Source organism: Mobula hypostoma, chromosome 2, assembly GCF_963921235.1.
Source record: "Mobula hypostoma chromosome 2, sMobHyp1.1, whole genome shotgun sequence".
Taxonomy (NCBI): Eukaryota; Metazoa; Chordata; class Chondrichthyes; order Myliobatiformes; family Myliobatidae; genus Mobula; species Mobula hypostoma.
The window spans coordinates 163,770,250-164,058,607 of record NC_086098.1 but is presented as its reverse complement, the minus strand read 5'-3'; the positions used below and the strand labels follow the sequence as shown (position 1 = coordinate 164,058,607).

Sequence of the window (288,358 nt, the reverse complement as noted above, 5' to 3'; positions counted from 1 at the left end):
ACGCACAAGTCTGTCCCTCACTGCACCCAACGCACACACCTATCCCTCATGGCCACCCAACGCACACAACTATCCCTCATCCCCACCCAACGCACACACCTATGCATCACTCCCACCCAGCGCACAAATCTGTTCCACACTGCCACACAACGCACACACCTATCGCTCACTCCCACGCAATGCACAAATCTGTCCGTCACTCCCACCCAACGCACACACCTATCACTCACGCCCACCCAACGCACAAATCTGTCCCTCACTTCACCCAAAGAACAAATCTGTCCCTCACTCCCACCCAACGCACACACCTATCCTTCTCTCCCACCCAACGCACACACCTATCACTCACGCCCACCCAACGCTCAAATCTGTCCCTCACTTCACCCAACTCACAAATCCGTCCCTCATTCCCACCCAACGCTAAGTCTGTCCCTCACTGCACCCAACGCACACACCTATCCCTCATGGCCACCCAACGCACACAACTATCCCTCATCCCCACCCAACGCACACACCTATGCATCACTCCCACCCAGCGCACAAATCTGTTCCACACTGCCACACAACGCACGCACCTGTCCCTCACTCGCACCCAATGCACAAATCTATCCCTCACTCCCATCCAACGCACAAACCTGTCCCTCACACCCACCTAACGCACACACCTGTCGCTCACTTCACCCAACACACAAATCTGTCCCTCACTCCCACCCAACACACAAATCTGCCCCTCACTCCCACTGACGCTCACACCTGTCCCTCACTTCACCCAACATACAAATCTATCCCTCATTCCCACCAAGTGCACAAATCAGTCCCTCAATCCCACGCAACGCACACACCTATCACTCACTGCCACCCAACGCACAAATCTGTCTCTCACTCCCACCCAATGCACAAATCTGTCCCTCACACCCACCTAACGCACAAATCTGTCCATCACACCCACCCAACGCACACACCTATCACTCACTCCCACCCAATGCAGAAACCTGTCCCTCACTTCACCCAACGGACAAATCTGTCCCTCACTCCCTCCCAACGCAAAAATCTGTCCCTCACTCCCACCCAACGCACACACCTATCCCACACCCCGACACAAGACACACACTTATACCTCACTCCAACCCAACGCAAAAACCTGTCCCTCACTCCCACCCAATGCACACACCCGTCCCTCACTCCCTCCCAACGCACATATCAGTCCCTCACTCCCACCCAACACACACACCTGTCCCTGACTCCCACACAAAGCACAAATTTTTCCCTCACTCCCAACTAACGCACAAATCTGTCCCTCACTCCCACCTAACTCACAAATCTGTCCCTCACTTTCACACAATGCACACACCTATCACTCACTCCCACCCAACGCAGAAACCTGTCCCTCACTTCACGCAACGGACAAATCTGTCCCTCACTCCCTCCCAACGCAAAAATCTGTCCCTCACTCCCACCGAACGCACACACCTATCCCACACCCCGACACAAGACACACACTTATACCTCACTCCAACCCAACGCACAAATCTGTCCCTCACTCCCACCCAATGCACACACCCGTCCCTCACTCCCTCCCAACGCACATATCAGTCCCTCACTCCCACCCAACACACACACCTGTCCCTGACTCCCACACAAAGCACAAATTTTTCCCTCACTCCCAACTAATGCACAAATCTGTCCCTCACTCCCACCTAACTCACAAATCTGTCCCTCACTTCCACACAATGCACACACCTATCACTCGCTCCCACCAAACCCACAAATCTGTCCCTCACTTCACCCAACGCACACACCAATCGCTCACTCCAACCCAACGCACAAATTTGTCCCTCACTCCCACCCAACGCACAAATCTGTCCCTCACTCCCACTGACGCACACACCTGTCCCTCACTTCACCCAGCATACAAATCTGTCCCTCACTCCCACCCAGCGCAGAAATCTGTCCCTCACTCCCACCCAACGCACACACCAATCACTCACTCCCACCCAACGCACAAATCTGTCCCTCACACCCACCTAACGCACAAATCTGTCCCTCACTCCCACCCAACGCACAAAACTGTCCCTCACTCCCACCCAACGCACAAATCTGTCCCTCACTTCACCCAACGCACAAATCTGTCCCTCACTCCCACCAAACGCATGCACCTGTCCCTCACTCCCACACAACGCAGAAATCTGTCCCTCACACCCACCCAACGCACAGATCTGTCCTTCACTCCCTCCCAACACATACACCTGTCTCTCACTCCCACCCAATGCACAAATCTGTCCTTCATTCCATCCCAACTCACAAATCCGTCCCTCATTCCCACCCAACGCACAAATCTGTCCCTCACTCCCATCCAACGCACACACCCATCACTCACTCCCACCCAACGCACAAATCTGTCCCTCACTCCCACCCAACGCACAAAACTGTCCCTCACTCCCACCCAACGCACAAATCTGTCCCTCACTTCACCCAACGCACACACCTATCCCTCACCCCGACCCAACGCATACACCTATCCATCACACCCACCCAACGCACACACCTATCCCTCACTCCCACCCAACGCACAAATCTATCACTCACTCCCACCTAACGCACACACCTGTTCCTCACTTCACCCAACACACAAATCTGTCCCTCACTCCAACTTAACGCACACACCTATCACTCACGCCAACCCAACGCACAAATCTGTCCCTCACTCCCACCAAACGCACACACCTGTCACTCACTCCCACACAACGCAGAAATCTGTCCCTCACACCCACCCAACGCACAGATCTGTCCTTCACTCCCTCCCAACACACACATCTGTCTCTCACTCCCACCCAACGCACAAATCTGTCCTTCACTCCAACCCAACTCACAAATCCGTCCCTCATTCCCACCCAACGCACAAGTCTGTCCCTCACTGCACCCAACGCACACACCTATCCCTCATGGCCACCCAACGCACACAACTATCCCTCATCCCCACCCAACGCACACACCTATGCATCACTCCCACCCAGCGCACAAATCTGTTCCACACTGCCACACAACGCACACACCTATCGCTCACTCCCACGCAATGCACAAATCTGTCCGTCACTCCCACCAAACGCACACACCTATCACTCACGCCCACCCAACGCACAAATCTGTCCCTCACTTCACCCAAAGAACAAATCTGTCCCTCACTCCCACCCAACGCACACACCTATCCTTCTCTCCCACCCAACGCACACACCTATCACTCACGCCCACCCAACGCTCAAATCTGTCCCTCACTTCACCCAACTCACAAATCCGTCCCTCATTCCCACCCAACGCACAAGTCTGTCCCTCACTGCACCCAACGCACACACCTATCCCTCATGGCCACCCAACGCACACAACTATCCCTCATCCCCACCCAACGCACACACCTATGCATCACTCCCACCCAGCGCACAAATCTGTTCCACACTGCCACACAACGCACGCACCTGTCCCTCACTCGCACCCAACGCACAAATCTATCCCTCACTCCCATCCAACGCACAAACCTGTCCCTCACACCCACCTAACGCACACACCTGTCGCTCACTTCACCCAACACACAAATCTGTCCCTCACTCCCACCCAACACACAAATCTGCCCCTCACTCCCACTGACGCTCACACCTGTCCCTCACTTCACCCAACATACAAATCTATCCCTCATTCCCACCAAGTGCACAAATCAGTCCCTCAATCCCACGCAACGCACACACCTATCACTCACTGCCACCCAACGCACAAATCTGTCTCTCACTCCCACCCAATGCACAAATCTGTCCCTCACACCCACCTAACGCACAAATCTGTCCATCACACCCACCCAACGCACACACCTATCACTCACTCCCACCCAATGCAGAAACCTGTCCCTCACTTCACCCAACGGACAAATCTGTCCCTCACTCCCTCCCAACGCAAAAATCTGTCCCTCACTCCCACCCAACGCACACACCTATCCCACACCCCGACACAAGACACACACTTATACCTCACTCCAACCCAACGCAAAAACCTGTCCCTCACTCCCACCCAATGCACACACCCGTCCCTCACTCCCTCCCAACGCACATATCAGTCCCTCACTTCACCCAACGCACACACCAATCGCTCACTCCAACCGAACGCACAAATTTGTCCCTCACTCCCACCCAATGCACAAATCTGTCCCTTACTCCCACTGACGCTCACACCTGTCCCTCACTTCACCCAACATACAAATCTATCCCTCATTCCCACCAAGTGCACAAATCAGTCCCTCAATCCCACGCAACGCACACACCTATCACTCACTGCCACCCAACGCACAAATCTGTCTCTCACTCCCACCCAATGCACAAATCTGTCCCTCACACCCACCTAACGCACAAATCTGTCCATCACACCCACCCAACACACACCTTTCACTCACTCCCACCCAACGCAGAAACCTGTCCCTCACTTCACCCAACGGACAAATCTGTCCCTCACTCCCTCCCAACGCAAAAATCTGTCCCTCACTCCCACCGAACGCACACACCTATCCCACACCCCGACACAAGACACACACTTATACCTCACTCCAACCCAACGCACAAATCTGTCCCTCACTCCCACCCAATGCACACACCCGTCCCTCACGCCCTCCCAATGCACATATCAGTCCCTCACTCCCACGCAACACACACACCTGTCCCTGACTCCCACACAAAGCACAAATTTTTCCCTCACTCCCAACTAACGCACAAATCTGTCCCTCACTCCCACCTAACTCACAAATCTGTCCCTCACTTCCACACAATGCACACACCTATCACTCGCTCCCACCCAACCCACAAATCTGTCCCTCACTGCACCCAACGCACACACCAATCGCTCACTCCAACCCAACGCACAAATTTGTCCCTCACTCCCACCCAACGCACAAATCTGTCCCTCACTCCCACTGACGCACACACCTGTCCCTCACTTCACCCAGCATACAAATCTGTCCCTCACTCCCACACAGCGCAGAAATCTGTCCCTCACTCCCACCCAGCGCAGAAATCTGTCCCTCACTCCCACCCAACGCACACACCAATCACTCACTCCCACCCAACGCACAAATTTGTCCCTCTCCCACCCAATGCACAAATCTGTCCCTCAATCCCACTGACGCACACACCTGTCCCTCACTTCACCCAGCATACAAATCTGTCCCTCACTCCCACCCAGCGTAGAAATCTGTCCCTCACTCCCACCCAACGCACACACCAATCACTCACTCCCACCCAACGCACAAATCTGTCCCTCACACCCACCTAACGCACAAATCTGTCCCTCACTCCCACCCAACGCACAAAACTGTCCCTCACTCCCACCCAACGCACAAATCTATCACTCACGCCCACCCAAAGCACAAATCAGTCCCTCACGTCACCCAAAAAACAAATCTGTCCCTCACTCCCACCCAATGCAGAAACCTGTCCCTCACTTCACCCAACGCACAAATCTGTCCCTCAGTCCCTCCCAACGCAAAAATCTGTCCCTCACTCCCACCCAACGCACACACCTATCCCACACCCCGACACAACACACACATTCATACCTCACTTCAACCCAACGCACAAATCTGTCCCTCACTCCCACCCAATGCACACACCCGTCCCTCACTCCCTCCCAATGCACATATCGGTCCCTCACTCCCACCCAACACACACACCTGTCCCTGACTCCCACACAAAGCACAAATTTTTCCCTCACTCCCTACTAACGCACAAATCTGTCCCTCACTCCCACCTAACTCACAAATCTGTCCCTCACTTCCACACAATGCACACACCCATCACTCACTCCCGCCCAACCTCAAATCTGTCCCTCACTTCACCCAACTCACACACCAATCGCTCACTCCAACCCAACGCACAAATTTGTCCCTCACTCCCACCCAACGCACAAATCTGTCCCTCACTCCCACTGACGCACAGACCTGTTCCTCACTTCACCCAGCATACAAATCTGTCCCTCACTCCCACTGATGCACCGACCTGTTCCTCACTTCACCCAGCATACAAATCTGTCCCTTACTCCCACCCTGCGCACAAATCTGTCCCTCACTCCCACCCAACGCACACACCTATCACTCACTCCCACCCAACGCACAAATCTGTCCCTCACTCCCACCCAACGCACAAATCTGTCCCTCACACCCACCTAACGCACAAATCTGTCCCTCACTTCCACACAACGCACAAATCTGTCCCTCACTCCCACTGACGCACACATCTATCCCTCACTCCCGCCCAACGCAGAAATCTATCCCTCACCCCCATTCAACGGACAAATCTGTCCCTCACACCCACCTAATGCACACAACTGTCCCTCACTTCACCCAACACACAAATCTGTCCCTCACTCCCACCCAACCTCAAATCTGTCCCTCACTTCACCCAACGCACACACCAATCGCTCACTCCAACCCAACGCACAAATTTGTCCCACACTCCCACCCAACGCACAGATCTGTCCCTCACTCCCACTGACACACAGACCTGTCCCTCACCTCACCCAGCATACAAATCTGTCCCTCACTCCCACCCTGCGCACAAATCTGTCCCTCACTCCCACCCAACGCACACACCTATCACTCACTCCCACCCAACGCATAAATCTGTCCCTCACTCCCACCCAACGCACAAATCTGTCCCTCGCTCCCACCCAACGCACACACCTCTCCCTCATTCCCACCCAACGCACACACCTATCCCTCACTCCGACCCAACGCAGAAATCTGTCCCTCACTCCCACCCAACGCACACACCTGTCCCACACTTCCACGCATCGCACAAATCTGTCCCTCACTCCCACCCAATGTACACACCTATCCATCACTCCCACCCAATGCACAAATCTGTCGCTCACTCCCATGCAACGCACACACCTGTCCCTCACTCCCTCCCAACGCACACACCTATCCCTCACTTCCACCCAACGCAGAAATCTGTCCCTCACTCCCACCCAACGCACACATCTGTCCTTCACTCGCACCCAACGCACAAATCTGTCCCTCACTCCCACCCAACGCACAAATTTGTCCCTCTCTCCCACCCAACGCAGATATTTGTCCCTCACTCCCAGCAAACGCAACTTCTGTCCCTCACTCCCACCCAACGCACAAATCTTTCCCTCATTCACACCCAACGCACAAATTTGTCGCTCACTTCATCCAACACACACACCTATCCCTCACCCCCACCCAATGCGCACACCTATGCATCACATTCACCCAACGCACAAATCTGTCCCTCACTCACACACAACGCACAAAATTGTCCGTCACTCCCACCCAACGCACACACCTGTCCCTCACTCCCACCCAATGCACAAATCTGTCCCTCACTCCCACCCAACGCTTACACCTATCACTCACTCCCACCCACCGCACAAATCTGTCCCTCACTTCACCCAACGCACACACCAATCGCTCACTCCAACCCAACGCACAAATTTGTCCCTCACTCCCACCCAACGCACAAATCTGTCCCTCACTCCCACTGACGCACACACCTGTCCCTCACTTCACCCAGCATACAAATCTGTCCCTCACTCCCACCCAGCGCAGAAATCTGTCCCTCACTCCCACCCAACGCACACACCAATCACTCACTCCCACCCAACGCACAAATTTGTCCCTCTCCCACCCAATGCACAAATCTGTCCCTCACTCCCACTGACGCACACACCTGTCCCTCACTTCACCCAGCATACAAATCTGTCCCTCACTCCCACCCAGCGCAGAAATCTGTCCCTCACTCCCACCCAACGCACACACCACTCACTCACTCCCACCCAACGCACAAATTTGTCCCTCTCCCACCCAATGCACAAATCTGTCCCTCACTCCCACTGACGCACACACCTGTCCCTCACTTCACCCAGCATACAAATCTGTCCCTCACTCCCACCCAGCGTAGAAATCTGTCCCTCACTCCCACCCAACGCACACACCAATCACTCACTCCCACCCAACGCACAAATCTGTCCCTCACTCCCACCCAACGCACAAAACTGTCCCTCACTCCCACCCAACGCACAAAACTGTCCCTCACTCCCACCCAACGCACAAATCTATCACTCACGCCCACCCAAAGCACAAATCAGTCCCTCACGTCACCCAAAAAACAAATCTGTCCCTCACTCCCACCCAATGCACAAACCTGTCCCTCAGTCCCTCCCAACACACAAATCTGTCCCTCAGTCCCTCCCAACGCAAAAATCTGTCCCTCACTCCCACCCAACGCACACACCTATCCCACACCCCGACACAACACACACATTCATACCTCACTTCAACCCAACGCACAAATCTGTCCCTCACTCCCACCCAATGCACACACCCGTCCCTCACTCCCTCCCAATGCACATATCGGTCCCTCACTCCCACCCAACACACACACCTGTCCCTGACTCCCACACAAAGCACAAATTTTTCCCTCACTCCCTACTAACGCACAAATCCGTCCCTCACTCCCACCTAACTCACAAATCTGTCCCTCACTTCCACACAATGCACACACCCATCACTCACTCCCGCCCAACCTCAAATCTGTCCCTCACTTCACCCAACTCACACACCAATCGCTCACTCCAACCCAACACACAAATTTGTCCCTCACTCCCACCCAACGCACAAATCTGTCCCTCACTCCCACTGACGCACCGACCTGTTCCTCACTTCACACAGCATACAAATCTGTCCCTTACTCCCACCCTGCGCACAAATCTGTCCCTCACTCCCACCCAACGCACACACCTATCACTCACTCCCACCCAACGCACAAATCTGTCCCTCACTCCCACCCAACGCACAAATCTGTCCCTCACACCCACCTAACGCACAAATCTGTCCCTCACTTCCACACAACGCACAAATCTGTCCCTCACTCCCACTGACGCACACATCTATCCCTCACTCCCGCCCAAAGCACAAATCTATCCCTCACTCCCATTCAACGCACAAATCTGTCCCTCACACCCACCTAATGCACACAACTGTCCCTCACTTCACCCAACACACAAATCTGTCCCTCACTCCCACCCAACCTCAAATCTGTCCCTCACTTCACCCAACGCACACACCAATCGCTCACTCCAACCCAACGCACAAATTTGTCCCACACTCCCACCCAACGCACAGATCTGTCCCTCACTCCCACTGACACACAGACCTGTCCCTCACCTCACCCAGCATACAAATCTGTCCCTCACTCCCACCCTGCGCACAAATCTGTCCCTCACTCCCACCCAACGCACACACCTATCACTCACTCCCACCCAACGCACAAATCTGTCCCTCACTCCCACCCAACGCACAAATCTGTCCCTCGCTCCCACCCAACGCACACACCTCTCCCTCATTCCCACCCAACGCACACACCTATCCCTCACTCCGACCCAACGCAGAAATCTGTCCCTCACTCCCACCCAACGCACACACCTATCACTCACTCCCACCCAACGCACAAATCTGTCCCTCACTCCCACCCAACGCACAAATCTGTCCCTCGCTCCCACCCAACGCACACACCTCTCCCTCATTCCCACCCAACGCACACACCTATCCCTCACTCCGACCCAACGCAGAAATCTGTCCCTCACTCCCACCCAACGCACACACCTGTCCCACACTCCCACGCATCGCACAAATCTGTCCCTCACTCCCACCCAACGTACACACCTATCCATCACTCCCACCCAATGCACAAATCTGTCGCTCACTCCCATGCAACGCACACACCTGTCCCTCACTCCCTCCCAACGCACACACCTACCCCTCACTCCCACCCAACGCAGAAATCTGTCCCTCACTCCCACCCAACGCACACATCTGTCCTTCACTCGCACCCAACGCACAAATCTGTCCCTCACTCCCACCCAACGCACAAATTTGTCCCTCTCTCCCACCCAACGCAGATATTTGTCCCTCACTCCCAGCAAACGCAACTTCTGTCCCTCACTCCCACCCAACGCACAAATCTTTCCCTCATTCACACCCAATGCACAAATTTGTCGCTCACTTCATCCAACACACACACCTATCCCTCACCCCCACCCAATGCACACACCTATGCATCACATTCACCCAACGCACAAATCTGTCCCTCACTCACACACAACGCACAAAATTGTCCGTCACTCCCACCCAACGCACACACCTGTCCCTCACTCCCACCCAACGCACAAATCTGTCCCTCACTCCCACCCAACGCTTACACCTATCACTCACTCCCACCCACCGCACAAATCTATCCCTCACTTCACCCAATGCACACACCTATCCCTCACCCCACCCAACGCACACACCTATCCATCACTCCCACCCAATGCACAAATCTGTCCCTCACTCCCAAGCAACGCACACTCCTATCCTTCACTCCCACCGAAATCACAAATCTGTCCCTCACTCCCACCCAACGCTTACACCTATCACTCACTCCCACCCACGCACAAATCTATTCCTCACTTCACCCAACGCTCGCATCTATCCAAGCCAACGCAGAAATCTGTCCCTCACTCCCACCCAACGCACACACCTGTCCCTCACTCCCACCCAACGCACACACCTGTCCTTCACTCCCACCCAACGCACACACCTATCCATCGCTCCCACACAACGCACAAATCTTCCCTCACTCCCGCCCAATGCACAAATCTGTCCCTCACACCCACCTAACGCACAAATCTGTCCATCACACCCACCCAACGCACACACCTATCCCTCACTCCCACCCAACGCAGAAATCTGTCCTTCACTCGCACCCAACGCACAAATCTGTCCCTCACTCCTACCCAACGCACAAATTTGTCGCTCACTTCACCCAACGCACACACCTATCCCTCACCCCCAGCCAATGCACACACCTATGCATCACTTTCACCCAAAGCACAAATCTGTCCTTCACTCCCACACAACGCACAAAATTGTCCGTCACTCCCACCCAAGGCACACACCTGTCCCTCACTCCCACACAATGCACAAATCTGTCGCTCACTCCCATGCAACGCACACACCTGTCCCTCACTCCCTCCCAACGCACACACCTATCCCTCACTCCCACCCAACGCAGAAATCTGTCCATCACTCCCACCCAACGCACAAATTTGTCCCTCTCTCCCACCCAACGCAGATATTTGTCCCTCACTCCCAGCAAACGCAACTTCTGTCCCTCACTCCCACCCAACGCACAAATCTTCCCTCATTCACACCCAACGCACAAATCTTTCCCTCATTCACACCCAACGCACAAATTTGTCGCTCACTTCACCCAACGCTTACACCTATCACTCACTCCCACCCACCGCACAAATCTATCCCTCACTTCACCCAACGCACACACCTATCCCTCACCCCACCCAACGCTCGCACCTATCCAAGCCAACGCAGAAATCTGTCCCTCACTCCCACCCAACGCACACACCTGTCCCTCACTCCCACCCAACGCACACACCTATCCATCACTCCCACTCAACGCACAAATCTTCCCTCACTCCCGCTCAATGCACAAATCTGACCCTCACTTCACCCAATGCACAAATCTGTCCCTCAGTCCCTCCCAATGCAAAAATCTGTCCCTCACTCCCACCCAACGCACACACCTATCCCACACCCCGACACAACACACACATTTATACCTCACTTCAACCCAACGCACAAATCTGTCCCTCACTGCCACCCAATGCACACACCCGTCCCTCACTCCCTCCCAACGCACATATCGGTCCCTCACTCCCACCCAACACACACACCTGTCCCTGACTCCCACACAAAGCACAAATTTTTCCCTCACGCCCAACTAACGCACAAACCTGTCCCTCACTCCCACCTAACTCACAAATCTGTCCCTCACTTCCACACAATGCACACACCCATCACTCACTCCCACCCAACCTCAAAGCTGTCCCTCACTTCACCCAACTCACACACCAATCGCTCACTCCAACCCAACGCACAAATTTGTCCCTCACTCCCACCCAACGCACAAATCTGTCCCTCACTCCCACTGACGCACAGACCTGTTCCTCACTTCACCCAGCATACAAATCTGTCCCTCACTCCCACCCTGCGCACAAATCTGTCCCTCACTCCCACCCAACGCACACACCTATCACTCACTCCCACCCAACGCACAAATCTGTCCCTCACTCCCACCCAACGCACAAATCTGTCCCTCACACCCACCTAAAGCACAAATCTGTCCCTCACTCCCACCTAACTCACAAATCTGTCCCTCATTTCCACACAACGCACAAATCTGTCCCTCACTCCCACTGACGCACACACCTATCCCTCACTCCCACCCAACGCACAAATCTATCCCTCACTCCAATTCAACGCACAAATCTGTCCCTCACACCCACCTAATGCACACACCTGTCCCTCACTTCACCCAACACGCAAATCTGTCCCTCACTTCCACCCAACGCACACACCTATCCCTCTTTCCCATCCGACACACAAACCTGTCCCACACTCCCACCCAACGCACACACCTATTGCTCACGCCCACCCAACGCACAAATCTGTCCCTCACTTCACCCAAAGAACAAATCTGTCCACACTCCCACCCAACGCACACACCTATCCCTCACTCCCACCGAATGCACACACCCATCACTCTCTCCCACCCAACTCACAAATCTGTCCCTCAATTCACCCAATGCACACACCTATCCCTCACCCATACCCAACGCACGCACCTATCCCTCACTCCCACCCAACGCACACACCTATCCTTCACTCCCACCCAACGCACAAATCTATCCCTCACTCCCATCCAACGCAAAAATCTGTCCCTCACACCCACCTAACGCACACACCTGTCGCTCACTTCACCCAACACACAAATCTGTCCCTCACACCCACTGACGCTCACACCTGTCCCTCACTTCACCCGACATACAAATCTATCCCTCATTCCCACCAAGCGCACAAATCTGTCCCTGACTCCCACCCAACGCGCACACCTATCACTCACTGCCACCCAACGCACAAATCTGTTCCTCACTCCCACCCAATGCACAAATCTGTCCCTCACACCCACCTAACGCACAAATCTGTCCATCACACCCACACAACGCACACACCTATCACTCACTCCCACCCAACGCAGAAACCTGTCCCTCACTTCACCCAACACACAAATCTGTCCCTCAGTCCCTCCCAACGCAAAAATCTGTCCCTCACTCCCACCCAACGCACACACCTATCCCACACCCCGACACAACACACACATTCATACCTCACTTCAACCCAACGCACAAATCTGTCCCTCACTGCCACCCAATGCACACACCCGTCCCTCACTCCCTCCCAACGCACATATCGGTCCCTCACTCCCACCCAACACTCACACCTGTCCCTGACTCCCACACAAAGCACAAATTTTTCCCTCACTCCCAACTAACGCACAAACCTGTCCCTCACTCCCACCTAACTCACAAATCTGTCCCTCACTTCCACACAATGCACACACCCATCACTCACTCCCACCCAACCTCAAAGCTGTCCCTCACTTCACCCAACTCACACACCAATCGCTCACTCCAACCCAACGCACAAATTTGTCCCTCACTCCCACCCAACGCACAAATCTGTCCCTCACTCCCACTGACGCACAGACCTGTTCCTCACTTCACCCAGCATACAACTCTGTCCCTCACTCCCACCCTGCACACAAATCTGTCCCTCACTCCCAGCCAACGCACACCTATCACTCACTCCCACCCAACGCACAAATCTGTCCCTCACTCCCACCTAACTCACAAATCTGTTCCTCACTCCCACCCAATGCACAAATCTGTCCCTCACACCCACCTAACGCACAAATCTGTCCATCACACCCACACAACGCACACACCTATCACTCACTCCCACCCAACGCAGAAACCTGTCCCTCACTTCACCCAACACACAAATCTGTCCCTCAGTCCCTCCCAACGCAAAAATCTGTCCCTCACTCCCACCCAACGCACACACCTATCCCACACCCCGACACAACACACACATTCATACCTCACTTCAACCCAACGCACAAATCTGTCCCTCACTGCCACCCAATGCACACACCCGTCCCTCACTCCCTCCCAACGCACATATCGGTCCCTCACTCCCACCCAACACTCACACCTGTCCCTGACTCCCACACAAAGCACAAATTTTTCCCTCACTCCCAACTAACGCACAAACCTGTCCCTCACTCCCACCTAACTCACAAATCTGTCCCTCACTTCCACACAATGCACACACCCATCACTCACTCCCACCCAACCTCAAAGCTGTCCCTCACTTCACCCAACTCACACACCAATCGCTCACTCCAACCCAACGCACAAATTTGTCCCTCACTCCCACCCAACGCACAAATCTGTCCCTCACTCCCACTGACGCACAGACCTGTTCCTCACTTCACCCAGCATACAACTCTGTCCCTCACTCCCACCCTGCACACAAATCTGTCCCTCACTCCCAGCCAACGCACACCTATCACTCACTCCCACCCAACGCACAAATCTGTCCCTCACTCCCACCTAACTCACAAATCTGTCCCTCACTTCCACACAACGCACAAATCTGTCCCTCACTCCCACTGACGCACACACCTATCCCTCACTCCCACCCAACGCACAAATCTATCCCTCACTTCCATTCAACGCACAAATCTGTCCCTCACACCCACCTAATGCACACTGCTGTCCCTCACTTCACCCAACACACAAATCTGTCCCTCACTCCCACCCAAACTCAAATCTGTCCCTCACTTCACCCAACGCACACACCAATCGCTCACTCCAACCCAACGCACAAATTTGTCCCACACTCCCACCGAACGCACAAATCTGTCCCTCACTCCCACTGACGCACAGACCTGTCTCTCACTTCACCCAGCATACAAATCTGTCCCTCACTCCCACCTTGCGCACAAATCTGTCCCTCACTCCCACCCAACGCACACACCTATCACTCACTCCCACCCAACGCACAAATCTGTCCCTCACACCCACCTAACGCACAAATCTGTCCCTCACTCCCACCTAACTCACAAATCTGTCCCTCACTCCCACCCAAACTCAAATCTGTCCCTCACTTCACCCAACGCACACACCAATCGCTCACTCCAACCCAACACACAAATTTGTCCCTCACTCCCACCGAACGCACAAATCTGTCCCTCACTCCCACTGACGCACAGACCTGTCTCTCACTTCACCCAGCATACAAATCTGTCCCTCACTCCGACCCAACCCACAAATCTGTCCCTCACTCCCACCTAACGCACACAGCTATACCTGACACCCACCCAACGCACAAATCTATCCCTCACTCCCACTGACGCTCACACCTGTCCCTCACTTCACCCAACATACAAATCTGTCCTTCACTCCCACCCAATGCACAAATCTGTCCCTCACTCCCACCCAATGCACAAATCTGTCCCTCACTCCCACCCAATGCACACACCCGTCCCTCACTCCCTCCCAACGCACATATCGGTCCCTCACTCCCACCTAACGTACACACCTATCCATCACTCCCACCCAACACACAAATCTGTCCCTCACTCCCACCCAATGCACACACCTATCACCCACGCCAACCCAACGCACAAATCTGTCCCTCACTTCACCCAACGCACAAATCTGTCCCTCACTCCCACCAACCGCACACACCTGTCCCTCACTCCCACACAACGCAGAAATCTGTCCCTCACACCCACCCAACGCACAGATCTGTCCTTCACTCCCTCCCAACACACACATCTGTCTCTCACTCCCACCCAACGCACAAATCTGTGCGTCACTCCCACCCAAACCAATCACCTATCCCTCACTCCCACACAATGCACAAACCTGTCCCTCACTTCACCCAATACACACACCTATCCCTCACCCATACCCAACGCATGCACCTATCCCTCACTCCCACCCAACGCACACACCTATCCTTCACTCCCACCCAACGCACAAATCTATCCCTCACTCCCATCCAACGCACAAATCTGTCCCTCACACCCACCTAACACACACACCTGTCCCTCACTTCTCCCAACACACAAATCTGTCCATCACTCCCATCGAACGCACAAATCTATACCTCACTCTCACCTAACGCACACACCTGTCCCTCAACCCCACCCAACGCACACACCTATCCCTCACTCCCACGCAATGCACAAATCTGTCCGTCACTCCCACCCAACGCACACACCTATCCCTCTTTCCCATCCGACACACAAACCTGTCCCACACTCCCACCCAACGCACACACCTATCGCTCACGCCCACCCAACGCACAAATCTGTCCCTCACTTCACCCAAAGAACAAATCTGTCCCACACTCCCACCCAACGCACACACCTATCCATCACTCCCACCCAACGCACACACCCATCACTCCCTCCCACCAAACTCACAGATCTGTCCCTCAATTCACCCAATGCACACACCTATCCCTCACCCATACCCGACGCACGCACCTATCCCTCACTCCCACCCAACGCACAAATCTATCCCTCACTCCCATCCAACGCACAAATCTGTCCCTCACACCCACCTAACGCACACACCTATCACTCACGCCAACCCAACGCACAAATCTGTCCCTCACTTCACCCAATGCACAAATCTGTCCCTCACTCCCACCAAACGCACACACCTGTCCCTCACTCCCACACAACGCTGAAATCTGTCCCTCACACCCACCCAACGCACAGATCTGTCCTTCACTCCCTCCCAACACACACATCTGTCTCTCACTCCCACCCAACGCACAGATCTGTACTTCATTCCAACCCAACTCACAAACCCGTCCCTCATTCCCACCCAACGCACAAATCTGTCCCTCACTGCACCCAACGCACACACCTATCCCTCATCACCACCCAACGCACACACCTATGCATCACTCCCATCCAGCGCACAAATCTGTTCCACACTGCCACACAACGCACAAATCTGTCCCTCACTCCCACCCAACGCACAAATCTGTCCCTCTCTCCCACCCAACGCATAAATCTGTCCGTCACTCCCACCCAAACCAATCACCTATCCCTCACTTCCACACAACGCACAAATCTGTCCCTCACTCCCACTGACGCTCACACCTGTCGCTTACTTCACCCAACACACAAATCTGTCCCTCACTCCCACCCAACGCACAAATCTGTCCCTCACTCCTACCCAATGCACAAATCTGTCCCTCACACCCACCTAACGCACAAATCTGTCCATCACACCCACCCAACGCACACACATATCATTCACTCCCACCCAATGCAGAAACCTGTCCCTCACTTCACCCAACGCACAAATCTGTCCCTCACTCCCTCCCAACGCAAAAATCTGTTCCTCACTCCCACCCAACGCACACACCTATCCCACACCCCGACACAACACACACACTTATACCTCACACCAACCCAACGCAGAAACCTGTCCCTCACTTCACCCAACATACAAATCTATCCCTCACTCCCACCCAGCGCACAAATCTGTCCCTCACTCCCACCCAACGCACACACCTATCACTCACTCCCACCCAATGCACAAATCTGTCCCTCACACCCACCTAACGCACAGCCCCGTTCCTCACTCCCACCCAACGCACAAATCTGTCCCTCACTCCCACCCAACGCACACACCTATCACGCACTCCCACCCAATGCACAAATCTCTCCCTCACTCCCACCCAACGCACAAATCTGTCCCTCACACCCACCTAACGCACAGACCCGTCCCTCACTCCCACCCAACGCACAAATCTGTCCCCCACTCCCACTGACGCTCACACCTGTCCCTCACTTCACCCAACATACAAATCTGTCCCTCATTCCCACCAAGCGCACAAATCTGTCCCTCACTCCCACGCAACGCACACACCTATCACTCACTTCCACCCAACGCACAAATCTGTCCCTCACTTCACCCAAAGAACAAATCTGTCCAACACTCGCACCCAACGCACACACACCCATCACTCCCTCCCACCCAACTCATAGATCTGTCCCTCAATTCACCCAATGCACACACCTATCCCTCACCCATACCCAACGCACGCACCGATCCCTTACTCCCACCCAACGCACAAATCTATCCCTCACTCCCATCCAACGCACAAATCTGTCCCTCACTCCCACCCAACGCACACACCTGTCACTCACTTCACCCAACACACAAATCTGTCCCTCACTCCCACCCAACGCACAAATCTATTCCTCACTCCCATTCAACGCACAAATCTGTCCCTCACACCCACCTAACGCACACACCTGTCGCTTACTTCACCCAACACACAAATCTGTCCCTCACTCCCACCCAACGCACAAATCTGTCCCTCACACCCACCTAACGCACAAATCTGTCCATCACACCCACCCAACGCACACACATATCACTCACTCCCACCCAATGCAGAAACCTGTCCCTCACTTCACCCAACGCACAAATCTGTCCCTCACTCCTTCCCAATGCAAAAATCTGTTCCTCACTCCCACCCAACGCACACACCTATCCCACACCCCGACACAACACACACACTTATACCTCACACCAACCCAACGCAGAAACCTGTCCCTCACTTCACCCAACATACAAATCTGTCCCTCACTCCCACCCAGCGCACAAATCTGTCCCTCACTCCCACCCAACGCACACACCTATCACTCACTCCCACCCAATGCACAAATCTCTCCCTCACTCCCACCCAACGCACAAATCTGTCCCTCACACCCACCTAACGCACAGCCCCGTCCCTCACTCCCACCCAACGCACAAATCTGTCCCTCACTCCCACCCAACGCACACACCTATCACTCACTCCCACCCAATGCACAAATCTCTCCCTCACTCCCACCCAACGCACAAATCTGTCCCTCACTCCCACTGACGCACAGACCTGTCTCTCACTTCACCCAGCATACAAATCTGTCCCTCACTCCCACCTTGCGCACAAATCTGTCCCTCACTCCCACCCAACGCACACACCTATCACTCACTCCCACCCAACGCACAAATCTGTCCCTCACACCCACCTAACGCACAAATCTGTCCCTCACTCCCACCTAACTCACAAATCTGTCCCTCACTTCCACACAACGCACAAATCTGTCCCTCACTCCCACTGACGCACACACCTGTCCCTCACTTCACCCAACACGCAAATCTGTCCCTCACTCCCACCCAACGCACATACCTATCATTCACTCAAACCCAACGCACAAATCTGTCCCTCACTCCGACCCAACCCACAAATCTGTCCCTCACTCCCACCTAACGCACACAGCTATACCTGACTCCCACCCAACGCACAAATCTATTCCTCACTCCCACTGACGCTCACACCTGTCCCTCACTTCACCCAACATACAAATCTGTCCTTCACTCCCACCCAACGCACAAATCTGTCCCTCACTCCCACCCAATGCACAAATCTGTCCCTCACTCCCACCCAATGCACACACCCGTCCCTCACTCCCTCCCAACGCACATATCGGTCCCTCACTCCCACCTAACGTACACACCTATCCATCACTCCCACCCAACACACAAATCTGTCCCTCACTCCCACCCAATGCACACACCTATCACCCACGCCAACCCAACGCACAGATCTGTCCTTCACTCCCTCCCAACACACACATCTGTCTCTCACTCCCACCCAACGCACAAATCTGTGCGTCACTCCCACCCAAACCAATCACCTATCCCTCACTCCCACACAATGCACAAACCTGTCCCTCACTTCACCCAATACACACACCTATCCCTCACCCATACCCAACGCATGCACCTATCCCTCACTCCCACCCAACGCACACACCTATCCTTCACTCCCACCCAACGCACAAATCTATCCCTCACTCCCATCCAACGCACAAATCTGTCCCTCACACCCACCTAACACACACACCTGTCCCTCACTTCTCCCAACACACAAATCTGTCCATCACTCCCATCGAACGCACAAATCTATACCTCACTCTCACCTAACGCACACACCTGTCCCTCAACCCCACCCAACGCACACACCTATCCCTCACTCCCACGCAATGCACAAATCTGTCCGTCACTCCCACCCAACGCACACACCTATCCCTCTTTCCCATCCGACACACAAACCTGTCCCACACTCCCACCCAACGCACACACCTATCGCTCACGCCCACCCAACGCACAAATCTGTCCCTCACTTCACCCAAAGAACAAATCTGTCCCACACTCCCACCCAACGCACACACCTATCCATCACTCCCACCCAACGCACACACCCATCACTCCCTCCCACCAAACTCACAGATCTGTCCCTCAATTCACCCAATGCACACACCTATCCCTCACCCATACCCGACGCACGCACCTATCCCTCACGCCAACCAAACGCACAAATCTGTCCCTCACTTCACCCAATGCACAAATCTGTCCCTCACTCCCACCAAACGCACACACCTGTCCCTCACTCCCACACAACGCTGAAATCTGTCCCTCACACCCACCCAACGCACAGATCTGTCCTTCACTCCCTCCCAACACACACATCTGTCTCTCACTCCCACCCAACGCACAGATCTGTACTTCATTCCAACCCAACTCACAAACCCGTCCCTCATTCCCACCCAACGCACACACCTATCCCTCATCACCACCCAACGCACACACCTATGCATCACTCCCATCCAGCGCACAAATCTGTTCCACACTGCCACACAACGCACAAATCTGTCCCTCACTCCCACCCAACGCACAAATCTGTCCCTCTCTCCCACCCAACGCATAAATCTGTCCGTCACTCCCACCCAAACCAATCACCTATCCCTCACTCCCACACAACGCACAAATCTGTCCCTCACTCCCACTGACGCTCACACCTGTCGCTTAATTCACCCAACACACAAATCTGTCCCTCACTCCCACCCAACGCACAAATCTGTCCCTCACTCCTACCCAATGCACAAATCTGTCCCTCACACCCACCTAACGCACAAATCTGTCCATCACACCCACCCAACGCACACACATATCACTCACTCCCACCCAATGCAGAAACCTGTCCCTCACTTCACCCAACGCACAAATCTGTCCCTCACTCCCTCCCAACGCAAAAATCTGTTCCTCACTCCCACCCAACGCACACACCTATCCCACACCCCGATACAACACACACACTTATACCTCACACCAACCCAACGCAGAAACCTGTCCCTCACTTCACCCAACATACAAATCTGTCCCTCACTCCCACCCAGCGCACAAATCTGTCCCTCACTCCCACCCAACGCACACACCTATCACTCACTCCCACCCAATGCACAAATCTCTCCCTCACTCCCACCCAACGCACAAATCTGTCCCTCACACCCACCTAACGCACAGCCCCGTTCCTCACTCCCACCCAACGCACAAATCTGTCCCTCACTCCCACCCAACGCACACACCTATCACTCACTCCCACCCAATGCACAAATCTCTCCCTCACTCCCACCCAACGCACAAATCTGTCCCTCACACCCACCTAACGCACAGACCCGTCCCTCACTCCCACCCAACGCACAAATCTGTCCCCCACTCCCACTGACGCTCACACCTGTCCCTCACTTCACCCAACATACAAATCTGTCCCTCATTCCCACCAAGCGCACAAATCTGTCCCTCACTCCCACGCAACGCACACACCTATCACTCACTTCCACCCAACGCACAAATCTGTCCCTCACTTCACCCAAAGAACAAATCTGTCTAACACTCGCACCCAACTCACACACACCCATCACTCCCTCCCACCCAACTCATAGATCTGTCCCTCAATTCACCCAATGCACACACCTATCCCTCACCCATACCCAACGCACGCACCGATCCCTTACTCCCACCCAACGCACAAATCTATCCCTCACTCCCATCCAACGCACAAATCTGTCCCTCACTCCCACCCAACGCACACACCTGTCACTCACTTCACCCAACACACAAATCTGTCCCTCACTCCCACCCAACGCACAAATCTATTCCTCACTCCCATTCAACGCACAAATCTGTCCCTCACACCCACCTAACGCACACACCTGTCGCTTACTTCACCCAACGCACAAATCTGTCCCTCACTCCTACCCAACGCACAAATCTGTCCCTCACACCCACCTGACGCACAAATCTGTCCATCACACCCACCCAACGCACACACATATCACTCACTCCCACCCAATGCAGAAACCTGTCCCTCACTTCTCCCAACGCTCAAATCTGTCCCTCACTCCTTCCCAACGCAAAAATCTGTTCCTCACTCCCACCCAACGCACACACCTATCCCACACGCCGACACAACACACACACTTATACCTCACACCAACCCAACGCAGAAACCTGTCCCTCACTTCACCCAACATACAAATCTGTCCCTCACTCCCACCCAGCGCACAAATCTGTCCCTCACTCCCACCCAACGCACACACCTATCACTCACTCCCACCCAATGCACAAATCTCTCCCTCACTCCCACCCAACGCACAAATCTGTCCTTCACACCCACCTAACGCACAGCCCCGTCCCTCACTCCCACCCAACGCACAAATCTGCCCCTCACTCCCACCCAACGCACACACCTATCACTCACTCCCACCCAATGCACAAATCTCTCCCTCACTCCCACCCAACGCACAAATCTGTCCCTCACACCCACCTAACGCAGAGACCCGTCCCTCACTCCCACCCAACGCACAAATCTGTCCCTCACTCCCACCCAACGCACAAATCTGTCCCTCACTCCCACCCAACGCACAAATCTGTCCCTCACACCCACCTAACGCACAGCCCCGTCCCTCACTCCCACCCAACGCACAAATCTGTCCCTCACTCCCACCCAACGCACACACCTATCACTCACTCCCACCCAATGCACAAATCTATCCCTCACTCCCACCCAACGCACAAATCTGTCCCTCACACCCACCTAACGCACAGACCCGTCCCTCACTCCCAGCCAACGCACAAATCTGTCCCTCACTCCCACTGACGCTCACACCTGTCCCTCACTTCACCCAGCATACAAATCTGTCCCTCATTCCCACCAAGCGCACAAATCTGTCCCTCACTCCCACGCAACGCACACACCTATCACTCACTTCCACCCAACGCACAAATCTGTCCCTCATTTCACCCAAAGAACAAATCTGTCCTACACTCGCACCCAACGCACACACACCCATCACTCCCTCCCACCCAACTCATAGATCTGTCCCTCAATTCACCCAATGCACACACCTATCCCTCACCCATACCCAACGCACGCACCGATCCCTTACTCCCACCCAACGCACAAATCTATCCCTCACTCCCATCCAACGCACAAATCTGTCCCTCACTCCCACCCAACGCACACACCTGTCACTCACTTCACCCAACACACAAATCTGTCCCTCACTCCCACCCAACGCACAAATCTATTCCTCACTCCCATTCAACGCACAAATCTGTCCCTCACACCCACCTAACGCACACACCTGTCGCTTACTTCACCCAACACACAAATCTGTCCCTCACTCCCACCCAACGCACAAATCTGTCCCTCACTCCCACCCAACGCACAAATCTGTCCCTCACTCCTACCAAATGCACAAATCTGTCCCTCACACCCACCTAACGCACAAATCTGTCCATCACTCCCACCCAACGCACACACATATCACTCACTCCCACCCAATGCAGAAACCTGTCCCTCACTTCACCCAACGCACAAATCTGTCCCTCACTCCCTCCCAACGCAAAAATCTGTTCCTCACTCCCACCCAACGCACACACCTATCCCACACCCCGACACAACACACACACTTATACCTCACACCAACCCAACGCAGAAACCTGTCCCTCACTTCACCCAACATACAAATCTGTCCCTCACTCCCACCCAGCGCACAAATCTGTCCCTCACTCCCACCCAACGCACACACCTATCACTCACTCCCACCCAATGCACAAATCTCTCCCTCACTCCCACCCAACGCACACACCTATCCCGCTTTCCCATCCGACACACAAACCTGTCCCACACTCCCACCCAACGCACACACCTATCGCTCACGCCCACCCAACGCACAAATCTGTCCCTCACTTCACCCAAAGAACAAATCTGTCCCACACTCGCACCCAACGCACACACGTATCCCTCACTCCCACCCAACGCACACACACCCATCACTCCCTCCCACCCAACTCATAGATCTGTCCCTCAATTCACCCAATGCACACACCTATCCCTCACCCATACCCAACGCACGCACCGATCCCTTACTCCCACCCAACGCACAAATCTATCCCTCACTCCCATCCAACGCACAAATCTGTCCCTCACTCCCACCCAACGCACACACCTGTCACTCACTTCACCCAACACACAAATCCGTCCCTCACTCCCACCCGACGCACAAATCTATTCCTCACTCCCATTCAACGCACAAATCTGTCCCTCACACCCACCTAATGCACACACCTGTCGCTTACTTCACCCAACACACAAATCTGTCCCTCACTCCCACCCAACGCACAAATCTGTCCTTCACTCCCTCCCAACACACACATCTGTCTCTCACTCCCACCCAACGCACAAATCTGTCCTTCACTCCAACCCCACTCGCAAATCCGTCCCTCATTCCCACCCAACACACAAATCTGTCCCTCACTGCACCCAACGCACAAATCTGTCCCTCACTCCCACCCAACGCACAAATCTGTCCCTCACTCCTACCCAATGCACAAATCTGTCCCTCACACCCACCTAACGCACAAATCTGTCCATCACACCCACCCAACGCACACACATATCACTCACTCCCACCCAATGCAGAAACCTGTCCCTCACTTCACCCAACGCACAAATCTGTCCCTCACTCCCTCCCAACGCAAAAATCTGTTCCTCACTCCCACCCAACGCACACACCTATCCCACACCCCGACACAACACACACACTTATACCTCACACCAACCCAACGCAGAAACCTGTCCCTCACTTCACCCAACATACAAATCTGTCCCTCACTCCCACCCAGCGCACAAATCTGTCCCTCACTCCCACCCAACGCACACACCTATCACTCACTCCCACCCAATACACAAATCTCTCCCTCACTCCCACCCAACGCACAAATCTGTCCCTCACACCCACCTAACGCACAGCCCCGTCCCTCACTCCCACCCAACGCACAAATCTGTCCCTCACTCCCACCCAACGCACACACCTATCACTCACTCCCACCCAATGCACAAATCTCTCCCTCACTCCCACCCAACGCACAAATCTGTCCCTCACACCCACCTAACGCACAGACCCGTCCCTCACTCCCACCCAACGCACAAATCTGTCCCTCACTCCCACCCAACGCACACACCTATCATTCACGCCAACCCAACGCACAAATCTGTCCCTCACTTCACCCAATGCACAAATCTGTCCCTCACTGCCACCAGACGCACACACCTGTCCCTCACTCCCACACAACGCAGAAATCTGTCCCTCACACCCACCCAACGCACAGATCTGTCCTTCACTCCCTCCCAACACACACATCTGATTCTCACTCCCAGCCAACGCACAAATCTGTCCTTCACTCCAACCCAACTCACAAATCCGTCCCTCATTCCCACCCAACGCACAAATCAGTCCCTCACTGCACCCAACGCACACACCTATCCCTCATCCCCACCCAACGCACACTCCGATGCATCACTCCCACCCAGCGCACAAATCTGTTCCACACTGCCACACAACGCACACACCTATTGCTCACTCCCACACAACGCACAAATCTGTCCCTCACTCCCACCCAACGCACAAATCTGTCCGTCACTCCCACCCAAACCAATCACCTAACCCTCACTCCCACACAACGCACAAACCTGTCCCTCACTTCACCAAATACACACAACTATCGCTCACTCCCACCCAAGGCACAAATCTGTACCTCACTCCCACCTAACGCACAAATCTGTACCTCACTCTTACCTAACGCACACACCTGTCCCTCAACCCCACCCACCGCACACACCTATCCCTCACTCCCACGCAATGCACAAATCTGTCCGTCACTCCCACCCAACGCACACACCTATCCCTCTTTCCCATCCGACACACAAACCTGTCCCACACTCCCACCCAACGCACACACCTATCGCTCACGCCCACCCAACGCACAAATCTGTCCCTCACTTCACCCAAAGAACAAATCTGTCCCACACTCGCACCCAACGCACACACCTATCCCTCACTCCCACCCAACGCACACACACCCATCACTCCCTCCCACCCAACTCATAGATCTGTCCCTCAATTCACCCAATGCACACACCTATCCCTCACCCATACCCAACGCACGCACCGATCCCTTACTCCCACCCAACGCACAAATCTATCCCTCACTCCCATCCAACGCACAAATCTGTCCCTCACTCCCACCCAACGCACACACCTGTCACTCACTTCACCCAACACCAAAATCTGTCCCTCACTCCCACCCAACGCACAAATCTATTCCTCACTCCCATTCAACGCACAAATCTGTCCCTCACACCCACCTAACGCACACACCTGTCGCTTACTTCACCCAACACACAAATCTGTCCCTCACTCCCACCCAACGCACAAATCTGTCCCTCACTCCTACCCAATGCACAAATCTGTCCCTCACACCCACCTAACGCACAAATCTGTCCATCACACCCACCCAACGCACACACCTATCACTCACTCCCACCCAACGCAGAAATCTGTCCCTCACTCCCACCCAATGCACACACCTATCCCTCACCCCGACACAACACACACACTTATACTTCACTCCAACCCAACGAACAAATCTGTCCCTCACACCCACCTAACGCATACACCTGTCCCTCACTTCACCCAACAAACAAATCTGTCCCTCACTCCCACCCAACACACAACTCTGTCCCTCACACCCACCCAACGCACATACCCATCATTCACTCAAACCCAACGCACAAATCTGTCCCTCACTCCGACCCAACCCACAAATCTGTCCCTCACTCCCACCTAACGCACACAGCTATACCTGACTCCCACCCAACTCACAAATCTATCCCTCATGGCTATCCGACGCACAAATCTGTTCCTCACTCCCCCTCAATTCTCAAACCTATCACTCACTCCCACCCAACGCAGAAATCTGTCCCTCACTTCACCCAACACACAAATCTGTCCCTCACTCCCACCCAACGCACAAATCTGTCCCTCACTCCTACCCAATGCACAAATCTGTCCCTCACACCCACCTAACGCACAAATCTGTCCATCACACCCACCCAATGCACACACCTATCCCACACCCCGACACAACACACACACTTATACTTCACTCCAACCCAACGAACAAATCTGTCCCTCACTTCACCCAATGCACACACCCGTCCCTCACTCCCTCCCAATGCACATATCGGTCCTTAACTCCCAACTAACGCACAAATCTGTCCCTCACTCCCACCTAACTCACAAATCTGTCCCTCACTTACATCCAAAGCACACACCCATCACTCACTCCCACCCAACCCACAAATCTGTCCCTCACTTCACCCAACATACAAATCTGTCCCTCACTCCCACCCAGCACACAAATCTGTCCCTCACTCCCACCCAGCACACAAATCTGTCCCTCACTCCCACCCACCCCACACACCTGTCCCTCACTTCACCCAACATACAAATCTGTCCCTCACTCCCACCCAGCGCACAAACCTGTCCCTCACTCCCACCCAAAGCACAAATCTGTCCCTCACTCCCACCCAACGCACACACCTATCCCTAACCCCTACCCAACGCACACATCTGTCCCTCACTCCCGCCCAACGTACACACCTATCCCTCACTCCAACCCAACGCACACACCTATCCATCACTCCCACTCAACGCACAAATCTTCCCTCACTCCCGCCCAACGCACAAATCTGTCCCTCACCCCTACCCAGCTCACACACCTATCCATCACTCCAACCAAACTCACACACCAGTCCCTCACTCCCACCCAATGCACACACCTATCCATCACTCCCACCAAATGCACACACCTGTCCCTCACTCCCACCCAACGCACAAATCTGTCCCTCGCTCCCACCCAACGCACACACCTCTCCCTCATTCCCACCCAACGCAAACACCTATCCCTCACTCTGACCCAACGCAGAGATCTGTGCCTCACTCCCACGCAACGCACACACCTGTCCCTCACTCCCTCCCAACGCACACACCTATCCCTCACTACCACGCAACGCAGAAATCTGTCCCTCACTCCCACCCAACGCAGAAATCTGTCCCTCACTCCCACCCAACGCAGAAATTTGTCCCTCACACCCACCCAACGCATAAATCTGTCCCTCACACCCAACTAACGCACAAATCTGTCCCTCACACCCACCCAACGCACATACCCATCATTCACTCAAACCCAACGCTCAAATCTGTCCCTCACTCCGACCCAACCCACAAATCTGTCCCTCACTCCCACCTAACGCACACAGCTATACCTGCCTCCCACCCAACTCACAAATCTATCCCTCACGCATATCCGACGCACAAATCTGTTCCTCACTCCCCCTCAATTCTCACACCTATCACTCACTCCCACCCAACGCACAAATCTGTCCCTCACTCCCACCCAATGCACAAATCTGTCCCTCACACCCACCCAACACATAAATCTGTCCCTCACACCCAACTAACGCACAAATCTGTCCATCACACCCACCCATCGCACACACCTATCACTCACTCCCACCCAACGCAGAAATCTGTCCCTCACTTCACCCAACACACAAATTTGTCCCTCACTCCCACCCAATGCACACACCTATCCCTCACCCCGACACAACACACACACTTATACTTCACTCCAACCCAATGCACAAATCTGTCCCTCACACCCACCTAACGCACAAATCTGTCCATCACACCCACCCAACGCACACACCTATCACTCACTCCCACCCAACGCAGAAATCTGTCCCTCACTCCCACCCAATGCACACACCTATCCCTCACCCCGACACAACACACACACTTATACTTCACTCCAACCCAACGAACAAATCTGTCCCTCACACCCACCTAACGCATACACCTGTCCCTCACTTCACCCAACAAACAAATCTGTCCCTCACTCCCACCCAACACACAACTCTGTCCCTCACACCCACCCAACGCACATACCCATCATTCACTCAAACCCAACGCACAAATCTGTCCCTCACTCCGACCCAACCCACAAATCTGTCCCTCACTCCCACCTAACGCACACAGCTATACCTGACTCCCACCCAACTCACAAATCTATCCCTCATGGCTATCCGACGCACAAATCTGTTCCTCACTCCCCCTCAATTCTCAAACCTATCACTCACTCCCACCCAACGCAGAAATCTGTCCCTCACTTCACCCAACACACAAATCTGTCCCTCACTCCCACCCAACGCACAAATCTGTCCCTCACTCCTACCCAATGCACAAATCTGTCCCTCACACCCACCTAACGCACAAATCTGTCCATCACACCCACCCAATGCACACACCTATCCCACACCCCGACACAACACACACACTTATACTTCACTCCAACCCAACGAACAAATCTGTCCCTCACTTCACCCAATGCACACACCCGTCCCTCACTCCCTCCCAAAGCACATATCGGTCCTTAACTCCCAACTAACGCACAAATCTGTCCCTCACTCCCACCTAACTCACAAATCTGTCCCTCACTTACATCCAAAGCACACACCCATCACTCACTCCCACCCAACCCACAAATCTGTCCCTCACTTCACCCAACATACAAATCTGTCCCTCACTCCCACCCAGCACACAAATCTGTCCCTCACTCCCACCCAGCACACAAATCTGTCCCTCACTCCCACCCACCCCACACACCTGTCCCTCACTTCACCCAACATACAAATCTGTCCCTCACTCCCACCCAGCGCACAAACCTGTCCCTCACTCCCACCCAAAGCACAAATCTGTCCCTCACTCCCACCCAACGCACACACCTATCCCTAACCCCTACCCAACGCACACATCTGTCCCTCACTCCCGCCCAACGTACACACCTATCCCTCACTCCAACCCAACGCACACACCTATCCATCACTCCCACTCAACGCACAAATCTTCCCTCACTCCCGCCCAACGCACAAATCTGTCCCTCACCCCTACCCAGCTCACACACCTATCCATCACTCCAACCAAACTCACACACCAGTCCCTCACTCCCACCCAATGCACACACCTATCCATCACTCCCACCAAATGCACACACCTGTCCCTCACTCCCACCCAACGCACAAATCTGTCCCTCGCTCCCACCCAACGCACACACCTCTCCCTCATTCCCACCCAACGCAAACACCTATCCCTCACTCTGACCCAACGCAGAGATCTGTGCCTCACTCCCACGCAACGCACACACCTGTCCCTCACTCCCTCCCAACGCACACACCTATCCCTCACTACCACGCAACGCAGAAATCTGTCCCTCACTCCCACCCAACGCAGAAATCTGTCCCTCACTCCCACCCAACGCAGAAATTTGTCCCTCACACCCACCCAACGCATAAATCTGTCCCTCACACCCAACTAACGCACAAATCTGTCCCTCACACCCACCCAACGCACATACCCATCATTCACTCAAACCCAACGCTCAAATCTGTCCCTCACTCCGACCCAACCCACAAATCTGTCCCTCACTCCCACCTAACGCACACAGCTATACCTGCCTCCCACCCAACTCACAAATCTATCCCTCACGCATATCCGACGCACAAATCTGTTCCTCACTCCCCCTCAATTCTCACACCTATCACTCACTCCCACCCAACGCACAAATCTGTCCCTCACTCCCACCCAATGCACAAATCTGTCCCTCACACCCACCCAACACATAAATCTGTCCCTCACACCCAACTAACGCACAAATCTGTCCATCACACCCACCCATCGCACACACCTATCACTCACTCCCACCCAACGCAGAAATCTGTCCCTCACTTCACCCAACACACAAATTTGTCCCTCACTCCCACCCAATGCACACACCTATCCCTCACCCCGACACAACACACACACTTATACTTCACTCCAACCCAATGAACAAATCTGTCCCTCACTCCCACCCAACGCACAAATCTGTCCCTCACTCCAACCTAACGCACACACCTGTCGCTCACTTCACCCAACACACAAATCTGTCCCTCACTCCCACCCAATGCACAAATCTGTCCCTCACTTCACCCAACGCACAAATCTGTTCCTCACTCCCACCCAATGCACACACCTATCCCTCATCACCACCCAACGCACACACCTATGCATCACTCCCATCCAGCGCACAAATCTGTTCCACACTGCCACACAACGCACAAATCTGTCCCTCACTCCCACCCAACGCACAAATCTGTCCCTCTCTCCCACCCAACGCATAAATCTGTCCGTCACTCCCACCCAAACCAATCACCTATCCCTCACTCCCACACAACGCACAAATCTGTCCCTCACTCCCACTGACGCTCACACCTGTCGCTTAATTCACCCAACACACAAATCTGTCCCTCACTCCCACCCAACGCACAAATCTGTCCCTCACTCCTACCCAATGCACAAATCTGTCCCTCACACCCACCTAACGCACAAATCTGTCCATCACACCCACCCAACGCACACACATATCACTCACTCCCACCCAATGCAGAAACCTGTCCCTCACTTCACCCAACGCACAAATCTGTCCCTCACTCCCTCCCAACGCAAAAATCTGTTCCTCACTCCCACCCAACGCACACACCTATCCCACACCCCGACACAACACACACACTTATACCTCACACCAACCCAACGCAGAAACCTGTCCCTCACTTCACCCAACATACAAATCTGTCCCTCACTCCCACCCAGCGCACAAATCTGTCCCTCACTCCCACCCAACGCACACACCTATCACTCACTCCCACCCAATGCACAAATCTCTCCCTCACTCCCACCCAACGCACAAATCTGTCCCTCACACCCACCTAACGCACAGCCCCGTCCCTCACTCCCACCCAACGCACAAATCTGTCCCTCACTCCCACCCAACGCACACACCTATCACTCACTCCCACCCAATGCACAAATCTCTCCCTCACTCCCACCCAACGCACAAATCTGTCCCTCACACCCACCTAACGCACAGACCCGTCCCTCACTCCCACCCAACGCACAAATCTGTCCCCCACTCCCACTGACGCTCACACCTGTCCCTCACTTCACCCAACATACAAATCTGTCCCTCATTCCCACCAAGCGCACAAATCTGTCCCTCACTCCCACGCAACGCACACACCTATCACTCACTTCCACCCAACGCACAAATCTGTCCCTCACTTCACCCAAAGAACAAATCTGTCCAACACTCGCACTCAACTCACACACACCCATCACTCCCTCCCACCCAACTCATAGATCTGTCCCTCAATTCACCCAATGCACACACCTATCCCTCACCCATACCCAACGCACGCACCGATCCCTTACTCCCACCCAACGCACAAATCTATCCCTCACTCCCATCCAACGCACAAATCTGTCCCTCACTCCCACCCAACGCACACACCTGTCACTCACTTCACCCAACACACAAATCTGTCCCTCACTCCCACCCAACGCACAAATCTATTCCTCACTCCCATTCAACGCACAAATCTGTCCCTCACACCCACCTAACGCACACACCTGTCGCTTACTTCACCCAACACACAAATCTGTCCCTCACTCCCACCCAACGCACAAATCTGTCCCTCACACCCACCTGACGCACAAATCTGTCCATCACACCCACCCAACGCACACACATATCACTCACTCCCACCCAATGCAGAAACCTGTCCCTCACTTCACCCAACGCTCAAATCTGTCCCTCACTCCTTCCCAACGCAAAAATCTGTTCCTCACTCCCACCCAACGCACACACCTATCCCACACGCCGACACAACACACACACTTATACCTCACACCAACCCAACGCAGAAACCTGTCCCTCACTTCACCCAACATACAAATCTGTCCCTCACTCCCACCCAGCGCACAAATCTGTCCCTCACTCCCACCCAACGCACACACCTATCACTCACTCCCACCCAATGCACAAATCTCTCCCTCACTCCCACCCAACGCACAAATCTGTCCTTCACACCCACCTAACGCACAGCCCCGTCCCTCACTCCCACCCAACGCACAAATCTGTCCCTCACTCCCACCCAACGCACACACCTATCACTCACTCCCACCCAATGCACAAATCTCTCCCTCACTCCCACCCAACGCACAAATCTGTCCCTCACACCCACCTAACGCACAGACCCGTCCCTCACTCCCACCCAACGCACAAATCTGTCCCTCACTCCCACCCAACGCACAAATCTGTCCCTCACACCCACCTAACGCACAGCCCCGTCCCTCACTCCCACCCAATGCACAAATCTGTCCCTCACTCCCACCCAACGCACACACCTATCACTCACTCCCACCCAATGCACAAATCTCTCCCTCACTCCCACCCAACGCACAAATCTGTCCCTCACACCCACCTAACGCACAGACCCGTCCCTCACTCCCAGCCAACGCACAAATCTGTCCCTCACTCCCACTGACGCTCACACCTCTCCCTCACTTCACCCAGCATACAAATCTGTCCCTCATTCCCACCAAGCGCACAAATCTGTCCCTCACTCCCACGCAACGCACACACCTATCACTCACTTCCACCCAACGCACAAATCTGTCCCTCACTTCACCCAAAGAACAAATCTGTCCAACACTCGCACCCAACTCACACACACCCATCACTCCCTCCCACCCAACTCATAGATCTGTCCCTCAATTCACCCAATGCACACACCTATCCCTCACCCATACCCAACGCACGCACCGATCCCTTACTCCCACCCAACGCACAAATCTATCCCTCACTCCCATCCAACGCACAAATCTGTCCCTCACTCCCACCCAACGCACACACCTGTCACTCACTTCACCCAACACACAAATCTGTCCCTCACTCCCACCCAACGCACAAATCTATTCCTCACTCCCATTCAACGCACAAATCTGTCCCTCACACCCACCTAACGCACACACCTGTCGCTTACTTCACCCAACACACAAATCTGTCCCTCACTCCCACCCAACGCACAAATCTGTCCCTCACACCCACCTGACGCACAAATCTGTCCATCACACCCACCCAACGCACACACATATCACTCACTCCCACCCAATGCAGAAACCTGTCCCTCACTTCACCCAACGCTCAAATCTGTCCCTCACTCCTTCCCAACGCAAAAATCTGTTCCTCACTCCCACCCAACGCACACACCTATCCCACACGCCGACACAACACACACACTTATACCTCACACCAACCCAACGCAGAAACCTGTCCCTCACTTCACCCAACATACAAATCTGTCCCTCACTCCCACCCAGCGCACAAATCTGTCCCTCACTCCCACCCAACGCACACACCTATCACTCACTCCCACCCAATGCACAAATCTCTCCCTCACTCCCACCCAACGCACAAATCTGTCCTTCACACCCACCTAACGCACAGCCCCGTCCCTCACTCCCACCCAACGCACAAATCTGTCCCTCACTCCCACCCAACGCACACACCTATCACTCACTCCCACCCAATGCACAAATCTCTCCCTCACTCCCACCCAACGCACAAATCTGTCCCTCACACCCACCTAACGCACAGACCCGTCCCTCACTCCCACCCAACGCACAAATCTGTCCCTCACTCCCACCCAACGCACAAATCTGTCCCTCACACCCACCTAACGCACAGCCCCGTCCCTCACTCCCACCCAATGCACAAATCTGTCCCTCACTCCCACCCAACGCACACACCTATCACTCACTCCCACCCAATGCACAAATCTCTCCCTCACTCCCACCCAACGCACAAATCTGTCCCTCACACCCACCTAACGCACAGACCCGTCCCTCACTCCCAGCCAACGCACAAATCTGTCCCTCACTCCCACTGACGCTCACACCTGTCCCTCACTTCACCCAGCATACAAATCTGTCCCTCATTCCCACCAAGCGCACAAATCTGTCCCTCACTCCCACGCAACGCACACACCTATCACTCACTTCCACCCAACGCACAAATCTGTCCCTCATTTCACCCAAAGAACAAATCTGTCCTACACTCGCACCCAACGCACACACACCCATCACTCCCTCCCACCCAACTCATAGATCTGTCCCTCAATTCACCCAATGCACACACCTATCCCTCACCCATACCCAACGCACGCACCGATCCCTTACTCCCACCCAACGCACAAATCTATCCCTCACTCCCATCCAACGCACAAATCTGTCCCTCACTCCCACCCAACGCACACACCTGTCACTCACTTCACCCAACACACAAATCTGTCGCTCACTCCCACCCAACGCACAAATCTATTCCTCACTCCCATTCAACGCACAAATCTGTCCCTCACACCCACCTAACGCACACACCTGTCGCTTACTTCACCCAACACACAAATCTGTCCCTCACTCCCACCCAACGCACAAATCTGTCCCTCACTCCTACCCAATGCACAAATCTGTCCCTCACACCCACCTAACGCACAAATCTGTCCATCACACCCACCCAACGCACACACCTATCACTCACTCCCACCCAAAGCAGAAATCTGTCCCTCACTTCACCCAACACACAAATCTGTCCCTCACTCCCACCCAATGCACACACCTATCCCTCACCCCGACACAACACACACACTTATACTTCACTCCAACCCAACGAACAAATCTGTCCCTCACACCCACCTAACGCATACACCTGTCCCTCACTTCACCCAACAAACAAATCTGTCCCTCACTCCCACCCAACACACAACTCTGTCCCTCACACCCACCCAACGCACAAATCTGTCCATCACACCCACCCAACGCACACACCTATCACTCACTCCCACCCAACGCAGAAATCTGTCCCTCACTCCCACCCAATGCACACACCTATCCCTCACCCCGACACAACACACACACTTATACTTCACTCCAACCCAACGAACAAATCTGTCCCTCACACCCACCTAACGCATACACCTGTCCCTCACTTCACCCAACAAACAAATCTGTCCCTCACTCCCACCCAACACACAACTCTGTCCCTCACACCCACCCAACGCACATACCCATCATTCACTCAAACCCAACGCACAAATCTGTCCCTCACTCCGACCCAACCCACAAATCTGTCCCTCACTCCCACCTAACGCACACAGCTATACCTGACTCCCACCCAACTCACAAATCTATCCCTCATGGCTATCCGACGCACAAATCTGTTCCTCACTCCCCCTCAATTCTCAAACCTATCACTCACTCCCACCCAACGCAGAAATCTGTCCCTCACTTCACCCAACACACAAATCTGTCCCTCACTCCCACCCAACGCACAAATCTGTCCCTCACTCCTACCCAATGCACAAATCTGTCCCTCACACCCACCTAACGCACAAATCTGTCCATCACACCCACCCAATGCACACACCTATCCCACACCCCGACACAACACACACACTTATACTTCACTCCAACCCAACGAACAAATCTGTCCCTCACTTCACCCAATGCACACACCCGTCCCTCACTCCCTCCCAAAGCACATATCGGTCCTTAACTCCCAACTAACGCACAAATCTGTCCCTCACTCCCACCTAACTCACAAATCTGTCCCTCACTTACATCCAAAGCACACACCCATCACTCACTCCCACCCAACCCACAAATCTGTCCCTCACTTCACCCAACATACAAATCTGTCCCTCACTCCCACCCAGCACACAAATCTGTCCCTCACTCCCACCCAGCACACAAATCTGTCCCTCACTCCCACCCACCCCACACACCTGTCCCTCACTTCACCCAACATACAAATCTGTCCCTCACTCCCACCCAGCGCACAAACCTGTCCCTCACCTCCCACCCAAAGCACAAATCTGTCCCTCACTCCCACCCAACGCACACACCTATCCCTAACCCCTACCCAACGCACACATCTGTCCCTCACTCCCGCCCAACGTACACACCTATCCCTCACTCCAACCCAACGCACACACCTATCCATCACTCCCACTCAACGCACAAATCTTCCCTCACTCCCGCCCAACGCACAAATCTGTCCCTCACCCCTACCCAGCTCACACACCTATCCATCACTCCAACCAAACTCACACACCAGTCCCTCACTCCCACCCAATGCACACACCTATCCATCACTCCCACCAAATGCACACACCTGTCCCTCACTCCCACCCAACGCACAAATCTGTCCCTCGCTCCCACCCAACGCACACACCTCTCCCTCATTCCCACCCAACGCAAACACCTATCCCTCACTCTGACCCAACGCAGAGATCTGTGCCTCACTCCCACGCAACGCACACACCTGTCCCTCACTCCCTCCCAACGCACACACCTATCCCTCACTACCACGCAACGCAGAAATCTGTCCCTCACTCCCACCCAACGCAGAAATCTGTCCCTCACTCCCACCCAACGCAGAAATTTGTCCCTCACACCCACCCAACGCATAAATCTGTCCCTCACACCCAACTAACGCACAAATCTGTCCCTCACACCCACCCAACGCACATACCCATCATTCACTCAAACCCAACGCTCAAATCTGTCCCTCACTCCGACCCAACCCACAAATCTGTCCCTCACTCCCACCTAACGCACACAGCTATACCTGCCTCCCACCCAACTCACAAATCTATCCCTCACGCATATCCGACGCACAAATCTGTTCCTCACTCCCCCTCAATTCTCACACCTATCACTCACTCCCACCCAACGCACAAATCTGTCCCTCACTCCCACCCAATGCACAAATCTGTCCCTCACACCCACCCAACACATAAATCTGTCCCTCACACCCAACTAACGCACAAATCTGTCCATCACACCCACCCATCGCACACACCTATCACTCACTCCCACCCAACGCAGAAATCTGTCCCTCACTTCACCCAACACACAAATTTGTCCCTCACTCCCACCCAATGCACACACCTATCCCTCACCCCGACACAACACACACACTTATACTTCACTCCAACCCAATGAACAAATCTGTCCCTCACTCCCACCCAACGCACAAATCTGTCCCTCACTCCAACCTAACGCACACACCTGTCGCTCACTTCACCCAACACACAAATCTGTCCCTCACTCCCACCCAATGCACAAATCTGTCCCTCACTTCACCCAACGCACAAATCTGTTCCTCACTCCCACCCAATGCACACACCTATCCCTCATCACCACCCAACGCACACACCTATGCATCACTCCCATCCAGCGCACAAATCTGTTCCACACTGCCACACAACGCACAAATCTGTCCCTCACTCCCACCCAACGCACAAATCTGTCCCTCTCTCCCACCCAACGCATAAATCTGTCCGTCACTCCCACCCAAACCAATCACCTATCCCTCACTCCCACACAACGCACAAATCTGTCCCTCACTCCCACTGACGCTCACACCTGTCGCTTAATTCACCCAACACACAAATCTGTCCCTCACTCCCACCCAACGCACAAATCTGTCCCTCACTCCTACCCAATGCACAAATCTGTCCCTCACACCCACCTAACGCACAAATCTGTCCATCACACCCACCCAACGCACACACATATCACTCACTCCCACCCAATGCAGAAACCTGTCCCTCACTTCACCCAACGCACAAATCTGTCCCTCACTCCCTCCCAACGCAAAAATCTGTTCCTCACTCCCACCCAACGCACACACCTATCCCACACCCCGACACAACACACACACTTATACCTCACACCAACCCAACGCAGAAACCTGTCCCTCACTTCACCCAACATACAAATCTGTCCCTCACTCCCACCCAGCGCACAAATCTGTCCCTCACTCCCACCCAACGCACACACCTATCACTCACTCCCACCCAATGCACAAATCTCTCCCTCACTCCCACCCAACGCACAAATCTGTCCCTCACACCCACCTAACGCACAGCCCCGTCCCTCACTCCCACCCAACGCACAAATCTGTCCCTCACTCCCACCCAACGCACACACCTATCACTCACTCCCACCCAATGCACAAATCTCTCCCTCACTCCCACCCAACGCACAAATCTGTCCCTCACACCCACCTAACGCACAGACCCGTCCCTCACTCCCACCCAACGCACAAATCTGTCCCCCACTCCCACTGACGCTCACACCTGTCCCTCACTTCACCCAACATACAAATCTGTCCCTCATTCCCACCAAGCGCACAAATCTGTCCCTCACTCCCACGCAACGCACACACCTATCACTCACTTCCACCCAACGCACAAATCTGTCCCTCACTTCACCCAAAGAACAAATCTGTCCAACACTCGCACTCAACTCACACACACCCATCACTCCCTCCCACCCAACTCATAGATCTGTCCCTCAATTCACCCAATGCACACACCTATCCCTCACCCATACCCAACGCACGCACCGATCCCTTACTCCCACCCAACGCACAAATCTATCCCTCACTCCCATCCAACGCACAAATCTGTCCCTCACTCCCACCCAACGCACACACCTGTCACTCACTTCACCCAACACACAAATCTGTCCCTCACTCCCACCCAACGCACAAATCTATTCCTCACTCCCATTCAACGCACAAATCTGTCCCTCACACCCACCTAACGCACACACCTGTCGCTTACTTCACCCAACACACAAATCTGTCCCTCACTCCCACCCAACGCACAAATCTGTCCCTCACACCCACCTGACGCACAAATCTGTCCATCACACCCACCCAACGCACACACATATCACTCACTCCCACCCAATGCAGAAACCTGTCCCTCACTTCACCCAACGCTCAAATCTGTCCCTCACTCCTTCCCAACGCAAAAATCTGTTCCTCACTCCCACCCAACGCACACACCTATCCCACACGCCGACACAACACACACACTTATACCTCACACCAACCCAACGCAGAAACCTGTCCCTCACTTCACCCAACATACAAATCTGTCCCTCACTCCCACCCAGCGCACAAATCTGTCCCTCACTCCCACCCAACGCACACACCTATCACTCACTCCCACCCAATGCACAAATCTCTCCCTCACTCCCACCCAACGCACAAATCTGTCCTTCACACCCACCTAACGCACAGCCCCGTCCCTCACTCCCACCCAACGCACAAATCTGTCCCTCACTCCCACCCAACGCACACACCTATCACTCACTCCCACCCAATGCACAAATCTCTCCCTCACTCCCACCCAACGCACAAATCTGTCCCTCACACCCACCTAACGCACAGACCCGTCCCTCACTCCCACCCAACGCACAAATCTGTCCCTCACTCCCACCCAACGCACAAATCTGTCCCTCACACCCACCTAACGCACAGCCCCGTCCCTCACTCCCACCCAATGCACAAATCTGTCCCTCACTCCCACCCAACGCACACACCTATCACTCACTCCCACCCAATGCACAAATCTCTCCCTCACTCCCACCCAACGCACAAATCTGTCCCTCACACCCACCTAACGCACAGACCCGTCCCTCACTCCCAGCCAACGCACAAATCTGTCCCTCACTCCCACTGACGCTCACACCTCTCCCTCACTTCACCCAGCATACAAATCTGTCCCTCATTCCCACCAAGCGCACAAATCTGTCCCTCACTCCCACGCAACGCACACACCTATCACTCACTTCCACCCAACGCACAAATCTGTCCCTCACTTCACCCAAAGAACAAATCTGTCCAACACTCGCACCCAACTCACACACACCCATCACTCCCTCCCACCCAACTCATAGATCTGTCCCTCAATTCACCCAATGCACACACCTATCCCTCACCCATACCCAACGCACGCACCGATCCCTTACTCCCACCCAACGCACAAATCTATCCCTCACTCCCATCCAACGCACAAATCTGTCCCTCACTCCCACCCAACGCACACACCTGTCACTCACTTCACCCAACACACAAATCTGTCCCTCACTCCCACCCAACGCACAAATCTATTCCTCACTCCCATTCAACGCACAAATCTGTCCCTCACACCCACCTAACGCACACACCTGTCGCTTACTTCACCCAACACACAAATCTGTCCCTCACTCCCACCCAACGCACAAATCTGTCCCTCACACCCACCTGACGCACAAATCTGTCCATCACACCCACCCAACGCACACACATATCACTCACTCCCACCCAATGCAGAAACCTGTCCCTCACTTCACCCAACGCTCAAATCTGTCCCTCACTCCTTCCCAACGCAAAAATCTGTTCCTCACTCCCACCCAACGCACACACCTATCCCACACGCCGACACAACACACACACTTATACCTCACACCAACCCAACGCAGAAACCTGTCCCTCACTTCACCCAACATACAAATCTGTCCCTCACTCCCACCCAGCGCACAAATCTGTCCCTCACTCCCACCCAACGCACACACCTATCACTCACTCCCACCCAATGCACAAATCTCTCCCTCACTCCCACCCAACGCACAAATCTGTCCTTCACACCCACCTAACGCACAGCCCCGTCCCTCACTCCCACCCAACGCACAAATCTGTCCCTCACTCCCACCCAACGCACACACCTATCACTCACTCCCACCCAATGCACAAATCTCTCCCTCACTCCCACCCAACGCACAAATCTGTCCCTCACACCCACCTAACGCACAGACCCGTCCCTCACTCCCACCCAACGCACAAATCTGTCCCTCACTCCCACCCAACGCACAAATCTGTCCCTCACACCCACCTAACGCACAGCCCCGTCCCTCACTCCCACCCAATGCACAAATCTGTCCCTCACTCCCACCCAACGCACACACCTATCACTCACTCCCACCCAATGCACAAATCTCTCCCTCACTCCCACCCAACGCACAAATCTGTCCCTCACACCCACCTAACGCACAGACCCGTCCCTCACTCCCAGCCAACGCACAAATCTGTCCCTCACTCCCACTGACGCTCACACCTGTCCCTCACTTCACCCAGCATACAAATCTGTCCCTCATTCCCACCAAGCGCACAAATCTGTCCCTCACTCCCACGCAACGCACACACCTATCACTCACTTCCACCCAACGCACAAATCTGTCCCTCATTTCACCCAAAGAACAAATCTGTCCTACACTCGCACCCAACGCACACACACCCATCACTCCCTCCCACCCAACTCATAGATCTGTCCCTCAATTCACCCAATGCACACACCTATCCCTCACCCATACCCAACGCACGCACCGATCCCTTACTCCCACCCAACGCACAAATCTATCCCTCACTCCCATCCAACGCACAAATCTGTCCCTCACTCCCACCCAACGCACACACCTGTCACTCACTTCACCCAACACACAAATCTGTCGCTCACTCCCACCCAACGCACAAATCTATTCCTCACTCCCATTCAACGCACAAATCTGTCCCTCACACCCACCTAACGCACACACCTGTCGCTTACTTCACCCAACACACAAATCTGTCCCTCACTCCCACCCAACGCACAAATCTGTCCCTCACTCCTACCCAATGCACAAATCTGTCCCTCACACCCACCTAACGCACAAATCTGTCCATCACACCCACCCAACGCACACACCTATCACTCACTCCCACCCAATGCAGAAATCTGTCCCTCACTTCACCCAACACACAAATCTGTCCCTCACTCCCACCCAAAGCACACACCTATCCCTCACCCCGACACAACACACACACTTATACTTCACTCCAACCCAACGAACAAATCTGTCCCTCACACCCACCTAACGCATACACCTGTCCCTCACTTCACCCAACAAACAAATCTGTCCCTCACTCCCACCCAACACACAACTCTGTCCCTCACACCCACCCAACGCACATACCCATCATTCACTCAAACCCAACGCACAAATCTGTCCCTCACTCCGACCCAACCCACAAATCTGTCCCTCACTCCCACCTAACGCACACAGCTATACCTGACTCCCACCCAACTCACAAATCTATCCCTCATGGCTATCCGACGCACAAATCTGTTCCTCACTCCCCCTCAATTCTCAAACCTATCACTCACTCCCACCCAACGCAGAAATCTGTCCCTCACTTCACCCAACACACAAATCTGTCCCTCACTCCCACCCAACGCACAAATCTGTCCCTCACTCCTACCCAATGCACAAATCTGTCCCTCACACCCACCTAACGCACAAATCTGTCCATCACACCCACCCAATGCACACACCTATCCCACACCCCGACACAACACACACACTTATACTTCACTCCAACCCAACGAACAAATCTGTCCCTCACTTCACCCAATGCACACACCCGTCCCTCACTCCCTCCCAATGCACATATCGGTCCTTAACTCCCAACTAATGCACAAATCTGTCCCTCACTCCCACCTAACTCACAAATCTGTCCCTCACTTACATCCAAAGCACACACCCATCACTCACTCCCACCCAACCCACAAATCTGTCCCTCACTTCACCCAACATACAAATCTGTCCCTCACTCCCACCCAGCACACAAATCTGTCCCTCACTCCCACCCAGCACACAAATCTGTCCCTCACTCCCACCCACCCCACACACCTGTCCCTCACTTCACCCAACATACAAATCTGTCCCGCACTCCCACCCAGCACACAAATCTGTCCCTCACTCCCACCCAACCCACACACCTGTCCCTCACTTCACCCAACATACAAATCTGTCCCTCACTCCCACCCAGCGCACAAACCTGTCCCTCACTCCCACCCAAAGCACAAATCTGTCCCTCACTCCCACCCAACGCACACACCTATCCCTAACCCCTACCCAACGCACACATCTGTCCCTCACTCCCGCCCAACGTACACACCTATCCCTCACTCCAACCCAACGCACACACCTATCCATCACTCCCACTCAACGCACAAATCTTCCCTCACTCCCGCCCAACGCACAAATCTGTCCCTCACCCCTACCCAACTCACACACCTATCCATCACTCCAACCAAACTCACACACCAGTCCCTCACTCCCACCCAATGCACACACCTATCCATCACTCCCACCAAATGCACACACCTGTCCCTCACTCCCACCCAACGCACAAATCTGTCCCTCGCTCCCACCCAACGCACACACCTCTCCCTCATTCCCACCCAACGCAAACACCTATCCCTCACTCTGACCCAACGCAGAGATCTGTGCCTCACTCCCACGCAACGCACACACCTGTCCCTCACTCCCTCCCAACGCACACACCTATCCCTCACTACCACGCAACGCAGAAATCTGTCCCTCACTCCCACCCAACGCACACTCCTATCCATCACTCCTACCCAACGCACACACCTGTCTCTCACTCCCACCCAACGCACACACCTATCCCTCACTCCCACCCAACGCACACACCTATGACTCACTCCCACCCAACGCACTCACCTATCCATCAATCCCACCCAATGCACAAATCTGTCCCTCACTCCCACCCAACGCTCGCATCTATCCAAGCCAACGCAGAAATCTGTCCCTCACTCCCACCCAACGCACACACCTGTCCCTCACTCCCACCCAACGCACACACCTATCCATCACTCCCACTCAACGCACAAATCTTCCCTCACTCCCGCCCAACGCACAAATCTGTCCCTCACTTCCACCCAACGCACAAACCTGTCCCTCACCCCAACCCAACTCACACACCTATCCATCACGCCAACCAAGCTCACACACCTGTCCCTCACTCCCACCTAACGCACACACCTGTCACTCACTCCCACCCAATGCACAAATCTGTCCCTCGCTCCCACCCAACGCACAGACCTCTCCCTCACTCCCACCCAATGCACACACCTATCCCTCACTCCGACCCAACGCAGAAATCTGTCCCTCACTCCCTCCCAACTCACACACCTATCCATCACTCGCACCCAACGCACAAATCTGTCCCTCACTCCCACCCAACGCACTCACCTGTCCCTCACTCCCACCCAACGCACACACCTATCCATCACTCCCACTCAACGCACAAATCTTCCCTCACTCCATCCCAACGCACAAATCTGTCCCTCACTTCCACCCAACGCACAAGCCTGTCCCTCACCCCTACCCAACTCACACACCTATCCATCACTCCAACCAAACTCACTCACCTGTCCCTCACTCCCACCCAACGCACACACCTATCCATCTCTCCCACCAAATGCACGCACCTGTCCCTCACTCCCACCCAACGCACAAATCTGTCCCTCGCTCCCACCCAATGCACACACCTCTCCCTCATTCCCACCCAACGCACACACCTATCCCTCACTCCGACCCAGCGCACAAATCTGTCCCTCACTCCCACCCAACGCACACACCTGTCCCTCACTCCCTCCCAACGCACACACCTATCCCTCACTCCCACCCAACGCAGAAATCTGTCCCTCAGTCCCACCCAACGCAGAAATTTGTCGCTCACTTCATCCAACGCACACACCTATCCCTCATCCCCACCCAATGCACACACCTATGCATCACTTTCACCCAATGCACAAATCTGTCCCTCACTCCGACCCAACGCACAAATCTGTCCCTCACTCCCACCCAACGCACACATCTGTCCCTCATTCACACCCAACGCACTAATTTGTCGCTCACTTCACCCAACACACTCACCTGTCCCTCACCCCCACCCAATGCACACACCTATCCATCACTCCCACCCAATGCACAAATCTGTCCCTCACTCCCACCCAACGCACTCACCTGTCCCTCATTCCCGCCCAACTCACACACCTATCCCTCACTCCCACCCAACGCACTCACCTGTCCCTCACTCCCACCCAACGCACACACCTATCCATCACTACCACTCAACGCACAAATCTTCCCTCACTCCTGCCCAACGCACAAACCTGTCCCTCACTTCCACCCAACGCACAAACCTGTCCCTCACCCCTACCCAACTCACACACCTATCCATCACTCCAACCAAACTCACTCACCTGTCCCTCACTCCCACCCAACGCACACACCTATCCATCATTCCCACCAAATGCACGCACCTGTCCCTCACTCCCACCCAACGCACAAATCTGTCCCTCGCTCCCACCCAATGCACACACCTCTCCCTCATTCCCACCCAACGCACACACCTATCCCTCACTCCGACCCAGCGCACAAATCTGTCCCTCACTCCCACCCAACGCACAAATCTGTCCCTCACTCCCACCCAACGCACACACCTGTCCCTCATTCACACCCAACGCACTAATTTGTCGCTCACTTCACCCAACACACACACCTATCCCTCACCCCCACCCAATGCACACACCTATCCATCACTCCCACCCAATGCACAAATCTGTCGCTCACTCCCATGCAACGCACACACCTGTCCCTCACTCCCTCCCAACGCACACACCTATCCCTCACTCCGACCCAACGCAGAAATCTGTCCCTCACTCCCACCCAACGCACAAATTTGTCGCTCACTTCACCCAACGCACACACCTATCCCTCATCCCCACCCAATGCACACACCTATGCATCACTTTCACCCAACGCACAAATCTGTCTCTCACTCCGACCCAACGCACAAATCTGTCCCTCACTCCCACCCAACGCACACACCTGTCCCTCATTCACACCCAACGCACTAATTTGTCGCTCACTTCACCCAACACACACACCTATCCCTCACCCCGACCCAATGCACACACCTATCCATCACTCCCACCCAACGCACAAATCTGTCCTTCACTTCCACCCAAAGCACACTCCTATCCATCACTCCTACTCAACGTACACACCTGTCTCTCACTCCCACCCAACGCACAAATCTCTCCCTGACTCCCTCCCAACGCACACACCTATCCTTCACTCAGACCCAACGCAGAAATCTGTCCCTCACTCCCACCCAACGCACACATCTGTCCTTCACTCACACCCAACGCACAAATCTGTCCCTCACTCCCACCCAACGCACAAATCTTTCCCTCATTCACACCCAACGCACAAATTTGTCGCTCATTTCACCCAACGCACACACCTATCCCTCACCCCCACCCAATGCACACACCTATGCATCACTTTCACCCAACGCACAAATCTGTCCCTCACTCCCACACAACGCACAAAATTGTCCGTCACTCCCACCCAAGGCACACACCTGTCCCTCACTCCCACCCAATACACAAATCTGTCCCTCACTCCCACCCAATGCCTACACCTACCAATCACTCCCACCCACCGCACAAATCTATCCCTCACTTCTCCCAACGCACAAACCTATCCTTCACCCCACCCAATGCACACACCTATCCATCACTCCCACCCAATGCACAAATCTGTCCCTCACTCCCAAGCAACGCACACTCCTGTCCTTCACTCCCACCTAAAGCACAAATCTGTCCCTCACTCCCACCCAACGCTCGCATCTATCCAAGCCAACGCAGAAATCTGTCCCTCACCCCCACCCAACGCACACACCTGTCCCACACTTCCACCCAACGCACACACCTGTCCCTCACTCCCACCCAACGCACACACGTATCCATCAATCCCACCCTATGCACAAATCTGTCCCTCACTCCAACCTAACGCACAAATCTGTCCCTCACTCCCACCCAACGCACAAATCTGTCCTTCACTCCCACCCAAAGCACACTCCTATCTATCACTCCTACCCAACGCACAAACCTGTCTCTCACTCCCACCCAACGCACAAATCTGTCCCTGACTCCATCCCAACGCACACACCTATCCCTCACTGCCACCCAATGCACACACGTATCACTCACTCCCACCCAACGCACTCACCTATCCATCACTCCCACCCAATGCACAAATCTGTCCCTCACTCCCACCCAACGCACTCACCTGTCCCTCACTCCCCCCCAACTCACACACCTATCCCTCACTCCCACCCAACGCACTCACCTGTCCCTCACTCCCACCCAACGCACTCACCTGTCCCTCACTCCCACCCAACGCACACACCTATCCATCACTCCCACTCAACGCACAAATCTTCCCTCACTCCCGCCCAACGCACAAATCTGTCCCTCACTTCCACCCAACGCACAAACCTGTCCCTCACCCCTACCCAACTCACACACCTATCCCTCACCCCGACCCAATGCACACACCTATGCATCACTTTCACCCAATGCACAAATCTGTCCCTCACTCCCACACAACGCACAAAATTGTCCGTCACTCCCACCCAACGCACACACCTGTCCCTCACTCCCACCCAACGCACAAATCTGTCCCTCACTCCCACCCAACGCTTACACCTATCACTCACTCCCTCCTACCGCACAAATCTATCCCTCACTTCACCCAACGCACACAGCTATCCCTCACCCCACCCAATGCACACACCTATCCATCACTCCCACCTAAAGCACAAATCTGTCCCTCACTTCCACCCAACGCACAAACCTGTCCCTCACTCCCACCCAACGCACACACCTGTCCCTCACTCCCACCCAACGCACACACTTATCCATCACTCCCACTCAACGCACAAATCTTCCCTCACTCCCGCCCAACGCACAAATCTGTCCCTCACTTCCACCCAACGCACAAACCTGTCCCTCACCCCTACCCAACTCACACACCTATCCATCACTCCAACCAAACTCACACACCTGTCCCTCACTCCCACCCAACGCACACACCTATCCATCACTCCCACCAAAAGCACACACCTGTCCCTCACTTCCACCCAACGCACACACCTCTCCCTCACTCCCACCCAACGCACACACCTATCCCTCACTCCGACCCAACGCAGAAATCTGTCCCTCACTCCCACCCAACGCACACATCTGTCCCTCATTCACACCCAACGCATTAATTTATCGCTCACTACACCCAACACACACACCTATCCCTCACCCCCACCCAACGCACACACCTATCCATCACTCCCACTCAACTCACAAATCTGTCCCTCCCTCCCGCCCAATGCACAGATCTGTCCCTCACCCCCACCCAACGCACACACCTGTCCATCACTCCAACCAAACTCACACACCTGTCCAACACTCCCACCCAACGCACAAATCTGTCCTTCACTTCCACCCAAAGCACACTCCTATCCATCACTCCTACTCAACGTACACTCCTGTCTCTCACTCCCACCCAATGCACAAATCTGTCCCTGACTCCCTCCCAACGCACACACCTATCCCTCACTCCCACCCAACGCACACACCTATCACTCACTCCCACCCAACGCACTCGCCTATCCATCACTCCCACCCAATGCACAAATCTGTCCCTCACTCTCACCTAATGCACAAATCTGTCCCTCACTCCCACCCAACGCACAAATCTCTCCCTGACTCCCTCCCAACGCACACACCTATCCTTCACTCAGACCCAACGCAGAAATCTGTCCCTCACTCCCACCCAACGCACACATCTGTCCTTCACTCGCACCCAACGCACAAATCTGTCCCTCTCTCCCGCCCAACGCAGAAATTTGTCCCTCACTCCCACCCAACGCACAAATCTTTCCTTCATTCACACCCAACGCACAAATTTGTCGCTCACATCACCCAACGCACACACCTATCCCTCACCCCGACCCAATGCACACACCTATGCATCACTTTCACCCAACGCACAAATCTGTCCCTCACTCCCACACAACGCACAAAATTGTCCGTCACTCCCACCCAACGCACACACCTGTCCCTCACTCCCACCCAACGCACAAATCTGTCCCTCACTCCCACCCAACGCCTACACCTATCACTCACTCCCATCCACCGCACAAATCTATCCCTCACTTCACCCAACGCACACACCTATCCCTCACCCCCACCCAACGCACACACCTATCCATCACTCCCACCCAATGCACAAATCTGTCCCTCACTCCCACCCAACGCACTCACCTGTCCCTCACTCCTGCCCAACTCACACACCTATCCCTCACTCCTGCCCAACTCACACACCTATCCCTCACTCCCACCCAACGCACTCACCTGTCCCTCACCCCCACCCAATGCACACACCTATCCATCACTCCCACCCAATGCACAAATCTGTCGCTCACTCCCATGCAACGCACACATCTGTCCCTCACTCCCTCCCAACGCACAGGTCTGTCCTTCACTCGCACACAACGCACAAATCTGTCCCTCACTCCCACCCAACGCACAAATTTGTCGCTCACTTCACCCAACGCACACACCTATCCCTCACCCCCACCCAATGCACACACCTATGCATCACTTTCACCCAACGCACAAATCTGTCCCTCACTCCCACACAACGCACAAAATTGTCCGTCACTCCCACCCAACGCACACACCTGTCCCTCACTCCCACCCAACGCACAAATCTGTCCCTCACTCCCACCCAACGCTTACACCTATCACTCACTCCCTCCTACCGCACAAATCTATCCCTCACTTCACCCAACGCACACAGCTATCCCTCACCCCACCCAATGCACACACCTATCCATCACTCCCACCTAAAGCACAAATCTGTCCCTCACTTCCACCCAACGCACAAACCTGTCCCTCACTCCCACCCAACGCACACACCTGTCCCTCACTCCCACCCAACGCACACACTTATCCATCACTCCCACTCAACGCACAAATCTTCCCTCACTCCCGCCCAACGCACAAATCTGTCCCTCACTTCCACCCAACGCACAAACCTGTCCCTCACCCCTACCCAACTCACACACCTATCCATCACTCCAACCAAACTCACACACCTGTCCCTCACTCCCACCCAACGCACACACCTATCCATCACTCCCACCAAATGCACACACCTGTCCCTCACTTCCACCCAACGCACACACCTCTCCCTCACTCCCACCCAACGCACACACCTATCCCTCACTCCGACCCAACGCAGAAATCTGTCCCTCACTCCCACCCAACGCACACATCTATCCCTCATTCACACCCAACGCACTAATTTATCGCTCACTACACCCAACACACACACCTATCCCTCACCCCCACCCAACGCACACACCTATCCATCACTCCCACTCAACTCACAAATCTGTCCCTCCCTCCCGCCCAATGCACAGATCTGTCCCTCACCCCCACCCAACGCACACACCTGTCCATCACTCCAACCAAACTCACACACCTGTCCAACACTCCCACCCAACGCACAAATCTGTCCTTCACTTCCACCCAAAGCACACTCCTATCCATCACTCCTACTCAACGTAGACTCCTGTCTCTCACTCCCACCCAACGCACAAATCTGTCCCTGACTCCCTCCCAACGCACACACCTATCCCTCACTCCCACCCAACGCACACACCTATCACTCACTCCCACCCAACGCACTCGCCTATCCATCACTCCCACCCAATGCACAAATCTGTCCCTCACTCTCACCTAATGCACAAATCTGTCCCTCACTCCCACCCAACGCACAAATCTCTCCCTGACTCCCTCCCAACGCACACACCTATCCTTCACTCAGACCCAACGCAGAAATCTGTCCCTCACTCCCACCCAACGCACACATCTGTCCTTCACTCGCACCCAACGCACAAATCTGTCCCTCTCTCCCGCCCAACGCAGAAATTTGTCCCTCACTCCCACCCAACGCACAAATCTTTCCTTCATTCACACCCAACGCACAAATTTGTCGCTCACATCACCCAACGCACACACCTATCCCTCACCCCGACCCAATGCACACACCTATGCATCACTTTCACCCAACGCACAAATCTGTCCCTCACTCCCACACAACGCACAAAATTGTCCGTCACTCCCACCCAACGCACACACCTGTCCCTCACTCCCACCCAACGCACAAATCTGTCCCTCACTCCCACCCAACGCCTACACCTATCACTCACTCCCATCCACCGCACAAATCTATCCCTCACTTCACCCAACGCACACACCTATCCCTCACCCCCACCCAACGCACACACCTATCCATCACTCCCACCCAATGCACAAATCTGTCCCTCACTCCCACCCAACGCACTCACCTGTCCCTCACTCCTGCCCAACTCACACACCTATCCCTCACTCCCACCCAACGCACTCACCTGTCCCTCACTCCCACCCAACGCACACACCTATCCATCACTCCCACTCAACGCACAAATCTTCCCTCACTCCAGACCAACACACAAATCTGTCCCTCACTTCCACCCAACGCACAAACCTGTCCCTCACCCCTACCCAACTCACACACCTATCCATCACTCCAACCAAACTCACTCACCTGTCCCTTACTCCCACCCAACGCACTCACCTATCCATCAATCCCACCCAATGCACAAATCTGTCCCTCACTCCAACCTAACGCACAAATCTGTCCCTCACTCCCACCCAACGCACAAATCTGTCCCTGACTCTGTCCCAACGCACACACCTATCCCTCACTGCCACCCAATGCACACACGTATCACTCACTCCCACCCAAAGCACTCACCTATCCATCACTCCCACCCAATGCACAAATCTGTCCCTCACTCCCACCCAACGCACTCACCTGTCCCTCATTCCCGCCCAACTCACACACCTATCCCTCACTCCCACCCAACGCACTCACCTGTCCCTCACTCCCACCCAACGCACTCACCTGTCCCTCACTCCCGCCCAACTCACACACCTATCCCTCACTCCCACCAACGCACTCACCTGTCCCTCACTCCCACCCAACGCACACACCTATCCATCACTCGCACTCAACGCACAAATCTTCCCTCACTCAAGACCAACACACAAATCTGTCCCTCACTTCCACCCAACGCACAAACCTGTCCCTCACCCCTACCCAACTGACACACCTATCCATCACTCCAACCAAATTCACTCACCTGTCCCTCACTCCCACCCAACGCACACACCTATCCATCACTCCCACTCAACGCACAAATCTTCCCTCGCTCCCACCCAACGCACACCTCTCCCTCATTCCCACCCAACGCAGACACCTATCCCTCACCCCCACCCAATGCACACACCTATCCATCACTCCCACCCAACGCACAAATCTGTCGCTCACTCCCATGCAACGCACACACCTGTCCCTCACTCCCTCCCAACGCACACACCTATCCCTCACTCCCACCCAACGCACAAATCTGTCCCTCACTCCCACCCAACGCACAATTCTGTCCCTCACTCCCACACAACGCACAAAATTGTCCGTCACTCCCACCCAACACACATACCTCTCCCTCACTCCCACCCAACGCACAAATCTGTCCCTCACTTCCACCCAACGCCTACAGCTATCACTCACTCCCACCTACCGCACAAATCTATCCCTCACTTCACCCAACGCACACACCTATCCCGCACCCCCACCGAACGTACACACCTATCCATCACTCCCACCCAATGCACAAATCTGTCCCTCACTCCCACGCAACGCACACTAATGTCCTTCACTCCCACCTAAACCACAAATCTGTCCCTCACTCCCACCCAACGCTCGCATCTATCCAAACCAACGCAGAAATCTGTCCCTCACTCCCACCCAACGCACACACCTGTCCCTCACTCCCACCCAACGCACACACCTGTCCCTCGCTCCCACCCAACGCACACACCTATCCCTCACTCCGACCCAACGCAGAAATCTGTCCCTCACTCCCACCCAACTCACACATCTGTCCCTCATTCACACCCAACGCACTAATTTGTCGCTCACTTCACCCAACACACACACCTATCCCTCACCCCCACCCAACGCACACACCTATCCATCACTCCCACTCAACGCACAAATCTGTCCCTCCCTCCCGCCCAACGCACAAAATTGTCCGTCACTCCCACCCAACGCACACACCTGTCCCTCACTCCCACCCAACGCACAAATCTGTCCCTAACTTCCAGTCAACGCACAAACCTGTCCCTCACCCCCACCCAACGCACACACCTATCCATCACTCCAACCAAACTCACACACCTGTCCTCACTCCCACCCAATGCACAAATCTGTCCTTCACTCCCACCCAAAGCACACTCCTATCCATCACTCCTACCCAACGCACACACCTGTCTTTCACTCCCACCCAACGCACAAATCTGTCCCTGACTCCCTCCCAACGCACACACCTATCCCTCACTCCCACCCAATGCACACACTTATCACTCACTCCCACCCAACGCACTCACCTATCCATCACTCCCACCCAATGCACAAATCTGTCCCTCACTCCCACCTAACGCACAAATCTGTCCCTCACTCCCACCCGACGCACACACCTGTCCCTCACTCCCACCCAACGCACAAATCTGTCCTTCACTCCCACCCAATGCACACACCTATCCCTCACCCCCACCCGATGCACTCAACTCTCCATCACTCCCACCCAATGCACAAATCTGTCCCTCGCTCCTACCCAACACACACACCTATCCCTCACTCCCACGCAACGCAGACACCTATCCCTCATTCCCACCCAACGCAGAAATCTATCCCTCACTCCCACCCAACGCACACACCTGTCCCTCACTCCCACTCAACGCACAAATCTGTCCTTCACTCCCACCCAACGCACAAATCTGTCCCTCACTCCCACCCAACGCACACACCTGTCCCTCACTCCCACCCAACGCACAAATCTGTCCTTCACTCCCACCCAACGCAGAAATCTGTCCCTCACTCCCACCCAGCGCACACACCTATCACACACTCCCACCCACCAGATAGATCTGTCCCCCATGCCATCTACCCCAGCATCAGACCCCAATTCCCTATCTACCCCAACATCTGACCCACATACCATATATCTCAACATCTGTCCCCACCCACATCTGACCCCTGCCCTATCTGCCCCCACCCACATCTGTCTCCACATTTGACCCCCAGCCCCCAATCTCACAACTGTCCTCCACCCCTAATTGTCTCCCCCACTTCCATCCACTCTCCTCACATCTGTGACTGTCCCTCAGTTCCGTCCCTTTAGGAAAATGTTTCAATGATAAACAGACACTTCTAGCAATATCAGCAAGTCGGTCAGCATCCAGAGTGAGGAAGGACACGTTAACACTACAGATGTGTGAGCCGCAGTAGGTTTGTTCAGACAGGTGAGAGTTCAGTGATTTAACTGTTTGGTGTCTGCAAATGTTTCCGTCCTGATGCGAGCTCCCTCAACACTTCACACGTACCTCAGTAACCTCATCGTCAGTAACGGATCACCATAAGAGACATCGGGAAATAGACCAGTTGCAGATATGGGCGGAGAACTTGGCAGATTGAGTTTAATATGCAAACGTACAGTGTTGCACCTTGCCAAATCAAATGTAACGATGGTAGGACTCTTAACAATGTTGGTGAGCAGAGGGAACTGTGAAGGTCACTGCATACTTTGATGGAATGGTAAAGAAGGCACCGGGCAGGTTCGCCTTAATCAGTCCAGGCATCGAGTTCAGGAGTTGGGAAGTTATATAAAACTCAAGTTCAAAGTTCAAAGTAAATGTATTATTGAAGTACATATATGTCATCATATACAACCCTGAGGTTCATTTTCTTGTAGGCATACTCTGTAGAATAATAACCATCATAGAATCAATGTCTTTTGTTCAACCAGTGTGCAAATGTCAATAAACTGTGCAGATACAAAACGAAAGTAATAATAATAATAATAATAAATATCGAGAACATGAGATGAGATGGGGTTGGCCGCATCTGGAGTATTACATACAGTTCTGGTCGCCCTGTTATAGGAAGGATGTCGAGGCTTTGGAGAGGGCGAGGTGATGTTTACCAGGATGCTGCCTGCATTAGAGGACATGTGCTACATTGAGAGATTGGACAAACGGGTTGCTTTTTCTTGAGTGGCAGAGGCTGAGGGAAGATCTGATCAAAGTTTTGAAGATTTTGAGAGGCAGAAGCAAACTCTGTTTGCCAGGGTTGAAATGCCTAGTTCTGGTACCAGAGATGTTGTGGCTGAGTGCCGTCGAGACCTCGTTGACTCACGCCGACACTATGGTTAGTGTACTTGTCCACTGGGCTTTCAGACACAAAGTAGATTGCCAGACCATTCTTCCGGGCAGGTATTGGAGGTGCCCAGGTTGGGACCCAGTCGGATTCGAACTCAAGATCATCGTCCTCAGAGGCCAGTGCTGATGCCACTACATCAGCGGGGAGGGGGGTAATTTTAGAAATGTGTGGGGTAGGTTTGTTTCACACAGAGAGCCGTGGGTGCTTGAAGTGCACTCCCAGGGGTGGCAGTTACAACAGCAGTGTCGAAGAGGCTCTTAGATGGGCACATGAATGTGAGGGAAATGAAGGATGTGGACATTTTTGTAGGCTGAACGGATTAGTCTGGTTGCTGATATAATTAGTTTGGAACAACGAATTTCACGTTAGATAAATCGGTGGTAATTAACCAGATTCTAATTCTGGTTCATAATGTTTCTGTCTCTCTCTCTCTCTCTTACTCACTCTCTGACTCTAACTGAAACTCTCCCTCCTGCTGAGTGTTTTCTGCACTTCAGGTTTTAATTCCCGTAATTCTTCAATTCCCAGATCCTTTTCAGTTGGAATTTTGAAGTCGTCGTCATGGTGGTTATTTTTGAAATACCATAGCATCAGTTATTGTCTAGGTGACAAACATTGGCCAAGTCTTCCCCCTGACATCCTTCACATCCACCACTGAGGATCACGTTTACACCCCTTCACTCTGCCCAGAGTTTGCTCGCACATCTCACACTAGTCCCTCTCCTACATGCTTTTACACTTCATAGGGTGTGACTCATCCATTCTGAAGGTAAGTGTTTGATTTATTTTACTGATCATTGTCAAATGCCGCAGAGTGCAATGAATACATCTGGACTTCTTCGATTCTGTGTTTTATATGGTGTATTTCACTCGGTTTTTCATTGCCGTTTACATGATTTGTTTTCTTTTTGTGCAGGGTTGGGTGGAGGGGGTTGATGTTTATTCATAGCGTTTTTGTTTCGTAGTTGTCAGTGGGGAGGACGAAACTCTGGGTTGTGTACTGCATACGTACTTTGATAATAAATGTTCTTGGAATCTTCGAAGTTCCTTAGTCACGTGAACTCCATACAGTGTAGATGAGTCGCACAGTCAGACAGCACAGAAACAGGCCCTTTGGCCCGTTTAGTCCATGCTTAACTGTTATTCTGCCTGATCCCATTGACCCGCACCTGGACCGTAGCCCTCCATACCCCCTCCCCATCACCCACGTAATTATCCAAACCTCTTTTAAATGCTGCAATCGACCCGCATCCATCACTTCCACCGGCAGCTCATTCCACACTCTCACCTCCCTCTGAGTGAAGAAGTTTCACCTTAAATACAACACTGTGCAAAAGTCTTGGGCACATATAATTTGGGTGCCGAAGAGTTTTGCAGTGTACTGTAGTAATTTTATGTATTGCACTGTACTGCTGCCCCACAAAAAAAACATGGCATACGTGAGTGATGATAAACCTAATTCTGATATGGGTCCCAATAGTGGACTGAGAGGGGGAAGGGGGCGGGGAGAGGGGTAGCATGGCTGGGAAAAGGGGAAGGGAGAGGGGAGGGAACGGGAACCACCAGAGAGACATTCTGTAATGATCAATAAACTAATTATTTGGGATCAAATGATCTTGTCTGGTGTCTCAGGGCTGGGTGTGTCTGCACCCGCACCACCTCCTACTCCCCGCCCCTGACACTCCCTCTCTGCCACCTGTCCCTCACCCCTCCCACGGCACTCCACCCTCACTATTCCCAACATCCTTTGCTCCCACCGGATTTAAAAAACCCGCTCTCCACTCCACGTGGACAAATACAGTACTGTGCAAATCTCCTTGGCACCCTAGCAATATATATGTGCCTAAGACTTTTACACGCTACTGTTTTTCATCTTTCTCCCTTAACCCATGACCCAGTCACACCCAATCTCATTGGAAAAACTCTTGCTTGCATTTATCCTATCTATACCCCTCCTAATTTTGTAGACCTCTGTCAGATCTCCCCTCATTCTCCTGCACTCTAGGGCATTAAGTCTTAACCCAGTGTCATAGAAAAGTACATCACCGAAACAGGCCTTTCAGCCCATCTAGCCCACGCTGAACAATTTAAAGCCCTACTCCCTTCGACCTGCACTAACTGAACCTTTCCCTATAACTCCGGTGCTCAAGTTCTGGCAACATCCTCATAAATTTCCCTTGTACTTATTGATACATTTCCTGCAGGTAGGTGACAAAAACTGCACAATCTGCTTCAAATTAGGACTCACCAATGTCTTATATAACTTCAACATGACATCCATAAAACTATGTGATATAGGAGCAGAATTAGGCCATTTGGCCCATCGAATTTACTCCACCATTTCATCATGGCTGATCCAATTTTCCTCTCAGCCCCAACCTCCCTGTAACCCTTCATGCCCTGACCAATCAAGAATCTATCAACCTCTGACTTAAATATACCTAAAGATGTGGCCTCCACAGCTGCCTGTAGCAAAGAATTCCACAGATTCACCACTCTCTGGCTAAAGAAATTCCTCCTCATCTCCATTCTAAAAGGATGCTTCTATCCTGAAGCTGTGTCCTCTGGTCTCAGACTCTCCCACCATAGGAAACATCCTCTCCACATTCACTCCATCAAATCCTTTTGCCATTCGATACGTCTCAATGAGATCACCCCTCATTATTCTGAATTCCATTGAATACAGTCCCAGAGCCATCAGACACTCTTCCTATAGAAGCATAGAAAACCTACAGCACAATACAGGCCCTTCAGCCTGCAAAGCTGTGCCGAACATGTCCCTACCTTAGAACTACCCAGGCTTTACCCATAGCCCTCTATTTTTCTAAGCTCCATGTATCCATCCAGGAGTCTCTTAAAAGACCCTATCGTTTCCACCTCCACCACCGCCGCCGGCAGTCCATTCCATGCACTCACCACTCTCTGCGTAAAAAACTTACCCCTGACATCTCCTCTGTACCTACTTCCAAGCTCCTTAAAACTATGCCCTCTCGTGCTAGCCATTTCAGCCTTGGGTAAAAGCCTCTGACTATCCACACAAACAATGCCTCTCATTATCTTGTGCACCTCTGTCAAGTCACCTCTCATCCTCCATTGCTCCAAGGAGAAAAGGCCAAGTTCACTCAACCTATTCTCATAAGGCATGCTCTCCAATCCAGGCAACATCCTTGTAAATCTCCTCTGCACCCTTTCTATGGTTTCCACGTCCTTCGTATAGTGAGACGACCAGAACTGAGCACAGTACTCCCAATGGGGTCTGACCAAGGTCCCATATAGCTGCAACATTACCTCTCAGCTCTTAAACTCAGTCCCACAATTGATGAAGGCCAATGCACCGTATGCCTTCGTAACCGCAGAGTCAACCTGCATAGCAGCTTTGAGTGTCGTATGGATTTGGACCCCAAGATCCCTCTGATCCTCTACACTGCCAAGAGTCTTACCATCAGTACTATATTCCGCCATCATATTTGACCTACCAAAATGAACCACCTCACACTTATGTGGGTCAAACTCTATCTGCCACTTCTCAGCCCAGTTTTGCATCCTATCAATGTCCTGTTGTAATCTCTGACAACCCTCCACACTATCCACAACACCTCCAACCTTTGTGTCATCAGCAAATTTACTAACCCCATCCTTCCACTTCCTCATCCAGATCATTTATAAAAATCACAAAGAGTAAGGGTCCCAGAACAGATCCCTGAGGCACACCACTGGTCACCGGTCTCCATGCAGAATATGATCCATCTACAGCCACCCTTTGCCTTCTGTGGGCAAGCCAGTTCTGGATCCACAAAGCAATGTCCCCTTGGATCTCATGCCTCCTTACTTTCTCAATAAGCCTTGCATGTGGTACCTTATCAAATGCCTTGCTGAAATCCATATACACTACATCTACTGCTCTACCTTCATTATTGTGTTTAGTTACATCGTCAAAAAATTCAATCAGGCTCGTAAGGCACGACCTGCCTTTGACTAAACCATGCTGACTATTCCTAATCATATTATACCTCTCCAAATGTTCATAAATCCTGTGTCTCAAGATCTTCTCCATCAACTTACTAACCACTCTATCCTGGAATCATTTTTATGAACCTCCTTTAAATGCTCTCCAGTTTCAGCACATCCCTTCTGAGATAAGGGGCCGAAAATATTCACAATTCTCCAAGTGAGGTCTCACCAGTGCTTAATAAAGTCTCAAAATTACATTTTTTCTTTTATATTCTAGTCCTCTTGAAATGAATGCTAACATTGCATTTGCCTTCCTCAGCACCAACTCAATCTGCAAATTAACCTTTTACTGTATCCTGCACACGGACTCTCAAAGTCCCTTTGCACCTCATTTTTTGGATTTTCTCTCCATTTAGAAAATAGTCAACCCCTTCATTTCTTCTACAAAGTGCATGAATGACTATACATGCACCGTCACTGTATTTCATCTGCCATTTCTTTGCCAAGTCTCTTAATCTGTCTAAGTTCTTTTGTCATTGTCTGCTCCATGAAATCCACATTCCGGTTCACGGTCTGGTCTGTGGACTCCAGACTCCAGGTCTTCCGGCTGTTCCTTGTTTCAGTTGGGCTTAATTATAGACACCTGATGCTCGTCTTGGGGCTGGGAATATAAGTGGCCCTGGGTTCGAGTGTGGTTGCTGGTTTGTCTTGTCAGTATCCCGTCCTTGCCTCAGTGGGGTAAGTCAGGCCAGCTTTGTCGTTACCCTGTGGTTGGATCTGTCCATTCCTATCCTTGCCTCTGTTGGGTAAGCCAGGCTGTCTTTGCTGTTACCCTGAGGCTGAACTGTTCCCTTTCCTTCCCCTTCCTTCTGGAGCCTTGCCCTGCAGCCTGTGTCGGGAGCCCTACCACTGGAGTGAGACTGGAGCCTTGCTGTGTCAAGATAAGGAACTGTCTATTGTTGAGTTGGAACTGTCTCTGTGTCTATGCCTTCACTAGGTAGGTCCAGCCATTTGCTGCTACCTAGTGTTGGAAACTCTCTCGTTGTGTTCAGCATTCTGTGTATGGGTCCTGGCCCTCAGTCCTGTTCCCAAGGAGGGGTCCCAGCTCTGTGCTCCATGTCCCTGTGTTCCTGTCCTCCCAAGACCAAGGCTCTGTGTTCTGCATTCCTGTCGTCCCGTGTCCAAGGTTCCTGTTGTCCCAAGTCCAAGGCTCGGCTGTTCCTGAGTACCAAGTCAAGGCTTCGTGCTCTCTCATCCTGTCCAGTAGCCTCACCTAGTCCTGTCCATGTGCTCTCTCGTCCTGTCTAGTAGCCTTGTCTAGTCCTATCTCCAAAGACCATGTCATTTCTTCACCTAGTTCCAGAGTCCGAGCCTGAGTCAAGACCCAGGTTCTGGGTCCTTGTCTAGTGTCTGGCTCGGAGTCCAAACCCAAGCTTCGTCATGTCCTCGCCTCGAAGACCCCAAGCCATGTCCAGTCCTGTAGCCAAGTCATGTCCGCGCCTAGTTCCGGGGTCCGAGCTCAAGTTGAGACCCAGGTTCTGGGTCCTTGTCCAGTCTCCTGCTCGGAGTCCAAGCCCAGGCTCCTAGTTCCCAGTTCCTTGTCCTGGTCCCACTTGCCTAGCCAATGTCCTAGCCCAAGTCTGTGTTCTTGTCCCAGCTCTCTAGTCAAGTCCTGTTCTTAGTACTTCAGTGTCTGTGTCTTGCATTTGGGTCCACCACCAATGCCCCCAGTATGGCACTTCCGTAGCCTCTCTACTTCCGCAGAACTACCTGGCTTTGGAACGTCTGCAAACGTTGCAAAAAAAAAGCCGTCAATTTCTTCATCCAAATTATTGACATATAACATTAAAAGTATTGGTCCCAACACAAACCCTGGCAGTCAGTCAGAAAAGTTTCCCTTTATTCTCACTCTTTGCCTCCTGCCAGTCAGCCACAACTTTATCCATGCTAGGATCTTTCCAGTAATACCATGGGCTCACAGCTTGTTAAGCAGCCTCATGTTTGGTACTTCGTCGAAGACCTTTTGAAAATCCAAGTACACAACATCAACCAATGCTCCTTTGTCTCCTGCTTGTCATATCTTCGAAGAATTCCAACAGATTTGTCAGGCAAGATTTTCCATTGAGGAAACCATGCTGACTACAGCCTATTTTATCATGTGCCTCCAAGTACCCTGAAACCACATCCTTAACAATTCTAACATCTTCCCAAGCACTGAGGTTAAACTAACTGGCCTATGGTTTCTTTACTTCTACCTCTGTCTCTTTTTGAAGAGTGGAGTGACATTTGCAATTTTCCATTCTTCTGGAACCATTCCAGAATCTAGAGATTCATGAAAGATTATTACTAATATCTCCATAATCTCTTTATCCTCCTATTTCAGAACCCTGGGTTGTACACCATCTGGTCCAGGTAATGTATCTACCTTCAGACCTTTCAGTTTTCTACGAATCTTTTCTACGTAGTAACTTCACACCCTTTATGACCCCTGACTCCTGGAGCTTCCACCATACTGCTGGTATCTTCCACAGTGAAGACTGATGCAAAATATTTACTCAGTTTGTCCAGCATTTCCTTGTACCCCATCACTACCTCTCCAGGATCGTTTTCCAGCAGCCCAATATCCACTCTCGCTCTCTCACTTCTCTTTTACCCTTTATGTATCTGAAGAAACTTCTGGAATCCTCTTTAATATTATTGGCTAGTGGGCACGTGGCCAAGTGGTTAAGGCATTGAATAGCAACCTGAAGGTCGTGAGTTCGAGCCCCAGCCAAGGGAATGTGTTGTGTCCTTGAGCAAGACACATAATCACACATTGCTCTGCGACAACACTGGTGCCAAGCTGTATGGGTCCTAATGCCCTTCCCTTGGACAACATTGGTGTCGTGGAGAGGGGAGACTTGCAGCATGGGCAACTGCTGGTCTTCCATACAACCTTGCCCAGGCCTGCACCCTGGAGAGTGAAGACTTTCCAGGTGCATATCCATGGTCTTGCAAGACTAACGGATGCCTATATACATGTGTGTGCGTATATATATATATCTGTGTGTGTGTGTGTGTGTGTGTGTGTGTGTGTGTGTGTGTGTGTGTATATATATATATATATGTACACACACACACATATATACATACACACACACACACACACACACACACACACACATATATATATATTATTGGCTAGCTTACTTTTGTATTTCATCTTTACCTTCTTCATGACTTTTTTAGTTGTCTTCTGTTGGTTTTTAAAAGCTTCCCAGTTCTCTAACTTACCACTAATTTTTGCTCTATTATATGCCCTCTCTGTGGCCTTCAATGTTCGTTTTGACTTCGCTTGTTAGCCACAACTGTGTCATGTTGCCCTTAGAGTACATCTTCCTCTTTAGGATGTTTATATCCTGTGCCTTCCAAATTGCTTCCAGAAATTCCAGCCATTGCTGTTTGCCATCATCCCTGCCAGTGTTCTTTTCTAATTAATTCTGGCCAGCTCCTCTCTTGTGTCTCTGTAATTCCCTTTACTCCACTGTAATAATGATGCATTTGATGTTAGCTTCTCCCTCTCAGACTTTAGGGTGACTTGATCATATTATGATCACTTTCCCCTAAGGGTTCTTTTATCTTAAACTCCCTAATCAATTCTGGTTCATTGCATAACACCCGGTTCAGAATAACTGACCTCGGGTGGGCTTATCACAAGCTTGTCTAAAAATCCATCTCGTAGGCACTCTAGAAATTCCCCCTCTTGGAATCCTGCACCAGCGTGATTTTCCAAATCTACCTGTATATTGAAATCCCCCATTACAATTGTATTATTGTCCTTTTGGCATGCATTTTTTCTATCTCCCGTTGTAATTTGTAGATCACATCCTTACTACTGTTTGGGGGTCCATATACAACTCACATCAGGGTCTTTTTACCCTTGCAGTTCCTTAGCTCTGTCCATAATGATTCAACACCTTCCATAGGGTCAAAGAGATGACCCTATGTCACCTCTTTCTAATGATTTTATTTCATTTTTCACCAACAGAGCATCGCCACTCCTCTGCCTTCCTGCCTATCTTTTCACTACAATGTGTATCCTTGGACATTAAGTCCCAGCTATAGTTTTCTTTCAGTCATGGATTCAGTGATGCCTACAACATCATACATGCCGATCAGCTACTGTGCTACAAGTTCATTGACCTTATTCCGTATACTGTACACATTCAAATATAACACCTTCAGTCCTGTATTCACCTTTTTTGATGTTGTCTGCCTTTTACTTTTTTTTAAATTTTATTTTTATTTGGATAAGGAATTCACAAGTATTATGTACTTTTTTCACACGTATAACCTTTTCCATTTTTTATATGTATAAAACTATAATTATTTATACATTCTTAAGTACACATTGAGATGATATAAAAGGAAATTAGACACTTAAATAGATAATTATGTACAGTGGTAATTCTAATCTATTAGGCTAAGTAATGGTATTAGTTGTTAAGAAAAATATTAATAATAGTTTCCATATATCTCTTCTGGACCATTTCTACTGGTCCAAAATGTTGTATGTAAGCCTATGTAACAACCATTGTAGGTGTTTAGATCCTAATTTGTTCATGCTTGCTCCTGCCCCAAGACATAATTATCCAATCCCTATGTACTTATTTACTTAATTTTATCATTTTTTATCCCTTTCCCAAATCTTTTCCTTTACTTGTGTTAATTCTCTATTTTCCAAAAGAAAACAAAAAGTAGTAGACATTTAGACTAGGGGTGCTTACATTAGCAATATTACTGTGTTGATGAGAAGAGCAGTATAAATCATTAGGAGAGTCATCTAAAGTCTGCTTGCTTTGGGGTTATATATTCAATCCATTTATTCCAGATTTGATAAAACTTTTCTTTTTGAATTCTCAGGGAGTAAGTCAACTTTTCCATTTAAAATATTTCCAAGATAATTTCGTGCCAATCTTCTAATGTAGGTGGTATCGGATTTAGCCAGTTTCTAGTGATTGATTTCTTACTTGCCGCTAAGAGGGCCTACAGCAACTTTATATCTTCCTTCTGTTCAAGAAACAATACATGCCCCAAATAGAGTGTCTCAAAGTTCAGAGGTATCTGGCACCTAAGTACCTTAACTAATGTTCTATGAATACCTTCCCAATATAGACTTAATTTAGGGCAATCCCAGAAAATATGAAAATGATTTGCCTCCTTGGAGCCGCACCTTCTCCAACGCTTCACGTTTGTATCTTTATATTTTTCCTGATATGGGGTCTTGAAGTATCTTATAATATTTTTCCAACAATGTTCTCTCCAAGTCAAAGAATTAGTCAAGGACCATTGAAAGCTGCCGATTTTCCCCCAAGCCTCCTCTGAAAGTACCAACCCCGCTTCTTTCTCCCACTTCTCTTTAATATACAATGTGTTTACATTTTTTGCATGGGAGAGTGCATTATATAATGGAGAAACTGATTTACTAGGTATTGAACTGCAAGCCCGTGGAATTCTCTGCCACAGGAAACTGTTGAGGCCAGTTCATTGGCTATGTTTAAGAGGGAGTTAGATATGGCCCTTGTGGCTACAGGGGTCAGGGGGTATGGAGGGAAGGCTGGGGCGGGGTTCTGAGTTGGATGATCAGCCATGATCATAATAAATGGCGATGCAGGCTCGAAGGGCCGAATGGCCTACTCCTGCACCTATTTTCTATGTTTCTATGTTTCTAAGCCGAATTCAGAATCTTGAAAAATTCTAATTCTACTGTTGATAGGTCTGTATATCTACAACACTGGTTAACATAGTTTCGTACTTGAAGGTACCTAAAAAAGTCATTGTGTTCCAGGCCATGTTTGTCCTGCAGGATTTGGAAACTTTGTAATACTCTTTTATCTATAAATGAGAGGTAGATTGTAAGACCTTTCTTTATCCATAATTCAAATCTTTTATCTCCTCTGTTGGGAAGGAATTCGGTGTCATACGCACACCATCTAAAGAGTTTTAACATGTTATTAATTCCACATGAATTAACCACCTTCTGCCATACTTTTAATGTAAGATTTATCCAACTGTTTTTAAATTTTTCCAATTGGGCCATCAATCCTTTGTCAGCTATTGAGGCCTGTAGAGGAAAACTGTTAACTAATCCAAATAAACAGGAATTCTGCAGATGCTGGAAATTCAAGCAACACACATAAAAGTTGCTGGTGAACGCAGCAGGCCAGGCAGCATCTCTAGGAAGAGGTGCAGTCAACGTTTCAGGCCGAGACCCTTCGTCAGGACTCCTGAAGGGTCTCGGCCTGAAACGTCGACTGCACCTCTTCCTAGAGACGCTGCCTGGCCTGCTGCGTTCACCAGCAACTTTTATGTGTGTTGGTTGAACTAATCCAAATTCTATTTCCTTCCGTCTAGCCTTATATTCCCTATTACACCAATATAACAGAGGGGTTATCTGTGAGGCATAAAAATAATTTCTCAGGCAAGGAAGAACCATACCTCCTCCTTCCTTCCCTAACTGTAAGGTGTTATATCGAATTCTAGGTTTCTTTCCTTGCCAAATGAAGCGGGAAATCCATTTGTCCCATTCCCTGAATTGATTATCATCCACCTCCACAGGTAAAGTACGGAAAAAATACAGTAACCGAGGAAGAATATTCATTTTTATAGTATTTATCCTTGAATTTAAACTTAAAAAGGGGATAAGATTCCATCTATGCGTATCTGCTTTTATCTCTGAGATTAATGGCCCATAATTTACCTGTGATAGTGTTGAAAGATCCTTCGGCAGGGTTATTCCTAAATATTTTAATGATTTTAGCTTCCTACTTAAGATCGTATGTATCCTGCAATTTTTTGGATGGTGTATAATTTAGGGACATAACCTGCATTTTCTTTACATTTACTTTATAACCTGATATTTTCCCAAAGTCATCCAACAGTGTAAACAATCCTATAAATGATTTTTCTGGTTCACTCAGATAGACCAAAACATCATCTGCGAATAACGCCACTTTCTGTTCAATCCCTGCCACCTTGATACCTTTTACGATTTCGCTCTGTCTTATTAGTTGGACAAGCGGTTCAATATATAGCGCAAAAAGGAGGGGAGAAGTTGGGCATCCCTGTCTAGTGCCTCTCGCTAAGATGAAGGAGTCAGAGAGGTCCCCATTTATCTTAATTCGGGCTGTAGGGCTGTCATATAGAGTCTGAATTACTTTAATAAACCTTTCTTGAAAGCCGAATCTTCCTAACACTCTGTATAGGAATGCCCAACTAACCGAATCAAAAGCTTTCTCAGCGTCCAATCCTACTACCATTGTCTCTGTCTCGTTCTTATTAACCTGTTCTAATATATGTAGAGTTCTCCTTATGTTGTCCTGTGTTTGTCTTTGTTGAATAAATCCAGTCTGGTCTAAGTGAATTAGGCCAGGTAAAAGCTTTTCCAATCTGCACGCTATTGTCCGCCTTTTACATTGCAATTCAACCCACTGATTGCTGTTTTGCCCTGTCATCAGCATGTTATTGCTGGGAGTCTCACTACACATTGCTTCTGTTTGTAAACCGACTATCTCATCTTCAGCACTCACTCCTGTTCCCATCCGCCTGCCAAAATAGCTTAAACCCTCCCTCCCAAGCAACTCTGGCCAACCTGCCTGCAAGGATATTGGACCCCCTTGGGTTCAGGAGTAACATATCCCTTTTGTACAGGTCACACATTCCCCAGAAGAGATCCCAATGATCCATAAATCTGAACCCCTGCCCCCTGCACCCTGCACCAGTTCCTCAGCCACGCATTCGCCTGCCAAATCATCCTATTCTTACACTCACTGGCACGTGGCACAGGCAGCAGTCCAGAGGTTACCACCCTGGAGGTCCTGTTTCTCAGCTTTCTACCACGCTCCCTAAAATCTTTCTTCAGGACCTTCTTACCTTGTCTACCTATATCATTAGTGCCAATATGTACCAAGACTTCTGGCTGCTCACCCTTGCCCTCGAGGATGCCATGGAACTGATCTGAGACATCCCTGATCCTGGCACCAGGGAGGCCACATACCATCCTGGTGTCTCTATCATATCCACAGACCCTCGTCTCTGTTCCTCTGACTGTGGAATCTCCTGTCAACACTACAGTCCTCTTCACCTCTCTGCTCTTCTGAGCCTCAGCACCAGAGACCCGGTCACTGTGGCTCCCCCTGTAGGTCGTTCCCCCTCAATAGTATCGAGAGTTGTGTAATTATTATTGAGGGGAATTGCCACAGGTGTACTCTGCACTGGCACATTTTCCCTTCTCCTGACAGTCACCCAGTTTCTTGACTCTTGTAACCCAGGAGTGAATACCTCCCTGTAGCTCCTGTCTGTCACCTCCTCATTCTCTTGTGTGAGTTGAATATCACTGAGCTGCATCTCCAGTTCCTTAATACAGTACGTTCTCCAAGGAGTTGCACCTCAGTGCACCTGGTGCAGATGTGTTTTTCAGGGAGACTGTCGATCTCCCAGACTTCCCACTTCCCAAACACAGTATACAATACTACCCCTACAGCCATTCTCACTACTATGCCCTAGCAGATGAGGATGAACAAATAAAAACAGAGAGTAAGTTACAAGATACTTTCCCTCACTCACACACGGACCTGACTAATGTAGCCCTTTTTGCGCACTACCTCTTGCTCCCAGTTCCTGTACTCAATGCTTTAATTTATGAAGGCCAATATGCCAAAAGCTCCCTTTTGGTTTAAACTTTAATTCCAGTCTTCAAACTTTTATTTGAAGAATTTCTCATTTAGCATAGCTGTTTGCAGAGGATCATTCACAGTCCAGAATGGAGAAGCAAAATGTGTGAAGTACAGAGGACTGCTGGACATTTTAAAGTTTTGGTTTTACTGAGTGGAGGTGTAGATTCTAGTGCTTGCAAAGGCTCTGAACCACGATCAGGTTAACGCTCGCCACAGAGTGGTTTCATGCGAAAAGAGGGAGCTCTGCGCTTGGGAAGCCCGGCGCCGTCACTAACAACAAGCTGGCTAAACGCTTTCATCAAGGGTTTCGGCCCGAAACGTTGACTGATCGTTTCCACGGATGCTGCCCGATCTGCTGAGTTCCTCCAGTGTGTCGTGAGTGTTGCTTTGACCCCAGCATCTGCAGAGTATTTACCCAGCCCTAGCGGTGTCAAACGGCCGCATGCGCACTTGCCACATTTTCACAATCGATCCGATACAGTTCTACTCTCTTTTAGTATAAACTTTAATTCAAATGTTTAAAATCTTTAATCACAATCCTGTGTGTTTTACAATCAGAACCACTCAGAGGCTGATTCTATTGAAATAGATTTGAACAGAGACGCACGGCTGGTGTTGGTGTGAGTTCCTCAGTTGCTTCTGGTGGAGGAGGAAGATCTGTGAGCGGTTCTCACACTCTGCGATCGGAATCGCACTGGTCTCCGAGGCACGTGGAACGTGTAACGTTTCTGAGGGCGTCTGATATGGAGCTCATGATTTTCCCAGTCAGAGTTTAAATCTGACATGAAGTTTTAGAAAAGATAGAAGAGGAGGTAAAATGGGGGTGGTGGGGGGTGCGAATTGCACTACCAGTCAGGGACAATATCATAGCTGCACTCAGGGGAGACAAAATGGAAGGGTCAGACGCTGAGTCTATTGGGGTGGAACTCAGGAATAGGATGCGTGTAATCACACAAATGGGATTGCCCAATAGCCACCGGGTCATCGAGGAACAGATATGTGATCAGGTTAAGGAAATGTGTGTAAAAAAAATAATAGAGTTGTGGTCATGGGGGATTTCAATTTCCCCAATATAAACTGGGACCTTAGTGTAAGGGGTTTGGATGGGGCTGAGTTTAAGTGTATCCAGGAAGGTTTCTTAAATCAATATGCGGAGAGCCCGATGAAAACAGAGGCTGTGCTGGACATGGTGTTGCGTAACAAGCCCAGCCAGGTGACTGACCATCTAGTGGGTGAACAGTTAGGGAACAGTGACCATAACTCCTCATTTTTCAGTGTAGCTATAGATAAGGATACGTATGGTATTTGTGGGAGAGTTTTAAATTGGGGTAGGACAAATCACAAAGGCATTAGGCAGGAACTAAGAAGCGTTGATCGGGAACATCTTTTTCTGGTAAGTCCACATCAGACATGTGGAGGGTGTTTAAAGATCAATTGCATAGGCTACAGGAAAGGTATGTTTCTGTTAGAAGGAAGGACGGGGATGAAAGACAAAAGAACCCTGATTCTTCAGAAGGTGATGAATTTAGTCAAGAAGGAAAAGGAAAAATGTGTAACTTTTCGGAAGTTAGGATCAAACAAATCACATGAGTATAAAGAAGCCAGAAGTGAACTAAAGAAGGGAATTAGGAAAGCCAGGAGGGGCCATGAAAAGCCCTTGGCAAGTAGGATTAAGGCAAATCCCAAGAGGTCAAGGAGGAGAAGGTATTGGGTCTCCTAAGGTGCATGTCCCTAGGGCCTGATGGGATTTACCCCAGGTTATTGAAGGAGGAAAGAGAGAAGATTGCTGAGTCCTTTGTGTCCTTGCTTGGCACAGGTGAGGTCCCAGAGGACTGGAGAGTGGCTAAAGTTGTACCACTATTTAAGAAGGGAACAAGGGAAAATCCTGGAACTATAGACTGGTGAGTCTCACGTCAGTTGTAGGGAAATTGCTGGAGAAAATTTTTAGGGATCGGATATATGAACATTTGAGAACCCTTGGCCTAATTAGGGAGAGCCAGCATGACTTTGTTGCCGGGTAGGTCGTGTCATACCAACCTGATTTGAGTTTTTTGACAAGGTGACAAGAGAGATTGATATGGGTAGGGCAGTGGATGTTGTCTATAAGGCATTTGACAAAGTCCCTCATGGGAGGCTAATCCAAAAGATTAAGAAGCATAGAAGATAGTTTTGTGGTTGAAGAGACTTAATGGAACTGGAGGTCTGTAATTAGTGGTGTTCCACAGGGATCTGTGCTGAGACCTCTGCTGTTTGTAAGGTATATAAATGACCTGGATGAAAATATAGATGGGCAGGTTAGTAAATTTGCAGTTGATACCAAGATTGGTGGAGTTGTGGATAGTGCAGAAGACTGGCAAAGAATACAGCATGATATGGACCAGTTGCAAATGCTGGCTAAGAAATGGCAGATAAATGTGAGATGTAGCACCTTGGTAGGGAAAATACAAGGAGGCAGTTCACCATTAAGGGCAAGATCCTGAACAGTGTTGCTGAGCAGAGAGATCTTGGGGTCCAAGTTCATAGCTCCTTGAAAGTGGGTGCACAGGTCAATGAGATGGTTAAGAAGGCTTTTATTTGTGAAGGCATTGAGTTCAAAAGTTGGGGATTATATTGCAGCTTAGGCCACATCTGGAGTATAGTGTACAGTTCTGATTGCCCCACTATAGGAAGGATGTCGAGGCTTTGGAGAGGGTGCAGAAGAGGTTTACCAGGATGCTGTCTGGTTTAGAGGGCATGTGCTATCATGAGTAGATTGGAATGTAGAACAGAACATTACAGCACAGTACAGGCCCTTTGGGTAGCGATGTTGTGCTGACCTTTTAGCCTACACTAAGAGCCATACATACACCCATAAGGGGTGTATGGGGTGTCAGGAAGGGGTAGCACCTCCGGTGGGGGCACATGTCGCGTCCTTTTCAAGGCGGTTAGTCCACCTCTGGTCCCCACCTGGCACTCAGCTCTCACCTGTGTCTCCCCGTAGCTGTTTGCATGCGACAGCGGCCACACCCCGGGCAACGGCTTCGACAAGCCGGCTAAACCAGGTGAGGGTAGCCGATGGGTCTCAAACCCTCGGTGAGATAGGGAGTTGTCTATCACAGCATGTGAAGACAGACTCCGGCGGATTGAGCGGACGAGACCAGTGGAGGGTCCAACGGTCAAGAAGACGGTCTCTGCAAGCGTCGTGGAACGCGTAGAGCACAACAAGACACAGAAGTTGTCCTGGTCATGCACTGTACCTAGTCCCATCTCCAGCCGTCTCGACTCTGCCTTGCCACTGGATCCAGATGGGAATTGGGAAGAGAGAGTGAGGCTGACGCTGCGCAACTCTCCCTCACTTAAATCCAAATCAAGCGCTAGTCTCAACACCATCGCCCGCTTGATGGCGCAGTGACATCAGCGCCGGACTCCAGGAGCGAAAGTTCCCGAGTTCGAATCTAGTCGAGCCGCTCCATCTTAGCTAGCAACTCGACCCAGCACGGATAGAAAGCGTAAAAAAGGTACTAGTGGTGTCGAGGTCTTCATCGATAACGATGGACGAACCTTAAGAGAAATCTAGCTCTTCCCTCCTACATAGTCCTCCATTTTTCTTTCATCCACGCATCTGCCTGTACCACCACTTTCTGCACACCCACTGCTCTCTGTGTAAAAGCCTACTTCGGATATACCCTTATACTTTCCTCCATCACCTTAAAATTATTCCCCCTATTTCCACCCTGGGGAAAAGTCTCTGACTGTCCACTCTATCAATGCCTTATCATCTTGTCCCTGTCTATCAAATCACCTCTCATCCTCCTTCTCTTAGCTTGCTCAACCTTTAGACATGCTCTCTAATCCAGGCAGTATCCTGGTAAATCTCCTCTGCAGCCTCTCTAAAGCTTTCACATCTTTCCTATAATGAGGTGACCAGAACTGAACACAACATTCCCAGGATGGTTGAACCAGTGATTTTATAGAGCTACAGCATCACATCACAGCTTCTCAACTAATTCCCCCAACTAACAAAGGCCAACCCACCATATATCTTTTAACCACCCTCCTGTAGCAATTTGAGGGAATCTATGGACATTGTCAGCAAGATTATTCTGTCGCTCAACACTGCTAAGAATCCAGCCTTTAACACTGCACTTGGCCTTAAAATTCAACTTTCCAAAGTGCACTGCTTCATACTTTTCTGGATTGAACTTCATTCCAGCTCTGCATTCTGTCAAGTCCTACAACAACCATCGACACCAAAGACAACACCACCAGTCTTTGTGTCTTTGGCAAATTTACTAACGCACCCTTCCACTTCCTCATCAAAGTCATTTATAAAAATCTTTGGATTTCTGTGCTCAGGATGATAAGTTCGGTCAGTAGATATATACAAAACTTCATACAGAAGGCCATTCAGTCAATCGAGTCTATGCCAGCTCTCAGAGGCATCTCATTCTCCGTAAACCTCCTCCTCCAACAACTCCCTCGAGCTCCACCTCTCACCCACACACTAGGGATAATTTACAATTAACCCACCAGCCTGCATCTTTGGGAGGAAACTGGAGCCTCCATGTCATGGAATGGAGTATGTGAAAACTCTGCACAGTCAGCACCTAGGATGAGGATCGAACCTGGGAATCTGGAGCTGTGAGCAGGGGCTTTACTCAGTCCAGCAGGTATTTTTGGATATGAAGGGAAAAGGCAGGATTGCAGCAAAGTGAGGCTGAGGTAGCTGGACAGAGCAGGCACTGGGAGATGAATGGCCTCATCCTGCCAGCTCTGGTCTCAAAGGGGAGGTCTGAGCCTCAAGAAAATTGGAGATGTGAGAGGATTCCCGAGCTTCCAGTCCAGGTGGCTGAGGCAGCGGAAGGGCCAGGGACTTTAAGCAAACATAGACCGACGAAACTTGTGCCCGGTCCATCCTTGTTCAGTTAAATCCCATCGAAAGTGAAAGTCTTTTATCTTAAAGCAGACAGAACCACCTATTCATTACTAAAGTTTGAATTTTTGGCCTTTTGGGTGTCTTTCAAATCTATAGACGTGTTCCTCTCCTTCGTAGTGGGTAATGGTTCACTGTTGGGCTGTGAACCTCTCCAGAGGCTGGTGGAACATTTTCACTTTCCATTGTAACCACCTACTGACTTCCCATCCATCATCTCACCACGGTGAACTACCACGTACCCCTCGACTCTGAGAACAGAACAAACACTGTATGAGGTTGCGTCTGACCTACAGATCACAGGCCGGTGTTACAATATTTTTCCTTCTGCGTTTATAACCGGAAAGAGGTGGTTGATAATTGCTTAACCAGTACCCATAACACGGGTATTCACAAAAAAACCCTTTCTTTTATTGTTTACTGTAAGAATGAACATTTTGCACGTTAAACCACAGTCTAACCCCAAAGGAAAGTACGCCCTGCAGCACTTGATGCACCGTGTTCCCCTGTGCAGGGCTAGGGCTGGGGCTGGGTCTGGGGCTGTCAACACTGATGTTCAAGCTGCAGTCAGTTCTGGGAACGGTCAGCAGATGGACATTGTGAAAGGTGGGTGGCTGGGGGTTTTTCTAATGGAGGGGTCAACTGCAAAGGGCATTTTCACTGACTTGTGAGAAGTAGTAACAGGAACAGGAGATGGCCCTAGCCTCAACATGGCCAAAATGGTCCCTTCTTCTCTAGTAATAGGTCCACAAAGGGGCCATCATGTTTACTGGGCTTTAATGTGATCTCAGGAATGGGAGGTGGTAGATCCTCCCACAGTCTGGTCCTCTCCAGGGTTAGTCCAGCCCACATTAGGTGTTCACCAAGCCTAGGCGTCCCCAGGTATCAGCATACCACACAAAGCCCAGGGACTTGACCTCCAGTTCTATGGAGCATTGCCATTGCCCTCACCAGGTTTACCCAAGGGACCATGGCGCTGACACTCTACCTCACTGTCCCCTCTTCCCCAGCAGCGGCCGGGGAGGGAGGTTGAATGGATCAGAGGGAGAGTTAGTTCCAGGTTCAGGCTGATGTAGTGTTCACTTTGAGAGCTGGGTGTGAGGAGGGAGCTGCTTCACCCAGGACAGGCAGCCAGCCAGGGCTACCATGGGCAAACCTGCCGATGCACAGTCCTGGCACCATTGTGGATGATTTAAATATCCTCATTTGTGACAATGTGGTCAGTGAATACGTCAACAGAGATTGCTGCTGTCTTCGTATCTCATCACAACTGCATCCTCAACTCTCATTCTCCATCATAAACTCCCGCAGAGTGTCTGTGTGTGTGTGTGTGTGTGTGTGTGTATATCAGTGTGTATATGAGTGTGTGTGTGTATGAGTGTGTGTGTATCAGTGGGTATGTGAGTGACTGTGTGTATGTATCAGTTTGTATGTGAGATTGTGTGTCAGTGTGTGTATGACTTAGTGTGTGTGTCAGCGTGTATGTGAGTCAGTGTGTGAGTCAGACTGTTAGTGTGTGCATGTGTCAGCATGAATGTGAGGGTTTGACTGAGTTAATCAGCAGGTATGTGTAAATCATTGTGTATGTTTGAGTCAATATGTGCGTGTCAGTGTGTCTGCCTTTGTTGTAGTGTGGTCCAGTGTGTGTGTGTGTGTGTGTATGACTTTGTGCTAGTCAGTGTCAGGCATCCCACCTCTCCCGGAAGTTGTGGGAGTCTTCCACATATTGATAGTGGATCCCTGATGCCCGCAAATTATATACAGTATCTCGGAAATTGATTTTTTGAGAGCGAGACAGCGCGTGTGAGAGGGCGAGAGGGCACGAGAGAGAGAGAGAGAGACAGAGAGCGCATGCTATGGCAGAGTGTTCCAAAAAAAGAAAATACAAGACGTAGATCACCCCAGACTACACTAAAGTGCACCCCTGCCTAATAGGGGTCAAAAATAATGACAGTGTTGCTCGCTGCACTGTTTGCAACAATGACTTTTCTATTGCCCATGGTGGGTTAAGACTGGAAAAGATATGTTGAGGTGAGTTTAACAGGTGTCATTCGTTCATTAGCATAGCTAATGTTATTTAAACTAGCTGGCTAGCTGCAAAGCAGCTACTCTATTGCAGACATCCCACCTCTCCCGGAAGTTCCGGGAGTCTCCCACAAATTGATGGTGCTACCTCCCTGAACTGAGTTTTTGCAGGGTGGGATGTCTGCAGTGTGTATGTGTGATTCTGTGTGTGTGTGTGTGTGTGTGTATGTATACATGTACATGATGTGGACAAAATGCTGGAGGAACTCAGCAGGTCAGGCAGCACCTATGGAAGGGTATAGGGTCTTATGAAGACTCCTGATGGGTGGTTTCAGCTGAAACTTCAGTTTATTCCTGCCTGAGTGCTAAGTTCCTCCAGCACTTTGGTGCTACATTGTAGAAGGCTCTTGTGCATGGTTAGTACAATTCACAAACTTTCCCATCTTCTGCAGACTGTGATGAATTTGCAGAGAGAGAATTCTGCCAATCTCAAGGGTGAATCGTACTGATCAGTTCAATCATTTTAATCGATTCCCCTGGTAGTGTTCGTGACTGTAGGGAAGTTCCACTTTTCAGAATCTGCTCTTTCTGTCTGCCCATTGATATTCCATAAATACAGTGTATTATCTTTTGTGCAAGGGAGCACTCGATTCAGTTTCAGTGCTTGTGCTGCATGTAATACACCACATTCTGCAGCAGTGTGTGTGAGGGGAGTTCTGAGGCCTTTGAATCTTGTTGGAGACAATGTTATTTACATCCAGCCAAACCACACGGCCCAAACAGTGCAAATCTGAGGTGGTCCAACCGCACAATGCTCTGGTTGAAATGTACCTTGAACATTTTTTCCATTCTTCATCAGTGAGAAACAAGTGAGAAGCAATGCAAAGATTGTTAGTTTTATTGCCAGTGATCTTTGTTCTATCCTCCCAGCTCTTGACATAACTGCTTGCTATCTGCTCTGCAATAATACTTCCATAAGATGCCCCCACTACTGTTCTGTTCCAGAGAGAATGCCTCCAACTACTCTCTCTCCCCAGTGAAGTCCCAAAGCCCTGAATAATTCTTGCAAAGTTTTAAGACCATAACGCCTTAAGACATAGGAGTAGAACCAGGCAATTCAGCACCAAGTCTGCTCACCATTCCATCAGGGCTGATTTATTATCCCTCTCAACCCCATTCTCCTGCCTTCTCTCCGTAAACTACAACACTCTCACTAACTAAGAACCTGCTCTAAATATACCCAAAGACTTGGCCTCTACAAACGTCTGTGGCAATGAATTCCACATGTAATGGTTTCTTTGTAATGTTTCACTGCTAATGCTAATGTAATGGCTTCTCTGTAATGTTCACTGCTGAGGTAATGGTTTCTCTGTAGCAGCAATGTTTGGGTTATGGTTGGAGATAGCAGGACTATGGTTACGCATGTTAGCCAATCAGAGATTGTTGTTTTGTCTTGTGAATCTGGAAAGATGTTTTTTTGCAGTCTTTTGTTGAGGAGAGAGAAAGAGGGAGGATGCGTGTGGAGAGCTGGTAGACCACCAGATGGAGTGGACTGGGATCTGAGGGTCTGAAGGTCGGTGATACTTGGAGGAGACCGACGGTGGAAGAATGGCTACTGAGTGAGCTCCATCATGACTTTGATTTGACTTGAGCCCCTTTTTTATTTTCATTACTATTCAGATTAAGATTCATAAAGTTCAATCATTTAATTGCATATGGTGTACTGTCTGATATTTTGCGTTGTGGGTTTGCAACTGGGGGTACATTACACAGCATCCACACAAACATGATTACCCAGTCTGGTGGGGTTGAAGGCTGATTCCCCTCGACGAACACGAGCTGGGTGAGTCTGAGGCTTACGCACAGATTCACCACCTTTGGCTAAAGAAATTCCTCATCATCTTAGTTATAAGTGGACTTCCTTCTATTCTGAGGCTGTCCTCTGGAACTAGACTCACCAAATATAGGAAATATCCTCTCCACATCCACTCTATCTGTGTCCTCTAGTCCTAGACTCACCCACTATAAGAAACATCCTCTCCACTCTATCTGTGTCCTCTGACTCTAGTGTTACATGCTCAAGGAGATCTGTTTTTTTTTGTGAGAATGATGTAATGGTCTTTTGGAGGTCACCTGATGTGATTTTCCCGCCGATGTGAGGTCACGTGATGACATGTGCCCCGTGACTGTATAAGGGTCGACTCAGGTGACGCAGTGGGTTTTTTAAGTTTGTAGATTTCCAGGTAGAACGTGTTGTGCCTCCGCTTCTGTTGCGTGTTTGTTTTTGTGATGCAATTTCATTTTTAAAATGGAAGATGTGTACTCTTACAAGGTACTGTATTTGAAGTGGAAATATGTGGCTGGAAGTGCCAATTTACTCAATTCCGACAGTTTTGAAGGGAGAGTGAAGAATTCATCGAAGTGAAGGATCGAGAGAAGTCGGCATCGTTTGACAGTTTAATAAAGGATCGACCTTATTGAGTCTTCGTTGAAGAGAACCTGCATTGAGATCACTCTTGCAATAGCGCAATGAGTTCATGCAACAAGGCTCTCTCTCTCTAAAGGAATTTAAGGTCAGTTGATTTAGACTGTTTATTTTCGGCATTGGGAATCCTGTGGATGGAACCAGCAGTAAAGGTGCGTCGGTGAAGAAATCTTTCTCCAGAGAAGTCTCTCCCAATTGAATGTGTAAAACTGTTGGACTTTTGAAGTTATCGCTTTAAGAACTATATCTGACTGTATCGCTTTAAGAACTGTTTTCACATTTAATGCTTTAAGAACCAGAGCCGAGTGGAGTTGATGAATGGCTGCATACCTGTTTAACCTCCGGTTAAAGTTTTCCTTTGTTTTTTTTTCCCTTATCGTTTATATGTGTTTAATAAATGTTTGGTTGTTTTCATAAAACCTGTCTCGATTAATATTCATTGTTACATAACACTAGACTCACCCACTATAAGAAACATCCTCTCCATATCCATTCTATCTGTGTCCCCTGGTCCTAGACTCCCCCACTATAGGAAACATCCTCCCCACATCCACTCTATCTGTGCCCTCTGGTCCTAGGCTCACCCACTATGGGAAACATGCTCTCCACATCCACTCTATTTAGGCCTTTCAATATTCAATAAGTTTCAATTAGATGAGAGGCATTGATCGTGTGGATAGTCAGAGGCTTTTTCCCAGGGCTGAAATGGCTGCCACAAGAGGGCACAGGTTTAAGGTGCTGGGGAGTAGGTACAGAGGAGATGTCAGGGGTAAGTTTTTACGCAGAGAGTGATGAGTGCATGGAATGGGCTGCCGGCAACAGTGGTGGAGGCGGATACAATAGGGTCTTTTAAGAGACTTTTAGATAGGTACATGGAGCTTTGAAAAATAGAGGGCCATGGGTAACCCTAGTAATTTTAAGGTAGGGACATGTTCGGCACAACTTTGTGGGCCGAAGAGCCTGTATTGTGCTGTAGGTTTTCTATGTTTCTATGAGACTCTCCCTCATTCTTCTGAACTCCAGTGAGTACAGACCCAAAGCTATGAAGCGTTCCTCATACCTCAGCCCTTTCATTTTCGGAATCATTCTTGTAAACCTTCTATGGACCCTTTCCAGTGCCTGAGATATGGGACTCATAAGTCTCAACATTACATTCTTGCTTTTGTATTCTAGTCCTCTCAGAATGAATGCAAACATTGCATTTGCCTTTCTTACCATCTACTCAACCGACAAGTGAGCCTTTAGGGAATCCTGCACAAGGGCTTCCAAGTCCCTTTGCACTTCGTACTTTTGAATTTTCTCCCCCTTTAGAAAATAGTCTACACTTTTATTTCTTTACCAAAGTGCATGATCATACACTTCTTGAAGCTATAGTCCAGCTGCCATTTTATTGCCCACTCTCCTAATCTGTCCAAGTCCTTCTGCAGCCTTTCTGCTTTCTCAGCACTGCCTGTTCCTCCACTTGTTTTGTATCGTCCACAAACATGGCCACAAAACCATCAATTCTGCCATCTCGATTGTTAACATATATTAACGTTCATGTCTTCTGCAAAGGCTTCATGTTTACCCCAGCATGTGTTGCCAGAATGGACTTGAGTCCTCCAGCTATGGCTGGAGCAAAACTTTACAAGGTTGTGTCACCTCCTTGTTCACTTCCATGTTCTGGTAACCTGTGCCTCAGATTACAAAGTCCATGATCTCTTGTGCTTCTGAAATACTTCCTCAACCTAACCGAGCACCAGGCTTTGGCCGATGGCTCTGACCAAAGCCACGCAGAGCTGCTGGCTGATGCAGGTGCGATGAGCCCTCCTGGTCAGGTACGGACTCTTCCTAGACTGTGCACATCTGAACAAGAGCCAGTGAGAGGGTGGGAGTGAGCAAGAGGTGGTCACAGGCAGAACTGAATCAAAGACATTTATACGGGTTGATGGATAGAGAAGGTTTGGAAGAATAAGGGTCAAATGTAGGCTAGTTGACATTTGAGTTGGCATGGAAGGGTTGGACAAAGGACCTGGTTCCATCCCCTATGGCTCCAATCAGCCGCTGGTGTTGTGATGAAATTCTTTCAGAAAAGCACCTGTGCTTCAACAAAATTATTCTAGTGTTTCTGACTGTGCAGAGTGCTGGTGTTAGTGGGAGTACTTTAGATAATGTGAATGTCCAGTGGAAAGCAGTGACCTTTACACATCCCTGGAGTATAAAATTACCTCTTTATTTACTTATGGGAGAAAGAAATACGAGACATGAAGCATTCGAATGTGAGGTCTGACAGTCGGTGTTAAATCAAATGGAGAAATGCCAGCACAATGTCGGAGAGCTCACCAACTCATTAAAAACATGGCTTACAGATGAATTTGCTTCCTTAAATAAGCTAGGTAGCATCAATCAAAAAATAAAATTAAATAATTGGGCACTAGCAGGAATTGAATATTAAAAGCTATGAAAGATGGTTAAAAAAGACCCTGGTCAACAAAACAAACACATTTGGCATTTTATACACAAACGTACTCTCCTCTCTAAACAGTTACCCAAAATCAGATACAAAGAAAATACTCTCTTCTCTATAAAGTAAATCACAGAATAAGTTTCCAACACATAAAGCTTCTGGAATTGTCAACACTTCTAAAACATTTAGTAAAACTACAAAAAACGAAATCCTAAGTATTTGCTTTCTTCACAGACTGCTTCACATTTAAAAGTTTAATGTCTTTGCCAGTCGAACTTGTCATTATTCAAGTGGTCAGAATGGAAAAAGGCCTCAATCATGTCTGTTGGTCACAATTGCAGTGTAGACCATGTACTCAGTGTCCGGTGCTGTCCAGCAGGGCAGGGGGAGGGGGACCGTTACATTGTAAGTGCACAATTTCTGGAATTAACCATAAGACCAGCTCAGCACAGTAGCAGTTGAGATCTAACCGTGGGACAAAGAAAATGTTTCCACTGTCAGACAGAATTAGATTGTCACCCAGTTATTTTAATTTTTATACTTTTGTTTTGCAAATGGATGGGATTGGAATCCTTCAGAAAGATGAGAACCCCAGGCCTGTGAGGGCTCCTTGACTTCAAGTGCTTGGCTGTTGTCTCAACGCCCTCAGTGTTACCAGAAGTGACGGTTATCCCTCTGTGAAGTCCATGTAACGGTGCTCGCAGTGAGCTCAGGTGAGGTAGAGAGGCTTGTCCCTCGGTAACATGCTAAATGAATAGAAAACAGAGTTCCTTTAGTGATCTGGAGCAGTCTGAGCTCACACCCACTTCGCAATTGTAGTGCAGGTGTTCAACGATCAGCAACTTCCTGGAATACAATTCCAGCTTTAACCAAACTACTAACAAACCTTCTGTCTGTGCCATGGCAAGAGTTCGCAGACTGCTCACAATGGGCTTTCATTATTTATACTGTAACACCATAAGATTTAGGAGCAGAATTAGGCCATTTGGCCCATCGAGTCTGCCCCGCCATTTCATTATGGCTGATCCATTTTTCCTCTCAGTCCCAGTCTCCTACCTTCTCCCTGTATCCCTTCATGCCCTGACCAATCAAGAATCTATCATCCTCTGCCTTAAGCATACATAAAGGCTTGGCCTCCTCAGCTGCCTGTGGCAAAGAATTCTACTCATTCACCACTCTCTAGCTAAAGAAATTCCTTCTCATGTCCGTTGTAAAAGGACACCCCTCTATTCTGAGGCTGTGTCCTCTGGTCTTTGTCATGGTCCGGTCCGTGAAGTCCGTATTCCAGTTCACAGTCCGGTCCAACGACCCTTGCTCCGGGTTTTCCTGTCTACCCTGTTTCTGTTCTTGTTGAGCTATAATTGAGGCAGCTGATGCTCGTTGGGGCTGGCTGCATAAATACCTTCAGAGACCAGGGCGTGCGTGCTGGATTGTTCTTGTCCTTACTCCTTGTATCCCTTCCTCTGCCTTCTGTTTCCTGGCCTGAAGCCCTGCCTTGTCTTGCAGGTAACTCTCGCCTCGCCTGAAGTTCTGTCTTGCCTTGCATTGCCTGAAGCCTAGCCTTGCCTTGTCTTGCTGTCTTGTCCTGGAGCCACCCCGTACCTAGCTCCCTTCCTGACCCTTGCCTCCGTCGGGTAAGTCAGGCTGTCTTGCCGTTACCTGTGGTTGGTTCTGTCCCTTCCTGTCCCTTGTCTCCGTCGGGTGGAGAACCACGCTCTGCACAGGAGTACCGCGCCCTGCCCAGGAAGAGACTCCAGCCTCCTGTCTAGCCTCAAGCCTGAAGACAACAGCCTCCTGCCTAGTCTCAAGCCTGAAGACTCCAGCCTCCTACCTAGCCTCAAGCCTGAAGACTCCAGCCTCCAGCCTAGCCTCAAGCCTGAAGACTCCAGCCTCCTGCCTAGCCTCAAGCCTGAAGACTCCAGCCTCCTGCCAAGCCTCACCTCAAGTCTCTGGCCTCTAGCCTCAAGCCTGAAGACTCCAGCCTCCTGCCTCCTGCCAAGCCTCGCCTCAGGTCTCTGGCCTCTAGCCTCAAGCCTGAAGACTCCAGCCTCCTGCCAAGCCTCGCCTCAGGTCTCTGGCCTCTAGCCTCAAGCCTGAAGACTCCAGCCTCCTGCCAAGCCTCGCCTCAGGTCTCTGTCCTCTAGCCTCAAGCCTGAAGACTCCAGCCTCCTGCCAAGCCTCGCCTCAGGTCTCTGTCCTCTAGCCTCAAGCCTGAAAACTCTAGCCTCCTGCCTTCTGCCAAGCCTTGCCTCAAGTCTCTAGCCTCAAGCCTGAAGACTCCAGCCTCCTGCCAAGCCTCACCTCTGGCCTCTAGCCTCAAGCCTGAAGACTCCAGCCTCCTGCCTCCTGCCAAGCCTTGCCTCAAGTCTCTGGTCTCTAGCCTCAAGCCTCAAGTCTCAAGTCTCCAGCCTCCTGCCAAGCCTCGCCTCAAGTCTCTAGCCTCAAGCCTGAAGACTCCAGCCTCCTGCCAAGCCTCGCCTCAGGTCTCCGGCCTCTAGCCTCAAGCCAGAAGACTCCAGCCTCCTGCCAAGCCTTGCCTCAAGTCTCTGGTCTCTAGCCTCAAGCCTCAAGTCTCTAGCCTCCTGCCAAGCCTCACCTCAAGTCTCTGGCCTCTAGCCTCAAGCCTTAAGTCTCCAGCCTCGCCTCAAGTCTCTAGCCTCAAGCCTTAAGACTCCAGCCTCATCCTGCCTGCCAGCCAAGCCTTGTCCTTGCCTTGTTCTGGGGCCCGAGCCAGTGGCAAGACCCAGGTACTGGGTCCTTGTCCAGTCTCTGGCTCGGAGTCCAAGCCCGGGCTCCTAGCTCTCTTGTTCAGTCGTGTTCCGGGTTCCCAGTTTTCATGTCCATGTCTTTGCCCTCGCCCTGTATCCTAGTCCTGTCCCTAGTACTTCAGTGCCTGTGTCTTGCACTTGGGTCCGTTCCTAGCCACCACCTTATGATTGTCTTAGACTCTCCCACCATAGGAAACATCCTCTCCACATCCACTCTATCAAGGCCTTTCACCATTCCTTAGAGATCAATGAGGTCACCCTTCATTCTTCTGAATTCTAGCGAATACAGGCCCAGAGCCATCAAACACTCTTCATATGAGAAGCCACTCAATCCTGGAATCATTTTCATGAACCTCCTATGAACCCTCTCCAGTTTCAGCACATCCTTTCCAAGATAGAGGCCCAAAACTACTCACAATACTCCAAGATAGGCCTCACCAGTGCTTTATAAAGTCTTAACATTACCTCCTTGCTTTTGTATTCCAGTCCTCTGGAAATGAATGCTGACATCGCATTTGTCTTCCTCACCACAGACTCAACCTGCACATTAACTGTTTGGAAATCCTGCACAAGGACTCCCAAATCCCTTTGCATCTCAGTTTTCTATATTTTCTCTCCATTTAGAAATGGTCAACCCTTTCATTTATTCCACCAAAGTGCATGACCGTAGACTTCCTGACATGTATTCCATCTGCCATTTCTTTTCCCATTCTCCTAATCTAAGTCCTTCCGTAGCCTCTCTGTTTCCTCAAATCTATCTGCCCCTCTACCTATCTTCACATTATCTGCAAACTTTGCAACAAAGCCATCAATTCTATCATCCAATCATTGATATATAGCGTAAAAAGAATTGGTCCCAACCTAGACTCCTGTGGAACACCACTAGTCACTGGCAGCCAACCAGAAAAGGCTCCCTTTATTCCCACTCTTTGCCTCCTGCCCATCAGCCACTGCTTTATCCATGCTAGAATCTTTCCTGTGATACCACAGGCTCCTAAGCAGCCTCACATGTGCCACCCTGCCAAGGACTTTCTGAAAATCTGAGTAACATTACTGATTCCCCTTTGTCTATCCTGCTTGTTATTTCTTCAAAGAATTCCAACAGATCTATGAGGCAAGATTTTCCCTTGAGGAAACCATGCTGACAGCAGCCTATTTTATCATGCGCTCCAAGTACCCTGAGACGTCATCCTTAACCATTGACTCCAAGATCTTCTCAACCACTGAGGTCAGACTAACTGGTCTATAGTTTCCTTTCTTCTGCCTCTCACCCTTCTTGACGAGTGGAGTGACATTTGCAATTCTCCAGTCTTCTGAAACCATTCCAGAATCTAGTGATTCTTGAAAGATCATTACTAATGCCCCCCCAATCTCTTCAGAACCCTGGGGTATACACCATTTGGTCCAGGTGATGCGTCTACCTTCAGACCTTTCAATTTTCCAAGAACATTTTCCCTAATAATGGTAACTTAACACACTTCATGATCCTCGACACCTGGAACTTCCACCATACTGCTAGTGTCTTCCACAGTGAAGACTGATGCAAAATCCTTACTCAGTTCGCCTGCCATTTCGGTTCTGCATCAGAGTTATAGAACACTACAGCACAGAAACAGGCCCTTTGGCCCATCTAGACCATGCCAAACTGTTATCCTGCCTAGTCTCACCAACCTACACCCGGACCATAGCCCTATATACCCCTCCCATCCACGTACCTATCCAAACTTCTCCCTAGTCCCATCGACCCACACCCAGGCCATAGCCCTACATATCCCTCCCATCCATGTACCCATCCAAATTTCTCTTGAATGTTGAAATCAAACCCATATCTACCACTCCGGCTGTCAGCTCGTCCCACACTCTCACCACCCTCTGAGTGAAGAAGTTCCTCCTCAGGTTTTCCTTAAGCATTTAATCTTTCACCCTCAACCCATGACCTCTGGTTGTAGTCTCAGCCAATCTCAGTGGGAAAAGCCTGCTTGCATTTACCCTGTCTCTACCCTCATACTTCTGTATACATGCAGAGCATTCGGACTGGTTGTATCACAGCCTGGCATGGAGCAGGATTGCAAGAGGCTGCAGAGGCTTGTAGACTCATTCAATCCAGCACAGGCACAGCCCTCCTCACCACTGAGAACATCTTTAAAAAGCAGTGCCTCATGAAGGCGGCATCCATCACTAAGGAGCCTCCCCACCCAGGACATGCCCTCTTCTCATTGCTACCATCAGGGAGGAGGTACAGGAGCCTGAAGATACACACTCAGTGATTTAGGGACAAGCTTCAAATTTCTGAATGGATCACGAATCCATGAACACTACCTTATTCCTCCTTTTTTTACATTTATTTATTTCGTAATTTATAGTAATTTTCATTTTTGCACTGTATAGCTGCCACAAAACCACAAATTTCACATCATATATGTGAGGGACGATAATCCCATTGGTGGTTACCTGCAGTGACTGATGATACACTCACTGTTACAGTATTCGCCGTCCCAGTCGCTGCTCTGCACTGGAGTGTTCGAGACACTGGAACCAGGAGACGCTGCACCGACTGTACTCTGAAATTCCGATGACAGGTGGGCATATCCCTGTGGGAAAAGGCATGCTTTGAGAGATTTTTGTAGATCCACAACATAATCCAGGACTCCAACTGAGTCTTTGGGAGTGTGCTATAAAAGGAACCTCTGGGAAGACCATTTTCATCCCTTACACCTTTGGGGATGAATAAGTCTGGAGATCTTTGTGGAAAGCCCACTGAATGTGTTCAGACTCTGGCCACTTTATTAGGTACTCCCATATGTATGTTGGTGGTCCTCTGCTGCTGAGTGTCGTATGTTCTGTGATGTTATAATGAGTGGCTATTTGAGTCACTGTTGTCTTCCTGTCAGCTTGAACTAGTCTGGCCATTCTCCTCTCTCATTCATGCGGTGTTTTTGCCCACAGAGCTGCCACTCACTGGATGTTTTTGTTTGTTTTTCACACATTCTCTGTAAACTCTACAGACTGTTGTGCGTGAAAATCCCAGGAGATCAGCAGTTTCTGAGATACTCAAACCACCCTGTCTGGCACCAGCAATTATTCCACAGTCAAAGGCACTTAGATCTCATTTCTTCCCCACTCTGATGTTTGGTCTGAACAACAACTGAACCTCTTGACCATGTCTGCATGCTTTTAAGCATTAAGTTGCTGCCACCTGATTGGCTGATTAGATATTTGCATAAACAAGCAGGTGCACAGGTGTACCCTGATAAAGTGGCCACTGAGTGTGTGTCCCTTCCTCTGCCATTGCCCATTTCACATCCTTTCCTCTGCTACCCTCTTGCTCTGAATAAAACTATAAAATACCCTGGTATTCTCCTTAATCCTACTTGTAAGGATATTTTGTAGTCGTTTTTAGCCCTGCTAGTTCCTTAAATTCTCTGTTGCTGCCTTCATATTCTTCAAGTGCCTGTCTGATTTTATTGTCCTAAACCTTCACATACTTCCTTTCTCTTTTTGACGTGAGTTACAACATCTCTCAACATTCAAGGTTCCTGAGACTTGCCAGCCTTATCTCGCACCCTCATGGAAACGTGCTGGCCTTGAACTCTAACCAGCTGGCAGTTAAAGGCCTCCCACATGTCAGATGTAGATTACCCCCAATTACTGCCTAATACCTTAGCACTTTTAATGAAGACTAGGGTTATTCCATATTTATCTTAAAACATGTGGTCACTACACCCAAAACAACCCCCCAGCCTCCCCACTGACACTTTGAACATTTGGCCAGGCTCATTCTCCAATGTGCCTCATTCCTTGTTAAATTATCTATTTGGTCTCTGTTCCTCACATCCCCGATGGTTTTCGAGAGTAGTCCCCTGGATCCTACCATCCAAAAGATTAGTGTGTCCACCTCCCTCTCCCCTCAATGCTACGTGGATGGTCCTTTCTTAGTCCAATTCATCTGTACAACAGGACACGGATCATCACCACCATCCCCCTCAGTGTACAACCAAAACCTCCATTATACCTTTCTGCTTGGGTGGGAAATACTCTCAGCCCCTGGGTGCGAGTTGGGCTCCCTGCTCTGGGAGTCCCTGTCCTGTGTACCCTCTGTTCTGGAACTCCTGCCCTGTGGATATTCTGTTCAGAAACCCTGCCCCATGGACCCTCTGTCCCGTTGATCCTCTGCCCTGGAATTCCTGCCATGTGACTCCCTGCCCCATGGACCCTCTGTCCTGTTGACCCTCAGTCCCTCTTGCTGCTGGTGGAGAGTGGGGGAAGAACACTCACCTGTTGTCCCGGAGGGGAGTGCAGCTGGGGCTGAACCTGCAGTGGCACCTGGTGAGTGATGACAGCTTGGCCAGGCCCCTGGGGCAAGAGGGGCTGACCGAGCTGCTGCTGCTGGTGGAGGGGAAGTTGCTGGTGGAGGGGTGGGCTGATCTGCAGGGAGGGTGGCGGGGACCCGCTCAGGGGCATCTGAGGCATCACCGACTTGGAGGCGAGGGTGCGTGAGAGCCGTTGGTGCGCAGGACTAGAATACGTCTGCATTTCGGACGGAGGGAGGAAGGAGCCGGGACCCCCATAGCCTGTGGAGGTTTGTGGATTCAGACTGTACAGTGGCTGCTTGGCGGTCAGCAGGTGAGGCTGCTGGGGTGGAAGTCCCCCTTTGGGCTCCACTGGGTCGCTGTAGCTCTGTGAAACAGACAGATAACAGGCCATCAAGCTCCTGTACACAGCTCCTCATTAACCCTCAACCCCTGCTTGCCCCACTCTCCACTCACCAAGTCCTGATCATGTAGGTCTCGACCAACATGTCAACCATAAAACCATGAGACATAGGAGCAGAATTAGGTCATTCAGCCCAATGAGTGCACCGCCATTCCATCATGGCTGATTTATTATCCCTCTCAACCCCATTCTCCTGCCTTTTCCTCATAATCTTTGATGCCCTGACTAATCAAGAACCTGTCAATGTCTGCTTTAAATATACCCACTGACTTCACCTCCACAGCCATCTGTGGCAATGAATTCCACAGATCACCACCCAATGCCTGAAGAAATTCCTCCTCATCTCTGTTCTAATTGGACGTCCCTCTATTCTGAGGCTGTGTGCTCTGGTCTGAGACTCTCCCACCCCGCCACCATAGAAAACGTTCTCTCCACATCCACTCTATTGAGGCCTTTCAGTATTTGACAGATGTCAATGAGATCACTGCACTCCTCCCCTGCATTTTTCTAAACTCAGGCCCAGACCACCAAAAGCTTCTCATATGTTAACCCTTTCATTCCCAGAATCATTCTTGTGAACCTCCTCTGGACCCTCTCCAATGCCAGCACATCCTTTCCTAGACAAGGGGCCCATCCCCTCCCACCAGCACAGACGCTGCTTGACTGGCTGAGTTGCTCCAGCTGGTTATGTGTTGCAGTGTCTGTGGTTCCTGGTGTCTCTGTTGGCCCAGTGAGTCCGTGTTTACCATTGGCCTCCCATTTCCTGTTGGCTCTTGCCCCCCGTCCCTCTGTGTGCTTGCAACCTTTAAGCCATCTCTTCTGGTCTGCCTTCCTTTGCGAACATTTTCCCTGCTGCTCTCTCCTTCTCTTCTCTGTGTTTTCAAACAGGCTCTATCTGCAACTTTTCCCATCGTGATGAAAGGTCATAGCTGAGCAGCTAACTGTTCCCCCTCCATAGATGCTGACTAACCTGATGAATGTTTCCAATATCTTGTTTTATTTCAGGATTCAAGCAGCAAACTTGGCTGTCTCTACATTCTCACAGGACTGAACTCTTTGCTAAACCATTCATCAGATTTTGCAGTAAGCCTGATGCTGACTTCCCTGTAAGTAGACTTGACAATTTAGGCTCTACCCTGTCACAAAGTGACAGTCCCACATGGATTACTGATCACTCTTTACCTTGGACACTAAACTGGCTCTGTAAGCTGCCAGGGCTTTCAGGTATTCCTTCTTGGCTGCCTCAGTCTTCTTCTTGTAGGCCTGTGAAAGCAACAGGAAGTTCTGTCAACAGCACCTTTCACTGGGACCTGCCTCGAGCCAAGTGTGGACAGATGCAGTGCTCCAAAACTTATTGACCAATTTTATGACCACATCAGGCAGGTTCTGATCACTGCAGCCCAGTGTAATGGGACTCCTCGGCATCACAGCAGGTAGCAGGGCTGATCTGTTGAGGGGTAAAGGATTAGGCAGACAAAGGGAAAGTTGGTGATGTTTGAAAATTATTTTAATTTAATACTTAATTAAGCAAAAATATATATTAGTTAATTCTACTTGTATTTAAAAAGTAATATCTATATTTATTTTTCTTTATTTAAAGATACAGTACAGTAACAGGCCCCTCCGGCCTAACAAGCCCGTGTTACACAATTACACTCAAGCGTCCAATTAACTGACTAACCAGTACGTCTTTAGACTGTGGGAGGAAACTGGAGAACCTGGAGGAAAGCCATGCATTCACAGGGTGGACGTACGAACTGCTTACAGATGACCTGAGCATCGCACTCCAAACCCTACACCCTGAGCTGTAATAGCATCATGCTAACCGCCACACTACCGTGATGCCCTGGGTTGCTGGCGCCGAACAGCATTATGCTAACCGTTGCGTTACCAAGTCACCCTAAAATATTACGGTAATATTACTAAAATAGCTTTTAACTGTCTCTGAGTGTCACAGATACATAAAACAATATTAAAAGTCACTTGCAGCAGACTAACTGGGCCAGGGCTTTTCCAACTGTCTAAGGGAATAGGGATGTTTCCAGTTTGGGATCTCCTCATCGCCCAGCCAGAGGTGCTGCCACAGCTGGAGTGTGAATTCTTTAGTCAGTAGCTCCTGGGCTCCACATGTGGAGCAGGTTACAGTGGTGGGCATGGGCTGTGAGTGCCAATTCCGACCACCTATTTTTGCTGTGGTATTAACTGAATAATACTAAGGTTTCTCATTGTGCAGATCTCTCTTCTTAATGCTGGGAAACTCCTTGAAGATTTTGCTCCTGTGTTACAGAACATAGAACTGTACAATACTGTGCCGACCTTTTAACCTACTCCAAGGTCAATCAAACCCTTCCCTCCTACATAACCCTCTATTTTTCATCCATGTGCCTAGCTAAGAGTCTGTTAAATGTCACTAATGAATCTGTCTCTACCAGCACCCCCGGCAGGGCACTCCATGCATCCACCACTGTATAAAGAACTTAATGCCCCCGTGTATTAGTCATTTCTACCCTGGGAAAAGTCTCTGGCAATCCATTTGATCTATGCCTCTTAGCATCTTGTACACCTCTATCAAATCACCTGTCATCCTGTTGGCCCTTTCTGTGCTGCCTGTCCTCACTCAGACGCTCCTCATGCCAGATGAAGGGTATAACCGAGCCTGCCCACCTCCACCCCCCCATACACTCTGCCATGACCAGTCAGGACTGAGGGTGTGCCAATCAATCACAGAGATGAGTTCTGTCCCTGCAAATGGTAGGGCCGCTGTTCCCCCTAAGCTGCATGGCCATGCAGTAACTGAAATGCCCCTGTGTACATAGCCTTTGTTGCTGCACAGATGGTTTACAGATAGACGAGAAAAAGTTTATGAAATGTGAACGGTTTTCTTTGTTGTACTCTATTTCATTGTGCCCTTCAATTAATAAATAAAATCAAAAGTATGTAAGTTTCCACTTTTCATTCTAAATATTTTTAGTCTCCATATTACAAAAAAAAAGTTCAAAGTGCCGTGCAGTTTTCAGGCCATGTAAAACTGTCCTGCTCAGATCAATGGTTGTCTGCACAGCTGTAAAATAAATTAGGAGGAACATTGGGTGGATCTGGGAGATCTGGGGACAGGAGTGCAATTGGCTAGAATACCCACAATGGAAGAATTTATTTTACCTTTCGAAAGACAGACATTGAATAGAAGTGATGGAACAACATGTTACTAGACTGAGTCATTGTTTGCATGCTAATAGTCACACAGATTGTGGGAATGCTTTGCTGGGGCACCGTGGGTTCGAAGGCCGAAGCTTGGAGGTCAAAGACCAAAGGAGTCACACAGGCTCAGGTCACCGGTGTTGGAGATCCATGTATGCCAAGAAATTGAGGCCCCGAAGCTCAAACCCACAACTGGCAAGTCCTGGGATGGTCCAAAGTTGGGGGCCAGTCTGAGAGTCTGGGGCCAAGGACTGGAGGCCTGCAGACAGTCTGTCCTGGGGATGGGCTTGTCTGTGTGTGTGTGAGGGGCTTTCTTGTTGCTGTTGCTCATTTTGTTCTGTACTCAGCAGGTCAGGCAGCATCTATGGAGAGGAATAACGAGTTCATATTTCAGGTCGAACCCTTCATCAGGACTGTGAAGGAGCGGGGAAGAAGCCAGAATAAGAGGGTGGGGGGAGTCCAAGCCAGAAGGTGACATGTGAAACCAGGTGAGGGGGAAGTAGGTGGGTGGGGGAGAAGAGTTGAAATAAGAAGCTGGGAGATGATATGTGGAAGAGATAAAGGGCTGGAGAGGAAGGAATGTGAAAGGAGAGGAGAGTGGACCATGGGAGAAAGAGAAGGAGCAGGGCTACCAGACAGAAGTGGCAGACATATGAGGAAAAGAGAAGGGGTAAGGGAGGTACCAGAATGGGGAATGGAAAAGGAGGACAGGGAGAAATTGACGAGAAATATATGAATCTGAGTTTGAATGTATAGGTACAGGTCTCTTCACCGAGCAGTACCGAGACTCTCTGATCTGACGGCTGTGGGTACAGGTCTCTTCACCGAGCAGTACCGAGACTCTCTGATCTGACGGTTGTGGGTACAGGTCTCTTCACCGGGCAGTACCGAAACTCTCTGACCAGTCGGCTATGGGTACAGGTCTGTTCACCGAGCAGTACCGAGAATCTCTGATCTCACGGCTGTGCGTACAGGTCTGTTCACCGAGACTCTCTGATCTGACGGCTGTGGGTACAGGTCTGTTCACCGAGCAGTACCGAGACTCTCTGATCTGACGGCTGTGGGTACAGGTCTCTTCACCGAGCAGTACCGAGACTCTCTGATCTGACGGTTGTGGGTACAGGTCTCTTCACCGAGCAGTACCGAGACTCTCTGATCTGACGGTTGTGGATACAGGTCTGTTCACTGAGCAGTACCAAGACTCTCTGACCAGTTGGGTGTGGGTACAGGTCTGTTCACCAAGCAGTACCGAGACTCTCTGACCTGACGGCTGTGGGTACAGGTCTGTTCACCGAGCAGTACCGAGACTCTCTGATCTGACGGTTGTGGGTACAGGTCTGTTCACCGAGCAGTACCGAGACTCTCTGATCTGACGGTTGTGGGTACAGGTCTCTTCACCGAGCAGTACCGAGTCTCTCTGACCAGTCGGCTGTGGGTACAGGTCTGTTCTCCGAGCAGTACCGAGAATCTCTGATCTGACGGCTGTGGGTACAGGTCTGTTCACCGAGCAGTACCGAGACTCTCTGATCTGACGGCTGTGGGTACAGGTCTGTTCACCGAGCAGTACCGAGACTCTCTGATCTGACGGCTGTGGGTACAGGTCTCTTCACCGAGCAGTACCGAGCCTCTCTGATCTGACGGTTGTGGGTACAGGTCTCTTCACCGAGCAGTACCGAGACTTTCTGATCTGACGGTTGTGGATACAGGTCTGTTCACTGAGCAGTACCGAGACTCTCTGACCATTTGGGTGTGGGTACAGGTCTGTTCACCAAGCAGTACCGAGACTCTCTGACCTGACGGCTGTGGGTACAGGTCTCTTCACCGAGCAGTACCGAGACTCTCTGATCTGACGGCTGTGGGTACAGGTCTGTTCACCGAGCAGTACCAAGACTCTCTGATCTGACGGTTGTGGGTACAGGTCTCTTCACCGAGCAGTACCGAGACTATCTGATCTGACGGTTGTGGATACAGGTCTGTTCACTGAGCAGTACCGAGACTCTCTGACCAGTTGGGTGTGGGTACAGGTCTGTTCACCAAGCAGTACCGAGACTCTCTGACCTGACGGCTGCGGGTACAGCTCTCTTCACCGAGCAGTACCGAGACTCTCTGATCTGACGGCTGTGGGTACAGGTCTCTTCACCGAGCAGTACCGAGACTCTCTGATCTGACGGCTGTGGGTACAGGTCTGTTCACCGAGCAGTACCGAGACTCTCTGATCTGACGGCTGTGGGTACAGGTCTCTTCACCGAGCAGTACCGGGCCTCTCTGATCTGACGGTTGTGGGTACAGGTCTCTTCACCGAGCAGTACCGAGACTTTCTGATCTGACGGTTGTGGATACAGGTCTGTTCACTGAGCAGTACCGAGACTCTCTGACCAGTTGGGTGTGGGTACAGGTCTGTTCACCAAGCAGTACCGAGACTCTCTGACCTGACGGCTGTGGGTACAGGTCTCTTCACCGAGCAGTACCGAGACTCTCTGATCTGACGGCTGTGGGTACAGGTCTGTTCACCGAGCAGTACCAAGACTCTCTGATCTGACGGTTGATGGTACAGGTCTCTTCACCGAGCAGTACCGAGACTATCTGATCTGACGGTTGTGGATACAGGTCTGTTCACTGAGCAGTACCGAGACTCTCTGACCAGTTGGGTGTGGGTACAGGTCTGTTCACCAAGCAGTACCGAGACCCTCTGACCTGACGGCTGCGGGTACAGGTCTCTTCACCGAGCAGTACCGAGACTCTCTGATCTGACGGCTGTGGGTACAGGTCTGTTCACCGAGCAGTACCGAGACTCTCTGATCTGACGGCTGTGGGTACAGGTCTGTTCACTGAGCAGTACAGAGACTCTCTGACCTGACGGTTGTGGGTACAGGTCCGTTCTCTGACCAGTACCAAGTCTCTCTGACCTGACGGTTGTGGGTACAGGTCTGTTCACTGAACAGTACCGAGACTCTCTGATCTGACGGTTGTGGGTACAGGTCTCTTCACCGAGCAGTACCGAGACTCAATGATCTGACGGTTGTGGGTACAGGTCTCTTCACCGAGCAGCACCGAGACTCAATGATCTGACGGTTGTGGGTACAGGTCTGTTTACCGAGCAGTACCGAGACTCTCTGATCTGACGGCTGTGGGTACAGGTCTGTTCACCGAGCAGTACCGAGACTCTCTGATCTGACAGCTGTGGGTACAGGTCTGTTCACCGAGCAGTACTGAGACTCTCTGATCTGACGGTTGTGGGTACAGGTCTGTTCACTGAGCAGTACCGAGACTCTCTGATCTGACGGCTGTGGGTACAGGTCTCTTCACCGAGCAGTACCGAGACTCTCTGATCTGACGGTTGTGGGTACAGGTCTCTTCACCAAGCAGTACCGAGACTCTCTGATCTCACGGTTGTGGGTACAGGTCTGTTCACTGAGCAGTACCGAGACTCTCTCATCAGACGGCTGTGGGTACAGGTCTCTTCACCGAGCAGTACCGAGACTCTCTGATCTGACGGTTGTGGATACAGGTCTGTTCACCGAACAGTACCAAGACTCTCTGATCTGACAGTTGTGGGTAGAGGTCTGTTCACCGAGCAGTAACGAGACTCTCTGATCTGACGTCGTGGGTACAGGTCTGTTCACTGAGCAGTACCGAGACGCTCTGACCAGTCGGCTGTAGGTACAGGTCTGTTCACCGAGCAGTACCAAGTATCTCTGATCTGACGGCTGTGGGTACAGGTCTGTTCACTGAGCAGTACCGAGACGCTCTGTCCAGTCGGCTGTGGGTACAGGTCTGTTCACCGAGCAGTACCAAGTCTCTCTGATCTGACGGTTGTGGGTAGAGGTCAGTTCACCGAGCAGTACCGAGACGCTCTGATCTGACGGCTCTGGGTACAGGGCTATTCACCGAGCAGTACCGAGACTCTCTGATCTGACGGTTGTGGGTACAGGTCTCTTCACCGAGCAGTACCGAGACTCTCTGATCTGACGGTTGTGGGTACAGGTCTGTTTACCGAGAAGTGCCGAGACTCTCTGATCTGACGCCTGTGGGTACAGGTCTGTTCACCGAGCAGTACCGAGACGCTCTGATCTGATGGCTGTGGCTACAGGTCTGTTCACCGAGCAGTACCGAGACTCTTTGATCTGACGGCTGTGGGTACAGGTCTGTTCACTGAGCAGTACCGAGACTCTCTGATCTGACGGCTGTGGCTACAGGTCTGTTCACCGAGCAGTACCAAGTATCTCTGATCTGACGGCTGTGGGTACAGGTCTGTTCACTGAGCAGTACCGGGACGCTCTGTCCAGTCGGCTGTGGGTACAGGTCTGTTCACCGAGCAGTACCAAGTCTCTCTGATCTGACGGTTGTGGGTAGAGGTCAGTTCACCGAGCAGTACCGACACTCTCTGATCTGACGGTTGTGGGTACAGGTCTGTTCATCGAGCAGTACCGAGACGCTCTGATCTGACGGCTCTGGGTACAGGGCTATTCACCGAGCAGTACCGAGACTCTCTGATCTGACGGTTGTGGGTACAGGTCTGTTCACCGAGCAGTACCGAGACTCTCGATCTGACGGTTGTGGGTACAGGTCTGTTCACCGAGAAGTGCCGAGACTCTCTGATCTGACGCCTGTGGGTACAGGTCTGTTCACCGAGCAGTACCGAGACTCTTTGATCTGACGGCTGTGGGTACAGGTCTGTTCACCGAGCAGTACCGAGACTCTCTGATCTGACGGCTGTGGCTACAGGTCTGTTCACCGAGCAGTACCGAGACTCTCAGATCTGACGGTTGTGGGTACAGGTCTCTTCACCGAGCAGTACCGAGACTCTCTCATCTGACGGTTGTGGGTACAGGTCTGTTCACCGAGAAGTGCCGAGACTCTCTGATCTGACGCCTGTGGGTACAGGTCTGTTCACCGAGCAGTACCGAGACGCTCTGATCTGATGGCTGTGGCTACAGGTCTGTTCACTGAGCAGTACCGAGACTCTTTGATCTGACGGCTGTGGGTACAGGTCTGTTCACCGAGCAGTACCGAGACTCTCTGATCTGACGGCTGTGGCTACAGGTCTGTTCACCGAGCAGTACCGGGACTCTCTGATCTGACGGCTGTGGGTACAGGTCTGTTCACCGAGCAGTACCAAGTATCTCTGATCTGACGGCTGTGGGTACAGGTCTCTTCACCGAGCAGTACCGAGACTCTCTGATCTGACGGTTGTGGATACAGGTCTGTTCACCGAACAGTACCAAGTATCTCTGATCTGACGGCTGTGGGTACAGGTCTGTTCACTGAGCAGTACCGAGACGCTCTGTCCAGTCGGCTGTGGGTACAGGTCTGTTCACCGAGCAGTACCAAGTCTCTCTGATCTGACGGTTGTGGGTAGAGGTCAGTTCACCGAGCAGTACCGACACTCTCTGATCTGACGGTTGTGGGTACAGGTCTGTTCATCGAGCAGTACCGAGATGCTCTGATCTGACGGCTCTGGGTACAGGGCTATTCACCGAGCAGTACCGAGACTCTCTGATCTGACGGTTGTGGGTACAGGTCTGTTCGCCGAGCAGTACCGAGACTCTCGATCTGACGGTTGTGGGTACAGGTCTGTTCACCGAGAAGTGCCGAGACTCTCTGATCTGACGCCTGTGGGTACAGGTCTGTTCACCGAGCAGTACCGAGACTCTCAGATCTGACGGTTGTGGGTACAGGTCTCTTCACCGAGCAGTACCGAGACTCTCTCATCTGACGGTTGTGGGTACAGGTCTGTTCACCGAGAAGTGCCGAGACTCTCTGATCTGACGCCTGTGGGTACAGGTCTGTTCACCGAGCAGTACCGAGACGCACTGATCTGATGGCTGTGGCTACAGGTCTGTTAACCGAGCAGTACCGAGACTCTCTGATCTGACGGCTGTGGCTACAGGTCTGTTCACCGAGCAGTACCGGGACTCTCTGATCTGACGGCTGTGGGTACAGGTCTGTTCACCGAGCAGTACCAAGTATCTCTGATCTGACGGTTGTGGGTAGAGGTCAGTTCACTGAGCAGTACCGACACTCTCTGATCTTACGGTTGTGGGTACAGGTCTGTTCATCGAGCAGTACCGAGACGCTCTGATCTGACGGCTCTGGGTACAGGGCTATTCACCGAGCAGTACCGAGACTCTCTGATCTGACGGTTGTGGGTACAGGTCTATTCACCGAGCAGTACCGAGACTCTCGATCTGACGGTTGTGGGTACAGGTCTGTTCACCGAGAAGTGCCGAGACTCTCTGATCTGACGCCTGTGGGTACAGGTCTGTTCACCGAGCAGTACCGAGACGCTCTGATCTGATGGCTGTGGCTACAGGTCTGTTCACCGAGCAGTACCGAGACTCTTTGATCTGACGGCTGTGGGTACAGGTCTGTTCACCGAGCAGTACCGAGACTCTCTGATCTGACGGCTGTGGGGGTCTGTTCACCGAGCAGTACCGAGACTCTCAGATCTGACGGTTGTGGGTACAGGTCTCTTCACCGAGCAGTACCGAGACTCTCTCATCTGACGGTTGTGGGTACAGGTCTGTTCGCCGAGCAGTACCGAGACTCTCTGATCTGACGGCTGTGGGTACAGGTCTGTTCGCCGAGCAGTACCGAGACTCTCTGATCTGACGGCTGTGGGTACAGGTCTGTTCACCAAGCAGTACCGAGACTCTCTGATCTGTCGGCTGTGGGTACAGGTCTGTTCACCGAGCAGTACCGAGACTCTCTGATCTGTCGGCTGTGGGTACAGGTCTGTTCACGGAGCAGTACTGAGACTCTCTGTTCTGGTAATACATGTTGTGGCCCATTCTACAGGGGCCTAGCTGCTAGTGGAGTGGTGGTGGTGGGGGTGCAGAGTTCAGATCCAACACCTCATTTAATTCAGTGAGCTGTCTCCTCCCACTCTCCCGCCACCAACCACCAGCAGCTGCGGGGGAGTAGATGGGACGGGTTGGGGCATCGCTCAAATCCCCAGAGAAAGCAGTCTGGTCCACGGCAAGGTGTCTGACCCCATCCAGGGGCAATGATGCCTGAGGAATAAACAATGTAGAGCTGTCAGTCGAGGTGAAAGAAAACCAGAAAGTGCTGGAAATACTTAGCAGGCCAGAAGAAGGAAACAGTTCATGTCTCACATTGTGAACCTCCCATCAGAACTGGAAATTAAGTGAACAGCAGGTTTTCAGTTGCAGAGAAGGGAGGGGTGGGACAAGAGAACAAGAGGAATATCTCTGATAGGGCAAAGAGCAAGGTTGTCCAAGTAACACAGTCTGTCAAAGGGGGATAAATTCCAGTTAATGACAGTCAGTCTGTCCGGGGAGCGTGAATAGAGGACGGTGGAGAAGGGCAGTTAAAGAGAAGACCAAACAGCATGTGGGAACTGTGAGACGTGGAAGTGGAGCATGGATCGGCATCAGAGAGAGTGCTGTCATACTTAGCATCCATGGAGAGAGAAAAGCTGTTATCGGAGGATGACGTTACATCAGAAAAGGGCCAGTTCTCACACACACAGGCTTCGGTATTCAGCCCAGAGCGTTCTGGCAGTATATGAGGTACAGTCCCTCTGACCTTCCGTAAGAGATAAATAACTTGATTTGAATGATATGAATTTGAATGATATGAATTTATCTTCCAAAACATTAAAGAAATATTCAAAGATCTTTCTTTACATTTTTGCTTAAAGATGAGCTTGTTTGTCACATGTGTCCTTTGTGTCAAATCAAATCAGCGGGGATGTGCTGGGGTTAGAAGTTTCAGTAAATAAAAAAAAAACACAGCATTTGTGGTCTGGTTACACCACAATTCTTCATCACCTAGTGGATAGAATCAGCTTTCAACACCCCTCCATTCCACACCTGCTGGAAATTGAGTGAAAATTTCCTATTGGCTCCCCTTTCAATGTCTTGTGACAATTCTACAGAATGGCCAGCGGCACCAATTGACTCCATTAAGCCTGGTTAAACCTGTTTTCAGTAGGAATTAATTTATTTTTAGTAGCTGGTGTCACCCGGAAGATATTTCCGCATTGTTGCACAGACTGGAAAGGGTTAAACTGGATAAGCGATACCCTTGAAGCACAAGGAAGGGCAGTGAAATTGCTAATTCCTGAATTCCTAAATTCCTCAGCATTGGATCACTGGGCAACAAATGCAAATAAAAACTGGGAAATGAGGACATTAGGCAAGTCTCTGAGGACGTCGATGAATCCTCTGAGCAGCAAGGAGCAAATTAAACAACGGGACAACTGTAATTGTGACTGTGAAGCACTCCACCGTCTAATCATGGCAACCTCTCAGCCCTGACCAGCTGCCCACCTGGGAAGAGCGATTAGATGTATTGAGGCTCTAGGGGCTGAGCAGCTCCTCTGAGACCTGTGGAGGGCAAATTCCAAACAGGCAAACACGCTGAATGTTTGACAGAGGCTGTGCTGTTAGGGAGGTCACATCCACACTGCATTCTCTGAAGCAGGCTCATACTAAACACAGCCTCCACCAATCAGTAAACTTGTTTACACAATGGATTTTAACATCTGAGATTCAACCAACAGGCTCAGATCAGGATGAAATATAAAACGAAATTTCTTCAAAGAAGCAGCAGACAATGGCTAACTCCTTCATGTGAATGTTCAGCTGTGTTCACCTGCTGGACTGGGTAACAGCTTCCTTTCCCAGGCCGAGAGTCTAACGAATACCCTGCCCCACCGAGGTCTCGCCACAAGGACAGCAAGCTGTTTACTGTTTGCGCAGTATATGCATTTCGAATATATCTTATTAACTTATTTGTAGTAATATCTTATTGTATGTACAGTGTGTGATATACGTATTGTGAGTGCGCTGTGGTCTGGAGGAATATTGTTTTGTTTGATTGTTGTTAAGACCATAGTGCATGGGCATGATTGTGTGTGTGTGTGTGCGTGTTAGTGTATGTGTGTGTGTCTATGTAAGTGTGTATGTTTGAGTGTGTGAGTGTGTGTTTGTGTGTCTATGTGTGTATGAGTGTGTCAATGTGTATGTGTGTGAGTGTGTGACTGTGCGTGCACTTCTCTGTGTGTAAGTGTGTGAGAGTGTGTGTGGGTGTATGAGTGTGTGAATGTGTATGTGAGTATGTGAGTGTGTGTCGGTGTATGTGCATGAGTATGTGTGTGTGTGAGTGAGTGTGAGTGGGTGTATGTGTGTGAGAGTGTGTGAGTGTGTGTGGGTGTGTGAGTGTGTGAGTACATGAGTGTGAGTGTGTGTGGGTGTATGAGTGTGTGTGAGTGTGTGAGCGCGTGAGTGTGTGTATGAGAGTACATGAGTGTGAGTATGTGAGTGTGTGTATGTGGAATCCTGGCAGCTGACACAAGGAAGGAAGCCCTGTTTGCCTCCTACCTGCTTCTGCTCTTCCCCGAGCCCGTCCCACATTGAAGCCACGATCTTGGAGACATCACCGAAGGTGGCGCTGGGGTTCTGTCCTTTGATGGCAGCTTGTGTGTCTCGGAAGAATAGGGCATAGGCAGAGACTGGCTTTTGGGGCTCGTTCGGATCCTTCTTCTTTTTCTTCTTCTGCGCCTTGATCTTCTTGCCATTATCCGCTGATGGCCGCTTCTCTCCGCTGAACTGTAAGGTAAGGCGGTAATAACTTGCTCTGCCTGTGATGCTGGTGAGATTCCTGCAGTGTACCACCCTCTTGTGTACCCAGTCCTCTGAGCTCTCCTGCTGATATGGGAGGCAACTGTGTCCCACCTTACTGTTCCAAGTGTCCTACAGCCACAGCTAGCTGTGACAATATTCCCTCCCACTTTCACCTACATCTTCCAGCACTGGACTTCCTAATTTCCCTCCACTGATCACGCTTAAGACCACTTTTATCTAAGGAAAGATAAGCTGGCATTGGAGGCGCTCCAGAGGAGGGTCACTAAATGATTCTGGGAATGAAAGGGTTAATGGGCAAAGAGTGTTTGATGACTTTGGGCCTTTACTTGCTGGAGTTTAGAAGAATGTGGGAGGATCTCCTTGAAATCTATTGAATATTGAAAGATATAGACAGTGGATATGGATAGGATGTTTCCTACAGTGGGGGAGTCTAGGACTAGAGGGCACAGCCTCAGAATAGAGGGATGTCCATTTAGACAGAGACGAGGAAGAATTTCTTTACCCAGTGAGTGGTGGTTCTGTGGAATTCATTGCCACAGACAACTGTGGAGGCAAAGTCATTGGGTATATTTGAAGTGAGGGCTACTAGGTTATGGGAGAATGGGGTTGAGAGGGATAATAAATCAGCCATGATGAAATGGTAGAAGTAGACTCAGTGTGTTGAAATAAGAGCAGAATTAGGTCATTTGCCCATGAAGTCTGCTTTGTCATTCCATCATGGAACCTATCAACTTCCACTTTAAAAATACCCTATCATTTGGCCCGCACAGTCACCTGTGGCAATGAATTCCACAGACCCACCACCCTCTCTGTACTTCAGACCAAATACAGAACATGTTCTGCAAACACAGGGAACTCAGACTGAGCCTGTCTTTTGGGAATGGATAATTCTTATCCCCATAACTTTCAGGCCCATCCCTTTGGCTGGTGATGACGGGTGTGGAACGGGCTGTGCCAGCAAGTTGCCCTTGGGCATGCTGCTGCTCCTAACCCAGACGACTGCTGAGGCCTCTCTTCCACCCACTAGAGATATTTATCAGGAGCACTGCATACACAGGCCCTTAGCATTGTCAATGATACACCCATCTATCCAGCAATCTCACTGACCCTCTACCATCAGCAGGAGGTACCTCAGCATAAGGACAAGGACTGTTAGGATGGGAAACAGCTTCTTCCCCTAGGCCATATAACTATGAACCACAATGCCACTACCCAGGTCTCAACATGCAAACATGCATGAACATGCATTAATTTCAAAGTAAATATGCAAAAAGATAGGTCTGGTCTGCGGGTTGAGATTCCAAGCAATTTTGATGGTATCAGAAATGATCTGGCAAGTTTGGATTGGGACGGACTGTTTTCTGGCCGAGGTGTATTTGGAAAGTGGGAGGCCTTCTAAAATGAAATGTTGAGAATACAAAGCCTGTAAGAATAAAAGGTAAAGATAACAAGTGTAGGGAACCTTGGTTTTCAAGAGATATTGAGGCCCCGGTTAAGAGAAAAAAGGAGGTTCATAGCAGGTACAAATGAGGTGCTTATGGAGTATAAGAAATGCACAACAACACTTAGAAAGAAATCAGGAGGGTTAAAAGAAGGCATAAAGTTGCTCTAGCAGACAAGGTGAAGGAGAATCCTAAAGGATTCTACAGGTATGTTAAGAGCAAAAGGATTGCAAGGGTCAAAATTGGTCCTCTGGAAGACAAGAATCATAATCCAGGTGTGGACCCAAAAGAGATGGGGAGATTTTAAATGCATTTTTTGCGTTAGGAGACAGAATCTATAAAAGTGAGGCAAAGTGGCATCAACTTCATGGACCCCGCACAGATTACAGAGGAGGAGGTGTTTGCTACCCTGGGCAAATCAGGGTGGATAAATCCCCAGGGTCTGACGAGGTGTTCCCTCGGACCATATGAGAGGCATGCAGAAATTGCCAGGGTCTGAGTAGAGATATTTAAAACATCCTTAGTGACTGGACAGGTAGAAGAGGATTGGAAGATAGTCAATGTAGTTCCACTGTTTCTCTCAACAGAAACCAGGAAACAAGTCTGACATCGGTTGTGGGAAAGTCAGTGGAAGGTTCAAATGCTCAGCATTCACGATAAGGTAGTAAATTAGATTAGACATTGGCTTTGTGGAAGAAGTCAGAGATGGTTTCCTCTCTGACTGGAGGCCTGTGACTACTGGTGTGCCGTAGGGATTGGTGCTGGGTCCTTTGTTATTTGTCATCTATATCAATGATCTGGATGATAACGTGGTTAACTGGATCAGCAAGTTTGCAGATGACAGCAAGATTGGGGCTGAAGTGGACAGTGAGGAAGGCTACCATGGCTTGCAGAGGGATCTGCATCAGCTGGGAAAATGGGCTGAAAAATGGCAGATGAAATTTAAAGTAGACAAGTGCAAGGTCACTTTGGTAGGACCACCCAGGGTAGATCTTACACAGTGAATGGTAGGGCACTGAGGAGTGTGGTAGAACAAAGGGATCTAGGAATACAGGTCCATAATTCATTGAAAGTGACGTCATAGGTAGATAGGGTCATAAAGATAGCTTTTGGCAATTTGGCCTTCATAAATCAATGTACTGAGTACAGGAGATGGGATGTTATGTTGAAGTTGTAGAAGATGTTGGTGGGGCCTAATATGGAGTATTGTGTGTAGTTTTGGTCACCTACCTACAGGGAAGATACAAACAAGGTTGAAAGAATACAGATAAAATTTACCAGGATGTTGCCAGTTCTGGAGGAATAAGGAAAGGTTGAATTAGTTAGGATTGTATTCTTTAGAACACAGAAGATTGAGAGGAGATTTGATAGAGAAATATAAAATTATAAGGGGTATAGATAGGGTAAATGCAAGCAGGCTTTTTCCACCAAGGTTGGGTGGGACTAGAACCAGAGGTCATGGGTTAAGGGTGAAAGGTGAGAAGTTTAAGGGGAACATGAGGGAAAACTTCTTCACTCAGAGGGTCGTGAGAGTGTGGAATGAGCTGCCAGCATGTGGTGCATGCGAGCTCGGTTTCAACGTTTAAGAGAAGTTTGGATAGGTACATGGACTGTAGGGGTACAAAGGGTTATGGTCCCGGTGGAGGTCAATGGGATAAGGCAGTTTAAATGTTTCAGCATGGACTATAGAGGCCAAAGGTCCTGTTTCTGTGCCATGCTTCTTTATGACTCTATGACTCTAAGTGTCAGAACTGTTATACTGTTTACTTTTCAAGTGGTATCATAAATGCACCTTATAATTTTTTAAATCATTTATGGTAGTATTACCTTATATTTTGTGTGTGTTTTATATGCACTTTGGCCAGAGGAACATTGTTTCATTTGGCGATATACATGTGTATGGTTGAATGACAATAAGCTCAACTTGAAGTTGTAGAGGAGGCTGTCTGACTCCTGGGCAGGTGGCTCCACCTCACTGCTCCAGTGAAACACCCGTGAAGGAACAGGGAGAACTATGACCATACCCAGAATAAATGAATAACATACCAAGGTCCCCCAGTAAGTGCCAGAGCAAGAGTTGGGCCTATCCAGGGAGCCAGACAGCTGCTGACTTCTTTCTAAAGACCCAGCAAGGAACTCTGTAAGGGTTTACTCAGTTAGTCAAACAAGAGGGGTGTAACTTCAGGTGGCGAGACCAGGACTGAGCACAAATTGGAGATGGTTAAGGATATAATCGGGAATTATTTAAAAGGTTTTTATTTGATATGTGCCTGTCAGGACCAGGATTGCTGTGCCTGTTTACCATTGATAGGACATGGGAGTGAGACACTATGTGCTGCACAGTTATCAACAACAACGGAAGGCAGGAGTTAGTTGTACCTTGGCGAGGACTTCAGCTTCCTCTTCATGCGCTGAGCTGGAGGGCGAGGGAGTGGCTGACTTACTTCCGGGGGGTGAGGGCGAGCCATGTGTGTGGACGCTGCGACCCATGTTCAGGCCGACGTGAACACTGAATTGTGAATGGCTGATGGCAGGCATGTGACTGGGCGGCAGAATTCCTGACCGACTGACCATGGGGTGTTGGGCTTCAGAATCGTACGGAGGGCCTTCGGGGTGACCCACTCCATGCATCTGCTGAAGAAAGATGGGGTTTAAACACCTCATTAGTTGTAGGAGCCAGGACCTCTGTAACAAGCTTCAGGTGTGCAGTGGTGGGTGTCGCAGTGTTGGATGAGGATGTACAATGATTATGCTTCTAGTAGTTTAGCTTTCCTATGCTTGCCTATAATCTTTATAAACCTATATATCGCCCATATATGTTCAGTGAATTTTCTAGAAATTATAGAATAGCTGATTCTCGAAGCTTCTCCGTTTTCTGCCACAAGTGTCCCTCCACTAGAATCTGTCTATTCCATAGATCAATCATTATCACTGGGATATTGATATCTCTATGAGACGACCACAACTTCTGCTTTGTTTGTTCTTTGTTAACACTTTATAAAATGGGTGCAACCACCAAGTTTTCTGCCTGCCCCGTTCTTGACTTCCAAAGAACTTCAGCATAATTATGAGGCTGAGTAATAAACCGAAGTCAGCATTGTTTCCTTAACGAGAAACATTGCCTGACAAATTGTTGGAATTCTTTGAGGACATACATGCAGGACATACAAAGGAGAGTCAGTGGATGCTGCTTATTTGGATTTTCAGAAAACCTTTGACAAGGTGCTGCACATGAGCTGCTTAACAAGAGCCCATGGGATCACAGGAAAGATACTAGCATGGATAGAAGATTGGCTGACTGGCAGGAGGCAAAGAGTGGGAATAAAGGGAACTTTTCTGGTTGGCCGCTGGTGGCTAGTGATGTTCTACAGGGGTTAGTGTTGGGACCACTGCTTTTCATGTTATACATTGATGATTTGGATGATGGTATTACTTTTGTGGCCAAGGCGTGTGATGTCGGGCAGTGAAGCGCGGAAGACTTAAAAGGTCAGAAATCCTGATTTGGGTTTAATTCAGAGAAGGAAGTCTGAGAATCGAGTGGGAGTGCGGCAGAAGCCATTTTGAATTTTTCATTTTTTCATCGGAGTTAAGAGAGGTGGGACTGCGCAGGCGTGTGACGTTGGGCAGGGAAGTGCGAAAGATTTAAAAGGAACACAGCCTTATACAGCGGGCAGCGTCGTTTTTCGGGCAGCAGAGTGAGCTGGGAGCAGAGTGAAGGCCTAAGGGCTTTGGCTCAATGGGCTTAGGTGGAAACGGGCTAGGCGAAGAAGGTTTGGTTTTCAATTTTTCCTGTTATTTGAGGAAAGGGGGGAAGTATGAGTGTGAGGGCAGCTTGTTGTTCTTGGTGTCAGATGTGGGAGGCCCCGGAGTCTCCCAGCCTCCCGGACGTCCACATCTGCATCAGGTGCGCCGAGCTGCTGCTCCTAAAGGACCATCTTAGGGAACTGGAGCTGCAGCTCGATGACCTTCATCTGGTCAGGGAGAGTGAGGAGTTGATAGAGAGGAGTTACAGGCAGATGGTCACACCGGGCCCTGGGAGGCAGACAATTGGGTCACGGTTAGGAAGGAGAAGGGGAAGAGTCAGGTACTAGAGAGCACCCCAGTGGCTGTGCCCCTTGACAATAAGTACTCCTGTTTGATTACTGTTGGGGGGGACAGCTCACCTGGGGGAAGCAACAGTGGCCGTGCCTCCGGCACAGAGTCCGGCCCTGTAGCTCAGAAGGGTAGGGAAAGGAAGAGGTGGGCAGTAGTAACAGGGGACTCGATAGTTAGGGGGTCAGATAGGCGATTCTGTGGACGCAGTCAGGAGACCCATATGGTAGTTTGCCTCCCTGGTGCCAGGGTCCGGGATGTTTTTGATCGCGTCCAAGATATCCTGAAGTGGGAGCGTGAGGAGCCAGAGGTTGTGGTACATATAGGTACCAATGACATAGGTAGGAAAAGGGAAGAGGTCCTGAAAGGAAAATATAGGGAGTTAGGAAGGGAGTTGAGAAGAAGGACCGCAAAGGTAGTAATCTTGGGATTACTGCCTGTGCCACGCGACAGTGAGTGTAGGAATGCAATGAGATGGAGGATAAATGCGTGGCTGAGGGATTGGAGCAGGGGGCAGGGATTCCAGTTTTTGAATCATTGGGACCTCTTCTGGCGCAGGTGTGACCTGTACAAAAAGGACGGGTCGCACTTGAATCCTAGGGGGACCAATATCCTGGCGGGGAGATTTGCGAAGGCTACTGAGGAGACTTTAAACCAGAATGGTTGGGGGTGGGAATCAGATTGACAAGACTAGGAGAGAGGAGGTTAGTTCACAAATAGAGAAAGCTAGTAGACAGTGTGTGAAGGAGGATAGGCAGGGGACAGAGAAAGGGAGCACTCAGACCGAAGATGTAGAGAAGGAAGAAAAAGATAACAAAGTTGTTTGCTCCATTCGGGATAAACAAAGAGTAAGAGGTGGAGAGTTTCTTAAATGCATCTATTTTAATGCTAGGAGCATTGTAAGAAAGGTGGATGAGTTTAGAGCTTGGATTGATACCTGGAAATATAACGTTGTAGCTATTAGTGAAACATGGTTGCAGGAGGGGTGTGATTGGCAACTAAATATTCCTGGATTTCGTTGCTTCAGGTGTGATAGAATCGGAGGGGCAAGAGGGAGAGGTGTTGCATTGCTTGTCAGAGAAAATATAACAGCAATGCTTTGGCAGGATAGATTAGAAGACTCGTCTAGTGAGGCTGTTTGGGTGGAATTGAGGAATGGGAAGGGTGAAGTGACGCTTATAGGGGTGTATTATAGACCACCTAATGGGGAGCGAGAATTGGAGGAGCAAATTGTGTAAGAAGATAGCAGATATTTGTAGTAAGCACAAGGTTGTGATTGTGGGTGATTTTAATTTTCCACACATTGACTGGGAAGCCCATTCTGTAAAAGGGCTGGATGGTTTGGAGTGTGTAAAATGTGTGCAGGATAGTTTTTTGCAGCAATACATAGAGGTACCAACTAGAGAAGGGGCAGTGTTGGATCTCCTGGTAGGGAATGAGATAGGGCAGGTGACGGAGGTATGTGTTGGGGAGCACTTCGGGTCCAGTGATCATAATACCATCGGTTTCAATATAATTATGGAGAAGGATAGGACTGGACCCAGGGTTGAGATTTTTGATTGGAGAAAGGCTAACTTTGAGGAGATGCAAAAGGGCTTAGAAGGAGTAGATTGGGACAATTCGTTTTATGGGAAGGGTGTAATAGAGAAATGGAGATCATTTAAAGGTGAAATTTTGAGGGTACAGGATCTTTATGTTCCTGTTAGGTTGAAAGGAAAGGTTAAAAGTTTGAGAGAGCCATGGTTTTCAAGGGATATTGGAAACTTGGTTCGGAAAAAGAGGGGGATCTATAATAAATATAGGCAGCTTGGAGTAAATGAGGTGCTCGAGGAATATAAAGAATGTAAGAAGAATCTTAAGAAAGAAATTAGAAAAGCTAAAAGAAGATATGAGGCTGCTTTGGCAAGTAAGGTGAAAATAAATCCAAAGGGTTTCTACAGTTATATTAATAGCAAAAGAATAGTGAAGGATAAAATTGGTCCCTTAGAGAAACAGAGTGGACGGCTATGTGCGGAGCCAAAAGGGGGAGATTTTGAACAATATCTTGTCTTCGGTATTCACTAAGGAGAAGGATATTGAATTAGGTAAGGTAAGGGAAACAAGAAGGGTAATTACGGAAAGTATGATGATTAAAGAAGAGGAAATACTGGCGCTATTAAGAAATATATAAGTGGATAAGTCTCCAGGTCCGGACAGGATATTCCCTAGGACCTTGAGGGAGGTTAGTGTGGAAGTAGCGGGGGCTCTGACAGAAATATTGCAAATGTCTTTAAAAACGGGGATGGTGCCAGAGAATTAGCGTATTGCTCATGTTGTTCTATTGTTTAAAAAGGGTTCTAAGAGTAAACCGAGCAATTATTGGCCTGTGAGTTTGATGTCAGTGGTGGGTAAATTGATGGAAAGTATTCTTAGAGATGGTATATATAATTATCTGGATAGACAGGGTCTGATTAGGAACAGTCAACATGGATTTGTGCGTGGAAGGTCATGTTTGACATATCTTATTGAATTTTTTGATGAGGTTACTAGGAAAGTTGATGAGGGTAAAGCGGTGGATGTTGTCTATACGGACTTCAGTAAGGCCTTTGATAAGGTTCCACATGGAAGGTTAGTTAGGAAGAATCAATCGTTAGGTATTAATATCGAAGTAGTAAAATGGATTCAGCAGTGGCTGGATGGGAGATGCCAGAGAGTAGTGGTGGATAACTGTGTGTCAGATTGGAGGACGGTGCCTAGTGTGTGCCTCAGGGATCTGTACTGGGTCCAATGTTGTTTGTCATATATATTAATGATCTGGATGATGGGGTGGTAAATTAGATTAGTCAGTAAGCAGATGATAGGAAGATAGGTGGAGTTGTGCATAATGAAGTAGGTTTTCAAAGCTTGCAGAGAGATTTAGACCACTTAGAAGAGTGGGCTGAAAGATGGCAGATGGAGTTGAATCCTGATAAATGTGAGGTGCTACATTTTGGTAGGACTAACCAAAATAGGACATACATGGTAAATGGTAGGGCATTGAAGAATGCAGTAGAACAGAGGGATCTAGGAATAATGGTGCATAGTTCCCTGAAGGTGGAATCTCATGTGGATAGGGTGGTGAGGAAAGCTTTTGGTATGCTGGCCTTTATAAATCACAACATTGAGTATAGGAGTTGGGATGTAATGTTGAAATTGTACAAGGCATTGGTAAGGCCAAATTTGGAGTATTGTGTACAGTTCTGGTCACCGAATTATAGGAAAGATGTCAATACAATTGAGAGAGTACAGGGGAAATTTACTAGAATGTTGCCTGGTTTTCACCTCCTAAGTTACAGAGAAAGGTTGAACAAGTTGGGTCTTTATTCTTTGGAGCGTAGAAGGTTGAGGGGGGACTTGATAGAGGTATTTAAAATTATGAGGGGGATAGATAGAGTTGACATGGATAGGCTTTTTCCATCGAGAGTGGGGGAGATTCAAACAAGAGGAATGAGTTGAGAGTTAAAGGGCAAAAGTTTAAGAGTAACATCAGGGGGGAACTTCTTTACTCAGAGAGTTGTAGCTGCGTGGAACGAGCTTCCAGCAGAAGTGGTTCAGGCAGGTTCGATGTTGTAACTTAAAGTTAAGTTGGATAGATATATGGACAGGAAAGGATTGGAGGGTTATGGGTTGAGTGCAGGTCAGTGGGACTAGGTGAGAGTAAGAGTTTGGCATGGACTAGAAGGGCCGAGATGGCCTGTTTCTGTGCTGTAATTGTTATATGGTTATAAGTCTGCAGATGATACAAATATAGGTAGAGGGGCAGGTGATGTTGAGGAGACAGGGAGTCTGTAGAATGACAGAGGGTGGGAGAATAGGCAAAGAAATAGCAGATGGAATATAGTGTAGGGAGGTGCATGGTCATGCAATTTGGTAGAAGGAATAAAGGTGTAGACTATTTTCTAAGTGGGGAGAAAATTCATAAATCAGAGCTGCAAAGTTCTGATTTGGGAGCCCTTGTGCAGCCTTAAAGGTTAACCAGCAGGTTGAGTCGGTGGTGAGGAAGGCAAATGCAATGTTAGCATTTATTTTGAGAGGACTAAAATATAAAAGCAAGGATGTAATGTTGAGGCTTTATAAGGCATTGGTCAGACTGCACTTGGAGTATTGTGAGCAGATTTGGGCTCCTTATTGAGAAAGACATGAGCTGGCACTGGAGAGAGTCCAGAGGAGGTTCAGGAAAATGATTCTGAGAATGAAATGGTTAATATATGAGGAGCATTTAATAGCTCTGGGCCTGTACTTGCTGGAGCTTAGAAGAATGGCGGGGGGGGGCGGGGGTGGAGAGGTGATCTCATTGAAACCTCGCGAACATGGAAAACACTAGATGGAGTGGGCATGGAGAGGATATTTCCCACAGTGGGGAAATCTAGGATCGGGGGCACAACCTTGGAATAGTGGGATGTTCATTTAGAACAGAGCTGAGAAGGAATTTCTTTTGCCAGAGAGGGTGAATCTGTGGAATTCATTGCCACAGGCAGCTTTGGAGGTTAAGTCATTGGGCATAGTTAAAGTAGAGACTGGTAGGTTCTTGATTAATAAAGGCAGCAAAGGTTACAGAGAAAAGCCAGAAGAATGATGGAATGGCAGAACAGACTTGATGGGCTGAATGGCCTAATTCTGCTCCTATTTCTTAAGGTCTTAATTCCATTCACCATTTTGGAAACGTTGTGACTGTAAATTGTGCCCTTTTACATTCTCCTTCAGCCTGGGCCCTAGATCCTCCTAAGGTGATCATAGCATCATGCAGGAATCCACAAGCTGTCTGATCAAAGTTTCAAACGATAAATATTAGTCCATATCGGTCACCAGTCTGATTAATGGGTCGCTCTGAATCCACTTTTGGAGCTTATGGGTCTGGTGGGAACGGAAACACGAGAGTCTGCAGATGCTAGAAATCCAGAGCAATACACACAAAAGGCTGCAGGAACTCTGCAGGTCAGGCAGCATCTATGGAGGGGAATAAATAGCTGACTCTTGGTCCAAAATGCCAGCGATATACACCCCTCCATAGATGCTGCCTGATTTGCTGAGCTCCCCCAGCGTTCTGCGCGTGGGACTAATGTGTCCTTGTTTGGGCAAGTGTGGCTACAGCTGACAGAATACCACTCAGAAGGGTTTTATGGGGATGGTGGCTTTGCAGATGAGCCTATCTCGAGCTCTCTGCAGCCGCACTGGCAGAACATCCTTCATCCATTCCTAACTCTGGGGAGTGAGTGGACTCTGGCGGACTGATGAGACCAGCTCAGAGTTGACTCTGCTGTGTGGGATCAGGCATGAAGTACCTCAGTAAATCAGTGGCCTTGGGGTCACTTTTACTGAAACATAGAGTTATAAGATTATGACAACAGATGCTGTTTCGCACTAATTCTCATTTGCTAGCCAGCTGCGTCATTGCCCTCTCCTGTACCATCCTCCTCTCCACCATTCCAGATTTTACAATTTGTCCACTGTTCGGGTAACTAACTCAATCCCACCTTACCCCTGCAGACACGAGGAATTCTGCAGATGCTGGAAATTCAAGCAACACACATCAAAATTGCTGGTGAACGCAGCAGGCCAGGCAGCATCTCTAGGAAGAGGTACAGTCGACGTTTCGGGCCAAGACCCTTCGCCAGGTCTTACCCCTGCAGACCCAGCCTGAGTGATAACTGACTTTCAGCACACACCACTATCCACTCCAGTGATGCTTCACATTCCAGTCTGCTGAAACATTCCTTTATTTGCTCTTCCATCGAGTAAGAAATAACTGTGTAATCATGGCAGGATTAGCGTTCACCCGCTGATGAGAAAGGTAGCCAGGCTGTGGGTGTTAGCTGGTGCACCATCTCCACACCTGGTTTTAGAACATTACAGTACAGCACAGGCCTTTTGGATCATGATGATGAGCCAACCTTTTGACCTACTCTCAGATCTATCTGACCCTACCTTCCTACATAGCCCTGCATTTTTCTATCATCTATCTAAAAGTCTTTTATATGCCCCTAATGTATCTACCTCTACCACTAGCCCTAACAGTGTGTACAAACACCCACTACTATCTGTGTAAAGAACATCCTCCCCACACTTTCCTCAATCATCTTAAAATTCTGCCCCTCTCACATCAGCCATTTCCAGTCTGGGAAAAGGTCTCTGACTGTCCTCTTGATCTATGCCTCTAATCATCTTGTACACCTCTATCAAGTCACCTCCTCCTCCTTCACTCCAAAGGGAAAAGTCCTAGCTTGCTCAAACTATCCTCATAAGACATGCTGTCTAACCAGGCACTATTCTGGTAACTCTCCTGGTGCACCTTCTGTAAAGCCTCCACATGCTTGGAACTGGGAGGGAGGGAGGGAGAGAGAGAGAGAGAGAGAGAAGGTGCTGGGTTCATCCCCAGAAAGGGCACTGCTCAAGTAAACGGGATACACTCTCTCCACCACCACCCCCGCCCCCCGATTCTACCTTACTGCCTGGCAGGGAGGCAGAGATCACTTAGCTGCTGCCTCTGGCTGTGTGCAGCAGAACAATGGGAATGGGGAGTGTGAGGACACACACAATGTCCTCCTTTCAAAACAGCCTGAGAAGATCCAGTCAGGCAGCAGTTCATCTTCCCTTTGGTCACATCAGCCTACATGCAGTACTGGCCAGCCACCATCAGATGGCAATGTTGGCACAGACTTGATCATCTCCCATCACCAAAGAGACAAGGGTTGGAATCGCATCATCTGGTCAATGTCAGTCTCAGGAGGTAACATCAAAGAGTTTTTCACAAATAGCAAGAGTTTCCATTTGATTTTTACCTTGTCAGTTATCACCAGGCACAGATCTGTAGACTGTGCGACACACATAAGGAATACAGCAGGTCAGGCTGCATCTACGGAAATGAATAAACAGTTGGCATTTTGGGCCGAGGCTCATCTTCAGGATCTGTAGCCTGTGTAATAAACAGGTACAGATGATTGGAGAACGTTTAGAAGGCTGAGAGGTTATAATCATGAAGGACAAAACTGGCTGGGTCACTTTCTCCACTGAAGGAAGGAATGATCTTTACAATTGAAGGGGTAAACGTAGGGAAGGTGATTCTACATTTGTGGAATCAGTTTTGGACATGTTTCACCCAGGGAGCCAAGGAAGGAAATATGTATCTACCGTTTGTGCACACTGGTCTAGAGTAATGTTGTTTCGTTTGGAGGCGTACATGTGCATGATTAAATGACAACAGACTTGAACTTGAGTTTCTTCTTACAGATAATGTTTTATAAATTTCTGCTGCCGATCCAGGGAGGGACCAGAACACACAGTGATCAACTTGCTGATGGGCTCCAATGATTGGATTTGCATCACACACTGAGGACAAATATATTACAAATAGTACTTGGGAGGCTGGCAGGTATCAGACCCAGGAGAGGTTTTACTGAATCTTCACTTTGCCTTCCTCCAAAGATGCTGGTTGGCTGAATGTTTCTGACTTTATTTCAGAATTCCAGCATCCAGAGTCCCGTATCCCTGGATTCTGAGTTCTCCGGGAAAGGCCGGGAGTTCAGGAGATGTGGGGTGCTGGAGACAGAGTTCTCCAACCTTTCACTTTGACACTGGTGGCTGAGCCTTCAGGACTGAGTCCTGGAACCTCTAGTCGAACACCTTCCCTTCTCTACTCTTCCACAGTGACCCCGACATACCTTTAGTTTTCTAACAGCATCTACATCATTAAAATTCCTCTAGTTAAAGATAAAAACCTTTAAGATAAGCTTTAAAGAAAGCACAGCAGGGCCTCTACTTCCTTAGAAGTTTGTGAAAATTCGGCAAGGCATCTAAAACTTTTGACAAACTTCTATGGATGTGTAGTGAAGGGTACATTGACTGGCCGCATCACAACCTGGTATGGTCCAATGCCCTTGCACAGAAAATTCGACTAAAAAGTAGTGTGTAGGGCCCAGTCCATCATAGGTAAAGCCCTCCCCACCTTTGAGCACATCTACATGGAGCGCTGTCGCAGAAAAGCAGTGATCACCACCATCAAGGCCATGCTCTCTTCTCACTGCTGCAATCAGGAAGAGGGTATAGGAGCCTCAGGACTCACACCACCAGGTTCAGGAATGGTTATTACCCCTCAACCATCAGACTCGTGAACCAAAGGGGATAACTTCACTCAACTTCATGCCCCATCATTGAACTGTTCCCAAGACCTATGGACTCATTTTTATGGACTCTTCACCTTATGTTCTCGATATATATTGTTTATTTGCTTATTCATTCATCCATTTATTTATTCATTTACTCATTATTCCTTTTTTCACTTTCTTTTGTATTTGCACAGTTTGTTGCCTTTTGAACACTGCCTGCCCACCCTGTTGGTGTGGTTTTTCATTGATTCTATTATGGTTATTAGATTTATTCTGCATGCCCATAAGAAACTGAATCACAGGGTTTTATATGATGACATATATGCAATTTGATAATAAATTTACTTTGAACTTTAATTGTCACCTGTACATCAAAACATACAGTGAAATACACTATTTGTATCATCGACCAATATAATCTGAGGTGCGCTGGGGGCAGCCTACAGGTGATTAGGGTTAGCATGTCCACAACTTACTAACCCTTACCCACACATCTCTGGAATGTGGGAGGATTTAGGAAAACCCCAAGGCATTCTACAAGTATGTGAAGAGCAAGAGGATAAGACCTGAGAGAATAGGACCAATCAAAGCTATTTACTACTCTCTGGCTAAAAAAAACCTTCCTACCTCTGTTCTAAAAGATCACCCCTCAATTTTGAGGCTGTGCCCTCTAGTTCTGGATACCCCCCTACCACAGGAAACATCCTCTCCATATCCACCCTATTTGGTCCTTTCAACATTCGGTAGGTTTCAATAAGATCCCCCCACATTCTTCTAAATTCCAGAGAGTACAGGCCCAAAGCTGCCAAATGCTTCTCATATGTTAACCCCCTTCATTCCCAAAATGATCCTCGTGAACCTCTTCTTGACTTTCTCCAATGACAACACACCTTTTCTGAGATATGGGGTGCAAAATTATTGACAATACTCCAAGTGTGGCCTGACTAGTGTCTTATAAAAGCTCAGTATTTTCCCCTTGCTTTCATATTCTATTCCCCTTGAAATAAATGCCAACATTGTATTTGCTTTCTTTACCACAGACTCAACTTGTAATTTAACCTTCTGAGAATCTTGCACAAGGACTCCTAAGTCTCTCTGCACCTCTGATGTTTGAACCTTCTCCCCAATTAGATAATAGTCCGCACTACTATTCATTATACAAAAATGCATTATCATACATTTCCCAATTCTAGTTCATCTGCCTACCCTTCCATCTATCTTCGTGTCGTCTGCAAAATTTGTCACAAAGCTATAAATTCCATTATCCAAATCATTGACAAACAATGTGAAAAGTAGCCAACCCAGTACTGACCCCTGAGGAACACCACTAGTCACTGGCATCCAGCCAGAAAAAGCCCCTTTTATTCCCACTTCTTTATCCATTCCAGTATCTTTCTTGTAATGCCAAAGGAATTTATCTTGTTTAGGAGCCTCATGTGTGGCACCTTATCAAACACCTTCTGAAAATCCAAGTAAATGACATCCACTGCCTCACCTTTGTCTAACCTGCTGGTTACTTCCTCAAAAAACTTCTGACAGGTTTGTCAGGCAAGATTTCCCTTTACAGAAACAACGCTGACTTTGACATAGTTTTCAGGTACCTCAAAACCTCATCCTTAATAATAGACTCCAATACTTTCCCAACCACTGAGGTTAGGCTAACTAACCTATAATTTCCTTTCTTTTGCCTTCCTCCCTTCTTAAAGTGTGGAGTGACACTTGCAATCATCCAGTGCTAACTACATCAATGTCTGAGAGAGACAGAATGCTTAAAGCCCCGCTCTCTCACCACCGGCAGAGGAGATACATATAGCGTGGAACGTTGCCGAGGATATTTAGTCCAGGACTAATTCCTTCCTCCCACAGACTGGGATTACCTGCTCCCTCACCACGTCTCACATGGTTATCTGAAGGAGGGTGGGGGACCAGATGAAATTTCCCTGCCACAAGAAGTCTTTTAATGAAGCTCCAAATGCCAACAGGATGAGGTCATTGACAACAGGGCACAGTGGAGACCAATAGGACAAGATCATTGACAACATGGTACTGTGGAGACCAATAGGACAAGATCATTGACAACATGGTACTGTGGACACAAATAGGACAAGATCATTGACAACAGGGCACAGTGGAGACCAATAGGACAAGATCATTGACAACATGGTACTGTGGACACCAATAGGACAAGATCATTGACAACATGGTACTGTGGACACCAATAGGACAAGATCATTGACAACGTGGTACTGTGGAGACCAATAGGACAAGATCATTGACAACGTGGTACTGTGGAGACCAATAGGACAAGATCATTGACAATGTGGTACTGTGGACACCAATAGGACAAGATCATTGACAATGTGGTACTGTGGACACCAATAGGACAAGATCATTGACAATGTGGTACTGTGGACACCAATAGGACAAGATCATTGACAACGTGGTACTGTGGAGACCAATAGGACAAGATCATTGACAATGTGGTACTGTGGACACCAATAGGACAAGATCATTGACAATGTGGTACTGTGGACACCAATAGGACAAGATCATTGACAACAGGGCACAGTGGAGACCAATAGGACAAGATCATTGACAATGTGGTACTGTGGAGACCAATAGGACAAGATAATTGACAATGTGGTACTGTGGAGACCAATAGGACAAGATCATTGACAACATGGTACTGTGGAGACCAATAGGACAAGATCATTGACAATGTGGTACTGTGGAGACCAATAGGACAAGATCATTGACAACATGGTACTGTGGACACCAATAGGACAAGATCATTGACAACATGGTACTGTGGAGACCAATAGGACAAGATCATTGACAATGTGGTACTGTGGAGACCAATAGGACAAGATAATTGACAATGTGGTACTGTGGACACCAATAGGACAAGATCATTGACAATGTGGTACTGTGGAGACCAATAGGACAAGATCATTGACAACATGGTACTGTGGAGACCAATAGTACAAGATCATTGACAATGTGGTCCTGTGGAGACCAATAGCACAAGGTTATTGATAACAGGACATTGTGGGAACGAATAGAAGGAGGTCATTGACAGCAGGGAATTGTGAGCACCAATAGGATAAGGGCATTGACAACAGGGCACTACGGGCACCAATAGAACGAATTCATTGACAACAGGGCACTAAGGGAACGAGGTCATTGTCAGCAGTGGAGACCAACAGGATAGGGTAATTGATAGCAGGGTAGTGTAAACTTTTTGCTTTGTTTCTTTTACCTCTGTGGTTGTTTAGTGAAACGGTTGAAGTTGTTTTGTCAAGTGTCAATTTTTGGGATGTATGGTTTATACATCTCTGGGGCTGTATCATCGTAACAAGTGAGACTGTACAACATTCTACTGCTCTACATTGACCTTTAACCTAGGACTACAGCACTTACTTAAAAGAGTTAAAGATAAAGATTATCTTAGTCTGCCATATGTAAATTGAAACACCAAAACAGACAATGAAATGCATCATTTGCATCAATTACCAACACAATCCCAGGATGTGCTAGGGATGTTGACACGCTCCTGGCGCCAATATAGTAAGCCCACACTCACAAACCTAACCCATACTGTAGGTTTTCAAAATGTGGGAGGAAACTGGAGCACCCAGAGGAAACCCATGTGGTGACGGGAAGAAAGTAAAAGCACCTTATAGTGGTGGCAGCTGAACCCCAATCATGTTCGTTTTTCCTGTAAAACGTTATGCTAACCACTAAGCCACTGTGCAACTCACGTCTATTTGATCTAGGATCCAAAGGTTTGAATAGAACTGTTCTGACCCTAATCTTTTATCCAAAATTAACAGTCCAACACAAAGACCTTCAAAGGGAAGGTTGACCTGTCAAAGGGTAAACACTGACCATTGGTAGCTGGTTTGAGAGCAGATGACCATCCTGGCTCAGCATGTTGGACACCATGATCGCAGGGAGGTCCATGCCTTGGTAGGGGTATTGAGGGAGGAGACCGTTGGCTGGAGCAGAATGGCACAGTGAGTGGTAGCCTCCATATGGATCCATCAGGTGAAGAAAGGAAGGGTCTCCTAGATTTGGAGGAGTAATTGGAGGAATCTCATAGTCTTCATCACCCAGACCCTGGCTGGAGAAGTTCTAAAAGGAAGAAGTGAAAAGAATATTTATCAAAACAAAGACACTAGGAATCATTTTGTGTGTTGCAATTCCCTCATGGTCTCAAAATTTCCATTTCAAAACTCCATCTTACCACCATTTTAAAGTTCAAGTTCAGTTTATTGTCATTCAGTCGAATACATGTGTACCTCCAAATGAAACGATGTTCCTCCACAGCAAGGTGCACAACACAGTACATATAACTCACACACAAAACACATAAAGTGAAATTATCACTAGGAAATTAACAACTAATAAGGTGCATTTTTGATACAAGGAGTAAACAGTTTAATGCTACTGGTGCTTCATGTGTGATGAGACCTGGGTGGTGGCAGTGAGTTCAGTATTCTTACGGACTTGGGGGGGTGGGATGAAGCTGTTTCCAATCCAAACAGTCCTTGTCCTAATGCCATGGTACTGCTGTAGGGGGTCAAAGGGAATGTTGAACAGATGGGTGGGATCATAGGCAAAGTTCTGGATAAATACCGTAGGTGGATGGAAGAAAGATCCCGATGCTCCTCTCAGAATACTTCACACACCTTTGTAGGGACTTGCAATCATTAAGGAAAACCATACAAAATGCTTCCTTGTGGGAAAGGAATGATTTCAGCCCAACTTCCCTGACCGCTGGGGATTGAGAAGTTTGTCAGCAACACAGTCATTGCACAGAGAAGGACTGCTCATCCTTTCTCCAGCATTCAACAGTCTGATTTGGTTATGAGAGATTTGGAGAGATACAGGCCCTTTGGCCCACTTACACCATGCTACCATCAAACACCCAATACACATCCTAGACTAAGCCCAATGTCTTTATTCTCCCCACTTTCTCATTATCTCCCTTCAGACTCTACCCCTCTCCTACGTCCCAGGGACAATTTACAGGCCAATGTGGGACATGGGAGGAAACCAGAGCAGCAGGGGAGTTCATCCAGGCACAGGGAGTGCAGCAAACATGAAAGGCAGCGCCAGAGGTCGGCACTGACCTGGGTCTCTGGCGCCATGAGGCAGTCACCTTGCTAAGCTGCCTCCCTGAGGATTTGACAAGTCCGAGTGTGCCGGGATCATTCCTGTGGTGGGGTTTTCCCGTCTGATATGGGTCACCAGTAATGTCAGGAAAGTGAAGATACATGGGACTGAGTGGTGAAGCTTAATTGCTGCTTTACATATGAGATTAAATATCAGTTGTTGAATCCTGATGTCTTTGTGATCCAGGGGTTCTTCAAAAGCCAGAAATGAGGCATTAAATTTGCTAGCAATTTTATTCATCAGAACATTAAAAAGTTTTTGACAAGAACAGGCCATTCGGCCCAAAAAAGCTTGCCAAATTTCTATTCATATAGTGTGTTGAAATAACTATCGAGTTTAGATTTGAAAGTCTCTAAGGCAGTGGTCCCCAACCACCGGGCTGCAAAGATGTGCTACTGGGCTGCGAGGAAACGATATGATTTGGCGATATGAAACCATGTGAGTCAGCTGCACCTTTCCTCATTCTCTGTCACACACTGTTGAACTGGTCCGCGGTGCAAAAATGGTTGGGGACCCCTGCTCTAGGACCCCATTCCTCCTTAGAACACCTGGAGAATAAAGATGCATATGTAAGGCTCCTTTTCATTGACTACAGCTCTGCCTTTAATACCATCATTCCAAATAAACTGATTCCTAAGCTCCAGAACCTGGGCCTTAGCACTCAGATCTGCAGCTGGATCTTCAACTTCCTCACAGACAGGACCCAGGCTGTAAAAAGAGGAGACAAGCTCTCCTCTACAATCACTCTGAGCACCGGTGCCCCACAAGGCTGTGTACTCAGCCCCCTGTTGTACTCACTGTACACCCATGAAGGTGTAGCCAAGTTTCCATCAAACTCAATATATAAGTTTGCTGATGACACAACAATTGTAGGCCGTATCTCGGGTAATGGTGAGTTTGAGTATAGAGAGGAAATTAAGAACCTGGTGGCATGGTGCGAAGACAATAACCTATCCCTCAAGCAACATACATCAAAGTTGCTGGTGAACACAGCAGGCCAAGCAGCGTCTATAGGAAGAGGTACAGTTGACGTTTCAGGCCGAGACCCTTCGTCAGGGTCGACTGTACCTCTTCCTATAGATGCTGCTTGGCCTGCTGCGTTCACCAGCAACTTTGATGTATGTTGCTTGAATTTCCAGCATCTGCAGAATTCCTGTTGTTTGTAACCTATCCCTCAATGTCAGCAAGATGAAGGAATTGGTTGTTGACTTCAGAAGGCATAGTGGACCGCACGACCCAATTTACATCGGTGGTGCGCAAGTGGAACAGGTCAAAAGCTTTAAGTTCCTCGGGTCAATATCACAAATGACCTGACTTGGTTCAACCAAGCAGAGTCCACTGCCAAGAAGGCCCACCAGCACCTTTACTTCCTGAGGAAACTGAAGAAATTTGGCCTGTCCCCTAAAACCCTCACTAATTTTTATAGATGCACCGTAGAAAGCATTCTTCTAGGGTGCATCACAACCTGGTATGGAGGTTGTCCTCTCCAAGACTGAAAGAAGCTGCAGAAGATCGTGAACACGGCACAGCACATCACACAAACCAATCTTCCGTCCTTGGACTCACTTTACACCGCACGCTGTCGGAGCAGTGCTGCCAGGATAATCAAGGACACAACCCACCCAGCCAACACACTTTCGTCCCTCTTCCCTCTGGGAGAAGACTCAGGAGCTTGAAGATTCGTACGGCTAGATTTGGGAACAGCTTCTTTCCAACTGTGATAAGACTGCTGAACGGATCCTGATCTGGATCTGGGCCGTACCCTCCAAATATCTGGACCTGCCTCTCGGTTTTTTTTCCATACCTTACTTTCAATTTTTCTATTCTCTAGTTATGATTTATAATTTAATTTTTAAAAATATTTACTATCAATTTGTAATCCAGGGAGCGGGAAGCGCAGAATAAAATATTGCTGTGATAATTGAACGTTCTAGTATCAATTGTTTGGCAACAATAAAGTATAAAGTAATAAGTACTACTGTCAACTACACAACTAGGTTGTTTGTTTCATGTGCCCACAACTCGCTTTGTAAAGAAATGCTTCCTGATGCTATTCTGAAATCTCCCCTTAACCAGTCCTCACCTATGGCCCCATATCCTTGTTGATGGATTAATTTAGAAATAGTAACTGGCATCCACTTTACTTATACCCTTAATGATTTTGAACACTTCTATCATGTCTCCTCTTATTTTACATCTACTTCAGCTAAAAATATTTAATTCTTATAATCATTCTTCATTGCTCATACCCTGCAGACCTGGAATGAGTTTCATCACCCTTCTCTGACCGCTTTCCAGTGCCTTCACATCCTTCACACAAAATGGAGGCCAAAATTGTACTCAATACTCAAAGTGTGGCCTCACAAGAGCATTATACAGCTTAAGGAGAAAACCTCTAAACTTGAACTCCACTGAGCGCATTATATAGCTCAACATTCTGTTAGCCTTTCTATTTGCTTCTGTGCATCATCTGGACGTTGATAGTGATGAGTCTGCCTTCTCATACCGTGCACTTTCTAACTCGACAGCCCCCATTGTAAATTTATGTCTAATATTTCACTCCATTCTTTAAGAAAGGAGGAAGGCAGCAGAAAGGAAATTACAGATCAGTTAGCCTGACCTCAGTGGTTGGGAAGATATTGGAGTCAATTGTTAAATAGATAGATAGATAGATATACTTCATTGATCCCGAGGGAAATTGGGTTTCGTTACAGCCGCACCAACCAAGAATAGAGCATAAATATAGCAATACAAAAACCACAAACAATCAAACAACAATATGCAAACTATGCCAGATGGAAATAAGTCCAGGAGCAGCCTATTGGCTCAGGGTGAGGTTATGGAGTACTTGGAGACACAGGAAGAGATAGGACAAAGTCAGCATGGTTTCCTGAAGGGAAAATTTTGCCTGATGAACTTGTTGGAATTCTTTGAGGACACTGCACGTATGATAGATAAAGGAGATGCAGTAGATGTTGCATATTTGGACTTTCACAAGGTGCTACACATGAGGCAACACACTATATGAGACTCCTTGTCAGTACATGCCTGATTCTCAACCCCCCTGATATTTGAGTCCCCTAATATCACTACTTACTTTTTACGGGGTTTTGGTTTAGAATTAAAGTGGCTCCTCTGTCTTGCCTACCACCTCAGAGGTTTCATGGCCGTCGTTGAGCATCAATAGATGTTCAAAACGGTTGGACACTTCCAACTGTGGGTTGATGCTGCCAGGCGGTGTGTACCTCTTCGGCTGCACTTCCTTCCTATGATCACCCAGCTGTCTCTTTCCTTCTGGTCTGGAGTCTCAACCTGTGGCTCTCTCAGGGTGGACACTATCTCCCTAAAGGACATATGGAGCATATCTGCAGATTCTCCACCATATCGCAAGTCAGCTACCTCCTCCTCAAGCTAAGCCACCTTGTTCCAAGGTGTTGGATTAGCTGACATTCCTCGTATATGAGCTCCTCAGGGGAGCAATGAATCTGAACATAAGGCAAGACTGACATGGCAGCGTCACACAAAGAAAGAACGAACAGAGTAAGACAAGGGAAAAACTAGTTATGATTGTCTCATGTTCAAACTAGAGATAACAGCATTGCAGTGATGACAATTAACCTGTAAAATAGACAGAATCAAGTGGTGACACCTGCTACTGAAAACTGAGAAGTTTCTAGGAATATACAGAAGTAATTGTAGGTAATTACTGGAACATGGACTGAACAATGACATGTATGTACAGTAGGTGATTATATAAAATTACAAGTAAGCATAGGGAAGGTAAACTACAAGAAAGATAACCATTCTACACGCCAATCCAACACTGGTGAAGTTGACAACACTGAGAGGCAATGAGTGAAGTTGTGTTTATAGATGTGAAGAAATTCCACTTATAGTCACTGAAAATATTCCAATAAACCTCTCCGCTTCACTGAGATTATATGGACACCTGAACTGTAAAACCCAGCTCATTTCCATTAATCAATCACAGGAAAAACTACACAATGCAATCAACTCTTTATTACTTGTAAAATTAATCATTCATTTTGTGGAAGAGCAAAGTACCTTTGAAATGTTGAAAGAGAGAAAGGGATTATCTGCAAAGGTGCTTCTACACACAAGCAATTATGAATGCAAACACCAAGTTGTTTTTTTTGTCAGAGAAGAGTCTGAGTGTAAGGGGTAAAGATATTCTGCTGCAATACAGGGCCTTGGCCTGGGATCACATTGCATTATGAATTTGTAGGTCTGCTGGGATAGCACTATAAGGAGAGATTAGACACATTGGGTCTACCTTCTTGAAAGCTAAAACAAATGCAAAAACATTTTTAAAAACATCATTCTTAGGTGATTTCTTAGGGTAGATGCTGGGGTGATGTTTCCTTTGTATGGGGTGTGTAGAACAGAGGATCACAATCTCAAAATAAGAGGTTGGTCAGTCTTCAGAAAACAAGAAACAACAGAAGAAATAGGCCACTCAGCCCTTCAAACCTGCCCCACCATTAACTGTAACCATGGCCAACCTACGCTGGCCTCAACTCTTTCCCCTGAGCTAGTTCCTCAGGTCCCTCAATTCCTCCATCTGTCAAACATTTACCTACCTCCACTATAAATCCTGCCAATGATCCAGCTTTCCTCTCCCTGACAGGGCTGAGAATTCCAGAGATTCATCACTCTGTGTGAGAAGGAGTTTCCACAGTCTCTGACCTTGTCACCTTCTCCCCGTCTTCGAGACTCTCCCACCAGTGGAGAATCTCATAATCTACCCTGCCAAACCTGCTTAGGAATGTATACGGTTGAATAAGATTTCTCCTCATTCTTGTAATCTCCAAGGAATACAGATCCAAACTGTATAGGCTCTCTTAATAGGACAGACCCTCTCACCCCAGGAGTTAGCCTGGTGAATCTCCTTTGTATGGTCTCCAATGGTACTGCATCTTTCTTTACTGAGAGATCCAGAATTGTGCATTGTTTTCCAGGTGAGGTCTCACCAATACCCCACACAACTGCAACACAACCTCCTTATTTTTAAACCCCAATCCCTTTGCAAAAAAGGCTGTAGTGTTGTTTGTCTTCTTAATTATATACTGGACCTTCCGGCTAACTTGTGATTTATTACTAGAATATCTGAATCCCTCTGTACTTCGTTCATTTAGATAATAATCAGCTTTGTGATTCCTCATGCAAAAGTGCATGACCTCACATTTCCCCACAGTACATTCCATCTGACCACTCACTCATCTATTTCTACCTTATTAGTCAGAGGGTGGTGAATCTATGGAATTTGTGGCCACGCGCAGCAGTGGAGGCCAAGTCATTGGGTGTATTTAAGGCAGAGATTGATAAGTATCTGAGTAGCCAGGGCATCAAAGGTTATGGTGAGAAGGCGGGGAGTGGGACTAAATGGGAAAATGGATCAGCTCTTGATAAAATGGCAGAGCAGACTCGATGGGCCGAATGGCCGACTTCTGCTCCTTTGTCTTATGGTCTTATGGTCTTATTGTCGAATTACAGTATCCTTACCATAATACGCCAATCCACCTATTTCCATACCATTGCCAAGTTTGGTAACCTTGTATACCAAATGTGGACAGTGAGAAATGCGAGCCAAGAACCGACCCCTGGAGCACTTGATTAGCTACCGCCTTCCAGTATGCAAAGGACCCAGTCTGAGACTGCAGGAAGTTTCCAGAGAGTTCTGAAGGATTGTGGCCCATCACAGAAATCAGCACCCCCTCCCCCCCTCCAGTGACACCTTCTACACTTCCTGCTGCCTCGGGAAAGCAGCCAATATAATCAATGATTCCTCTCAGCACCCCCCTCCGTCCCTTCAGGCAGACGACATGTACCACTAGACTCAAGGATTCCTTCCGTCCTGCTGCTATCTCAATCTTGAACAGAATTTTACTCACTAAAAGATGAACACTTGCACTCCTGATTTCCCAGTCTCGCACCTGCACTGCGCTCTCTCTGTAACTGCAACACTATATTCTGTATTGTTTACTAGCTCGGTCTATTTACTGTATGTGTGGAATGGCCAGTCTAGAAGGCACACAACACAAAAGCCTTGCACTGTATCCTTGGTATGTGTGACAGTAATAAACCAATACCAACTCCAACTCTCTTTCCCATGAGACAGCCAGTTCCCAGACCACGCTAACACACTTTGTCTTCAACTTATGCACCAGCCTCCCATGTGGCACCTTATCAAATGCCTTGTAGAAACCTACAGGTCCCGCCAACAACTCTCTGTCACATCCTCAAAGAATTTGAGCAAAGACGGTGCGGAGGAGATTTACCAGTATGCTGCCGGACAAGGGGGCATGTTCAGTGAGCTCTTTGGAGTGAAGGAGTATAAGAGGTGAGTTGATGGAGGTGTACAAGGTGATAAGAGGCAGTGATAGAGTAGACAGCCCGAGACTTTTTCCCAGGATGGAAATGGCTAATATGAGGGGAAATAATTTTAAGGTGATTGGAGGAAAGTAGAGGGAGGATGTCAGAGACAAGAGGAAACCTGCAGATGTTGGAAATCTGAGCAACACACACAAAATGCTGGAGGAACTCAGTGGGCCAGGCACTTCGGGAAAAGGTACAGTCAATGTATCGGGCTAAGACCCTTCTGCAGGACTGGGTGAAAAAAAGATGAGGAGTAGATTTAAGTAATTCACAGGTACTCCTCTGGACTCTACTAATGCCAGCACATCGTTTCGTAGATAAGGGGCCCAAAACTGCTCACTTTACTTCAAGTGTGGTCTGATCAATGCCTTGTAGAGCCGCAGCATTACATCTTTGCTCTCATATACCAGTCTACTTGAAATGATTGCATTTGCCTTCCTCACCACTGACTCAACCTGGAAGTTAACCTTTAGGGAATTGAATTAGACATTGGCTTAATTGGAGAAGTCAGAGAGTGGTAGTACAGGTTTGCCTCTCTGACTGGAGACACGTGACTAGTGGAGTGCTGTAGGGATCGGTGCTGGCTCTGTTGTTGTTTGTCATCTATATCAATGATCTAGTTGATGATGTGGTTAACTGAAACAGCAAATTTGTGGATGACACCAAGATTGGGGGTGTAGTGGACAGTGAGTGGGCAGACTAACAAACCTTGCAGTGGGATTTGGACCAGCTGGAAAAAAATGGACTGGAAAGTGGCAGATGGAATTCAATGCAGACAAGTGTGAGGTGTTGCACTAGGACCAACCACGGTAGATCTCACAGAGTGAACAGTGGGCACCGTGGAATGTGGTAAAACAGAGGAATCAAGGAATACAGATCGATAATTCATTGAAAGTGGTGTCACAGGTAGGTACAGTTGCAAAGAAAGCTTTTGGCATATTGCTTTTCATAAATCAAAGTATTGGGTTTTGGAGATGGGATGTTATGTTGAAATTGTTTAAGATGCTGGTGAGGCTAATCTTTGTGCAGTTTTGGTCACCTACCCACAGGGAGGATGTAAATAAGACTGAAAGAGTGCAGAGAACATTTACAAGGATGTTGCCTGGACTTGAGGACCTGAGCTATAGGGAAAGTTTGAATAGGTTCGGACTTTATTCCCTGGTGCGGAGGAGAATGAGGGGAGATTTGACAGAAGTATGCATAATTATGAGGAGTATAGATACCGTAAGTGCAAGCAGGCTTTTCCACCAAGGTTGGGTGAGACTACTATCAGAGGCCATGGGTTAAATGTGAAAGATAAAAGGAGAATATAAGGGGAATGGTCATGAGGGGGATCTCCTTCACTCAGAGGGTGGTGAGAGTGTGGAACAAACTGCCAGCACAAGTGGTGGATGTAGGGCTCATTTCAACCCTACGTAGGATAGGTATAGTATATGGATGGGAGAGGTATGGTCCGGGTGTAGTTTGATGGGTCCAGGCAGATTAATGGTTTGGCATAGATTAGATGGGCTGAAGGGCCTGTTGCTGTGCTGTAGTTTTCTAAGACTCTATGGATCCTGCAAGAGGACTCCCAAGTCCCTTTGCACCTATCATTTTTGAATTTGCTTCTGTTTAGAAAGTAGTCCACTCCTTTATTCCTCTACTAAAGTGCATAGCCATACTTCCCTACACTATGTTCCATCTGCCACTTCTTTGCCCATTCTCTCAATCTGTCTAAATCCTTCTGCAGACTCCTTGCTTCCTCAACAATACCTGCTCCTTCACCTAGGTTCATATCATCTGCAAACTTGGCCACAAAGCCATCAATTCCATCATCCAAATCATGGACATAGGTAAAGTCGGGGACTTGAACCAGGCATGCTTGAAGAAATCCCTGCCTAATTACCATCAGCATATAAGCTGTAGTAGTGGAAGACATTGGACTGCACTGAAACCTATTGAATGGTGAAAGGCCTTTATAGAGTGGATGTGAAGAGGACATTTCCTGTGCTGGGAGAGTTTAAGACCAGAGGACACAGCCTCAGAATAGAGGCACGCCTTTTTAGAATGGAGATGAGGAGGAATTTCATTAGCCAGAGTGTGGTGAATCTGTGGAGTTCTTGGCCAGGTCTGCAGGTATATTTAGGCAGAGATTGACAGATTCTTGATTGGTCAGGGCGTGAAGGGATATGGGAAGAAGGCAGGAGAGTGAGGCTGAGAGGAAAAAGTGGATCAGCCATGATGAAATGGCATACCAGACTTGATGGGCCAAATGGCCCAATTCTGCTCTGATATCATATGGTTTTATGAAAAGATACATACATCAGGATAGTCTTTATTGACTACAGCTCAACATTCAATACAATCATCCCCCCAAAATTAGTCAATAAACTCCAAGACCTTGGCCTCAATACCTCCTTGTGCAATTGGATCCTCAATTTCCTCACTTGAAGGCTCTAGTTAGTTCCGATTGGCAACAATGTCTCCTGCACGTTCTCCATCGGAACAGGTGTACCACAAGGCTGCGTGTTTAGCCCCCTGCTCTTCCAATCCTATGTCACATACTTCTACTGATTTGATGCCATTCTTTACCAGGAGAGCCACACCACCCCCTCTGTTGCACCTAGGTAGGACAAATGCAAGGAAACAGTACACTGTTATGGACAAGATCCGTAACAATGTTGCTGAGCAAAGAGATCTTGGGATCTAAGTTAATAGCTTGAAAGTGGCTACACAGGTCGATAAGGTGGTTAAAAAAACTTATGGAATGCTTGCTATTATCGGTAAAGGCACTGAGTTCAAAAGTCGGGAGGTTATGTTGCAACTTTTTACAACTCTGGTTAGGTCACATCTGGAGTATTGCATACAGAAGCCAAAGCCAGTGGAAAGATAGAGGATTGGGAAACTTTTAAAAACTTGCTGAAGGGAACTAAGAAGGTCATTAGGAAGGAAAAGATGAATTATGAAAGGAAGCTGGCGACTAATATCAAAGAAGATACTAAAAGCTTTTTAAGTATATAAAGGGAGAAAAGAGAGTTGAGGGTAGATATAGGACCAATAGGAAATTATGCTGGAGATATTGTAATGAGAGACGCAGAGGAACTGAATGCGTATTTTGCATCAGTCTTCACAGTGGAAGACATCTGCAGTATACCGGACATTCAATAGTGTCAGGGAAGTGAAGTATGTGCAGTACAAATTATGACTGAGAAGGTGCTCAGGAATCTTAATGGTCTGAGGGTGGATAAATCTCCAGGACCTGATGGAATGCACACTCGGGTTCTGAAGGAAGTAGCTGGAGAGATTGCGGCGACATTGTCAATGACCTTTCGAGAATCGATAGGTTCTGGCATTGTACTGGATGACTGGAAAATTGCAAATGTTACTTCGCTATTTAAGAAGGGTGGGAGGCAGCAGAAGGGAAACTATAGACCTGCTAGCTTGACATCAATGGTTGGGAAGTTGCTGGTACTGATTGTCAGGGATGAGATTACAGAGTACCTGGAGGCACATGACAAGCTAGGCCAAAGTCAGCATTTCCTGAAAGAAAAATCCTGCCTGACAAACCAACTGCATTCTTTGAGGAAATTACAAGCAGGATAGACAAAGGAGATGAAGTGGATGTGGTGTACTTGGATTTTCAGGAGCATTTTGACAAGGTGCCGCACATGAGGCTGCTTAGCAAGATAAGAGCCCATGGAATAACAGGGAAGTTACTAGCATGGGTGGAGCATTGGCTGGTCGGCAGAAAACAGAGAGTGGGAATAAAGGGATCCTATTCTGGCTGGCTGCTGGTTACCAATGGAGTTCCACAACGGTCGGTGTTGGGACCGCTGCTTTTTACAATGAATGTTAATGATGTGGACTACGGGATTAATGGATTTGTGGCTAAATTTGCCCATGATACAAAGATAGGTGGAGGAGTAGGTTGGGGAAGCAGAGCGCCTGCAGAGAGACTTAAGAGAGAGCTCTTAGCTCCATCCCTCCTCCTCCTGTCTTCTCCGAACATTTTGGATCTCCCCCTCCCCCTCCCACTTTCAAATTTCTTACTATCTCTTCTTTCGGTTAGTCCTGACAAAGGGTCTCAGCCCAAAACATCGACTGTACCTCTTCCTATAGATGCAGCCTGGCTTGCTGCGTTCACCAGCAACTTTTCTGTGTGTTGCTTGAAATTCCAGCATCTGCAGATTTCCTAGTGTTTGTGAAATGAAATGCAATGTTGGAAAGTGTATGGTCATGCACTTTGGTGGAAGAAATACAGGCAGATTATTTAGAAGGGGAGAGAATTCAAAATGCAGAGGTGCAAAGGGACTTGGGAGTCCTTGTGCAGGATGGCAATGTTGGCATTCACTTCTAGAGGTATAGAATATAAGAGCAGGGATGCCATGTTGAGGCTCTATAAGGCACTTGTGAGACCACACTTGGAGTATTATGTGCAGTTTTGGACTCCTTATTTTATAAAGAATATACTGACATTGGAGAGGGTTCAGAGAAGATTCACGAGAATGATTCTAGGAATGAAAGTGTTACAGTATGAGGAACATCTGGCAGCTTGGGCTGTATTCCCTGGAGTTCAGGAGAATGAGGGGGGATCTCATAGAAACATTCTGAATGTTAGAAGGCCTGAACAGATTAGACATGGCAAAGTTATTTCCCATAGTAGGGAAGTTTTGGATAAGAGGGTATGACTTCAGGATTTACGGACATCCATTTAGAACAGAGGTGCAGAGAAATGATTTTAGTCAGGGAGTGGTAAATCTGTGGAATTTATTACCACGAGCGGCTGTAGAGGCCAAGTCCTTGGGTGTATTTAAGGCAGAGATAGATAGGTTCTTGATTAGCCAGGGCAAAAAAGGGTATGGGTAGAAGGCAGGGGAGTGGGGATGACTGGAAAAATTGGATCAGACCATGATTGAATGGTGGAGCAGACTCAATGGGCTGAATGGCCTACTTCTGCTCCTATATCTTATGATCTTACAGTTCTGGTCACTCTGCTATAGGAAGGATGTTGAAATTTTGGATAGGGTGCAGAAGATACTTACCAGGATGCTGCCTGGTTTTGAGGGCATATGCTAACATAAGATGCTGGATAAACTTGGGCTGGTTTCTCTGTAGCATTGGAGGCTGCAGGGAGATCTGATAGAGGTTTACAAGATTATGAGAAGATAGAGTGGGCCGAGGCTTTTCCCAGGGTTGAAATGTCTAATACCAGAGGGCATGCATTGAAGGTGAGAGGAAGTAGGTTAAAGGAGGATGTGAGGGATAAGGTTTTTACGCTGAGGGTTGTGGATGCCTGAAATGCGCTGCCTGGTATGCTGATACAGGCAAATACATTGGAAGTTCTTAAGAGACGATTGTATAGGCACGTGGATGTAAGAAAGGTGAAGGGATATGGGTATGGTGCAGGTAGGAGGGATTAGTGATTGTTTTTTTGATTTGCTTTTTAGCTAGTTTGGCACAACACTGTGGGCCAAATGGCCTGTTCTGTGCTGCACTCATCCATCCATGTTCTATGAAATCACAGAAGGTGAGGGTGGGGAGCGACCATGGCTGCTCGTTTCTTATTCAAATTACAGAAGTTTGGAATTTTAAATAAATGGAAATCGATTTATTTTCTTTACAATTTCAAGTTAGAAAAAATATTCATTGTTGCACTTGGTCAACTGGGCTTCTGATTAAGTTTAACCTGCAGGAAAGATTGCTGAAGATGTCAGGGAATAATGAACTGGGAACACATGACATGTCGTTTCATGGCCTCCTCCACTGCCATGATGAGACCAAGCTCAGGCTAGAGAAGCGACAACTTATTTTCTGTCCAGGTAGCCTCCAACCTAATGACATAAACATCGATTTCTCTAATTTCCGGTAAAATTTCTTCCTCATTCTTCTCTCTTTTTCAATTTCCCTTTGTTGTTTTATTCCTTCTAATCTCACCTACCCATCACCTTCCCCTGGTGCCCCTCCTCCTTCCCTTTTTCCCATAGTGCACTCTCCTCTTCTATCACTTCTCTCTGGTGTCCCTCCCCTTTCTCCATGGTCCACTCTCCTCTCCTATCACCTCTCTCTGGTGTCCCTTCTCCTCCCCTTTCTCCTATGGTCCACTCTCCTGTCCTATCACTTCCCTCTGGTGTCCCTCCCCTTTCTCCATGGTCCACTCTCCTCTCCTATCACCTCTCTCTGGTGTCCCTTCTCCTCCCCTTTCTCCCATGGTCCACTCTCCTCTCCTATCACTTCCCTCTGGTAGCCCTCCTCCTTCCCTTTCTCCTATAGTCCAGTCCCTTCTCCTATCAGATTCATTCTTCTGCAGCCTTTTACCTCTTTTCCACCTTTCAGCTCCCAACTCCTTACTTCAGCCCTTCCCCATCCATCTTCCTCTTCATCTCCAATCTCCCCCTTCCATTCTACCTTCATATTCTGGCTTCTTCCCCACTCCTTACCAGTCCTAGTGAAGGGTCTGGCTGGAAAAGTCAACTGCTTATTCCTCTCCTGACCTGCTGAGTTTCTGCAGCGTTATGGCCATTTGTTGCTCTGGATTTCCAGCATTTGCAGAATCTCCTATGTTATTGGAAGAACTCTTCCCACTGTTTATTGTGATGCCCATATTTATAGTGGAAAGTGCTAATGTGAACAAGTCACACTGGAATTGCACTGGTGACTGGTAACTTCACAGTGCTGCAGGGCAGAACTCCCTGAACTGAAAGGAGGAGGATTGCACAAGGGGCTAGCAACCCCTTCCCGTTAAAACCCTGACCTACAGAAATGCTATCAGAAAATGCAAAGACCTCATCCCTGGGAGAGAAAGGATCTTCGAAGACGGGCTACACCTGGAGACAACTTGAAAAACTGGCCCAGGACAGAGGACTCTGGTAAGCTGCTGTGGGCAGACTATGCCCTAGTAGGGGTGATGCGCTTAAGGCAGCAGGGTAAAGCCTTTAGCCTGTGACTCATGCTGGTAGGCTGGCATATGTGTACAAGTATAGTTGGCTGGTTGAGGCCAGAACTGAGCTCCCACTATCTCCCTATCTCTGGAGAGAAGACATGTCCTGCCTTGGCGGGAGGACCCAATGGTGGTAGAGTTTCCTTTGATATCATTCAGATGAGCTGAATTCATGGTAATGTGAGAGGAATTTTTTGTCAGCCCTTGTGGGTTCCCTGCTGCTCATTACCATTGTAGTTCAGTGTGGGAACACTGTACAAACTGGATAACCCATTTGTGTGGTTTACTGAAATTAAACCCACATCCTGACTCCGTTGCTCTGCAACAGCCTGAAGTCTGTGGGCACAGGTTACTTCGATGGTTTTTCCTCAGAATCCCCAGAACAATTCTTGTTCACATTGTAGATTCCAGGCAGAAGAATACCTCAGAACACTTGTCACTATTTTTCGGTATTGTGTTACCCTGTGCTGCTTGTAAAATTAACATTTTTGCACTTAACAGACAAAGGCTGAACACTGGGTTATAAATCCATTCAGTTAGAAACATAGAAACATAGAAAACCTACAGCACAATACAGGCCCTCCGGCCCACAGAGTTGTGCCGGAAATGTCCCTACCTTAGAAATTACTAGGGTTACCCACAGTCCTCTATTTTTCTAAGCTCCATGTACCTATCCAAAAGTCTCTTAAAAGACCTTATCGTATCTGCCTCCACCACCGTTGCCGGCAGTCCATTCCACGCACTCACCACTTTCTGCATAAAAAACTTACCCCTGACATCTCCTCTGTATCCATTCCCAATCACCTTAAACTTGTGCCCTCTTGTGGCAGCCATTTCAGCCCTGGGAAAAAGCCTCTGACTATCCACATGATCAATGCCTCTCATCACCTTATACACTTCTATCAGGTCACCTCTCATCCTCCGTCGCTCCAAGGAGAAAAGGCCGAGTTCACTCAGACTGTTTTCATAAGGCATGCTCCCCAAGCCAGGCAGCATCCTTGTAAATCTCCTCTGCACCCTTTCTATAGTTTCCACACCCTTCCTGTAGTGAAGTAACCAGAACTGAGCACAGTACTCCAAGTGGGGTCTGACCAGGGTCCTATATAACTGCAATATTACCTCTCGGCCTCCTAAATTCAATTCCACGATTGATGAAGGCCAATACACTGTATGCCTTCTCAACCACAGAGTCAACCTGCGCAACTGCTTTGAGCGTCCTATGGACTTGGACCCCAAGATCCCTCTGATCCTCCACACTACCAAGAGTACTAATACTATACTCTGTCATCACATTGGACCTACCAAAATGAACCACTTCACACTTACCTGGGTTGAACTCCATCCGCCACTTTTCAGCCCGGTTTTGCATCCTATCAATGTCCTGCTGTAACCTCTGACAGCCTTTTACACGACCCACAACACCCCCAACCTTTGTGTCATCAGCAAAGTTACTAACCCATCCCTCCAATTCCTCATCCAGGTCATTTATAAAAACCACGAAGAGTAAGGGTCCCAGAACAGATCCCTGAGGCACACCACTGTTCACTAACCTCCATGCAGAATATGACCCATCTACAACCACACTTTGCCTTCTGTGGGCAAGCCAGTTCTGGATCCACAAGGCAAAGTTCCCTTGGATCCCATGCCTCCTTACTTTCTCAACAACAGCGTTGGGCACGTGGCCAAGTGGTTAAGGCGCTCATCTAGTCATACCCAAGGTCGCTAGTTTGAGCCTCAGCTGTGGCAGCGTGTTTGTGCCCTTAAGCAAGGCACTTAATTACACATTGCTCTAGTCTATGCGAGGAGTGGCACCCCACACAGACTTCCAATCTGAGCCTTGTAAGGCATGAAAATGCCTGACACAGGCCTCTCATGGTCTGAGTCGACATTCCCCCCCTTACTTTCTCAATGAGCCTTGCATGGGCTACCTTATCAAATGCCTTGCTTAAGTCCATATACACTACATCTACTACTCTTCCTTCATCAATGTGTTTAGTCACATCCTCAAAAAATTCAATCAGGCTCATAAGGCACAACCTGCCCTTGACAAAGCCATGCTGACTATTCCTAATCATATTATACCTCTCCAAATGTTCATAAATCCTGCCTCTCAGGATCTTCTCCATCAACTTACCAACCACTGAAGTAAGACTCATTGGTCTATAATTTCCCGGGCTATCTCTACTCCCTTTCTTGAATAAGGGAACAACATCTGCAACCCTCCAATCCTCTGGAGCTTCTCCAGTCCCCACTGATGATGCAAAGATCATCGCCAGAGACTCCACAATCTCCTCCCTCTCCCCTCACAGTAACCTGGGATACATCTCATCTGGTCCCGGTGACTTATCCAACTTGATGCTTTCCAAAAGCTTCAGCACGTCCTCTTTCTTAACATCTACATGCTCAAGCATTTCAGTCCGCTGTAAGTCATCCCTACAATCACCAAGGTACAAGTACCTCCGCTATTTCCTCTGGTTCCATACACACTTGCCCACTGTCACACTTGATAGGTCCTATTCTTTCACATCTTATCATCTTGTTCTTGACATACTTGTAGAATGCCTTGGGGTTTTCCTTAATTCTGCCTGCCAAGGCTTTCTCATGGCCCCTTCTGGCTCTCCTAATTTCCTTCTTAAGCTCCTTCCTGTTAGCCTTATAATCTTCTAGATCTCTAACATTACCTAGCTCTCTGAACCTTTTGTAAGCTTTTCTTTTCTTTTTGACTAGATTTACTACAGCCTTTGTACACCACTGTTCCTGTACCCTACCCTGTCTCATTGGAACGTACCTGTGCAGAACTCCACACAAATATCCCCTGAACATTTGCCACATTTCTTCCATACCTTTCCCTGAGAACATCTGTTCCCAATTTAAGCTTCCAAGTTCCTGCCTGATAGCTTCATAATTCCCCTTACTCCAATTAAACGGTTTTCTAACTTGTCTGTTCCTATCTCTCTCCAATGCTATTGTAAAGGAGATAGAATTATGATCACTATCTCCAAAATGCTCTCCCACTGAGAGATCTGACACCTGGTCAGGTTCATTTCCCAATACCAGATCAAGTGCAGTCTCTCCTCTTGTAGACTTATCTACATATTGTGTCAAGAAACCTTCCTGAATACACCTAACAAACTCTACCCCATCTAAACCCCTTACTCTAGGGAGATGCCAATCGATATTTGGGAAATTAAAATCTCCCATCACGACAACTCTGTTATTATTACACCTCTCCAGAATCTATCTCCCTATCTACTCCTCGATGTCCCTGTTACTATTGAGTGGTCTATAAAAAATACTCAGTAGAGTTATTGACCCCTTCCCGTTCCTAACCTCCACTCACAGAGACTCCGTAGACAACCCTCCATGACGTCCAGCTTTTCTGCAGCCGTGACACTATCTCTGATCAACAGTGCCACACCCCCACCTCTTCTGCTCCCTGTCCTTTTTGAAACATCTAAAACCTGGCATTTGAAGTAACTATTCCTGTCCCTGAGCCATCCAAGTCTCTATAATGGCCACCACATCATAGCTCCAAGTACTGATGCACACTCTAAGCTCATCTGCTTTGTTCACAATACTCCTTGCATTAAAATAGTTGATCAGGGAAACAGTTGCCAGATACACTGGGGGCAAGTGGCAGTTTACTAACACTATGTGGCCTTCTTGTGAATCCTTCTTATTGACGCACTTACAAAGAAGGCACATCAGCAGCTATATTTCATTAGTAGTCTGAGGTATGTCACCAAACACGGAACAAATTTCTACATGGAGACCATTCTAACTGGTTGTATCACCATCTGCTATGGAGGGGCCACTGAACAGGCTCAGAAAAAGCTGCAGAGGATTGTGAACTCAGCCAGCTCCAACATGGGCACCAACCTCCCAGCACTGAGGACACCTTTGTAAGGTGATGCCACAAGAAAGTGGCATCCTTCATTGAGGATTTCCATCACCCAGTAGCCATCTTCATCAGGACCCCATCACCCAGTACCCATCTTCATCAGAACCCCATCACCCAGTACTATATTCATCAGGACCCCATCACTCAGTACTATCTTCATCAGGACTCCACCACCCTGTACCTATCTTCATCAGGACCCTATCATCCAGTACCCATCTTCATCAGGACTCCATCACCCAGTACCCATCTTCATCAGGACCCCATCACCCAGTACCCATCTTCATCATGACCCATCGCCCAGTACTCATCTTCATCAGGACCCCATCACCCAGGACCCATCTTCGTCAGAACCCCACCACCCAGGACCCATCTTCATCAGAACCCCGTCACCCAGTATTATCTTCATCAGGACCCCGCCACCCTGTACCCATCTTCATCAGGACCCCATCACCCAGTACCCATCTTCATCAGAACCACATCACCCAGTACTATATTCATCAGGACCCCATCACTCAGTACTATCTTCATCAGGACTCCACCACCCTGTACCCATCTTCATCAGGACCCCATCACCCAGTACCCATCTTCATTATGACCCATCACCCAGTACCCATCTTCATCAGGACCCCATCACCCAGTACCCATCTTCATCAGAACCACATCACCCAGTACTATATTCATCAGGACCCCATCACTCAGTACTATCTTCATCAGGACTCCACCACCCTGTACCCATCTTCATCAGGACCCCATCACCCAGTACCCATCTTCATTATGACCCATCACCCAGTACCCATCTTCATCAGGACCCCATCACCCTGTACCCATCTTCATCAGAACCCCATCACCCAGTACTATATTCATCAGGACCCAATCACTCAGTACTATCTTCATCAAGACCCCATCACCCAGTACCCATCTTCATCAGGACCCCATCACCCAGTACCCATCTTCATCATGACCCATCACCCAGTACCCATCTTCATCAGGACCCCATCACCCAGTACCCATCTTCATCAGGACCCATCACCCAGGACCTGCCTTCATCATGACCCATCACCCAGTACCCATCTTCATCAGGACCCTATCACCCATCTTTTCATTGCTACTATCAGATAGAAGGTCCAGGAGCTTGAAGACTCACACTCAACATTTTGAGAACAGCTTCTTCTCCTCCCCCATCAGATTTTTGAGCGGTCCATGAACCAACCTATAAGCAGTACTTCACTATTGCTTCTTTTTTATAATTTATTTATTAATATGTATCTATTTCTTATTGTAATCTATAGTATTTTGCTGACACAAAATAACAAATATCATGACAGATGTTGGTAATATTAAATCCTATTCTGATTCTGATTGTGAGCTTCTCTTGCATGGGACCTCTCTTCTCTGAAAGTCAGGTTTCTGAGTATCAGCCCCAGCAGGGCTAAAGGTGCCCAGTTCCAAACCTCTCAAATGAGAAGGTCAAGGTGTGACTCACGACGGAGGCCAATGCTGAGCCAACTCAGATTCCAAACATTCTTTGTGAATCACAGGCTAAAGATCCGGAGCAGAAACTTGTGTGTGTGTGTTGTGTATGTGTGAGAGTGAGAGGTGTGTTTGTGTGAGTGTGAGGTATGTGTGTGTGAGTGTGAGGTATGTGTGTGTGTATGTGTGAGAGTGAGTGTATGAGTGAGTGTGAGGTGTGTGTGTGAGAGGGTGAGTGTGAGTGAGTGAGTGTGAGGTGTGTGTGTGATGTGTGTGAGAGAGTGTGTGAGTGTGTCTATCTGTGTGAGCAAGTGTGTGCACAATACACAGATGACAATCATACTGGAGCCTAAGATCTGGTGAAGTGACTGACACCAGTTTAGTGATGAAATCTCAACAAGTGTGCTTTGTTGTTTCTTGCCCTACAGCGCTGCCCTGGATGTGTGTAATGAAATCATCTGACATTGAGAAAATCAAAGGCAGTGTGAATGAAAGCAACGGAAGTTAAAGGGCACTCTATTTCTGCACAGGGCATCTGCACCAGTTTCAGCAAGGCTCCCCCCAGTGCCCCAGAGCCTGGAGGCCAGAACTTGGAGGAGGGCCAAATTAAACAAATGGTTTGAGTTGTATTCATCAGCTACTGAACTGGCAACGAACATGTCAGGCTACAATAATGGCCGTTCCATTGACAGCATCTGTATGAGGAAGCCATGAAAATTCAGCTTCCTTTCCTGTTGCCAAGTCATGTTGACACTGTTAACACTTTTACACTGTATTGCTGAGAGGTTACCGGGCACATGCCCCCTCTGGCTCCAGCACAATGGCTAGCACAGTGTGGTAACTGATACTCTGACCTGAACCATTCACTCAACCTCTCTCGCCACACATGCTGCCTAATCTCACTTCATTTCAGGAAATCTATAACTGCTGGCAAAGCATGTAATCCACCAGCTTTTCCTTTTGTTTCAGCCCCTTCTCTCCACATATGTCTACACAGTGCCAGAAACAGATCAGGTCCTGGTGGCGGGTCTCAGCCTGAAACATCAACTGTTTATTCCCCTCCATAGGTACTGCCTGACCTGCTGAGTTCCTCCAGCATTTTGTGTGTGTTGCTCAAGATCTCCAGCATCTGCAGAATCTCTTGTGTCTTGTGTGACACAACTATGGTTCTTTAGTGGGATGGAGTGTAACTATTCAATAGCCCAGTCCCATCTGAGGCCAGCAAGTTTTCATTGGCGTGTGACACTTTACTTTGTTGGACCCTAATATTTTCAAAAAGATTAAAAACAAGAATGAGTTACAAGAAGGAAACCTTTTAATTAAAAGATAGTGCTGAGCTGTGGTCTCTGTTGAGATCATGGCTCAGATGTAGCTGTTTTTAGAGTTCACAGAGGTGATTTTGGGGACAGAGAGGGACATTAGAGGTCACGTTAGAGTTTAAGGACAGGAAGGTGGAGGAGTTATGTTTGAAGGACACTGACGTGGAGAGGTGACAAAGGATATCCACAGTCCAGGCCTCTGCCCCACACTTGAAAGCCTTGTGCACAGGAGGCACAAGGGCTGGTTAGTCAGTGTGACCAGAGTTTGAGGCTGGACTTCAGAGTCCAGGGGTTGATACCTAAGAACAGAGCTCAAGGTCAATTGGAAGTTCAGAAGTCGAAGCCTGATGTTAAAGGCTAGAGATCTTGGAGGCCTCTCCTGGAGTTGGAGGACTGTCCAGGCAAGAGGATGGGTGGCGGGGTTTAACAGGGCTTGTTTTGCTGTTTTTCTGTTGCTTGTTGTGTTTTGCGTTGTTCTGCTGACCATGGTGGACATGCTATGTTGGGACCGGAATGCGTGCCGACACTTGCGGGCTGCCTCCAGCACATCCTTGGGTTGTGTTGGTTGTTAACACAGACAATGCATTTCACTGTACCTTTCAATGTACTGTACATCTGAATGTGAATCTAGCACCAGAGGGCACAGCCTCAGAATACAAGGACCTTTAGAACAGCGATGAGGAGCAACTTCTTTAGCCAGAGGGTGGAGAATTTGTGGTATTCATTGCTACAGACAGCTGAGGAGTCAAAGTCATTGGGTATATTTAAAGCAAAGGTTGATGGGTTCTTGATCAGTAAATGGATCAAAGTTTGCAGTGAGAAGGAGAATGGGGTTGAGAGGGATAATAAATCAGGCATGATGGAATGGTGCAGCACTCGATGGGGAGAATGGCCTAATCCTGCTCCTATGTCCCATGGTCTTATGAATCTAGCATTTACAGACTTATTAATCATCTAAGGAGTTCTATATGACTAGTCCCACACTCAGAAATCAGATCTATGCAAAGTTTCCAAAACATTAAGAAACATTGCAGAATTTGTAGGAGGAAGTATGAAAGTTAATTTGATAGTTTAGTTTTTAGACAACAGCCACTCAGTGAGCAGAACTGTGCCAGGCTGTGAAGTATTTAAAGCTAAACAGGTATATCACCGAACCAAAGTTGTTTCCTTCTAAACTTCCCTCTGCATTAGCTACCTTGTTTTATGGTTCATGTTGCACCCTATCACTACATTCAAAGTCCAAAGATCAAAGTAAAATTTATTATCGAAGTACATTAATGTCACCAAATAAAACCCTGAGAGTCATTTTCTTGTGGGCTTTCACTGTTTGTACAAAGGGGAAAAAACAAGCAAAATAGTAATTGAGACGGCATGGTAGTGTAGTGGTTAGCCCAACACTTTACAGTACAGGCGACCCAGGTTCAATTTCCATTGCTGCCTGTAAGGAGTTTGTATGTACACCCTGTGATGGTGTGAGTTTCCTCTGGATGCTCCAGCTCCCTCCCACAGTCCAAAGATGTACTGGTTGGTAAGTCAATTGGTTATTGTAAATTGTCCCATGATTGAGCCAGCATTAAATTGGGGGTTTGCTGGGCAGCATGACTCAAAGGACTGGGAAGGCCTATTCTGTGATGTATCTCAATAAATAAACAAACAAACACACAAACAAACAAACAAACAGGTAAATAATAAATAATCAATAAATATCAAGAACATGAGATGAAAAATCCTTGAAAGTGAGCCCATAAGTTGAGAGAAAAGTTCAGTGTTGGGTTGAGTGAAGTTGGGCGAAGTTATCAACTTGGTGGTGTGAGTCCTGAGGCTCCTGTACCTTCCTCCTGATGGCAGTAGTGAGAAGAGAGCATGGCCTGGTTGGTAGGGTCGTTGATAGATACGGCTTTTCTGCAACAGCGCTCCATGTAGATGTGTTTAATGGTGGGGTGGGCTTTATCCATGATGAACTGGGCAATATCCACTACGTTTTGTAGGCTTTTCCATTCAACAAAATTGCTGTTTCCATTTCAGGCTGTGATGCAAACACAGTTGAGGCCAACCCCACACTGTCATCTTCAAGATACAGTATATGGACAATGGGAAAGTGGGTACTGTACCAAAAATCCAACAGGTTCTGAGAAGCCCACGGTACAGGTTAGAATATTCAGTGCAGGGTAAAGTTACGCAGAGAAGGCAGGAGAATGGGGGTGAGAGGACAATATATCAGCAAAGATGGAATGGCGGAGCAGACTCGATGGACCAAATGGCCTAATTCTGCTCCTTCTGGTCTACAGGGCTCAGCAAGCGAGGCCAGACTTCTGAAACTTTGCTAAGAAAATGTTATCAAAGAAATGTTTCATTCCACTTATTCTTTGTTGCAATATGTGCTCTGATAGTGAACGCACCTTCAAATCTCAATGCAAATTGCAGGCTTCTTCTGCATATATCAAAGCACATTGAAGATTTCAAGCAATTCCCTGGGTCTTTCAGGAAAGGCAGATGAATACTGAGAATTTATTTTGTCGGCAAAAATCTGACTCTTGATATTACACCAGCCTAAATTATCACAGGCAATGAATTCTCTGCTCTGGCATTCAAGTGCTTTTTAATAGAGTTTTTCCAATTCATCCCACATGGACTGGGAATTGCTCTGTGTTGCTGCAGACTGTATGTCATTTCGATTGTGTCATCTTGTCGAGGCCTTTTATTGTTTTTCATTTTCATTCCCAGGATATATTTATTTCTTCCCTGAAGATTTGATGTGCTCACTTGCCATTTAAGAAAATATGAATCGTAAATTCTAAACTGTTCAATTTGAGATTTAACCTTTTCTTCTCAGAAGGTCAGATCTCTGTAGGAAGCTGAAGACATTCCCTCTGCCCAGCACAGTGCTTACAGAGCTGGTGTGTACCCCTGCGCTCTGCTTAAAGCCCCATGATTCATTCATGGAGATCTCTGCCATCAGATGTAGGAGTTTTGAATGTCAGCACGCTCAAAAGCTGGTGCTGAGACACTGCTAAGTAGACTAAAGATTGCAAACTCAAATCTAATCAGTTAAGCAGTTGATGAAAGCAGACTAGATGGAGCAGGAAGATTTGAGACATTATAATGAGTTGGACATGATGGTAAATGTTCCAGACACCTGCAGATGGAGACCGACAGGAGTACAGGGTAGACAAAGAGAAGGGCATGAAAAGCATGCATCACCTTGAACTGGTGATGGACAAGGGGAGATTTCATCAAGAACACATACCCACCCCACTCCCCCAATCCCCACTTGTGTAGGTGTATAATACCGGTGTGTAAATTGGTACATTCCTTCTCAAACTCTCTTTGAAGAATAAGGTGGATTCAGAAGTCTCGGTAAAACATGTCCAAACATTATGGATAATGTAACTGAACTACAATGACCTGTGACAGACAACACCTCAATTCAAACTCTGCAAGTGACTGGCTGGACTGCACAAAGGGTACACTCCAGTGGTCCCACAAGGAGGCAGCATGAGTGGATACAGTAAGGTGGTGGGGGTCACAATCTAGAGAAAATCTACAGATGCTGGAAATCCAAGCAACACACACAAAATGCTGGAGGCACTCACAGGCTAGGCAAACATCAATAGAAAAGAGTACGGTTGACGATTCAGGCCGAGACCCTTCATCGGGACCTGATGAGGTGGTTGGTCTGGTATGTGAGATAATTTTCTTCATTAACTGTGCTTACAATATTCTGAAACATTAGTTAGGAATACCACATACATTTCTGGTAACCACACTGCAGGACATGACTGGACTGGGGAGGGTGCAGAGGACACTGCCTGGATGGAGCAGTTCAGGCCTGGAGAGACTGGAGAGTCTGGGTCTCTTCTCCCGGAAGCGGAGGAAGAAGCAGGAAGAATCTGAAATGAAGAGAGAGATAGATGGGGTAGAAAGAGAGGAACCTTTTCACAGCAGAGGTATCTGCTCCGATGGTGGGGGTACTTGCTGATGGATGCTGCTTTCTTGTGGCAGCACTCCTTGTAAATGTACTCCAGAATTGGGTAACTGTCCACATCTTCTGCCTTTGCTCATTCTTTTGATATGAGGAAGAGTGAACGAATTCACCAGGGCTCAGGAACACTGGAGAGTCCACATATGCAAAAGGTTGGCATCACTGTGGTCTGGGATAGCATAATGAAGTCCTCACTAATTTAAATAATGGACATGAATTGAATTCCTGCACCTCGTTCTCTATCACTACTCTACCAACACTCCTGACTCAAAAAAATCCCCACTACTGCCTCCTCTGCCAACATGAGCTACCCAAGCTGAAGCAGGATGCACTTTCACAGCATGGGCTGCAGAGCAGTGCAGACTGTACATGGTCAGTGTAGTCAGTTTGTATATGGACAGGAGAACCAAGTGTGGAACCTCTGATCAACCAGCCCATTGGTTCACTGGGATCACCAAACCACTCCAGTGAAGAGGTGAGGGGGTGAGTCACTCACCACCTAACAGCCACCCTCCTGTAGGCACTGATTTTTGTGGGTGGTTCGGTTAGGGTCCTGGCTAATGGTGATTATGGGTGGGTCTCAGTGATGGGGAGGCCGCCCGACTCTCCTGGTGGAGATGGTCACTGCCTGACACTTCAGTGTGAACATTATGGCTGTGTGCCCGACTGTTGTCCAGGTCTTGCTGTGTGCAGGTTGGGCTGCTTCATGAGCTGAGGAGCTGTGATGGAACCAAATACCATACCACCATTAGTGACCACCTCAATACTGGCTTGGGCAGTGGGCAGTGGATGTGGAAAGTGGAAGCTGATGTGGACAATGGACACCGGATGGTGGACGTGGAAGATGAATGTGGAAAGTGGACGTGGAAGGTGGACGTGGAAAGTGCATGTGGAAGGTGGATATGGAAGGTGAAAGTGGATGTGGAAAGTGCATGTGGAAAGTGGACGTGGAAGGTGGACATGGAAGGTGGATGTGGAAGGTGGACGTGGAAGGTGGACATGGAAGGTGGACGTGGAAAGTGCACATTGAAGGTGGACGTGGAAGGTGAACATGGAAGGTGAACGTGGAAGGTGGACGTGGAAGGTAAACATGGAAGGTGAACATGGAAGGTGGACGTGGAAAGTGCATGTGGAAAGTGGCTGTGGATGGTGGATGTGGACATGGAAGGTGGACGTGGAAGGTGGACATGGAAGGTGGACATGGAAAGTGCATGTGGAAAGTGGATGTGGACGGTGGATGTGGACATGGAAGGTGGACGTGGAAGGTGGACGTGGAAGGTGGACGTGGAAGGTGGACGTGGAAGGTGGACATGGAAGGTGGATGCGGAAGGTGGATGTGGAAGGTGAACATGGAAGGAGAACATGGAAGGTGGACGTGGAAAGTGCATGTGGAAAGTGGATGTGGACGGTGGATGTGGACATGGATGGTGGACGTGGAAGGTGGACGTGGAAGGTGGACATGGATGGTGGATGTGGAAGGTGGACGTGGAAAGTGGATGTGGAAGCTGAATGTGGAAAGTGCATGTGGAACGTGAACATGGTAGGTGGACATGGAAGGTGAAAGGTGGGTAGTAGATGATGGCTGCTGGATGTTGTCAGTGGGTGGTAAATGATGGATTGTGGACATTTTCAGTGGATGTGGCCAGTTAATAGTGGAAATTTTCGGTGGTCAGTGTCAGTGGACAGTGGGTAGTGGGCGGTAGTGGTAGACATTGTCGGTGGATGTGGACAGTTGATAGTAGATGGTAGTGGTGGGCATTGCTGATGGACATGGACAGTTGACAGTGGACAGTAGTGGTGGACATTGTCGATGAACAGTGGGTAGTGAAGACAATAACCTATCCCTCAATGTCAGCAATACGAAGGAATTGGTTGTTGAGTTCAGAAGGAGTAGCGGACCGCACGACCCCATTTACATCGGTGGTGCGCAAGTGGAACAGGTCAAAAGCTTTAAGTTCCTCGGAGTCAATATCACAAATGATCTGACTTGGTCCAACCAAGCAGAGTCCACTGCCAAGAAGGCCCACCAGCGTCTTTACTTCCTGAGAAAGCTAAACAAATTTGGCCTGTCCCCTAAAACCCTCACTAATTTTTATAGATGCACCATAGAAAGCATTCTTCTAGGGTGCATCACAACCTGGTATGGAAGTTGTCCTGTCCAAGACTGAAAGAAGCTGCAGAAGATCGTGAACACACCACACAAACCAATCTTCCGTCCTTGGATTCACTTTACACTGCACGCTGTCGAAGCAGTGCTGCCAGGATAATCAAGGACATGACCCACCCAGCCAACACACTTTTCGTCCCTTTTCCCTCCAGGAGAAGGCTCAGGAGCTTGAAGGCTCGTACAGCCAGATTTAAGAACAGCTTCTTTCCAACTGTGATAAGACTGCTGAACGGATCCTGACCCGGATCTGGGCCGTACCCTCCAAATATCCGGACCTGCCTCTCGGTTTTTTTGCACTACCTTACTTTCCCTTTTCTATTTTCTATTTATGATTTATAATTTAAATTTTTAATATTTACTACCGATTTGTACTCCAGGGAGTGCGAAGCGCAGAATCAAATATCGCTGTGATGATTGTATGTTCTAGTATCAATTGTGTGGTGACAATAAAGTATAAAGTATAAAGTATTAGTGGACAGTAGCTGCTGGATGTTGTGGGTAGACAGTGGAAGTTGTTGGTGGATGTAGATTGTGGATGTGGGCTGTAGATGGTGGACCATAGACATTGGTGGTGTTCAGAGGGGTAGACGGTGTGAGGTACATGCTGACATGGACGGTAGATTGTGAAGCTATGAAGGACACTCCCTGAGGAATTTCTGCATGTTTCAGAATGTGCTCCATGGCATGCTGAGCACTGACTGTGGGTGTGTCAGTCCTCTGGGCCACAGAGCAGTGAGAGGGAGCTTAGGAGAAGGAGCTGACAGCAAAGTTTGTTCCTAAATGGATGTTTTCACATTATGCCCTGTCACATTGTTCTGTTGTTTGAAGTCTCTCAATAAAGCGCTCTACACCGCCAGCATGCAGAAATGTTCGAAGGATATCATCAGTGTTTTGTTTAATCCTAGAGAAAACAACACTTCCTGAGAAAGAAGTTTGCTAATAATTCTTGGAAGGAAATAAGATATGCCTTCTGGGACCATTTCCTCAACTGTGTGGTGGCTGGGTGATGCTTGGCCGGACCCAGGCAGAGGACCCCTCGGAGACCTGCAGTCTGTGACTAGCTCCATGGATCTCAGTCCAGCGGCAGTGGTATGACTGCTGGTATCTCCACTGAAAAATAAATCGTCTGAAAGGGATTCTCAGCTCAGAAAATAACAGCACTAGAACTCAGTGTCCATAACTCAGTTGCAGACGGGCAGGAACCCTGCTCTCCATTGTATGAACCATAGTTACCGACTACCACAGCAAGACTTTACAATCTGCCCTCAGCATGTGGGTGTTGTCTTGCCTCTGCCTGTCCACAGCTGCTCTGAGAAGGGCACGTTCCTTCCTGAGCAGCTGTTGATTTGTATGTTTGATCAGCCCACAGGTTGCTTAAGAGTCCAGACCAGGCAGAGCTGGTAAGGAAGGTGGGTTTCATTCCCCTTTGCAAAGTAGTGGGGGCCATTCAAACATTCAGCCGTCTCATGCACATTCTCCTGAGCCTGTGCATCTTAAACCATAAAACATAGGAGCAAAGTTAGGTCATTCAGGCCATCAAGTCTGCTCTGTATTCCATAAAACATAGGAGCAGAATGAGGCCATTTGGCTCATCGAGTCAGCTCTGCCTTTCCATCATGGCTGATCCTTTTTCCCCCTCCCCAGCCTCATTTCCCGGCCTTCTCCCTGTAACTTTTGATACCATGACCAATCAAGAACCTGTTAAGCTCTGCCTTAAATACACCCAATGACCTGGCCTCCACAGCTGCCTGAGGTAACAAATTCCTCAAATTCACCACTGTCTGGCTAAAGAAATTACTCTGCATCTGTTTTAAATGGATGCCCCTCTATCCTGAAGCTGTGCCCTCTTGTCCTAGACTCCCTCACCATGGGAAACATCCTTTCCACATCCACTCTGTCTCAGCCTTTCAACATTCGAAAGGTTCCAATAAGATCTCCCTCATCCTTCTAAATTCCAGCGAGTACATACCCAGAGCCATCAAACGTTCCTTGAAGGATGTGAAAACCATAGAAAGGGTGCAGGGGAGATTGCCTTATGAGAACAGGTTGAGTGAACTTGGCCTTTTTTCCTTGGAGCAATGGAGGATGAGTGGTGACCCGATAGAGGTGTATAAGATGATGAGGCATTGATCGTGTGGATAGTCAGAGGCTTTTTCCCAGGGCTGAAATTGCTGGCACGAGAGGGCACAGTTTTAAGGTGCTTGGAAGTAGATACAGAGGAGATGTCAGGGGCACATTTTTTATACAGACAGTGGTGAGTGTGTGGAATGGGCTGCTGGCGACGGTGGTGGACGCAGATATGATAGGGTCTTTTAAGATACCCCTGGATAGGTACATGGAACTTAGAAAAATAGAGGGCTATGGTAACCCCAGGTAATTTCTAAGGTAAGGACAGGTTCGGCACAACTTTGTGGGCCGAAGGGCCTGTGTTGTGTTGTAGGTTTTCTTTGTTTCTATCTACGTGGAGCATTGACCCAGGAAAGCAGCATCCATCATCAGGGACACCGACCACCCAAGCCATGCTCTCTTCTTGCTGCCGTCATCGGGAAGAAGGTACAGGAGACTCGGGACTTACACTGTCAGGTTCAGGAACACTTATTACCTCTCCACCATCAGGCTCTTGAACTAGAGGTGATAATTTCACCTGCCCTTCATTGAAATGTTCCCACATCCCATGGGTTCACTTTCAAGGACACGTTATCTCATGTTCTCAATATTTATTGCTTATTTGCACAGTCTGTTGTCTTTTGCACACTGGTTGAGTGCCCAGGTTTGTGTGATCTTTCATGGATTCCATTATTGTTGTAATTCTATTATGGATTTATCGAGTATGCACACAAGAAAATGAATCTCAGCTTTGTATATCATGACATGTATATACTTTGATAATAAGCTTACTTCGAATGTTGTCTACTTCCTCAAAGGATTTCAATAGATTTGTCAGGCAAGGTTTACCCTTAAGGAAATCATGCTGACTTTGACTTATTTTATCATGTGCTCCCTAGTACCCTGAAACCTCATCCTTAATAATGGACTCTAACATCTTCCCATTCGTTGAAGTCAAGCTAACTGGCCTATAATTTCTTTTCTTCTGCCTCCCTCCCTCCTTAGAGAGAGGAGTGACATTTGAATTTTTCCAGTCCTCTGAAATCATTCCAGAACCACTTGATTCTTGAAAGATCGTTACTAATGATCTTGGCAGAGAGGATAAATACAGAGAGATACCTTCTGGTCAGTGAGAACATGATGGGCCAAATAGCCTATTTCCTTACTGTATGACTCTTGTAACTTCTAAAAATACAAATCTTGATCATTTTAACTTAACAGCTCTCTGTGGGTTGAGTGCATAATCTAAAACCCTCCATATGAGGGAGGGTCTCCCCAACATACCTTCAGTAGCCTGCCCTTAACCCTGCCTCCTCATCACATGGCCAGCCTACGGGTAATTAATGTCTAGATACTCCCTGGCATGAGCTTAGCCTCTGTAAACCCACAGGACTCTCCAAAAACAGCCTTAGCTCTGTCCATGTCCCCAGTAATCGGTTCCAGAAGATTTCTCACTGCAGACGTTAAACTAAAGGGGGCAATAATTTCCTGGTTTCGAGCAGCGATGGAAACTTGGACTCGGGAGAAAGGAACATAAATTCGGCAATTACACGGCAATTAAACTCGGCACTGATAAAAGTCACAGATGGAAGCTCGTTTTAGTTTGATCAGTTGGGATGGATTTGGGGTAAGATGCATGGGTTGACAATGTTGTCATGGCAACCCTGTTAAATTGTGCACTGCCTCAGTGCTCACTTACCGTGCGTTTTCGAGAGGGTTAAAAGTTCAGTCTAATTTGATCAGATGTCACTTCTAATATAGTCATGAGTCCTTTTTATTTCCCAATGTCATATTTCATTACACGACTCAATCATTTCAGAGGTCAAATGGTTGCAAAAACGTGATTGGTGAATAACAATGGCATCAGCCAGATTTAACTCCAAGCTGCTTGAGTTGGTGGAAAGGGGAATTTTGACTTCGTTTCATCACCAAATGTATGGAGACCGAGTCTGTATGCAGACAATGGCCCTCCCGTTGAATTTAGTAATCAGAAAGCAAGACGTTTTAACAGTGGTCAATGGGTTTTGATGTGTGAAGGGGCTGGGATGGACATCACCTCCCCACACCCACCCCCCTTTCCGGGAGAGGCACAGCAGGAGGTTCTTCAGAGCAACAGCATTAATGAGCAGAAATTCGATAGTAATGCAAGGCTGTGGAGGAATATCCACGGGAGGGGGACCAAAGAGGGGGAAAGAGAGGAGTGAAGAGGAGAACCGCTGAGGGAGAAGTGAAGGTGAGGACCATTGACGGGGGGAGAGAGAAGAGGAGAAACATTGGAGGGAGGAGGGAAGAGAAGGGGAAATACTTGGTGAATTTGAGGGGAATATGAAGAGGTGGAGGTATAGTCCACATGACCTCCACAACTGGAGTGTGGGGGCTGAAGTCTGGGAAGTTTGTAAAAGAAGACAAATAAATCATTGAAAGTGACAGTCATCGTCAGAGTGCAGGGGAGTGGAACTAATCTAAGAGTTCTCTCAAAGGGGCCAGCACAGTCACAATGAGCTGCATTTCACCCACTGATGCATCAGGTCAACAGCAGACATAATCTCACAGGCTCTCCACTTCCACTCTGCTACAAAAGACCAAGGCATCCACAAGTCATACATCAGGCTACTGTTTACTGATTACAGCTTGGTGTTCAAACCATCATCACTCACTACTAATCACCCAGCTTCAAAACCTGGGCATCTGCAACTGGATCCTTGACTTCCTCATTGGGAGACTACAATCAGTGTGGATTGGAAATAACACCTTTTCCTCACTTACTATCAACACAGGTGCACCTCAAGGATGTGTGCTTAGCCAACTGCTCTACTCCCTCTATGCCCATGACTATGTAGCTAGCCACAGCTCACATACCACTTACAAATTTGACAATAACTTCACTTGTTGTTGGCAGAATTTCATACAGTAACAAGGAGGCATACAGGAGCAAGATAGATCAGCTGGTTGAGTAATGTTGCAACAACAATCTTGCTTTCAATATCAGTAAGACCAAGGAATTGACTGTGGCCTTCAGGAAGGGGAACTTGGGAGAACATGCTCCAGTCCTCATCAAGGGGTCAGCAGTGGAAGGGGTGAGCAGTTAAAGTTCCTGGCCTTCAACATCTCAGATGATCTGTCCTGGGCTCCAACACATTGGTGCAATTATAAAGAGGGCACACCAGTGGGTTAACCTCAATAGGAGTTTGAGGAGATATGCTAAGTCACCAAGGACTCTAGCAAAATTATACAGATGTACTGTGGAGAGCATTATGATTGGTTGCATCACAGTCTGGTAAAAGAGGCTGCAGAGGGTTGTAGTTCCATCACAGGCACCCCTCCCCACCATCAAGGGCATCCTCAAGAGGTGATGTCTCAAGAAGGCATCATCCATCACTAAGGATCTTCACTATCTGGGACATGCCCTCTTCTCATTACTACCATCAGGGAGGAGGTAAAGGAACCCGAAGACCGACACTCAATGATTCAAGAACAGCTTCTTCCCCTCCACTAGCAGATTTCTCGATGGTCCATGAACCCATGAACATTACTCTGTTATTCCATTTGTTGAACAATTTATTTGTTTTTTATTGTGAGTTATAATATATTTTTATGTCTTGCAGTGTACTGTTGCCAAAAAACAGTACAATTCACAATATGCCAGCAATAATTCTGATTCTGAGTGTTGTTCTAGGTTTTATGGACTGAGACACTCATGGTGTCCATGGAGTTACAGAGGGACATTCTGCAGGAGGAATTCTGCAAGAATTGGTGTCTCTGTTGTCCAACATGCTCAGCACACATCACAGTGGGCATACTGGGCAGGGTTGCGGAGAAGGATTAGAATAGGGCAGGGAGAGGTGCTTATAACCCCAGTTCCTCCACTTTCTGCAAGGCAATGCTTTGCCTTTCCCTGTTGTTTTAACTGTGGAATCAGGAACAGAACAGACATGCCAACATGACTGTAGCATGCTGGAAACTTCAGATTTACTTGTACAGGGAGTCTAATGTCTGCTTATTGGTTTTGATCTATTATTGTCAATTGTACTGGGATGCAGTGAGTTAGTGTGCCTTCCTGACAGATCACTCCATAAAATATATTGAGTAAAAAGAAAACAGAATGCAGGATGTAGTGTTGCAGCTACGGAGAAAGTGCATACTCTGCATCTACAACAGTATGGCCCCACAAACCTAGAGAGGGCCTCTTTTTTTTTCCAACATACACAAAATGCAGGAGGAACTCAGCAGTTCAGGCAGCATCTATATAGGGGAATGAACAGTTGACCCTTCACGGAAAGGAAGGGGGAATAAGCCAGAATAAGAAGGTGGGGGGAGGGGAAGGAATACCAAGCTGGCAGGTGATAGGTAAAGCCAGGTGAGGGGGGGGGAGGGTGGGATGAATTAAGAAGCTGGGAGGTGATAGATGGAAAAGGTAAAGGGCTAAATAAGAAGGAATCTAATTTGAGAGGAGAGTGAACCATGAGAGAAAGGGAAGGAGCAGGGGAACCAGGAGGAGGTGATGATCAGGTGAGGAGAAAAGAGATGAGAGGGAAATCAGAATGGAGAAGGAGGGAGAAGGGGAGGGGGAAGGGGAGAAATTATCAGAAGGTGGAGAAATCGATATTCATGCCATCAATCTGGAGAATACCTGGTCGGAATATAAGGTGCTGTGCCTTCGACCTGAGTTTAGCTTCATTTCGACAGTAGATGAGGCCATGGACTGACATGACAGAATGGGAATGGGTAGAGGAAATAAAATGTGTAGCCATAGGGAGATCTTACCTTTTGTAGATAGAGCACCTTTACTTCTTTCAACCATTGCAGCTATTCTGGTAAGGGTGGGAAGGCTGTTTTACAAATTACACCCAGCGACGACGAAGGACCAGTGAGAGATTTCCGGGCCAGGCAACCAAATGGAGATGGTGTCTCCATCTGGACCAACATCTCTACCACTGGACACATTGCAGTTTGATTTCTCCCAGACCTTGGGAGTGTTTCCAAGAATGAGCAAACTCATCACAGATGTAACTCACCTGATTAGCTGGCAGGTATTCCTGTCCGCCGTCTGTCAGGCTCATGTACATATTGTCCCCATCAAACTGAAACAGAAAAGAGAAGAGAATTCAGCATCTGAGAATAAAACTGATGCATTATAGCATTCTGACCACAAGGCCCAGAGCCTCCCAGCAGCTCTTGTATGAGCTGGGTCCTTGTTTCTTCATCCTTTGCCCACTACTGGGCTCTGTATAGACCACTCACCTTCAGGTAAACACTATCCTGATCCAGGTCTCAGTCACACACCAGGAAGGCCAAGTCTCAGGACCATACACCCATCACAGAGCCATGAAGGGAGTCACCTTCCCAGTACCTCGGCTACCTCTGTTGTGGCTTGTGGCTCTTTAACAACCGGAGGCCATCCTAGGGCGGAGACGCAGTGAAAGAAGGCATAATCCACTCCAGTCTCTGCACTTGATACTGGGCACCATGTGGAGTTTGCACATTCTCCCTGCAACCACCCGGGATGCTCTGGTTTTGACGCACACAAACACATGCAAGTTGGCTGCTGTAAACTATCCCAAGATGTAGATGGGAGGGAGAATCTGGGAGGGGGTGGGGTGGGGTAGGGAAGTTAGTTAATACACATGCACGCACACACACAATTATACACAAGGACACACACAGACACATGGAAGATAGAACATAGAAATCTACAGCTCATCACAGGTCCTTTGGCCCACAATGTTGTGCTGACCATGTAACCTACTCTAGAAACTGCCTAGAAGTACCCTACCGCATAGCCCTCTATTTTTCTAATCTCCATGTACCTATCTACACGCTTGTAAGAGTCTCTTAAAAGACCCTATTGTATCCATCTCTACCACCATTGCTGGCAGTACGTTCCACGCACCCACCACTCTCTGTGTGAAAAACTTACCCCCCACATCCACCTTGTGCCTACTTCTAAGCATCTTAAAACTATGCCCCTTCATGTTAGCCATTTCAGCCCTGGGAAAAAGCCTCTGACTATCCACACAATTAATGCCTCACATCATATTATACACCTTTATCAGATCACCACTCATCCTCCGTCACTCCAAGGAGAAAAGGCCAAGTTCACTCAACCTATACGATAGGAATACTATAGGATCTTTTAAGAGATTCCTGAATAGGTACATGGAGCTTAGAAAAATAGAGGGCTATGGGTAACCCTAGGTAATTTCTAAGGTAAGGAGATGTTCGGCACAGCTTTGTGGACCAAAGGGCCTGTATTGTGCTGTAGGCTTTCTATGTTTTCTACATTTTCTATTCTTATAAGGCATGCTCTCCATTATCAGGCAACATCCTTGTAAATCTTATCTGCACTCTCTCTATAGTATCCACATCCTTCCTGTAGAGAGGTGAACAGAACTGAACACAGTACTCCAAGTGGTGTCTGACCAAGGTCTTATATAGCTGTAACATTATATCATGGCTCTTGAGCTCAATCCCATGGTTGATGAAGGCCAACACACCATACTCTGTCTCAACAACACTGTTAACCTGCGCAGCAGCTTTAAGTGTCCTATGAACATGGACCCCAAGATCTCTCTGATCCTCCACACTGCCAGGAGTCTTACTATTAACGCAATACTCTGTCTTCATATTTGACCTACCAAAATGAACCACTTCACACTTATCTGGGTTGAACTCCATCTGCCACTTCTCAGCCCAGTTCTGCATCCAATTGATGTCCCACTGTAACCTGACAACCCTCCAGAGTATCACAACACTCCTAAGCTTTGTGTCATCAGCAAACTTATCAACCCACCCTTCTACTTCTTCATCCAGGTCATTTATAAAAATCACAAGGAGGAGGGGTCCCAGAACAGATCCCTGCAGAACACCACTGGTCACCGATCTCCATGTAGAATACGAACCATTTACAACCACCCTTTGCCTTCTATGGGCAAGCCAATTCTGGATCCACAAAGCAAGGTCTCCTTGGATCCCATGCCTCCGTACACATGGACACATACCTACAAACACAGACACACACCCACAATAACACACATACCCACCAAATGTAGATACACACCCACGATCTCACACATACATACAAACACACAGACACAGAGCCCCAACTATCTCATGTTACAGTGGTACTATCCAATGACTTTCTGCAGGTTGTCCCTATCTGGGCAGCAGAAGGAGAGTGTTCATTGAGGGTCTTTCTGGTTCCGAGCTCAGTGTAGGAGGGATGGTTTATACTCAAACCAACTGCAATGGAGATCAACATAACATCTGTGTTTACTACTGCTGCACACTTCTGTTTGCTTTCTGTGACTGGTGGACAAGATGACCCCTGTACATCAGTCCTTATCATCCCATCACCACTGTTTCCAAAGGGGATCTGAATCACAGTCAGGTTTAATATCACTGGCATATGTCATGAAATCTGTTGTTTTGCGGCAGCAGTACATTGCAATACATAATAAAGTAACTATAAATTACGATAAGAAATATATATAAATTAATTAACTAAGTGGTGTAAAATAGAAAAAAATTGTATACTTGGGTTCATTTTTCATTCTGAAATCTGATGATGGTGTGGTAGAGGCTGTTCCTGAAACATTGAGTATGCATCTTCAGGCCCCTGTACCTCCCCCTTGATGACAGCAATGAGAAGAGGGCATGTCCTGGTGGTGGGGTCCTTAATGATGGATGCTGCTGTTTGAGGCATTGCAGTTTGAAGCTGTTCTTGATGCTGGGGAGGCCAGTGCCCATGATGAACCTGGCTGAGTTTGCAATGTTCTGCAACTTCTTCTGATCCTGTTGTCTCACACTGCCCTACATTCCACTGTATCTGTCAATGATTTGCCCACACATTTAATGCAAGTTGTACTGAGCCTCAGCATTATGCTAACAGCTCAAAATCTCTCCCAGTTCTGTGTTATGCGCAACCTTGAAAATAATAATAACTTCCACTTCCTCACAAACTACTGTACACTATGAACAGCAGGGCACAATTACTGACCCCCCCCCCCCACACACACACACACGACCCATCACTGTTGTACACTGTGAACAGCAGGGCACAGTCACTGACCCCCCCCCCTCACCCCCACACGACCCGTCACTGTTGTACACTGTGAACAGCAGGGCACAGTCACTGAATCCTAACCCCCATCCGTTTTCAATTCATGCTCCATGAGTTTCTTGGGCCATGCATGGCTGGATTAAAAGCCTAGAAGCAGCGTGCAACCCAAGCCTTATGTCAGTAGTGCAGCACCAGAGACCACTCCTTACTCAATCATGGCCTTGTCTCTGATGATGTATTCCCTCACTGTCTGGTGTAGTGTGCACTCTGCAGGTTGCCTTTATCTCTGTGCCTGTGATGTTGCTGAAGGATTTTCATTGTCTGTACCTGCTCACAGGACAATAAACAATAAACTGGGCCCAAGTTGCCTACTGCCAGACTGTCCATCCGGCCTCCTCTCTGCATTACTGTATCCGAGGCACAAAGGACAGGCGTTTTTCGTTCCTCATTCTGGCTTCCCCCTTTCCTCTTTTCTTCACCTTACCTGCCCATCCCCTACATCTGGTTTCCCTCTTTCTTCCTTTCTCCCATGACCCACTTTCTCTCCTCTCCTATTAGATTCCTCCTTCTTCACCTATCCACCTATCACCTTATTATTTTATGCCCTTCCCCCACCCAGCCACCTTTCCCTTCACCTGGATTTACCTATCACCTGCCAGCTTGTATCCCTCCCCTTCCCCACCTTCTTATTCTAGCAGAGCTTTTCCAGATGAGCTCAATGCCTTCTATCCTCACTTTGCTTCAAGCAGTCTTCAATCGTACCATTGTCCAAGAAGAGTGTGGTAACCTGTGTAAATGACTATCGCTTCAGTTTGCCTACCCAAGCAGATGCTATCTCGTTGGCTCTTCACACAACCCTGGAACATCTGGACAGCAAAGCTGCATATATCACGATGCTCTTTATTGATTACAGCTTGGCATTTAACACTATCATCCCCTCAAAACTAATCAATAAACTCCAAGACTTGAGCCTTAATACCCCCTGTGCAATTGGATCCTGAACTTGACACTTGCAGACCCCAATCAGTTTGGATTGGGAAAAACATCTCCTCCATGACCTCCATCAGCACAGAAGCGCTGTAGGGATGTGTGCTTAGCCCCTGCTCTGCTCGCTTTACACCTGTGGCTGTGTGGCTTATAAGTACAGCTCCAACACCATATACAAGTTTGCTGATGACACCACTGTTGTGGGCTGTATCAAAGGGGGTGATGAATCAGCATACAGGAGGGAGGTTGAAAATTTGGCTGTGTGTTGTAATAACAACAACCTCTCACTCACTGTCAATAAGACCAAGGAGCTGATTGTAAACTCGAGGAAAGGGAAACCAGAGATCCATCAGCCAGTATTCATCAGAGGTGGAGAGGGTCAGTAACTTTAAATTCCTGGGTGTCACTATCTCAGAGGACCTGTCCTAGACCCACCATATAAATATTATTGTGAATTAAGCACAACAACACCTCTACTTCCTCAGGAGTCTGCAGAGATTCGGCATGTCATCAGAAACCATGGCAAACTTCTATAGATGTGTGGTGGAAAGTGTGCTGACTGGCTGCATTGTGGCCCGGTACGGGAACACCAATGCCTTTGAGCAGAAAATCCTACAAAAGGTAGTGGATTTAGCCCAGGACATCAAGGGTAAAACTCTCCCAAACACTGATCACATCTACATGAACTGTTGTCATAGAAAAGCAGCATCCATCATCAAAGATCCTCACCACTCAGGCCGTGCTCTTTTCTCACCAGTGCCATCAGGTAGAAGACACAGATGCCTCAGGACTCGCACCACCAGGATCAAGAACAGTTACTACAGTTATTCAATCACCAGGCTCTTGAGAAAAAGGGGATAGCTACACTCATTTAGGGACTCTTGTTATTTCATGCTCGTTATTTATTGCTATTTATTTATAACTCTATTTTCACAGTTTGTTTACTGTTTATAGTTCCTGATATTTACAGTTTATAGATCCTGTTTACAGTTACTGTTCTACAGATTTGCTAAGTATGCCTGCAGAAAAAGAAACCCAGGGTTGTATGTGGTGACATATATGTAGTCTGTTAATAAATTTTACTTTGTATTTTTTATCTACCTCCGTCCAACAGATTAACTTGAATAACGTGGTCTGATGTCCTCTGTCGATTCTGAACAAGGCATAAGCTTCTTTGTAATAACATGCTCAACACATTCCTAAGTGCTTCCTCCTGTGCAATAATGCCTGACCCGGAAGGTCTTTTTACCCTGCCACATCCAACCTCACTTTTCCTACCTCAGTCCTCAATGGAGGTATCTGTGTTAAAACCCACATCACAAAATGGACCTGAGATTTATTTTACCATCACCCTTCCCATGTCTGTGACAGATAAGGGTTTACAAATGTGCATTTCATACAGCAATGCATATCAGGAGAGATATTTTGTTCTGATGGTTAATAAAAATTTTAGTTGTTAACTTTCTTGGTACCTCTCCTGCCTGTCCCCAGGAGCCAATAACTCTGTTGTGTGTTTCCTGTAGATGTCAGGGGGAGAATGTATCATTACAAGTTGAGTTCCTGTCACTCTAACACAGACTCCAACTTGGTCTGTCAATTACACTGTTGTGTATAACCTGTGATCAGTTCAAGTAAAACAGAATCCCAAGCTTTGTTATGTCTCCTGAAGGGGCCTCAAGGGGTGCCATGCTCTTTCAGATGGTTTGCTTTTAATTTTGTGGCAATGTCACAGAGTTTGCACCAGCCACACCATAAAAACAGCAGGGACATAACCAGGTAATCTCTTATCTATGGTGCTGATTGAGGGAAGATCTTCTGGTCACAGGGGTCACTGACACCTTGGGCCATCCACACACACTAGCCTTCAGTTTCACACCTCACATAAAGGACTGTGTGCTAAACTGCAGTCAACACCTTGATCCATAAAACGTAGGAGCAGAATTAGGCCATTTGGCTCATCGAGTCTGCTCCACCATTCCATCATGGCTGATTTATTATCCGTCTCCACCCCAGTCTCCTGCCTTCTCCCTGTAACCTGTGACACCCTAACTAATCAAGAACCCATCAACCTCGGTTTTAAATACACCCATTGAATTGCTCCACAGCCAGCTACGGCAATGAATTCCACAGATTCACCACCTCTGCCTGAAGAAATTCCTCCTCATCTCTTTTCTAAATAGGTCTCCCTCTGGTCCATGAGGATCTGGGGAGAAAACCAGCAGAACAAAAGCTGAACTGTTATTCTGCCTAGTTTTGGCTATGTCATCATTCTGCCAAAACTATGCACAGTAACAGTTTGGCACAGACTAGATGGGCCAAAAGGCCTACTTCTGTGCTATAGTGCTCTAGAACTTTAACCAACATGGTCCTTATTATTATTGTCTCGATTTCACTGCTCCCCTCACCAATTCTAACCTCACTCCTTCCAAACGCACTGCTCTCCACTCTCTCTGCACCCATCCTAACGTCACCATCAAACCCGCAGATGGGGGTGTGTGTGCTGTAGATGTCTGGTGGACTGACCTTTACCTTGCTGAGGCCTGGCGACAACTGTCAAACACCTCTTCTTATTCACTCCTTGAACAGGACCCCACACAGGACACAGCCCCTTGCCTCCCACACCATCACCAACCTTACTAACTGTGGGGATCTCCCAACAACTGCCACCAACCTCATAGTTCCCTCACCTGCCCCTCCTGTTTCTACCTCCTACCAAGATCCACAAATCTGCCTGTCTATGTAGGCCTATTGTTTCTGCTTGTTCCTGCCCCATCTAACTTACTGCATATTGGACCATAGATATAGGAGCAGAATTGGGCCATTTGGCCCATTGAGTCTGCTCCACCATTTCATCATGGCTGATCCAACTTTCCTCTCAGCCCTAATTTCTTGTCTTCTCCCCATATCCCTTCAGGCCCTGACTAATCAAGAATCTATCAAACTCTGCCTTAAAAATACATAAATATTTGGCCTCCACTGCTGCTTGTGACAAAGAATTCCACAGATTCACCACAGAATCCCCTACCACTGGAAATAACTTTGCCATATCTAATCTGCTCAGGTCTTTTAACATTCAGAACTAAGGAGATATCCCCCTCCTTCAAAGAAAGGGGCTTCCCTTCCTCCACCATGAAAGCTGCCCTCACCCACATCTTTCCATTTCGCGCATGTCTGCCCTCACCCCATCCTCCTGTCACCCCACCAGCTTCCAAGTCCAGCATATAATTCTCCATAAACTCTCCCATTTCCAATGGGATCCCACCACTAAACAGTAGTTTCCCTCCCTCCCATTCTCTGCTTTCCACAGGGATCACTCCCTATGCGACTCCCTTGTCCACTTGTCCCTCCCCACTGATCTCCTTCCTGGCACTTGTCCTTGCAAGCAGAACAAGTGCCATACCTGCCCCTACACCTCCTCCCTCACTGCCATTCAGGGCCCCAAATGGCCCTTCCAGGTGAGGCGACACTTTACCTGCGAGTCTGTTGGGGTCATCTACTGCATCCCGGTGCTCCTGGTGTGGTCTCCTGTATGTCAGTGAGACCTGACATAGAGTGGGAAATTGCTTCACTGAGCACTGTCAGAAAAAGTCAGATCTTTCAGTGGCCACCCATTTTCATTCCACTTCCCATTCCCGTTCTGATATGTCAATCCATAGCCTTCTCTACTGCCGCAATGAGGCCACACTCAGGGTGGAGGAGCAACACCTTGTATTCCGTCTGGGTAGCCTCCAACAAATGACATGAACATCAATTTCTCAAAGTTCTGGTAACTGCCACCCCACCCCCACTTCACCATTCCCCATTCCTGTTTCTCTCTCTCACCTAGCATTTTGTGTGTCTTGCTCGGACTTCCAGCATCTGCAGATTTTCTCGTTTGTTATCTCCTTACCTGGACATCGCCATCCACTGATGCTCCTTCCCCTTCACTTTCTTCCATGGTCTTCTGTCGTCTCCTATCAGATTCCCCATCCTCCAGCCCTTTCTCTCTTTCACTAATCAGCTTCCCAGCTCTTTACTTCACCTCTCCCCTTCTCCCGGTTTCATCCATCAATTGCCACCTTGTACTTCTTCCTCCCCAACCCACCTTCTAAATCTGGCTCTGCCCTACATTTCCAGCCTTGAAGAAGGGTATCAGCCTGAAATGTCGACTGTTTACTCTTTTCCATGGATGCTGCCTGGCCTGCTGAGTTCCTCCAGTGTTTTGTGTGTGTTACTTATTGTTGGGGCTAGGGGTGAACCAGTCTCACGTGAGAAGAAAATGTATCAATGCCAATTGCTAAATACGTCATCACTGTAATCTGTAACTATTCCCAGAATGTTAAAATTCACTAAGAAATTTACTCTTTTATCAAAATCTGATTTCACTGAGATCATTCGACATTTGGAAGGAGAATTCAGCAATGGCCACATTGTACAGGTTGCTCAGTGCCACCTCCGAGTTTACACCATTAGCTGTTTCTCAGCAACAGCTGGCTGGGATGTGCCAGATGTGGTTTGAGTCCTGTTGCTACAGCTCTTGATCTGAACAGAAGTGTTCCATGTTCCTGAGCATGCACCAATATCGAGTCAGCAGCTCTCCAAGGACTCACGGTTCATGGTCAAGGCTGTGGGCAAGAAGAAGAGAACCGCAGAGCTCCAGGAAAGGAACACTGCCAGCTTCGGGAACAAGAGGAACAAGAGGAAGGAGCAAGGTTAATGCAATACTCCCTCAAAGAGCAGCACAATGTCCTCGTGTGACCCGCTAACTTCACGAGAGAAGAGGGAAAATGAAGAATAAACAAATTCAAAACAAAGATCTCTCTCTCTCTCCCTCTCTTGCTTTTTCGCACTGAGGACTGTATTGCTCTGGAAACCGATATGAAAGAGAAGCCTTGTATCTCTGTGCGTACCTGGAAAAAGCAGTTGAGATTAACCACACATCTTCCTGCACCCTCTCCTCACAAAGAAATACAAAACCTCAAAATATGTATGGAAAATAAACTTCACAGAAAGCATTGTAGATACATCATTGCCATACAACTATGAGCTGGTGAGGTAAATTCTATACTTGGTCGGTTGGAACACAATGAAAAGGTGATTGGTTACAGATCTTCCACTTGCCTTGACATCAATCATCTGGCTGTCTTCTACACATGGGAACCACATCTAGTCCATCCACTAACATGAGAGCTGCTGTGTGGCCAGCAACACCGCCCCATAGATAAATCAAGATCCTCACCCAAATCCACAAGACTCACAACTTCGAGAGGATACCATGTTCCAACCTGACCAGGTCATGTAGCCACCATTCTCTCATCAACAAAGAATTAAAATCTCAGATCACAGGAGCTAAAGGACCTCAAGGTCACCCCAACCATTTGACAAACATTAGAGAGACACCTCAATCATCAAACTAACAACACGAGGACACCTCGATCCTCTAACACCGGGGGACACCACGATCTTCTAACACCATGGGCACCACTCGATCTTCTAACTAACACAATGGGGACACCTTGATCCTCTAACACCACAAGGAAACCCCGATCAGCTAATTAGCACCACGTGAAAACCTCGATCCTCTAACAAACACCATGGGGACACCTCAATCCTCTAACACCACCTGAAAACCTTGATCATCTAACTAACTAACACCATATGAAAACCTTGATCATCTAGCTAACATCAGGGGCTACCTTGATCATCTAACACCGCATGAAAACCTCGATCATCTGACTAACACCACAGAGCAGGTTGATCATTTAATTAGATCCAAAAGATGGTATAGTAACAAACTTTGTCATTTGCTCCTGTCCTTTGTCCTGTGCTCTGCCTGAAGGTACAGACTTCAAGATATTTTATTCCCATTGGCAGAGAGGTCATGAGCCAGGGGATTTGCGCAACAGTGACTGGTGAAAGAACAGAAAGTGGGATGAGGACTTTCGCTCACAGACTGAGTGATAAGAAAATCACTGCTGAGGCAGCACCAGAGCATGTACTGTAAGGAAGCGCCCTGGCATGAAACTTTCACTGTTATTCCTCTCCGCAGATGCTACCTGATGTGCTGAGTTCCTCCAGCATTTTGTGTGTCTTACTCTGGATAAGTGGCTGAATGGGAGGGATTTGCAGGGCTATGAGAAGATGCCTGGGCAGTGAGAAAACTCAGAGCTCAATGGGCTGAATGGCCCACCATCCACACTGCAACCATTCTACGGTACGTACTGGGATAAGCTCCTAAAATAAAACAGAATGATATATATTATGAATTACTGTGTGGCAACTGAAGAAGATATGGCCCTTGTGGCTAAAGGGATCGGGGGTATGGAGAGAAGGCAGGTACAGGGTTCTGAGTTGGATGATCAGCCATGATCATACTGAATGGCGGTGCAGGCTCGAAGGGCCAAATGGCCTGCTCCTGCACCTATTTTCTATGTTTCTATGTTTAAGCACTGTGAATGACTTCCTTAGCTGACAGAGCTCAGATCCAGTAAATCCAGTGAAACACTGTATAATTGAATATTGGATTAACTATCAATGCATCAAGAAAAGTGATAATATTTTACTTTCATTATGAAAGGAGCTCCATATCTGTGGGAAAATAATATGTTAATTTTCTTCTTTCTTCTCCCAAAGGGAGCACAGTTGTTGGGGGGTGGAGTTTCACAGCATTAGTCTTGTCCACTTGTCCATTTGCTATGTGTTTGATTAGATATCCAACCAGCACTAGGCTTCCAGAGCTTGGGCAGCTGCACGGAGCAGGGGCTGTGGTTGTATTTCTGTGTGCTCATTTCATAATAGATGATCAGAACCCAGTGTAATCTGTGTACCTCTACAACAACCGCTTCTCAGACACAAGTGTAAACTGGAACAATTCAGAATCAGAATAAACTATGAAGAATTAGTTTAAATCAGGAATTAGTAGGTACTGTCAGAAGCGGTGGCAAAAGCAGACAGTAGTGCAGCCATTAGTGTAATGCTATTACACCAGCAATCAGCAACTGGGATCCTATTGCCGCCGCTGACTGTAAAGAGTCTGTACATTCTCCCTGTGATCCACATTCCAAAGATGCAAGAGTTGGGGTGTGAGGAGAGAGGGGAAAGTGGCAAGGGGTGTCTGTTAGGACGTACTCAGTACAGGCCCTTCAGACCACAAAGCTGGCCTTCTAACTGAATAAACGTAATGCAAGAGAGTATTTCTAGTAATCTCTCAGCCAATAAGAATAAGTTGAATCTGCTCTGTGTTGTTGCACCAGAAAAAATTTGTTTTTAATATTTGTCGTCTGTTTGTCAGACACTTGGTTATAAATTCTCAGAGGTGAGTTCACCCAAGTTGCCATATAACTCTGCTTGATTGTGTAACTCAAGTTGTTAGTGTTACCATGTCTTTGAAACCTGAAATGGGTCTGTATGTCTTTCCTGAGCATCATTTTTTTCTGTCCCAGAGCGGCAGAAAGCAGTATGCTAAATAGGAACAGTCTTTAACTTGAAAGTAAGAAAACTGCAAAAGCAACAACTACGACTACATTGGCTTAGCTCAGCTGGTAGAAATCACCTTAGAACAACAATACAAAATAGAATACATAGAAGAGTCTAGTATAGTAAAGGCCCTTCAGCTTACAATGTCATGTTGATCTTTCAATCTACTCTAAGATCAATCTAACCATCCCTCCTACATAGCCCTCCATTTTCCTATCATCCGTGTGCCTATACGTTATGGAAATTTCGTAAATCTGTCTCTAACACCACCCTGCCAGTGAGTTCCATGCACCTACCTCTCTCTGTGTAAAGAACCCACCTCTAACATCCCCTCTATACTTTCCTCCAATCAGCTTAAAATTACAATCCTTTGTATTAGCCTTTTCTGCCATGAGAAAAAGTCTTTGGCTTTCTACTTGATCTATGTCTCTTAAAGGTTTATACATCTCTAACAAGCCACCTTTTATCTTCCTTCATTCCAAAGAGAAAAGCCCGAACTCACTCAACCTATCCTCAGACATGTGCTCTAATCCAGGCAATGTCCTGGTAAACCTCCTTTGCAGCCTCTCTAAAGCTTTCACATCCTTCCTACAATGAGGTGACCAGAACAGAGTATGTTCAAACGAATTGATCACATATTATTGGGGATGTTATGATTTTCTGAGATTTTATAACTTGATTTTTCAGAGGTGTAAGTGGAACTTAGCAATGAGTTTCACAAAGTGCCTTCAGAGTAAAATGTGCTCCTGGATGATGATCAGTGATAAAGAAGTCAGGGTTATCACTCTTCTAAAATGTACAGTAGCAGGGTGAAATGAAAATGTGTTTCACACTGTGCTGGTTGAATAAGTGAAACTGTATCATTTGTATGCATAGGATGATCTCGATGTGATTGGAGTAAATCATATCCTGCACAACACAGTTAGTGATTCAGCAATTTACTAAAGGATAATCCGAAGTTTACATTTTATATCAAGGTAAATAAAGCCATTTTACTGGGACATGCCTGTCCCAGCATGTGAAGACAGCTCTGACAGGCAGGACAGATGGGATCTATAGTAAGATCCAATGGCGGTACTACAACACTTCACGGAGAGTGAAGGACATGCCAAGGCACATGAGGTCCATAAGATCATAAGGGATAGGAGCAGAATTAGGCCATTCAGCCCATTGAGTCTTTCCACCATTCTATCATGGCTCATGCTGGATCCCACTCAACCCCATACACCTGTCTTCTCACCACATCCTATGATGCCCTGGCTGATCTGGAAACGATCAACTTCCACCTAAAATATACAAGTAGACTTGGCCTCCATTGCAGTCTGTGGTACAGCATTCCACAGATTCACTACCTCCTGCCTAAAATAATTCCTCCTTACATCTGTTCTAAAGGGTCACCCCTCTATTTTGAGGCTGTGGCCTCTGGTCCTAGATAACACCACCATAGGAAACATCCTCTCCACATCCACCCTATCTAGTCCTTTCAACATTCAGTAGGTTTCAGTGAGATCCACCTGCATTTTTCTAAATTCCAGTGAGTACAGGCCCAAAACTGCCAGATGGTCCTCATATGTTAACCCCTTCATTCCCGGAATCATGAACCTCCTCTGGACTCTCTCCAATGACAACATATCTTTTCTGAGATATGGGGCCGAAAACTGTTGATAATACTCCAAGTACAGCCTGACTAGCATTTTATAAAGCTTCAGCAACTCAGAGGACACTGGTTTGTCATGCTTGTTCATACCACTGGACCAGGACTTCTGAGGTTGAGAAATAGAACTGCCCTGGTGCAATGCGTTTCCACTTTAAAAACTCTCCTGCATACGTTTCTTTCCTGTCATTGTCGGGCATGATGGACAAGCACTACTGGCACATTCACTTGTTGTACATTTATACATTATTATACATTCCCATTAATAATGGAAACATTCAAAGGAACATCACAGTGCTTTATCTAAATTACAAATAATGAAATTCTGATACAAGAACATAGCTTTCTGAGTTGTGATGTGTAAGGGTGACATTCTGACAAAGCAGACTCGTCAGTCCCTTCCCAGCTCTGTCCCCACCCTCAGCTCTCTCTCCCTCAAACTCTGCCAGTTTGCTTCTGGAAGTGACAAATGTACGAGCTTCTGCTCTCACTGGCCTAGATCCTGTGCCAATCACATTAAAGCTGAGTCCTCTAGGTCTCAACTCCCTTCCATGCAAATTATTTTCATATGTCACTTCATGATCCTTTCTCCTCTTAACCTTCTCTGCTCAAAGGAGAATGAACCCAGCTTCTCCTGACTGACCTCTTACCTCGAACTCTGTCTGCCTAAACTATGCCACTCCCTCCAACCCTTCCAGGTGACCAGAAGAGCTTCCATGTTCTGTTTGCTATTGAACTGGCCTTTTTAAAGATTAAAAATTAGCTTTTATGTCATTGGGCCATCAAACATACATTGAAATGCGTGTGCTGGGAGCTGGGAGCAGCCCACAAGTGTTGCCAATGCTTCTGGCGTCAACATAGCATATCCACAATTTAACCTGACCCTAACCCGGACATCTTTGGAATAAACAAAGAAACCAGAACACCTGGATGAATCCCACGCTGTCACCGAGAGAACACACACCTCTTTGCTCTTATGCAACAAACGATCTGCTGGAGGAACTCAGTAGGTCGAGTTGCATCTGTGAGAGGAAGGAATTGTCGACCGTTCTGTAGAAATCTGCATCACCTCCCACAGGTGTTGCCTGACTTGCTGAGTTCCTCTAGCAGATTGTGTGTGTTGCTCCAGATTCCAGCATCTGTAGTCTCATGTCTCTTTGCTCTTTGATATATATGATCCAGTTTCATCTATAATTACGAAGTACTTAGGTCTAGATTCTCAAGGGATAAAAAGTACTGTTCTGTTCCCTATACCCAATCTGGCTTCTGCTGAAGAGAACACTTTGTTGAGCAGCACCACATGGTCTTGATAGTGTTTTATGCAGGTATGAACTGTTGGAGAAAGTCTTACACGGAATTGGCTTACTGTTGCCACATGTAATGAGATACAATAAAAAACGTTGGTTTGCAAGTCATCCAGACAGATCATATCAAACATGCGTGCATCAAGGCAGTACAAGGGAAAGGCAATAACAGAATGGAGGATATAGTGACAGAGAAAGTGTAGTGCAGGCAGACAGTATGGCACAAGGTGTGTGTGTGGGGATTGGTCCAGCCCGGGAAAGGTGAGTGTGGGGATTGGACCAGTCTGGGGAAGGTGTGTGGGGATTGGACCAGCCTGGGAAAGGTGAGTGTGGGGATTGGCCAGTCTGGGAAAGGTCTGTGTGGGGATTGGACCAGTCTGGGAAAGGTGTGTGTGGGGATTGGCCAGCCTGGGAAAGGTGTGTGTGTGGGGATTGGCCAGCCTGGGAAAGGTGTGTGTGAGGATTGGACCACTCTAGGAAAGGTGTGTGTGGGGATTGGCCAGCCTGGGAAAGGTGTGTGTGAGGATTGGACCACTCTAGGAAAGGTGTGTGTGGGGATTGGCCCACTCTGGGGAAGGTGTGTGTGGGGATTGGACCACTCTAGGAAAGGTGTGTGTGGGGATTGGACCACTCTAGGAAAGATGTGTGTGGGGATTGGACCACTCTGGGGAAGGTGAGTGTGGGGATTGGACCAGTCTGGGGAAGGTGTATGTGGGGATTGGCCAGTCTGGGGAAGGTGAGTGTGGGGATTGGCCAGTCTGGGGAAGGTGAGTGTGGGGATTGGCCAGTCTGGGAAAGGTGTGTGTGGGGATTGACCAGTCTGGGGAAGGTGTGTGTGGGGATTGGCCAGTCTAGGAAAGGTGTGTGTGGGGATTGGCCAGCCTGGGAAAGGTGTGTGTAGGGATTGGCCAGCCTGGGAAAGGTGTGTGTGAGGATTGGGCCACTCTGGGGAAGGTGAGGAATGGACCAGCCTGGGGAAGATGTGTGTGAATTGGACCAGCCCCAGGTAAGAATGTTATAGCCAGCCTCATTTGACAGATCCCAGTTAATGTTTACAGTGTTAACTGTCACCTGTTCACAAGAACTGATCGACTGCTAGTCTGTGCGCAGCTAAGTTTCTCTGAGACCAATCACAACCTCCATTTCCTGGTTCTGCACTTTTATGTTAAAATAAAATTCTGCAGTTACTGTTCATATAGGGGCAAATATCTGGCACCATGATGCAGCTGCAGCCTCGTCCCATCATTCTGGGTGCAATAGCATGCAGCACTGATGAGCTACTCCATTTATGTGGTGAATGATATCAGCTGAGGAAGGTGATGAAGCAGTGTCATGCCCAGCCCCTGGCCGCTTTCCAGGGACAGTAGGAGAATGAGAGACTGACTGAGACTGGACTAGGAGAGACCTGAAATTCCTGTAGCGCACACCGAGGCAGGAGTGAAGCCCTTTCACCTGTCTCTGGGCTCTGTGTCGAAGATCATTCATTATGACAAGGGACAAGGAAAAGTTGGATGAACTAAATAAATATTTTACTGTGTAAGACACTAGCTGTATGCCGGAAGTTCAACTGTGTCAGGGGACAGAGGTGATGCAGCTGATATTGCAATGAGAAGGTGCTTGGGAAGCTGAAAGGTCTGAAGGTAGATAAATCACCTGGACCAGATGGATTATACCCCAGTGATCTGAAAGAGGTGGCTGAAGAGATGGTGGAAGCATTAGTAATGAGCTTTCAAGAACTGCTAGATTTTGGCATAGTTCCCGAAGACTGGAAAATGTCACTCCACTCTTCAAGAAGGGAGAGAGGCAGAAGAAAGGAAATTACAGGCCAGTTAGTCTAAAATGTTGGAGTCAATTATTAAGGATGAGGTCTCAGGGTACTTGGAGGCACATGATAAAATAGGCTGTAGTCAGCATGGTTCCCTCAAGGAAAAATCTTGTCAGATAAATCTTTTGGAATTCTTTGAGGAAAAAAACAAGCTGGATAGACAAAGGAGAATTGGTATTGTGTACTTGGATTTTCAGAAGGCCTTTGACAAGGTGCAGAATATGAGGAATTGGCCTTGCAGCCAAGTTTGTGGGTGATACAAAGATAGTTGAAGAGGCAGGTAGTTTTGAGGAAGCAGGGAGACTGCATAAAGACTGAGAGAAATTGGGAGAATGGGCAAAAGAAGTGGCAGAGGAACATAGTGAAGGTAAGCAAATGGTCATGCACTTTGGTAGAAGGTCATTTAACAAGGTCCTGCAAGGGGGGGGGGTCAACGAGGCTCAGTAGCTCAACATTCAGGATGAGGTGGTAAATTGGACCGGACATTGGTTTTGCTGGAGAAACCAAGAGTGAGGGTGTAATAGACAGTGAGGAAGGCTATCATGGCTTGCAGAGGGGATATGCATTAGCTAGAAAAACAGGCTGAAAATGGCGGAAGGAATTTAATGCAGACAAATGCAAGGTTTTTCTCTTTGTTAGGACCAGCCAGGGTAGGTCTCTCATAGTGAACAGTAGGGCACTGAGGAGTGTGGTAGAACAAAGGGATTTGGGAATACAGGTCCATAATCCATTGAAAGTGGCTTCACATTTAGTTAAAAGAAAGTTCTGGCACATAAATCAATGTGTTGAGTATAAGAGATGGGACATTATGTTGAAGTTGTATAAGATATCAGTGAGGCTAAATTTGGAGTATCGTGTGCAGTTTTGGTCACCTACCTACAAGAAAGATGTAAACAGGTTTGAAAGAATGCAGAGAAAATTTACAGGATATTGCTGGGTTTGGAGGACCTGAGTTCTAAGGAAAGATTGAATAGGTCTGGACAGTATTCTTTAGAATGTAGAAGATTGAGAGGAGATTTGATAGAGGTAGAGACAATTGTGAGGGGTATAGATAGGGTAATGCAAGCAGTCTTTTTCCTCTGAGGTTGGGTGGAATGACAACCAGAGGTCATGGCTTAAGGATGAAAGATGGAAAGTTTAAGGGGAATATGAGGGGAAACTTCTTCACTCAGAGGGCCGTGACAGTGTGGAGTGAGCTGCAGTGCATGAAAGCTGAATTTCAATATTTAAGGGAAATTTGGACAGTTACAGAGATAGTAGGGATATGGTCCTGGTACAGGTTGATAAGAGTAGACAATTTAAATGGTTCAGCATGGACTAGATGGGCCAAAGGGCCTGTTTCAGTTCGGTAGTTCTCTATGACTCAAAGAAACAAAAAGGTAGACTATTTTCTAAACAGGCATAAAATTCAAAGATTTGAGCTGCATGATTCCTTAAAGGTTAATTTACAAGTTGAGTCAGTGGTGAAGAAGACAAATGCAATGTTAGCATTCATTTTGAGAGGACTAGAATATAAAGTAAGGATGTAATTCTGAGGCTTTATAAAGCACTGGCGTAGCCTCACTTGGAGTACTGTGAGCAGTTTTGGGTCCCTTATCTAAGAAAGGATGTGCTGACATTGGAGAGGGTTCAGAGGAGGTTCACGGAAATGATCTTGGATTTAAATGGTTATTGTATGAAGAGCGTTTGATAGCTCTGAACCTGTACTCACTGTAATTTAGAAGTATGAGAAGGAATTTCATTGAAACCTATCGAATGTTGAAAGGCTGAGATAAAGTGGATGTGGAAAAGGTGATTCCTGTAGTGGGAGAGTCTAGGACAAGAGGCACCACCTCAGAGTAGAGGGAAGTCCATTTAGAACAGAGATGAGGAGGAGTTTCTTTAGCCAGAGGGTGGTGAATCTGCGGAATTTGTTGCCACAGGTTGCTCCCGGCTGTTGAAGCCAGGACATTGAGTATATTTAAGGTGCAAATTGAGATTCTTGATTAGTCAGGGCATGAAGGGTTATGGGGAAAAGGCTGGAGAATGTTGAGAGGGAAATAGATCAGCATGATGAAATGGTGCAGCAGACTTGATGGGCTGAATGGCCTAATTCTTCTCCTATCTCTTATGCTGTTATTAATGTGACTTCTTATATCTGACATATAGGTCATGCAATGAAGCCCCCACAACCAATCCAAATAGACAGGCAACCTCATTTGAAGAGAGTTCATTAAAAGCTATAAACCCACGAGGTTGATTGTGAACCAGAGCCCGAATGGGAAGCTCTAATTCTGGGAGCACGATATAACAGACTATCAGAGAAAGTGATCATTAAGTCAGTGAGTGGAACATCCCACCACAACACTTCTAAATCTTGCATTAAGTTTCAGAGAAATGTTGAATTTTTTTAAATATTTGCAAACATACACACTCAGGTTTGGACATAACTGAAAGCAACCTTCTCTCAGTTATGCTGTGACTGTGTTTGCCAAGTGAAGACTCTGGCCTGAGAAGGAATTACAGATCTCAGAGGTGAAATACAAGCTGCATGCAGCAAGGCAGCAACCAGCTCCAGCTTATGCTCCCACAATCATCTTATATGATGACCCTTAGTCCTTTCAAATAAAAGGCATATTCATTTCAGAATTCTGATTTAATATCAGGTAATCAGGTAACAAGAAATTATTAGCCCCAAAAACCATATCTCTAAATTGCGCAACATCCGATTGCATCACTTCAACGTGTATATTTTTGATTCTGCAGTATTTCACAACATTTTGTTTCTGTTTCACAATATCTCCTCACAAAGAGTGACTTTCATTTATTGAGCAGTTCTACAGAGTAAGCTGAAGCCCAAGGGAGCTGACCGACTCTCTAGAGTGAGTGTCCTGTCCGTGCGCAGCTGGCACAGAGCTGCGCCCTCAGTGAGGTGTATCAGTTCAGCTTCGGCACCTGTATTGCTTCAGTAAAGCTACCCCACAAGGGCACTTTCTGCTCAGCTTCGTACAGAAGTTACTGCGCAATGTGGAAGAGGAAAGGGGTTTGTGAGGGGAAAGTCCCTTGACTGAGGTCAATGCACTGATATGGAGTGGTGAGCATCAGAGAGCTCGCGGCAGAGTACGAGGCAATTCATCTCAACACCTGTCCCCATTTTCAACTTTCGGCAACACTGCCCCAACTCCTGGTCCTTTCCCAAATACATTCATATTCCTTCTCTTCCAATACTGACTCCATTTCCCTGCTAGGAACTTGCCTCGGAGTGTAATGCCAGCTCCACGAAACTGTGGTCATCCTCAATAATCGGCTGATTTGCACAGTTCAGTCTTGTTTCTGTCTCTGACTGTCACTTTCACTACACAATTCATTAATTTTAATAATTGGTTAAAAGCACCTTATCAGGCAATTGATCAGTTAGTTCTATTAACCAGTTGTAGCTGCTGTTAACCAGACCTGTATTCATAAAGTTTATGGCTAGAGTGTGCTGCTTCCAAACTAGGAGGAGACCGGTAGATAGCAGGTACCTTTTCTAGCACTCCCATACGTGAGATCTGACTCTGAATATCAGCAAACAATGTGAGTCATAGAGTTTAGAAACAGACCATTTGGCCCATCTAGTCTGTGCCAAACTGCTACTCAACCTAGTCTTATCGATTCTAACCTGGACAATAGCCCTCCATTCCCCTCCCATCCGTGTACCTATCCAAACTTCTTCCTAGTCCCATCGATCCACACCCAGACCATAGTTCTCCATATCCCTCCCATCCATGTACCTATCCAAACTTGTCCCTAGTCCCATCGACCCACACCCAGACCATAGCCTCCATACCCTCCCATCCATGTACCTATCCAAACCTCTCCCTAGTCCCATCGACCTACACCCAGACCATAGCCTCCATACCCATCCCATCCATGTACCTATCCAAACCTCTCCCTGGTCCCATCAACCCACACCCAGACCATAGCCTCCATATCCCTCCCATCCATGTACCTATCCAAACTTCTCCCGAGTCCCATTGACCCACACCTGGACCATAGCCCTCCAAACCCTCCCATCCATGTACCTATCCAAACTTCTCCCTAGTCCCATCCATCCACACCCGGACCATAGCCCTCCATATCCCTCCCATCCATCTACGTCCAAACTTCTCGAGTATTGCAATCAAATCCGCATTGACCACTCTGCTGGTAGCTCACTGGCACTTCAGAAAAGCCCATTCCTGTTGTTCCTACACTTCAGATTCCCAGACACCATTTTGGAAAGAATAACATTGCTAGGCTTTACCTAAGTCTAAAATAGCATCCCCAAAGCCTGTGATTGTCCTCCCTGGAAAGGATGCAGTGTCAGTGTTTCTGATCATTGGCCAATGAGTACTGGGCAAGAAAGGGGTCACGCCCAATGTCAGTGACAGGGTGATACAATGAAACAGGGGCAGCGTACTTCTCCAGTGATCCGTGTCTTTCCACTATCATCCTGTAACTATGGGTGCTCCGGTTTCTTTCCACCATCTCAAAAATGTGAGGACCGATGGATTAGCTGGCTGTTGTAAGTGGCTCATAGTGTTTGAGCGAGGGTCAGAATCTGGGGTAATAAATGTCGGATTGGTGTGGATGATTGGCTCAGACTCGGTGGGTCAGATGGCCTGTTTGTGTGCTATGTGATGTTTTGAATTGAATTGGCTTCACATGCTGAGCCATTACTGAGGTGTCATAGCTCAAGTCATGCACGGGCAGAAACTGGCTGCATCTCCACCAAACAAAATTAGTAAAAAGTGCTTCATGATGGGGAACTGACCACAACAGCATCATCAGAGAAAGTGATGACAAATATTTTAAATGTTTCATAATTATGTTCAAGTTATCAGAGCTTCAGACTGAGTCGTTGTAGGTGACGGAAAGGCAGAGTGGATGCTAGCAAAGCAACAGCCTAATATTGTGTTGCGTTTACAAGGGATCACAAACACAAGAGATTCTGCAAGTTTGTGTGTGTTGAGAGCAACGCACACAAAATGTCGGAGAAACTCGGCAGTCAGGGGAATGGAGGGGAATAGGTGTTTTGGGCTAAGACCCTTGGTCAGAACTGGAAAAGAAGGGTGAGAGAAGTTTATTCCCCTGCATAGATGCAGTCTGACCTGCTGTGTTCCTCCAGCGTTTTGAGGGTTGCTTCATACAAGTGATTCCTGAGTCGATCAATAATTTAGCAGCAGCATCAGAGTGCATTCTTTGTAGAGGAGTTAGTTAAGGGCCAAAATTCCAATCACTATCTTAACGAATGTTGTGACCATGACCTGGTCAGATTGGAGGACCAGAAATAAAACAGTAACTGCACATTTAAGGAACATCTTCCTGCAAGGCCAGTAAATTCAGAAGTACTGTCCACATCCAAGGGTCCAGCGTGGTGTGGAGTAAACCTTGACTACTGACGCATCCCTGCTTTTCGTTTCATCCTTGCCCTCTGTTGGACTTCCAACATTTGATAAAATGCACCTAATTTTAATTAGAATTTAAGGGAAGGATGAGATTCCATCATTTAGTGATGACCACTACCCAGGGCATGCTCTCTTCTCACTGCTGCCATCAGAAAGAAGGTACAGGAGCCTCAGGACTCTCACCACTAGGTTCAGGAACAGTTATTACCCCTCAACCATCAGGCTCTTGAACCAAAGGAGATAACTACACTCAACTTTGCTTGCCCCATCACTGAAATATTTCCACAATCTATGGACTCACTTTCAAAGACTCTTCATCACATATTCCCGATATTTATTGCTGTTTATTATTATATCTTTCTTTTTGTATTTCCATAGTTTTTCTTTTGTACACTGGTTGAACACCTGTTGGTGCTGTCTTTGATTGATTCTATTATGGATATTATTCTATTATGGATTTATTGAGTATGCCTGCAAGAAAGTGAATATGTATATGTGATATATATGTGGTTTGATAATGAATGTACTATGAACATTGAGGCTCGATATTTGACTGGAAAGCAAGCTGCTCAGTACAAACTGCACACAAAACAATTGTGTTTACTCCAAACAGTTAATTGGGTAGGAGAGAGGATGTAGAATACAAGCCACTTTAACTGAATATGGTAAACAGAGATGGTACGATAAACTCAGAGGTGACTGCAATGGGACTCGGAGTTACTATGTATTGGGTTGTTAGACCACAAGATCTGATAAAGCAAATGGAAAAAAATGTTGGTTTCCTCTAACATATAATTGGTTATCTTAATGCGATCTCAACCTTTACAAAAAAAAGCTGAAAGATTAGTTGCACAGTTACACTGTCACGTGTCCCACACCATGGATTGCTGCTCTCTGATAGAAGCTGAAGTGTGAACACTGAGGTGTGTAGTTGGAGTTCTGTTCTGGGGCTGCACTGGGGGCATCTCTAGTGGAAACGAAATAGCAATTAACAAAGGCCTGCATTTTGATAGTACCTTTCAGGATACCCAAAAGGGTCAATGAGAGACCATTAAATGGTGGCTACTGCTAAAATATTGAAAACACAGAGCTGGTCTGTGATCATCTTCTGTCAGATGAGGGATTGACAAAGGCAGTGAAGCAACACCTCTGTCTTTTAGTGAAGGAATATGGAAGCTTTATGGCTACCCAGAGGGACCTCTAAATACTGAACACCAACTCTGCAGTTCCGTTTCCTGTGGCTTCTTCAATCCATTCAATCCTCACAATCTTTGACTCACCCAGTGCACATATGTCTATTAGACTCAGCCTTGTATGCCGCCTGAGGGACCTCGGGGGCAGAGAATTCCAAATGGTTAGACTATAAAAGTGTCCACCTAACCACAGTCCTAAACACAAACACCTAATATTGGACCTCTAAAATCAAAAAGGAAAATATACAGAATACTCAGCAGGTTTTGCAGCAGGCGTGGAGAGAACTAAAAGCAAATCTTCCACAAAATCTTTCAAAACAGAGACTGAAACACTAACTCTGCTTCACTCCACACTTTCCGATGCAGCCTGTACTGGACATAGAACAGTTCCAGAACAACAGCTGGATACACTCTGTACTGGCCACTGAATGATGCCAGAGTCACCCCCCCCCCCTATTTTAGTGAAGGTCTTGTCTCAGCTGGCAACTCTAGCATTTTGGAGGCTGAAAGATGGGGAGAGAAAGGCCTCACAGCTGACATTACAGTGCAGAGCAGGAAGGGAGCTAGTGTGTTTCCGTCTTTCCTTAAGGCCTGAAACTCATAGTTCTATGCTGCCAGGGCAGTCTGACCAGACTTATCCCTCCACCAAAGCACTGACTGCTTTTTGTAAAATTTCACTCAATGTAAATTAGCTGCTACTACGACAGACAAATCTTTCTAAAGTACAACTGATGTAAAGAACAGACACAAAGTGCTGGAGGAACCCAGCAGGTCAGGCAGCATCTGTAGAGAGGAATAAACGGTCAACATTTCGGGTCAAGATGGATCTCCATAGGTGCTGCCTGACCTGCTGAATTCTTTCCGCAGTTTATGTGCATCACTCAGACTTCCAGCAACTGCAGAATCTCTTGTGTTACTGATGTTAAAAAATAATGTATGTACTGAGATCCCAGGGCTTAGATCCCAACCAGCGTGACAGTCACATGCTGAGTTCATTTCACATGTACCAGTGTTTAGCAACACACACCAACACGGAAATCCAACTCCACAGCCCCTCATATCATTGACTTTGCTCACCCATGTGATCCTTTTTTTGTCTACTTGTTTTACCCTCATCTTGGGATGCACAGCAATGATCAAAATGTCCAAAATATTCAACATGTCCATCTCCATAATGCACATGATATCACTCCCTTTCCTCATGCCAGAATATTCAATCCTATTCATCAGAAACATTGAATAGACCTCTTTGCTGCTGAGATTATCGGAGAATTAAAACCTTTTGAAAAATGATAGAAGTCTGCAAACCATTGACAAGTGTACAAAAAACATTTTGGGAATCATATATAGGCCTCCAAATAGCAGCCAATCCCTTTGAGATTGCAAAGGGAGCTGGAAAGGGCATGAAGTATGGGTAATGTCACAATTGTAATGGGGGACTTCAATATGCAAGGAGATTGGGAAAATCAGGTTGGTGTCGGATTGCAAGAGAGGGAATTTGTTGAATGCCCATGAGATCTTTTTTAGAGCAGCTTGTGCTTGAGCCTATTCAGGGAACGGCTATCTTAGATTGGGTGTTGTGGAATAATCCAGATATTACTAGGGAGCTTAATGTAAAGGAACCCTTAGGAGGCAGTGATTATAATATGGTTGAATTATACTGCAATTTGAGGGGAAGAAACATAAGTCAGGTTCATCAGTAACACAATAGAATAAAGGGAATTACAGAAGCATGAGGGAGCCGTGTGCCCAAGTAGACTGGAGGGGGACACTGGTGGGTTTGATAGCAGAGAAGAGATGGCTGAAGTTTCTGGGAATAATTCACAAAGCACAGGATAGATATATCCCACAGAGGAAGAAGTTCTCAAATGGCAGGAGTAGGCAACCGTGGCTGACAAGGGAAGTTAAGGACTGCATAAAAGCCAAGGAAAGGGAATATAAGGTAGCAAAAGTGAGTGGGAAGTTGGATGATTGGGAAATTCTCAAAATCCAAAAAAAGGCAACTTAAAAAGCTATAAGAAGGGAAAAGATGAAATATAGCGGTAGACTAGCCAAGGATATAAAGCTTTTCCAGTTATATAAAGGATAGAAGGGAGGTGAGAGTTGATATGGCACCACTGGAAAATGATGCTGGTGAGGTAGTAATGGGGGACAAATAAGTACTTTGCATCAGTCTTCACCGTGGAAGACACTAGCAGTGTGCCAGAGGTCTGTGAGTGTCACGGAGCAGGAGTGAGTGCCATTGCTATCACAAAGGAAAAAGTACTAGGCAAACTCAAAGGTCTTAAGGTGGATAAGTCACCTGGATCAAATGGACTACATCTCAGAGTTCTGAAAGAGATTGCTGAAGAGATAGCAGATGCATTGGTTATGATTTTTCAAGAATCATTTGATTCTGGAATGGTCCCAGAGGACTGGAAAATTGCAAATGTCACTTCAATCTTTAAGAATGGAGGAAGGCAAAAGAAAGAAAATATGCCAGTTAGCCTAACCTCAGTGGTTGGGAAAGTGTTGGAGTCCATTACTAAGGATGAGGTTTCGGGGTACTTGGAGACTAATGATAAAATAAGTCAAAATCAGCATGGTTTCTGTAAAGGGAAATCTTGCCTGACAAGTCTGTTAGAGTTCTTTGAGGAAGTAACAAGCAGGGTGGACAAAGGAGAGGCAGCGGGTGTCATTTACTTGGATTGTTAAGTATTTGATAAGGAGCCACACGAGGCTGCTTAACAAGATAAAATCCTATGGCGTTGTAGGAAAGATACTGGCATTTTGGTAAAAGGACCAAAAATGCCCACGATTATATACATGGGGAAAAAATTTCAAACATCAGAGGTGCAGAGGGACTTGGGATTCCTCGTGCATGACTCCCAGAAGGTTAATTCACAGGTTGAGTTTGTAATAAAGAAGGCAAATGCAATCTTGGCATTTATTTCAAGGGGAATAGAATATAAAAGCAGAGATAATGCTGACCTTTATAAGACACTAGTCAGGCTGCACTTGGAGTATTGTCAACAGTTTTGGGGGTCTTATCTCAGAAAGCGAGTCCAGAGGAGGTTCACGAGGATGACTCAGGAATGAAGGGGTTAATGTATGAGGAGCATTTGGCAGCTTGCCTACTGAATGTTGAAAGGACTAGATAAGATGGATTTAGACAGGATATCTCCTATGCTTCAGAACTAAAGGGCAGTCTCAACATTGAGGGGCAACCCTTTAGAACAGAGGTAATGAGGAATATTTTTAGCCAGAGAGTAGTAAATCTGTGGAATGCTCTGCCACAGACAGCTGTGGTGGCCAAGACTGTGGATATACTTAAAGTTAAAATTGATAGTTTTCTGATTGGTCAGGGAATCAAATGTCATGACAAGAAGGCAGATGAATAGGGTTGAGTGGGATCTGGGATCAGCCATGATGGACTGATGGAGGTGACCCGATGGGCTGAATGGCATAATTCTGCTTCTAAGTCTTATGGTCTAAGAGGATTAAAAAATAAAGGAAGTCGGCAGAGTCCACATGGGAGATGAGCGTGGTGTGTACTATAAATCTGACCCTGCATCAGACGCCCATACATCTGAGGTAAGTGTGTGTATTCACCTCCAGTTCTCAAGCTGAATTCACTCACAACAGTACTCCATCAAAGGCAGATGATGTCAGAAGGTCGAGGTGAAGCATTTCTGATCCAGGTGCTTTATTTATTGGGTTATTTCTTATTTTTCACAGTTCATGGCTGGTTAAAACTTGCCCACAAAGCAGCAGCATGTAACCAGGCAACCAGAGGGTGCGAAGCAGAGAAAACGACCACAATCAAAACCCTTCAGAAATATATTCCTTGTGAATACTTCACTGTGGAATGGAGAAAAGTTATAAAAAATTGAAATTAGATTTGTGCCTGATATAATTCTGAGGTAATTATTTTTTAAGGCCCCAGCATCCAATTTCAAATAAAAGGCATATTCATTTCAGAATTCTGATTTAATATCAGGTAATCAGAATCAGGTTTAATATCACTGACATATGTCGTGAAATTTCTTGTTTTGCAGCAGCAGTACATGGCAACATATAGTAATACAGTGTATTATAGTCTCCTGTCTTTGACCAGCTAATCCAACACAACATTCGTGGTATTTTCCCAACACAGATTTAGATTTCTTCACTCTACTCACTGACCTTGTCTTTGTGCTGGGCAGCAGGGATTCACCCTGCACACTCTTCACATTTTCAATTAATTACTCTCTTCCATTCCATCTCAGACAGTACTCAAACATGTAATATGTACACCTCACTCAGTCTTTCCTCTCATACAATCCAGTATTTCAGCTTCAGCTTCTCTAACTTCATATTACCTTGCATTACAGAAATAATCAAACTCTGGCACAGGATTGATTCGGACACTCAGTCTGGGATTGTTGGGTTGAGGAATGCAGAAGGTGCAAAAGAGATTTACCAAGATACTGCCTGGATTGGAGAGCATGTCTTATGAGGATAGGTTGAGAAAGCTAGGGTTCTCTTTGGAGTGAAGGAGGATGAGAGGTGACCTGATCTAGTTGTTTAAGATGATAAGAGGTATAGATAGAGAGGATAAGACCATAAGACACAGGAGCAGACTTAGGCCATTCAGCCTATCGAATCTGCTCCACCATTTCATCATGGTGGTCTCTTTTCCCCCTCGACCTCCATTTTCCTGCTTTCTCCCTGTAACCTTCCATGCCCAGCCTAACCTACCAATCTCCACCTTAAATACACCCAATGACTTGACCTCCAAAGTCACCTGTGGCAACAAATTTCACAGATTCACCACCTTTTGGCTAATGACAGTCCTCCTCCTCATCTCCATTCCAAATGGATGCCCGTCTATTCTGAGGCTGTGCCTTCTGGTCCTAGGCTCCCACACCGAAGGAAACATCCTCTTCACATCAACTCTGAAGATGCTTTTCAACATTCAATAGGTTTCAATGAGATTCTTCACCCCCCCCCCCGACATTCTTCTAAACTCCAGTGAGTACAGGCCAGAGCCATCAAATGTTTGTCATCTGTTAACCCTTTCATTCCCAAATCATTCTTGTCAATCTCCTCTGGACCTTTTCTAATAACAGCACATCTTTTCTTAGATGAGGAGCCCAAAACTGTTCACAATACTTAAGGTGAGGCCTTGCCAGTGCTTTATAAAGCATTAGCAGTACGTCCTCGCTTTTATATTCTAGTCCTCACAAAATGAAATTCTAATATTGCATTGCCTTCCACACCACCAATTCAACATGCAAGGTAACTTTTAGGGGATCCTACATGATGACTCCCAAGTCTCTTTGCACCTCGGAGTTTGAACTTTCTCCCCATTTCAAAAATAGTCTATGCTTTTACTCCTTCTACAAAAGTGTATGAGCGTACATTTTCTGACATTTCTTTGCCTGTTCTCCTAATCTATCTAAGTCCTTCTGCAGCCTCTCTGCTTTCTCAACACGACCTTCCCCTCCAACTATCTTCATATCATCCCCAAACTTGGCCACAAAGCCATCAATTCCATCATCCAAATCATTGACATATAACGTAAAAAGCAGTAGTCCCTACATTGACCACTGCGGAACACTACTAGTCAATAGCAGCCAACCAGAAAAGGCCCCCTTTATCCCCATTCTTTGCTTCCTGCCAATCAGTCGCTGCTTTATCCATGCTAGAGGGCTCAGCTTGTTAAGCGGCCTTGTGCGTGGCACCTTGTCAAAAGGCCTTCTGAAAATCCAAGTACATAACATCAACTGGTTCTCCTTGTCTATCCTGCTTGTTATTTCTTCAAAGAACTTCAACAGATTTGTTAGACAAGATTGTCCCTTGAGGAAACCATGCTGACTATGGCCTGTTTTATCATGTGCCTCTAAGTACCCTGAAACCTCATCGTTATTTATTGACTCCAACATCTTCCTAACCACTGAGGTTAGACTAACTGGCCTATAACTTTTTTTTTTCTTCTGCCTTCCTCCCTTCTTGAAGATAGGATGACATTTGCAATTTTACAGTCCTCATGAATCCTTCCAGAATCTAGTGATTCTTGAAATATCATTACTAATGCCTCCACAATCTCTTCAGCCACCTCCTTCTGAACCATGGGCTGTAGTCCATCTGGTCCTGGTCACTTCTCTACCTTCAGACCTTTCAGTTTCCCAAGCACCATCCTAGTAATTACAACTGTACTAACTTCTGCCCCCAACACTCTTGAACATCCGGCATACTGCTGGTGTCTTCCACAGTGAAAATTGATGCAAAATAATTATTTAGTTTATCTGCCATTTCCTTGTTCCCTCATTACTACCTCTTCAGCGTTATTTCCAGGCATCCAATATCCATTCTAGCCTCTGTTTCACTCTTTATATATTGAAAGAACTTCTGGTATTGCCTTTCATATTATTGGCTAGCCTATTTTTTCATCTTTTCCCTCCTTATGGCTTTTATAGTTCCCTTCTGTTGAAATTTAAAGTTTCCCATTTCTCTAACCTGCCACTATTTTGTGCTATAGTGTATGTCCTCTCTCTCTGGATAGCAAGAGACTTCTTTGCAGGCCAGAAATGGTGAATAAGGGGGGCATAATTTTAAGGTGATTGGAGGAAAGTACAGGAAGATGGAAAAGTCAGGTTTTTTTACACAGAGAGTGGTGGATATATGGAATACCCTGCCAGGGGTTGTGACATTAGGGACATTTAAGAGACTCTTAGATAGGTACATAGATGACAAGAAATGGAAGGCTTTGTGCAATGGAAGAGATAGATTGATAAAGGTCAGCACAATATTGTGGGCCTGAGGTCCTGTACAGTTCCATGTTCTATGAGGAATAAGTATACTGTACCTCACTCTACTTCTCTGCACAACCCTCTCATCCCCAGCCTCCATCCTTGCTAAAGCAACCTCTCAGCAATCCATCTGCATGCAGCCGCAGAATCTTGATAGTTTTCCACCAGTTTCATCTGCTTATGATATGCACCCCATACTTCCTGACTACCTTGCCATGGCTCCTGTTCGTCCCTTAGCTGTCATTTCATCACAGGAACAGAGACATTCCAGAAGTAATTCAGTAATTTGCAGCTTGGTTTCCAGTGCATTGAGATGCCCTCAAATTACACCACTGTTGAAGCACTAACAACATTTTATCGGTTCAGTGGCTTGTTGGCCAAGCTCTTCCTCACCTACAGACTTTCTCAAAATACAAACTTCCTCTTTATGTGGGTTCAGCTCATTTCCATATCAGATGGGTGCACCTAATGGTAAAGATAAGGCCAAGGTATTTCCCATTAGTGCCTCTGCCGCTCCCGTGCAGTGTACAGAACATCACCAATAATAATGGCAACAGAGGTCGAATTCTGCCAGAGAAATTCCAGGACATGACCAATTTCACTCAAACAATGCAGGTAGAGGTCTGATAATACTACTATGCTCTGATATACCATTATTGCAATTACAAGCCTGATATCTCAATGCCAACAGTATCACAACTTATTATATTCCCAGGAATGTTCAAGTACCTCCATAACATTCCTGTCATAGACCTGGTATCTCTACAGCAATGTTAGTACATGCCCACTACCTTGAGAGCCATACTTGTGCAGATCTGGATTCCCTGAAGTAAGTCCAGCGAAAATCCAACATCTCCAAAGCAATACTGGAGAGGGTGAATATATCCAGAGCACACACAACAAGGACCCAGGAACTCTAGGGCAATGCAGACAGTCCATTACCCCTAAAGCGAATGATGGTACTTTGGTACAGCAGTTCATGGTGTTGTGTCACAGCTCCAGTAATTCGGATTTGATCCTGATCATGGCTGCAGTCTGTGCAGAATTTGCATTTCCTCTCTGTGACTGTGCGGGTTTCCCTGGTTGCCTCCCACGCCCTAAAGACAACTGCTGGTTAATTAGCCACAGTAAACGTCCCTGGCAGAGTTAAGTGGGAGAAAGAACTAAAGGTGCATTGATAAGCAAGTGGGAGGCAATCAGTTGTAGGGCCACACCACAGGGAAAATCAGAAGAAGGGAATGGGACTGATGGGATTGATCTGCTGAGAGCTGGCAAAAATCAGATGGGCTGAATGGACTCCTTTGTGTTAAATAAGTGAAATAAAAGTATTAAGGTATTGAATCAGTAGCCTTACATGATTGGTAACACAGTCTGACATCTCTTGAGCAATGATAATGCAGTAAAACAGCATTACAGCAGTGTTAACACAGACTAGTACCTCCATAGGTCCTGCAGCTACTGCCCGACATCTGTCCAGCTCTGCTTGATATCTCTTCAGCAATACTGGGACATGTCTATTATCACTGTAGTGATGCTAGCAAGTATTCACAGTCTCAAAGCAACGCTACATCTGATACTTCTGTACCAATGGTGAAACAAGTCAGATATCTCCATAGTAGCTTCTTATTTCTTATATACCATCAGTGACTCTGGCTCCATCACTGGTGAAAAAGCTGCCCTCAGATCCACTCTAAATATCCATCTCCTTGCCCTCAATCCACCTCTGATATTGGGACAAGGTTGTGCTGTTTACAGTATCAATATCCCTGCAGTTTGATGTGATACAGACATTCCCCTCCTAACCTCCTCTGGGCAGACCTACCCTCTCCGGTCTCTCCCCATACTGAACTGCTCCAACTCAGGTAACATCCTGGTGACTCGCCATCACTCCAACATGCTCCCCACAACTGCACACGGTACTCCAGCTGAACTTTTTAGTATCAAGGCTGCAGCTGCACTCTCCTTCTTCCACTTAGCTAATTTATCCTGTAAACTAAGCCTCGGGGAATAGTTAATTCCTAATCCTGGTCAGTTCACAACCATAATAATAGCTGCTGGAAAAAGACAATTACTTCTATTTTTCCTTTGTATCCCCTGTTTTATTGGACAGAACCTTCCTCAAAACACTGAGAAGTAACAAACAGGTGCATACTGTTTGCATCTGCTTTCAGCAAGACACCTATCTCATCCATGCCTCCAAATACTATGAATGGGACAATACCCAAAAGATGCAAGCATCAACCTTCAACATTCCTAGGGGAAGTATCTGCCACCTCAGGAAGTGAAGTGCCAAAGATAAACACAGAACATTACAGCATAATACAGGCCATTCAGCCCAAGAAGAGGAATCTCAAGGTTGCATATGGTATACCTACTTTGATAATAAATTTGGTCTTTAAACTTTAATGTGTGGATTCTGTTGCCGAATTTCTCATGGTCACGAATAATGGATGATTATCTCCCTGCACTTCTCAGCAGTTCCACGGGGAAACCACCCACTGGACCCGGTACCAGTAGAGTAATCCAGTGACTTCTCAGCAGTTCCATGGGAAATCAGCCCACTGGACCTGGTGCCAGTAGTGTAATCCAGTGACTTCTCAACAGAGACAAATAACAGAAAGGTAAATTCTAGTAATATATACTTTTTAAATAATTGAGGGTACTGCAGTATGTTTAAACATTTTAAGTCTTTTGCTGCTTTAAATACTTTCACATCTTTTATGCTTCCAGTACCTGGAACGTGCTGCCAGGGGAGGCAATAGAGGCAAACAGAATTGAGGCATTCAACACAAACACACACACACACACACACACACACACACACACACACACACAAACACACACACACAAACACACACACACACGCACAAACACACACACACACACACACACACACACACACATATGCAGGAAATGGAGGGACATGGACATAGTATAGGCAGAAGGGATAAATTTAATTAGGCACTTAATTGCCAATGTGACTAACTGATACTATATCATGGCTGAAGGGCCTGTTCCCATCTGGTACTGTTCTCTGCTCTATAATTTTAATCCTAATGTTTGTGTTTGATTGCTTTGGGGCTTGTAAAGCTCCCAGAAGTAGCTGTAAACCTGAGATAGAGAGCAACTTAGAGTGCAGCAAAGAAATGCAATAAAGAAAAGGCAAGATCCAAGACGACAGGATGCTGGTGAAAAACACCAGCTTCTACAGATACGTAAAACAAGGAAGATGAGTGAGGACAAACCTAGGGCAATACACATGGAGACAAGAGAATTGATATTGGGAACAAAGAATTGTCAGAGATATTAAACAAATTATTTGTGTCTGTCTTCATGAAAGAAAACACAAAAGACCTGGCAGAAAAGTTAGATTGAGGATTTTACTATAATTATACAAGGCCCCTGTGAGACCGGACCTGGAGTTTTGAGCACAGCTTAGATCTGCTTCCTGAACAGGGGATACACCTGCTGCAGGAGTGCAGCACAGATTCACCTGGCTGGTTCCAGGGCTGCTGATCTGACAAAGGAGAGACCAGGGAACTTTGGTCTATATGGTCTAGAGACCTGATGCAGAAGAGACTCACCTGGATTAGCTAGTATTGACTATAAGGAGAGGTTGGGAAAACTTGGATGGTTTCCCAGGATAGAAATGTCAAATGCTGGAGAAGACAACTTTAAGGTGAGAAGGGAGAAGTTTAAAAAGACTTACGCGTCAAGTTTTTAACACAGAGAGTGGTAGGCGCCTGGAACTTGCTGCCAGGGTAGGTGATGAAAGTAGGTACAATAGAGACTTTTAGGACATATTAGATTGACACACACGAACAGACAGCCAGAGAGGGACATATTTAGGGAGAACTGCTGGTTAAATTGACAAGATGGCTGGCACAGATATGGTGGGACGAAGGGCCTGTTCCTGTACATAACTGTTTTGTGTTCAATCTCATTGAAATGTACATGATTCAACAGGCTGGACATAGAAACATGTTTACCCCGAGTGGCGAGTCTAGAGTCTGGGAGTAGAGACGCAGAATAAGGGGTAGACTAGGTAAGGAGGAACTGTTTCATCCAGACAATGGTGACTGTTGGAGGCACAGAGACAGAGACTATGGGTATTCACAATACTGAGGGAAATGAGAGATACAGGGTGAGTGCAGGAAATTGGCACTGTGGGTATGGTCAGTCATGATAAACGGCAAACCCGACAGAGGTTTACAAGATTCTGAGAGCCACAGAGAGAGTAGGCAGCCATTATTTTTTCCCAGGGTCAAAATTAATTTAAAGTGAAATTAAAAGGCAAAATTGAAAGGAGGTGTGCAGCGCCGGGCAACTTACAGGGTAGGTTGGCACCTGGAATGCATTGCCAGGGATGGTGGTAGAGGCAGACACAATGGAGGTGTTTAAGAGGCTCTCAGATAGAGGTAATGGAGGGAGATGGACCATGTGCAGGCATAAGTGATCAATTTAGTAAGATGTTATTAGCTTAATTAGTTCGGCTCAACACTGTGGGCTGAGGGCCCAACTCCTGTGTTCTGTGTGTATCTTGATGGAGCTAAGATTCAAATTCAGATTTATTTTTGATGTGTACGTGGAATCATCCAGTGAAATGTGTTGTTTCCATGAGCAGCCAACACACCTAAGGATGTGCTGGGGCAGGGAGTAAGTGTCCCACTACACATTCCAGCACCTATATAGCATGACCATCATGCTCGGCAGAACAACACACAACACAACAGGCAACAAAACAACAGCAGCACAGCAGCAAAACATAGAAAAGTTACTGACATTAACAGGCCTTCAGTATTACTGACAGCCGGATGGTTAGTTATGGGCACAGCAGTGTGCTATGTGAGAGTTGAGTGTATCCGGAGACTGTTAAACCAGACATTGCCATTTAGTGGAGAGCTTCTGTTATTTGTCTTGACACTGAAGATATTCCAATGTACTCTGACTGCCTGCCTTCGCTGCCCTCTGCATTTTCTCTGAGTCACTGCTCCTCTCCCTTCTCTCTCCTGTGCTCGTCTCGCTGTACAGCCATATCTCTTTTTGTCACTGTCGCCCTGGGCTATGTGTGGCAATCTTTTCCACATGCCACATTTAATTATTTTTACGGCCTTCTATTAGCCTCTCACTGGACTTCTTGCACAGAAGCCACGCTGTTAATCTGAGGTGAATTTTTTCCCCTCTGCCGATCATTTGTTATTTGTAATTTTCTCTGAGTACCTGTTTGCGTTAAGCAATCACATTCCCTCTTGATCCACTTAATTCCTTTGCCCTGTCTGTTTTCATAAGGACTGGGTCTAAACGCCTGTTAAAAGGGACGACACAGTAGTTAGAACAATTGTTTTAGAGCCATAGCGATCACGGATCAAGGTTTAATTCCTGCCGCTGTCCCTAAGTTCTCCCTGTGACTGGAAGGGTGCTCCGGTTTTATCCCGCGTTCCCAGGTTAGGATCAGTCAGTTGTGGGCATGCTATGTTGACATCAGAAGCAGGACAACACTTGTGGGCTGCCCCCCCAGCACAATCCTCGTTGATCTCATCTGTCACAAATGACACATTTCACTATATGTTTTGATGAACACGTGGCAAATAGAGGTAACCTTTTATCTTTTAAGTCCAGCTTTTGTCCCCAGCTCCTGTCACTCGAGGATCTTCACCTGAGCTGCACAAAATTGAAACATTCAATTCTATTCAAACTGAAGATGGATATGATCTCAGCTCTTTAAGGTGGCAAAAAACTGTAACTCTGAACTTTACAACAATCTGCCAGACATAGAAGCAGAATTAGGCCATTTGACCCATCGAGTCTGCTCTACCATTCAATCATGGCTGATCCTTTTTTCCCCTCCTCAGACCCACTTCCTGGCCTTCTCCCCGTAACCTTTGATGCCCTATCCAATCAAGAACCTATCAAGTGGCTTAAGTACACCCAAAGACCTGACCTCCACAGCTGCCCGTGTAACAGATTTCTAAAATTCACCACCCTCCAGCTAAAGAAATTCCTCCACATCTCTGTTTTAAATGGATGCCCCTCTATCCTGAGGTTGTGCCTCTTGTCCTAGACTCTCCCACCATGGGAAATATCCTTTCCATATCTACTCTGTATAGGCCATTCAACATTTGAAAGGTTTCAGTGAGATCTCCCTCATCCTTCTAAATTCCAGCATGTACACACCCAGAGCTATCAAATGTTCCTTTATGATAACCCTTTCATTCCGAGAATCATCCTTGTGAACCTCCTCTGAACCCTCCCCAGTGCCAGCACATCTTTTCTTAGATGAGGAGACCAGAACTGTTCATAATACTCAAGGTGAGGCCTCACCAGTGCATTATAAAGCTTCAGCATCACATCCTTGCTCTTGTATTCTAGACTTGTTGAAATGAATGCTAACATGGCATTTGCCTTCCTCACCACCGACTCAGCCTGCAAGTTAACCTTCAGGGTCTTCTGCACAATGACTCCCAAGTCCTTTTGCATCTCAGATTTTTGGATTTTCTCCCCTTTTAGAAAATGGTCTGCACATTTATTTCTACTACCAAAGTACATGAACATGCATTTTCCAATATTGTATTTCATTTGCCACTTCCTTGCCCATTCTCCTAGTCAGTCCTTCTGCAGCCTACCTGTTTCCTCAACACTACCTGCCCCTCCACCAATCTTTGTATCATCTGCAAACTTGGCAACAAAGCCACCTATTCCACCTAAGTCATTGATATACAACATAAAAAAGCAGTCCCATCACCTACTCCTGCGGAACACCACTAGTCACTAGCAGGCAATCCCTTTATTCCCACTTGCTGCCTCCTATCAATCAGCCAGTGTTTTTACTATGCGAGTAACTTTCCTGTGATACCACAGTCTCTTAACTTGGTAAGCAGGCTCATGCATGGCACCTATTCAAAGGCCTTCTGAAAATCCAAATATACAACATCCATTACATCTGTTATCTATCCTACCTGTAATCTCCTCGAAGAATTCCAACAGGTTTGTCAGGCAAGATTTTCCCTTAAGGAAACCATGCGGACTCTGTCCTATCTTGTCCTGTGTCACCAAGTACTCAATAATCTCATCCTTAACAATTGACTCCAACATCTTCCCAACTACTGAAGTCAGGATAACTGGTCTATAATTTCCTTTCTGCTGCCTTTCTCTTTTCTTAAGGAGTGGGGTGATATTTGTAATTTTCCAGTCATCTAACACCATGCCAGAGTCCAACGGTTTTTGAAAGATCATTAGTAATGTCTTCACAATCTCTACTGCTACCTCGTTCAGAACCCTGTATCACTTCAGTCCTGTATAACTTAACATATTAAAAAAAATCATTCCAAGCATGTCATAGAAACATAGGAACATCGAAAATCTACAGCACAATACAGGCCCTTCGGCCCACAAAGTTGTGCTGAACATGTCCCTATTAGAAATTACTAGGGTTACCCATAGCCCTCTATTTTTCTAAGCTCCATATTGACTTTCTTTGAAAAAAACACCTTTAAGATTTAAACAAAATCACTGGAAGCCTGGATTGATTGCCTGTCTCACAATCCTGTGAGAGTGGGGCTGTCCCCTCCTTGTTCCAGTTCACATACAATTGTGCAGGTGATGGGCTGATTCACACTGGGGAGAGCTGGAGACATACTAGGCAATGCAGCACAGCTGTGCCATGAATATAGAAAAAGGAACATTCAGTCCACAATGTTGTGTCGACATTTTAACCTACTCCACAATCAATCTAACCCTTCCCTCCCACATAGCCCTCCATTTTTCCTTCATCTAAAAGTCTCTTAAATGTCCCTAATGTCTCTGCCTCTATCACCACCCCTGGCAGCATGTTCTATACACCAACTCTCCAAATGAAAAACTTACCTCTGACATCCCAGCTATACTTTCCTCCAATCACCTTAAAATTGTATCCTTGTATTCGTCACTTCTGTCCTGGGAAATAGTCTCTGGATACCTACTCAATCTGTGCCTTGTATCAGCTTATATTTTAAGTCATCTTTTATCCCACTTTGCTCCAAAGTGAAAAGTTCTAGCTCACTCCATCTTTCATCACAGGACATGCTCTCTGGTCCAGGCAACATCCTGGTGAATCTCCTCTGCACCCTCTCTAAAGCTTCCACATCCTTCCTATAATGAGGCGACCAGAACTGAACACAATATTCCAAGTGTATCTTCTCTAACACTCTGGATCTAATTTCCCAAACCTACGAAATACACAGATTGGAGACAATTCGGACAGAAGCTACTCAAGAAGGTGATTTCCATCCATCTTCCCAGGATATCTTGGGAGGGGACACAGTCTGCACCCCAACAAATTCAAACATCTACATGGAGGAAGATCATTGCAGAATGAGATTTTTATCAGTAAATTCTTATAATTGCCAATTTCGCCCCATCACAGATCAAAGGCAGAATATTTCTATATTTTAAAGCAGAATCATAATCTCTGATGTCACCAGCAAATAAACGGGATAAAAATTGATTTAAGGACCTTTCTTTGTGTTCTCGTGTGATGCCATGGGTCTTTTAATGATATCATGGAGTTGCAGAAAGGTCACAGCGCAGGAGGTCATTCTGCCTATCGAGTGTGAACCAGCAAAATGCACGAACAATCCTTTGCCTGCAGTTCTTAATCTTTGATCTATATTTTACTGTCAATGGTAAACTCACTCCTCCACAACCACAGCGTCGTATAAACCTCAGCCTAACCCAATTAAAATGAAAAGAAATACCAGGTTTATCTGTTGAAGTTATTAAAAACACAAGTTGAGTTCTACCAGGCTGCAATATAACTTGATCCATCTTTGTTTGAACGTTTCATTGTTTCTTTGTTGGGCTTCAGATCCCAGAAGGACATTCTGAACCCTGCTGTTAGATCATTGAGAATGCTGTGGGAAGCAGTGTGATTGGAGGTGTTTTGAGATGTGGTCAAACCAACAAACTGGTTACTGCAGGAAACTGAAGGGGACAGCTGAACTCGAGGTGGAAGCTTGCGGTAAAGAACAGCAGCTGGAGGGGTGTGTGGAGAGATAGGAACTGACCAACAGTAAGCTGGACGTTGAGTCTAGACCAGTGAGCCAATGGAAAGAATAGCAAAAGACTTGGGACATTACAGAATTAATGTTGTGCTTTCCCAAGAGGCTAAGGTCACATTTTAAGGCAATATCACTAAGCAGATGAATATAAACTACTGGCTTGAAGTCCTTGGTAGGAAGAGAAACTATCAGTATCAGTGCTTCACTTCACCAGAACAGAAGGAACAATCCAAGGCAGCAGAGATAAGGAGCCAACAAGCTACAAGGACGAGAATGAGGGCAGACCTTATACAAATATTTAAGATCCTAAGGGGTTTGACAGGGTAGATGTTCAGATATTTTCATGTTGGAGAGTCACAAACAAGAAAAGATAATTACGAAATAGGGGGCAGGTCATTTAAAACCAAAGTACACAAAGAAATGTTTTCTCTTAGAATCTCTGGAATTCTTTGTCCCCAAGGTGGGGCAGATATTAGATATATTTAAGGGTCCAGACAGCCATATTCCACCAGCTGTTTGGGTATCTGGCTCTGGATGGCCGCGTCCTCTCTTGGTCTGGTGGAGGGAGCTTGCTGCAGTGTGGTAGATCTTTATCCATCTAACTATGCAACTTTGGATGCAGATTTACACCTTAGGCAGAGTCACCGATCCCACACTAATAGAGCAATGTATTAGAACATTCTCCTCTCTTCACTGCTTCAGTTCTAATATACTGAGATAAGAGAGCGGTCTGACAAAATCAACCTATTTCTCCCAGTTATAGGACAATTACAGAGTGGTTTTGAAAAGATTACACTGAAAAACAAGTCCTTCAAAGGAGGAAGATATCAACAGGGGAATTCATAAGACATAGGAGCAGAATTAGGCCATTTGGCCTATCAAGTCTGCTCCACCATTTTATCATGACTGATCTAATTTTCCTCTCAGTCCGAATCTCCTGCCTTCTTCCCATACCCCTTCATGCCCTGACTAATCAAGAATCATTCAAACCTCTGCCTTAAATATAGATAAAGACTTGGCCTCCATAGCTGCCTGTGGCAAAGAATTCCACAGATTCACCATTCTCTGGATAAAGATGTTCTTCCTTACCGTCATTCAAAAAGGATGCCCTTCTATTCTGAGGCTGTGTCCTCTGGTCTTAGACCCTCCCAACATAGGAAACATCCTCTCCACACCCACTCTATGAAGGCCTTTTACCATTCAACAGGTGTCAGTGAGGTCACCCCTCATTCTTCTGAATTTGAGTGAATACAGGCCCAGAGCCATCAAACACTCTTCATATCTTAGAATCACTTTCATGAACCTCCTTTGAAATCTCTCCAATTTCAGCACATCCTTTCTAAGATAAGGAGACTAAAACTGCTCACAATACTCCAAATGAGGCTTCACCAGTGCTTTATAAAGTTTCAACATTACATTCTTGCTTTTATATTCTAGTCCTCTTGAAATGAATGCTAACATTGGATTTGCCTTCCTCACCACAGACTCAACCTGCAAATTAACCTTGGGGGAATCCTGCACAAGGACTCCCAAGTCCCTTTGCACCTCAGTTTTTTGTATTTTCTCTCCACTTAGACAATAGTCAAGGACCCTTTCATTTCTCCTACCAAAATGCATGGCCATAGACTTTCCAACACTGTATTCCATCTGCCTTTTCTTTGCCCATTTCTCCTAATCTGTCTAAGTCCTTTGTAGCCTCTCTATTTCCTCAAAACTACCGGCTCCTCCATCTAACTTTAAATCGTCTTTTAAAACAAAGCCATCATTTCCATCATCCAAATCAATGGCATGTAACATAAAAAGAATCAGGCCCAATACAGACCCCTGTGGAACACCGCTAGTCACCAGAAGCCAGCTAGAAAAAGCTCCCTTTATTCCCACTCTTTGCCTCCTGCCAATCAGCCACTGCCTTATCCATGCAAGAATCTTTTCTGTAATACCATCAATTCATAACTTGTTAAGCAGCCTCATGAGTAGCACCTTGTCAAAGATCTTCTGAAAATCTAAGTACATAACATTAACTGATTAACTAAGGCCCCACCTCCCCCTCGTACCCCATCTGTTACTCATTTTTATGCACACATTCTTTCTCTCACTCTCCTTTTTCTCCCTCTGTCCCTCTGAATATACCTCTTGCCCATCCTCTGGGTCACCCCCCCCTTGTCTTTCTTCCCAGACCTCCTGTCCCATGATCCTCTCGTATCCCCTTCTGCCTATCACCTGTCCAGCTCTCGGCTCCATCCCTCCCCCTCCTGTCTTCTCCTATCATTTTGCATCTCCCCCTCCCCCTCCAGCTTTCAAATCCCTTACTCACTCTTCCTTCAGTTAGTCCTGACGAAGGGTCTCGGCCTGAAACGTCGACTGCGCCTCTTCCTATAGATGCTGCTTGGCCTGCTGCGCTCACCAGCAACTTTGATGTGTGTTGCTTGAATTTCCAGCATCTGCAGAATTCCTGTTGTTAACATTAACTGATTCTCCTTTTGTCTATCCTGCTTGTTATTTCTTTAAAGAATTCCAACAGATTTGTCAGGCAAGGTTTTCCCTTGAGGAAAGTCTGCCTCTCTTCCTTCTTGAAGAGTGGAGTGACATTTGCAATTTCCAGTCTTCCGGAACTATTCCAGAATCCAGTGATTCTTGAAAGATGGAAAACTGCTGGAAATCTGAGCAACACACACAAAATGCCGGTAATATTTGCCACCCCCCCCCCACTTCCTTTGCCATTCCCCATCCCCTTTTCCCTCTCTCTTTATCTTCTTGCCTGCCCATTGCCTCCCTCTGGTGCTCCTCCCAACTTTTCTTGCTTCCATGGCCTTCTGTCTCTTTCACCAATTATCTTCCAAGCTCTTTACTTCACCCCTCCCCCTCCAGGTTTCACCTATCACCTTGTGTTTCTCTCTCCCCTTCCCCCCACCTTCTAATTTTACTCCTCAGCTTTTTTCTCCAGTTCTGTCAAAGGGTTTCAGCCTGAAATGTTGACTATACTCTTTTCTTAGATGCTGCCTGGCCTGCTGAGTTCCTCCAGCATTTTGTGTGCGTTGCTACCTCCAGACCTTTCAGTTTCCCAAGAAACTTCTCCCTAGCAATGGTAACTTCACACACTTTATGACCCCCAACACCTAGAACTTCCACCATACTGCTAGTGTCTTCCGCAATGAAGACTGATGCAAAATACCTATTTAGTTTGTCCACCATTTCCTTGTCCCCTTTGTTTTCCAGCGGTCTGATACCCTTGGGTGGATACCCTTGCCTCTCTTTTACACTTTATGTATCTGAAGAAACTTTTGGTATCGTCTTTAATATTATTGGCTAGCTTACTTGCATATTCCATCTCTACCTTCTTAATGACTGTTTTTGGTTTCTTTCTGTTGGTTTTTAAAAGCTTCCTAATCATCTAACTTCCTGCTAATTTTTGCTCCATTATATGCCCTCTCTTTGGATTTTACATAGGTTTTGAATTCTCTATCATCATTATTTGAACAGAATCCTTCCAAAATAATCCGTTAGTTAAAGTGATAAATGATTTGAAAAGTTCAGTATACGAAGACTGGTCCCTCCCTGAACAGCCACAGTATTATTCGACAATAAAGAACCGTACGGATATTGCCACAACACATTTGCCCTGGTGCACAAAACTGCTGCACATCGTCGGATGTTGTAAATCTTAACCAGCAATGAAAGAGAACTGGAACTCATAAATGAATGGACATGAATCTTTTATATCTGATCAGAGGAGCTTTTAACAGGTCCATAGACAGTTGACCCAATTTCTTCTGGCCTCAATTGCATCACTGTGATTAGCTCACTCCACTCAGTATAACAGTGTGTAGACTATTACCCTCTAAACCAGATGCCCTTCTTGAGGTCAGAAGGAAGACAGTTTGAGGCTGAGAGAAGGAGGGTTGCTCTCGCTGCTGGACTGAGAAAGCTATGTGTTGAGGTAGTGGAGGAGAAACAAAGTCAAATGTAGTTGGTAGTGACTTGACCATTGACTGTTGGGGATATCATGGGGAGGCTGCAGTAGATGTCAATTATTGAGTTAATACAGACTTAGGCAATGCAAGACTAAATTCTAAAATATTCAATTATTTATGATAAATGTCCATTCCTATTCTAAATAATTTATAACTAGGCTGAAAACCAAAGCACGTCAGTGAGTTAGTGCTGGCTGTAGTGGTCGACTAGGTTACTCACCCATGGGATCACTCACCCACTAGATCACTCACCAACAGGATCACTCGCCCACTGGATCACTCACACTGGGTCACTTACCCATTGGATTGCTCCCTTCTGTTCAAATACCTGCAGCTGTCACCCTGTGTCATTTCAGGCAGTTTGCCTCTGCCAAAGTCCTCATTCCCAGTGCTTTCCCCTCTATGTGAGCATCTTTCCCACATCACACATCATTCACCAATGTGAATCACTGCCCATTCTTCTCACCACTATTTGTTTTGCAATCATTTCTCAGAGCATTTCCTGAAATATTTATGATCAGCTTCTCAGCTTCATTGGGGCTGATTAACCACATTCTAAACCTTGGTCTTCTTCCATTATCTGAAACCCTGGGGATCAGGTGTGAACAGGGAATTCAAAAGACATTGCAGCATAGATTTCAAAAGGAACCTATTGGCTATAAAGCACTTGGATATCCTGATGTTGTGAAATAAATGAGAGTAATCTGCCCAGATTCTAGCACATTACTGCACAAGTAGAATTCTGTGCAGTCAGCCCTGTTGAGTTGTAGATTTCCAGCATAGTGTTCTATCTACATCAGTCAGCCCTGTTGAGTTGTAGATTTCCAGCACAGTGTTCCATCTACATCAGTCAGCCCTGTTGAGTTGTGGATTTCCAGCACCGTGTTCCATCTACATCAGTCAGCCCTGTTGAGTTGTAGATTTCCAGCACAGTATTCCATTAACATCAGTCAGCCCTGTTGAGTTGTAGATTTCCAGTACAGTGTTCCATCTACATCAGTCAGCCCTGTTGAGTTGTAGATTTCCAGTACAGTGTTCCATCTACATCAGTCAACCCTGTTGAGTTGTAGATTTCCAGCACAGTGTTCCATCTACATCAGTCAGCCCTGTTGAGTTGTAGATTTCCAGCACAGTGTTCCATCTACATCAGTCAGCCCTGTTGAGTTGTAGATTTCCAGCACAGTATTCCATTAACATCAGTCAGCCCTGTTGAGTTGTGGATTTCCAGCACAGTGTTCCATCTACATCAGTCAGCCCTGTTGAGTTGTAGATTTCCAGCACAGTATTCCATTAACATCAGTCAGCCCTGTTGAGTTGTGGATTTCCAGCACAGTGTTCCATCTACATCAGTCAGCCCTGTTGAGTTGTAGATTTCCAGCACAGTATTCCATTAACATCAGTCAGCCCTGTTGAGTTGTAGATTTCCAGCACAGTGTTCCATCTACATCAGTCAGCCCTGTTGAGTTGCAGCATGTAGTTTGCATTGACATTGAGTATATTAAATGGTGGCCTTTCATACCAGTAGACCTGAATGTTCTGGAAATCTCGCAGTTTTTCAACTAATATTCAGTGTGATATTCCTAGAAGTGTGTGACCTAATCTAGTACCACTGACTTTTGCATCTGCACTGTGTACGTGTCTAGCAGTTCGGTGTTGGGGATGCATTGATTTTTTTTAAGTACATGATTGAAAATGATGTGGAACTTTACTTATTTTGGAAGCGAACTTTTTACGATATTTTGTTATGATTGGGTCAGAATCCTGATACTACTCCTCACCCAGCAGCAGCCCTGAGGAGGTAAGGAAAAACTTGCAACTTTGGAGCATCTCTGGTGATTGTTTGTGGAGTTCCATGATGTTTTATGACCTGAGTCATTGCTGATATAATCCTCCTCATTGACACTTCCCTACAGCCCTGCAAGCATCAGCCCTCTCCCTCCAGATGATAACATTCCGCCGTGCAGGAAGTATTGTCCTTCTTCTCCATTTTCTGGATCTTCCCCCAATTATCACAAATCTGTGGTTAGTCTCTGGTGAAAGAATTTTTGCCCATTTATTCTGTTAAGAGCTGCTAGAACTTTGGACACATGTCAGAACCTTCCCTGTTGTAAGAACAATCCATTGTCATTCTATCGACAAAACAAAGTCTCCTCATGTGTGGAATCATTTCATTCAATCTCTTCTCCAAAGCCCTCACATCTGTATCATACACACAAAATACTCTGCAGATGCTGGGGTCAAAGCAACACTCACAACACGCTGGAGGAACTCAGCAGGTCAGGCAGCATCTGTGGAAATGTTCAGTCAATGTTTCAGGCTGGAACCCTTCGTCAGGACTGAAGAGGGAGGAGACAGAGGCCCTATAAAGAAGGTGGGGGGAAGGTGGGAAGGAGAAGGCTGGTAGGTTCCAGGTGAAAAACCAGTTAAGGGGAAAGATAAAGGGGTGGGGGAAGGGAGGCAGGGAAGTGATAGGCAGGAAAGGTGAAGAAGGAATAGGGGAAAACACAATGGGTAGTAGAAGGAGGCAGAACCATGAGGGAGGTGATAGGCAGCTGAGGGAAGGGGCAGAGTGAAACTGGGATGGGGGAAGGGAGGGGGAGGGAATTACCAGAATTTGGAGTATTCACTGTTCATACCAAGGGACTGGAGACTACCTAGATGGTATATGAGGTGTTATTCCTCCAACCTGAGTTTAGTCTCATCATGGCAGTACAGGAGGCCATGTATGGACATATCTGACTGTGAGTGTGAAGCAGAGTTAAGTGGGTGGCAACCAGGAGATCCTGTCTGTTGTGGCGGACGGAGTGGAGGTGCTCAACGAAGCGGTCCCCCAATCTGCGTCGGGTTTCACCGATGTAGAGGAGGCCGCACTGGGAGCACCAGATGCAATAGATGACCCCAACAGACTCACAAGTGAAGTGTTGCCTCACCTGGAAGGACTGTTTGGGGCCCTGAATGGTGACCAGAGAGGAGGTGTAAGGACAGGTGTAGCACTTATGCTTACAGGGATAAGTGCTGGGTGTGAGATCCGTGGGGAGGGACATGCGGACCAGGGAGTCACGGAGGGAATGATCCCTGCGGAAAGTGGAGAGGGGTGGAGAGGGAAAGATGTGCTTAGTGGTGGGGTCCTATTGAAGGTGGCAGAAGTTGTGGAGGATAATGTGCTAGATCCGGAGGTTGGTGGGGTGGTAGGTAAGGACAAGGGGAACTCTGTCCCTGTTGTGGTGACGGGAGGATGGGGTGAGGGCCGAAGTGCAGGAAATGGAGGAGATGCAGGTGAGGGCATCATTGATGATGGCAGAAGGGAAACCACAATCCTTAAAGAAAGAGGACATTTGAGATATCCTGGAATGAAAAGCCTCATCCCAGGAGCAGATGCGGCGGAGACAGAGGAACTGGGAATAGGGAATGGCATTTTTGCATGTGGCAGGGTGGGAAGAGGTATAGTTGAGGTAGTTATGAGAGTCAGTGGGCTTATAAAAGATGTCAGTGGACAGTCTGTCTCCAGAGATGGAGACCGAGAGATCGAGAAAGGGGGGAGAAGTGTCCGAGATGGACAAAGTGAATTTGAGGGCTGGGTGGATGTTTGAAGTAAAGTCGATGAAATTGACAAGCTCAGCATGGGTGCAGGAAGCAGCACCAATGTAGTCGTCAATGTAGCGAAGGAAAAGTTGGGGAGCAGTACCAGTATAGGTTTGGAGCATAGACTGTTCCACATAGGCAGGCATAGCTGGGGTCCATGCAAGTGCTCATAGCTACACCCTTGGTCTGAAGAAAGTGGGAAGAGCCAAAAGAGAAGTTATTAAGTGTGAGTACCAGTTCCACCAACCGGAGGAGGGTAGTGGTGGTGGGGAACTGGTGAGGTCTATTGTCCAGAAAGTAGCGGAGGGCTTTGACGCCATCTTGGTGGGGAATGGAAGTGTATAAGGATTGGACATCCATAGTGAAAATGAAGCAGTCGGGACTGGGGAACTGGAAGTTATTGAAGAGGTGGAGGGCATGGGATGTACCCCGGAAGTAGATGGGGAGGGACTGAACTATGGGTGACAAAATTATGTCCCAAAATTATGGGTGACAAAACTATGGGTCCCACTTTCACTCTGCCCCCTCCCCCAGCTGCCCATCACCTCCCTCATGGTTCCACCTCCTTCCACTACCCACTGTGTTTTCCCCTATTCCTTCTTCACCTTTCCTGCCTATCACCTCCCTGCTTCCCCTCTCCCACCCCCTTATCTTTCCCCTTACTGGTTTTTCACCTGGCACCTACCAGCCTTCTCCTTCCCACCCTCTCCCCACCTTCTTTATAGGGCCTCTGCCCCTTCCCTCTTCAGTCCTGATGAAGGGTTCCGGCCCGAAATGTTGACTGATCGTTTCCACGGATGCTGCCTGACCTGCTGAGTTCCTCCAGGGTGTTGTGAGTGTTGCTCTCACATCTGTATGATGGTCGGACCAGTACTGGATACGACCCTCTATTGGTAGTCAAACCAGCATTTTATAAAGATCTCCAATGGGTGTATTTTAAAGATTCATTGAGACCTTGTTCCTCAGACATCTCTCCTCAAGAGGAAGGAGACCAGTGTATTCATCCTGCTTGATATTTCTGGATCTATCCATTTTAATCTTTTCCACCATCTATGTATCCTTTCAAAAATATGAGGGGGTTTGGAATGATTCATTGGTGTCACATGTTTAAGAGAATCTCTCCATTTTCCCCTTTTATCCCTCTGGAAAAGAATCACCAGTTGTTTTGTTTCTCATTGCCTGTATTCACCTGTGCGCCAAGATCATGTTATCCCTCAACTACATTTGGAGTTCTGTTATAAATAGAATACATAACTGACTTATTTTTCTTGCCAAAATAGAACAATTATCTGTCTTGGAATTTGTTTTATAATGATCTGTCAATTTTAACTTGTACCAGTCTGTAACCACACCCCACTCCACCCCCTGTGAACAGAGTGCAGCACCCCCACCTCCCTTTCACCCTAGCTGTCCACTCAGTCTCACCTGCCAATGCACAGACAGCCCAGAAAGTCAATCCAGCTGTCATTCACATATAATCTGCCTCTCAAAGCAACTAGACCTCTGTGTGCCTGAGTCTCCAGCACTGTGTGCTTGCCACACCGCTGCTAGGTGCCCCGACGGTGATTGTAAATAGCATCGATACCACATCACCTCTGCTCTGCAGTGAAGGGGCCACTTGTACTACTCTAATCAGTTTTTAAAGGTAAATTTCCCCACTTCTAATTATTATTAGGAGGCCCTTGATTGGGCTCTGGTGCTAAACACAGCAGCTGTTCAGTGTGCTATATTCAATTTGTGGCCAGATGATTTCGATTCCTAGGTCTAAACTGGGGATTCAGTGGTCTCAGCATAGATCAGAACTTGTTGCCAGTCCTAAGGTTCCTGTCTGATTCCTTGTCTCCTGCCCTTTACGATTTCCGCCTGTCACCTCCCAGCTTCTGACTTCATTCCTCCTCCCCCATTCACCCACCACCTTCTAATGCACTCCCTCCCCTCCCCCCACCTTCTTTTTCAAGCTTCTCCCCCACCTTCATTTCAGCCCAAAACATCGACTATTTATTCCCCTCCATAGATGCTGCCTGACCTGCTGATTTGCTCCAGCAGTTTGCGTGTAATTTCTAAAGTCCAAAGTTCAAAGTAAATGTTTCTATCAGATTACCAACAGTGGCATGCAAAAGTTTGGGCACCCCTGGTCAAAATTTCTGTTACTGTGAATAGTTAAGTGAGTAGAAGATGAACTGATCTCCAAAAGTCATAAAGTTAAAGATGAAACATTCTTTTCAACATTTTAAGAAAGATTAGTGTATTAGTTTTGTTTTGTACAATCTTAGAGTGAAAAAAGGAGAGGAGCGCCATGCAAAAGTTTGGGCACCCCAAGAAATTTTACCAAGGTCTCAGACCTTAATTAGCTTGTTAAGGCTATGGCTTGTTCACAGTCATCATTAGGAAAGGCCAGGTGATGCAAATTTCAAAGCTTTATAAATACCCTGACTCCTCAAATCTTGTCCCAACAATCAGCAGGGATGGGCTCCTCTAAGCAGCTGCCTAGCACTCTGAAAATTAAAATAAATGAAGCCCACAAAGCAGGAGAAGGCTATAAGAAGGTAGCAAAGCATTTTCAGGTAGCCGTTTCCTCAGTTCATAATGTAATTAAGAAATGGCAGCTAACAGGAACGGTGGAGGTCAAGTTGAGGTCTGGAACACCAAGGAAACTTTCCGAGAGAACTGCTCGTAGGATTGCTAGAAAGGCAAATCAAAACCTCCGTTTGACTGCAAAAGACCTTCTGTAAGATTTAGCAGATTCTGGAGTGGTGGTGACACCTGCACAAATATGACCTTCATGGAAGAGTCATCAGAGAAAAGAGCACGGGCTGGGTGGTGAGGATCTTTGACGAAGGATGTTGCTTTTCTATGGCAACGTTTCATGTAGATGTGCTTAATGGTTGGGAGGGCTTTACCTGTGATGTACTGGGCTGAATCCCCTACTGAAAGCCCCCTACACTGCTGCTCTTGGCCTTCTGCCTGGCTGCAGCCAGCTCTCCTTTCCTGAATCAGCACACTCTTACCTTGTTCACTAATGTACCACATGACATCACAGAGAAAGACAGAATTTCAGCCTCCTTATTGTACTCCAGGTTGCCAGATGCTCTCCTGTTGTTTTCTACGGTGAAGACTACATTCTTTTCTCTGATCTTAATCTGACTGGACATAGATCACTGTACTCACTCAAAGAACACTACTGTACAGAAGAAGGCCCTTCGGCCCATCTAGTCCATGTCGAACTCCTTCCTGAAAGATAGGTTTAATGTGAGCTGGTCCACCAGCACTCCGATGCAGCTTGAGCTGACCTGTTGTAATATGCGGTTGGCTGCAATGACCTAGTCAGGCCATAATCGCTCATGCTCGCTGATCAGACCTCACACTCTAAAACCACACTTCATTTTATCGCCTTGCCTCTCCTGTAATAGTGACAGCTCATTCAAGGCCACAGTTCACCTGACACCCTCTGAAACATTGCTCAAGCAATAAATCTACAGAGGAGCAAACTGTAAAAATGTTTTAACAACATACATCAAAGTTGCTGGTGAACGCAGCAGGCCAAGCAGCATCTGTTGTTTGTAAAAATGTTTTGATGGGTTTGTTAACCAAAGAGCCGTTAAAGCCTTTTGAATGTCACTCTGAGTACAGATACAGACATGCAATGGTCAGGGGGCAGTTCATCCATCCTTGGAGAAGGAGAACCACAACTAGCCTGGCAAACCCTCGTCAATCCTGAGACTTAAGTGATCACAATGAACAGCCTATCATTTAATTCCAATTTTGTCTCCACAGCTGCCGTCTGACCAGCTGAATATCCCAACATTCCCTGTACAACCTATGGAAATCTCCCAACTGAAGATCCAGATGGGTACTACAGGAACACAAACAAATATGGTGGATTACCCAGACAACCTTCAGAGTTGCCAGAGGACATGCCTCTTGGTTCTTTAAGTTTCTCACTGAAAAGCACAGCAATCTGATGGGGCTTTGTTGTTGATTTGACATGTGAATACTTCACCAGTGTAACAACCACCACTAACTATATATAAATAATCAAAATAACACAACATCCTCTTGCAAAACACAGAAAGAAGACTTGTGAAACAACTCACACCCTATACCTGGTCAGGGGGAAATCACATTTTTAGAAATTCTGTAATTGAAAATCCTTTCTCTAAACATTCAACACTGAGCTTTGGAGTGACATCAATATAGTATCTTTAATGTATAGAAGTTGTTGGAAAGATTATCAAATAGAATTTGATTCTGAGTAGATGAAAATCTACTGAGAAAATGTAGAGTCCTTGTGGGTAGAATTAAGACACAGCAAGGGTAAAAAAAAAACCCTGACGGGAGCTATATACAGACCTCTGAACAGTATCCAGGATGTGGGCTACAAATTACACGGGAGATAGAAAAGGCATATCGAAAGGGCAATGTTACAATAGTCATAAGGAATTTCAATATAGATTTGGAACATCAGATTTGTGCTGGATACCAAGAGAAGAAATTTGTAAAATGCCTACGAGATGGCTTTTTACAGCAGCTTTGGGTTGAGTCTGCTATGAGAAAGACAATTCTAGATTGGGTGTTATGTAATGACCCAGCATAGGAAGCAGTGATTATAATATAATAGAATTTGAGACGGAGAAGATAAAGTCAGAGAAAAGGGAAATACAGAGGCATGAAGAGAAGCTGGCCAAAGTTGACTGGAGGTCAACTGGAGGTTGACTGGGGATGACAGCAAAGCAGCAATGGCAGGAGTTGCTGAGGGAAATTCAGAAGGTGCAGGAAAGAAACATCCCAAAGATGAAGAAGCATTCTAAAGACAGAATGAGGAAACCGTGGCAGACAGGAAAAGTCAAAGACAGCACAAAAGCAAAAGTGAGGGTATGTAATATAGCAAAAATTAGTAGAAATGAAGAGTATTGGGAAGCTTTTAAAAACCAATAGGAGGCAAATAAAAAAGCAATAAAGAGAGAAAATTTAAAATATGAAGGTAAGCTAGCCAATAATATAAAAGAGGATACAAAATGTTTTTTTTTCAAATATGTAAAGAGTAAAAGAGAGACAAGAGTGAATGTCTTCACTGTGGAAGACACTAGCAGAATGTCAGAAATGCAAGAGCAGGCAGAAGTGAGTGCCATTGCTACTACTAAGGAGAAGGTGCTTGGGAAGCTGAAGAGTCCAAAAGGTGAGAAATCACCTGGACCAGATGGTGTACATCCCAGTGATCTGAAAGACGTGGCTGGAGAGATTGTGGAGGCATAAGGATAGTTCTGGAGGACTGGAAAATTGCAACTGTCACTCTGCTCTTTAAGAAGGGAGGGAGGTAAAAGAAAGGAAATTATAGGCCAGTAACTCTGACATCAGTGGTTGGAAAGATGTCAGTTTCTATTATTAAGGATGAGATTTCAGGGTACTTGGAGGTATATGACAAAATAAGCCAAAGTCAGCATGGTTTCCTTAAAGGGAAATCTTACTTAACAAATCTGTTGGAATTCTTTGAGGAAATAACAGACAGGATAGACAATGGAAAATCAGTGGATGTTGGTTATTTAGATTTTCGAAAGGCCTTTAACAACGTCCCATACATGAGGCTGCTTAACAAAATAAGGGCCCATGATATTACAGGAAAGACACTAGCATGGATAGAGGATTGGCTGATTGTCAGGAGGCAAAGAGTGGGAATAAAGGAGGCTTTTTCTGGTTGGCTGCTGGTGACAAGTGATGTTTCGCAGGGGTCAGTTTCTTTTCACATTACATATCAATTATTTTGAAGAATAATTAAAAGCATTGAGGCCAAGTTTGCAGATGATACAAAGAAAGGTGGAGGAGCAGGTAGTACTGAGGAAGCAGGCTGTCTGCAGAAGGACTGAGATAGATTGGGAGAACAGACAAAGAAGTGACAGATGGAACACAGTGTAGGGAAGTGTATGGTCACACACTTTGGTAGAAGGAATAAGGTGTGGCCTATTTTCTACATGGGGAAAAATTCAAAAATCTGAGGTGCAAAGGGACTTGGAGTCCTCATGCAGGATTCCCCAAAGGTTAATTTGCAGGTTGAGTTCAGTGGTAAAGAAAGGCAAGTGTAATGTTAGCATTCATTTCGAGAGGAGTAGAACATAAGAGCAAGATGTGATGCTGCAGCTTTATAAGGCATTGGTCAGACTGCACTTGGAGTATTGTGAATAGTTTTGGGCCCCTTATCTAAGAAAACATGTGCTGGCACTGGGGAGGGTCCAGAGGATGTTCATGAGAATGATTTCAGGAATGCAAGAGTTAGCTTATGAGGAGTGCTAGATGGATTTGGTACTCACTGGAGTTTAGAAGAATGGAGGAGGATCTCTTTGAAACCTATTGAGTTGAATGGTCTAGATAGAATGGATGTAGGGAGGATATTTTCTATAGTGGGGAGTCTAGGACCAGAAGGTACAGCCTCAGAAGCAGGGTTTCCTAACCCGGGGTCCATGGACCCCTCAGTTAATGGTAGGGGTTCATGGCATTGATAAAGGTTGGGAACCCCTGGAACAGAGGGACATCCATTTAGAACAGAGATAAGGAAAAAATTTCTTTAGCCAGAGGTTGGTGAATCTGTGGAATTTATTGCCACAACCTGCTGTGTGGGTCAAGTCAATGGGCACATTTAAGTCAGTGTTTGATAGGTTCTTGATTAATCAGGGTGTCAAAGGTTATGGGGAGAAGGCAGGCGAATGGGGTTGAGAGAGATAATAAATCAGCCATGTTGGCATGCCACAGCAGACTCGATGGGCTGAATGGCCAAATTCTGCTCCCATGTCTTATGGTCTAAAATATTCAGGCCAATGCAGTAGGTTTTAAGGAGTATCCAAAGGGAAGGGAAGATAGAGTGGTGGTGGTTTACTGGGGAATTTCAGAAGTCACTGTGGAATGTAGGGATAATGTGGAGGACTGAACTGACAGACAGCAGGTATCCGTGATGTTACAGGGTAAGAGGGGCCCAAGTGAAAATGTGGTTTCAAATTAGGATGAGAATTCTAAGATGGAAGCAATGTTTAAACAGGTGTTATTGCCTGAATAAATCATAGTGTACAAGGGTGACAAGTCAATGGGATTTGTTCAACCTATGATACAAAGCAGAGGTCAGATCTTCAATGATCTTGGGAGAAGACATGATGGATGACTGACTAAGAGAATGTTGGAGACAACAGATGAGAATTCGGCAACAAATAGTCTGAAGCAGGTGGGGATTGAGGGACTTGTAGTGATGTCTGTCACACGGTCAAGTACAACACCAAAGCCACTAAAGTCAAAGAACGCACCCTTCCTGATATAAACCACAAACATTTTAGTTGAAGGTATATGCTTTGCCCACACAGGAGTACTATGTCCTCTGCACATTGTGTATATTTCACAAAGACAGTTGGCCAGATTTACTGCAGTGGCATATATCCAATAGGCTCCACTTTTACCAACGTTTAATAGAATGACAGGGGTTCATTGAAAAGCGCAAATCTGTGCAAGTGCTGAACAGGCTGAGAGTAGGCAGGGCATCCAGTGGTTTAACACTGAGAAGGGAAGAAGTTTCTGCCCTTGGAATGTGGCGACCAAGGTCACTGAATGTATTTAAGGAGGAGGCAGATAAATTTCTAGGTTCACATGAAGCTGTATGAGGGGAGTGCAGAATATAGTGCTGCGTCACAGATTAACCACAATTGTACTGAGTGGAAAAGCAGAGAAAAGGAGTCAAACAGCCTTCTCCTACTGTCTTTGTATCAACTGAGTAGGAGCTCTGTGGATGTTACAGCAGGTGGGAACCAAAAGTTTGAAATGAGGCAGGTCACGGACTCACTTCTGTGATCCTCCAGAGTGAGAGGATGGGCTTGAGGTGGGTTACGTCCAGGCAGCAACTCTGCCAAATGGTGGGACAAAGGAGATACAGTATCTAAAACCCCAGGGTAAAGGAGACCAGTGGCTGTCTTTGGCATCCTCCATATAAAGTTCTGCATCTGCTACCCAGTGTTGAGGAAAAGATCACGAAGTAAGATCAGTAGATGATAAGTGATGTGTAGTTAATTTTTTCAACAAGTTTAAGCATGACCTACAACACCTTATTCAGAGAATCTACTTCACAATAAAGCTGATCACTTTTTTAAACCTTGCAGCTGCATCATTAACGTGAGTGTGTAGCTTCCTTATCCTGGAGTTGGGAAGCTCGGGGTTCCAGCTCCAATCCGTGGGACTGACACTGAGTGCAGTGCAGAGGGAATACTGCTCTCTTGGAGGTGTGATGATTCCACTATCAAAAATGGACAAATCGGTGGTAGTAATCGAGGAACAGTGTAGAATTTTTCCTATTTATCTCGAATCAAACACAAGAGAAATGATCATTGTCACATCGGTGTTTGTGAAGTGAAGCATGCTGTGTAATAACTTGTTACGGCATTTCGGCTATTATAAAAACTGCTGGCTCTACAAAGCTTCCTCAAGTCCTGGGGTGTAAACATTTCTGTAAAAATGCTTTTCTCTCTCTCTTTACTATTCTTCTCCAGATAAGGTTTAGCTAATTGACCTCTTCCCCAATATTTCACACAATGAACGATCAGGGTGCTCAGATTAGTGCAATGACTGGAATTTGTTGTAACATTTTCACCTTCAGTTTCGAATGAGATAAAGAGCAAGGCAGCTCAAACTAGAGTGGTGTGTTGTATCAGATTTGTGTTGTTCCGTTTGCACTGGGTTTGGATGAGTGGAGCTGATGGTTCTGCAAGCTGTAAGCAAAGAGCAGCCCAGCCGACTCTGCCAAAACACAAGTAACTTTACTGCGGGTTCTCTTACTATGTGATGAGATAATGTGGTCAACTGCAACTTAAATTAGCAAAGAAAGTTTAATGAAAACACTCCATGGTTGCTGATCCTGTAGGTGATTCCTGGCAATCTGTCCAGAGGCACCTTTCCTATTATGCAGAAGGAAACCAGGGGTTCGCTGACACTGAACACATAATATTGACAAGCTGCTTGTTATACTCAGTTTCCAAAGTTTGGTTTCCTTGAAATCAATGGAACGGAATTTACAGGTTGAGTCTGTGCTGTGGAAGGCAAATGCAATGTTAGGATTCACTTCCAGAAGACTTGAATATAAAAGCAAGTAGGAAATGTTGAAACTTTATAAAGCACTGGCGAGGCCTAACTTGGCATATTGTGAGCCGATTTGGGCCCCTTATCTCAGAAAGGGTGTGCTGGAACTGGAGAGGATTCAAAGGAGGTTCATGAAAATGATTCCAGGATTGAATAGCTTGTCATATGAAGTGTGTTTGATGGCTCTGGGGCTGTATTCTAGAATTTACAAGAATGAGGGGTGACCTCATTGAAACCTATCAAATGGCAGAGGCAGATACATTTGGGACATTTAAGAGATTCTTAGATAGGCATATGGATGATAGAAAATGGAGGCTACGTTGGGGGGGGGAGGATTAGATTGATCTTAGAGTAGGTAAAAAGGTTGGCATAATATCATGGGCTGAAGGGCCTCTACTGGGCAGTACTGTTCTATGCTTTACCTTTAGAGAGAGGTAATTCTGGACTTCCACTGCCCATTGTGTGGAGAAGATCACCTTGACATTACCCCTGTCAGCCTGGCTCTGCTGATGTTAACATCTGTGCCCAGGTCTGCACTGGTGCACCAGAAGGTAGCTATTTGCTGTAATTTCTCTCTTAACCTTATTGAATTCTGGAAGGCTGCGCAGATCTCAGCCAGTTCAACAAATCTCACAACTAGTCTTAGCCCAATATTCTTTTAGACCCTACGACCATGAGCTACAGGAGCAGAATTAGGCCATTTGGCACTTCGAGTCTGCTCCGCCATTCAAACATGGCTGACTTATTGTCCCACTCAACCCTGTTCTCCTGCCTTCACCCCGTTACATTTGACATCCTGGCTAATCAATAGACTATCGACCTCCGCTATAAATACACCCAATTACTTGGCCTCCACTGCCATCTGTGGCAACGAATTCCACAGATTTACCACACTTTAGCTAAAGGAATTCCTCCTCATCTCTCTTCTAAATAGACGCCCCTGTATTCTGAGGTTGTGCCTTCTAGTCTTAGACTATAAAAAACAACTTCTCCACATCCGCTCTATCTAGGCCTTTCAATATTCGATAGGTTTCAATGAGGTCTCCCCTCTTCTAAACTCCAGCCCAGAGCCATCAAATGTTTTAAACCATCTACACTTATTAAGACAGTAGAATTGAAGAGAAGATGCCAGTTGAGAGTGGAAACATGGGAGTAAAGCAGAGGACTGCAGTTTCTGGATTCACATTTCTTCCAATTTTTGGCCAAAATAGTGCCTGAAGCATTCCAAGTTGGGGGAAGCTTCCTTTATCTGGAGGATTTGATCTACCCTGCTCAGGAAATCTACTGAGAATCAAACTAGGATCCTAAACTCTTCTCGTCAGCAACTCAGTAACATGTTGGTTAGATCTAACCGTAACTACAACATAGAATTATACAGAATAGAAACATGCCATTTGGCCTAATGCCTCCACTGGGCATCCATTCTTATTAACCCCATCGCCCAGCATGTCCGGTACTCAAAGGAAATCTTTGCCCATAAGAATCAAACCAAATACGGACAAGACTCAAGCCTTCATCACAGGCAGAGTTGGCAGGCTTCCTGAAAGCTGTGCATCGCTGTCAGGAATGAAAGGGTTAACTCCCTTATCTTGAGTAGGCAGATTACATTCCAGTAAAGGACAGAGTGAAGGTTTCCTGCATTCATACCATATATCCTATTTTTACTCCCTGCAGTGACAGCATTTTCCTTGCCATTACAGGGCTTCCTGGCACTTTATCTCCAATGTTTATTGTTCAGTCTCTCTCCCCATGGCTAAGGATGGGAGCTTTGCGATTATAATCGTAATTGAAGGGTCTCAGCTTTGTGAGAGGTTAGCAGCCATTTGGTAGTGATAGTCAGTCCCATTCACACCAAGTCACTGAATGGCACAGTATAAAATCACACTGGCCACTGGCAGATTCTCACTACAGCCCTTGCTCACACCTTTTCGACCACCCTATCATAGAAACATAGAAACATAGAAAATAGGTGCAGGAGTAGGCCATTCGGCCCTTCGAGCCTGCACCGCCATTTATTATGATCATGGCTGATCATCCAACTCAGAACCCAGCCTTCCCTCCATACCCCCTGACCCCTGTAGCCACAAGGGCCATATCTAACTTCCTTTTAAACATAGCTAATGAACTGGCCTCAACAGTTTGCTGTGGCAGAGAATTCCACAGATTCACCACTCTCTGTGTGAAGAAGTTTTTCCTAACCTCGGTCCTAAAAGGCTTCCCCTCTATCCTCAAACTGTGACCCCTCGTTCTAGACCTCCCCAACATCGGGAACAATCTTCCTGCATCTAGCCTGTCCAATCCCTTTAGGATCTTATACGTTTCAATCAGATCCCCCCTCAATCTTCTAAATTCCAACGAGTACAAGCCCAGTTCATCCAGTCTTTCTTCATATGAAAGACCTGCCATCCCAGGAATCAATCTGGTGAACCTTCTTTGTACTCCCTCTATGGCAAAGATGTCTTTCCTCAGATTAGGGGACCAAAACTGCACACAATACTCCAGGTGTGGTCTCACCAAGGCCTTGTACAACTGCAGTAGTACCTCCCTGCTCCTGTACTCGAATCCTCTCGCTATAAATGCCAGCATACCGTTCGCCTTTTTCACCGCCTGCTGTACCTGCATGCCCACTTTCAATGACTGGTGTATAATGACACCCAGGTCTCGTTGCACCTCCCCTTTTCCTAATCGGCCACCATTCAGATAATAATCTGTTTTCCTATTTTTGCCACCAAAGTGGATAACTTCACATTTATCCACATTAAATTGCATCTGCCATGAGTTTGCCCACTCACCCAACCTATCCAAGTCACCCTGCATCCTCTTAGCATCCTCCTCACTGCTAACACTGCCACCCAGCTTCGTGTCATCCGCAAACTTGGAGATGCTGCATTTAATTCCCTCATCCAAGTCATTAATATATATTGTAAACAACTGGGGTCCCAGCACTGAGCCTTGCGGTACCCCACTAGTCACCGCCTGCCATTCTGAAAAGGTCCCGTTTATTCCCACTCTTTGCTTCCTGTCTGCTAACCAATTCTCCACCCACACCAATACCTTACCCCCAATACCGTGTGCTTTAAGTTTGCACACTAATCTCCTATGTGGGACCTTGTCAAAAGCCTTTTGAAAATCCAAATATACCACATCCACTGGTTCTCCCCTATCCACTCTACTAGTTACATCCTCAAAAAATTCTATGAGATTCGTCAGACATGATTTTCCTTTCACAAATCCATGCTGACTTTGTCCGATCATTTCACCGCTTTCCAAATGTGCTGTTATCACATCCTTGATAACTGACTCCAGCAGTTTCCCCACCACCGACGTTAGGCTAACCGGCCTATAATTCCCCGGTTTCTCTCTCCCTCCTTTTTTAAAAAGTGGGGTTACATTAGCCACCCTCCAATCCTCAGGAACTAGTCCAGAATCTAACGAGTTTTGAAAAATTATCACTAATGCATCCACTATTTCTTGGGCCACTTCCTTAAGCACTCTGGGATGCAGACCATCTGGCCCTGGGGATTTATCTGCCTTCAATCCCTTCAATTTACCTAACACCACTTCCCTACTAACATGTATTTCGCTCATCTTGCCATTAAATAGCAAGCACGTTTAATTCAGCAGAGTTAGAGGGCCAGATTGAAATAGGATGGGTGCACTCTGGCTCAAAATCCACTGACCATCCCCCCCCTCCCCCCCGCCACCCATCCCCAGTTTCAATTCACCGTGCTATATAAATGTAACTTCTTTCTGCTCGCTATAGAAGTGCTCAAGCCAAGTTCAGGCTGCTCAGTGGGTTTAAGCCATAAATTATAAAGAGAGTTGTGAGTACAAGACTCAGGACAGGCTTAACACTAACACCATGTCAGTAGGCAACCGGATATTTGCTTATCACTTAATAAACTATTTAACCATTTGTTCTCAAAGTAAGTTTCAGTTGCCTTTCTGGGTCAAAGCTTTCAACATTAAAATCAATGTAAATTTATTACGGAAGTACATTATATAACCATGTACTATGCCATCTTCAGATACACTTTCTTGCAGATATTCACAGGAAAATAAAGAGATACAATAGAAAGTATGAAAAGATGCCCAACAAAGACTGAGAAACAATGATGTGCAAAGGAGAAATTGTGCAAATAAAATAATACTGAGAACATGAGCTTCCAACCATCAGCCATCGGGGATAACCCCACCCACCCCAACACTGAACTGTTCCCACACGATACGCACCCACTTCCAAATACTTGTCATCTCATGTTCTCAATATTTATTGCTCACGTATTATTTTGTTTTTGCACTTGCACCATTTGTTGCCTTTTGTAGACTGGTTGTTTGTCCATCTTGTACTGTATGTGATTTTTCATTGATTCTCTGGTGTTTCTTTGTACTTACTGAAAAAGCCCTCAAGAAAATGAAACTCAGGGTAGTATAAGGAGACAATTGCAATATGTACTTTGATAATAAATTTACTTTGAACTTTGATTGTAACAAGTCTGTGAAAGTGAGTGCCAATTGCGATGAACAGAATGAGGTGACCTGCATCGTCTGTGAACAGATGAGAGTTGCTTTTCTGATGCCAGGAACAGCCCTGTCCATCTCCCACTGGACCAGCGAGTCCGGGACACCACGACATATCAATCATTAGGATTTAATCCCTGGGAACAGCCCTGTCCGTGTCCCACTGGACCAGTGAATCCAGGACACCACGACACACTGATCAGTTCATTTAATCACTTCCTTAATTTATTCAATCACTGGCAATAATATAAAGCTTGAGGACATGAGTGGGGGTCCCTGAATAGACAATATATTGCAGTCTTGGAAAAAAACTAATAAAAACCTGCCGATTCATAATTTTCAATCTATTTACTGTCCAATTAAATCCATTAATAATGTGAGCACACAAAGATGTAAATGATTGGAGCAAATCTGCATTTTTTAATAAGACTAAGTGGCTGTAAAAATCTGGAATGGATCATAACTTGTGCAGTTTCTCTCTTTTTGCACTACTCATTTGACGTTCTTGATATTTTTCTCATTGCAATATAGAGTATATTTTATGTACTGAACCGCTGCCACAAAACAACACATTTCGCAACTTACGTCAGTGATAATAAACCTGATTCATTTATAGTGCAGTTTTAATGGTCATGGCATTAAAACTAAAATAACGTTGGAAAAAAAATCTTGGAATATATATCGCAAAATTCACAACAGACCAATGCTTGCATTTCCTAACAGGTACTGAATGGTTTTAGTTACTTTCCCCAAAATTTAGGTTCATGAATTCTGCAACTGGCTGGGTCAGTTTACATCTATGAGTTTGAATATCCTCACTGCCAAATCCCTCCCCAGTTCCCAGGTCACGCACCATCCCAACTTGTAAATGGTAACTTTATGATCACTATGCCCAAATACTGGAGCTCGCGGGGCAACAGCATTGTTGGAGTATCTTTGCCAGTGCAGGGTACAGCTCACCCCCACCTTCTCTAGGGCAGTCAGACATGTGCAGTAAATTCTGGCTTTGCCAGTAATGCCCACATCCTGTGAATAAATTAAAAAGGAATGTCCAATCTGACATCCTTCAGCATTGACATTCTTCAGAATCTAAATTTAGGCTTGAACAAAGTGCTTCTTGAATAACATGAGCCTAAATGTACATTCTGACAGCAAATTTCCTGCTTTTGTTTGCTGAGCGCCATTGGTCTTCTGTCCCTGTACACAGGAAAAGCTGCATGTTCTTTCTGAACCCGTAGATCAGATTAGTCACAGAAACTCACATTCACCACAATCGGATACAAGAGCGCTGTAAAATTCAACAGCTTTGCATTGAATTCAGAAGCTTATCTGCATTAAGTTATCCAGTGGAATTCAGAGTAAGTGAATCTGTGCTTTCCTGCTCCCTCCAGACGATCACATTTTCTGCAGCTGCGCTCAGTTCTCTCCTCACCCAGAACCCAACTTTCCAACTTTGATCTCTGTGTACAGGCCACATCTGGCCACCCAATCATCATGCCAATTAAATTCAACCCATCACCAATCTCAACCACTTTCTGCTCGTGAGCCACCAGGGCTCCTTACCACTACAATGTCCAATTCATCTTTTAAAGTGATTTGAATGATGATCCAATATTTGAAAGTATGCAGATCATACTTTCCAATTGATTGGAGCCTAATTTGATCATCCCTCTACCCAGCATGTCCCACAGCAATCAGATAAGCATTTGCCATGCTTTTTTAGATCAGTTATCTGATTAATTTATTAAAGAGTTCAAAGTACATTTATTATCAAAGTATGCATAAATTATACAACCTTGATATTCTTCAGCTTCAGGCAGCCACAAAACAAGAAACCCGAAAGTACCCAATTTTAAAAAAAGACCAACACCCAATGCACAGAGAAAAAAAAGACAAGAAAACAAATCAAATCAAATCATGAAAAAAATAAAGCAAGTGTCAGCACTCAGATGAAACTGCGTCCTGAACCCAAAGCTGAGACCAGCCGGAGTGGTCCCCTCATTTCAGTCCATCACAAGTGCAAATCACTGTGAAGCTTGCAGTCACAAAGCCCGCAGCAGTCAGGGCAAGACACAGTCTCAACGCTGAGAAGACCGGAGTGGAACAGTGCCAAGCAGATCTGGCTCGACCCTCCACTCCAGCCCCAACACCTTTACTTTTCAGTCCATTTGGCCAGGCATTTAAATTGTCCAAGCACTGCCGCATCAATATGCTCTGGGCCGCTTCCGGCCTGCACTCTAGCTTTCCAAATTGGCGATGGATCAAACCTTGCTCCAGGTTTAGGTGGACGGGCTCTGAAACAGCTCTGCTTCAGCTTTCCTCCACTTCGCTCCAACTACAGTGGCATGCACAAGTTTGGGCACCCCGGTCAAAATTGCCGTTACTGTGAATAGTTAGGTGAGTAGAAGATGAACTGATCTCCAAAAGTCATAAAGTTAAAGATAAAACATTCTTTTCAACATTTTAAGCAAGATTAGTGTATTATTTTTGTTTTGTACAATTTTAGAGTGAAAAAAAGGAAAGGAACACCATGCAAAAGTTTGGGCACCCCAAGAGATTTGATAGATAGATAGATAGATAGATATACTTTATTGATCCCGAGGGAAATTGGGTTTCGTTACAGCCGCACCAACCAAGAATAGAGCATAAATATAGCATTACAAAAACCACAAACAATCAAGCAACGAAATGCAAACTATGCCAGATGGAAAAAAGTCCAGGACCAGTCTATTGGCTCAGGGTGTCTGACCCTCCATGGGAGGAGCTGCAAGTTCGATGGCCACAGGCAGGAACGACCTGAATCTTGGTGGAATGTGGCCAAAGTTCAATATCCGGTCTACAAACACATTCCTCGATTATAATATGACCCAGATTTGAACTGTCAGATAACTTTTACCAAGGTCTCAGACCTTAATTAGCTTGTTAGGGCTATGGCTTGTTCACAGTCATCATTAGGAAAGGCCAGGTGATACAAATTTCAAAGCTTTATAAGTACCCTGACTCCTCAAACCTTGTCCCAACAATCAGCAGCCATGGGCTCCTCTAAGCAGCTGCCTAGCACTCTGAAAATTAAAATAAATGATGCCCACAAAGCAGGAGAAGGCTATAAGAAAATAGCAAAGTGTTTTCAGGTAGCCGTTTCCTCAGTTCGTAATGTAATTAAGAAATGGCAGTTAACAGGAACGGTGGAGGTCAAGTTGAGGTCTGGAAGACCAAGACAACTTTTGGAGAGAACTGCTTGTAGGATTGCTAGAAAGGCAATTCAAAACCCCCGTTTGACTGCAAAAGACCTTCAGGAAGATTTAGCAGACTCTGGAGTGGTGGTGCACTGTTCTACTGTGCAGCGACACCTGCACAAATATGACCTTCATGGAACAGTCATCAGAAGAAACAAGTCCTCTGGACTGATAAAGTTAAAATAGCACTTTTTGGCCGCAATGAGCAAAGGTATGTTTGGAGAAAAAAGGTGCAGAATTTCATGAAAAGAACACCTCTCCAACTGTTAAACACGGGGGTGGATCGATCATGCTTTGGGCTTGTGTTGCAGCCAGTGGCACGGGGAACATTTCACCGGTAGAGGGAAGAATGAGTTCAATTAAATACCAGCAAATTCTGGAAGCAAACATCACACCCTCTGTAAAAAAAAAGCTGAAGATGAAAAGAGGATGGTTTCTACAACAGATAATGACCCTAAACACACCTCAAAATCCACAATGGACTACTTCAAGAGGCGCAAGCTGAAGGTTTTGCCATGGCCCTCACAGTCCCCCCGATCTAAACATCATTGAAAATCTGTGGATAGACCTCAAAAGAGCAGTGCATGCAAGACGGCCCAAGAATCTCACAGAACTAGAAGCCTTTTGAAACAAAGAATGGGCGAAAATCCCCCAAACAAGAATTGAAAGGCTCCTAGCGTTTACAAACTGTGATACTTGCCAAAGGAGGTGTTACTAAGCACTGACTATGCAGAGTGCCCAAACTTTTGCTTCGGGCCCTTTTCCTATTTTGTTATTTTGAAACTGTAAAAGATGGAAATAAAAAAGTAATCTTGCTTAAAATATTAAAGAAATGTGTCATCTTTAACTTTACGTCTTTTGGAAATCAGGTCATCTTTTACTCGCTTAGCTATTCACAGTATCAGAAATTTTGACCAGGGGTGCCCAAACATCTGCATACCACTGTACGTCTCCAATTCCAACTCCTACTCCATCCTCTCCTGGAGCACGCCTGAACCTCACTCTGGCTCTGTCTCGCACACGCACGCCTTGACCCTCAGATCAGCTTCGCCTTCGCTCGCCTCTTTATTGTTTGCGGTAATTGTTTAATGTAATTTTCCATATAAAAAGTGTTATTAAAAGAGTAGTTAGTCAAATTTCTTGTTTTGAGATCCACCAGTAAGCTGCTGCCCACATTCAGTAGCACCATCATAAACCGGAAGAGATGATGCCTTCACTAAAATATAATTGTAATCAATCCTTTTAATTGAAAGAAGGGAGAAATGCCTTTGCAAACAATGTGAGAACAAAACATGATACACAGCTTACTTGTGTGTTGGGAAGCAAAGACAGGGCACCTCTAAGGGAATTTACATTACAGACCTCCATCACTCAGGACTTGCCCTCTTCTCATTGCCACCATCAGGGAGAAGGTACAAGAGCCTGAAGACGCACACTTAGTGTTTTAAAAACAGCTTCTTCTCTCAACTATCAGATTTCTGAATGTACTCACTATTTTTAAAAAAAAAGTTTTTGCTCTCTTTTTGCGCTACTTATTTAATGTTAATACATACTTTTTATTGTAATTTTTAGTTTTTTTACATTGCACTGTACTGCTGCTGCAAAGCAACAAATTCTACGACATATGCCAGTGATCTGAAACCTGATTCTTGTGACACTACTTCCCAGCTCTTTACTTCACCCCACCTTTCACCCACCACCTTGTACCACTTCCTCCCTTGCCCCCAGCTTCTTATTTTGATTTCTTCCTCCTCCTTTTCCAGTCTTACCAAAGGGTCTCGGCCCAAAACGTTGACTGTTTACTCTTTTCCACAGATGCTGCCTGGCCTGCTGAGTTCCTCCAGCATTTTATGTGTGTTACCATATATTTCTTACTGTCATTTATAGTTTTTAAAAATTACCTATTGCATTGTTCTGCTGGTGCAAAACAATAGGTTGCATGACTTATGCTGGTGTGAGAGACTGAAGATTGACGATATGGGGAAATGAGGAGATAATAAGGGAGCTCTAGTGAGATAGTCACCCCTAAATTGCAGGATGCAGGCACCTGGGTGACAGTCAGGAGAAGGAAGGAAAACGGCCAGCCGGTGCAGAGTAACCCTATGGCTGTTCCCCTCAATAATAAGTATACTACTTTGGATCTTTTTGAGCAGGATGACCTACAAGGGAGAAGTTGCAATGACCAGGTTTCTGGCACTGGCTCTGGTGCCGTGGCTCAGAAGGGAAGGGGGGAGAAGAGGACTGCTGTAGTGATAGTGGATTCCATAGTTAGCGGAATAGAGACGAGATTCTGTGGATGTGATAGAGATACCTGCATGGTATGGTGCCTGCTAGGTACCAGGGTCAGGCACGTTTTGCATCAGGTCCATGGCATTCTAAAGGGGAATGGACAGCAGCCAGAAATCTTGGTAAATATTAGCACCACTGACATAAGTAGAAAAAGGAAGGAGGTCCTGAAAAGAGAATTTAGGGAGTTAGGCAGAAAGCTGAAAAGCATGACCTCCACAGATAGTGATCTCTGGATTGCTGCCTGTGCCACGCACCAGTGAGGGTTAGAATAGGATGATTTGGCAAAAGAATGTGTGGCTGAAGAATTAATGCTAGGGGAAGGGGTTCAGATTGCTGGATCATTGGGATCTCTTCTCAATGATCCCAATGGATCTCTTCAATGATACCCGGGAAGGTATGACCTGTACAAAAAGGACAGGTTACACCTGAACATGATGGCGACCAAAACCCCTGCGAACAGGTTTGCTTGAACTGTGGAGGAGGGTTTAAACTAATTTGGTAGGTCAATTGAAAACTGATTGATGTGGCTGGGAATGGGGCAGTTTGTTTACAAGCAGAGACAGCGTGTAGTGAGACTGTCAGGTAGGGGAGGCAGATGATAGGGCAAAATTGCAGTCAGTGGAATGAGTGGGGTGTAACATGGGGACAAAATTGAAAAAAGTGACAGGTACAGGACTGAAGGTATTATATTTCAATGTGGAATACACAGTATACGGAATAAGGGAGATGATTGACTCTTTTCATGTTATGCGTCAATGACTTCGATGACAGACACATTGGCCTCGAGCATCTCAAACTGAGGGGTAGAGCTAACAAACAAAAATCTATCAGAGTGAGTGGGCTAGTCAGAAACTCAGAGGTTGAGTACAAAGTCACAGTTAAGTTTATTATCATATATTCACAAGTACGTGTAAGGATGGGTAGAGCGAAAAACCCACCTGCAGCAGAGGTGCAAGGCCCTCATTTAGTAGATAGCTGGTACTCAGGAAGATCAAGTGGGTGCAAACAGAATATACTATGTATAGTTAAACAGTGTAGAAGGAGGACATTCGGCCCGCAGTGCCTGTGCCCGCTATTTGCTTTATCACCCTACAAATGTCTCCTCTTCAAATATCCATCTAATTCTTACAGTTCCGATTGAATCAGCTTCCCTTGACCAATTGGGAAGTGTTAACCGAATACAATGCACAGATCACAACAAATTGACAGATTCCTTTCTCTTCCTTTTGCTGATAATCTGAAACCTACACCCTCAGGTTACCAAATTCCTACTACTGGGAGCAGTCTCTCCTTCCTCACTCTCAACCTCCTTGCAATTCTGAAAGCATCACAGGATATGGAAGGAGTACTGAGGCATGATTTCCTTTGTTAATGGCAATGGGTCCTGGCTACTTGTGAACAAACCACCATGTGAGCAATGATGGCATGATGGGGCGGAATCCGAGGTAAATATGGTGAAGGATGGTGAACCATGAGCTAACGTTAGTGCCGCTCTAAAGTACGTTTGTACATGGGGCCCATTATTCAGGAATAGAGCAGAGACCTGAGCTCAGAACTGCCTGATGACCAAGCAGTGAGTGAAGGAGGCCAAAACTGAGCAATAAAGATTGGGACAAAGTGAAATAGACTGAGCCAGGCCAAGACTAAGGGATCTGGAAGAGGTGGTTCATGGAATCAAGAGAGAAAGTGCCTTGTAACATGGCTCACTTTTCAACAGAAGTGTCCACTTAGCGACACTCTTAAAACTGGGGTTAAACTACAAGGAGAGCTTGTACGGATCCAGCTTGGGTCCCATGAATGCAGATCAAGGGTCCATCAAAATGAGGCTTTAGCAGGGTTTCCCCAACCTTTTTTATGCCATGGACCAACAGCATTAAACAAGGGATACATGGACCCCAGATTGGTAACACCTACTTTAGACATTTAAGGGATTTGATAGGGTTGGTTGTGGGATAATTTCCTCTGGTTTGAAGAATCCTAAACTAGAGATATGCTCATATAAAGATATGCCCTCCTCCCTTGGAGGGTCAGACACCCTGCACCAATAGGCTGGTCCTGGACTTATTTCTTGGCATAATTTACATATTACTATTTAATTATTTATGGTTTTATTACTATTTAATTATTTATGGTGCAACTGTAACAAAAACCAATTTCCCCCGGGATCAATAAAGTATTACTATGACTATAAAAAGTAGGGCTAGGCCATTTAATCTTGTTGCCTAACACAATCCTTTTTAAATGTTTTTCCATTCTCTTTTCCAGATCCCTTTGTTCTGGCATTGCTCAGTCATGGTCTATTACATGGATGGGAGGGGTATGGAGGGCGATGGTCTGGGTGCAGGTTTATGGGACTAGGCAGAACAATGGTTCAGCATGGACTAGATGGGCTGAAGGGCCTGTTTCTGTGCTGTAGCATTCTATGCCTTTATGTACATTACAATCTTTGTCATTCAGTATTGTCTATTTCACTTACGCCTGAGCCTTTTCACAGTCCACACTTGGTTGTCAGGCAATGGTGCGTTTATTTTTAACCAGATTCAGTCCCTTCTCGGGTTGCGGCAGAGTTGTCAATGACAGCCGTGCCACAAATTCTCCTTAGGTAATGCATTATTGAACAAGATATTATTGATAACGTTCACCACACAACAGCTAATTTTGTGTAACATCTATTTTTTAAAAATTAATGAAAATACAGTATAATTAAAATTAAATTATCCTGTGTTTTTCTTTGTGGAGCAGCTGTTTCTTCATAATTGAAGTCGGTCTAAATGTTTTTCGATCCTTTGTCTCTACGTATATTTGTTTTCTAAAGATTAACACACTATCCTTCAATAATTAACAATGAGATCCCTACTTTATTACTTTTACCCATTTAACAAGAGTCTCCAGCAACATTTATTGCTGTTTACAAACCTAGCAGCTTGTTCATTTGAAATTAACACTCATTTGGAAACCCATTTAACCACCTCTAGTGAGGCAGATTAGCATTTTGACAACAAGGGCCTTGCTGATGAGATACACACACACAATACATGCAGGTTCACAGCAGCCACATCGAGGCTGAAGAACAGGGACTGGCCTGGTGACTCTTGTTAATAAAAAGTTTAACAGTGAATAACCACAAACTGCCCTTCAGAGTGAACAGATGGAAGCCTAGCAGGGAGAGAGAAACTGCCCCTACCAACCTTTCTCTGAACCCATAGTCAAACAACCCCCAAGCTTCAAACACTTTAACCTAATGCAAAATGCAGAACTGAGAGGGCACTGCACTTGGAGAAGGAACGATGGAACGTGAAGGGAGCATGGCATTGTTAGAGGGGCTAGGTGCTGTGGAGGGCAACAGTACAGTTGGACCCGTTGCCCTTCAGTGACAGGTTGTTGTTCCAGTGTTTCCATTTAGAGTCCAGTCTGATGATGAACCAAGTTCTTCGTCATTACTCCTTTCAACCAAAACAGATCATTTCACTGCTGTACGGGCAACTCTACTGAGCACAGTCATGTACAGATTTTCTCATAGAATCATTTCAGTTCAAAACCACTCAAGATACATTTTGCCATGCTGCTGAGAACTCTTGGAGAATAATGCAGTGAACCTGCCTTTTCCACATGACAGGACGCTGCAGGGTTTATCAAACACAGCTCAGTTTTCTGAGCTCTTGCCTTCAATCTGAAGAAAAGGGATGGGAAAAGAGCCTTCAGACCATCAAATCCCTTCCATCCAACAACTTTGTATCACTGACCCTGTCACCATCACTGTCTGCCATTACACCAGAGCATGGCTTTGCAAAACATCTCCTACCCCGATGTGGTAAAGACTCTGACTTTGTGATTAACAATTTATGTAGAACTGGAGGGCCATCTGGTTGGGAAAAAGACAAGAGATTCTTTCTATTTATTTATTTGCAAGAGGTGATGGTCTTTAACTGCCTCCTAATGGAGTGCAGGATAAAGCTAGGCATGGATAAAGATGGCAGGTTTCCCTCTCTGAAGGGAATTAAACCAGATGGATTTTCACAGCCTCCAACAATCAAATTTCAGATTTAATTGAATTCTGAGTTGCCATAGTGGGAGTCAAACTCTGCTCTGTAGATCCCTGTCCAGGCCAGTAACTTATCACCTGTGTGGCTACAGCACTGGTCAATAAATAGCTAAACGCCAGATCATACTTAAAGCATCTTGTGTGGGACCTGGAAAGCTCAAGATAGCAATCAGTCAAATTAATTAAGGTCAGATCTTCCTCTGCAATCTCTGATAAAATGTGGGAATTGAAGAAGTGAGGTGGATACCATAACACTTCTAAATGTATGAGCCCAGAGAGTTTCTCTGTGCTGAGGATCACATTAAACAATGACGAGAGGTTAGTAAAAACAATTAGGAGGACCATGATGAGACTGATTGGAAGATCACGGGTTTATTTTTATCACACAGGAGGTCCATTCAAGAACCCTACAACAGCTCTGGTGTCCTCCCACATTCTACAGGTACAGATTAGTAGTTTATTTGTTACATTGGGTGTAATTGGATGGTGTGACCTCACTGGGCTGGAGGAATCTGGAACTGTATTTTATCTCTTAATGACTTTATTGAAAGTAGTAAGTTGGTACCAACACACAGGAGGCAAGTTTACACACCGCAACACAATCCAATCCCTGATTGTGAGTTGTCTAACACTAACCGATCATTCACACCTCAGCTCTCTTATCTCATATGGACATCGCTTTACAAGCAACCTTTCAGATTTATCATACTACAGCCCAGTGGTGTTCTGTTTGAAACCACCAAAATGCCAAGATTACTCTCACTTCAAAGTGATTTCTGCAGGGCATTTTGCTCTCTGAGGGGTTTTACTGGAATGGTGGATCACCCTGTAGTTCTCTCAGTGAGCTGTAGTTCATTGGACCACAGCTGGCAAGTGGGTTCATTCTAACCAGGTCCAAGGAATGCTCAAACTACCAGGCCAGGCAGCGTCTGTAGTGAAAGAAACCGTGTTAACGTTTCAGGACAATATGCTTTTAATAGAACAATCCAAATGGAAGGTCATCACCCTGTTTCTCTCTCAAACAATGCTGCCTGAACTGTTAAGTACAGCCAGCATACTCCATTTTATTTTAGATTTGAAGCATCTGCACAGTATTGCCTTTGGGATGAATTTCAAAGTTGCTAACCAAATTGATAGGTTGGTAAAGAAGTTGTATGGTCTGTTGGTCTTCATTAGTTGGGGGAATGAGTTCAAGAGCCACGAGGCAAAAAGCAAGTATGTAATGCTGAGGCTTTATATAGGCCTGATGACGCCTCACTTGGAGTACTGTGAGCAGTTTTGGGTCCCTTATCTAAGCAAGGATGTGTTAACATTGGAGACGGTTCAAAGGAGGTTCATGAATAAGATTCTGGGTTTGAAAGACTTATCATATGAGGAGCATCTGACGGCTCTAAGCCTGTACTCACAATAATTCACAAGAATGAGGGGCGATCTCATTGAAACCAATCGAATATTGAAAGTCCTAGATAGACTGGATATGGAGAGGATGTTTCCTATAGTGGGAGAGTCTAGGACCAGAGGGCACAGCCTCAGAATAGAACAAAGATGAGGCAGAATTTCTTTAACCAGAGAGTGGTGAATCTGCGGAATTCCTTGCCATAGGTAGTTGTGGAGGTCAAGTCACTGGGTATAATTAAGGCAAAAATTGATAAGTTCTTGATTAGTCAGGGCATGAAGGGATATGCGGTGAAGGGTGGAGACTGGGGCTGAGATGGAAATGGATCAGCCATGATGAAATAGTGGAGCAGACTTGATGGACCAAGCGGCTTAATTCTGCTCCTATGTCTTATGGTAATGTTGCAGCTCTATAAAAACTCTAGGTAGACCATGCTTGGAGTATTGATTTCAGTTCTGAAAGCATGTGAAGCTTCAGAGAGGATGCAGAGGAGATTTACCAGGATGCTGCCTAGATTAGAGAATATGTCTTAAAAGACCATAAGATATATGAGCAGAATTAGGCCATTCAGCCCATCAAGTTTGCACCCACATTCCATCATGGCTGATCCTGGATCCCACTCAAACCCATACACTTGCCTTCTTGCCATATCCCTTGATGCCCTGACCCATCAGGAAACTATCAGCTCCTACCTTATACCGACGGACTTGGCCTCCACCGCAGTCTGTGGCAGAGCATTCCACAGATTCACTAATCTCTGGGTAAAAAAAAAATCCTCTTTACCTCTGTTCTAAAGGTCTCCCCTTAAATTTTGAGGCTGTGCCCTCTAGTTCAGGATAACCCCACCATACGAAAGATCCTCTCCACATCCACCCTATCTTGTTCTTCTAGTCCTTTCAACATTTGGTAGGTTTCAGTGAGATTCCCCCCCCCCCCGCATTCTTCTAAATTCCAGTGAGTACAGGCCCAAAGCTGCCAAATGCTCCTCACATGTTAACCCCTTCATTCCTGGAATCATCCTTGTCAACCTCCTCTGGACTCTCTCCAATGACAACACATCCTTTCCTTTCTGAGATATATGAGGAAAGGTTGAGCCAGTCAGTTAGGGCTTTTCTCTTTGGGATGAAGAGGTAGGTTTATGAACAGACAGTGATTAGTACCTGCAGTACACTGCCAGGGGTGCTGGTAGAGGCTGATACAATAGGGACAAAGAGCTAGGCGCTTGGTTGTGAGAAAGATGGAGGGTTTTGGGCTCTGTAGGAGGGAAGGGTTAGACTGATGGTGGAGTATGCTAAAGGGTCGCCACAACATCGTGGGCCAATGAGGCTGTACTCCGTTGAACTGTTCTATGTTCTAAACAGCCCTTTATTGGCCTGCATGATCACAACAGGACAGATGGGCTCCTTCTATGGCTCTACAAACATGCCACTGGAAAAGAGGAATGAACCCCAACTGTCACAAGGAAACACAGTCCAGCTTCAACGTCAGGAGCACTGGTAACCCAGTACCCAGCAGGGGTCATGGCTGCAGTACCCAATCACCACTGAGAATGGAGAACACTTTCTCTCCCAGCTCTCAAAGGCCAGGACTCAATGGGCAGCCCTCTCAGGTCAGAGGCTGATGGCCATGGATATGAGCTGATACGCGAGGCAGCTGGGCCAGAATGGATGGGAAGGAAATGAAAACAGAAACGCTGGAAGAACTCAGCTAGTGAAGCAACATACGTATGTAGACAGAGAAATCACATAGTGCTTCATTCTTCTTCCGAACCAGAATCAGGTTTAATATCACTGGCATATGTCATGCATCTTGTTGTTCTGCGGCAGCAGTAACACTGCAATTTATATATATATATGCACAAATTAAATAAGTAGTGGAAAAAGAAAGCAAAAAAGAGAAGATTGTGATAGTAGGTGGTTTTATTGGGACTCCCATACTGTAAGTGGGCTGGGTGGGGAAGAGTTAGTGAAATGTGATTACGAAAATTTTCTTAATCAGTAAGTAGAGGTTCCAACTAGAGAAAGTGTGATACTCGATCTCCTATTAGGGAATGGGACAGGGCAGGTGACAGAAATTTGCTAAGGAGAGCACTTTGCACCTAGTGATCAGAATGCCATTAGTTCAAGGTAATTGCGGAAAAAGGCAGGTCTGGTTCTCAGGTTGAGATTCTAAAGCAGAGAAAGACAAATTTTGATGGCATCAGAAAGGATCTGGTAAGCATGGATTGGGACAGTTTGTATTTGGTAAGTGGGAGGCCTGAAAAAGTGAATTTGTGCCTGTCAGGGAAACTTAGTTTTCGAGAGATATTGAGGCCCTGGTTAAGAAAAAGGAGCAGGCGCATACCAGGTATAGGCAAACAGGAACAAATGAGATACTTGAAGTATAAGAAATGCATGAGAACAGTTAAAATGGCAATCAGGAGTGCTAAAAGAAGACATGAGATTACTCTGGCAGACAAGGTGAAGGAGAATCCTAAGGGCTTCTACAGATATATTAAGAACAAAAGGATAGCAAGGGACAAAATTGGTCCTCTGAACGATCAGAGTGGTATTCATAGAGCTGAAAGAGATAAGGGAGATTTTAAATGGATTTTTTGTATCTGTATTTATCCAGGAGATGGACACAGTCTCAATGAGAGGCAACATAGCAGCAAGGTCATAGATCCTGTACAGATTACAGAGGAGGGGGTGTTTGCTCTCCTGAGGCAAAGTAGGTAAATCCCCAGGGCCTGACAACGTGTTCCCTTGGACCCTGTGGGAGGCGTGTAGAAATTGCAGGGGTCTGAGCAGAGATATTTAAAACATCCTCAGCCACAGATGAGGTTCTGGAGGATTGCAGGATAGCTAATTTCGTTCCATTGTTTAAGAAAGTCTCTAAGTATAAGCCAAGAAATTATAGGCAGTGAGCCTGACATCAGTAGTGGGAAACTCACTGGAAATAGTCTAAAGGACTGAATATATAAGTACTTGGATAGGCAGGGACTGATTAGGGATAACCAACATGGTTTTGTCAGTGGTAAGTCATGTCTAACCAATTTATAGAGTTTTTTGAGGGAAGTTGATGAAGGCAAGACAGTGGATGCTGTCTACATGGACTTTATTAAGGCCTTTGACAAGGTCCTGCATGGGAGGTTGGTCAAGAAGTTTCAGTGGTTTGGCATTCAAGATGACATAATAATTTGGATAAGGCATTGGATTTGCAGAAGAAGCCAGAGAGTGGCAGTAGATGGTTGCCTCTCTGACTGGAGGCCTATAACTCGTGGTGAGCTGCAGGGATTGGTGTTGGGTCTGTAGTTGTTTGTCATCTGTTGATACTGATTCCAATATCTATTCAAATTTGCAGATGATTCCAAGACTAAGGGTATAGTAGACAGCGAGGAAGGCTATCAAAACTTGCAGAGGGATCTAGCCCAGCTAGAAAAATGGCAGATGGAATTTAATGCAGACAGGTGTGAGGTGTTGCACTTTGGTAGGACTGACCAGGGTTGGTTTTACACATTGAGTGTTAGGGTACTGAGGAGTGGTAGAACAAAGGATCGGGGAATACAGGTCCATAATTCCTTGAAAGTGGCATCACAGGTAGATAGGGCTGTGAAGAAAGCTTTTGGCACTTCACCAATCAATATATTGAGTACAGGAGATAGGATGTTATGTTGAAGTTGTATAAGAATTGATGAGCCCTAATTTTCAGTATTGTGTGAGTATAGTCAGGAATTGTTTGAAGACGATCAAGGCGAAAAACCAGAAGTTAAGAAAAACATTGAAGGTCCAAGTATTTTAAAATCTGAAGTTCGCAATGCAATAAATAAGGTGAAGAAAGGAAAGGCAGCAGGTCCTGATGAATTAGTAATAGAACAAATTATCGCCCTTGAAGATTATGGAATTGAAAAACTTACTGATTTAATCAATGACATTTATGAGACTGGAATAATACCAGAAGAGATGAAAAAAATCAGTATTTATCATTCTTCCTAAGAAACCTGGAGCAATAGAATGTGAATTACATGGGACCATAAGTTGAATGAGTCATATCACCAAGATACTTCGAAGAATTTTGATGACAAGAGCTATAAGTAAGATACAAGCTGAAATAGGTAAAGAACAATGTGGTTTTGTGAAAGACAAAGGTACAAGAAACGCAATATTGATGTTAAGGATACTATCAGAACGAGCTATTCAAGTGCAAAAAGATTTGTTTGTTTTATCGACTACACAAACACATTTGATAAAGTGAAGCACAATAAGTTATTTGAAATATTACAGAAAACTCTAGACCTAGATCCGAAAGACCTCCGCCTAATCAGAAATCTGTACCGGGAACAAACTGCTGCTGTAAGAATAGATGGAGAAGTGAGTCAGTTTACGAAAATCAAGAGAGGTGTTAGACAAGGGTGTGTTTTCTCCTCTGATTTATTTAATGTGTACACTGAAACAATATTACAAAAAATAAGAGACATCTTGGGAATCAAAGTTGGTGGTGAAAACATCAATAATTTCAGATATGCAGATAACACTGTGTTCATTGCAAGTACGGAGGAAGAACTACAAAACTTAACTGATATAGTTGTTGAAGAAAGTGCAAAAATGGGTCTGTCTATCAATTGCAAAAAGACAGAATGTATGATGATACCCAAAAAGAAGGAGAATCGTATCTGCAGGCTGAGAATAAACGGGGAAGACATAAAACAAGTACAGAACTTTTGCTACTTAGGAAGCTGGGTGACATCAGATGGCAGGTGCAACATGGACATCAAAAGAATAGGGATGGCAAAAGACACCTTTATGAGAATGAAGAGTATACTGACCAGCACGAAACTAGGCATGACAACCCGCCTCAGAGCACTGAAATGTTACGTTTATCCAGTTACATTATATGGCTCAGAATGTTGGACAATATCTAGTAACATGAGGAAACGAATTGAAGTAGCAGAGATATGGTTTTTGAGGAGGATGCAAAGAATATCATGGACAAAACGAGTATCAAATGAGGATGTCATGAACAGAGCAAACACAAAAAGAGAAATAATGTATGAGATCATGAAAAGGGAACGTAACTTCATTGAACATGTGATTAGGAAAGAGGAGTTAGAATGCACGGTAATTATGGGAAAGTTTGAAGGGAAGAAAGCAAGAGGAAGACAAAGACAATTGATGATGTAGACAGCAGTCAGAGAACTGGAAATGAATACCAATGAATTGATCCACTTGACCTGAAACAGGAGTGTGTGGGCCATGGCAGTCAGAGCTCAAACTGGGCACGGCACCTGGTGATGATGATGACGATGATGTGCAGTTTTAGTCACCTACCTACAGAAAAGATGCAAATAAGATTGCAGGGAAATTTTACAAAAATGTTACCGGGACTTGAAGACCTGAGTTACAGGGAAAGGCTGAATAGGTTAAGACTTTATTCCCTGGAACGTAGAAGCCTGAGGGGAGATTTGATACAGGTATACAAAATTAAGAGGGATATAGATAGGGTAAATGCAAGCAGGATTTTTCCACTGAGGTTGGGTGAGACTAGAATTACAGGTCATGGGTGAAGGATGAAAGATGAAATGTTTAAGGGAAACATGAGGAGGAACTTCTTCACTCAGAGGGTGGTGCGAGCGTAGAACATGCTGCCCAGGGAACTGGTGGATGCAGGTTTGATATCAACATTTAAACAAATTTTGTAGAGGTACAAGAATGGCTAAGGTATAGGTGCAGGTTGATGGAACTCGGCAATGGTTTGGCACAGACTAGATGGGCTGAAGGGTTGATTTTAGTGCTGTAGTGTTCTATAACCCTGAGAAAAATGAGGGGCACAGATAGGGTAAATGTGAGGTAGGATCAGCCTAGAGACAGATATATATATATATTAATATATATTTAGAGTAAAAAATGAAATATCTAAAGGGGACCAGAGAGGAAATTTCTGGGTGATGTGAGTGTGGAATGTCCTGCAGCACAAGTGGTAGATGCAGGTTCAACAGTAACACTTAGGAGAAGTTTAGTTAAGTTCATGGATGAGAGAGGTATAGAGGGCTATGGTATGCAGGGCAATGGGATTTGGCAGAAGAGCAGGCTGGCATGGATTAGATGGGCTGATTGGCCTGTTCCTTTGCTGTAGTGCTCTGAACTCTAAATCCTTCCAAAAGTATGGATACAATATACCCAATGAGGCTGAATTCGCTGCTCATTTCGAAGAAGTTACTCATTTATTAAAGATGCACTTTTCAAAGACTAGAACTCTGTGATTCATATTTCAGGACCACATTAATATAATAGTGAAACTTGTGTTTTTAATACCTTTCACTGGGGGACCACTAACCAGAAGATTCTCTCAACCTCCACAGATATTGAGATATTGAGAGTTTTCAGCATGTTCTGCTTTGAACTGAAAGTGGTAACTGGTCTCTGCCCCTCTCCGATGATGAACAGAGTCATGGCCATGCACAGATATACTTGTGGTTCTGGGGAGTGAAGGGAGGTTACAGTTTTGGTGAAAGGAAGGATAACACTATCTCTGCCAAGGTGAGAACTGATGGTAGCAGCTTCCTTCTTGTCTGGGAAGGGACAAGTCCCACACCTGCTGCATGTTTGTATGAGATAAGGAAGGTACAGTATGTCTTGCAGAACCTTTTAGAACCAAGCTGGTGTGATGAAGACATTGGGTTTGCCTCCAACTTCCATCACCAAGTGCTGAGGGGACAGCAGCAGCCCAGGACACAAGTTCTGGGGCTTGACCAATACCAGAACCATCTTGAGCAACTACATGACATCAGCCAAAGACTGCTGGATCACCAATGTCAAACTCAATCTGAAATTCCCATCATCCTGGGCCCCTGCCAAGGAAAATCAATGCTGAAGAAATCAGACATCTGGCAAGGACAGATTGACTTTCTCAACCACAGGAATTCAAGCCAATGTGCCTGGGCTGCCCTGACCCACTACACTTAGCAGCAATGACAAGACTCATGGCCTCTTGCAGAAAACACCAGAAATGGTTTGACAAGGGCAACCAGGAGCTTGGGAACTGTAATAGCACATTTCAGAAACTGCAGCACAAACATGTGGAGAGCTACTGAAGGACTAAGAGAAAACTCATGGCCTAAAGAATGAACAGTGGGTGGAAAGAGTAAAGGAGGTGCAGAAACTGGGTGACCACAATAAAGTAGAAGATTCTTTATCAACATTGGATCATCTATATTTCACTCAAGCATCCACTCAGCTGAGTACCAATGCAAAAAATGCTCAACAACAAAGCAGCCAACTGTACCTGCTGGATCATAAATGTAAAAGATTCTGTAGACACTAGAAATCCAAAACAATACACACAAAATGCTGGAGGAACTCAGCAGGCCAGGCAGCATCTATGGAGGGGAATAGAGAGTCGCCATTTTGGGCCGAGACCCTTCATCAGCTCTGAAAAGGAAGGGGGTGGGGTAGAAAGGAAAGGAACATGCCAAACAGAGGCTTGGTGTCCTGGCCAAACCAAAGGTGAAATTCCACTTTGGCCTGAACCTTCCTTGTTGCAGTGCTTGAATTTACTTCCTTAACAGCAGCCATGTTACAGCAACAGATGGTGTGGGTGCCCTGCTCCCATCCTCCACTCCTCGGCTCACTGACTACTGTTCTGTACTCTCTGAGAAGTTTTTTTTATCAATTCACTCTGACACGCCAGCTGTTTCAATAACCCAACCATGCCATAAAGCCAGCTGCTATTTGTTTAAAACTTTTTATAGTTACTTTACAAATAAAACACCCAGTACCTCCTGTTAATGTGTCAGTTGAATTAATATCCCCTGGTAAGTCACTCAAACACTATACAGATATCTTGCCTGATTCCTACCAGGTAGGACTGTAGCAATGGGGAAACCAGCTGTGGTCTCACAGGAAAAGCTTTGTACTCTGGCCTTCAGCACCCAATGCTGGGTAGAGCACTTGCCCATCAGTCAGAGCATGGTGGGTTGAAGTCTCACATCACAGAATGGAGCAGATTTGGGAAGGTTCCATTATATTGGAAAATAACATATTATTTTCAAAAAATGAAGACAGAAAGCAAGAGGCTAGATAAGCACATGGATGAAAGGAAAATGGAGGGCGGGGGGGGAATGTTAGATTGATTTTACAGCAGGTTAAAGTGTTGGCACAACATCATGGGCTGAAGGGCCGATATGTGTTCTATTTATTACTCTTAGAACAGTGGCGGGAGTCAGTGCTGAGAGATGTTTCTGCCTTTCGCTCTCAGTGAGTATTCAGCGCCAAGAACAGCTGAGACCTAAGCTCCATCATTTTACCCAGTCATCTCACTTTCCTCCACTCACTCATTTCTCTCCTTTCATTTGCTTCCCACCCCCTCTCTTTCTCTCACTCTTTCTTGTTCTTTTCTCTCTCCCCTTTCTCGACATTTTTCTCTTTGCTTAGCTCTCTCCTCTCAATACTGTTTCAATCACTGTTTACTGGCCACCCCTGTTTCCTTCTGGTAAAATAGTAAGTATTACTCTGAGCTCTCTGGGTGTTTGTGAAAAGAAAGTGATATGACAATCAGCAATGTCTGCCAATACTAAATCACTCACCACAAACTGTTCTGTTGAATACTCTGTGTTGACAACCCCGAATCACATGGTCATTATTGCGATTTTTACACTTCTCCCATTATCACTCCCAGCAACGTGGCAAGAAGCTGAGAAAACTTATTCTGAATGTCAACAAAGACAGTAGGTCTGTAGCTGAACACCAGGAAGGCAAAGGTTATGTTAGCAGAATCTACCAGGGTGATGAGCAGGGTGGAGGGAAGCAATTTCCTGGGGTCAGAGTGAAGCGAGACATGGAACAGGCTAAATAAAGCAGAAGGAGGCTAACACTATGGCAGAAGTTGCTGATCACCAGTTCACCTTATTTTCACAAACACCCAGAGAGCTCAAAGAAATGTAATAATGAAATACAATACTGGAAAATGCATGGTCATGTACTTTGGTAGTAGAAATAAATGTACAGACTATTTTCTACATGGGGAGAAAATCCAAAACTCTGAGATGCAAAAGGACTTGGGAGTCCTTGTGCAGAACACCCTAAAGGTTAACTTGCAGGTTGAGTCAGTGGTGAGGAAGGCAAATGCAACGTTAGCATTCATTTCAAGTGGTCTAGAATACAAGAGTAGGGATGTGATGCTTCTCTAGCCAGAGTATGGTGAATCCGTAGAATTCATTGCCACAGATGGCTTTGGAAGCCATGTTTATGTTTAAAGCAGAGATTGACAGGTTCTTGATTAGTGAGGGTGTCAAAGGTTACAGGGAGAATGCAGGAGAATCGGGTTGAGAGAGATAATAAATCTGCCATAATGGAGCAGACTTGATGGGCCAATTACATCCTATGTTCTCTGGTATTATTAGGAGAAACATCACAGAATATCAGGCTTGGCGGAGGGAAGAGCAGCTAAAGGTGCTCCTGGAGGAAGAGGAAGAAGCACGGCACTGCACAGGCTGAACACTGGGTGATTAGGCAATAGTTCATTTGGCTGGAGAAGGATGACCTATGCCAGGAGAGTGAAAGAAAGCAACCTTTAGACCCCAGCCAAATACAGCCAACCTATTCCTTATTTCCGCCACAATACATATTATAATGAGGGCAAACTAAGAGGTTTGGTTTCTCTTCGCTCTCTGAGCACAAAGGTTACTGTAATCCCTCAGCCACTGCCCTGCCTCCATGCACTGCTGGGGCAGCTGAGGGAAGGCACACCCTGAGGTTTCCCTGCTCTGTATCTATAATCACCCTCAGAAGTGTCTACACTGCCACACTGCAAGAAGACCCTGCTGTTAATGAGGCGTGCAAAGGACAGCTGAAGTCCCTCCTATTGTTAACATATAGGGCAGACAAGATCATCGTCCGAGGCGACCTAGATGGGGCTGTTGAGGTAGTTGGGTACTCCTCAAGAAGAAACAAGGACTGGTTTGATGAAAACAATGAAATCTGAAATCTGCTCCAGAAGAAACATTCCTCCCATCAAGTAGTGCTGTCTATAGCCGACGGCAAAGCGGCCAAGGCAGAATACAGAGATGCATGTAGCACCCTCCGAGCCAAACTGAGACAGATGAAAAATGACTGGTGTACTGCCCTAACAGATCCAACGCAGCATTATGCAGACACTGGCAAAACTTGAGCCTTCCACGAATCACTGCATGTAGTGTATGGTCCGACTCATTAGATTTAAGCCTCTCTAAGCTCATCCAATGGCTCCAGCCTGCTGACAGATACGAAAGCCATCATGAGGCGATGGACAGAACACTATGAAAGCTTTTTCAGGGATAATTGCCAAATACAAGAAACATCCATTGAAATGATCCCCCATCATGAGGTCAGGCTTAAGCTTGATGGCCTGCCAAATCTGGACAAGATCAAAGCCACTGTGTCCAAGTTGAAATGTCTTAAAGCCCCAGGCATTGATAGGGTCCCAGGAGAAGCATACAAAATGGGCAGAGGCATTCTCCTGAGCGAACTCACAAACCTGCTTACACTCTGTTGGGAGAAAAGTTCAATCCCAAATGACCTACACGGCACTGTAATTGTCTCCCTATGCAAGAACAAAGGAGTGAAATTGGATTGCTCAAACTACGGAGGTGTTACCCTACTGTCCATCCTCACCAGAATTCTCTTGGACAGAATTATCCCTACAATTGTCAATGACAATCTCACAGAGAGTCAGAGCGAACAGAGGCTCACCTGACATGATCCTTGTCCTGCGCCAGATACAGAAATGACATGAATAGAACATGGAACTGTATGTGGTGTTCACTGACCTGACCAAGGCCACAATACAGTCAGTCACGATGGTCTCTGGAAGATTCTATTGAAGCTGCCCCCCAAAATTCTTCACCATCCTGCAGCAGCTCCATGAAGGCCAAAGAGGTCAAGTTAAACACAACGGCAACCTGTCTGACCCATTCTTCATCAGTACCGGCGTGAAACAAGGTTGTGTTTCAGCACCAACACTCTTTGCCATCCTTTTCAGCATGATACTATGGGAAGCAAAGGAGATCACCTTGGAGAACACCTATATTCAGTTCCGCACTGATGGAAATATCTTTAACCTCTGCTACCTTCTTGCCCAAACAAAAACCATGCAACAGACCACCCTTGAGCTACTATATATGGACGACTGTGCTCTTCTCATGCACACAGACGATGCGCTACAGGCTGCAGTCATCCAGTTCGCCAGGGCTGCAAGGGCTTTTGAGTTAACAGTCAGTCTGAAAAGAACAATGGTCCTCCATCAGAAGCCACCTCATGGCATTTACCACCCACCTTGAATGACCACCGATGACCACCGTCTCACCACAGTTGAGCAGTTCACCTACCTGGGCAGTGTCATCTCCAACAACGCTACGGTATTAAGGGACATTGACAATGGACTCGCCAGAGCAAGCAGTGCCTTTGGGCGCCTCCAGAAACATGTGTGGAAGAACCACCAGCTCCGTCTGGCCACAAAAATCCAGATGTACAGGGCTGCAGTCATCATAACACTGCTATATGGCTCCGATGCCTGGGTCATGTACCACAAGCAAGTCCAGTTGCTTAAGTGCTCCATCAGCACTGCCTCCGTCCATCATGGGTATCAGCTGGCAGGATCGTGTCTCCAACAACAAGGTGCTGGACAAGGCTCAACTTCCAAGTATTGAAGCCACTTTGCTGCTCAGGCAGCTCCACTGGTCAGGCCACAAGTCTCACATGGACAACTCCAGGTTAACGAAAGCAGTACTTTACAGAGAACTTACACAGGACAAGAGAGATTGTGGTGTCCCATGCAAGAGGTACGAAGACCAAATTAAGCAGCAACTCTCTCAGGCAAATATCGAGGTCAACGAGTGGCAGCAGCTGGCTTGTGGCAGAGACCACTGAAGAATGCTGATCCATGGAGTAGCCCAGAATTTTGAGGCATACAGAACAGCAACCGCTGAAGAGAGGAGGAGACAAGGAAGGATCCTACTACCCAAGTGCCCACATCCCAGATGTTCCCGCGTCCCTACTGCTTCCGAGTCTGCAGATCCAGAATTGGCCTCTACAGTCCCCAATGATTGTGCCGTCACTCCAGAGGACTCTTCTTCCCTCCTGATCTGACCTTCACAAGGGAAGAACCAGCCACCATCGTCATTATCTACAATCAGGAAAGCCCCCCAACATTTCTACTTGATGAGAAGACTGAAGAGACCTGGACTATGCACATCAATACTTATGTCCTTCTACAGGTATGCAGTAGAGCAACCTAACGTGCTGCATCACTGCATGGTATAGAAACTGCACTGTGGCTGACAGGAAGCCTCTACAATGGGTAGTTAAAACTGCCCATTGTATCACTGGCACCAGCCTACCTGCTTTCAAGGACATATATACAGAAAGGTGCCGGAAAAGGGCCAGCAGTAGCATGAAGGATCCCACCCACCCTGCTCACGGACTATTTGTCCCACTCCCATCAGGGAGGAGTCTATGTAGCATCCACGCCAGGGCCATCAGACTTAAAAATAGTTACTTTCTCCAAGCAGTAAGGCTGATCAACACTTCCACCCACTAACCCACCCCTTCACACCCCCAACCACCACTACTTTATCATTTCCTGTCAATCACCCTATGCACAGACACTCCTGCACCTAGCATCACTTTATGGAGGTACAATCAATCTATGTATATAAGCTATCTAATGTATTTATATTTAGTTGTTTTATTTATTATTGTGTTCTTTATTATATTTTTTTCTGCTGCATTGGACTGGGAGTATCAATGACATGAAAGAATTTGAATCTTAACAGTATGTTAATAGCCTGATGTGTGCGTGCATTACAGGCTTGGAATGGAGCAGAGTGCACCAACTATTAACAACCTAACAATGAGTTCAATTTTATTGCTCACCTCCTACTTGGCAAACAAACATTTAATTGCTGGACACGGTTATACAGAAATGGGGAACTTGCGAAAGTATTCACTCTTTATAGTGCTTGACGATACAGGGTAATATTCCCCAAATGGAGAGCAGCAGACAGTGGAACTATGCCTGGGTGTGATACAGAACACATTGTGCTGTTCTGGGTGTTACAGGGTAGAGATATTCCGATCAGCATCCATCGCCTATCTTCCTGTCCTTTATAGTCATAAAGTTATCCAGTAGGCAATTAGGCTCTTTGAACCAACTGATCCACATCAAGCAAGTTGTCAACTCGAGCTAGTCCCATATCCCTCTCCTAGCCAATGTAGCATCCTAAATGTTTTATTATGTCATAACAGTAAGGAACTCTTCTGGAAGTTTGTTCCTCGTGCCCACTATCTTCCGTGTGAATTTTTTTGTGTGTTGGAAGAGGGAGAGCGCTTTACTCTGTTACTGCTGAGTCACATGAAGAACCTCATTCATAACAGTGATCCCACCTCTCAAAACAAACACACCAGCACCCTGGACTTACTGTGCGTCTGTCTGATAATCAAATATACCACAGGAACCTCCAACCTGACTCTCATTGGCAGGTACATCATCCTGAGTACTCCTACAGAGCTTCTCTCTCACTTGCAAAGACAGTACCAAGTATCCTACAACACCAGCACAGACTCATGCCAGAGTTATGGAAACAGGAACAGCACTGGTGAAAGAGGTATCTCAGGAAAATGAAGCACCCATGAATGAAGGTCTTACAAGTGCTGAGAGTACAGAGTGACAGCAAGGAATTGGCAGAAATATACTCCTCCAGAATAACTAAAAAAAACTAAAAGCACTCACCCCTTACTCAAAAGGAGCCCTCTGTGCAAATGCAGAAGGGCACTGCCCCATAGCTCATCCAATCAGGTTCTTGATTAGCCAGGGCATCAAAGGGTATGGGGTGAAGGCAGGGGAGTGGGGATGACTGAAAGATTTGGATCAGCCCATGATTGAATGGCAGAGCAGACTCGATGGGCCAAATAGCCTACTTCTGCTCCTATATCTTATGGTCTTATCTCATGTACCTCCTGCATATCTATTAGAAACCAATATTTTTCAATTGATACGGTGCAGGAAAAAACAACTGATCTTTATCGTAGGGCTTCCCTTCAGGCAAAACTACGTAAAGTACTTCAAAGTTGCCGAATGGCTGAAAAACCTCTCTTTGGGATTCTTGCCCATATGGCTGGCCTCTGACTAGTTCAAATATTGACAGATTTGTGCTCCTGCATTGGACTAGACTGAGTACTTTAATGTTCTTTATATCTTCCACTGTACCTCACTCACAGTGCCTCCTGCAGAATGAAGAAGCCTTACTTCAGTAAACTTCAGATTCTCAGCTCCTAGAGAATGGAGCAGTCCCAGCTTTCTTACTGAACCCATTAGATCAGCATACTTTGATGCAGGGGAACCTGGGCTTCAGTAAAACTCCTGATGGCTAAGGCATAATCTTCAACAATTTACACCTCTGTGATCTTCTCGATCCATGGATGGAAGTGACCTCACTCAGCCCCTCTCCCATTTCCAGGCTCTTGGGGTATTTGACCAGAGTGAACCCTGTTCCTGGGCTGATTTAGTCAACAATGGCCCTGCACAAGATTCCCCCACATCTCGGAATGGCATAGTGTTACTATAGGGTAAACATGCTGCAGCTTTTGAACAATGTGGAGTATAGAACCCCACACAGTCCTCCTGGGAAAGCCATGTCCTGTTTTGTCTCACTCAGTGCGGATGAAACCCATAGCACTAAAAGCTTGTTCACTTACAACCTCCCACGTGCTACATCAAAACAATCAATATTTCTTTTCATGTCTAGTTGAACTGAGATGAGTATTGATTGATCTAGTGATACAAATTACCAGTTATCTAATGGAATAGACTGTCAAACTAAGGTAGAAATGCTGGCTTGATTGCACCTTTCAGGTGAGATATTGAACAGGGGCCATCTGCCCCTCCCAGTGGCCGTAAGACATTCCATTGGATTATATGAAGAAAATGTCTTCTCAGTACTTAAGCCAAAGGTTACTAACTCATTGTTCACTGTAAGTGTTTTTGAAATCACTACCTCATTATTCCTCTTTTTGCTTGATTTGTTTTGTAATTTTATGTCTTTGCACTGTCCAACTGCCACAAAAAACAAATTTCACATTATGTATCAGTGATAGTAAATCTGATTCTGATTCCACTGACCTAACAGCAGCAGATCAAACAGTGTCATAGTAGTCTAGTGGTTAGTGTCGTGCTTTAGGTTCAATTCTTGCCGCTGTCTGTAAGGAGTTCATACGTTCTCCCCATGACCTTGTGTGTTTCCTCCGGGTGCTCTGGTTTCCTCCCACATTCCAAAGATGTACCGGTTAGGGTTAGTGAGTTGTGGGCGTGCTATGTTGGTGCCGGAAGCATGGTGACCCTTGCAAGCTGCTCCCAGCACATCCCTGGACTGTGTTGGTTGTTGATTTTACTGTACGTGTGACAAATAAATGCTGTAGAGTGTGATGCTAACGCTACACTGCTGTGCCAATGAACAGGTACTGGGTAAAATTGAATTTATGAGTTTCTGGACTACCCAGCAGTTCCAATAGGTTGATTAATATGGCAAGAGATGATATTCTCATAATGATATCCACACTGTTTACTTCAACTGCAACCCGTTCCTCTGTGAATGAATCCTGACATCATCTAACCAAAAGCTGGGGGGAAATCTGAAATTTTGCTAATTAAGCTAGCCGGCATCAGAAGAATGTTAGACTATGTCACTTTCTTGAAGTTGCCGACTTACGAGGGTGATTGATAAGTTCGTGGCCTAAGGTGGAAGGAGTCAATTTTAGAAAACTGAGCACATTTATTTTTCCTACATTTGCACACTTGGCCCAGTGGTCGTGGAGCACACAGATCCCTTCTTTGTAGAAGTGTCTTGGACCTCCAGAAAGTGTCAACAGCAGGGGTGATCGATAAGTTCATGGCCGAAGATAGGAGGAGATGAGTTATTAACTTCAAACTTTCTGCATTTTCACTCGAAGAGTTGAACTGCATGTGCATGCAATGAGAGTAGTATAACTCATCTCCTTCTAGCTTGGGCCACAAACTTATCAATCGCCCCTGCTGTGGATCACTTCTACAAAGAAGGGATCCGTATGCTCCACGATCGCTGGACTAAGTGTGTACATGTAGGAGGGGACTATGTTGAAAAATAAATGTGCTAGGTTTTCTAAATTTTACTCCTTCTACCTTAGGCCACAAACTTATCAATCACCCCTCGTATTTCAGGAGAATTGGGGGTTGAAATCAGAAAGCCCTTCTATAAACAAAATGGAATTCTGTACCTCCCTCCCCTCCCCCCGACAACACTCTGGCCTGAGGGAGAATTGAAAACTTCAGAAATGAGAATGATAGATTTTTATTGATGAAGAGTATCGGGGATGGGGTTGGAGTAAACAGATTTGTGTGGCTGAACAGGTCGGAGGGGTGAACACTGCTCCTTACCTCAACTCTGATTAAACAGCCAAACAAAACCTTTGTTGTCATACAGTTTTAACGATGGCATAACTTCTGATGTTACAAACGTTACTGGCATGTGAACACATAACGTCAGAGATTATATGAAGGATCTAAGGGGCTAAGGAGATTATCAGTTAGTGTGCTGAGCCTGGGAGTTTTCTTGGAGCAGATATGTAAAAACAGAATTAGTTAATGTGCCCAAGCTCAGAAATTATAAAGGCAAGTAGGGAAGAACAGTGGTGTAGAGGTTAGCATAACGCTTTACACCACCGGTGAACAACAATCGGGGTTTAACTCCTGCCGAGATCTGTAAGAAGTTTGTACATTCTTCTTGTGACTGTGTGGATTTCCTCCAGGTGCTCTGGTTTCCTCCTACATTCCTAAAATATACGGGTTAGAGTTAGCAGACATCCCACCCTGCAAAAACTCATTTCAAGGAGGTAGCACCATCAATTTGCAGGAGACTCCCAGAACTTCCGGAGAGGTGGGATGTCTGCAATAGAGTAGCTCCTTAGCAGCTAGCCAGCCAGTTTAAATAATGTTAGCTATGCTAATGATCGAATGGCACCTGTTAAACTCACCTCAACATATCTTTTCCAGTCTTAACCCACCATGGGCAATAGAAAAGTCACTGTTGCAAATAGTGCAGCAAGCAACACTGTCATTATTTTTGACCCCTATTAGGCAGGGGTACACTTTAGTGTAGTCTGGGGTGACGTACGTTTTATATTTTCTTTTTTTGGAACACTCTGCCATGGCGCGCGTGCGTGCGCTCTCTCTCTCCCCCCCCGCTCTCTCTCGCGCGCTCTCAATAAAAACCACTTTCCGGGATATTGTATATAATTTGCGGGCATCTGGGAGCCGCTATCAGTATGCGGAAGACTCCCGGAACTTCCAGGAGAGGTGGGATGTCTGAGTTAGTAGATCGAGGGCATGCTATGTTGGCGCTGGAAGCGTAGTGACACTTGCGGGCTGTCCCCAGCACATCCTCAAACTGTGTTCGTTGCTGTTGCAAACAACATATTTCTCCGTATGTTTCAATTTACATGGAAGAAATAAAGCTAATCTTTGTCTCTAGAGATCCAAGCAAGAAGGAGGAAGGTGTGCTGACAGCTGAGGTGCGGCGAGGTGAGGCAAGGTGATAAGAGGCTGGCATGGAGTTCTCCACCAACACAGTGTTTGCTACCAACACATTTCTCCACCATCAGGAGGAAAAGAAATTAACCCCTCCCCCGCAGGTTGTCCCAGGACAGGATGCTTTGTGATGTGCGAGCAACTGTTTAATGTTGTTCCTGATAATGACCCTAATGCCTTGGGATTAGGACAACCACAGCAGTGAGCTCCACTGTGAAGATGCCATGTGTAACCCAGAGGCAGAGGAAGAGGATGCCGTGTGTAGAGGACAGCAATCTCTCAGCAGTCAATAAAAGCATAGAAACATAGAAAATAGGTGCAGGAGTAGGCCATTCGGCCCTTCGAGCCTGCACCGCCATTTATTATGATCATGGCTGATCATCCAACTCAGAACCCCGCCCCAGACTTCCCTCCATACCCCCTGACCCCTGTAGCCACGCATTTAGTGAAATGTCACTTTGGCTAGAGAGGAAAGGGAAATAAAATTACTGTCCAAGATATCCTGAAGTGGGAGGGTGAGGAGCCAGAGGTCGTGGTACATATAGGTACCAATGACATAGGTAGGAAAAGGGATGAGGTCCTGAAAGGAGAATATAGGGAGCTAGGAAGGGAGTCGAGAAAAAGGACCGCAAAGGTAGTAATCTCGGGATTACTGCCTGTGCCACGCGACAGTGAGAGTAGGAATGCGATGAGGTGGAGGATAAATGCAAACAACAGGAATTCTGCAGATGCTGGAAATTCAAGCAACATACATCAAAGTTGCTGGTGAACGCAGCAGGCCAAGCAGCATCTATAGGAAGAGGCGCAGTCGACGTTTCAGGCCGAGACCCTTCGTCAGGACTAACTGAAGGAAGAGTGAGTAAGGGATTTGAAAGCTGGAGGGGGAGGGGGAGATGCAAAATGATAGGAGAAGACAGGAGGGGGAGGGATAGAGCCGAGAGCTGGACAGGTGATAGGCAAAAGGGGATACGAGAGGATCATGGGACAGGAGGCCTAGGGAGAAAGACGGGGGGGGGGTGACCCAGAGGATGGGCAAGAGGTATATTCAGAGGGACAGAGGGAGAAAAAGGAGAGTGAGAGAAAGAATGTGTGCATAAAAATGAGTAACAGCTGGGGTACGAGGGGGAGGTGGGGCCTAGCGGAAGTTAGAGAAGTCAATGTTCATGCCATCAGGTTGGAGGCTACCCAGACGGAATATAAGGTGTTGTTCCTCCAACCTGAGTGTGGCTTCATCTTTACAGTAGAGGAGGCCGTGGATAGACATGTCAGAATGGGAATGGGATGTGGAATTAAAATGTGTGGCCACTGGGAGATCCTGCTTTCTCTGGCGGACAGAGCGTAGATGTTCAGCAAAGCGGTCTCCCAGTCTCCCAGAATTAAATTAAAGAGGCTAGGCGTGAGGAGGTTAGTTCACAACAGAGGGATGGGAACCAGTGCAGAGAGACAGAGGGGTGTAAAGTGAGCGTAGAAGCAAAAAGTACAAAGGAGAAAAGTAAAAGTGGCAGGCTGACAAATCCAGGGCAAGCATTAAAAAGGGCCACTTTTCAACATAATTGTATAAGGGCTAAGAGAGTTGTAAAAGAGTGCCTGAAGGCTTTATGTGTCAATGCAAGGAGCATTCGTAATAAAGTGGATGAATTGAAAGTGCAGATTGTTATTAATGATTATGATATAGTTGGGATCACAGAGACATGGCTCCAGGGTGACCAGGGATGGGAGCTCAACGTTCAGGGATATTCAATATTCAGGAGGGATAGACATGAAGGAAGGGGAGGTGGGGTGGCGTTGCTGGTTAAAGAAGAGATTAACGCAATAGAAAGGAAGGACATAAGTCGGGAAGATGTGGAATCGATATGGGTAGAGCTGCGTAACACTAAGGGGCAGAAGACGCTGGTGGGAGTTGTGTACAGGCCACCTAACAGTAGTAGTGAGGTCGGAGATGGTATTAAACAGGAAATTAGAAATGTGTGCAATAAAGGAACAGCAGTTATAATGGGTGACTTCAACCTACATGTAGACTGGGTGAACCAAATTGGTAAAGGTGCAGAGGAAGAGGATTTCTTGGAATGTATGCGGGATGGTTTTTTGAACCAACATGTCGAGGAACCAACTAGAGAGCAGGCTATTCTGGACTGGGTTTTGAGCAATGAGGAAGGGTTAATTAGCGATCTTGTCGTGAGAGGCCCCTTGGGTAAGAGTGACCATAATATGGTGGAATTCTTCATTAATATGGAGAGTGAGATAGTTAATTCAGAAACAAAGGTTCCGAACTTAAAGAGGGGTAACTTTGAAGGTATGAGACGTGAATTAGCTAAGATAGACTGGCAAATGACACTTAAAGAACCCCCTCCCCCCCGTCTTTCTTCCCGGACCTCCTGTCCCATGATCCTCTCGTATCCCCTTTTGCCTATCACCTGTCCAGCTCTCGGCTCTATCCCTCCCCCTCCTGTCTTCTCCTATCATTTTGCATCTCCCCCTCCCCCTCCAGCTTTCAAATCCCTTACTCACTCTTCCTTCAGTTAGTCCTGACGAAGGGTCTCGGCCTGAAACGTCGCCTGCGCCTCTTCCTATAGATGCTGCTTGGCCTGCTGCGTTCACCAGCAACTTTGATGTATGTTAAAGAATTGACGGTGGATATGCAATGGCAAGCATTTAAAGGTTGCATGGATGAACTACAATAATTGTTCATCCCAGTTTGGCAAAAGAATAAATCAAGGAAGGTAGTGCACCCGTGGCTGACAAGAGAAATTAGGGATAGTATCAATTCCAAAGAAGTAGCATACAAATTAGCCAGAGAAAGTGGCTCTCCTGAGGACTGGGAGAAATTCAGAGTTCAGCAGAGGAGGACAAAGGGCTTAATTAGGAAGGGGAAAAAAGATTATGAGAGAAAACTGGCGGGGAACATAAAAACGGACTGTAAAAGCTTTTATAGATATGTAAAAAGGAAAAGACTGGTAAAGACAAATGTAGGTCCCCTGCAGACAGAAACAGGTGAATTGATTATGGGGAGCAAGGACATGGCAGACCAATTGAATAATTACTTTGGTTCTGTCTTCACTAAGGAGGACATAAATAATCTTCCAGAAATAGTAAGGGACAGAGGGTCCAGTGAGATGGAGGAACTGAGTGAAATACATGTTAGTAGGGAAGTGGTGTTAGGTAAATTGAAGGGATGGAAGGCAGATAAATCCCCAGGGCCAGATGGTCTGCATCCCAGAGTGCTTAAGGAAGTAGCCCAAGAAATAGTGGATGCATTAGTGATAATTTTTCAAAACTCGTTAGATTCTGGACTAGTTCCTGAGGATTGGAGGGTGGCTAATGTAACCCCACTTTTTAAAAAAGGAGGGAGAGAGAAACCGGGGAATTATAGACCGGTTAGCCTAACGTCGGTGGTGGGGAAACTGCTGGAGTCAGTTATCAAGGATGTGATAACAGCACATTTGGAAAGCGGTGAAATGATCGGACAAAGTCAGCATGGATTTGTGAAAGGAAAATCATGTCTGACGAATCTCATAGAATTTTTTGAGGATGTAACTAGTAGAGTGGATAGGGGAGAACCAGTGGATGTGGTATATTTGGATTTTCAAAAGGCTTTTGACAAGGTCCCACACAGGAGATTAGTGTGCAAACTTAAAGCACACGGTATTGGGGGTAAGGTATTGGTGTGGGTGGAGAATTGGTTAGCAGACAGGAAGCAAAGAGTGGGAATAAACGGGACCTTTTCAGAATGGCAGGCGGTGACTAGTGGGGTACCGCAAGGCTCAGTGCTGGGACCCCAGTTGTTTACAATATATATTAATGACTTGGATGAGGGAATTAAATGCAGCATCTCCAAGTTTGCGGATGACACGAAGCTGGGTGGCAGTGTTAGCAGTGAGGAGGATGCTAAGAGGATGCAGGGTGACTTGGATAGGTTGGGTGAGTGGGCAAACTCATGGCAGATGCAATTTAATGTGGATAAATGTGAAGTTATCCACTTTGGTGGCAAAAATAGGAAAACAGATTATTATCTGAATGGTGGCCGATTAGGAAAAGGGGAGGTGCAACGAGACCTGGGTGTCATTATACACCAGTCATTGAAAGTGGGCATGCAGGTACAGCAGGCAGTGAAAAAGGCGAATGGTATGCTGGCATTTATAGCGAGAGGATTCGAGTACAGGAGCAGGGAGGTACTACTGCAGTTGTACAAGGCCTTGGTGAGACCACACCTGGAGTATTGTGTGCAGTTTTGGTCCCCGAATCTGAGGAAAGACATCTTTGCCATAGAGGGAGTACAAAGAAGGTTCACCAGATTGATTCCTGGGATGGCAGGACTTTCATATGAAGAAAGAATGGATGAACTGGGCTTGTACTCGTTGGAATTTAGAAGATTGAGGGGGGATCTGATTGAAACGTATAAGATCCTAAAGGGATTGGACAGGCTAGATGCAGGAAGATTGTTCCCGATGTTGGGGAAGTCCAGAACGAGGGGTCACAGTTTGAGGATAGAGGGGAAGCCTTTTAGGACCGAGATTAGGAAAAACTTCTTCACACAGAGTGGTGAATCTGTGGAATTATCTGCCACAGGAAACTGTTGAGGCCAGTTCATTGGCTATGAATGCGTGTTACCTGATTTCACTAATAGCAACTGCAATGTAAAAACCTAATCTTTTGTTGACTATTTGCCATTTTATTGCCCAGTGAGCAGTTAATTCATAATTAATATAATTATAATATAATTACATACACAGCAAGCACACAACACAGATATTTTATTCAACACGTTAACTTTGCCAAGTGAGAGAAGATACTCTGGTGAATGAGAGGCTTGAAATAATTCATTCTGTTATATGCAGGGAAAGGCCATCCCAGACACACCAGGATCTGGGCTACAGTCGGTTGGATTAAAGAAAAGTACAGCAGGAAGAGCAAAACTGAGAGCCTGAGGAAGAACAGGTGCTGCAACTTTCTGCACAGATCTGTGGTGGTGTTAGAGATCACAGCCCTGGTCGTAACACAGAGCAAAGAGCTGAGAAGAGTGTGACAGTGAGGCAACATTGACTAAATGTGGCATTAAGAACCCCTGAATAAAAAGAAGGCAATGAACCTTTGGAGGAGTCACTCCTTCCACAAAGAAAGACGATTGTGGCCTTTACAGGTTAATCATCTGAGCTGCAGGAGGTCGGCGTAGGAGTACCTCAGGGGAGTGTCCTCGGCCCAACCACCTTCCATCATGAGGTCTGAACTGACGTTCAATCCCATTTATATATCCTCAGTAACTGAAGCTGTCCACGTTTGCACTCCACAGCTGGACAGCATGACCTGGACAATGTTCTGGTGATGGGTCTGTTACATCCACACCAGGTAATGACAGTCTCCGACAGCAGTGAGGGTGATCACATTTATTAGCCACCCACTATCCGCATCCTGGGGTATCACTGAGCAGAAACTGAACTAGACCAACCACTACATCCAGGCGAAAGGATGTCCAGCTCAACTCCTGACACCCCAAGTCTCTCCACAAGGCACAGCAGGTGTTTACAGGCCTACTGCAGCTTCAATCTATAACATCAATAAAATCCACTGCTTGCTCATCTACCTCACTATAACCTTGTACCTTATTGTCAACCTGTACAGCACGGTCTCTGTAACACTTTATTCTGCATCATTATTGCTTTTCCCTTCTACTACCTCAATGTACTGTTGTAATGAACTGATCTGTATGGACAGTATTTCATGTACATGTGACATTGCTAAACCAATTTACTCCAGTAGCACTACCCAACTTCAGCTATAAGGATAAGGGAAGCCCATTTACAAGTTCCCCTCCAGTATTCTGTCCTGGCAGGTCTTAATCATCACTATGTAAAGGGAACTCCCAAGGGCAGTTATGGATAGGCAATGAACATTGGCCGTGCTAGTGAAATCCAGATTGTGAAAATGAATAAATAGGAACATTACCTTTAACCTCACTTGCATTGCCCTCCCTGTGCACATTTCCCTCTGGAACCTGAGAATCTATCAGTCTACAGCTCGAATATCTACAACAACTGGACACTGACAGTCCCCAGGGAGAGATGCACTTGCTGCTCATGCAGGTTCTGGATCTAATGTCTCTGTGAATAATACAAAACTCGTGTAGACTCTCTGTAAAATAACCCCACCTTCTCAGACACACTTTGTGGACAGCATCACCCTCTGACTGCCGGACCCCCGGTAAAATAACCCCACATTCTCAGCGTCACCACTGACTGCCGGACCCCCGGTAAAATAACCCCACATTCTCAGCGTCACCCTCTGACTGCCGGACCCCCGGTAAAATAACCCCACATTCTCAGCGTCACCCTCTGACTGCCGGACCCCCCGTAAAATAACCCCACATTCTCAGCGTCACCCTCTGACTGCCGGACCCCCGGTAAAATAACCCCACATTCTCAGCATCACCCTCTGACTGCCGGACCCCCGGTAAAATAACCCCACATTCTCAGCATCACCCTCTGACTGCCGGACCGCCGGTAAAATAACCCCACATTCTCAGCATCACCCTCTGACTGCCGGACCCTCGGTAAATGACCCCACATTCTCAGAATCACCCTCTGACTACCGGACCCTCGGTAAATGACCCCACATTCTCAGCATCATCCTCTGACTGCCGGACCCCCGGTAAACAACTCCACATCTTCAGCATCACCTTCTGACTACCGGACCCTCGGTAAATGACCCCACATTCTCAGCATCACCCTCTGACTGCCGGACCGCCGGTAAAATAACCCCACATTCTCAGCATCACCCTCTGACTGCCGGACCCCCGGTAAAATAACCCCACATTCTCAGCAACACCCTCTGACTACCAGACCCTTGGTAAATGACCCCACATTCTCAGCATCACCCTCTGACTGCCGGACCCTATGTAAACAACTCCACATTCTCAGCATCACCCTCTGACTGCCGGACCCTATGTAAACAACTCCACATTCTCAGCATCACCCTCTGACTACCGGACCCTCGGTAAATGACCCCACATTCTCAGCATCACCATCTGACTACCGGACCCTCGGTAAATGACCCCACATTCTCAGAATCACCATCTGACTACCGGACCCTCGGTAAACAACTCCACATCTTCAGCATCACCTTCTGACTACCGGACCCTCGGTAAATGACCCCACATTCTCAGCATCACCCTCTGACTGCCGGACCCCCGGTAAAATAACCCCACATTCTCAGCAACACCCTCTGACTACCGGACCCTTGGTAAATGACCCCACATTCTCAGCATCACCCTCTGACTACCGGACCCCCAGTAAACAACTCCACATCTTCAGCATCACCCTCTGACTACCGGACCCTTGGTAAATGACCCCACATTCTCAGCATCACCCTCTGACTACCGGACCCTCTGTAAACAACTCCACATCTTCAGCATCACTCTCTGACTACCAGACCCTCGGTAAATGACCCCACATTCTCAGCATCATCCTCTGACTGCCGGACCCTATGTAAACAACTCCACATTCTCAGCATCACCCTCTGACTACCGGACCCTTGGTAAATGACCCCACATTCTCAGCATCACCCTCTGACTGCCGGACCCTATGTAAACAACTCCACATTCTCAGCATCACCCTCTGACTACCGGACCCTCGGTAAATGACCCCACATTCTCAGCATCACCATCTGACTACCGGACCCTCAGTAAATGACCCCACATTCTCAGCATCACCATCTGACTACCGGACCCTCGGTAAACAACTCCACATCTTCAGCATCACCTTCTGACTACCGGACCCTCGGTAAATGACCCCACATTCTCAGCATCACCCTCTGACTGCCGGACCCCCGGTAAAATAACCCCACATTCTCAGCAACACCCTCTGACTACCGGACCCTTGGTAAATGACCCCACATTCTCAGCATCAACCTCTGACTACCGGACCCCTGGTAAACAACTCCACATCTTCAGCATCACCCTCTGACTACCGGACCCTTGGTAAATGACCCCACATTCTCAGCATCACCCTCTGACTACCGGACTCTCTGTAAACAACTCCACATCTTCAGCATCACTCTCTGACTACCATACCCTCAGTAAATGACCCCACATTCTCAGCATCATCCTCTGACTGCCGGACCCTATGTAAACAACTCCACATTCTCAGCATCACCCTCTGACTACCGGACCCTTGGTAAATGACCCCACATTCTCAGCATCACACTCTGACTACCAGACCCTCAGTAAATAACCCCACATTCTCAGCATCACCCTCTGACTGCCGGACCCTCGGTAAATGACCCCACATTCTCAGCATCACCCTCTGACTGCCGGACCCCCGGTAAACAACTCCACATCTTCAGCATCACCCTCTGACTACCGGACCCCCGGTAAACAACTCCACATCTTCAGCATCACCCTCTGACTACCGGACCTTCGGTAAATGACCCCACATTCTCAGCATCACCCTCTGACTACCGGACCCCCGGTAAACAACTCCACATCTTCAGCATCACCCTCTGACTACCGGACCCTCGGTAAATGACCCCACATTCTCAGCATCACCCTCTGACTACCGGACCCTCGATAAAATGATATAGACCCAGGAACAGTCTGTAAGTACCCTGGCACATTAATAGCAACTCCTCAGTGCCATCTAACAATTACTGCATAAGATATTTTTCAATCAGATTAAAATAATTCATACAATCCATTAACAGACATGTGCTTATAGCCATAATCCTTCCAACAAGCAACTTGAAAAAATTTTAACATGTATCTGACTAAAAGCAACAGACCACAGGTCTACAGTTACATATCTGATTATGTATTATGACAGAGGAATGACCCCCGGATCCGAGGATATTTCGACTATGTTAACAGCTACAACAGATCATATGTGACCTCCCTAATTCCGTCTGACAGTGATACTTACCATAACTGCCTTACATAGGACAGGAGCATGAAGGAGCATGAAGGAGCATGAATTGGTGTCTTGGAATGTCATGTGAACATGACCAGGGTTCTAGAATGAAGACCACCAGAGATCAGCGACAAGGGTCAGGATCCACATGTAGTCAGTGAAGTGCGTCACTTTTTCAGGAGACCAGAAACTGGGAATATTTTCACAAAGCTGAAATCTCCACGTGTAGTGGAAAAGACATTGGCTTGTACAATGCACAGATTACAATGTGACTCTTGTCAACTGTAGACCTATCCATAGAAATTCCCTTGGGGACTGAACTCAACCCTTTTCACAGCTCCACACAGCAAAGGGTAACTGAAATGTTAATGCATTTTTTTAAATAATGGTATTTCAAAACTTCCAAAGAAACCGGTGGATACAGCCCAGTCCACCAAGGCAAAGCCCTCGCCACCATTGAGCATATTTACATGGTGCAATGCCACAAGAAAGCAACATCCATCATCAAAAACCCTCACTATCCAGACTATGCTCTCTTCTCACTATTACCATTCGGCATTAGGTCTCACACCCGATAGAAAATCCGCAGATGCTGGAAATCCGAGCAACACACACAAAATGCTGGAGGAACTCAGCAGGCCAGGCAGCGTCTATGGAAGACAGCACAGTCAACGTCTCAGGCTAAAACCCACACCACTAGGTTCCAGAACAGTTATTACTCTTCAACCATCAGGCTCCTGAACAAACATGGATAACTTGAATCACCACTACTTTGAAATAATTCTACATCTACAGACTCAATTTCAAGGACTCTTTCCAGCTCACGTTCTCATTATTATTTATTATTTGCACAAGTTTTCTTCTTTTCCAGATTTTTTTTGTCATTCTTTGTGTAATGTATAGCTTTTCATAAATTCTACTGTATTTCTTTATTTTCCTGTAAATGCCCACAAGGAAATGAATTTCAAGGTCGTATATGGTAACATATGTTTGTACATACTTAGACAATAACTTTCATTTTGAACTTTATAATAATGAATAAACATTAATGAACTGATCACTAAGACTGTTAGTTCATTCTCAGTTGACTGCTTTGATCAATGGACCCATCATCGCACAGGGCAGTACATACTCATCTACACTTTGAACATGAGTGACCCAGTAAATGTGAATGAGATGTGGCCACCTGAAGTACGTTTGTAAAAATATTGAATATTCACAATCAAAAGTAGATCTGGGAACGTGCTGAGGTGTTTGCCCATGGGACACCGCTTCCCAGCACCACTCCCAGTCTCACCTGGCCATTTCCCATCATTGGCTCTACATAGTCATTGATGAGAAACATCACTGACAGTTGCTGAGAGTTCTCGTCTTCCTGGATGAGCTGATTAATTATAAAAATGCAATTACTTTGTGTAGTTTCTCTGAAATAACTCACCACATCCTTTCTCTGCTGATAGGTCAGTCAAATTTACACTAAAAGCAATTTTATGATAGGGTGCAGGGTGAAAGGTTAAAATTACTTGTTAACCCTCAAGGTTCCTGCCACAAATTTCCTCTTAAACCAGTGTGAATCAAATTACATGAAATGGTGAATTACTGGGACTGAAGTGCAATACTGATGTTCCCTGTCCAGAGCTCAAAGAGTGAGATTTTGTATCACTGCTATCTGACAGGCAAGACAGGGTTATGGCATCAATGTACGTTTTGTGGGTGGTCACAAACTCCTTCTGTATCTGTTAACTCAATAGGGGTAACCTGAGGAAGGTCCATGGAGAGAACTCTCACCACAGTCTCTCAGATGTTTATCAGTCCATGAGACTTTGGTGATTTCTTTGTTCACTGAACGTGGATGTGGCTGGCAAAAAGAGAACCAATTATCCACTCCTAAGTAACACGCACAAAATACTGGAGGAACTCAGCAAGTCAGGCAGCATCTATGGAAAGGAATAAAGAGCCAATATTTTGGACCTAGACCCTTCATCAGGACTCTTTATTCCTCTCCATAGAAGCTGCCTGACCTGCTGAGTTCTTCCAACATATTGTGCATGTTGCTCTAGATTTCCTACATATGCACAATCTCTTGCGTTTATGATCCATTCTTGGTTGCCTCTGGACTGTGAAGACATTTCAGGATTTCAGAGAAATCCTGAATTAACTCTAGAGAGAATAAGGGATGTGCCTGTGGAGCCAGTATTCTGCTCTGGGTGTCAGATGTGGGATTTCCAGGAAACTCCCAGCCTCCCCAATGGCCATATCTGCACCAGCTGCATCGCGATGCAGCTCCTTAGAGACCGCGTTAGGGACTGTATCTGCAGCTTGATGACCTTCTTTGGCTTGTTAGGGAAAGTGAGGCAGTGATAGACAGGAGTTAGAGGGAGGTAGGCTAAAAGAGACAGATAAATAGGTGACTGTGAAGAGAGGGAAGGCAGAACATCAGATCACGTTGATGAAGGTACAGCAGTAGATGCAGTGTATATGGATTTCATCAAGGCATTTGATAAGGTACCCCATGCAAGGCTTATTGAGAAAGTAAGGAGGCATGGGATCTAAGGGGACCTTGCTTTGTGGATCCAGAATTGGCTTGCCCACAGAAGGCAAAGAGTGGTTGTAGATGGGTCATATTCTGCACGGAGGACGGTCACCAGTGGTGTGCCTCAGGGATCTGTTCTGGGACCCCTACTCTTTGTGACCTGGATGAGGAAGTGGAGGATGGGTTAGTAAATTTGCTGATGACACAATGGTTGGGGGTGTTGTGGATAGTGTGGAGGGCTGTCAGAGGTTACAGCGGGACATCGATAGGATGCAAAACTGGGCTGAGGAGCGGCAGATGGAGTTCAACCCAGGTAAGTGTGAGGTGGTTCACTTTGGTAGGTCAAATATGATGACAGAATATAGTATTAATGGTAAGACTCATGGCAGTGTGGAGGATCAGAGGGATCTTGGGGTCCGAGTCCATAGGACACTCAAAGCATCTGCACAGGTTGACTGTGTGGTTAAGAAGGCATATGGTGCATTGGCCTTCATCAACCGTTGTATTGAGTTTAAGAGCCGAGAGGAAACATTACAGCTTTATAGGACTCTGGTCAGACCCCACTTGGAGTACAGTGCTCAGTTCTGGTCACCTCACTACAGGAAGGATGTGGAAACTATAGAAAGAGTGCAGAGGAGATTTACAAGGATGTTGCCTGGATTGGGGAGCATGCCTTGTGAGAATAGGTTGAGGGAACTCGGCCTTTCCTCCTTGGGGCGGCAGAGGATGAGAGGTAATTTGATAGAGGTGTACAAGATAATGAGATACATTGGTTGTGTGGATAGTCAGAGCCTTTTTTCTAGGGCTGAAATGGCTAACATGAGAGGGCACAGTTTTAAGATGCTTGGAAGACATCAGGGGAAGTTTGTTATGCAGAGAGTGGTGAGTGCATGGAATGGGCTCCAGCAGATACAGCAGGATCTTTTAAGAGACTCCTGGATAGGTACATGGAGCATAGAAAAATAGAGGGCTATGGGTAACCCTAGGTAAGTTCTGAAGTTAGTACATGTCCGGCACAGCATTGTGGACCAAAGTGCCTGTATTGTGCTGTAGGTTTTCTATGTTTCTATAATGGAGAGCTCCCCTGTGACCACCGATAATAAGTATTCCACTTTTGAGTAGTGTTGCGGTGGGATGACCAACTGGGGGAAGCAACAGTCGCCGTGCCTCTTGCACTGAGTCTGCCCCTGTGGCTCAGAAGGGTAGGGAACGGAAGAGGAGGGCAGCAGTAATAGGGGACTCTATAGTCAGGAGGACAGATAGGCGATTCTGTGGAAGCAAAAAGGAAACGCTGATGGTAGTTTGCTTCCCAGGTGCCAGGGTCTGCAATGTTTCTGAACGTGTCCACAATATCCTGAAAAGGGAGAGTGAGCAGCCAGAGATCGTGGTACATATCGGTACCAACAACATAGGTAGAAAAAGGGAGGAGGTCCTGAATAAAAATATAGGGAGTTAGGAAGGAAACTGAGAAGCAGGACCTCAAGGGTAGCAATCTCGGTATTGCTGCTTGTGCCACATGACAGTGAGGATAGGAATAGAATGAGGTGGCAGATAAATGTGTGGCTGAAGAATTGGATTAGGGGGTAGGGGTTCCGATTTCTGGATAATTGGGACCTCTTCTGGGGCAGATGTGACCTGTACAAAAGGGATGGGTTGCCCTTGAATCTGAGGGGGGCAATATTCTTGTGGGCAAGTTTACTAGAGCTGTTGGGAGTGGTTTGAACTAGCGTGGCAGGGGATGGGAAAAAGTATGGTAGAGCTGAGGATGAGCCAGCAGGTTTACAAGTAGATGATGGACGTAACATGAATGTAAGGAAGGACAAGCCAATAGTTGGGTACAAATCCAGGCAGAGCAAAGAGTTAGATTGTAATACATAGGCAAAATTCAAAAGGGTCAAGAATGCAGGACTGAAAGTGCTGTATTTAAATGCGTGTAGCATTTGGAATAAGGTGGGCGAACTCGTGGCGTAATTAGAGATTGGTCTGTATGACGTTGTGGGCACTACTGAGTCGTAGCTGAAAGAAGGCCATCATTGGGAGCTTAACATCAAAGGGTATACTTTGTATTGAAAGGACAGGCAGGAAGGCACGGTGGTGGTGAGGCTCTGTTGGTAAGAGATGGAATAACATCTTTAGAAAGAGGTGACATAGGGTCAGAGAATGTTGAATCTTTGTGAGTGGCATTAAGAACTACAAGTTATGGTAATCATATGTAGGCCTCCAAATAGTAGCCAAGACACAGGGTTGATATTGCAAAGGGAGCTGGAAAAGGCATGTAGTAAGGGTAATGACACATTTGTAAAAGACACATGAATCGGGAGAAGATGACGGCACGATGACAGCGCGCGCAGCCTCTCCGGTGATGAATATCTGTTATCTGTCAAGTAGGGGACCACGCACAATCCTGATTTGATGGAGACAGACGTGAGTGCATAGCGGAACATCTGGAAAACTTCTGAAGTATCTGCTTTGCTACCGCTGCTACTGTATGGTAACCGGAATCTCTGGAGCTGAAGGCCTCGAAATCCTCGGCTTTGCGTGTTTCAGCAGCCGGGGAGAGGTCGAAGGCGCATGGCAGAGGATGGTGCTCAGGAGGCTGTATCAGAGAGGTTGCTTGGACGCTCGGAGTTTTCGGATGGATGGACTCGGGGTCGGCTGTGGTCGGGTGCTTCCAAGGTATCGGCAAGTTGACGGTGCCTGGAGGTTTATGGCAGGGAGTTTCTCCCTTTTGCCGCCGCTATCGGGGACTTGGGAGTTGATCAACTCGGGACTTTGAGACTATTTTTTTTACTGTGCCTATGGTCTGTTCTTCACCAAATTATGGTATTGCTTTGCACTGCTGTAACTATATGGTATAATTATGTGGTTTTGTCAGTGTTAGTCTTTGGTCTGTCTTGTTTATTTGTGATATCACGCCGGAGAAATATTGTATCATTTCTTAATGCATGTATGCATTTCTAAATGACAATAAAAGAGGACTGAGTGTTCTCATAATCTAATCTAATCATATTGCAAAGGAATAAAGTGAATTACAGAGGCATGAGAGGAGCTTGCCCAGGTGGATTGGAGGAGGATACTGGCAGGGATAACAGCAGAGCAGAGATGGCTGAAGTTTCTGGGAATAGTTAACAAGGCGAAGGATAGATATGTCCCACAGAGGAAGAAGTTCTCAAATGGTGGGGTAGGCAACCGTGGCTGACAAAGGAAGTTAAGGACTGCATAAAAGCCAAGGAAAGGGCATATATGGTAGCAAAAGTAAGAAGGGAAAAGATGAAATATGAGGGCAGACTAGCCAATAACATAAAGCGCAACACTAAGATTTTTCAGTTACATAAAGAGTAAAAAGGAGGTGAAAGTTCACATTGGACCACTGAAAAATGATGCTGGTGACATAGTAATGAGAGACAAAGAAATGGTAGATGAACTTAGTGGGTACTTTGCATCAGTCTTCACTGTGGAAGACACTTGCAGTGCGCCAGATGTCAATGAGTGCCAGGGAGCAGGGGTGAGTGTCACTGCTATTACAAAGAAAAAAGTGCGAGGCAAACTCAAAGGTCTTAAGGTGGATAAGTCACCTGGGCCAGATGGACTATATCCCAGAGTCCTGAGAGAGGTCACTGATGGGATAATAGATGCATTGGTCATGATCTCTCAAGAATATCACAAATGACCTGACTTGGTCCAACCAAGCAGAGTTCACTGCCAAGAAGGCCCACCAGCGCCTTTACTTCCTGAGAAAGCTAAAGAAATTTGGCCCGTCCCCAAAAACCCTCACTAATTTTTATAGATGCACCGTAGAAAGCATTCTTCTAGGGTGCATCACAACCTGGTATGGAAGTTGCCCTGTCCAAGACCGGAAGAAGCTGCAGAAGATCGTGAACACAGCCCAGCACATCACACAAACCAATCTTCCGTCCTTGGATTCACTTTACACCGCACGCTGTTGGAGCAGTGCTGCCAGGATAATCAAGGACACGACCCACCCAGCCAACACACTTTTCGTCCCTCTTCCCTCTGAGAGAAGGCTCAGGAGCTTGAAAACTCGTATGGCCAGATTTGGGAACAGCTTCTTTCCAACTGTGATAAGACTGCTGAACGGATCCTGACCCGGATCTGGGCCGTACCTTCCAAATATCAGGACCTGCCTCTCAGTTTTTTGCACTACCTTACTTTCCCTTTTCTATTTTCTATTTACGATTTATAATTTAAATTTTTACTATTTACTATCGATTTGTACTCCAGAGAGTGCAAAGCGCAGGATCAAATTCGCTGTGATGATTGTATGCTCAATTGTTTAGCGACATGAGGGTACGGCCCAGATCTGGGTCAGGATCCGTTCGGCAGTCTTATCACAGTTGGAAAGAAGCCGTTCCCAAATCTGGCCGTATGAGTCTTCAAGCTCCTGAGCCTTCTCCCGGAGGGAAGAGGGACAAAAAGTGTGTTGGCTGGGAGGGTCGTGTCCTTGATTATCCTGGCAGCACTGCTCTGACAGCATGCGGTGTAAAGTGAGTCCAACGACGGAAGATTGGTTTGTGTGATGTGCTGCGCCATGTTCACGATCTTCTGCAGCTTCTTCCGGTCTTGGACAAGACAACTTCCATACCAGGTTGTGATGCACCCCAGAAGAATGCTTTCTACGGTGCACCTATAAAAATTAGTGAGGGTTTTAGGGGACAGTCCAAATTTCCTTAGCTTCCTCAGGAAGTAAAGGCGCTGGTGGGCCTTCTTGGCAGTGGACTCTGTTTGGTTGGACCAAGTCAGGTCATTTGTGATATTGACCCTGAGGAACTTAAAGCTTTTGACCTGTTCCACTTGCGCACCACCGATGTAAATGGGGTTGTGTGGTCCGCTACTCCTTCTGAAGTCAACAACCAATTCCTTCGTCTTGCTGACATTGAAGGATAGGTTATTGTCTTCGCACCATGCCACCAGGTTCTTAATTTCCTCTCTGCACTCAAACTCATCATTACCCAAGCTACAGCCTACAATTGTGGTATCATCAGCAAACTTATATATTGAGCTCGATGGAAACTTGGCTACACAATCACAGGTGTACAATGAGTAAAGTAAAGTAAAGAAGCACTTGATTCTGGCATAGTCCCAGAGGACTGCAAGATTACAAACGTCACTCCATTCTTTCAGAATGCGGAAGGCAAAAGAAAGGAAATCATAGGCCAGTGAGCCTTACCTCAGTGGCTGGGAAAGTGTTGGGAGTCTATTATTAAGAATGAGGTTTCAAGGTACTTGGAAACTAATGATAAAATAAGTCAAAATCAGTATGGTTTCTGTAAAGGGAGATCTTGTCTGACAAATCTGTTAAGAGTTGTTCAAGGAAGTAACAAGTAGGGTGGACAAAGGAGAGGCTATGGATGTCATTTACTTGGATTTTCAGAAAGCATTTCATAAGGTGCCACACACAAGACTGTTTAACAAGATAAAATCCTATGGCATTACAGGAAAGATACTGGCATAGATAGAGGATTGGCTGACAAGTAGGAGGCAGTGAGTGAGAATAAAAGGGGCCTCTTCTGATGGGTTGTCAGTGACCAGTGGTGTTTCTCAGGGGTCAGTATTGGGACCGCTACTTTTCACATTGTTTGTCAATGATTCGGACAATGGAATTGACGGCTTTGTGGCAAAGTTTGTGGATGATACGAAGATAAGTAGAGGGGTAGGTAGTGCTGAGGAAGCAATGTGATGCAGCAGGACTTAGACATATTGGAAGAATAGGCAAAAAAAGTGGCAGATGGAATACAGTGTTGGGAAATGTATGATAATGCATTTTGGTAAAAGGAGCAATAGTGCGAACGATTATCTAAATGGGGAGAAGGTTCAAACATCAGAGGTGCAGAGGGACTTAGGAGTCCTTATGCAAAACTCCTAGAAGGTTAATTTACACGTTGAGTCTGTGGTAAAGAAGGCAAATAGAATGTTGGCATTTATTTCAAGGGGAATAGAATATAAAAACGAGGAGATAATGCTGAGGCTTTATACACTAGTCAGGCTGCACTTGGAGTATTGTCAACAGTTTTGGGCCCCATATATCAGAAAGGATGTGATGGTCATTGGAGAAAGTCCAGAGGAGGTCCACAAGGATGATTCTGGGAATGAAGGGGTTCTCATATGAGGAGTGTTTGGCAGCTTTGGGCCTGTCATCATCATCATCATCAGGTGCCGTACCCAGTTTGAGCTTTGACTGCCATGGCCCACACACTCCTGTTTCGGGTCAATTCATTGGTATTCATTTCCAGTTCTCTGGCTGCTGTCTCCATCATCATTTGTCTTTGTCTTCCTCTTGCTTTCTTCCCTTCAATCTTTCCCATAATTACCATGCATTCTAACTCCTCTTTCCTAATCACATGTCCAATGAAGTTATGTTGCTTTTTCATGATCTTATACATTATTTCTCTTTTTGTGTTTGCTCTGTTCATGACATCCTCATTAGATATTCGTTTCATCCATGATATTCTTTGCATCCTCCTCAAAAACCACATCTCTGCTGCTACAATTCATTTCCTCATGTCTTTTGTCTGGGCCTATACTCACCGGAATTTAGAAGAATGGGGGGATCTCATTGAAACCTGACATCTGTTGAAAGAAGTAGATAGGGTGGATGTGGAGAGGATGTTCCCTATGGTGGGAGTATCCAGAACTAGAGGGCACAGCCTCAAATTGAGGGGTGGTGTTTTAGAACAGAGGTAAGGAGGAATTTCTTTAACCAGAGAGTAGTGAATCTGTGGAATGCTCTGCCACAGACTGTGGTGGAGGCCAAGTCTGTTGGTATATTTAAGGCAGAAGTTGATCATTTCCTGATAAGTCAGGGCATCTAAAGATATGGTGAGAAGGCAGGTGTTAGGGGTTGAGTGGGATCTGGGATCAACCATGATGGAATGGCGGAGTAGACTTAATTGGCTGAATGGCCCAATTCTGTTCCTATGTCTTATATCTTACTAACAGCCAAGCAACCTTAAGGAGAAATTTGAGACAGCTGGATTTTTGTGATAGCCTTCAGTTTCACAGCTGCCATTACAGAAACTAGTTTCTTATCCCAGACGTTGTTTAGTGTACTAAATTTAAATTCCTCAGCTGCCTTGTCCCTGTACTTAGCTCCTGGAAGGTCGGCTACTCATTTAAGCAGCAGGCAATGCCAGCCTGGCAGACTGTTAACTAGCCCACAGAGTCACCTACTCTTTCACACTGTCTGCAAATGAAGGCTGAAGCAATATAAAACCCACATGGGATAGGGTGCCAGTGAAGTTTGCTCTTCATGATCTTCTTTTAACCAAAGAAGTTCTGGTCAATGCACCATAAAATGACATGATGGTGCTACAGAGAGCACAGAGGAGATTCACCAGCTTGTTGCCTGGATGAGAGGACTTTAATTATGGGGAAAGATTGGATTACCTTGGAGTGAAGGATCCCCTAACAGAGGAACAGGTAGGGGAAGGGAGCTGAGTGATTGCCTGTTAGAGGCACAGGTAGGGTAGACTGCTGTATAGTAAGGATACCAAAACAAGAGGGCAGATGATTTAAGGTGGGAGGAAAGAATTTTTAAAGGATTTGAGGGCAAAGTCTTTTCACAGAGTGGAATGTACTACCGTGGTAGAATCAATTTCTACAATTTCTCTCATGAATTTCTACAGATATACTGTGGAGAGCATTATAACTCGTTGCAACACCATCTGGTATGGAGGGGCCACTGCACAGGATCTGAAAAAGTTGCAGACAGTTGAAAACTCAGCCAGCTGTATCATGGGCACTAGCCTCCCCAGCATTGAGAACATCACTATTAGGAACTCTCATCACCCATGACATGCCCTCTTCTCATTGCTACCATCAAGGAGGAGATACAGAAGCCTAAAGACACACACTCAATGTTTTAGGAACAGTTTCTTCTCCTCCGCCATCAGATTTCTTAAAAGAAAATGAACCCATGTACAGTACTTCACTATTTTTGTCTTTCCTGACTCTGCTTAAAGTAATTTACAGTTTTTAAAATTATGTATTGCAATGTACTGCTGATGGAAAACAAACTCATTATGGTCAGAGGCAATCACAAAGAGAATTTCTGTTGAAATCATCTTTAAGGTTGTATATCTAGTCAGCTCCATCTTGGATACTAGCCTACAAAGTACCCAGGACATCTTTAGGGAGCGGTGTCTCAGAAAGGCAGCGTCCATTATTAAGGACTTCCAGAACCCAGGGCAAGCCCTTTTCTCACTGTTACCATCATGTAGGAGGTACAGAAGCCTGAAGGCACACACTCAAGTGATTCAGGAACAGCTTCTTCCCCTCTGCCATCCGATTCCTAAATGGACATTGAATCTTTGGACACTACCTCACATTTTTTTAATATACAGTATTTCTGTTTTTGCACTTTTTAAAAATCTATTTAATATACATAATTGATTTATTTTTATTTTGTTTTTTTTGTCAGCTAGATTATGTATTGAATTGAACTGCTGATGCTAGGTTAACAAATTTCACATCACACACCGGTGATAATAAACCTGATTCTGATTCTGATTCTGAACAATGTCTGGCCTCCCAAACCAAGCCACTGCCATAGGTGTCATGGGCTTGCACTTGTTGAGAGGCTGTCTTTGATCAATTCTTCTGGGCTGTGTGCAGTTGAAAGTGTGGGTTCGCCTGTGGCATTGGAAACACTGAACACTTACTGCAGTAGAAAGGTCAACAGCAAAATCAGCAGCCATAGCCCATTATAGTCCAGCTGGATTTCCATGCTAATGAAAGGAGTTTCCACAGTTGCCCTTAAAACACCAACACCACTTATTTTTGCACTATTGATTTTTAATATTTATGTATTATTATAATTTATAGTATATTTTACATATTGCACTGCACTGTTGTTTCGAAATAACAAATTTCACAACACATGCCACTGATAATAAACTTGACTTGGATTCTGATTCTAACATGAAAACAAAATAGGACTGATTCCACAGGTTGCTGTTGAGTTATTGAAGGGAGAGAGTAGTTTTTGAGGAGTAGAGAGTTAGAAAAGTTGAAGCATTGTTTTGGAAGTGATATGATAAAGCATTTTTAAGTGGCCCTTGCTGTCATATGCACCTGCAGCGAGAGTAGTAGCCATGTGAGAGCCTTCCAAATGACAGCGGGAGATGTGACAACAGCAAGCATCACAGTTCAGGATCAGAATCAGCTTTAATATCAACAGCATATGGTGTGAAATTTGTTAACTCAGCAGCAGTACAATGCAATACATGATCATACAGAAAGAAAAAAAGTAAATCAATTGCAGTAAGTATATATATGTATCTTAAACAGCTAAATTAAAAATACTACAAAAATAGAAATAATAAAAGTGAGGTAGTGTTCATGGGTGCAACATCCATTTAGGAATCTGATGGCAGAGGGGAAAAAAACTGTTCCTGAACTGCTGAGTGTGTGTCTTCAGGCTTCTGTACCTCCTTCCTGATGGTAACAATGGGAAGAGGGTATATCTTGGGTGATGGGGGTTCTCAATAATGGATGCCCATCACAATTGTGGCTATCCTTCCCCTGGTTGACATTCACAGTCTCCAGGCAATGACGGAGAACAGGACACCTGGTTATTTCATCGCTGTGACATTTTGCTAGGTATGTGGATAGGAAAGGTTTAGATATGGGCCAAATACAGGCACATGATTTCACTCAGGAAGCATTCACTTGGTCAGCATGCATGAATTAGGAGTTCCACCAAAGGGTCTGTTTCCATGCTGAATATCTCCACGGCTCTCTCTGACCTGCAGCACTGGGCCAAACCTCCCTGACAACACTGTCCCGGGTCAGATCAGCTAAACTGGCGTCCATACGTGTCTATAATCAGTTCAGTTATACATCATGCCACTGAGAGATATGTGTGTGTGCTGTATGGGCATATGTACACACATGAATGAGCATGAGTCTGTGCATGGGTGTACGCGATGTGTGCGATTGTGCATGTGTACACGGGTGTAGAAGTGTGTGTGTGATTGTGCACATGTGGGTGTTGCAGTGTCTATGTGTATGTCATTTTAATTGCTTCTAGCCTCATCGGGCGACTCTGACTGACACCACCATTTTAGGAAACAATTATAGTGATAGTCAATTGCCTTTGCTTTCAGTCTCCCTCCCTCTCATTCGGACCTTCCCCTCAGGGGCCTGCATGTGGCTAAACACAGGGTCACGTCTCCCCGCCCCCTCCTCCCACTGACGCACCGAACCAGTAACCTCCCTCCACCTTCGCCTCCATCCCACTAACCCACCCAACTAGTAACCTCCCCTACCTCTCCCTCCATCCAACTAGCCCACCCATTAACCTCCCCCACCTCTCCCTCCATCCCATTAACCCACCCAACTAATAACCTCTCCCCACGTCTCCCTCCATCCCACTAACCCACCCAACTAGTAATGTCCCCCCACCTCTCTCACCATCCCACTAACCCACCCTATTAATAACCTCTCCCCACCTCTCCCTCCATCCCACTAGCCCACCCAATAACCTCCCCCACCTCTCCTTCCATCCCATTAACCCACTCAACTAGTAATGTCCCCCCACCTCTCTCACCATCCCACTAACCCACCCAACTAGTAACCTCCCCCACCTCTCCCTCCATCCCACTAACCCACCCAACTAGTGACGTCCCCCACCTCTCTCACCATCCCACTAACCCATCCAACTAGTAACCTCCCCCACCTCTCCCTTCATCCCACTAACCCATCCAACTAGTAACCTTCCCCCACCTCTCCCTTCATCTCACTAACCCACCCAACTAGTAACCTCTCCCCACCCCTCCTCCCATCTCACTAACTAACCCACCCAACTAGTAACCTTCCCTACCTCTCCCTCCATACTATTAACCCACTTCCATCCCATTAACCCACCTAACCAGCAACCGGTGAATGAATGTTACTGGTTTTAAAGAGGAAATTGCATTGAAACCGACCCGTTTTCGCGGTTTTGAGCTGACCATTGCCAGTGAACTAAGACATTGATTGGATGACTGTAGTGATGCAGCGGTTAACACAATCGCTTTACTGTACCAGCGATCACCCACCGGAGTTTGAGTCCCATCACTGTCTGTACATTCTCCCCGTGACGGTGTGTGTTTCCCCAGGCATTTGGATGTTCTCCCACATTCCAGTACGTAGAGTGACTTTGGCCATGCTGCGTTGGTGTTGGAAACATGGCAGCACTTGCGAACTGCCCAGCAGAATCCTCGGACGGACTGTATTGACCATTGTTACAAAATCACACATTTCACTGTATGTTTCCACATTTTGCAGCACATGTGACAGATAAAGCTCATCTTTTCTTCTCTTTTTAAACCAAGCTCTCCTAGGATTTCTCCAGGTTTGAGCTGCTCACCAGCCCATGTTCAGGCCCTTGAAAGAACTGGATCTGATCCACAGCATAAAGAGAAGAGGACAGCTGGGCAGCAGGTGCTGCAACAAGGGCCACAGATCTCTGCTAGACGACCTGAATGCAGAACTGATCAGGTCCAGGGTGGACAAGGATAAGAACCAATTTCACCCAGCAACAAACCCAACAAAAGGAACAACACCATCCCTGGTGTTCAGTGACCCCAAACAAAAAAAGGTGTACAGGTAGCACATAAATTGGGTGGAAACTTGTGAATGAAATTCTACACTAGACACACACAAGTTAGTGAACAGAGGCACATTCTCCAACACAGAGTCACAACCTCACTCACATACAGACCCTCAGATGCACCATCACACAACCTCACTCACATACAGATCCTCAGACACACCATCACACACCCTCACTCACAGACCCTCAGACGCACCATCACACACCCTCACTCACATACAGACCCTCAGACGCACCATCACACACCCTCACTCACGTACAGACCCTCAGGCGCATCATCACACGCCCTCACTCACATACAGACCCTCAGGCGTACCATCACACAACCTCACTCACGTACAGACCCTCAGATGCACCATCACACACCCTCACTCACGTACAGACCCTCAGGCGCACCATCACACGCCCTCACTCACATACAGACCCTCAGACGCACCATCACACACCCTCACTCACATACAGACCCTCAGACGCACCATCACACACCCTCGCTCACATACAGACCCTCAGACGCACCATCACACAACCTCACTCACATACAGACCCTCAGACGCACCATCACACACCCTCGCTCACATACAGACCCTCAGACGCACCATCACACACCCTCGCTCACATACAGACCCTCAGACGCACCATCACACAACCTCACTCATGTACAGACCCTCAGACGCACCATCACACACCCTCACTCACGTACAGACCCTCAGGCGCACCATCACACGCCCTCACTCACATACAGACCCTCAGACGCACCATCAGACAGCCTCACTCACATACAGATCCTCAGACGCACCATCACACAACCTCACTCATGTACAGACCCTCAGATGCACCATCACACACCCTCACTCACGTACAGACCCTCAGGCGCACCATCACACGCCCTCACTCACATACAGACCCTCAGACGCACCATCAGACAGCCTCACTCACATACAGATCCTCAGACTCACCATCACACACCCTCACTCACATACAGACCCTCAGACGCACCATCACACACCCTCACTCACATACAGACCCTCAGACGCACCATCAGACAACCTCACTCCCGTACAGACCCTCAGGCGCACCATCACACGCCCTCACTCACAGGCACACCAATACACTCACAGACATAACAAACCACACTCACTCACATGCACAGATATGTTCAGAAAAACATTGACAGATGTACACTGCCACACACAGGAAACCACAAGGTGATCAGGAATTGTGTCGTTGAAGGGTTTCAACAGAAAAAGAGCAGAGAAATGCAGGTGCTCTGGCTGTCAGATGTCCTGTATCCTGGTCACTTCAGTCAGTCAGTGGGCAGGGCTGCCCTCTCTTTTGACCTTCAGTCTCACTCTCCAACGAGGTTATTGGTCACAGACCCCGTAGTCACTGAAACACCCCTTCACCACCACCCTCCACATTCTACAGACAGGTCAATCGTGTATCCAACCTACCCACTCTTCAGCGATCCTATATCATGTCATCTTGTGTACCCTATTACAAGGGAGTCTGTCCAATGCTTTACTAAAGTCCACGTGGACACCACACTGTCCAATGCCCTGCCCTCATCAATTACCTTTATCACCTGCTCCAAAATTTGTTAAACAGGACCTCCACTGCACAAAACCATGCTGATTTTCCCTCACAGGTTCATCCTTTCCCAAATGCGAGTCATTCCCATCCCTAAGAATCTTTTCCAATAATGGTCCCCCCTCCCCCACTGACAGGAGGTCATCAACATGGTTGGTCCCTCTTCTCCCTTGTCTCCTTAGGAATACTGTGATAGATTCCACCATGTTTTACAAGACACCCAGCACCTTCTCCTTTTTAATATCTCCTTAACTCTGCTAAGATATTATCGAAGCTTGGAAAATGATGTAAAGGAAATGGTGGCAGTACTTCATCTATCAGCAATGGAGCTGTTCTAATATCCATATCAATACTTCCTTCTGAATAAAGAAGCTGGTAGTTAGTGGTTTGTGAGGTACTACATTGTCCATTGGCTTTGCATGATGCTGAGACGGCGACTGTGAGCTCACTCTATCTTCTCAATGCTCAGTCTGAATGTTATACACAAGCCTCACTACCCTCCCATCCACTTCTCAGTGCTCAGTCTGAACGTTATACACAAGCCTCTCTACCCTCCCATCCACTTCAAGAAGGACCCTGAGATATCACAGCTGAAGTCAAACAAGTGATGGCCCAAAGGCCAATCACAGTCACCATATAACTGTCAGGCTTACATGTTCCCAGGTGCTCAGCCAAGGCATCAGGAGACCTAGAAACCCTCTTCACTGCACACTGGACAGAGGGTGCTGGGAGGTGCCGCGAGTATCAGTGGGAGATGGAGAGGTTGAGGATTGGAAGGTCACTGAGGTATTGGTGAGGATCTGGTCGAGGGGTCGAGGGTGAGGATAAGAGGGTCACAGTGGGTGGGACGCTGTGAAGTGGATGGGGTACTTATTGGGCAGAGCGATACACATCTTGGAGAGAGTCAGAGACAAGCATAGGGTTTGGACAAATGATGGGGAGTGTGCTGAAGAGGGACTGTGGGTGGGAAGGGGTGGTAGTTTCGTCAGAGGATAGGTTGTGTAGAAGCTGGAGGTGGACAATCCCTCAGGGAACTGCCTTGGTGAGGTAGGACTCTGCAACTAACAGTGACGCAGACACTAACCCTTTGGATAAGAACTATCTTGGTGTTTGAGGACTGCACCTGTTACAGGCAACACAAATTAATGCACTCCAGGAGTACTCCACATATTGACAGGTCACACACACTGGATTGTCCCAGCACTTTCAGACCACCTCCTCAGGATTCAACTTGCAACTGACTTCCACACACACACACCCGTAAGAACCCAGCTTTACGGAGTTACTGGGAGGCTGCTACTTTGAAGAAAACATACAGAAAGAATTGACAAACCAGATTACTATAGACAGGATAGCAAAATTATGAAAATATGGGACAGAATAAGATAGAGATAGTATGTGAAAAATTGTTAATAGAGGCCATGGGGAAAGACTTCATACACAGAGTTGTCAAAATGAGTGAGCGGGGCAGGAACAAAAGTCAATCCAAGATCAGTCTGGACAGGTGAATGAAAGGAGGAAGATGTGATATGGTATTTAAACGTGATGACAATTACTTATTTGTGTGGAAAGTAAGTATGGATTTCAGCTCTTTGAGCAAAGTTGTGTGTCTCTTTGTTGAAAAGTCTACATGTTAATATTAGGTTAATGTTAACTACAGGTTGATCAGTGTGTTTGCAGAGTGTCAAATGGTCTAACTCTTTTGTAAACTTTACATGTAGTCAGTTATTTGTGAAGGTTCTTGCTCTTAGTAAGCTGATAGGCAGCTGCTGGTTTCTGGGTTCTGTGTAACTGCTATTACTGTGCAAACTATCCTATAATGCCGAAACAATGGACCATGAGTATTACAGTGCACCCTTCTGCCTCAACATTCACACAATAGAAAGAACTCCTGAAACATACCCCACCCCCCAGTGGTTTTAAATCTACTTATAGGTGCTGTAGTCTATTTTATCTGGAGCTAGAAGTACTAAACTGGGATTGGATGTTTACAAATTTTATATTGCTCCATCTTTCTGTTCTTTATTTAGTAACAGAGTACACTTTGAAAAGCATTTTTGTTGCATGTTTTCAGAAGCTTAGTTGGCAAGAGATTGCATGCAAAACGTTATTAATGTCAGAATGTTCTTTACTTTCAGGATCTATTATAGAGTTTGACAGATTTTGATATTTCCTCAACTCCTGTGCTTACTGACATCACCCTTCAAGCCATTGATGGCTTTTCCTTCCCACTTAATATGGCCATATAGAGTCCTAAGATCCATCAGCTCCTTGAATCCTAACCCCTGCTAGACCTGACTTCTCTTGCTCTAATGTTGTCCGATTACCTTCGGCGATCCTGACTCGCATTACTTCACTCTCCTATGTCCTCCTTTAAAGCATGCCCATAAGGCAACTTATAACCATATAACCATATAACAATTACAGCACGGAAACAGGCCATCTTGGCCCTTCTAATCCGTGCCGAGCTCTTACCCTATCCTATTCCCACTGACCTGCACTCAGCCTATAACCCTCCATTCCTTTCCTGTCCATATATCTATCTAGTTTAACTTTAAACGACAACATAGAACCTGCCTCAACCACTTCTGCTGGAAGCTCGTTCCACACAGCTACCACTCTCTGAGTAAAGAAAACTTCTCCTAACTGTTTCCTTGCCACTTTGCTGAAGGGCAGACAGGACGGAATGAGGTTCTGCTGTGCTAGAGCTTTGCTCAGGATATCTGTTTCATTCGGGGTATTAACCCTGCCTCCTCTGTGTTGTACAGTTTTCACAGGGGGATGGGTAAAACCCCTCATCACTATACTCTGACTGTGAACAACCCACCAACAATGGGTGAAGTGGAAGTCCTGACACATGCCTGAAAGGTCCCTGATCTCTTCTCATGACATGCTCGCCTGTTTGCAACGTGGCCCTGCTACATAAAGAATTCTTCATATCTATCAGTGATGAAGATACCAACCCTTTGGATGCACTAACCAGACAAAGGAGCCATCAGTATTATTGCTGTGGGCAGAATGTTGGCCAAGGCACGCTACAAAGTGAAAAGATTATCAGTTTCTTCTGACAAATGAAACTCGCTATTGAAGTACAGAGAGAAATATAAATAGACAGACAGGTGCGTCAGCAGCAGATACTGCCTCTGACATTCACTGCACACTCGGTAAACTCACTAAACTCAGTCATAAATGAGGTGGGGGAAGGGGAGGAAACTGCTTCACTGACAAACAATTAAACTCTTTGGTTTCCTGCAAATATTTTCTCTTCAGTTTTGCAAGTGCATCGTGGCAGTGTTGGGTTGTTATTTGCTAATTTAAGTTTCTTGCTTCAGGGCAATCAGTAGTAGATGAGTTTGCTAAATTAGTTCAGCTCTTCGGAATCGCATTCCCGCCCCCCGATCTTGGTCAGGCACAAAGCCCATGGCTGGCACATGCACATTTCCTTTCTTTGAATACTTATTTGCTGGGCTAAGGGCATTGGCTGGTTCTGAGGGCTCTGTTCATCAAAAATGGAACTCATCCACGTATGGCTGCTCTGGAGTCTCCGCAATCCTGCTCAGTTTGTGAGATCCAACACTGGCCACAGCAGCTCAGTGCAATATCCGGCCAGAAAGACAATCCCTTCAATCATATAGGCATTCTAACATTAAAAAGACACCCTCACAAAAGTGTGCATATACTCACTAGTGCACTGTATATGTACAACAGCATATGAAAAATGTATATGCTATACAAACGTAAACACACGCAACACACACACACACACACACACACACACACACACACACACACACACACACACACACACACAACCACAAGCTTGGATAATCGTTGATCCTTCAACAGACATAAGAAATAATCCAGGTTCCATTTGCCATTTGTAACTCCAATCCTGGTCAGTAAATACCCAGCACTGTGGCCTTGTCTCTTCCTCAGCATATTGTTAAGATATGATGTCTCCCTTGTTTTTCTCCACTTCCTGTTTCTTTCCTCACCGTAATTCCTTCAAATCTACTTCCGGTGTTGAAGTGTTTTCTTCCATTGACAGTGTCAAACTTACCGAGAGAGGGTCATAGAGTAATAAAGCACAGAAATAGGCCATTCAGCCCATCCTGTTCATGCTGACTATTTTTATTTGACAACAAGGCACTGAAGTGCCTTCGGGTGTTTTCCCTCACTAAAGATTTTTTACAAATGCATCTGTCGGCAATTCATAAATTGAAATAATGTACATCTATTTAAATGATTAATTTCAACAGCAAGACAATTTTGAGATGAGTCTGAAGTTGGAAGCACAAACATAAACATGAAAGATGTGAACTGGAATTTAATCATCTCAAGGTGATGCAAAATCACTCCAAAAGCAAACAGGCACCTAGCCCTCACGTGGAAGCTGGGCCATTCGCAGGATACGGGGAGATGGTTAGTAATGACAGATCCACCTCCTCAATGGCATGGTCATCAGTGGGATGAAAGTTAAAGAAACACCTTCAAAAATAAATTCCTAATCATTTTACTTAGTCACTGCCACTTATTGGACATAGAGGGGAAACCTCTCGAGTCATGTTTGACCCTCAGTTGGTGGGAGGGTAACCTTTTTTGTTTGTGTAAATAATTACAAAAGCCAATAGGAAGTTACTCTTACTAAAGCAACACACTGAGCATGTCCTCAGCTGTCCGATCACAACCATCACAGTAATAGGAATAATACAACAAAACAGCTGAACTAAGCCACTGGTATCTGCCATGGGAGCAGGAGCAGTGTACACTAGAAACCTGACTCATCTTTGCCAGAGGTTATCTGGGTTGACTAGCACCCAATAATTTTAAAAAAGCTTACAACAAGAAGACAATCGCCTTTAAATCTCCTATAATCAGTCAATTTTCCCTTGGTGGCCTGTAAATGGGGTTGCCTGGCCTTTCCCCTGTATGCACTAGTGAAACAGTATGCAGGCCAAGTACTTACAGATATAAAAGTGTCCAAGATTTCAATATACCTCAGGGTACATGTTAGACATGCACTTCATGCCTGCTTTCATTGTGACACTATTGTCACATGGCTATCTACTGACTTTATAGAAATGCATCTTCCACTCAATGGAAACTCCAGCTTGCATTTACTTCTGCACACTGTCCTTAAGGAAATTTCTATCTCCACACACTCACAAAGCAAATAACCACAAACAACAATCTATGTCAAACGATCTCAAACAATAACGAGGTGGCCTGCAGGGAAGAAGTCATCTCTCTGACATAGTGGTGTCAAGAAAACAACCTCTCCCTCAATGTTGCAAAAACAAAGGAGCTGGTTGTGGATTATAGGAGGAATGAAGAAAGGCTAACCCCTATTGACATCAATGGATCTGGGATTGAGAGGGTGAACAGCTTTAAATTCCTCGGCATAAACAGCACTAAGGATCTCACGTGGTCTGGACACACCAGCTGTGTGGTGAGAAAGGCACAACAGCGCCTCTTTCACCTCAGATGGTTGAGGAAGTTTGGTATGGGTCCCCAGATGCAAAGAATTTTCTACAGGGGCACAATTGAGAGCCTCCTGACAGGCTGCATCACTGCCTGGTATGGGAACTGTACTTCCCTCAATTGTAGGACTCTGCAGAGAGTGATATGGACAGCTCAGCGCATCTGTAGTTGTGAACTTTCCATGATTCAGGACATTTACAGAGACAGGTGTGAGAAAAGGGCCCGAAGGATCATTGGGGACCCCAGTCACTCTAATCACAAACTGTTCTATCTGGGAAATGGTACCGCAGCATAAAAGCCAGGACTAACAGACTCCAGGAGAGCTTCTTCCACCAGGCCATCAGACTGATTAACTCACATTGATTTGAGTGTTACATTGACTGTTCTATCTATTAAAAATTATTATAAATTACTATCATTGCACATTTGACATTGCACATTGACAGAGATATAATGTAAAGATTTTTAATCCTCATGTATGTGAAGGAGGTAAGAAGTAAAGTCAATTCAATTCAATTCAATGTGCAGGTTCATATCTGCACACCTGGTATCTGTACACATGTATCTACCTGTAAATATCCAATGACAATCACATGCAAACACTAACACATGGACATTCATGCAATAATAACCACATGCAGATAGCCAAAGTAAATGCTAAAGAGAAATCAACACACGGAAATCCTCCTGTAGCTATCTACACTCCGATGTCCAGATTTGATTTTCATAGATTCTATTGAATTTCTTTATTTTCCCATAAATGTCTCCAATCTCAGGGTACTATATGATGACATATACTGTACGTACTTTGATAATAAACTTACATTGACTTTGATACAGATCCCAAGCATTTATATTTTCGGCACGGACTAGAAGGGCCAAGATGGCCCGTTTCCATGCTGTAATTGTTATATGTTATATTACATTGCAGTATCTCTCTATAATGAACACACAACTATTTGCATGTGAATTCTCATATCCAGGTTTGCGAGGCCTACACTTGCAGTTGTACATGTGCTGTGAAGTAACCTCAGTGCATACATTCCTAATTTGCATATATGAACACATAGACAACATTTGTTCTGTTACTGTTGGTCTAAAGAGTTCACCTGACAATGTCCACACTTGTCTATCAAAGCAAATTTGATAAATGCAGCTTTGCTTTTCCTCCATGGTCATTACAAGCCAGAGGAACATTAAACATTATAAAACTTCTGCTTTGCAGCTTTCCTGATGTGACTTGGCCAATAATTAGTTTGTTGAGCGCAGAATACAGCACAGGACAGGCAATTCGGCCCATGATCTTGTGCCGACACACAAAATGCTGGGGGAGCTCAGCAGGCCAGGCAGCATCGATGGAAAAGAGTACAGTCGACGTTTCAGCCTGAAACCATTCGGCAAGCCTCTGCCTGAAACGTCGACTGTACTCTTTTCCATAGATGTTCCTAATATACCTGTCTCTATCAGCAACCCTGCAAAGGCATTTCATGCACCCACAACTCCCTGTGTACAGAAATTAATTCTGACATCCCCCTATACTTTCCTCCAATCACTTTAAAATCATGCCCCCTGGTATTAGTCATTTCTATCTGGGAAAAAGTCTCTGGCTGTCCAGTCGATCTATGTCATTTATTACCTTGAATACCCCCATCAAGTCATCTCTCATCTTCCTTTGCTCCAAAGAGAAAAGCCCTAGCTCACTTAATCTATTCTCATAAGACAAGCTCTCTACCACAGGCAGCATCCTGGTCAATCTCCTCTGCAGCCTCTCTAAAGCTTCCACATCCTTCCTAAAATGAGGTGACCAGAACTGAACACAACATTGCAAGTCTGGTCTAACCAGGCTTTTACGGAGCTGCAACTTACCTCGTGACCCTTGGAGAATGATATTGTCAAAAACTATCGCATCAAACTGTTCCCTTTAGGCACTTGTTGCCAGAGTTACTGCTGGGGTCAACAGGGCCCAAAAGAGAATAATTTGTAATCATGGCAATGGGGGCCAAGATGCTGCCTGGCTTCCTTTCTCTGTGACAGGATTCTCAGTGCTGAAGGTGCCAACCCTGGAGGACAAATGCCAGCACTGTGCACGTGGAGGAATGTGATAGACTGGCTATCAGTCACAGTACAGAGCTGGGCACTGGCTGCTGCAGTGGAACAGCGTCGTGAATGAGGGCAGGGCCTCCAATTGTACCTCGCCTTTGCAGTCGTCACCACCTCCTGGTATGGCACAGGCACGATTATCAGAGAATATCTGACACAAAGTCACTGAGAGCTAAGAACTGGGTCTGCAGTTTGGGCTGATTAATCTCTTCAACTACCCAAGCACACAGAGGCTGGTCCCTGACAGCCAAGTTCCTACATGAGAAGTTGCCTCCATTAGTGGTATAGGAAAGTAGAGAGTTACAGAGAGAGGAGGGGATGAAGAGGCACAGAGGTGGAGAGAGAGGAAGGGCAGGGTGAGGCATGGATGGGTTGAACATTTTTAAATGAGTACTTGCTTAGCCAAGAGGCGATGTGGGTGATGGCCATCAAGAGAGGTAGGGCTTGGCCAGCAGTTTTGCAGCAACTCCACTTTACGGCGGGAGGTATGAGGGATGCAGGGCTGGAGCACGATGAAACAGCCATTACTGAAGGTTACAAAGGAGGTGAGAGAAGGGTTTGGTGTCAGGAAGGGTGCTACAGAGGTGGAAACAAACAGACCGTGTGTGGGCAGGGGTATCTGGGTCAAATATAACGTCAACAGAAATTCACACTCTTGCAGTTAGTGTGCATCTCACACACACACACACACACACACACACACACACACACACACACACATTACATTCACATAAGTACACAGGTACACACTTAAACAAGTGCACAGACTCACACACTCAGACAGAAACACACACTCACACACATAATGGACAACCCCTACCTCATCACACCCACATCGTCTCCCTCTCGGGGAGTATTTTTCATACTTTGAAATCAAAAACAAATAAACCATCTCCTGCCACAGTTTCCGATTCCTTTTGCACACAGCCAGATGCGAACACTTGGCATACTTGCATTGATTAATATTGCAAATATCCTCACTTTGCAATTTACTCTGAAATCCTGGAGCGCTGGGAGTGCACAGTCACTGTCTCCATCAACAACACTGGCAAAAATTCTTGTTAAGACGTTTTTTAACTGTTCCTCCTAATGTGCTGCTCGCTGACCCAGTCAATTCATGCTCACAAAACAGGATGGGTTACAAACCCATTTCTTGATAACCTGTGTATGTTTATGGGAGAGGTTTCAAAAGCTCAGTCAGGAGAGGGAACAGCCAGGATTCAGATAGACAGAGCAAAGCACAGGACTGAACTTCGGGAGCAGTACTGATAACTTGGTGTAGTGCGGTGCACATCAGCTGCTGAGAGCTTCTTCACTAGCCAGTTACACAGGCCACTTGCTAAACTGGAGTGGAGGTTGGAGCAGACTGAGAGCTGGTATATGTGCCACACAGACTGGGATGGATGCCTTAAACACCCCCCACCCCCAAGAGATGTTATTGGTCCTATTAAGTTTGTAAACAGAAAGTCACACACATACCAAACACATTTTCACATACACATACAAACACACCCATAAGTTCACACCGAAACAAACACACAAATACCAAACAACCAAAACATACTCACACAAGAGATATATAAACATTCACACACCACACACTCAGGCAAAACTTCACATCGGACATGCACTTACACAAACACATATATACATTCACAAATGAACACTCAATAAATACAAACCCACACAAATACTTTCCGATCATGTATAACACGAGTATAATCACAAAGTCACATGCACGCACACACACAAACACAAGTATACACTCAAACCACACAAATCCTTTATTCCGGAACCAAGTTCTCCAGCCCAGAGATGCTCCTAGAGAAGACAGGGCTTCAGAACAAAACCTTTCACTGCACACGAGGAGGAAACAAGGTGTGAGAAGTTGGAATCATAAAGCCTTTTACCTTGCTAGAGTAATACTGTTCCAGGCAAGAGGCAGTCCCCAGGCACGTCGGATCAGCAGCTAAGGCACCCACAGTTGCTGGTGCTGAAGGATAAAATCTCACATCCATCGTTTAGTGGCCACAACACTAAGTGCATGGGAGCAGATTTTAGATTATTCTTCTCACTCTTCCTTCCTTGTTCAGGCTTTCTTTCTCTCTCTATCTCTCTCTCTTTCTATTGTTGAATGGAACAAAAAGAGAGAATGGGGTGAGATTCAATGCATCCTTGTCTCATATCCGTTTGTGGTCTGCAGTAGTTCAGCCTTCTTGCAAGACGCAGATGCACACTTTGAACAGTCTTGCCATTATGACACAAGTGACACACAATAAAGTCTCCCAGCACACAAGATCAACAAGAAACTGTTGCAACAAAATGCTGAGGAGATTTTCTTTCTAGATTCTTGCGTCTGTTTTCTTTGTCTTTCAGTCTCTATCTCACACACACTCGCTCTCAGTTTCTTTCTCTGCTGTCTGTTCTCAGCATGCCTGAGAGTGTTTACCCATGCGTTTAAGCTGAGGGTATCATTTGCTGGCTTTCTCCACACTGAAAGCCAAGCGACCTCTGTTGATAATGGAAGGGATATGGATGAGCTGGGGGAGGGGAATATCAGGCGGTACAGCACTTCAGGCAAAGCAGCCTGATAACATTACGGTGCCTGACTGTCCACCAAACAGCAACAACAGCAGCGTTTCACATCTCCTTCTGTTGATTCCATGAGAAACACAGGGTAAGCCAGTAAACTTTAATATCTAGACTAGTTCTAAACAGACAGATCAGGAAAAAAAAGATAATTGAATATTTGGCAGTGGCTAGTGTGAGGACAGTGTCAAGCAACTCCACTCTGCCCAGTAAAGGGGCAGAATCTCCACGTAGAGATTACTACATTCAGCTTCTCTGAGAAGGGGTGTGAAGTAGAGGCGCTGCTTGGAGGAACAGAACAAGAGAAACAGTGCAGTGGCAGGAGGAACACGACCATCACTTTCAAAGTTTTAATTTAACAGGCAATGACAACATAATGAAGAAATGCACTTTAGGCTGACACAGCCTGCTGTGGAGAAACAAAGCAAGAATCTTAATAGATGATAGTACAGACCTGTAGGAAGGATAACAGACAAGGATATCCCTCCACTCACAATGCAGGAAGTCTATGTGAAGTACATGCAAAGGACTTAGGCTTGATTGTTCTGCAATATAGACATGGGCGCCACAGTAGTGTAGCAGTTCGTTCAATGTTATTACAGTGTTTGGAGTTCAGATCCAGTCTCTGTACGTCCTCAACGTGAAATGAGTGGGTTTCCTCCGGGTGCTCCAGTTCTCTCACACAGTCCAAAGACGTACCGGGGGCATCACAGGTAACGGGGAAAAGGCAGGAAAATGGGGTTGAGAGGGATAATAAATCAGCCGTGTTAGAATGGTGGAGCAGACCTGATGGGCCAAATTCTGCTCCTATGTTTTAAGTGGTCATTGTAAATTGTCTTATGATTAGGTTCAGGTTAATTGGGTTTGTCAGGGGCTGCTGAGGTGGCTCAGCTCAAAGGGCCGGAAGGGCCTATTCAGTGCTGTATTGCTAAATTTAAAAAATTATACTTGGGCTATGTGTGTGGGGGTGGCGGTAGGGCAGGACTGGGCAGTAAAAACTAGTGACTTGATAACAGAGCACACGGTGTATGGTGGGAACAGTAAAATGTGGCAGGATGCCTTGCATCATAAAGTGACTGTGGGGCTGAGATAAGATAATAAACCTGCACTGTCTCTTTAATAAATTATTTATCTGTACTTTGGATATTCAGTTTAGATTTACAACTTAGTCTAAATACACCACTTGTAACTGAGTGTTTGACTTCCTAACCAACAAACCTCGGATAGTCAGGATGCACAACTGCTCTTCCCCCTCATCATATTCAATGTGGATACCCCCAGGGCTGCGTGCTGGCTTATTGCTGTACACTCTGCCAAAAAACATTGCCAAGTTCGCCAATGACAAGACAGTGATGAGGCTCATCACTGACAATGATGAGACAGCCTACAGAGAGGAGGTGCTAGGCAAATAAACTCAGAAAGACAAAGGGGATGGTTATCTACTTCAGGAGAACTCACACCACTCACACCCTCTTTACATCAGCAGCAGAGCAGTGGAAACCAAGCAGCTTCCAACTCCTGGGAGTGCATATCTTACCCAATATCCCATGGTTCCACAACACATCCCACACTATCAGGGAAGCTCACCAATGCCTCTGCTTTCTGGGGAGGCTGAAGAGAGCTGGACTTCGCACATCCATACTCACATCATTCTACAGATGTGCAGTAGACAGCATTCTGACAAACTGCATCCATATCTGGTAAGAAAATTGCATTGCAGCGGACAGGAAGTCTCTACAACGGGTAGTTAAAACTACCCAGTGCATCACTGGCACCAGCCTACCTGCCACCAAGGACATGCAGTATGTACAGAAAGGTGCTGGAAAAGGGCCAGTAACATCATGAAGGATCCCACCCACCCTGCTCACGGACTGTCTGTCCCTCTCGCATCAGGGAGGGGGCTATGTAGTATCCAGAGCAGGACCACCAGACTCAAAAACAGTTACCTTCCCCAAGCAGTAAGGCTGAACAACATCTCCAGCCACGAACCCACTTCTCCACACCCCAACCACCACTAGTTCATCATTTCCTGTCAGTCACCATATGTACAGACACTCCTGTGCCCAGCCTAGCATCACTTTATGGACATATAATCAATCTATGTATATAATCTAATCTTATTATTTCTATTTATTGTGTGGTTTATGCTCATTGTGTTTTTTTTTGTTCTGCATCAGATCCAGGTAACAATCATTTTGTTCTCCTTTACAGTTATGTACTGATGAACGACAATGAACAATCTTGAATTGTATTGTAAAATATATCATGGGTGTAAAGGTACCCATGAGAGCTTGGATACATACATGGAATTATGATGTAGTGGCCATTACAGAGACTTGGCTGGCACCAGGGCAGGAATGGATTCTCAATATTCCTGGATTTCAGTGCTTTAAAAGGGATAGAGAGGGGGGAAAAGGGGAGGAGGGTGGCATTACTGGTCAGGGATACAGAAAGGGTGGGTAATGTAGCAGGATCCTCTTTTGAGTCAATATGGGTGGAAGTCAGGACAGGAAGGGAGCAGTTACTCTATTGGGAGTATTCTATAGGCCCCCTGGTAGCAGCAGAGATACCGAGGGGCAGATTGGGAGGCAGATTTTGGAAAGGTGCAAAAATAACAGGGTTGTTATCATGGGTGACTTTAACTTCCCTAATACTGATTGGCACCTGATTAGTTCCAATGGTTTAGATGGGGCAGAGTTTGTTAAGTGTGTCCAGGATGGTTTCCTGTCACAGTACGTTGACAGGCTGACTAGGGAGAATGCTATACTAGATCTGGTATTAGATAATGAACCGGGTCAGGTCACAGATCTCTCAGTGGGTGAGCATTTGGAGGACAGTGACCACCACTCCCTGGCCTTTAGCATTATCATGGAAAAGGATAGAATCAGAGAGGACAGGAAAATTTTTAACTGAGGAAGGGCAAATTATGAGGCTATAAGGCTAGAACTTGCAGGTGTGAATTGGGATGATGTTTTTGCAGGGAAATGTACTATGGACATGTTGTCGATGTTTAGGGATCTCTTGCAGGATGTTAGAGATAAATTTGTCCTGCTGAGGAAGATAAAGAATGGTAGGGTGAAGGAACCATGGGTGACAAGTGAGGTGGAAAATCTAGTCAGGTGGAAGAAGGCAGCATACATGAAGTTTAGGAAGCAAGGATCAGGTGGGTCTATTGAGGAATATAGGGTAGCAAGAAAGGAGCTTAAGAAGGGGCTGAGGAGAACAAGAAGGGGGCATGAGAAGGCCTTGGCAAGTAGGGTAAAGGAAAACCCCAAGGCATTCTTCAATTATGTGAAGAACAAAAGGATGACAGGAGTGAAGGTAGGACCAATTAGAGATAAAGGTGGGAAGATGTGCCTGGAGGCTGTGGAAGTGAGCGAAGTCCTCAATGAATACTTCTCTTCGGTATTCACCAATGAGAGGGAACTTGATGACGGTGAGGACAATATGAGTGAGGTTGATGTTCTGGAGCATGTTGATATTGTAATTATAGACCAGCGAGCCTTACGTCTGTGGTGAGAAAGCTGTTGGAAAAGATTCTTAGAGATAGGATCTATGGGCATTTAGAGAATCATGGTCTGATCAGGGACAGTCAGCATAGCTTTGTGAAGGGCAGATTGTGTCTAACAAGCCTTATAGAGTTCTTTGAGGAGGTGACCAGGCATATAGATGAGGGTAGTGCAGTGAATGTGATCTATATGGATTTTAGTAAGGCATTTGACAAGGTTCCACATGGTAGGCTTATTCAGAAACTCAGAAGGCATGGGATCCAGGGAAGTTTGGCCAGGTGGATTCAGAATTGGCTTACCTGCAGAAAGCAGAGGGTCGTGGTGGAAGGAGTACATTCGGATTGGAGGGTTGTGACTAGTGGTGTCCCACAAGGATCGGTTCTGGGACCTCTACTTTTCGTGGTTTTTATTAACGACCTGGATGGAGGGGTAGAAGGGTCCTGACAAAGGGTCTCAGCCCGAAACATCGACTGTACCTCTTCCTAGAGATGCTGCCTGGCCTGCTGCATTCACCAGCAACTTTTATGTGTGTTGCTTGAAATTCCAGCATCTGCAGATTTCCTCGTGGAGGGGTAGAAGGGTGGGTTGGCAAGTTTGCAGATGCGCACAAAGGTTAGTGGTGTTGTGGATAGTGTAGAGGATTGTCGAAGATTGCAGAGAGACATTGATAGGATGCAGAAGTGGGCTGAGAAGTGGCAGATGGAGTTCAACCCAGAGAAGTGTGAGGTGGTACACTTTGGAAGGACAAACTCCAAGGCAGAGTACAAAGTAAATGGCAGGATACTTGGTAGTGTGGAGGAACAGAGGGACCTGGGGGTACATGTCCACAGATCCCTGAAAGTTGCCTCACAGGTAGATAGGGTAGTTAAGAAAGCTTGTGGGGTGTTAGCTTTCATAAGTCGAGGGATAGAGTTTAAGAGTCGCGAGGAAATGATGCAGCTCTATAAAACTCTGATTAGGCCTCACTTGGAGTACTGTGTCCAGTTCTGGTCGCCTCACTATAGAAAGGATGTGGAAGCATTGGAAAGGGTACAGAGGAGATTTACCAAGATGCTTCCTGGTTTAGAGAGTATGCATTATGATCAGAGATTAAGGGAGCTAGGGCTTTACTCTTTGGAGAGAAGGAGGATTAAGAGGAGACGTGATAGAGGTATACAAGATATTAAGAGGAATAGATAGAGTGGACAGCCAGGGCCTCTTCCCCAGGGCACCACTGCTCAATACAAGAGGATCTGGCTTTAAGGTAAGGGGTGGGAAGTTCAAGGGGGATATTAGAGGAAGGTTTTTTACTCAGAGAGTGGTTAATGCATGGAATGCACTGCCTGAGTCAGTGGTGGAGGCAGATACATGAGTGAAGTTTAAGAGACTACTAGACAGGTATATGGAGGAATTTAAGGTGGGGGGATTATATGGGAGGCAGGATTTAAGGTCAGCACAACATTGTGGACCGAAGGGCCTGTACTGTGCTGTACCATCCTATGTTCTATGTTCTAAATTATCTGGCCCATTTTTTTGAAGTCCAATTAACCTGAGAGCACAATTTACAACAGCAGAACTACCTCAGCCCACATTTAGTCCAGTATTTCCGAGTTCAGTCTGGTCTGGCTGATCTGTGACTGAACTAATTAGACATTTATATTCCTTACACAACGTCAGCAAGACCAACAAACTGATCATGGACTTCAGGAAGGGGAAGATGAGGGAACACACACCAGTCCTCATCGAGGGATCAGGAGTAGAAAGGGTGAGCAGTTTCATGTTCCTGGGCATCAGTATCTCAGAGGATCTACCTTGGACCCAACAAATTGATGCAGTTATGAAAAAGACACACTAGCGGCTATACTTCATTAGGAGATTGACAAGATTTGTTATATCACCAAAGAGTTCTATGCTCACTTTAACCGTCAGAGCATAGCGTAACCATTTCAAATCTCCACATCTCCTGATGATATTTGATCTCAGTAACTGAAGCTGATGTGCAGGCTGACTTCAGGAGCGTGAATCTAAAGAAAGCATCTAGACCGTATGGGGTATTTTGCCATGTACTAAAGACCTATGCTGACCAACTGGCTGGCATATTCAATGAGATCTTTAACCTCTCAATTTGGTACTGTATGGTATTCACTTGCTTCAAGCTTATACCAGTGCCCAAGAAGAGCATGGTGACTTGTCTCAATGATTATCACCTAGTTGCACTTGCATCCACAGCGATGAAGTGTTTTGAGAGGCTGGGTGTTGAAACATGTTAACTTCTGTCTGAATGGAGACTTGGATTCACTCCAATTTGCCTACTGAAGCAACAGGTCCACAGCAGATGCAACATATTGGCTATTGGCTCCTCACTCAAACCTGCAACATCTGGACAGCAACGATGCTTCCATCAGGTTTCTCTTCATCAATTACAGCTCAGCACTCAATACCATCAACACCTCGAAACTAATCAATAAACTCCAAGGCCTTGGTCTCAATGCCTCCTTGTGCAATTGGATCCTGGATTTCCTCACTTGTAGACCCCAGTCAATTTGGATTGGCAACAATATCTCCTCCATGATATCCATCAGCACAGGTGCACCACAAGGCTGTGTGCTTAGCCCCCTGCTCTACTCACTTTACACCTACTACTATGTGGCTAAGTACAGCTCCAGCACCATATTCAAGATTGCTGATGACACCACTGTTTTGCACCGAATCAAAGGTGCTGATATATCAGCATCCAGGAGGGAGATTGAAAACTTGGCTGAGTTGTGTCATAACAACAACCTCTCACTCAATGTCAGCAAGACCATTAGGATTGCGTGTGTCCTTTGTTTCACATAATCCTAATTAACCCCATCCATACTGGAAGTAGTGATCCAGATCAACGGGTTTGCTATACATGGTCAGGATAGATCTACAGAGTCTCTCAAAAGCAGAGGTGGAGGAGTATGCCTCATGATCAACCCTTCTTGGTGCACAAACATATCAGTGGTGTCCCAATTCTGCTCACCAGACCTGGAATATCTAGCAGTAAAGTGCCGTCCTTTGTACCTACCACGGGAGTTCTCTGGGGTCATTTTGGTAGCAGTTTACATTCCACCTCAGGCCAATGTCAAGCAGGCTTTAGATGATCTGAGCAATGGGATTAACATGCACGAAGCAGTGCACCCTAATGCCTTCACCATCGTTTTGGGGGATTTTAACCAGGCCAGTCTGAAAAAAATCACTAAACAACTACCATCAACAGAACACTTGCAATACCAGAGGAAACAACACACTGAACCATTGCTACACCACCATCAAGAATGCCTACCGTGCTATTCCACGCCCTCACTTCGGGAAGTCTGATCACCTGGCTGTACTTCTACTTCCTGAGTATAGGCAGAGACTGAAGACTGCAGCACCAGTAGTGAGGACCAAGAAGGTATGGACAAGGGAAGCACAGGAATGCCTACAGGACTGCTTTGAATCGGTGGACTGGACTGTATTCAGGGATTCATCTTCGAACCTGGATGAGTATGCTGCAGTTGTTACCCACTTAAAACCTGTGTGGATGAGTGTGTGCCCACAAAGACTTGCTGTACATTTCCAAAAGCCGTAGATGAACCAAGAGGTACAGTATGTTGTCTGCTGAAGGCATTCAAATCTGGCGACCCAGGTCTGTACCAGAAAACTAGCTATGATTTGCGGAGGGCTACTTCAAGGGCGAAGAGACAATTTTGAACAAGATTGGAGGCGACATCAGATGTGCGGCAACTCTGGCAGGGTCTGCAAGACATTACTTCCTACAAAGTGAAACCCAATAGCATGAATGGCAGCGATGCTTCACTACCAGAGGAACTCAACGCCTTTTATGCACACTCTGAAAGGGAGAACACAACTACAGCTGTGAAGATCCCTGCTGCACCTGATGACCCTGTGATATCTGTCTCAGAGGCCGATGTTAGGATGCCTTTAAAGAGAGTGAACCCTTGAAAGGCAGAAGGTCCTCATGGAGTACCAGGTAAGGCTCTGAAAACCGGTGCCAACCAACTAGCAGGAGTATTCAAGGACATTTTCAACCTCTCACTGCTATGGGCGGAAGTTCCCACTTGCTTCAAAAAGGCAACAATTATACCAGTGCCTATGAAGAATAATGTGGGCTACCTTAATGACTATCGCCCGGTAGTACTCACATCAACAGTGATGAAACGCTTTGAGAGGTTGGTCATGACTAGACTGAACTCCTGCCTCAGCAAGGACCTGGACCCATTGCAATTTGCCTATTGCCACAATAGGTCAATGGCAGACACAATTTCAATGGCTCTCCACACGGCTTTAGACCACCTGAACACAAGCACCTACGTCAGGATGCTGTTCATCAACTATAGCTCAAAATTTAATACCATCATTCCCATAATCCTGATTGAGAAGTTGCAGAACCTGGGCCTCTGTACCTCCCTCTGCAATTGGATTCTCAGCTTCCTGACCAGAAGACCACAATTTGTGCGTATTAGTGATAACATCTCCTTCTCGCTGACGATCAACACTGGCACACCTCAGGGGTGTGTGCTTAGTCCACTGCTCCACTCTCTATATACATATGATTGTGTGGCTAGACATAGCTCAAATACTATCTATAAATTTGCTGGCAATACAACCATTGTTGGTAGAATCTCAGGGGGTGACGAGAGGGCATACAGGAGTGAGATATGCCAACTAGTGGAGTGGTGCCGCAGCAACAACCTGGCACTCAACGTCAGTAAGATGAAAGAGCTGATTGTGGGCTTCAGGAAGGGTAAGACGAAGGAACATATACCAATCCTCATAGAGGGATCAGAAATGGAGAGAGTGAGCAGCTTCAAGTTTCTGGGTGTCAAGATCTCTGAGGATCTAACCTGGTCCCAACATATCGATGTAGTTATAAAGAAGGCAAGACAGTGGCTATACTTTATTAGGAGTTTGAAGAGATTTGGTATGTCAACTAATACACTCAAAAACTTCTATAGTTGTACTTTGGAGAGCATTCTGACAGACTGCATCACTGTCTGGTATGGAGGAGTTACTACACAGAACCGAAAGAAGCTACAGAAGGTTGTATCATCAGCTCCATCTTGGGTACTAGCCTACAAAGTACCCAGGACACCTTTAGGGAGCGGTGTCTCAGAAAGGCAGCGTTCATTATTAAGGACCTCTAGCACCCAAGGCATGCCCTTTTCTCACTGTTACCATCAGGTAGGAGGTACAGAAGCCTGAAGGCACACACTCAGTGATTCAGGAACAGCTTTTTCCCCTCTGCCATCCGATTCCTAAATGAACATTGAATCTTTGGACACCATCTCACTTTTTTTAAATATACAGTATTTCTGATTTTGCACGTTTTTTTAATCTATTCAATATATGTAACTGATTTACTTGTTTATTTATTATTATTATATTTTTCTCTCTGCTAGATTATGTATTGCATTGAACTGCTGCTGCTAAGTTAACAAATTTCATGTCACGTGCCAGTGATAATAGACCTGATTCAGATTGTAGACTTCAGGTGAGGGAAACCAGAGGTCCATGTGCCAGTCCTCATAGGAGGATCAGAGGTGGAGAGGGTAGCAACTTTAAATTCCTGGGTGTTACTATTTTAGAGGACCTAGCACATAAGTGCAATTGCGAAGAAAGCACAGTAGTGCCCTACTTCCTTAGGAGTCTGTGGAGATTTAACATGCCATCTAAAACTTTAACAAACTTCTACAGATGTGTGGTGGATAGTGTATTCACTGGCTGCATCGTAGTCTGGTATGGGAACACTAATGCCTTTCAACAGAAATCCTACAAAAGATAGCGGATTTGGCCCAGTGCGAAACTCTCCGAACCATTGTGCTCATCTACATGAAATGCTGTTGTAAGAAAGCAGCATCCATTATTGGAGATCCTTACCACCCAGGCCATGCTGTTGTCTCACTGCTGCCATCAGATAGAAGGTACAAGAGACTCAGGACCTGCACCACGAGGGGATAGCTACACTCATTTTCCCATCCATTGAGACATTCCCACAATTAATAATCTCTCTTTAAGGACTCTTTATCTTATTTCATGTTTTCATTATTTATTGCTATTTATTTATATTTGCATTTGCACAGTTTGTTATCTTCTGCACTCTAGTTAACCTTTTACTGATCCTGTTATAGTTACTATTCTATGGATTTGCTGAGCATGCCCGCAGGAAGACGAAGCTCAGGGTTGTATGTGGAAACATAAATGTACTTTGATAATAAAATTTACCTTGACTTGGACTCTAGCAAACTCTGGGCCTCTGTACCTCCCTCTGCAATTGGATTCTTGACTTCCTAACTGGAAGACCACAATCTGTATGGATTAATGATAACATCTCCTCCTCACTGACGATCAACACTGGTGCACCTCAGGGGTGTGTGCTTAGCCCACTGCTCTGCTCTCTCTATACCCATGACTGTGTGGCTAGGCATAGCTCAAACACCATCTATAAATTTGCTGACAATACAACCATTGTCAGCAGAATCTCGAATGGTGACGAGAAGGCATACAGGAGCGAGATATGCCAACTAGTGGAGTGACGCCACAGAAACAACCTGGTGCTCAACGTCAATAAGGCGAAAGAGATGATTGTGAACTTCGGGAAGGGTAAGATGAAGGGACACACTCCAATTCTCATAGAGGGATCAAAAATGGAGAGAGTGAGCAATTTCAAGTTCCTGGGTGTCAAATCTCTAAGGACCTAACCTGGTCCCAACATATCAATGTAGTTATAAAGAAGCCAAGACAGTGGCTGTACTTCATGACGAGCTTGAAGAGATTTGGTATGTCAACAAATGTACTCAAAAACTTCTATAGTTGTACTGTGGAGAGCATTCTGACAGGCTGCATCACTGTCTGGTATGGAGGGGCTACTGCACAGGACCAAAAGAAGCTGCAGAAGGTTGTAAATTTAGTCGGCTCCATCTTGGGTACTAGCCTACAAAGTACCCAGGACATCTTCAAGGAGCAGTGTCTCAGAAAGTCACCGTCCATTTTAAGGACCTCCAGCACCCCAGGGCATGCTCTTTTCTCACTGTTATCATCAGGTAGGAGATACAGAAGCCTGAAGGCACACACTCAGCAATTCAGGGACAGCTTCTTCCCCTCTGCCATCCATTTCCTAAATGGACATTGAATCCATGAACACTACCTCACTTTTTTAATATATATTATTTCCGGGTTTTTTGTACAATTCTTAATCTATTCAATATATGTATATAATTCATTTACGTATTTTTTTTCTCTTCTATATGATGTATTGCATTGAGCTGTTGCTGCTAAGTTAACAAATTTCACTACACATGCCCATAATAATAAACCTGATTCTGATTCTGATACCATTTTGACTTGTTGCACCATCATCATCCGGCATGGAGACGCCAATGTACAGGATCAGAAAAAGCTGCAGAAGTTGTAGACAGAGCCAGCTGCATCTTTGGTACTGGCCTCTCTACTATCAAGAGGCTGTGTTTCAAGAAGGCAGCATCACTACCATCAACCCAGGACATGCCTTCTTCTCATTGTTATCATCAAGGAGGAGATACAGGAGGCTGAAGACACATACTCAATGTATCAGGAACAACTTCTTCCGTTCTGCCATCAGATTTGTGAATGGACAATGAACTTCTCTTTGCACTACTTATTTAAGTTAATTTTTTAATATATATATATATATATATATATATATATACATACAAAGTCATTATTGTAATTTTGTAGTTTTTATTATTATTTATAGCATTGTACAGCTGATGCAAAGCCGCCAATTTCACGACATATGCCAGTGATTTAAAGAAATTCGGATTCAGATTCTGTCATGAAGAAGCGTCACATTTGGGACATGCTTTCTCATTGCTACCATCAGAGAGGAGGTACAAGAGCCTGAAGACCCACATTCAATGTTTTAGGAACAGCAAATTCTGTCTGTCATCAGATTTCTCAATGGTCCATTATCCCCTGAACATTACTCCAGTATGGATGTGTTTGTATTTATTTATTTAAACATATATTTAACTTATTTTTATATATTCCACTGTACTGCTACCACAAAACAACAAATTTGACTGCATATTCAAAGCCTGGAACAGGCCCTTCTGGCCCAACGAGCCACACTACCCAGCAAGCCACCTATTTACAGCCTAATCAGAGTTCAGTTTCCAATGACCAATTAACCTACTAAGCAATACACCTCTGGACTGTGGGTGGAAACTGGAGCATGCAGAGGAAATTCATGTGCTCACGGGAAGGACGTACAAACTCCTTACAGAGGAGGATAACAGAATTGAACTCCAAACTGATTTTGTTAATAAAATACAGCTAAGGATGAACCACAGTCATTTCAGTGATTAAAGTGGTCCCTTACTTCAGAATTAGAATTTTTAATGCTTTATCACTTGGAGGTGCAGAGTAAGCAATATGTGTTTGCCAGCTAACTGCTCAGAGTATTCCTCAGACAAACGGCTTCACTGTAGTACCAGCAAAGTGAAACATTGCACAGCAGCACCGAAGTCGCTTCGAATATACCTGGCACCAAACAGTGGGACGGGGTGGGGGGAGGGGTATGAGAACAGGTGGCCAAAAACTCTGCAAACAAAACAC

The 288,358-nt window shown here is 46.7% G+C and overlaps 1 protein-coding gene across 5 annotated transcripts; it reads right to left on the bottom strand.

The window, feature by feature from the left end:
* Positions 1-80,425: 80,425 nt before the first annotated feature.
* Positions 80,426-276,103, bottom strand: tox2 (TOX high mobility group box family member 2). 5 transcript variants are annotated; one of them, XM_063040981.1, is made up of 9 exons: positions 275,570-276,103; positions 153,069-153,134; positions 118,507-118,752; positions 104,786-105,037; positions 100,701-100,928; positions 89,338-89,418; positions 87,718-88,119; positions 85,894-86,033; positions 80,426-81,420 (listed from the first exon to the last, which is right to left on the bottom strand). In XM_063040981.1, exons 1-9 carry the CDS (start codon positions 275,675-275,677, stop codon positions 81,384-81,386), a joined length of 1,560 nt encoding a protein of 519 aa, XP_062897051.1. In that variant the 5' UTR covers positions 275,678-276,103; the 3' UTR covers positions 80,426-81,383. The 5 variants fall into 5 exon arrangements, with proteins under 5 accessions (XP_062897051.1, XP_062897050.1, XP_062897053.1 ...); XM_063040980.1 differs by having other exon boundaries at positions 104,786-105,040; positions 275,570-276,100; XM_063040983.1 differs by lacking the exon at positions 275,570-276,103 and adding an exon at positions 274,641-274,942 and having other exon boundaries at positions 104,786-105,040.
* Between the last annotated feature and the right edge of the window lie 12,255 nt (positions 276,104-288,358).

What these genes read in the sequence shown, in the direction of transcription:
- tox2 (XM_063040980.1), bottom strand. Translation starts at nt 275,677, where the DNA reads ATGGATGTGAGATTTTATCCTTCAGCACCAGCAACTGTGGGTGCCTTA. An exon ending in AATACCTGCCAGCTAATCAG is followed by an intron (nt 118,753 to 153,068) that starts GTGAGTTACATC and finishes TCTTCCTTTTAG; the next exon opens with AACTTCTCCAGCCAGGGTCT. An exon ending in TCGGGGAAGAGCAGAAGCAG is followed by an intron (nt 89,419 to 100,700) that starts GTAGGAGGCAAA and finishes TTGCTTTCACAG; the next exon opens with GCCTACAAGAAGAAGACTGA.